Consider the following 229,814-nt stretch of genomic DNA (forward strand, 5'->3'; position numbering starts at 1 on the left):
AAAACAACCTTAGGCTGTTTAGACAATGGCGTATGAATATCTTTTCATAATGATAGTCTTTTGCGATGCAATTTACAAAAATTTGATGGAAAACAATATGATGTATTTGATGAAAAAATTTGCACTCTGATGAAAAAAGTGTTTTTTAATTTGCGCTCATTGTTAACACTATTATTCCATGTACAAAGATTTTTCAGGATTGGATTTTAATTGAAATGATCAAATATAAATTATTTGTCATTTTATTTCATACAAACTATTAATCAATGTATTTCTTCAGGAAATCAAAATAAATATAGATAATAGACTTAATTTTGTGAGGATTTTTGGGTTGCATTTTTATCCTTAATGTAAGTAAAATTATTATTTTATTATAAAATATAATATTCAGGGATGTTTGACACCACTTTTTTTTTTTTACCAGTACAGGTACTTACTTACAAGTTGTATTTTTTAACATTTTATTTAAGACAACGATAAAAACAATTGTGAACATAAAGCATTTTTTCCAAAGGTATCAGCCTTCACAAGTAGCCAAACCTTAAAATCAGGCCGGTATCAGCCAGATATCGATACCCGGTATCGGTGCTCGCCCAACCCCGATAATTTTCAAGGCAATCTCAAATAAAAATACATTTATTTAAATGTTTTTTTGAAATCTAGAAAAAAAATAATTGTAATATTTTGTGGCTTTTTTTAAATGTACATTTTTATAGAAACATAACGAAACATTATTTTTGGATTGTTTTTCAGATTTAAAAATATATACTATATATATTGATATGTGCTTTTTGTTGGATGGTAGAAATAAGGCCAAGTTAAACTGTGTTGGGGGAGCAAAGACAGCAAAAAATAACAAACAAAGAAAAAAAGTCCTCAAATAAATATAATATTTCAAATGATATGTCATCTGATAGCGAATAGATCTGCAGCAGCACGCATTTGCATCTCCCCAGGGCCAGGGTGACGTTGCACTGGTCATTGTGTGCGCTCTAAAAGTGGACCGTCTCCTTTTAAACAGTGTGAATGCGTCACTATGCTGTTTATTAATCAGAAATATTTCTCTTTGTTTAAAAAATAAAAATAAAATAAAGGATTTATTTTTAAGAGCCTGCCTCAAGAACAACATGTCTGACACAGAAGAGGTCATGGATGAAGAGACTCAGTATGTCGCCACTGATATATGATACAGCATGATATATTTTGAATGTCGATGTAGTAAATAGAACTAACTTGTATTTCATTTTATTTTCTATGTTTCGTGTGAAGGGAGGAAGAAGGTAAGAGCATTCCCCTTCTCCTACAGTACATGAGTGCATCAATGTTTCAAATATTTATTACAATATACAGTATATTACAAATACATCCAAAGAAGAAGTGAACAGGTAGGCCTGCTTCTTTTGAGTTTTTATTTTTATATTTTAATACCAAACATTATTTTTATGGCTGTCATCTTTGTAAATATCCATTTAATTGGAACCCAATTACAGGAACTTAGCTTAAGTTTTTTTCTGGTTTTATTTATAATATGAACTTTCATTAAAAAAGTATTTTAATGCTTTTTAAATTTGTCCTTTTTAATTTTTCATTTTTATTTATCACTATTCAGCACTAAAGGAATCTAGTTTTGGAACCTTTATTTTTTTTAAAAACACAATTTCTATTTTTTTTCTTTTTACATATTTTTATTCTGCTATAAGAACATGCCACCCCAATTTTACACATGTGAGCAAATTTTATACTATTTTCAAGCTTCCCCCCCCCCCCCCCCCCCCACAACACTTTTGAGCGACCACAGCACCAAACTATTAATGAAGTCTATCGGGTGGAGCCGCTAGTTGAGGAAATACTGTATCTGCTGGAAAGCCCGACAAGAATCCAATGATGGAATAATAAACTCTGCATGAGTCATAATGCCCGTTTTTTCTCTCTCTCTTTTTTTAAAGATGACTCAAAGCCAAAACCAAAGTAAGTTGTTTTCACTTGATTAACACGACATGTTTCTTTTTTTCTCTGCTAGTTATCAACCCTTTTTTTGCTCAATTGCACAGATTCATGTCAAACATTGCTGCCCCAAAGATCCCGGATGGCGAGAAAGTGGATTTTGATGTGAGTTTGATCCCATGAAATGCATGTTAAAAAAAGAAAAAGAAAAAAAAAGATTACTTGTGAGTGCAGGACATCCACAGGAAGCGTCAAGAGAAAGATCTGTCCGAGCTGCAGTCGCTCATCGAGGCTCACTTCATCCAGAGGAAGAAGGAGGAAGAGGAGCTCGTCGCCCTCGTCAACAGAATTGTGAGTCGAGACCCTCAAATCTGCAGCAAATTTGAAGAATTTCGTAACGTCACTCAAAATACACAAAATAAATTGAGTATTGACAAAAAATGTAGGAAACCTGAAGTTGAGTTGCTCCATTTGCAGACTGGCTCTTGTGCTGACCCCCACATCACTCACCGCACCAGCCCCCACCTTTTAAAGCCATCCACACTCAAAGTGATGGTCAAACAATACCTGCACCACATGCACATCATTAGCCCCTGCATACTCGCTGTTTGCCCCCCCCCCCACACAAACACAGATTCATTCATTCTACTTGGATTTTTTTTTAAAAATATACAGTATATATATCTTTTTATTTGGGGATTTTTTTTGGGGGGGGGGGTTGTTTTTCATTTTTCAAATATTTTGAGGTTCGAATTAGTGCATCAACGTTTCACCATTGTTCTTATACAATTTGTCTTTCTACACTTGTCAGCGATAGCTTAGTAAACGTTTAACATAATAGTGATCAATATATATGTATTTTTTAAACTGGAAATTTGTTGCCATTTGTTGCAATGCACTGGGGCAGTTCCAATTGTGCCCCTGGAAGTCTGCCTAGCAGCAAGGGTCCGCACTGGGAAAATTCTGTGCTGCATGCATACACAAAGATTTGAATACGTTTCATTCAAATCATTAATTTTTGCCATGATTGTGCTATTTTTGTCCAAGTGAAAGCTTCAAATTCGTTTCTTTAAAGGAAAAGCGTCGTGCCGAGAGAGCGGAGCAGCAAAGGATCCGAACTGAGATGGAGAAAGAGAGGCAGGCCAGGCTTGCCGTAAGTTCTCACAAGTTAAGAAAATATGCGATGACCTGATCAGTGACACGTGCGTGTGTGTGTGTGTTACATCCAGGAGGAGAAGGAGCGAAGAGAGCAGGAGGAGCAGCGTAAGAAGCATGACGAAGACGCCAAGAAGAAGAAGGTCCTCTCCAGCATGACTCAGCAGTACGGCGCCGGACAGAAGGTCACACAGCTTCTTACTTTGACATATCTGGTCACGCAAAGGTGGCTTCTTTACAAAACAAAATGATTAGGACCTCATGCAAAAATTTCAGCTTCTGTTGCTGACAATGCCACCATTTAAAACATATTTTGCATCAGGTAGCGGATATTATTTTTTCATTCCTCTCTACAATTTTTTTTTGTATTAAGCTTCAATTTCATTATCAAGAGCAATTGGATTGGTTTTATTTTAAATGTTGAGTAAATTATTTTGAGAGATTATTTTACAAATTGTAATTCACATGGGAAAATTAAAGACAAAATGATGATAAAAAATATATTTCAAAAGTCAACTTCAAATACATGACTGAATTGGCAATTTTTTTTTTTTGATTCCTCACCAACCCATGTAGGTCAAAATATTAGGCACAGCTCTCCATGTGCTGCCGTAGTGTAACTCCGTCATAAAGTACAACCCCCCCAAAAACAAAAAACAGAACAGAGTCAATAATCGACGCTGCAGCTCTTGCATTCGACATCAATCGGGACAGGCTTTGTGCAGCATGGATTCAAGTGCACTTACTGAGTCTTTTTTTTATAAACCTTTATTAACCTTGCACTTGTAAATACTCACATTATGCCCAAACAGAGTGAAAAGAAAGGCAAAAAGCAGACGGAGAGAGAGAAAAAGAAGAAGATTCTGGCAGAGCGCAGGAAGCCGCTCAACATCGACCACTTGAGTGATGACAAGCTCAAGTAGGACAAACAAGGGTCTCCGCAGCACGCCAAATTGATTCATATCAAGTATGGGATGAAATCTGCAATTGTGTGCGTGCGTGCAGGGAGAAGGCTAACGAGCTGTGGCAGTGGCTGATGCAACTGGAGACGGAGAAGTACGATCTCAACGACAAGTTCAAAAGGCAGAAGTGTGACGTGAGTCTCTCCATACTGTACATTTCAGCATGGCAGCAATTCTTGATTTGGTTTGTTTTTATGTAATGCAAAAAATGTTCGGCACTGTTTTCCATTTCAACACATTTTCCTTCCCATGTTTTGTTCCTGAAAATGAGAGCAACTGAAAAAGTGAGGAATATATTCATCAACTTAAAAATTCATACCTTAAAAAAAAAAAATAATTAGTTAAGGATGTCCTGATTGCAGTTTTTGTACCAGTCATTATCAAAAAACAAAACCAAAAAAACAAAGAGATACTTTTGTATATGCCAATAAGCCCTGTGAAAAATTGGTTCAAAACAAGCAAAACACTAACATATCAAATAACCGCCCCCCCCAAAAAAGTAATCTCTTCAACCGCATAAAATTAGGTTGTCAAAAAATATATACGGTATGTACAGTATGTATATATATGTATGTATGCATATATATATATATTATATACTGTATATTATACTACTAGTAATTTTATTTTTTCAGGGAAAACTAAATTAAGCATCCATCTATTATCCGAACAGCTTTATCCTCATGAAGGTCGCGGGTGTGCTGGAGCCTATCCCAGCTGTCTCTTTTTTGGATTATTATTATTATTATTACTATTAAATGGATTCCTTGTTAATTCCGCTTTACGCTACTTGCAGATCAACCTCCTCCTTGTCCGTGTGCAGGATCACCAGAGGTAAAGTCACATGAAATCGTGGCGAGTTGAATTGTCTGATTTCACGCTGCCGTTTCTTCTTCTGTGGTTGTTTTTAGCACTAAGGGCCGTGGCAAGGGCAAAATGGGAGCCCGGCTGAGGTAAAGAGGGAACTTCCTCATCCCCACCCTGGGACACACCAAAACAGGACATCGGTGTATCGCCAATCATATTTCATATCAATAAACAAGCATCTACTTCCATGAGAGTCACACAGGGTGTTTTGTTTGCGTGCCAGCAATGTTGTATGGTTAACCACCGGGCAGCCATACAGCAGTTCTTACTGTACTGTGCTGTGCGACTGATTTGGTGCTCTTTAGTGTGATACCGCGTGTGTATGGGTCCTACATGACGAACCAATAAAACACACAGTGGACTTTGGTCGCTGTCAGTTTTTTGGGGTGCTTGTTGCAAATACCGCGGCCCGTGTTGGTTGATGCTCTACTGTACTGTACGGTGAACCCATGCCAGAAGATGGCGGCAAAGCACCTAAAACGGAGATGATCACAAAGCATCAACACCATGCTTCTAACACAACCATGAAGCCATGTTACACAAGAACTGTATTCAGTCATTACATTACTCAACACAAACAGATCCTTTTCGTGTGAGGCTCATCAAGCGAGTACCCGGCTAAATAACACGCAAGCATGAACCTACGTGACATCAGACAGGGGCAAACAAATACATGCATGAGCGCTTCACACAAACAATCTAAAATCATTTAACTCACCTTTTGTTATTTACTAAGAAATATTAAGGCATATTAGCAAATTGTAACAGTAGTTTAGTCAACACTGGCTACTCGAAGCAGCATCGCTGGAGAAGCAACCCCCCCCCCCCAAAAAAACAACAACCTCACACTGTAGTTTCAGTTTCACTTTTTGGGCACAAAAACAGCGATTTGATGAGTTTCAGTGAATGATGGATGACAACTTAAAATATAAAAATTTAAGAAAAATAAAAAAAGATTTTCAAAAACGTAAATTCAGGATTGCCAGACCTCAAATATGCAGAGTTTCATTCAATTCAATTAGAGGTGGGGTAAGGGATGGAAGTTACGATGCGATACGTGACGAAAACAACAACTGTTTTTGTTTGTCATGTCTGTCTTTAATTATATTCAACACAAAATAATGGATAATAACATCATCCCTATCGATACACTTTGGTTCATAAGAAAAATAGATTATTTCTAGTCACGGGGGATGTTTGAGGGTTGAGTGGTGGAAACAGGATGGTCATCCAAACTGTACAGTTGTAACTATGATTTCCCCGTACACATAATCACCATTGTATTGTGAGGACTGCGGGTCTTACGTGGACCTTGTGTGCAGGGGCCGGTGGTCTGTGTGGATTGAGGAAGGGGAGGAGCCAGAAGGCGAGCGGCTTCTCTCACCATAAGTGCGTTTCTCTGATCTCCGCAATCACTTGGCTGGCTTTTTGCAGGGCCTGCATACAGCACGGTCTGAGTCAGGGGCGTCAAGCTCATTTTTAACGCGGTGTCGTTACGGCTTCCCACAGACGGCCATTATGATGGTGAAACAAATACAGTCAGTTTCATTGCCTCATTATATTATTAAGTATACATCTATATGGATTAACCAGGTCTGAAATAAAAACAAACAAAATCAAGGACAATCATTTGTCGATTATTGTTCAGTAACAGGGAAAACAAACAAACAAAAAAAACATTGCAAAGTCGAATTATTTGTGACACATGCCAATTTGAAATGGGGGTAGATGGTAGATTTTAGCATGGATAGTGAAATTTTACACACAAGTTTTGCTTTTGCAGTTCACATAAAATGATATGTTGGGCTGGATTTGGCCCCCGGGCCTTGGGTTTGATACCGGTGGTCTAAGAAGTCACATATTTTGCAGGTGCACCTCATTAAGTGGTGCACTTAATTTTTATTTTTTTGCTTACTGGTATTTAATAGATAACACCTACGTCGCGAAAAATTAAACTCTACGCTCACTCCATTGCGGCATACGCATCAACTATTCGCCGTTGTTGCATAAAGCGTCAGTAAGTGTGGATTTTGTCGGTTCGGGTACCTTGAGCATGTCTGCCGCCTCGTTGCGTCGCTGCGCCATGTCCTCCGATTCGGTCAGCAAGTCATCCAACAGTACCGATTTATACAACTGACCCACCAGCTCGCTCTGCAGGCAGTCTTTGACGTGGTTCACCAGGAAGTGCATCACCGCTTTAGGCACGCTGAGTAGGAGGAGGAGGAGGACGGAAGTAGTGAGGCAGCGAAGAAGACTGTCGCAAAGGATTCTGACTCTACAAAGGAATCGAGATCATGCCATGGTCGCTCTTTCCACACCTGTCCTGGATGTTTTTCCGCACGATAAGAAAATAGGACTTGATAAGCCTCTCTATGACCTCGCAGTCTCTCTGTTCCCGAGCAGACAACTTCCTGGACACTGGTACAGGCTGGGGGAAAAAAAGAACAGTTACGATGAGTTAAAGGGGGACAGATTATGAAAAATTGACTTTTTGCTGGTTTGTATTTCAAATATTTGGCTCTCTGAAATGACTGTTTGTTTCATACAGCAACACCAGTTACAACACATCAACAAAAGTCCGTATTTCAGGAATCGAGACAATATCATGGAAATCACTCCCTTGCTCCCGTTTACAGTCAGCCTTACCACATCGAGCAAATTAACAGCATGGCCCTTCTGCGGGGTCGCGGGGAGGGGATTCTGGGGCATTGCTCTGTCGCCCACAGCGCCCTCCTCCCCCCTTTTCAGCATCCCTCTCCAGTTCCCCGTCCCGCCGCTGTCCACCTGATCGCCAGAAGACGCGACCTGAGCGCCGCCCACTGCCGCCTGCTGGCCAGAAGAGAGATTAGCAAGGGAGACACTGTCACATGAGGTTGTAGCGAAAATAAATAACTCTCTAGCTCTGATGAAATTAGGGACTTGAACTTTTTATTCCATAAAATGGAGCCAACAGTGTCAAGTGGCTAATGTAAAAATACGACGCTGTATATCAAATTCATGTAAATGCGACTGTAGTTTCAGTGATATAAAACTGCACTGCATCATACTGACTAATAAGTTGGCACAGCTCTTGGCTTGGAGATTGTGATTCATAAATAAAAGTACCGGTACCTTGTCTCGAGGGACCGCAGATGGCAGGTCCCTCATTCTGTTGCGTCTTTGCTCCTGTGAATAAAATTTCAACGGAATGACTACAATTAAAAATCATTTGCATTGAAGAACAGTCCGAAGAGAAGCACGGCAGAGGGTTTGGACCTCAATGTTGTGGTTCATGAGGCCACAGGCGTCAGCAAAGTCGGGATGTTTGGTGTTGATGTACGCCAGCTCAATCGCGACCAGGTTGTGAACCTCAAGACAAAAAGACATTTAATTATGAAGAGATGTTCATCGTATCATGTCGCCATGAGGGCAGTTTTGCTACCATGTCATTGGTAATTGGGAGTCTCTTTCTCAAGAGGGAGGTGACCACTTCCACGATGGCATCGTGAAGCTTTGGGAATCGCAGCAGCTCCTACACAGAGAAAAAAAAAATTGTGAAATATACACTTTCAAAGTTCAACTTGTAATGCATTAAACGCCCACGAGTTTTTTTTTGTTTTGTTTTTTAAAGAAATGACGGGTCGGCAATCCTCTAAGGACGTTTCCATTACATTTTGGTTCACACCTCAATGCCACCATTAAAAAATATATAAATAAATTGTTCCACAGATAAATAATGATAATTATAGTAAATAAAATACTTGTGTACTTTCTCTCCAGCTTCTCAAACTTTTTTTTTGAGGTGTGACATGTATTAAGAGTGGAAGCCACCGCTTGAGGATGCGTCAATTTCCCAAACTCATGTAGCTGAACAAGGTGAGTAGATTAGAAACATTTCCCAGTAACATAACTGACTTTTGTGTGTGCTGTTTAATAATGTCAGACACAGTTTCAATAAGAAAAGCACTTTTCAGAAGACAATCCTTACCCAATTTCAATAACAATAAATATAGTTTCGATTATTTTAGTGATATTCTAATTTCTCAAGATGGTAAATGGGGAACTTTCATGAGTTTGTGCAAACTATAACTACTCAAATGGTAAAACATGAAATATTTTCCTCTGCGTGTCGAGAATCTACTTACAGTAATACATAAATGTCCCGTATTTGAACAGGATTTAAGTTTTCCCCAATATTCTGTTGCCACCTGTGTGCTGTAGTTACTGCAGTGTTGGATGATCCTCTGCATCTCCTCGTGAACCAGCTCCACGCAGCGCAGACTGGGCTCCTCCAGACGCTTCACTTGTCTCTTGACTAGTAACTCGAAGGAAACCTCAGGCACAAACAAGGCAGGCCGAGGTCCCTGGAAACAACAGGTTGTCACACCGTTTGGATCGTTGCGTCAGTTACAATTCCTGATCAGATGTTGCAGGGACCCACCGTCGCGTTACGGATCGCCGTCAGCACGTCGATCGTCGTCAGGCCGCCGAGGGGATCGACTGATTCCAACGTTCGACCGAAGGTCTCGTGGAATATGTAACAGATTCTCGCGCCGCCACAGCTGAGGAAGAGCAGAGGTGGAAGGGTCGGTCAAACTGATTTTCAGAGTGCCCAACAGGTGCGGATCTGGGGGGTGGCCATTGAGTGGCCATGGGCACCCTAAACTGAAACCTGTCCAGTAATTTGCAGGGTGTTGCCAGATGCAGATTAAGCAGTGACAAAAGCGTGCGTGAAACCCAAAGTAATTTAAACCACTGGATCAGCGGATGACTGTAAGCAAGCTACCGATAAGCGAATGTCCATTTTCAGCACGTTTAACTTGTGGATATCTGTTGGCTAGATTAAAAAAAAAGAAAAAGAAAAGTATGTGTTCAAATTATTTGTTTTTTAAAGCTTTATATCGACTGCTGCATTGATGCTAGTTTCATTAGCCCGTCTAAACAGGTTGCATTTCGCTAGCGGCCAATGATTATGCGGCTTGGTTAAATGCACAACATGTAATTCTTGGTTTTATGTTTAGTTTTATGGTAATCTCTGAGTGAGAGTGCAGATAACAATCTGAATCACACACAGAAATGTTCACTTAGCTGCCCAACTGCGAGGATGGCCAAGGATATAAGGGGTTGGTACATTGCTGTGACATGTCCGCGAGTTCACCATATTGAATGTGGCAGATCTGTCCAAGAACTGCTGCAAGTCAATCGAGCAAACGTGATACAGCACCTTTATACAAAATGCTGAAAGTTAAGTTGCTTTATGTTCCTCTCCAAAATGACCTCTGGCGTCACCTCGCCCAGTGAATATTCCCTGACTCGGCAAGTGGCGGCAGCTTGACTCACAGTTCGGCCGTCTCGATGTACTTGGCCGTGCCCTCGATGGTGTGGCAGTACTCGGCGGCAAACTTGGTGATGAGCTGCAGCAAGGTGGAGCTCTGGTCTTCCACAGGCTCGCCATAGCTGTTGAGCAGCGACTGGTACTGGGCCGCCAGCACGTTGATCCTGGTTTTCAGCTCCGGGAGGCAGTCTCGGATGTGGTGCATGAGCAATCTACACCCAAGAAGATCAGATGAGTCAATCTCAGGTAAAATTGACATTTTACTCCATTACTACACTTAGCTATTGTGCATTTTGTCACAATTTAGTATTCATGCAATTTCATATCACCTAAGGCTCAAGAACACGTTTGTGAAATTATTACATATTCATATGTTAAATTATAATCCACCTTTTTTTAATAACTTCTATTTTTGGAAACACTTTACAAATACTCCAAAACTGTAGCGTATAACCATTATGATAAATAATGATTAAAAATGATTAATTTTGGTTTTCATGAAAACATGCAGGTGTATCCACTGTTCTTTTAAAAACAGGAGCTTCCTTTCTTACCTATTCAGTGTCCTGGCCAGATATTTAGTTCCACTTCTGTTTGCAAGGGAGGGGTACTTCTTTTGGAGAAAAGCGTACTCATCACGGATCGCATCTGCTACTGATTTCTTCTGATTGATATCCAGCTGACTCCTAGCAATACAAATAAAAAAGTCAAATGAAAACCCACAGTTGGCACATCACATGACTGATGTGTGCAACTGGACACAGGCGCCGTCACCTGTTGACAACTCCAATAATGCCAAGTTTGACAGGAACTACTCGGCCCATCAGGATATCCATGGCGTCCGTCCCGGCATCCATCAGATCCAACTTGGTGACCACTGCTAGCGTCCTCCTTCCTGGACGCAACACGGAGGACACAATTTAGGACATGCGTTAGTTTCAAGCAAATGCTAAAAGCAAAAGCGTTTACCATCAGGATCGACTTCACGGGCCACTTTGAGGGCCTCTGACGTCGCCATGTCTGTGTTGGCGGCGGTCACAGCCAGGATGATGGAGTTGGGATTCGAGATGTACTTTACGATCAGTTCACGGATCTGAATCTCGATGTCTTTGGGCTGGTCTCCCACTGGCACCTGCAAAACAAATCAACACAAAAAAATAAAATAAATAACCCATTGCAGAGAATGTGATCACAATCATCTTTGCACATATCTCACTTTGGTGATGCCAGGAAGGTCCACAAGTGTGAAGTTGACAACATTGGGTGAGAAGACTTTGAGGTGAATGGGTTCATCACTGATACCCTGGGGACAAAAAAATAGAGTATAACATGAAGTTTGCATTCACATTTCTTGTCTGGTCCATTTCTTCACCTGCTAATGCACAAAGTGGAACTCAAGAAACGAGAAGCTGTTTTTTGTTGGCATTTTCTGCTTTATATACCCATTAACTCACAAGTGAGCACATCACTCACATTCTTGTTTTATTATGTCCATACCTTGTTAATGCCTGATATTCTTTCTGTTTCTGCTTCAATTTCTTGACGGATCTCTTCAAAATTAGTGTAGATCTAAAAACAAACCAAAACAAAAAGAGAAACAGAGAAAATGTCAACTATCTAAAAGGTGCTCAGGAATTGAGTGCACTTATTTGACATGATTCCTTTCAACTTTACCTTGTTTTTGGTGTGCAAGAATTTGCCCCATTCCTCACCGTCGATTCCTGCACAGATTCAAATTATGGGCATCAGTCAATGATGTGACCAACGCATGTTTAACTTGTCACGAGAGGAATTTTCTGGTGGCTATAATGGATTATAAAACTTCATAGCAAAAAGCTGAGGGGAAAAAATAATAATAAGAGCGGGGGGTAAAAATTGCTTTCCTAGTTGATGACAGAAGCACAGTAAAACCCTTCAAGCACAAAGAAGCAAGGAAATCGAAGTTGCACAACAAAACAAGGACGCAAACGAAGCCTGTTAGTTATCGCAGGTGAAGCCAGCGGTTCAGGTCATTGCAGCTCTTTTGGGTGTTCAGAAAATGATGAAAAAAAAAAAGAAGTTTTTCCAATCAATCTGAACTGAGTGAAGCCGCTTGGGTGCACGGTTGATCACAGGCTACTCCTAAACAAAAAGGGCCGGAAACGGGGAGGCAACCTTATACTGTATACAAACACGGTAAGGCAAATAATAAAAGGGAGACCTCTGTAAAAGCGGCCATTTTTCTTGAATTCTGTAGTTTAAGAGAGAGACAACAAATGGGTTAGCCTGCTGCTGATCTACTTATGAATGAGGGGGGGATTACACAGGGTTCTGATAAGAAATGTGATTTCACATTGTTTAGACGTTTCCCAGTAACGAGGGGTTGTTAAAAAATAATAATTATACATATAAAATCACTGATTTAAAGCTTAGTTGCGACAGTCTTGAGAATTTAATATATCAAAAATAGGTAACTGCTTGATAACCTGGTTTATTTAAGTGAAATAAAGGGGAAGGTGCACCAGGAGGCAGGGATAAGATGCAATGAGAAATAAAAATGAATACGCCAATGGTACCATTCTCCTCGTTGGTTTTCCGGCGGTCTTCGGAATCGATGTGGACGAGCTGGAAGATTAGCGGCCGACGGGTCACAATGCCTGTGCCTCGCGGTAGCACATCCCTGCCGACTAGGCTCTCTAAAACAGAACTCTTGCCGCTACTCTAGAAAGAAAAACATAGAAAGAAATTACACTAAAATATGACAAAGTCGGAGGGCGGTTTTCTTTACAGTTGAAGTCAGGATAAATGCAACGTGATGTTACGTTCACCGAGTTAAGGTTATTTGTACGTGTACAACTTCCATCCATCCATCCATTTTCCGAACCGCTTGATCCTCACTAGGGTCGCGGGGGGTGCTGGAGCCTATCCCAGCCGTCTCCGGGCAGTCGGCGGGGGACACCCTGAATCAGTTGCCAGCCAATCGCAGGGCACACAGAGACAAACAACCATCCACGCCCACACTCACACCTAGGGACAATTTAGAGCATCCAATCAGCCTGCCATGCATGTTTTTGGAATGTGGGAGGAAACCGGAGTACCCAGAGAAAACCCACGCAGGCCCGGGGAGAACATGCAAACTCCATACAGGGAGGCCGGAGCTGGAATCGAACCCGGTACCTCTGCACTGTGAAGCCGACGTGCTAACCACTGAACTACCGGGCCGCCCGTGTACAACTTGTACTTTATAAAACTACAATAGGTAGATGACACCTACTTATTCATCTTTGGAGCTCAGTAGCAAGGATAAACAAGCAGCAAAACAACGGAAAAAACATCTCCTCGGCTTGGTTTGTTGCACTCTAATAACACCCGTTGATGCTTGCCAAAACAGCTGAGACTGCCACATCCTATTAACGGGTCACAGAAAGTAAACACGTTTGGCAAAACCTATCACTACTTTAAACCAATTAGGCTCGAGTGTGTCGGCTTTTTAGATGAAGAGAGGAGTTTTATGATAATGGGTCATGTTTTCTGCTATGGGAAGTGCAATCATAGGAATACATGCCGATTGGTATGAACTAAATGTAATGTAGCTGCTATATGAAAACTATCATTACACAGTATTGTATAAGTGATTTATCTTCTACCTGAAATAGACACATGTGCTGGAGGATATTGCTGCGACATATTTTCCATTAGCCTGGAAAGAGGCTTAGCGTGAGCTAAGTAGGAAACAATATACTACACGTTACGACAACTATTTTAGGATTTATTACGATAAACAGAACAATAAGTAATTACATTAACAACGGCGATGTGTACTGTGACGATGGTTCAAGTGTTAGAGAAAACATATTTTTGCTGGTGTTATTTTAAGGTAAGTTAACACACACACATCGCAAACATAAATAGTGACAATGGTTGAGAAATAAACGCCATGAACTCAAGACTGAAGTTTTAACAACTAGGGATAATGCTAACTAACTTGCTAGGCTCCAAAACAAAGTGCAGTTTCTCACCTGAGTCCCCACAACAACTATTTGCGGCAGCTGAATGATGTCAGCGCCCACTGTGTTAAAAACATCTTGCAGTTTGTTTATGACAGGTATGAGGGCCTCCATGAGCTCCAAAACCGATCCGGACCTGTCGAGAAATGGGACACTTCTCCGTTCTTCACAAAGTCATTCAATGTCCCGCGGGTGGCTAAGCTAGCGATTGACATCTCTTTCACACCGCGGCGCAAACTACTATGCGTTGTACCGTTGCATTGTGGGAGTTGAAGTTTACTAAATCACCGTGCCATGGGATTCACTTGGGATGTTTTTGACGATTGAACTACATTCACGCATGTGACGTCATAAAACGTCAGCAGCATAGCAAAATCTACGCAACAGTAACCAAGGGTGCAACCAAAATATTTGCACTCGTGAGTCGTGATGGGATTTTTTTTTAACTGACAAATGGAAATATAAAATGCTTTTCTACTGTTTGTTAAGGGATTAAGAACGGTAAATACAGGTTAACATATTTTAGATCACACTACTCATGTTTAAAGGATACTGATTTGATTACAAATTGCTTTAATTTTAGTGGGGATTCTACCCCACAAAAACGTGTTTAAATCATAGCAACTCCATGAAGGGTTCATGCTAATCGACCTGAGATGACCTGACATAAGATATTTGGTGTTAACTTTTTATTTTTCAAAACACATTTTTAAAACGCGAAGGCAGCAATCCACAAACTCATACAAAAAGTGCTTGCATTGGATTTTTTACAACGTCAAATACAAAAATATTGCACATGACTGACAATGTCATATCACAAACTAGAAATGAAGTACCTGTAACATGTTAGGAGAACAGTTTCCATTTGTATTAACGGTACTCTATTCTGTGGGTTACTACTACGATTAAAGCATTGTGATATTTTCAGTATTTACAAATAACTTTTATACAGCATGACAGTAGTACTTGACTGCTTAACCCCTTTCCCACATACATTTGAAAACCAGTTGATACATTTCAAAAGAAAATCAAAGGCTTAAAAACAGAAAAGTCATGCTTTTTAAAGTCAAGTTTGTAGCAATTGCTACATTACACAATCGCATTTTCATGTGGGGCCTTGGTGGCAAAATGGGTGCCTTATCAATTTTATTTAAGCTGTCCACTAAAACACTGTTTTGTACATATGTAATATTCTGAGAAACACACCCTAATGTGAGAAAAAGTGGACAACAATGTAAAACCCACCCAGGTTGGTATAAACTACACCAGGACCTAAGAGTTCTCACAGAGAATAAGAACAGGAACTGCACACAGGAAGGCTAAGGCATAGTCAATCCCAGAACCTCAGATCAGCAATGAAGACATGCAAGCCACCCCATTACCCTCTAGCCAAATACTAGGGGGGGGGGGGGGGGGGCGCAACTAAAAATATAAAGCTGGTGGCAAAATGGACATAACGTGATCTAGTGGTTCGTTTGTCTGCCTCAGTATCAATCTCATGACTGCTTATGGCAATATTTATAATCGGGACAGCAGCTTTCAATGTTACATTCAGGGTTTCAAAATTCCCTGAATTTTTCTAAACTATCCATGGGAATTAACCTCTACTTTGGACTTTGGGATTTTTGCTGAAACTATGGTGGAATATCCACATACAGAAGATACAAACAAAATCCCAGCCCTTGTTTTCCAACATCTTGACAAAAGCCTAGCAAACAGAAGCAGCGTGTGGAACCTCAGGCAGCGGAGAGGATTCAGAAATGATGTGGAATTAGTGGAATTTCCCCCTCAACAGGAAATTTCCCACCCCTTAGGAAATCTTGTCACATTTAAATCTTTCTGATTCATCATTACAAACCTATTGTATACAAGTAAGGTGGCTATTGCTTCCTAAGTTGCAGTGCAATCTGTGTATGTGGTCACCATGTTCTCTCTGCGCTGCGTCACTGTTCTACAGTGCTGTTTGGAGGAAGTGTGGAAGATGCCTTCAGTCTGTGTCGGGTGCATGTGGAAGGCGAATATCTTTTCAACGTCGTCGAAAAGGTCGCCAAAGAAGCCGGCTCCTTCAAAGTTTCTCTTGTGTCGCCCGTGGGATTCTCTCTGGGAATGTTCGTCAAAGTGTTGCCTGTGCCGGGCGTGCCTGCTGTTGTGGTTGTCCATGTCAAAGTCCTCTAAGATGTCCTCCAATTTGAAGCTGAATGGTTGGCGCGCGCTTCGCCTCTGTTGTGTGCCTGCTGTGAAATACGAGGCGCTGCCACCAAACTGGTCGTACTCTCCTCTTCTGGTAACATCAGATAACATTTCATAAGCTGAAAAAAAAAAAAGCGATAAAGACAGAACAAATATGATTACAGTACAGCAGTACCGTGACTTGCAAATTTGGTCTGTGATGATGCCTGTTACTCAAATGAACTTTCTACATTCACATAACTAGAAATGCCATTAATCTGTCCTGTCACATTCTAAAACCATGCATGTCGTTTGTCCACGACATTCGTCATAGGAGAAGAATCTGTGCTTGGTGGTTGGGAGGAATGTCGGCGCCATTTGACTGTCGGTGCTGGACAGCCCCGGGGCGCTTGTGTCTTTTGCGCTTGTAATGGGCAGCGTTTTTCACAGCCCCGTTTTGTTCAGTGGAGATGTCCGCGCTTTTGGACAGTCTGCGTTGGTGCGGCTGGATGGATGGCTGCTGAGGAGAGGAGCGTCGGCGCGGAGCGCAGATGCGTATTTGGGACTGAGAGTCGCTGCTTGGAATTGAAATGGATTTACATGGGACAGGAGAAGTGAACCAATCTCTTTTTCGTCAATGGATGCGACTGCTTCTTGTTGACTTTGAAACTTAAGCTTGTAGCTGACATGTGCACATTTTGAGCATGACCAAAACAACAAAGTGTATGAGGGAAAAGTGGTTAGGATTGCACAACTGTCCGTGTTTTATGTTGTGTTATGTATATGTTAACTGTTTTGTTAAGCGCTTTGTTACAGCTGCAGCTGTTGTGAAAGCGCTATATAAATCAGGATGTATTGTATTGTAATATGTTATGTTCATTGAAGAATCTAACTTGCCGATAGGTGATAAGAAGAAATGTAAAGTGTTATCGGAAATGGATGGACGTTGCTAGAATAGCACGAACCAACTATACCTTCTGCAATTTCCCTGAATCTCACTTCAGCGTCGGGGCTGTTGTTCCTATCAGGGTGATACCTCATGGCGAGCCCGTGAAATGCTTTCTTTATCTGCCGCTCAGTGGCGTCTTTTGGCACTCCCAGTATATCGTAGTAGTCCTTCTTGGCAAGGAGCAGCTCTGCTATCACGAGGAGGCACACGGCCATCTTCAGAGCAGACTCTGTTTTGGCCATGATTCAGTTGTCCTGCACAATAAACATACAATGAGGAGAGGATATTTTACTCCAATTACTGTCACGCATAGCTGGCGGTTCTCAGGCACTCGAAACAAAGGCAAACGTCTGCTCAAGCTCAAACCTTCCATATACGTCATCTCCTCACCTTGTATGATGTGCAAATGCTAGCTAATCAGCTGGGCTCTATTAAATATTTAACCAACGATAAACATGACGTTGAATGTACCGAACGGGAGGTCATTCATTTGACGATAAACGTGACGTTGTTAGCTTCAAATGTGAGTGACAGGAGCTGTCGCCATCGTTGCATTTCTTCTTCGGTGACAATTCTCAAATATGGCAACTGGTCACGGATGCACAGCTCCCCTTTTGGTAAAAGTTGGAAATACACTTAAAAAAACTTGTAGTAGATTGATCAGGTTTATTTTTTTGGCGGGGGGGGGGGGGGTGCTGGAAGTAATTTATATTTAATTTCTAAATGACTGATTAGGCAATAAGTTCCCAATACCGCCATTTATCTCTATTATTTAGTGGTATGTTGTTAATGTAAACCATGGGTGTCCAAAGTCGGTCCTCAAGGGCTGCTGTCCTGCCTGTTTTCCAGCTCTCCAAGGAGCAACACACCTGATTCAGATGATCAGCTCATCAGCCAGCTCTGAAGCAGCATTAGAACGACCCTGATCATTTGATTCAAGGAGAGCTGGCTGATGAGCTGATCATCTGAATCAGGTGTGTTGCATCCGGGGGAGCTGGAAAACAGGCAGGAAAGTGGCCCTCCCGGCCCGGAGCTGGACATGCCTGATGTAAACATTTCCGTGCCTTTAAATTCCTTCTTTATCAGAGCTGCTTCTCCTCACGAAGGTCGCAGGCGTGCTGGAGCCTATCCCAGTTGTCTTCGAGCTGTCGGTGGGGTACACTCTGAATTGGTTACCAGCGAATTGCTGGGCACACGTTGACAAAACCATTTACAGTACACTCAGTCACACCTCGGGACAATTTAGAGTGTTCCTTTAAGATACCATGCATGTTTTTGGAATGTGGGAGGATACCGGAGTCTTGGTTCCATTTAACAAAAGTAATTTGCCCGACCGTTCTGAAAATATGCTTATTGTGCTTAAACTGGAAGTCATATTGTAAATACACTTGTTTTCCGGGTCGGAGAAAACCATCCAATCAACGTTTGTAATTTTAGTGGGTCAAACGCCAACTAACCAATGGTACGCCTTTTAATTTCTCACGTGGTTGTTGTTTTTCTTTTCTGGTGACGTCATGTAAATGTGGAAATCAGGCGTCAGCTCGGAAACACATTGCCCGCATGTCGTCATTTCTTCGGTTGTAGATGGGTGGCGGCTGAAGAAGAGTAATCTAAAGGTTGCGGCTCACCTTGAAACGACGATATAAAAGCTGTGGTCTGTTTTGCGCCTGTGTATTTTGTTTGATTTGTGTGTTTGCTAGCCTGTTAGCTAGCGGCGATGTCATTTTCACCATAGCCAATTTTTCATGTCTTCGGAATGCATTTGTTTTGAGTTCTATCGTTCGTTCATTTATCACCATTTATGTGTATCTAGTCTATAATAAGGTACGTATTAATATTTGAGTACGGTTAGTGTTTCGTTGTCATTGTCATGTTTTTTATTTCCTCCCATTTTTGTGTTCATCATCAACAGGTTCATGGAAAGGAGGAGTGTAGCGTTAAAATTTCTTTGGATGGACTGAACTCTTGGCTCGTAAAAGGATGACTCATACATGGTGTCTCAGTGCCTGTCTTAAACCAAACAGAACGTTTTACTTATGGAACCCTTGCAAATCAGCATCCTCACAATTTCCTCACTGTTCCCTCCATGTCCAGCATCCTCCTTGCAGGAAGGTGATCCTCCTCAGCCAGAAGCACGTCCTTCACTCGCGGCTCCGGGCTCAGAAGGAACGCCTGTGCAGGGCTAACCAAGTTGTGAGACAGAAGCTCGGGCTCCACACCAGCGGTCTGCATTTGAACACTTCAGCATCACGTTGGTCCACGGGCCTCAGCCAGCACATGTCCCGGGTAAAGAACACATTGGACACAGTTTCCAAAGCTGTGACCCAAACCAACCTCCTCTCCAAGATTGCCCGGCTAAAAACAAACAAAGGTGGCAAAAATGTGGCATCGACTACTGAATCGAAAATTGTGGAAATCACTCCGGTTTCTCCAGCTGCTCCCAAGAATCAAGTGAGTCTGCCATGCAGTCCTTCGAGTCAGACATCTGTGGCTAAACTGGAGGGTGGTGCCACGGCTCCCTCACATTCTCAGCCTCGTAACACCTCGCAAGTGAGCGCCACTGCTGCCGTTGTGGACCCGCGGGAAGTAAGGGACAAAAAACTGCAGCGTGTAACTGCCACCGTCAAGCCAGAGGAGCCTCAGCAGTCATCTGGTGAGAGTGGGACTCTGTCTTCCAAACAACCCACTGCACTTTTTCACCCCAGCACATTTTCAGTAAACCTGGATGAAACCTACAACTATCTCGCCCACCACATCAATTCCTACTTTGGGAGCATTACACAGAAAAAAGACGTGGACAACCATCCTGATGTCGCATCTAATCACCCCTCTCAGGTTCTAAAAACGAGTGATTCCTTGTCCAATAAACCAGATCATATTCCTCCCACTGCACCCGCATCGTCCAAGAAAGGTCTCAGTCACTACCTGTCCTATTCCGCTCCCACTGTGCAAGCTTTTGTGGGTAGCTACATTGCCCCCTTGGTCCCCAAGTTCAGGACTGGGGAGGCCAAAAGTGCCACGGATGAAGTCAAGAAGCTGGAGGATGAGCCGGTAAAGCAGGTGGTGGAGAAGGCTGTCAGCACAGAGCATAAAGCGGCAGAGGAGAAGGCCAAGAAACTTCTGGTCCAAAGGGAAAAGGTTTGTTTGTAGGGCTGCAATGAATGACCCTGGAAAGTGAAGCCCGGGATTAAATTATTATTATTATTATTATTATTTTTACATATTCCAAATGGAAACTTCACATGAGGATTTATAGGAATTAAATGGGAAATGTAGGCAAGTTAATGGAACGATATCATATTCAAGCATAAATACTGTATAACGTTTAGTTTCGTCATAAGCAAACATCATGTGGGGTGGGTGTGCCTCATATTGTGATGCTTTTTTTTTTTCTCCACTATTTCCCTTCTGGTAGATCATCGCCAGGGTGAGCGTAGACAATCGAACCCGGGCACTGGTCCAGGCGCTCCACAGGGCCACCGACGTAAGGGTGTACATCAGCAGGGTGGAGGACCTCAGCTACCACCTGCTGGAGTTTCCCGAAACATGTGGGGTTGCCGTCAAGGTGAGTGGGATGATGTTTTTGGAGCCATAACATGAGGTGCACATGCACAATTTATTTTAACTGACAACAGTGTCAATTATAAGTGAGAATTACCTTTCATAGACACTGAATTATCATCCGGCTCTTGGATTGTTTGTGTACTATTGGTTTGCCTGTGCCTTAAAATGTGGGCGGAGCTTGGTATGAAGTTTCATTTTGAGGATTCGGCACAAAAAACTGGGTGGAAGGGCACGTTTGTGGTCGCTTGTAGTTTTAATTATTATTGTTTGAGTCAAACAAAATGTCGCCTCAGGTAGGCTGCCCTGCTTTTTTTTTATATTACAGCCTTATCTGATGCCTCTAACATTTTTCTAACCGTGGGCCACTTGATTGGCACTTTAACCTATTTTGCCCGTCCGTCCTCTGTCCACAACCTGGGTATCCTTTCATCGTCCTTATTCATATAATAATCATCCTGTGTCCCGTCCGTCCTCATCCTTTTAAAGCGCTTCCGTTCCAGTCCGCCCCCAAACAGTTCACGCTCCAGCACGCCCACGACCCTTGTGAGGATAAGCGGATAAGAAAGTGGATGGATGGATGTATGATATGCGACTCAACATTAGTATTTCACAACACAAAAATAGCTGCTATGATGAAATAATAATAATTTTAAAAAATTACTTTTATAAATCCTTGCCTCAAATGGGAGGGGAGGGTCATAAAAATCTTGGTGGGTGGGCACCATGAGACACAGCCAGCTTTCTGAACCGGGTGGATTGAGCATTCGCGAAATGGGTGTCCGTAGGTACTTTGTTATGTTCTCTGAGTGAAATGAGTCAGCACATTGAATGTCTGTTTGTTTATCAGGAGAAGGTAATCCCCTGCCTGCTGCGTCTGCAACAGGCCAGTGACCCTGGATTGAGGGAAGCGGTCAGAGAAGCTCTTGCTCTGGTGGGCTACCATAAGCCCGTGAAAGGCCGTGGCATACGCATCCTGTCCATAGATGGGGGAGGGTTAAGGTATGAATTTTGTAGTCTTTGTACATGAAGTTTGGTTTAGTTGCACTCATTTCATATATATTTCTTCTTGGCTATAGTTTGTGATGATGCCAATTTGGGTTATTTCATGACGGCTAACGTATCATTCAGTGATGCACTCATTAAACATTGAAATTGAAATAATAGCATGTTGTTCATAATAGGCCAAACATATATAACAGAAACATTCAATTCAAATGAAGTATATGAAGTGCACCACAATTAATTGCGATATATGGTGCCCTCAACCGCATGGAATATTGTATTTGTTTCCACAAATCCATACCGAGGCAAATGGCCCCGCCGCATGAGACTGAAATTATGAGTTTGGTCCATGATTGTGGACTATGGCTGTTGTTGTTATCGTCATAGTCGAGCATAGACGGGTGTCACGCACCCTGTTTACGTGCCTTGTTTATCACTGACAATTTATTTTATTGTTTTGTATTGTATCTTACTGTTTATTGTGCATGTTAAATTGCTCCATGTACAGCACTTTGTATGCAGCGATGGCTGTTTGAAAGTGCTCTATAAATACTGTTGACTTGACTTGACTTGACTTATTTTTTTCAGGGGACTTCTTGCCCTTCAGACTTTGCACAAGTTGGAGGCCTTGACCGGCAAACCGATTTACAAACTCTTTGATTATATTTGTGGTGTCAGCACAGGTGAGATGTGGATATGTACTATTGTAGCACGGATTATGCGGGCTGCTCCTACATACTTAGCTAGCCCAGTATAGACCAGACTATACAGTTTTGAGTCCTCATCACACATATAACAGGCGTATATGAAAATACCCACTTGGGGGTGCTGTGGACTACTTCATCCTCAGCTGTGTTATTTGGCAGCATCTTGAAGCACTCCATTTATTGTCCAGATTGGCCTTTAAGCACCACCACAAGCTTGCGCAAGCTCCAAATATCCATCTGGCTCACAGCTGCTCTCATTTCGATCAAACACAATTTTTAATCACATCCCCCTCTCTACACTTGTGGTACTGTTATGCTTCCCCAGATCATCAGAGGGGAAAAATAATTGTTCTGACCTCCTTTCTCATGGTAGGTGCAATCCTGGGGTTCATGCTTGGTATTTTCCAGCTCCCACCAAGCGAGTGTGATGACCTCTACCGCAAGTTGGGCTCGGATGTTTTCAAGCAGAACGTGATTGTCGGCACGGTGAAGATGGGCTGGAGTCACGCTTTCTATGACAGCGAAGTCTGGGAGAGCATGCTCAAGTTAGTGCAGCTGTGAATGTGGATGGCAGAAGGAGACAGTCAGTTGAAAAGCCTTCCGGTCGTCCTGTTAGCCATTTTGATGAGACAGTGGAACATCTCAACTCAATTGCCATAAGGGCGGAACATTTTTCAAGAAAAATTTAGGTGACGCGCTTTGTCACCAAAAAAATCTAAAAAGGTTGCTTTGCACGAATGGTTGTTATCGCAACCTTTGAACCCCGGAACACATAATTTCCCGTGAGCAATTTGCATCTAGAGTGGAGCGGAGCTTGGAAGTTACTCTGTATTTGTGTAATACTCATCAAAATCTCAATTTGTAGTCCATAATTATGTTGCAAAGAATTAACTCCTCTTTCCCCTATGACAGGGAGAAAATGGGCTCGCACCTCCTAGTGGAGACTTCTAGAAACCCTGAATGTCCCAAAGTGAGTTCCTCTGAGTTTTATCCAAGAGGCCTGAATGTACCTACCTGGGACGAAAAAAAAAAGTGCAATTGTGCCATTTGAACCATGCTGTGTAAATCCAACCTCAAAGTGTCAACTTGTACGTCATTATATTGACCCCCCCCTCCCTTTCCTCCCTATAGGTGGCAGCGGTGAGCGCCATCGTAAACCGAGGCACTCCTCTCAAGGCCTACGTGTTCAGGAATTATAACCTGCTGCCGGGCGTGCGCTCCCACTACCTGGGGGGCTGTCAACACCAGCTCTGGCAGGCCATCCGAGCCACATCGGCGGCCCCCGGGTATTTCCAGGAGTTCCCGTTAGGGAGTGATCTCCACCAGGTCAGTTAGAAAAAAAAAAAAAAGCAGTCGCGCTATACTGCATTGAAAAATTCATAACATCCAGACTGATAGATGCAAACCTCTTTGCCCTACGTGCAAGAGGGAGGAACTTCATTTCCTACCTGTCGTTTGTTTTTCCTTTTTCCGGTGGAGTGACGCACAGATGCACTTAAATCCATCCCCCATGAACAGCTATGCATTAGCCATAACATAAACGCTACCATTCGACTGATCAATACCCAACGCCACTCTACGCCTTTACCCGCTGATTAAGCGCTTAGTCAGAAAACTTAAAACTGCTTGAGTAAGACACGTTAGTAAAATGCAATAACGCTGTAGGGAGAAAAAAAAAGCCATAAGATTCATTCAAATTCATATGTCAACATCTCCTTGGGTTGACTTTCACCGCACAGATGTTCTGTACACACAATGAAGTGTGCGAGTGGATCAAAGGCAATATCCCAGTCGCGGCACGCTGGCTTCGCTTTTAATTGGAAAGCCATGTGGGTTGTGGCGGTGCATGCGGGGAAAGAAAATGAAAGAGACTGGTTGATAACACACCGACGTTGAGGTACCCCCCCCCCCCCCCCCGCCTCTGCGGGGGGGGGGGCTGCTTCACCTGCTTCACCCGGGGTGACTGCTTCACCTGCCTCGTTGGGACAATAAAGACAAATTGCCGAATTATGGGAGGCTCTCTTCACACGCGCGGGAACGAGAGCTCGAATTGCAAGACACCTTCGGCAGATATTTTTCAACACATTGGGCCTGTCTTTTTCACATTTCTCAACTTTGCACGAGGAATTAGGATGTAAATGCCATTCAGCCCAGTCGGTCCACTTTTCACCCCAGTAATTGTTTTACAGCATTTCTAGTTTTCGTGTTGGTCTTGTATTGATCATGGGAACTCGTATTTACATAGTCATGCTTCAGACAGGGCGGCCCGGTCGTCCAGTGGTTAGCGCGTCGACCTCACAGTGCAGAGGTACCGGTTTCAATTCCAGCTCCGGCCTCCCTGTGTGGAGTTTGCATGTTCTGCCCGGGCTTGCGTGGGTTTTCTCCGGGTACTCCGGTTTCCTCCCACATTCCAAAAACATGCATGGCTGATTGAACACTCCAAGTTGTCCCAAGGTGTGAGTGTGAACGCGGATGGTTGTTTGCCTGGCAACCGGTTCAGGGTGTCCCCCGCCTACTGCCCGGAGACGGCTGGGATAGGCTCCAGCACCCCCCGTGACCCTTGTGAGGATAAAGCGGATCGGAAAATGGATGGATGGATGCTTCAGACAAGCTTTTTGGTCTTGCTCAAATAGCCTCAAGTTCCATATTATGTATAGCCTATTGCGTATCTGTTTGAATATTGTGTACATTCCCAGACACTACTGCATGCCACGAGAGACCCTCCTGTGTGTCACGGCGGGATATTATCCACAGATGGACAAGCTCAAACTTGCCTATCTAGAGAATGGTCGAGGAATAGGAAGAAGAAAAATACAAATCTTAAGAGGCCCACAAATGATTTTTTTCCCCAATGATTCACTGGTTCATTTATTCACAAGCTTGTCTGTAACTATAAGATGCTCTGCTTACAACTTGAAGGCGGGGTTTCCCCAGGCTTTGCGTCTTTAGCACAAATCCTCCTTTCCGGCCTATCTACCAGAGGCAAGAGCACAGTGGTGTCTCAAAAGCTTTCACTTTTTTGCAGTCTGTGAACAATGATGAACATGACCTGGAAAGACAATGTCAATGGTGGAAAGCACTCCGACATGATATTACCCTTGCATCATCTCCACCGAGCTTGGCTTGTGTTGTGAGAATGACACTCGCATGCCAAAAGCAATTTTTATAGGGAGAGCTGGTGAGTGGGGAAAACATCGCCTCAAGTTCAAGCATTTCCAAATTTCAGGATCTCTAGGTGGAAGACCTCACTTCAGGGTCATGGATCTGCAAGTTGAAGGATCTTCCAAAATGAACATGCACACATGACCAGGTTCGTAGCGGAAAGAGCATCCTGTCGCTTTGTTATTGCCGAAAGTCAAAAGGCTTCTGAGGACTCGTATTTGGAGGGCGCAATAAGGCTTGACTGCTTTGAACCACGCCAAGGCAAACCGAAGCGAACTAACTGCACCACTTGGTGAAGTCATGGCTTAAGAAATTAATCAAGTCGGAAATGCCTCCACGGCCAACCCTATTAGTCACCTAATTGATCTTCTTGTAATCTGACAAACCCCAGAGGACACCAAGTGAAGTTTTTGCTCACATCTGAGTCACACTGGGAGGAATGAGCACAGCTCGCGCCACTGAAATGAGAGCACGGCATGCCATCTCTCTGATGTCAGGATTCCCAACTGACAAGAGAGTCATCTCACTGTTTCCCACCCGCGCCCACAGAGCTGTCCACTTAATTCAGGAGCCAAAACAATTCCCCACTTGTTTGGTCAAAAGGGCTTGCCGCAGCCATGTGCTGAAAGACTGCTGGTATTTTTCGAGCGCTGCCCCTAGAAATTGGTGATGTGATCTTCAGGTCATATTTGGAATTCCAGTTGTTCAGAAGTTTTAGATTAAAAAAAAAAAAAAAAGAATTTAGAGCCAACCTTTTTGGTGAAGAGAAGCTTTGTTTGTTGTTATCTCTGCCTCACACTTGCTACACGAGTGGTTCCACATTAAAACCTTTCAAAGTTATCCCGGCACTAAATGACACAAGCTTAACATGACTTGAGATGTTTCACGAAGGACGCGAGGGCCCGTATGCAATGACGAGGAGGGCCTTGTTGCCATGGCGTCTCCTCAGGCGACGGGAGGGTGGAATGGCCGTACGGTTTTTCGTGCCGAGCTCTGCCAGCGTTATTCATGGGGAGGAACGGGATCGTTGCGCCACCACCACCACCATTCACGAGCGCTCCCGAGAGAGCCGACTGGGCGCCGTGCTCCGCGGGAAGTCTAGGAGATGTCGTGAATCACATCAGCGCTTCCCTTAACGAATGCCGTTTAGATCGTGAGCACCTGGCACTAAAACCAAGGCCGGAAAAAAACCCGAAACGAAACCTTTTGATGGTGCGGCAAGCGCTCAAGCCTGCTGTGAGCATAGCCATAGATGATGTGATGTTATTTTTTTTTTTTTTTACTCTTGCTGGTTTTCTTGTCACGTGAGTCTCCGACTGTCTGCTTCAGTGTTGCGGGTCGGGGCTGTGTACCGCTTATGCGCCTTGTTCATCACAGTACCACATTGCTCTAGCCCCAGGAAACACTTCCCTTAATAAACTCTCGAGTCACACCTCGCGGTCCTTCATATTAATATGCAAGTCCGTCTTCGGCCTCGTCTCTGCGCTCGCGGCGTGGAAATTAGAGAGAAATTGCCCAGGAGATGACCGTAGCAGACGGTGGAAATCAAAATGATGTTTAGTGGTGTGGAGTCGACTAATATGTACGTAACACCTCAAGGGGATCGAGTTTGAGCAAATCTAATCCCAGTGCGATGTGTGGACTTGTAGTACGTCGCGGTTCAATTTCGGCGGCTGTATAGTCGCGTGATTGATTGCGACAATACCGGCTGCACATGTGTGGTCGTGTGTTTGTGTGGGGAAAAGACAACGGCAGACAGTAAATCTCAAATGCTTTCCTCGCCTGAGGCGTCGCTTCCCCTCAATACAGATGAGTCCCGCTTCTTTTGTCATCTGGGAAGGGTCGGGGGGGGGGGGGGGGCACTGAACCTCACTCTGACCTTTCGAGCCCCATGAGATCCAAAAGGGAAGAAGGAGAACTGTTCGGCGTAATTTTATAATTTGCCATGAAGACCCCTGACCTGGGCTGACTGCCACTCTTAAGTGGCACTTCCAACACTGACAGCATTGTCACGCTCATCCTTCTCGCTAACAGGGGCGGCCTTTATGCCATTTGGATGCTGTCCCGGCAGCTTATGTAACTTAACGAACCGACGAATTGGGAAAATGCTCCGTTTGGCAGAGATCGAACTGATTTGAGTAACGAAAGTGATTTTTTTTTTTTTTTTAGCTTTTGGCGCAATTTCCTTCTATTATGAAGTGAATGACCATCTCGACGGGCTTAATCACATATTCAGGACGTGTCAATGCATCCTTGGCGTGTGTGGCAGTCGGCTTGGCAGAGCCTGCTTTTAAATCACTGCCCCGGTTCAGCTTTGACAACATGGCCAAGGGCAATTTGTAATGACTGCAGCTGTGATTTGAATACCACACCAGATGTATGTCAAAGGCTCAGCTCATTTGTCGTCTACTTTTTTTTTACTGATCCCCGAGCGGGGGGAACATTTGAGAGTCAAAATATCGGACTGAGTGTCAGACTGATTTGGATTGAAGCAGGAGCTCACATTCTCTTTCCGCTCGAGTCTCTCACCAGCCGCTGATGCCTGCGGGTCAGTTCATAAAGCAGAGGAGACACCGGGGCGCAAAGTCGTAAGGAAGAGAATAAAGTTTTCTCTTGCGGCTAATGGCGTCTGACGTACACTCGTCCGTGAAATGACTTTTACTGATCTCTGCGATAGTGCCTCTTTTCTGTCGAGATCAGCAACCCTCCCCCTGCAGGGCCACTTCAAGTGGCACAGGGGAGATAAGCTCACAAACGCTAATGAAAGATGAGTCATTTCAAACAGCAGTGCCAATTTCCCTTTTGTTTATTTCACGCCAGCCGATGTTCGCAAGTCCTATTTCATGACACGCTGTTGGAGCAATTATTTTGAGGACCTTAATTGTCAATCAGTCAAAGTGAACCACATTCCCCTTAGGTGAAGATGGCCTAATTAGTTGAAAATTTGCTTTCTGATGATCTGGTTTATGAGCCAGCAGTTGGCTCCCGAAGGGCGACGGCGAGCATGGCGGAGTGCTAATCCTCCGGAGGATCAACGGTCGACATTGGCAGGAAATCATTAAGCTGCTTGCCATTTATCAGTTCAGAACTCCCTCTTTAAAGATCTGTCGCAGACAGGTGCGCACTCTCCAAGGACATCCATCTTGGTGACACAAGGCGTGCTGCGCCCAAAGCGATTGACACGAGGTACGAGTGATATTAAATTACAATGGTAACACTACTTATGAAATTCATAGGTTCTGGAAGAAATTCCTTAACTAGAAAACTTTGTAAGTAGAGACGCGTTTTCCATGTAAATGCCCTAATCTGTTCCAACACCCCCCCTTCCCCCCAAAATTCAGACATCAATTTTTTCTGAAGCATAAAAATGCATCAAAATATGTAGTAAATACATGTTACAATTAGATTATTGCACAATAAATGAGAGTTATGCATCATGACAAAAAACTAAGAATAAAAATGAATGGCTGTTTGAAAGTGCTCTATAAATACAGTTGAGTTGAGTTATTTAACTTTTAACTGCCCCCTTATCGTTTTTTGCCCTCTTTAGTTCATGTTCTCTCTCAGAAGTGGTTTTTGCCTGCCGTTTTGTAAAGAAGTGATCCAAGGACGTTTGCTTTTGTCGGCTTTTAACAATCCTTCGAAAATGTCCAAAGCAAACATCGGCATTGTGGACACTGCACAGATACATATCCATCTATTTATCGACACACACAGGCACATACGGTAGAGGTCCCTCTTAGCCAATGGGATGGCAGGAAGATGCCAGGTAATAGCCAATGGCAGTGCAGCTATAAGGTTGCGTTAAGGAAACCCGAAGCTGCGAGTAGCAACCCATACTGTATTTTTATCTTCGTCTTGAAGAGGCAATATTTTCCTGTTGAGGTGTTTCGTAACTTGAAAATTTCGTATGAAGAGACGTTCTTAAGTAGAGCTACCACTGTATGATCAACTCAAAGAACCTTTTCCTTCCGCTGTTCTTCGTATTTGACGGACTGCTTGGATTTTGCTGTTTTGACTATAAAGCCCATTTGTGGTTTTGTCGAAACGGGCCAAGGGTTTGAACTTGAATGGGACACAGTTAACTCATTCACTCCCAAAGACGTTTTTAAACGTCTTTTCAGACTTGGTCTAGAATTGGCTGGTACTGAATGAGTTAAAGTGAGAGTATGCGTGGCACGATGTGCATATCTCACCTCCTGTTATAGTTGTCGCTTCAGCCAGCTACCTCCTCATTGGAGGTGTGTTGGTTACTTCTGACAGCTGAAGGAGAAAGCTGCTTGACTCTCCAAAGCAAGTGATGCCTCACAAAAAGTTAGGAGCGCCATACACTGAAAAATAACCATCAGCCCACAAGAGGAAGTATGGAACTTTTCAGAACTTTCTTAATTAAAGAAAGACTCACTTCGCCGAGCAGGTGCCCTGAAACGGAGCCACGTAGCGGCATTCAACTTTCAATCTGCCTCTCATGAGCTCATTATCCTTGGCCAATGTGTGGGTGAAACCGAGCCACCGGCACAAAGTGTCACAGTTAAAGCGACTGCGTTCACAACATAGACATGGTGGAGCGAGTGATCAGAATAGCTGCCGAGTTATTGTCTCTTGCTGGATTATTACCGCGTCTTGAGTCCCGTTAAGTCTTCAGTTGGAGCAAGTCCAACACATTTTCTCTCTTGTTTGGGATTTCATGAGTTGGTTTGCCAGCATCCAAAATGGCGCGGAAAGAGCCACTTTGGTCAAACTGCATCCTTGCAGGCCCCCGCTGAAATGTGAATCTATGTGAGATTTACTCTGACAGACAAAAACTACTCACATTACTGTTGTATTGCACGGCAATAACACGGGCATGAATTTGCAATTAAACCCCACAGTCTCATAAACAAGGACTCCACCCCCTCCGAAGTCCCTCCTAAGACACTCGGAGGGGCCCTACGGCTCCCGCCCCCAGCTTGGCCTCTTTAATGAGGACTGGCCCCTGCGTGTTTGATCCTGCTGCCAACCCGGCAGCCCAGCAGCCTCATGCCTATTCATCAATCCCCGTCGTCTCTCCAGTTACACCCCCCATAGCCTTAGGTAGACTGTCGATTCAAAGCAAAAGCACTCCTGGGTGCTTGTTCGATTTCAAAATAGAGCTGACGGGAAGTGTGAGCACAGAGGAGAAAAGAAAAGGGGGGAAAAAAAAGAACGATAATTGCATTGTGAGCTCTTTTATCTTGCAAACAGCTCCGGAGCTGCATTGATTTATTTTTTCACTTGCTTGGATGGTCCTCAAAAAAAAAAAAATCCACGAAATCCCCGTGCATCTGTTTTATTTTATTTATTTATTTATTTTTTTGTATGTGCGCAGGACGGAGGTTTGCTCATCAACAACCCCACAGCGCTGGCCATCCATGAATCCAAGTGTCTGTGGCCCAACACGCCCTTGGAGTGTGTGGTTTCGGTGGGCACGGGTCGCTTTGAAACGGCGGGCAAGAGCAACAGCGGCACATACACGAGCCTTAAAACCAAAATCACCAATGTCATCAGCAGCGCCACAGACACCGAGGGTGAGTGACGGTTCGGGGGAGGTTGACTCGCGAATTTGTCGAAATTGAAATACGGTCAATATCCTCGACATTTCTTCTATACAGTGAATCCTATATTTCAGAGCCACCCTTATAAGTGAACATTTGAGATATAGAGATCAGTTTTACCCTTCCCTTACATTTTGAACACATTTAAAACCTCTTCAACAAATTTGAAATGGGTTTGAACACAGAAAAAAAGCACGCTTCTAATGTTGAGAAATTACTGCATGCATTGCATTTACGAGCGTGTGAGCGTAAGCCGTGGCTGACAGCTGCTCCTGCGCGAGTGCTCATTGTGTTTGTGTTTTACTGTTCTCCCGGCATTCAATTCATTGCCTGAAAAGTGTATTCGCGGCTATAGCTCTCCTTTCAAAATTCAGAGGCATGGCGGTAATTACTGTGGTTCCTTGAGATATGAGGAAGCTGACTTTTACGGGATACGAGCCACAGTGCAAACACTATCGGCAATGAGAATTACACTTTGCGTATTTAAAAACAAAGCACACAAAATTTGCCTTCCGCTAGCGTCACGCTAACACAATGCGAACCACCGTAGACGGCCCAACGAATAGCATTGATCGTCCAGCAATCAGATGCATCACCACATTTAGAGGCCTAGATGATTCTTTACCAAGGACACTGGGTAATAAGTTAACTTCCCTGTATCTTTTGGGGACTCACTCCGAGAGATCCGTCTTCACCGTAATGAGGAGAGAACCCTCCTGCCAGGCACTCTGGAAGGCAGCGCATCAGATTGCAGCGTGAGGGCATGTGTGCAGTAGAGCTAGAAATAAAAATGGAGTTAGTATCTAAGTAGAAAGCTATAGCTGACGTGTGGCAAGACTGGATTTAAGCCAAGAATTTAGATTTATCTTTTTATATGTATGATGTCTGAAGAAAGTTCATGCGGAATGCTGCAAGACTTCAAACATGCAACTTCACCTCAACACAAACACCCGTTGCAGTTTGCCCGGCTAGGCAAAAAACAAAACAAACAAACAAACAAAAAAAAAACCAAAGAGGCAGAGGGTCCATCAATGCCGTCCCGACATTCTCTGTGAAAAACTGTTACTGCAGTTTACTGAGTCACAGTAGTTGTGAAAGTCTTCTTTCTTTATGTGCTTCATGACTGAAGTTTCTCCACAGGTTTAAAAGAAGCCTCACTAATGTTCTGTGTCGATAAGTCAAACCAGCCGGGAGTTGTTATCCTTTTGTACCCTTGCAGCTCAGCGAGGTATTGCAGCGTTGTGACTAATGATGCAGATTTGGACCGCTCCAATTTCTCCTCTGATTTTGCCTCCAAATCAATATGCCTGAAACCTGCAACCCATCTCAAGAAGCACAAAGCGCAGGAATAAAGCAGCGTGTACATGACGTAAAAAAAAAAAAAAAGCCAAGTCGCCTCATCCCGTCCTTCCACGCGTGGGCAAAGCGCCTCTATTCGTCTGCATTTTTTGGCACATTTGGGTCAGAATCAATCCCAGTTTTGAAAAAAAAAAAGAAAAAAATAATAAGGCTGTCACAGCCAGCCGTAAAGCAGAACCAATCCTTTGAGCCACGGTAAAATGAAGGAGCGACAGCGATGTGTGGTTTATAGACAGCCTGCCGGCGAGAAAGCCTGTCAGGTCTGGCGAAACGTCGTAAGATTGTGTTTATTTCATGAAATCGACTGTTGGGCATGGTTTAGTTTGTGTCGCGTTTGAATGCCAACATTGTCAACACCATACCCCGCGTCCTACTTCGGACCCCCTTGCCTCGATGTCCCGCTCTTCTTTATCGCGTCTGGACACCAACTCCTCTGCCGTGCCGAAATTTGGCTCCAGCCCCACTGTTGTCTGTGCGTGACCGCGATGTTACTACGACTGTACTTGTTGCTCGTATATTTGGGATTAAGCTCTCTCCCCAGTTTGGCTTTATTGTGAAAACAGCGGATTAGTATTTGTTTATTTCGGCCATCTTGCTTGTCGCAGTGTTCACAAGCCTGCCGCTTGGCGTTTGTGTATCAGCACCGCTGCACCGGTCGATGTGGACTGATCGACAAATCGGTTCAAAATAGTTTGTTAGTGCGAGTGAAAACAAGCGAATAATTTAAAGAGAATACTTGTTTTTTTTTCTTTACTGCCTTGCTTTAAAAGCCGTTCATTTAAACAGAACGGCTGAACTTTTGAACCACGGTGGGGAAAATATGGTTTCTATTTTCTCCCCTGCTGTTTGTTTGTGTGAAAATGTCATGTCGTTGCTTTCTTAAACGTTGAGTCTGGCAGCTGAAAGTAGCCCTCACGGACAATTTGACTTGTCGTTACCTTGAGCGTTTATTCTGCAACATTGGAGAGCTGCCGCTGCGTTGACAGCGTACGCATTTGCTCCGCGACGTCTGCGTCATACATACAAAAGTGAGTACACCCCTCGCATTTTTATAAATATTTCATTCGTTCCTATCATGGGGCAAACACCGTAAAAACGGCACTTTGTTCCAATTGAAAGTGTGATTGAATGACTGAATTAATGAATGTGACTTTATTTTGGTCAGCATCATAAATCATACAATCAAGAGCATATACACATAAAGAAGAGCAGCTTCCAATTGACGCACTGTTTGTTTTCTTCCTCTACAAGCCAGAAAAACAGTACCTGAGCAATGTCGAACACACTTGGTGAAACTAGCAAAAACGCAAACAACGGTCCCTCTTAGCCATTGGCTCAGAGGTCCATCTCAGCCAATGGGATGCCAGGAAGATGATAGGTAAATGGCAGAGCAGCTATACGTATGTTGCGTTCAGGAAACTCGGAGCTACGATTAGCCGGCCATACTGTATTTTTTTTTACCTTTCGTATCTTGAAATTTCTTTCGTAACAAGAGCCAATATTTTCTTGTTGAGGCGTTTCGTCACTTGAAAATTTCGTATGAAGAGACGTCCGTAAGTAGAGATACCACTGTATTGGAGTGATATACTCTACATGATTACAGATTATAATTGTGATTTTTTTGTTTGTTTGTTTGTTTTCGGGCTCGCCAGAGGTCCACGCCATGCTGGACAGCTTCCTGCCCGCTGACGCCTATTTCCGCTTCAACCCGTACGTGAGCGAGGACATCGCCATTGACGACAACCGGCAGGAGAAGATGGCCCTGCTTCAGGCCGAGGGCTTCCGCTACCTGGAGAGGAATGAGGAGAAGCTGAGGAAGGCAGCTGCCATCCTCACCACAGAGAAGGGCTCCATGCGGAGGTTGGCAGACTGGGTCAGGACCAGGGCGGACATGTATAACTTTATTTCCTTGAATCCCATTAGGTTTTAGCCACAGCAGCAACAACAACAACAAAACACCTTTTACCTCACACATGGAGACTTCCTTTCCTTCTATGAGGCTTGGAACTGGAGCCTCAGGTTTTGTTTATGACGTCACCCTAAGCGCACCCCACATCTCATAGTGTAGCATCCCTGCATGAGTATCGCGTCCACTCGAATTGAATTGGTGGTTTATTTGTGTTCTCCTTGGTGCTGCTAAGCTGCATGGCACTAATTCAAACAAATGGGAACTTAACTAGAGGTTAGCTTTCTAGATTGTTTTAACTTCAGTGAACACTGTTTTCGTAACTATCGTCTGCCTCATTAAAAGTGTTCATTTTAACAATCTGTTTTAAGTGGGTACACAAATACCGAAATCTGAAATCGTCGCTTTTTTTGTTTGTTTGTTTGCTTTAATCTGGGAGACCGCACGCATGAGGAGAAAAGGTGGGTTCGTGAAAGTTGTCTGCTTTCTGCTCTTATAGCGTGCGGTGTAGCACATAACGGTACCCTTCGGCGATCCATTGTAGTACCAAGACTGACCCCTGAGAGGCAGCGCGATGCCACAGGGCATCTTAACTACCTTAAAATACAAAGAAGACGAAATGGTACTCTGATTTCACTGTCGTTCATACACAATGGCATTTGCGATTGTTAAGTATTGAACAGATTTTTAAAAATGTGTAAAGGTAAAAATGGAACTGTAAAATTATAAATGTAAAATCAACTATTTAGCAGTGAATGCAAGTGATATTAATTTCATTTGTACAAAATGTAGCTCATGGGCGATGGAAGTCATTGAAAATGACAACTGATGATGTCACCCCAGCGATATATGTAAATATATGGTACATTTGACATTTCAAGCTCCAGCAACAGAAAAGATTTGAATTCATGTGTCAAGCAATTGTATTACAACAACAACAAAAACATAAACGGTGGCCCTCATAAATGTTACTTTTACTTCTTTGATTTTAGCCAGTCAAAGTTTGAGCATTGCATTTGTTTGCCTTCATGCATTTCACTGTCACTTCTCACCTCACATCCATTTTGAGTGTCTCGGCTCAGGCGACTACTGTATCATTGACGCGTCAGCGAATACTCAAGGACCACTCGTGAGATGGATGCACAGGTACTTATCCACAACAACGTAATTCCACTGCTCCTTTGTAAGGACAATTCCAGAGTCTTTATGTGATGAAAACTCATCGCCGCATTCTGCTCACACGAATACAAAAAAAAACGCTGTTAGTCGCACAGCATCTTCTCGGGAAGTCGACGTGTACACTATTATCAGCGATAAATGATGCTCTACGTGATGCTTAATGACTGTGGATTACATTTGGGCTGATAAAAACATCGTCCACGCAGTATTCTCAAAATTAATTGGGATGCATGTCATGGCTCTGCCCCATTCAAATGAGAAAAAAAAATAGCGACTCGACTTGATCTGTTAAAGCCAGACATGTTTTTTTAAATAACAGATTCATGTTCGTTTCTTCTTTTTTTCCTTTTCAAAACAGTACATACAAATGTGTGCATACTATATATGAAATGCAATAGCTCCTCTAATGCATTTCATGTATAAGACTGAAATCTGACCAAAAAAAGAAAAAAAATCGGAATAAAAACGTCAAACATGAACAAAAAGTAGACTGCATATTTTTAAATGTACTATATACATACTGGATATCATTTTTACATATATATGTACATGTGTTGCCGTGTACTTTTTCCAAGTATATTTAACAACATAATTTCATGTATACATCATACAATGAAAACAGAAATATATTAGTTTTTTAAATGCAATTGCAGAAGAAAATGAATCATTAAATCTGAGCTAAAATGTACATTTTGAAATAAAGTTGTCTTTTTTTTTCCAACAATGAAAACAGAAAAAAAAAACCCAAGTGATTTAGCTTTTGCGATCGTTTTAACGTTTTCCAGTTTATGATTGCAAGCAAATCTGTGTTCCTTTAGATATGTTCTCCACACTAGAATGTGGATGCTCCATTTGGGATTCTTCTGTATTTCGTGAGTTGAGTGGCTCTCTGGTGTGTGTGTGTGTGTGTGTGTGTGTGTGTGTGTGTGTGTGTGTGTGTGTGTGTGTGTGTGTGTGTGTGTGTGTGTGTGTGTGTGTGTGTGTGTGTGTGTGTGTGTGTGTGTGTATGCGTGTGTGTGTTTGCCCCACTCCCACCCCCCATGCGTGTTAACATGGTTAACAACCAATAACGGCTGCTCCCACTCAATAGAAAAAAAAAACATCCTAATGTAATTACAAAGCAGCCTGGAAGAGGAAATGCATCCACTTCGGATCCAAACCCATCCAACCCACAAACTCGCTTCTTTCCCATCGGCTGAAATCGCATCACTAATTAAATTTTTCATTTGCACCTTGGGCGCAGACATCCCACCAGAGTACACGCGCCACAATTGCGCTGCCTCATTTGGTTGTTATCTTAACCAACGGAGGCGACTGCCTCTCAATTACACCTCAAGCTGCAGCAAATAAAGCCGACTCATCAGCACCTAATTAGTTTTGCAACCAGCGACTGATACCAAAGGAAGATATGACATGAGTTTCATTTTCAAATGGGCGTGACGCACTTAATAAGGCGGTGTCCTGAAATGACCCATTTGTTGTTTTGTACTATGATGCTAAGAGAATACTTTATGTTTCATAGAGGTGGACCTTCAACGCAGAACTGTCAACCCACATTTGCAGGGGGGGGGTTTTTGGTGGGGGGGGGGGGGGAAGTGAGACAACACATACACATCCAGCAGTTTAGCTTGTGTCGTTTACAAATGGAAGCCACATTTCAGAGGTGGCGGGGTCACGTGCAGTCCAAAGGATCCAGCACCCATGTGAGATTATCATCGTTTCTGCTCGTCAGGTAAGTGGATCGCCTGTTTTGCGATTTTTAATAGACAACTACAGCATCAAACCGGCAACATGTGGTGTCTTGCAACAAACACTACATCATGAATAAGTCATGCTAGCAATGTAGCCGCCACGGCTAAAGAAACCTGTACTCCAGAAGACTTTTGAGAAGATTTGGAAAACTCATCACACACATGCTCACATTTAAAGACCAGCGAAAGAGTTTTGTGTCACAGCCTTGTCTCAGACTGAGATTTTACCAAAAAAATGGGAAACTACATTCTCTGCAAAATTTTTTCCCTCAAAAACTACCTTCTGACTTTCAGTCTTTGGTCAGAGACTCGAGTGGGGAGAGAAAAGAAGTGATGCTACTTTCAGATCTTGTCAACAGTTTTCAAACGCACACACACACTGAAGACTATGTAACTTCCGCTCACAACCCAGGCTAATCTTGCACAACCGATTTTCACAAATGCGAATCCGTTCAGTTTTATGAGGATCTGAATAGAGGTACATTCATGCAAACGGATGAGTCGCAGGTGCTTTTTCGAAGTGTGGTACATGATGAAAATATTCAGTAAATAAACAGATTTCAACCCAACAGATTAAAATCAACATATTTTCTATTTTATCCACTATGAAACGATTGGTACTGACACTTTGTCATCTTGATCCAGGAAGTACTTGTTAAACAGATGGACATAGATCACAAAAGCTTTATGACCTGATTTAAAACAAAAACAATTGAGTCAAAATGTAAATTGTTTGACACTTCTGGCTTCCATTTCTTTTTTTTTTTAGCAAAAGTTGATGTTTTTCAGGTATTATTTTTACTTAGACATTTAGACAAAATAGTAATTTCATTGACCAAACATTTTTTGTTGTTGCCCTTGGGATTAACTGCTACACTACAGCCATTAGTGTGCATTAAAAAGACGTTTGGCTTTTTAATATTTTATACTTTTTTTCCCCCCTCCAATTGTCAATCTCGCTTAGCTGCTGTCCATCTGTGCTACTTTGGCATTTCCAAAAATAAATAAATAAATAGATAGTTTTGTTTTTTTAAAAAGCGTCCGGACACCAGCAGCGCGCGCCCGGGAGAGTAAGATGCTCGCCCCCGCGAATTTGTGTGAGAAAATGAATCTGTGTGTGTGTGTGGGGGGGGGGGGGGGGGGGTAGTAGGGGGAGAGAGAGAGAGCGAGAGAGGAATCGGTGAAAAGACGAGTGCAAGCGGCGAGTGGGACTCCATCCAGAGACAAGGAGGTGGAGAAGAAAGCATCTCCGCCAGTGAACACTCCCACACATGAAGCAGTGAAAGCAAGGTAGGCGCGCTGATTTGCTCTCTTCATGTATCAGTGTTGTATACGTATATATACAATGTATATATATATGTATATATATATTTTTTAAACAAACACGTGGTAGCCTTTTCGCTGTCAAGAGTTTGTGCACGAGAGAGGAAGGCAGCGTCTGCAGGAGCGACGAAATGACGTAAAGCATCTATACGTGCATGTTTTAAGGGGTTGGCATATTTATTTTAAAGCCGATTATATGTTCTAGTTGATAGCTTCCATGTCGTGCGCAGCATTCTGCACTTTGTGTGCTGTCAGGAGGAAGTGAATGGATGGACAGGCAAATAATAATAATGCCCCCTTTTTATTATTATTATTATTATTATTACTTGGAGGTTTATAGTGCTGGGCGACTGCAGCTATATTGAGCCCCGCTGTTCCTAATATTTTGCCCTTCTCCAAGCAAAAATGTTTAAAAGTACTACAAATTCACAGCAGATGACCCCAGTGTATCCCGGACCACTGTGCGTTAAAGATCATCAGGCGTGTCACGTTAAACAGCCAATTTAACTCAGACGGTCCGAAATGTATATTTGTTTGTCTATCTATGCCAGCGATGTGTTGTGACAGGCAGAACAATTAAATGCTCTTTCGCTAGATGGCAGAAGGCACAATGAACCTGTGCATCTACAATTCTGTTCATACAATGGTATAATAGGTTGAGATTTAATGGAACGGGCCCAGATTCCAAGAACACCAAATTTAGACAATATTTTTCAATGTCATTTTTGTTTTGTGGTGCGCCATTACATTTTTCTCATGTAAATATTGTGCTGGCTGGCTATGTCTTCTATTATATAATGTCCAACATAAACAACCAAACAAATAAATGCACAGGGTTTTAATGCTGGGCAGCCTCGCTTTTCTTTGGTTGGGGAAACTTGGTTCAAGCCTCGGCCCCCAAGGTTGGCCTCTTGCTCACCTTGAAAGAGGAAACGCGCAGTTGATGCAACAATGCTAAATGATGTTGTGAATGTCATCAGTGTGTGTATAAAAGTATGCACACATTGTTTTGTTTATAGCATTAGCATTGGATTTGCTAGTCTCCTTGAATTGTCGACGCCAATTTAAAATCACAGCTGACAGTGAAACAACAGCAGCAGTGCTTGAATGTGACGAGCACTATGGTCGCTATTACTTGAATGCTGTGAGTTGGAGTATATGGCAACCCTTCTAAAAATCCTACAGTGCATGGACAGAGACTTGTACAAACACACATTTGATCAACTCACTAATATACATTGGTACCCCCAAACTGCATTTTATCTGCACTTCCATGAACTGGTCCTTGTCGGAAAAAAGATTGGTTACCACTGCAGAGTGTCCATTTATCGTATCAAGTTTGTCCATCAGTGATATCAATCTGTGGTATCAATATGATGCATCTACGGTATCAAGTCTGGTCCTCGGGAGCCCCAGATCATTTAAACCAAGTGTGTTAGACAAATGACCAGGTGTATTAGAGGAGGGAGACATCTAAAACAGGCTAGGGATAGGGGAGCTCGAGGACCGGACTTGGGCACCCCTGATCTATGGTATTAATGTCTGAAATATATTGCATGGTATCTCTGTGACATCAGTGGTATCTATGGTATCAATAAATGTTTTCCATGTTATCAAGTAAAGTGTGTGTTTCATATATACTGTATAGGCAAACATTGACACTTGTTTTTTGGCCCATTGTTGCGCCAAAAAAAGCCGCACACACAAATCTCTAAGCTGCTTTTCTCATTTTTAATTCCCCCCACAAGTTCAAATCGCCCCTCGTGACAACGGCTTGTTTGCGCCTATCGCCCCATTTGTTTGCTTCTCAATCTGACGGAAGGCTGTCGCCATCGCCACTGCCCCCCCCCCACCCCATGAGGTTCACCACCAACAGCCCGTTCCGTGTGTTCCCCCTTGCAAAACAACTGCGCATTCCCACCCTCCTAAAGTTCCTCCCTCCCTACTCTTCATCCCTCTGTCTGGTTAAAGCTTCAGTCAAAGGGGGTCCTCACTATCATACACCCCGTCCTCATCCCCCTCTACCTCCTTTCTCCCGGCTTCTCCCCCATGTTCCCGCTCATCCCCAGACACTTTCACACACACACACACACTTAGGGTGCACACTTTCGCTCCTTGTTCAAATAGACACATTGATGACAATGCTAATGACCCCCCCCCCACCCCCCAACCCCCTTCATTGTTCCTCCTGCTCTCTCAACGCACTGACACACTTTCTAGTAATGTTTGTGCACCCCAAGCAGACTACTGTTAATCTGTGTAAGAAGATAACGGTATCCCCGCTACTATGGGGGCCTTATGTCTAGTTGAATGTCAAAACAGGCAGTGACACACTTCTATTTGTTTTGAGTTTTCGGATAGGTTGTCTCTGTAGAGTAGTGGTGGGGAGTAACAAAGTACAAATACTTTGTGAGTGTACTTAAACAGGTATGAAGTTCACTCATTATTATGACTTCAAGATGGCGCCACGAGAGTGGCTGCCTTTACAGGAGCTCCTATACTTTTTGTTCTTCTACTTTCTTTCATAACTTTGCTGCTGTAAATTGGGAATGTATCCATTTTGAGGCGAATAAAGGTTTTCTTATTCTTAATATGTCCAGTGGTGTCTTGAGGTACAAGTTGAAGCAATTAGCTCGTGCCTGTGCCATTTTCTATTAGGTTAGCATCAGCATTAACCTAGCACACTAAAGGCTATGTGGTTGTATTAAATAACATGCAAGGTTCAAAATAAGCAGATTCGCACTGCAATTTGCATTTTGCATCTTGGCAAAACCCATTGAATAGCAAGTTTCAAGTTTTTACGATAATCAAACTGCCAACATGGTTCCAAAAGGCTTTGCGGTGTTGGACTTGTTCACATCGCCTCTGTGCAAGTCGTCGGAGGTCGAAGCAGGCTTGGTGCACAAAAATTGCCTCGTAAAATTACAAAGTTGCCCCTCAAATTAAGTAATTGGTGAGTAAAACTGCTCAGCAAAGGAAAAAAAAACCTTGTACATGTGTAATTCTTTTTGTTTTATGTTTAGTTTGACAGTAAACTTAAACTGAGAGTGGCAATAAATAGCTTGAAGCTTTTTGTTTTTTTAATTAATTATTCTGAATCTGCCAAAATGCTTGTTGTGATGTGAGTCGAGTCACTGACACCCTGCAGCACTCACATTCTCCCAAAACTCAAGCTGGGTGCCTCGTATCTCAAGGCACCACATTTTTATATATAAATTAAATTATCTGTACTTTCTACTCCTTACTTTAGCAAATGAGGCTTGTTGCGTTTTACAACCTGATGACGACGCGATGTCAGAAAGACAGAAATAGAAAGAGGCGTGTAATTCTTTCAGCGGTCTCTGACGTGATATGGAAAAATCAGGACAAGATAGTGGCCTACATCGAGCTGCCATCTTAACTTTCACCCGCAGCAGCTGCAATTGGTACCAGGCCGTGGGACGGATTTGCATAACCGAGGGATTATCATCGCCCATGTTGGGGGTTGTCGCAGAAGCACCAGTCGCTAACCCTGCTGGCCTTGAAACCGGTGCCTGAGGGGGCTGTGGGAAAAGCTTGGGTGTTGGAAGGAAAATGCCATCGATTTCAGTCGGTGGGTTGACGAAGGCATGCAGACTGTCATCAAGGCGCCTTCTGTAAGCCGCCGTCCGTCTGTGACACGGTGACCGCCGCCGACCGTGGGTCAGGACAAAGTGTCTCACAGAGAAGACTTGTTCCGTGTCACTGGTGCTGACGTGGAGGGGCGTCATTGCTGAGTGCAAGTGGTATGCGACCCGGAGGCTTGTTCTACGCGGATCCGTTTGCTCAAGGCCTCAGTTTGATTCGTCTACAGTGGGCTTTGGGGCAACAATACGGTTCATCTCACTTCATTGGCTTCCTCACACATCCGATGTTCGGTTCGTTGAAAACAATACACCGTTGTGAATGTGACATGACGCCTCACAGGACAAGCACATTTGTGAGCTTGTTCTGACTCTTGGCCATGTGATCAATCAAGACCGTTGGTCTCCTTTTGGTCTACAGTCAAATTATCATTCCTTGGTGACCAATCGGCAGTATTGTGGGTACTGTATTTGCTGTACGCAAGGTGCCAAAAATGGTGCGGTAAGCATCGGTTTACCGCGCTACCTTTTTGAACTTCGGACTTTGGAAACTTAACCACTCTGAATAAAGAATAAAAATAGGTGTGACAAAAATAGTAACATAGGAAATCGTGCCGCAAGATTTTCTTTCAGTCAGACTGGACAAAAATTGTGACTAAGGCAAGTGAATACATGAATCTTTTCCTCCCGTTTTCATTTTTATATGGCCACCAAACTGTGACTCGATTTCCGACCCGTGTTCAGTGCAGCATAACCTCATGAGTGGAGGCAAGTGAATGGCATCAAAAGTCATCAATATTCAACAGCCCACAATGTTCCCACAACTGAGTACATGCAAAAAATGTGATTAATGTCACTGAATGACTGCTTTCGCAATGCTTGCAATTGCTATGCACACCCTCTATCGTAGCGTGGATGCAAAAATGTCATAAAAAAAAATTAATAAAATTCAAGTGGCGGCCCGGTGGGCCAGTGGTAAGCGCACAGTGCAAAGGTCGTGGGTTCGATCCCGGCTCCGGCGTGGGTTTTCTCCGGGTACCCCGGTTTCCTCCCACATTCCAAAAACATGCATGGCAGGCTGATTCAACACTCTAAATTGTCTCGAGGTGTGAGTGTGAGCGCGGATGGTTGTTCGTCTCTGTGTGCCCCGCGTTTGGCTGGCAACCGGTACAGGGTGTTGTCCCCGCCTTCTGTCCAAAGATGGCTGGGATAGGCTCCAGCACCCCCCGCAACCCTTGTGAGGATGAAGCGGATCGAAAAATGGATAGATGGATGGATATTTTTCAAGTAGTTGGAATTTGGACATGTTGATGTATATTCTCCCCTAATTCGACTCCAAATAGTAGAATTTACCCTCTATTGTGTAAGCCCTTCGTGATCCAAGCACTGGATCACTGTTCACTTCGTCTTCACTGACTGATAGACTTTTGACGTGTGCGCTCGTCCCGAATGGACGCCATCCAGAGCAGCCTAGTGCCGTTCTGCCACCTCAGGGCCAACTCCTCGGGGACTGAGGCGGCCCCTGCGGATCCATTTGTGTCATCAGTGATCTGGGCGTTCCGTCCCACACAGCGCACACGTCATCGCCTGGACCCTCGCAGCCAGTGTTAGATGTACTCTGGGACTGACTGATGAGACCTTGATTAGAGAAGTACAGAGGGAATAGAACCCCCCCCCCCCCCAACCCGCTTGAAATCCACCCCACCCTTGTTCACGGCTGCCTGAACACTGGCTCTCGTTGAAATTTGGACAAATCTAGGCAGGATGCAGATGAGTACAAGCAAAGAAGGACCTGCATGTTCATCTCATACACGCAGTGTGAATGGTGGGTGTTGAGGGTGGGTGGGGGAGGGGTCTCGATGGTAAGCAAGCTGGTGGGCACAATTCGAGTTTCACACTCGGTTAGGCATCAGGTCTGACGGGTAGTGACACGCCGTTGCGATTCTGCCTCCGCACAACTGCAACTGTTGATGTTTACATGCTCCAGCCGGTTAGCAGGAGAGGATGGTGACAGGTGATTCATAAAAAAACTGATTTGCGGTGATTTATGTGTATATCGGTGCTTAAAAGAATCCGCATCTGCTCTGGCAAGTCTGCTTTCGAAACCACCCAGCCCCAAAACTGCGACACTTGACTCTTGGATGAATAACCACTGATTGCTTTGCTAATTTGAAGAGAACCATCCCAGGGAGATGAATGGTTGGATTTAGTCATTAATCACCCAAAAAAGGCTAAAAGTCTGTTGTGGCTTGCTAAGCGGGGTCCACACAAACCAAAAATGGGCCCAGATTTGAACATTTTTCCTTCCCTGACAGATGGAAGCCAGCAACGGTCTGATTTTTGGACGCCTCTGAAAGGTTATCTTGAGCGATTATCTTGTGGTGTGGGGTGTGCTAAAAGTGATTTTTAAATTTTTTTTTCTCTGAGATTGCTTGGAAAAACTGTCGAAAGCGAGGCGAGGCGTTTTCCAACCCCAATCTACTGTCGATACGCGCTAACAGGTAGCCTAGCTTCTTGTATTTCGTCCACGCTACTCGTTCTGCGCTGCCTCGTCTGTCAGTTTAGGCAGTAAAACACAAACATTTGTTTGTTATACACTTGATTACTTCTCATTATTAACGGTCGGATGGATCAGTCTTGATTGTGAATGATTCAACGCGAAGAAGAAATTCCGGACATTGTTGAGTTTTGCCCGGTAGGTTAGACGGCTACTTGAGAATCGCTTCTGCTTTCGGACAATAGGTGACGTTGACATATGGCGTGCTAGTCCTTGGATGACCCCGAGCTTTTTACACCATGGCAGTCGTCGAGATCAATTAATGCAGGTTGCCCTGGGAACGCCATTATCACCCATGTCAGGTTATTACCGTCTTAACTGCGAAACAAAGCATTTAGCGATACTCTTTTGTGTGCACACCAAAGCGTTAGAGTGAAAGCAGCTCTTTTCAAGTCATGATAATGGAATGCACTGTTGTGGGTTTTACCGTGTCTTTATGAGCAGTTGATCTGACCCCCAAAATCAAAGTTGACATGGACTGTCGGTGTAACTGAGAACTATATTGGGGAGGAACTGTCATTTGATTCCTTTGGTCACGTATGAGCACAATCATCAAATCAGAGTTCAGAGCAAGTCAGCTGGTCTCAGACCAACTCGTACGATTCTTTTTGTATGGCGACGGTGCGAATTCCACCTTGCAGCGAGCGAGCGGTTGATCAACCCGTCAACTGATCTCGGCCACAGGAATGGAACTTTTGAGATGCTGCGGCACCAATATTAGACTGAAGAAGAGGATGTCTTGGAGTGTTTGTAAGCTTTGAGGGAGTGGAGGATGAAGAGGAGGAAGGCTGGATCATTTGCCTAATTTGGAACAAAGAGCCCCCAGTTAGATGAAGTTCACAGTACAAAGTCAGGTGATGGAGCTTCTGTTTGACGTACCGCTTGCCCAAGTTGCATCGGCCTGCCCGTGGTTCCGGCCAACTCCGGATGGGGCGGCAGATGTGGAGAGGCGGCCCGGCGATGACACGGTGATGACCCACTCAAAGCACCGCTGCCTCCCTTCTTGTCATGAGCAGGAACTGAGCTGCGCTCGACTGGCGGGGGTGGTGGGGGGGGGGGAGTCTACGCTGGCCACATTTACAGAGAATTGAGACTGAATGCGCTCAAGCTTTCCCCTCTTTGCATGAAATCTTCAGGAAAAAAAAAAAAATCCCACTCGGTGCCGCGGCTCGCTTTTGTTGGCTAACGGCTCAGCAAATGTATCCTGCAGCTCTTGGTCTGATTATAACGCCGGCATGCCGCCCAAGCTTTCCGCACTCTTACAGGCCTGCTTGTAAGCCCACATCCTGTAGAAATGGCAAGGCGTTTGTGAGATAAGCGGCGAGGAGGCGTCGATTAACTCGTCGCCTCAGCACTTGGTGCAGCAACCGTAGAAACCAACTGGAAAGTGGGAGACACTCATGAATAAAGTTGACATGGAAACACAAAGTGGCTTTGCCATGGTTCAGGAGGCCTGCTGACCTCAAGATCTTATTTAGGCCAGGACTCCTAATGCCATTACCCAATGCTCATCGCCGCCCCAAGACCCCTCCCACGATCCATCCGAGGGTAAGGGGGTCTTACTATGTTCGCGGCTCGGCAGCCACCGCTGAAGGGCCCTTAATCCCAGAGAGATGACAGCTTGGCTCGGGATGCCGGTGAAACCAATGAGCTTTTCTTTCCCTTGTCATCCTATAACCCCCCCCCCCCCCTCCAAAAAAAATACCCATCCCTCTTATTCGCCAGCCATCACCCAACACACAGCCAGGGGAATCTTGGGTTGGGGGCCAGGGGGAGACAAAGGAACGGGACGGTAAACAAATCCCAGTCTAGATCTGAGAAACTGAATTGGCACGTCTCGGGAGTTATCAAAAGCACGGCATACAATGACGGCCCGGGCTGTGTTGTTTTGTCCGGATATGTTGTCTTTTGGGGTGTGTGTGTGTGGGGGGGGGGGGGGCGGAGATACATAATCTATACTGGATAATCTTTGGCATGGCTATTAGGGGAGATTGGGGTCAGAAAAATCTTCCATTTGCTGCTGCTTCCAAACATTTCCGTCCAGACACCACATGTTGGAAGGTCCAATGATTAATTGATTCATTTCATTTCATGATTGTTCATGTTCAGCATAGTCAATGGAGGTGATAGCAAATCGACACTTCATTTTGCCCAAAAAAACAGAAGATCACCAAACTTATGAAAACAACGAGTCATTGTTTGTGCAAATGCTTGTGAACCACTCACACCCGCCAATTTACTTATAATGACGGTACATTTACCATTGTTATCAAAGAGATGTTTCGCATTTTGTCATTATCCCCTTTTACGCCAGGAACATTCTCACCCACCCTGTGAGAGCAACTTGTGCCCATGAATATGATTTATGGAGAACCCCCCCCCCACACACACACACACACCCACCCTTCAGGGGACCACCATAATACAGTGTGCACTGTGTGAGAGTCCGAGCAAGTGTGTGTGTGTGTGTGTGTGTGTGTCAGACCGATTTAGGATCAAATGCAAGCGATGGAAGAGCAATCATCGTAATCTCACGGAGGTCAGTTTTTCTGCCGGCTTCCCCGAGCGAGCGAGGCATCTTTAGAAGCTGCGAGGATGTAATTGTCAGAGAGATAATTCCTGGCTGCAGACCAGACTATCAAGAGGGGGAGGAGTTGTGTGGGTGGAGGATAGATGAATGACAGTTTGATTTATTAGCATTCAATTTAGCTTTGATTCCACTTTGCAGAAGTGTTTGATTCAATTCGATTTCCGTTGTAGAATTTCCCCCGATATCGCTCGTGTCCGTCTTTTGGAATACCAATATAGGTTATGGTAGCAGTTATGTGCTACATTCTTGTTGTAGAGGGTAGCACTCAGCTATCCATTTTCCGATCCGCTTTATCCACACAAAGGTTGGAGCCTATCAAAGCTGTCTTCGGGCACTAGGTGGGGGACACCCTGAACCGGTTGCCAGCCAATCGGAGGGCACGCAGAGATGAACAAGACATCCGCACTCACACCTCGGGACAATTTGGAGTGTTCAATCAGCCTGCCATGCATGTTTTTGGAATGTGGGAGGAAATCAAAATACCCGGAGAAAACCCACACAGGCCCGCGGAGAACATGCAAACTCCACACAGGAAGGCCGGAGCCGGGATCGAAACCGCGACCTGTGCACTGTGAGGTCGACCGCGCTAAACACTGGACCGCCCGACCACCCTCAAATAATATCAACAACACAATGATCAGGCGTTACATGGCGTCCTCAGTTTACATCGGATTTCCGGACAGACTTATTGCTGTGACATAACCGGACTCCAGTCAGAGCATGCCGCGGTCTATATTTAGCTCAGACGGTTCCTTGACTGGCGATCATTCTCGGGAGTTAGCGGCCCATTGTCCACAGTCAGCTGGGGATAGGCTCCAGCTTTCCCGGCCTAGGTGAAATGTAGAATGTGGATGTGTTGATGGAGGGAAATATCGGAATTTTTTGTTTGGTGGGGGGGCGCTGCACACTGCGCGATGCGTCTGAATGCGACTAAGAACCATAAAAGGATGAAAGGTTTGTAAAGGAAGAGGACAGGGACAAAAAAAATTACGGATGAATTGAAAGGCGGGGCTAGCTCCCATTCATTTGAATGCAACCGGCGTTTTACATAAGCTGCTCATGAATATTTTTGTCACAAGCTTCACAATTTCATCCAACGTTCTATATGAAATTATGAATACGGTTCGATATTGTTGTAAAAACAAATTATGTGTATTGTACTTTATTTCTGTTGTTGGGTGGCTGTTCGCTTATTCTTGGGAAATATATATATTTTTTCACATTTTCATTGGCTATAATTTGCCATTTCGCCACATCGTGCAACTGCGATTCATATTTCAAATCGCCGCAAAAGCAGTGCGGAGACTCAGTCACTCGTGAAATCTTGTTGCAGCGAGTGTGCAGTGGACTTCCACCACATCACTCGGTGTTCGGTGGCCCTTGTTTGGCTGCTTTTTCACTGACAAGAACCACACTGGGTAAGACAGCATTTATATGAAGGGTCGTTTGTCTATATGTGCCCTACAACTGATTGGCGACTAGTTCAGGATGTACCCCGCCTCGTCTCCAGCTCCCCCAGAACCGTATGACGACAAGCACTATGAAAAATGCATGGCTGGATGGACACCAATGCGTTATATTTGTGTCGCTTGGTAAATTTTCACCGACAAGAACCGCACCGCTAATCGTCGTCTTTGACCTCTCCGCAGCAGAAAGAGGTGGTTTCTTCTTTTTTTAGGGGGGGGGGGCACACAATCCTGCCTTTGTCATGTTGGATCCTGATGGTGAATCGTGTCCCTTACATTGGTTTTGTGCTGGCAGACATTCAAAAGGCTTCCCATGTGAAGTCGACCCGATGCTTGGGACTTCAAGGTTGGCTGGTTTTCGGGGGCAAAAGGCACAATGACCGCATCTCGTCATTGAGCGCACTCGGTACTCAAAGGGGGTTACGGTGAGCTGGACAACGCCTCCACAGGCTCTCGTGTGGGGGGCAGAAATGGGCCACTTTTGCTCACGGGCCATTTGTGATGTGTTACTGAGGTGGTCTTTTGTCCTCTGCTAGTGGTCAAGAAGTCTTGATTGTAGTTGAAATGTCAATGCGTGGAGGCATCAAGGGGCGCTCTTTAGATGTTTCGCCTTTCATGGAAAAATAGCATACGATATGTTGCACAGAGCTTAAGACACACGGAGGGCTTTTTAGATGATTATTCAAAAGTACCATTGCAGTCAAAATGTCAAATTTCCATCATGACATGACGCCAGGTTTTGGAAATGCTTATGGATTTATTCAAACCCCGTTCTATAAGCTACATTTGTACCCATGGGATTGAAATAGCAGAGTGGTCTTTGACTGATGATACTCCGATCTCTTTCGCTGATTTATCTGCCGGCTTCACTTTGGATGAATTGCTTTTTCTCCCATTTCCATCCAAAAGTGTCTTTAGAACAATCGTTGTGATTTAGTTCTCCATTCTTGTCACTTGCCAAAGTATTTTGGCGAGTGAGCTTTTACATGGGTTTGCAACTCTAAACGTAGTTCGATCGGTTGTAGACGGACGGGCGTGTACGCGGAAGACTGCAAGTGCAAACACTCGATAAAGAGCAATTAAGACCCGAAGAGAGGCAAGTTGGAAGAAAGAAGCACGCGGACAATTGTTTAGAACGCTTGGAAGTGTTTTGGAAGTTTGAAGATGCATTTGTAGAAAGAAACAATAAGTGCAATATCCAATGGAAAAACAATTACAAATATCAGTAGAAGCTACCAAACGGTGTAAATGTGCTTTTAACCCCACCCAGCTATTATCATGACTTGAGCGAGAACTATTTAGACCAGGGGTGGGTTTGGCTCGGGGGCCGCATTGACTTTTAAAATTTGACAGAAGGGCCAGGTCAGCACGAGCTATGGTACATTAAAAAAAAAACTGCATTTGTTGACAGTCCATATCAAACATCAACAGAACAAAAGCATGAAAGTACGGTATTAATATACTTTTTTTAAATGACAAAAGTGTTGTTGATGACCTATTTTAGCCTGTGCATCGCTGCAGATGGGTTGTGATCAGACCAGTAGAAGTAGAGCGATACAGAGGTACTAGGTGGTCGAAAATGCGCCACCTGGCGGTGAAATGCCTGTCATTACAAGTCCAATTGAAATGAATGCAATCGTTCACATCGAACCTTAATTGTGGACCAACCTTCGGCGGGCCAGATTAAAAAGACCAATGGGCCGGATTCGGCCCGCGGGCCGTAGTTTGCCCACCACTGATTTAGACTCCTTATGAACCACAGAATAGTTAAAAAAAAATGGAAATCAATCCATTCAAATTGCTAATATCTTTTTATTTGGTAAACCATAAAACGGCAGTGCACTGGGTTAATGACGAGTGCCTTCTTCTCTAATAACATTGCACCTTTGAGTGCATTTGCACCATGTCACAAAGATGACTGTGCTGCAAATAAATAAATAAATAAATAAAGCATGGTTTATCAAGCCCGTGAAGGATTCTGTCGCGTAAACAATGAAATGCTTTGCTTTCATTGGACTCTTTCAAGCTGACGGTGCAATCGTCAACTTGCCGCCAGCGCTAGTTTCTTCTAATGGGAACGTCTCCTGTTGTTCGTGCAATCGATGCAATTCCAAATGTCTTCTTTTCCTCAGGTAGTTAACAAAAGAAAAAAAAACACCTGACTCCCAAGACCCTTTTTTCTTTATACTTCCTGATCCAGCCCTGAGGCAATCTATTAGCATTCATTATCTCTAAATGCAAGTTCCTTATTTCCTACATAGCCTTTAAACGTTGCCGTTGCTTGTTCATTGGTGTCTAACCAGACCAGAATAAGGAAACTGCATGCAGGTCGAACGGATTGGATTCATCATGGCCCTCCGGAGTGAGTGACACAAAAAATAAAAAAAAATCTAATTAAGCCGTAGGCATACCAAATCAAACTCTGCCGGATTACCCCTTGGGCTCGCAATCCAAACCCCCAACCCTGGGAGAGAGTGATAACTAGACTCCCATAATCTGAAGCCGGCGCGAGCTTTGAAGGGTTGATGATGAAATCGGGGTAAAGCGTGTGCAACAATGGACAGTGTCAGATCAGGTTATCGGGGGAGAGCCGGAAGACCGAACGGCTAAATTACGCATCTGACAATGCAGTTTGAGAAGGTCCGACCATCTTAAATGATCCGCGCCCCAGCAGGATGGAGCTCATGTTGCCACCGGGACAGTTAGTGTGTTGCGGGGTGATAGTGATTTGACAAAAACTGATTTCATGCCGAGTTTTCTCTAAGTCGCTCGCAATCCCCTTGTGCTTTGAAGTCAAATTAAAATTGTGTCTGCAGGCTTGGAAACAGTACACACACGAATCCTCGACCCTAAAACTTCAGATTGAAACAAAACAACTTTGTCCCGACTCGAGGATGTATTTTGATTGACTGTCCATTGATTAGATGCTAACTGCGGTCGTTGCGCCTCAACAGTCTCCCAACGGGAGGTTATTATTGATCTCAAGGAACGAAGGAGGAAGTGAGAAAGATGTGGCGTGAGCGAGGGGTCACGGTTGGGTTAAAGACCAAGACAACCTCACACAGGGTTCCTTTTAAGATTCGCAAAATAAATAAACACACGCACACACATATATATATACACAGTATATATACTGTATATACTGTATATCTCAGCCAAACCTAGTTGAAAGAATACAAATAATTTATCCTTGGTATCGATTCCGGTATCGACAAAGGCTGGTATGACGGTATCAATATTTCTGCATCGAACTGCTCAACAAAGTCAGCCATTAAAAAAATATATATATATAATCTTGATACGTCATACCAGCCGTTGTCGATACCGGAATCGATACCAAGTGACAAATTATTTGCATTCCTTCAACTAAGTTTGTCTGAAAATCTACAACCATTTACAATTTATTTGCTCTTCAGTGGCACTTTTGGGGTATGTGTCACAACAGCATAAAGAAAGAGATTAAAAAAGAAAAACACACAGATCAACTAAACGTGTTCCATCCGTGTCAACAAAGCAATGTCGGATATGTGTCCATTGAAATGTAAATAGAATAGACAATCGGCAAAATTGAATGGAGGCATTGTAATGAAATTGGGAAATGTCAGTCCAGCCTAAATGACTCGGACGTCAGGAAAAAAAATGTCCGGTATCTCCGCTCACAAGTTTTCATGTTTATTCAAAGCGGATGGAGGCAGCACATTAGGAAATAAGTCCCAACATTGTCCTGTCCTTGATGGAACTTTTTCCGCAAGAGTGACAACCTGAATAAATCCTGCGACCGAGGTGGTGCATCGCAATGAAGGCGGGCCCTCCTTTTTCATCCTTGTGACTCATGAACTATTTATCGTGTGGAATCGTTGCAAAATGAAGTTGGTGGCCACAGAGAAAGAGACGGCTCATCATCGCGCTTTAATTTGATTGACGTCGCCATTTCTCTCACCCCCACCACATCGGACATGGTAAAATAGTATAAAAGTGGCTCTTTTACATAACGCCGGACAATTGCGAGCCGAGCCTCCTTCATTCACACCTCCTTCGTTCTCTGGCGCGCCTCTTGTCAATTCCACCTTTCAGTGTTTTTGTTATGCTAAAATTCGCAAAATCGGTGGCGTGTGATTGATGTGAATGGGTCGAAAAAATGCGTCGTGATTGTTCACGGTCGATTGTGGCAATGGAGTGTCGTGCCACAAATTGACATTGAATGTGAGAACAAATGAATTGGAATGCATGGAAAACGCAGAGCGGTCTTAGCGCATGCTTCAGTGCAATTTTTTTTGACATCTTTGACTTTTTAATTATATTCCCCTTCACAAATTAATATTCCTCATAATGAACAAGTATGTACAAAGCACACTAGCTGCCAGAATTGATCCTACCCTCTCAGTTGGAACAATTCGTTTCAGATCAAAGTTCAGCTCTCAGTTGGAACAATTCGATTCAAGAAAAAAGTTTGTTCTTGAATCGACTTTGGATTTGTTAGATCGCTCGCACGGCCATTAGGCACAAATAAAAACAAGCGTCGATATCTCACGCTGGCATGCAATCTATGCATGTACGCTGAATAAAAAAAAATGTTCTTGGACTGATTGACTGTATTTTCTCCGACCCTCCCGACGCTGTAAATCGAAACAACAAAGGGAAAATAATTGTTTTCATGAATAGGTGTCGCTAATGGCCACCAGAAATGAAAGTACCTTTGCGCGACTCATCCGGAACAATTACTTAAAGAGAGTTTGCTCTTTGATTGACTTTGGATTTGTTCAAGTGCTCTTGTGCTAATTGGCGCCCAACAACTACTAAGCCTCTTCATCTCACGCTCTGTTGCAATCTATGTACGTAATGTATGACACTTTGGAACTTTTGTACTATCAACAGGGGGCGTGGTGGCCATCAGGAATTTCGGGAGGTTTCCCGAACGGCCACTATGTGTGCGCGTCCTCCTTTTGTGGTTCATCGTTGGGCATTTTTTTTATTTCATGGTGTTTACATGCAGAAGTGCGAAACAATTCAGGGCAGAGAGCACCTTTTCTTTGAACCCGCCCACTTTTCAAGGGAGCAAAGATATTGCGACATGTGACTGATGAATGTTTGTAGTTGTTCTGGCGTGGCCTTTTACATTGATTGCTTAAACATCAAAGAGCGCTTGTTTTGGGATTTGGCTTTCACCTTGGAAAACTGCATTTGGCGTGAAAGCAAACCGTTTCCTTAAGGGTCGGGTTGCTCGATAGACTTGACACAAACGTTGGGCATAGCCGAGACAATAATTTTGATCTGAAACGCAAATGTCTTCATGGTACAACAAAAAAAAATAAATAAATAAAAAAGGAATTGACCTTGCCGTTCCAATAACTTTGGAGGTCGCCGGCATGGCAGATGATACATGTTGGCCTCGTCTCGTGTCCTTTACTTCTCGCGATGGCGCGTCTGTATGGAGGCTTCCCACAGATTGCTGCACTGCGCCGGATGATTTATGACTCAGACCACCTACAGCATGTGGCTGGCTGGATTCGGTGAGCAGAGTGTCTTCTGCCTCTTTCCGAGAACTCACTGCAGCGTTCAAACCCCCCCGCTCGGCTGCGCCGAGATTGGACGCGAAAGCTCATTAGGTTCCGTTTGTCGTTTTGTCACTCGAGTCTTGTATAACTCTGTCGGCTTTAGCCGAGAGTCGGCGGGGGAGTAGCTCGCGGGTTTATCAGAGCGCAACCCTCCCGAGCTTGGTGTCACGGTCAAATTCCCGGCGTTAGGATGGTGGGGGTGAAAAATCTTGGCTGGCCTTCAATGGCTCTTTCACTGCCACTTGGTGACAATGCATTTCTTCCATGCCATAAAGCAGATGCCGTATTATGTGACCGCACAATGCTGTTTCCAGCCTCAAGACTGTTTACCATGTGAAAGGAACTCCGGGATGGGGATGCCTACCACTGCGCGAAGCTTTTTGACTTGCCACTCCTCAGCGAGCGTGCAGGGCAAAGGAAAACGAGCAGGAGGCAGTGGGAGAAAAGGAAGCGCCGTAGAAATGTTGCCTAGGCCCGGACTCTTGTTATTTCCTTGCCAGTGCACTGACGATTACCGTTGCGTGAAATGCACTTGCCCGTCACATACACCTGCCTGTTTGAAAGAAGCTTATCCCATGAATTTGTTAAATGCACTCTTAACCGCAATCTCGGACCCTAAAGTCAACAAATCAAGAACCTAAGAAGTGTAACCGACTATGTGAAAGTAAAGCGGTTCCATGAATATCTCTTTTTTTTTTTTTTTTTTTTTTATTTTTTTTTTTTTATGTGTATGTGTGTATCGTGCCTGTCTCTTGTTTTATTGTGCCGTCACTGTGTTGAAGAGTTTCCGTCCAACATGTTAGCCCTCAGGGCTTCTTTGATGGCAGAGGTTTTTTTTACTGCGCAGTTAAAACCAATACTGCCGCTTGATTTGCCGCATCTTTTCCACGACTTTGGTAGTGCCCAAAATCGAATTTAAGTGCCGTTTTTTGGACATTTACTATTAATGTGATATTACGACTGCATTATTTTGGGTTCGTAATTGACTATGGCACATTCCTACTAAAAAAAAAAAAAAAAAAAGAAAGAATTGGAACTGTTCTTTGAAAGCGTTTAACTCCCTATTAGATCTGGACCTACACTGGATTCCTTCAGATATGTTTAGTCAATAATAATAATAATAATAATACAGGGTAAAGAATATATAACAACACAAGATTTGTATGTAAATGGCCATACCGCCCTTTGATTTTGTTTTCCCCTCGATGGTTTGGGCCACTGCGCTTACTATTGATACCTTTCCATTGACAAAACCAGGTCCTCTATTTTACTTTCTGGTTTGTAGGCGACACAAGGGTGCCAAGCCGGTACCATCGGGATGATGTAAACAACTGCTGGTCGCTCATTGGTTAAGCAAATTGTTGTGTTGCTCCACAGTTGCTAGTCGTGGCTGAGTACAAATGCGCCTTGAGTTGCTTTTGTTTGGAGCATTTACTCGCTTGTGTGCATCCATGGAGAATACACTGTGCCTCCTTGTCATTGTAACTGCAGTGATTACTGCGCTTATCATGTTTGTGGCAAAGTCAAGCACATTCAGGTTGCGGGAGAAACGGTACAGGCAGATACACGGAAATCATATCACAGAGAAACTGTAAATCACAAATGCTGTTGTCGCCTACCGCGGGACATTTATTTTGAGCTTCGATTCATTCTGCGACTTTGCTGAGGCGGCGCTTGTCTGTCACAAAAGTATTCATTTAAGTGGCGGCAGCAGGCACGAAGACAATAGCGTGCACCAGCTTGCCGTTGAATTAACCTCAATGATTATGCAGATTTGGGAAAAGAAAAGAGCAATTGTTTAAAATGCTTCAAAATCCCCCTATGTGCGCGCTGACACACACACACACACACACACACATACACATGCTAAGTACTGAGCACCCAGTCAATTCAGCAAGGCTTACTTGGAAATCTACTACATTTAAAAAAAAATAAAAATAATATATATATATATATATATATAGAGAGAGAGAGAGAGAGAGATATTGTGCCTTACAAGGTCAAACATTCTACCTGGTGTTTTACTCTGTGTGACTGTCAAACAACCTAATGGACGCATGCGAGTGCATTATCCAATGCCAGCAACAAAGCAGATCCATTTTCACCAAACATTTGAAGGGAATTTGCGTCTAAGTGTTTCCAATAAAGTGCTAATGGCTCTCTTGATCAATAATTTCGTCCTTTTCCTCGTTAAATGCCAAAGGTACTTTGGCCTTGAGTCAGATAAGTGTATTCTCCACATAGGTTAGCATCGTGTTTGTGAACAATGATTGTGCTAAAATAAGATGAGATAAGCGGTTTTGTAAGCGTGACAGCAAACCAACATAGATGAAAAATGATGGTAAGTTAACACATTGTAAGACTGACTAAGATAAATGGAGCTAAGCTATTCTTTTAGCATGTTAGCAAGCTAATAGTTAATGGTAAACCTAGTTCATGAAATTGAATTGAAACACCGTAAAGAAGCTAACAAACTAAGCTAATCTCTCCTTTTGGCACAATATCAAGCTAGAGGTCGAAATAATTAACGTGTGAATGTTGACGTGCTAAGGTAAGCTTTTATTTCGGTCACTTAGCAAGCTACAAGTGCCAGTTGTATACATGTAAATTCAAGCATTGGTATGGCATGTTAACATATGCCAAGATGAGCTATTCTTTTGCCAAATTTGGAAGAGAGGGGTATTCAAAGTTAAGGTGTAAATGTTGACATGCTAATCTAAATTAAGCTATTATTTCACATACTTGGCAAGCCAAAAGTGAAATGCACACATGGCTTGTAATTATGAAATATTAAGATGAGAAAAACTAAAAATAACTGGTCTTCTGCCCTGCTTGTAAGCCATTAACAGGAAATTGGTGCACTTTTACCACTTGTAAATTTTTACACGCATACAACCATGTTGAGTTTGCTAGATAGCAACAGCTAAGGCTAGCCATGGCATAAATAGAGCTTACATGACGCATTTGAAGCCCCAGTTGTGTTTTATTTATGTGATGGAGCATTTTAAGGTTATTTGATTTGTTCAGCTTGGAAACCAGCCCAACAGAAAAGATGGACACATATCCTTATCGTCACTGTTTACTGAGCCTATAATTGGTTTAGTAACTGAGGTCATTTACAATAATAAGGGCTTCTTCAGTGGTCCAAGTGTGGGGGCACCAGCGTGTGTGTGCGTGTGTGTGTGTAATATTCTCCTTTCCTATTTATGCTATCACTTACTCAATGGCAACCTGTGCTGCGGGGATGTATGCATTTTGCAGCCTATCTAGGCGTGCACGGCTGAATTATTGATGCAGTGTAAATCCAATCTGCCTCGTGGCAGGTGTGCCTCGCTCCTCTGTGTGTTGGTGTGTGTTTTTGCGTGTTGGTGTGCGAGACCTATTGTCAGGGAGAGACACTGCTGCTGTAATTAAAAGGCAGCAATGTCTACAGCTCTGCCCACACATACAGGCGCACATGACCCGCAGTGTTGGCAAAAAAACAACAACTCTCGCTTTCCTCCACAAACTTTTACAGTATGACACATAGCAGCCGAAGAACTGTCTCTGCTGTCAGAAAGTAATGGAGGAAGGTCATTAGAAGCAAAGAGGAGCATGTTGAGAGAGGGTTGAAGGACAGGGAGCTCCCTTTTTACTGACTATGGGAATAGACAGCTTTTTCTGTCAGTGTTTTCAAATTGACTGTACATTTGTTCGAAGAGGCATGCATTTTACAGTTTAAAAAGGTTTCCAGGTGTCTTACAAAAGGTATTATTTGGCCCCGAAAAATGAAGGACAAAGAATTACGGCATAAGGTCTGCAGAAAGCCAGACATTTTCACTCGTGGAGGCAGCACTTCATTACCAAGACACTGGCTTAGCCGGTTTGTGCATGTGGTGCAGACGCATCACCCAATGCCAATAACCCCCTTCCCTCCCCCCACATCCAAATTTGTGTCTGTGTCAGTTAGTAGAAGTTACCGCTGGTGAGCTATTGATAATACATGCAAACTTTGCAGCTTCACTGGTGGTGACAAACTGTGGCCATCATGTGAAAAAGGCGGATCTTCTCCAAGTGTAGCTGCCAAGTCATGTACAGTATTATGTGAATTCATGCATACAAAGTTGTAGAGATTCAGAGGTGTGAGGCGCGAGCTTTTGGGGAATTTCTATTTCGACCGTCCGGGCCATTAATCCAAGCCACAGAAAACTCCCCGAATTTGACATTCCCTCAATGTCCCTCAACTATTTTTGAATCAACAAACCTGTTGAAAGGCAAATTCGTTCCATCTCACGTCGACATCATTTACCCCACGTAACATTTTTTTTTTCTTTTGACCGACGCGTCACACATTCATGCGAGACAGGTGGCGGTACAGAGTGAGGATGAAGGCGCCAACCCCCCCCCTCCTGCTGCTCCAAACATGTGCCTCAAAACATGGCATGGAGATGCACAGAGCAAATGAAAGCAATTAGTCGAAAGCCACACTCTTGATGCTTGCAGGCTTCGGTGCGATGACGATCACGGGTGAGGCACTCTGACATAGGGGGAGAAGGCGGGGTGGGGGGGGGGTGATGAGGCACTGCCTGGGGAAGCCAGAGTGCTGTGCACGCCCGCCTCCACCTTCTGCTAGATACATATGGTCGCGCCAGCGTGCCGACCGGAGGGAGGGTGAGCTCCTGGTCGAAGACAGCATGTAGAGGAGGAGACCTGCTCGTTGGCTCTTTTTCACCTTTTGATGCACCCACAAAATCCTTTGGATCCATCCCATGTCCTGCCTTCTTCATGGGGAGCGCCGCTTATAAGGCAGCGCAGTCGCAGTTGGCGCATCGTTGTTGTCATCATTTTTCGATTATACAAGGGTGGCCCTTTGGCTTCATGGCCATCCGTAAAGTTGCAGTAATGCAAAGATTCACGTGCTACCTTTTATTTACCGTATTTTCACGACCATTCGGCGCACCGTATGGTTGGGCGCAGTCTCATTAATGGGTGCTATTTCTGTATTTTACACATAGACAAAACGCACTGTATTATTGGGCGCAATTTTAAAGTGGTAAAACATACGCCAGCTTAAACATACGGCATTCATGCGCGCACGCTAAAAACACGTTAGCTTGAAGCATACGGTAGCATGCCAAGACATACAGATACAAGCTAAAAACACGTTTTTAAAAAGGCAACGGAAGCAAAACTGAGGTCCGTTGTATTTTATTTAGCCATTGTACAATGTACTCACGTTTTTCGATCAATCATCACCCAGAAATCCATCAAAGTCCTCATCCTCTGTACCGGTAATCCATCAAAAATGCCGTGCTCCCTCTCGTTGTCAGTCACTCTCATTGCCATGTGGCTCCACAGAAATGATGCCGGCTTTGCCAAAAACTCGAACAACAGTGCAAGCAGACACGTTCGTCCAAGCAGCCACAATCCATTCGCAAATTGTGGCGTAACTCGCCCGGCGCTGCCTCTCACTCTTTGTAAAGTTGTGTTTGCCATCGATCATCCATTGTTCCCATGCCGTTCGCAACTTTACTTTGAACGCCCGTTCGCAACTTTACTTTGAACGCCCGGTTGATGCCGATGTCCAGCGGTTGGAGTTCTTTAGTCAAGCCTCCGGGAATAACGGCAAGCTCAGAGTTCATTTGCTTGACTTGGTTTTTCACCGCTGCTGTGAGATGGGCACGCATGCCAAAAGCATAACCGATGGCTTGAAGTTTGAACTGAGCTTCGTAGGCGTGTCTCTTTGTAGAATTTATTTTCGGGGGTTCTTAGAAACCAAAACCGAAGTTGTTTTGCAACAATGCACATAGCCACACTCTATACAGGTGTTGGTACCTGCTTGTAGCGTCCTTTTAGCGTCCACTTACACGCCCACCCTTCACTCATTGGCGGACTTCTTCCCCGCATGCCTGTCACTCACGTCTGCCTTTTCTCTCTCTTTCTCTCCATATATGTACATATACACGCCCACCCTTCACTGATTGGCCGACTTCTTTGCCGCATGCCTGTCCACAGTCACTTCCGCCTTTTCTCTATATAAACAGCGTGTCGGCTGTCAGTCAGGTTTTGGAACTCAGCACATACACAAGACGCTCTGCATCATAAGGCGTCCTGTCTGTCCATTTTGGAGAAAATTTAAGACTTTTAATGGCGCCTTATAGTCGTGAAAATACGGTACTTGGGATTTCTATCATAGCCCATTTCAGCAGCAAAGTATTGGGGCCAAAGTTAACTGATTTAGAGGTGCAATGATTAATCGAGTATCAATTGAAATCGGAAAATATTATTTCATCCTTTTTGACAATTTTCTGACAAACCAGGAACTGAAACATCATTGATTTGCATTTTCTGCACTGTCAATTCGACAAAATGACATGTTTTGGTATAACATGGTGTTGATCCAATCATTTTATAAAAAATGGAATTAACTGATTAATCAATAAAACAGATTTTGAAATGATGAAAATAATTGTTAGTTGCAGCCTTAAACTGATTCCTAAAATGTGGAATTGCAGTTGTGGGAGATGCAGAGGTATTGCCGCGTTACTTTACATTTTGTTCAATTTCAATTTGTACTGCAGCCTGTTTAGGCATCAAACTAGTCGGGCCAAAGTTAATCACAGATGACTTCTAAAAGGTAAGTGAGCAAAGATCTGAGTGATGCCGAGGTTACATTTATTTACTTTTGACTTCGACTGCAGCCCGTTTAGGCTGCAAACTAGTCTGGCTCAAGTTCATTGTTGCTGACTTCTAAAAAGCAAGGTTTGCAAAGATGCTGGGTGTGTACACTCTTGTTTTGATTTGTAACGCAGCCCATTTAGGAGAGAGACCGCATTTTTCGGGCGGAAGTAAATTGTTTTGTAGCTGACTTCTAAAAGGTAAGCTCGTAAAGTTGTGTCTACTTTTAAGTAACACACCCGTCGGGGTGAAGCTAATCATAGCTGGCTTCGTCATGGGAAGGTGATGACGTTTAAATAGCCCGTTGAGGCAGCAAGTTATCTGTCGCTAACTTTTAAAATGTAAATATTGTGAGATGCGTTTACATTGACGGAGCGTTTGAGGATTATCGCTTTCGGTTGACCATATTTACTTGGGATTTCTATCATAGCCCATTTCAGCAGCAAAGTATTGGGGCCAAAGTTAACTGATTTAGAGGTGCAATGATTAATCGAGTATCAATTGAAATTGGAAAATATTATTTTTTGACAATTTTCTGACAAACCCAGGAACTGAACTCTTGGCTATTTGGATACATGATGCCAAACGCTGTGGCCCGTGAGCGAAGCACAATCGGATGCTGTAAGCAAAGGAGAGAGGGCTGCTACTTGTGTAAAGTCGGCCCATTGTGCGTGAGTCAGGCTCTCATCGTGAAAAAGAAATACGATACCGCCGACACCACAGGTCTTTAATTTAAGGGATGGTCTGCTGCCTGTGTGGTAAATCTCTTGTGCTTTTGTTTTTGTTTGGTCGGTCTCACACTTTCTCTTCCTCCATCCTTCTCGTCTTCCCTCCATCATCCACGCCGTTGTCGGCGAGCGTGTTAACACTCCAGCCCTGTCAGTGAGCCTCACAAACACCATGGAAACCGCCTTTGCTACCATTGTTTACCGCCGCGTCTTTGTACGTGCTTGTATGTGGATGGGCGGGCTCGAGGGCCGTGTTTGGTTTGGGGGGAAAAAAAGGGGTGGGGCGGGGCGGTCGAGCCGGTCCCCTCTTGCTGTAAATTCATGTAAATTCCCTCAAGATCGTGCGTGCCCACTTTGTTTTCATCTTTGTCTCTGAGGCGAATCCGATTTCTTCTGTGTGGATCTTTTGGAACTTGATTCCTTCGTCTAGTCTTTTATGATGGGCTTTAAAAAAAAAAAAAACCTTGTGGGCGGCACGGTGGAAGACATCCGCCTCACAGTGCAGAAGTCGAGGGTTCGATTCCAGACTCCGGCCTTCCTGTGTGGAGTTTGCATGTTCTCCCTGTGCCTGCGTGGGTTTTCTCCGGGTGTTCCGATTTCCTCCCACATTCCAAAAACATTCCGGATTGAATGCTCTAAATTGCATAGGCAGAGCAGCTTTATTTATACAGCACATTTCATACCCAAGCCAACTCAATGTGCTTCACAAAACCACCTAAAAGCATTTACTAACACAACGGCTAACAGCATTAAGAAAAACTGCAGAGAAATCTCAAGCAGCTTACCAAAAAAAAAAAGAAAAATAAATATTGCTTGACACCAATTAAACACACTAACAGAAGACATTTAAAGTAATGAAACAAAATCTGGTTTTTGAAATTACTAAAAGACTGTACTGTGAAACTGATTTAAAAATGTTTGAAAGATCTTAATCAAAGGAAGTGTAACGAAAAGAAGCAACATTTTTTAAGATGCATTTAAAAACGTTTACACTCAGGGCTGAGTTCACTTCTGTTGGTAGCTTATCCCATTTGCATGCAGCATAACGGCTAAATGCCGCCTCACCATGTTTGCTTTGAACTCTGGGCTCCACTGACTGACCTTTAGAGCCCTACTGGGTTTATATTCAATCAGAATGTCTTTGATGTATTCAGAACTTAGACCAGAAGTTTGTTCACAGATTTGAGTCAATGTTGGTTCGGTAGTCATCCTTTTTCTTCGGCCTTGTTTTGGTTGGAGTGTCCTTGTGAATTATCAGTTATAGCGGAGAATGCTCAGCCTCCAGGCCTTGGTGTGAACTTTCCCTTGTTAGAAAACAGCCATTGAAAAATTGTCCTTTTATTGAAGTCGGGACAAAGAGCGGGGGGAGGGCACTTGTCCCTCCCCCCCGTCCCCGCCGCCCCCGTCTCGGTGTGAGTTTGACGGAGCAATGCATCGGCAGGGATCGCCCCAGTGTCTGGCGGTCAACAGAGTCAGTGTGCAGAAATAATGTCCATTAGACGTGCTTGTCAACGCCGCTCTCGCAATGAGATATGGCCCTTTGACTCATTTCGCACTAATAATCCATACAGCGCGCCACGATCCATCATCTCCGGGGCTCACAAAGGCCTTCATTTACGATACGTTTCTCTAATCGATGACCTGACGTTTTTTTGCCGAGACCGAAAACTGCCGATGCTTTTCATTTGGGTGGGCTTGCAGAATTGCGGCTTTTGGTGACCTCCCCCGATCAGGACGTGCAGATCTCGAAACTGTTGGGGAAGTTTAAAGTGCCAAAGCCATGTCTATAATCAGCGGGAGGGAGACGGGGGTGGGGGTGGGCGGGATGCTATTCACAAATTCACCTTCTGCTATTGACTGAACACCTTAAGATGCCACAAGAGGGCAGAAGAATCATCAGGGAAGTAGTTAATCAGTGGCAAGGGTTGGGTTGAGGTGAAACATTTTGACGAAGAGGTGAGTTTAGCCTGGGTCGTTTCGGAGAGTCTGACATCGGTGTACTGTATATATTGCTCTTCTGAGCGGCACAAACATAAAACAGCGTCCTCGCATGATGTATTGTTGTTATATTAGCAGCACTTATAAACTGGAGACCCCTCCAGGATTAAAGTTGCCCTTTCCTGATATCGGCAGTTGGCAGCAGGCCTCAATCCATGTTATAGAGTTGAAACTGTTTCATGTGAGTCGAGATGATGTTACATTTTCCGCACTTTTGTCGCGAGGAGCTTGATTTAGGGTTGGGCCCTCGGTATAGTGACTCTTTCAAAGGGATGGCCTCCACCATTGTTTGGCCTCTGCAACCATTGCTAACACACCTCAAAAGGCCTTTTTAGTGCATCTATTCTTTTAAAGTGGGCTGCGGTCACATAGGGCTGGAATAGCCAATAAATGAGTCCACCCTCTTTTTTGTGTTTTTTTTTTTTCTTGGAGATTGGATTGCACACTGACATCTGTTGGTTGGAGGTGAGCCCCCCCGCACACCCCCCCCCCCCCCCCCAACACATTGTGTCACACTGTATGGGAAAGGAAGTCGTCAATCTAGCCAGAGGCCTTTTTAATTCTCCACCCTCTTTTTGAACATCTCTAACATTTGCACTGACTGTCATCAGCTGCCGGTTTGATGTTCTGCAAAGTCAATTTTCGGAATATTTTTGCATCCCTCCGTTTTGTATGGTGCTTGTCCTTATTAGGATGTTTTTGCTTTGCTAAATGGCATTTTATAGGATGGTGTTGTAAAATGACTTTGAAATTGTATTGTGGTATATTTTTGGCCTCATCCATGAAATAAATCACTGCCGCGGACGTTAATATTTATCAACCGGAATCCAACCGTTTACTACCACCAAGAAATACATTTGTCATGTGCGTTTTTCAACGGGTCTCCTCCAGCTTGTCTGCGAAAATCAGGTTTGTAAACCACTGTAATGATGAACAGATCCCCGAAGATGGTGGTGTTGTATAGCTTTGGACTTGAGATCAGCAAAGCTTTTGAGTTGAAGATACAGATAAAGCGGTTAATCCCGGTTGGTCACGTCGATTATGAGACACTCAAACCGAGTATGCATAAGTACGGTATAGAAAAAGTACGTGTCATGGTAAGTGGTCAAAAGTGTGTATTGCGATCATGAGAAACAAAATGACACAGTCACTGGTGCAAATGATAAATGCCAATCTTGAGTCAATGTTGCTCACGGAGCATTTCTTGTAGCTTTATATCTGTTAAAAAATAATTTGCTTTGCCATCAAAAGCCAAGAGAAGAAGAAGGCCGGAGATGAGAATCGAATGGCAAAAGCACTAACCAGTGCTCCATTGTTCCACCCTTCGGAATATTTAGTGTAACAAAAAAAGAAAAAAAATCCCACCCAGTAACTTCATGTGATACCAGGAAATGTTTAACCCCCCCATTGTAGAGAGACAAAAGGTTGTTTTTAATCCCACTGTGTGAGGGGAGGCAGGCTCAGGGGAGGGACGAGTGAGCGAGGAAGGGACTGGTGGGAGGCCGCTGGGAGTGTAATCGGCGGCGGGGTGGGGGTGGGGGGGCGACGTTTGAGAGGGAATCTGCTCTCCTACCTCTCCTGTCACTCAGTTGCCTCGGTCGCGCCGGGGACTACGCGAGCCGCTGGATTATGTCGCTTGACCTCTCGTGCACCGGCTGCTCTGGGGATTTATGATATTGACTGGGATAAAGGTGATGTATTTATTTTGATTCATCTCAGGGCAAAGTTACAAGTTACCGGTGGCGGCGGTGATGATCACAAAGCTCCAATCACCGAGCTAGTCATTGGATTGGCCGCAGTGGGAACTGTGACAGGGTTAAGGTGGTGCATTTGCTGCCCTCTTTCAAAGGGAGGAATTTGGAAAATTTGCAGCGTAGTTTTGATCTTTTTTTTTTTTTTGTGCTGAGGTGAGCTTGATCGTTGTTCAGCTGCTCATCAACATCTTTTGTGTGGGGAATTTACAGCCTGTCACAGTTGTATTGGGACCATGTGTTCACATGTTTTGAGCTGCATTTGAGAATCAGCGAATGGGCAAATAAAGACAGAGTGGAGCCTCTGAGGTTTGATGCGGCCTCTCATATGTTTATTTTTCCATTAATGCAAATGTAAAAAGAAGTCAATCGCTGTGTAATGACAGTAAAATAATGCTGGAATTGCAATTGTGGTTCCAAGTGCCTATTTTGAATTGGAATAGCAATGTCTAATTCTTTGGGATGTCTTTTTTCCAAAACGCACGCGCAGTCTCCACGAGGGTCAACGACGGCCGACGACAACGGAGACGTAATCCAAAACACATAAAAATATTCAACGTTATAAGGGTCAATCCAGAATTGTGTTAAACATGTTTAATGTGACTTTTTTTTCTGTTGTGCTTCACTCTTGATCGCTAACTAACATATAAAACAGGGAAGATAGAATAAATAATCTCTCTGGGTATTATTTTTTGGATGTCTTCTTCGTAATTTTTAAAATGTTTCGTTGACCACAGACATATTTTAAACAGTAGAGATTTTTGCTCTCGTTTCATAAAATACATGCAATACTCGAACCTAACCAAACTAAAACCATTTTAGCCGACTATGTAGAGCAGGCATTGGGAACTGGACTTCCACAGGCCACATGCGCACACGCCGAGTGGACCCTTGGGTAACAACCCTAGCCTGCCCAATTAAAAAAAACAATCCCGTGTTGCTCCCTCGGAACACTCCTCCAGCATCTAAGTTGCCGATCCCTGATCTAAAGGCTGATTTGGAGCCAGACCCAAGAAGGAGTCATGCCATATCACCTATAACAAAACTCCTTGTTTACTGGCCTCTTTCCCAGCCTGTTTTTCCAAGTATGGTGTCTCATGCTTTTAACAAAATGGTCTGCAAACAAAACATGGCTTTACTCTGCTCATTGGCTTCCCTCAAATTAATGGAGCAATAGATTTATTTTTGACAACTTCCAATTCTTCGGACTCCATTTTGTGCCAAATTTTCCATGATGAAAACCATCAGCGCTACCTAAACTACAATATACCTTTTAAATAGCGCACTCTGCACCACCTTTACACGGCAGTTAGATGTCATCTGTTGGATAAAGGAAGATCTTTGACATTTCTATTTCGTCATCAGGGCACATCTCAATCCCTGATTGTGAAGTCCCGGCGGGAGACGATTGCGTTCTGGCTGCAACGCTTGTCTCCCTCTCTGCTGGTAATTAGCCTTCGTCAGAAGGAAGCCGTATCGTCCGTAAGGTGCATTCTGCCTCTCATTTAGAGCCAGTCTAAAATTAAACCCTCAGCTCAACCGTGGAGCCTCCGCCTCCTTTCATACTCATGCACATCAAGAAAACAACACAGCCCAGAGAGGAAACCACACAGGCGCTCATTAGAGAAAGTCTGCGGCGAGCCCATTTAACCTGCGGCGGATGTCTTCATTTTCATCTTCGTTTTGGCCCTAAACACTTGCATGTGCGATTGACATGGGAAGTTTTGGCTGCGATGGATGCCCAGATCCTCACTAGGGTCGCTGGAGCCTATCCCAGCTGTCTCCAGGCAGTAGGCGCGGGACACCCTGAACCGGTTGTCAGCCAATCGCAGGGCACACAGAGACGAACAACCATCCACGCTCGCACTCACACCTAGGGACAATTTGGAGTGTTCAATCCGGCTGCCATGCATGTTTTTGGAATGTGGGAGAAAACCCACGCAGGCCTGGGGAGAACATGCAAACTCCACACAGGGAGGCCGGAGCTGGGATTGAACCCGGTCCCTCTGCACTGTGAGGTAGTCGCGCTAACCACTGGATCACCGGCCGCCTTTATACTGTATATAGTTTTTTTTTTGGGGGGGGGGAGCAAGATTTTCTTTTGGAATTTTTGGGTGGGGGTTTCATGTCATAGGAATTAATATAAATCCTATTTAGATGCTTCTTTTTTTTCGGTGGTGATGTCGCCTCTCATTTGGCTTTGCTCATTTTTTTTTTTTTTAGCTATCGTTTGGGTGATAAACATTGAGGCCTTGGCGCAGGTCTGTGCTCTCTGAGTGCTCTTGTTAAGGATGCTAAATTGCCCATAATTTGTCTCTCTTAATGTCAGGCTGGCGCAAACTATCCATTAATCCCGCGTTTAGCCAAGTGTCAAGCAGCATTGGCTTTCCCGACGACACTTTACATTATTTAAATTGGCAATTTTCTTGTTGCGTTGCTTACCCGTGGCTGTATATAATGAACCTTAATAGAGTGTGGTTAGAAAATGATATACTGCAAAACATTTTCTTTCACATAAAGTTGTAAACAGATGAACTATCGTTGGGTTGTTGATTCAGTTCCCTGAAAGACATTAAAACACTTCATAATGTATCCAAGGGGAGCCGCAATGTCATTGTTAAGTATCTGCAGCCTCTTCTCATCGTGTACATAAAAATTATCAGTCAGAATTCTTTGTGGGGTTTTTTTACGTTGAAGGTCTTTGCTTGGCCTCCCTTAAAGAGTTTTCCTGCCCGCTGATGATTTTCAGCGCTCCCGTCTCGAGATTGCCCTTACCAGGTGGCGATTGTCGGGTGGCGTGCCATTGGGAAAGGTTATTTCTAGTCCTTCTTTAAATCGCCATGGCAACCAAGCCCAAGTGTCAGATGGTCACCGAGGTCAGCGGTGACTTGCTTTTTTTTTTTCCCCCGATAGCATCGGCTCAGTCTCAGGATGTCGAGAGGCCATTTAGCGACGGTGTCTCATATATTAGTGGGAAAAGGCAGCGTCTGACGTTGGTTCAAACTCAGACTGAAGTCGATAGGCATCAGCTCCAAGTAAATTGCAATGATGTCAATCACTTTATGGGTCGATTCCAATAATAGCGGAGTTAGAAGAAGGCTAGGAAGGAAAATAACAGCAAAACAAAATATCATAAAAAGAAACCGAATTATCCGTTAAATGTGATCACAGCTATGTGCTCCAGTTAACTCATTCACTCCCAAAGACGTTTTTGAACGTCTTTTCAGACTTGGTCCAGAATTGGCCGGTACTGAATGAGTTAAGAGGCGAGCGGCAGAATTTTGAGACAAATCGAGGTGCTTAAGGTACATTTCAGAATTCAAACGCTATGAAAAATGGATTGATAAATATGGAATCAATTGTAGACAGGAACGATCGACCTGAGAAAAGCCTCGCCAACAAAACCAACCGAGACATGCACACTGTGCTGAACTGTCATTTTTTTCTTTCTGCAAACAGACTGAAGACAAACAAAAAGAACGAACAAGCGGTCGGACATCCGAGGAGGAGGAGGAGGAGAAAAAAAGGGGATTCGAGTGATTTTCCGGTAAGTTGGAATTGTTTTGACTCTCTGGCCGACATCGACAGTTTCCAGGACTGAATGTTCCCTTCAGAACCGTTTCCCCGCCCCACAGCATGCGATTGCACAAATGCCAGTCTGTGCGCCATATCTGGTAAAGTTCTCCCCTCTGGGCGCCTGACAGCCCCCACCACGATGCTGCCGGAATGGCGTTTTATTAAATATTAGCTCACTCTGCAGAGCTAATAGGCCAGCAAACAGTGGCGATGCCTTCTCTTTTGTTCTTGTTCTAAATGGAAAGGTCAGAGCTTGCTTGACTGGCGTTTGTCCACTGGCAGTGCAGTTTTTGTGTTGTCGGAGCTCATTTGGAGGCGCGAGAGTCTCACGGCCCCTTTGATTGCTGTGGTTGCCACGGAAACGGACCCTCTTATCTTTGCCCACCCTGTGACAGTGGGCAGGGATGCGAGGAAATTTGAAATAGCACTTGGAGTCTAAATTAGGCCTTATGTGGACTCGCATTACTGATATGGTGCCAGTGATAGCAATACTGATATGATTCCAGACAGAAAAGGGATGAGGATTTGTCAATACTGATGTCATATCAGATAAATACAGACAACGTGGTGGGCAAGATTGATATGATACCAGTTTTTGTTAATTCTGATACGATACCAGACAAAAAAAAAAAAGGACAAATGATGGGTGATATTAGTTGATACCAGTTATCGGCGATACTGACATGATACCAGAAAAGTAAGAAAGGTAAGATGTATAACATTGAGGAAATACCAGCTATTGTCAAGACATGTATGATACCAGTGTTGCCATTGGTGATACTGATACAATATCATATAGATCAGGAAGATTTATGGGTAATATTGAAATGATGCAAGTAGTTCTTAATACAGATGATAAGTAATAACTTGTGATTGGCCACACTGATTTGATACCAGTGATTTGACACCCGCATATTACTGTATGCCAATAGTTGTACAATACTGATATTCTACCAGATACCAGATAATGACAAGCGATAGACGATACCAGACTGTGTGATGTCTGATACTGTGACGATCCCACCGTTTGTTGATATTGCCATGACATGTCATTGATAAGGACGAGTGGCAGTCAATCAGCACGTTAACAATGATTATAAATACTGTTATTATATCAGATGATTGACAATACTGATTTGAGGTCACGTCGCTGATGGTTTACTTGTACGTTCGCCTGAGTTGATAACAGGCAAAGTGGGTTCGGTTCCCACTCAGCGAGGGTGTGAATGCGAGTACGGATCGTTACGCGTCTCTTTATGTGCCGTGCGACTGGCTGGATTCAATGCCAGATTGATACGAATGAGTGATGGTCGATTACCGATATGACACCAGTGACTGACAATACTCATACTGGTGTGAGGTAGTTAAGCTACAAATATGAAATACAGCTTTCAATTGTCTCTTTTGACAAGTGATCCTAAGCCAACTTCGGGCTCATCTCAAAGCTTCAAGTACGTTTGGGATTCCCCACGGAATGGCAAGCTAATGTCTCGTGAGTGCAGGTGGGGTGGTTTGAGATAACCGTCCATGACTCAGCCAACCGCAAAGGAAAGGATCGCACCTTGGCCTCGAGGACGAGTCTCGGAGGCTGCACGCACAGCTGATGGCAGATTTAAAAGCTTTTGACGGCAAAGTGCTCATCCGTCACCACCTTTGTACACGCTCTCTGTCGTGCCCCGTTTGAACGTTTCTACGCCTGTTCAAATATTTTCTCCAGTCATTCTCTCACTTTTGTGACTCTGCGGTGCTCAGGAAGGAACAGTTTCTACTCCTTTAATTGAACTATTGCGGATGATGACACGGCGTAAAAAATATATAAATAGGTACCGAGTGTGAGTATGGTCGTCACCTTTGCTTGTTGTTGGGAAATGGGCGGCTCGATTATGGGGCTGCTTCCGGCCACCGTAGGCTGAGTCCATGTTTTCCAATGGGCCGTGCTCCGAGTCAGGCCTGGCGCAGCTTTTGTGGCAGGGTGCGTTCAGTTCTCAGGGTGTCCCATATATGCCTGCAGAGGTTTCTGTCAACAACCATTGTTTTTGTTTGTGGCGTCCTTGTTTATGTCCATCCATCCATCCATCCATTTTACGATCCGCTTTATCCTCACATGGACATAAACATGGAGAACACCATCTCATTGTCGGCAATGTGAAATCGTCGGTGAGCAGGTGGATCTATCAGGGAGTCCCTCGGTACCTGTCAACATGTCTTTTCGGTGTCTCTCTGATACGTGCTTGACATCCCTCAGATGTGTTGATGCTCCCTCCTGCTCTGTTGTGTTTTCAAAAGGCACTGTGTGGCGAGGCACCGGTGCGTCAGAGCGAAGGACGTGGGTAAACAAATAGTGGATCGGCGGAGGCGCAAAGCAGCCGAGTGACATGAACGAGGTCGACGCGGCCCCCTCGGCTCTCCTCCTTGTCCTGCTCTGTTTTCGAACGTAGCTGGGAAAGTTCATGCTTCATGCACATCTCACTCACAGACGCGTCACCCGGAGAGTCACAAACGATACTTTTCATTGTCCAAGGCTGCATTTTTAAAATCATTTCTTTAACCTCTTTTCAACTGCGCAACCTTCCTCCGGGGCTTCCTCGTCTCTCCTCTACCCAATCGCAGTCTCATTTTCTGGCCAAGACGAATAGATTGCATTTGAAGTCCTCTCGTTTTGTATTTTCCCAATATCTCTCCTAAAATAGCGCACACAAGGGGGTGGCCCAGTGGGCCGGTGGTTAGCGCGACAACCTCACAGTGCAGAGGTGCAGGGTTCGATTCCAGCTCTGGCCTCCCTGTGTGGATTTTGCATGTTCTCCCTGTGCCTGCATGGGTTTTCTCCGGGTACTCGTGTTTCCTCCCACATTCCAAAATCTTATGGATTTCTTCCAAACCATACCGTGAACTGGTCGCCAGTCCAACAGTCAGAGTTGATCCAATACCGGGGAGTCACTGAACCACGGTATGACTGATCTGTTTTCCTTGCATAAATTTAGTCGTAATCTTATCAAGAGTCGAGCGCACAGTGTCCAGGTTATCCCAACCATCATATTTCACAACTTTTGGATAGCAAGTTAAGTACGTCATAGTGGACAGTGGTTTCATAGACCCGCCTCACAGTCGAGAGGTCCCAAGTTCGAATCTTGATTCTTCCTGTGTAGAGTTTGCATTTTCTCCTCCGTGCCTGTGTGGGTTTTCTCTGGGTTCTGAGACTTCCTCTTACACTCCCAGAACACAAACCTGGAAGACTCTAAATTGACTGGCAAACCACCACAGGGTGTCCAGCCCGCCTCCGGGCAAAGTCAGCAGGAATAGGCTACAGCTCACCCATCAATCAAATGAGGTGAGATCGGTGGAAGGACCGTACACTCCCCCACCCATGATCGTTTCACCCGAATAAATCATGAGCATCTCATATTTGGATCATGTTACAAATGATCTGCAGCACAAAAGAAAGTCCTCATCCTTGTCATCCATATCCAACACGCCACTCAGCTCAGTCAAGGAGACGAATTCTGTTCACACACTGGCGGGACGCATAACATTCACCATCGCTGACAAGAAAATGGACGGCTATTGAGTCCCCGAATACTTGCGGATGTGTGACCATGAAAACCATGTAGTCGTTTGTCATGTGATGCAGATATACAGGATAGGACTGAGGTGATTTCCAGGACTGATGGCTGTGATCACACTCATCTGTACTTGTCATATTCAAGCACGAGAAGGGGGCTGGTGTCCTTCCCCGGAGGAAGGTCTCACCTTGTTCCGGCTATGCTAAAGAACTACAGACAGGAACAGGACAGCCTTTATTCACATCGATTTTGGCCACGATGTTTGCCTGCGATTGGCTACTGAGTGGTCCGGGGTGGATCCTGCCCCTGATCCAAAGTCAACGGAGGTGGCTCCAGTTCACTCATGACCCCAAGAAGGACAGCCGGCCCAAAAAAAATAAAATAAAATGGCTGGATGGAAGACGATTGGGTGGTACTACTGCGCAGTGGTGCCCTTACATTATGGAAAGTCTTTCGAAACTTATATGTCATTTCTTTGTTTATCGTAGTTGATTGTTTTTGCAATACTAGTGTGGCCTCTACTATCGGAGACAAACTCCTTGTGTGTTCGACATAATTGGCCAATAAAGATGATTCTGATTCTGAAATTCCCGCCATAGTGGTTGACCGGTATAACAATTTTCATTTTTTTTCATTGGGGATCATATTCGTTCAAGAATCTGCAGCGCATAAGAAAGCCCCTTCATGCTCATTAGCCAACTTATCAATCGGCTCGACCAATGAGATGTTAACATGCTTGCGCTATTCAGACTAAGCACAACAACCTTTTTTTGGGGGGGTTCTTTCATCCTTACTTGCTGTCATTTCTCAAAACAAAAGCACTTCACACGAAATGGGGTCACCCAATTACATGCTTGCAAAAAAACCCAAAACAAAACTGAAAAGGGTTGATATCTTAATCCTACCCTTTGCCTCTTGATGCAATATCACGCATTTTTGCCAGCTTCACGAGTTAGCGTTCTCCAAAATCGGATTTTCTCTTTGCTGCTTTGTCATGTAAGGAGTGTACCGGTAGTTGCCCGAGTCTCGCTTATTTGTTCAGTTTTGCATCTGAAAACGCGACTTGTCAAATAAACTGTCTATCGTTCAGGCAAACGCAATCAAAGCTCATTCAGAATCGTCTGAAAGGGTGTTTGCCTCGGTGGCACTCGGCGCATTCAGAAATGTGTCTGCATGCGGTGAATCACATGGCCTCCTTTTTTTTTTTAAACTTGAGTGACAGCTTGAAGAATGGCATCCGTGTTTACATCAAAGAGTGACTATAGCGCTCGTTCGCCATATGCATGAGAAATAATTTGATTCCATTTGGAAACTCAAGCTTTGAAAAGGTGGTGCTCGGATTTCATTACATTCATTAGTATTCTTCCCCTTGGATTGGAAAGAATGGAGGATACTCCAACGTAATAACAAGTATCCATGGATTTAGTTTGTATTCCAAGCACAGCCAAGATCTCTTTTTTTGGAAGGGATGTAAAGCCAGCAACTTATTTTGTTAGAAACGCCGGACAAAGAGTTTCGGACACCTGAGAAAACCACTTTTTGCATTTTCAGTAAGAAGTTTTTGGTTTAATGTGAACACAAAAGATGCTTAGTTTTCCCGCCTGTTCCGTTCACTGTGTTGCATTCATAAAGGAATTAAATTGTCCGAGATAACACATGTCCAGCTTCAAAAAAAAAAGAGAAAAAAAAGCAGTTCTGGCAATGCTAACCTAGCATTAGCACAGTACAAAAGCAGATATTAGCCATGGGGTGCGCATTCCCCCCCAGTGGTGGATATTCCACCGTAGTTTCAGCAAAGCTCCTGCGTGAGGCTGTACAGGGAGGTCATGCCGGTTGGATGCTTTGAATCAGTGTGCCTGGTTATTGATTGACACCTTGTCAGTCATACCTTCTGTCTGATGTTTGACAGATCTTTTTTTTTTCTTCCGCATATTTGCAGGGTTTTTATTTAATTTTTTCTGTATTTGCGTTCTTTGTAGATTGATTGATGTTGACGAATTGGAATGGAAGCATCGTCCGAAATTAGCGGTGCGCCAATCGATAGGCCGGGGAAACGTACGTGATCGGCATATGTGGCTCAAGGTCTTTCAGCGTCCATTACAAAATCCTTGTGACCATTATTTCGGAACCACATGCTTCTTTTGTCATCCCCGTATTTCCCTTGTAGCCTGTTTTTTAAAAAAAAATTATTAATTTTTTTGGTGTATACCGAAGGTGGTCGACACAAAGTAGAACCAAACACATCGATGCATAAACCAATCATTTGGATTTGTTCAGTGTGACCTAATCCATTGCTACATTTTCAGAAATGGCACAATTTGATTTTTCTCACAGTTTTTGAAAGCGGCGTTGTTTGCGTCCTGCGTGGCTAAGATTAGATGGGGCGCTCCTTTGGGAAGGCAGCCGAGGGGAAATGATTTGTATTCACCTGCGGCATCTCAATGGAGCTGGCTTGACGATTGGCGGGGGTGGAGAGTGGAGAGGGCGGGGGGGAGTCAGAGTGAGAGGCGGGGGCGGCTGTGTGGGGCGGGGACGGGGATGGGGTGGGGGGGCGTTGACAATATAGTGCTTTCTTTGTGTATTAATGGATTGCGGTGACATTCACCCACATTGTTCCGTGGTGTGCCCATCAGTCAATAACTGCTACATGTTGGGGAAGAGGGAAAGGGGGCTGGGGGGCAGGGGTCGGGGGGTGGGGGTGGGGGGGGCAGATGTCATTAAAGACTCTCCAGGTGATGGTTCCCGGTCACATCTCGAAACACCTCGCTCCTGCAAATGAGTCCTCCTTGTTCCACGTCCTTACTTTTCTCTCCTTTTACGTAAGCGCCTTCTCATTGTCCCCGGCCGGATTATTCTGTCAACTGCACAAAAAGAGACAAAGTGGAGCCGGGGACGGGCCGGTAATGAGCATCTCCTCTTGCAGCGTTACATGTAAAAGCAGCCACGGTGCGGGCAAAGCCTTTGGGAGACAATGGCGGCTTCTGAGAGGTCTCTTTTGATTGAGTTTCCCGGCTCGGGGGGCCGATTGTGGAGCGGGAGTTGTGGGTTGAGGCGGGCTGGGGAGGGGTGTGAGGGCCCTCCTTTGCGCTGACCTTTCAGAAACACAGGTGGAGTGGAAGGAGGTCCATTGTGTGTGGGCGCTCAGAGAACAGAACGCTCAAGAACACTCGACCTCGCTCCACCTGCCTGAGATTTTCTCACCGGCTTGTTTAATTTTCCCACCAGCCAAATGAAACACGTTTCTCGCCGTTCTTCAAATACTACCGTCTTGTTTACAATATTTTGTTTTGGCTTCGACTGGAGGTGCAACGAGTCATCGATTAATGAATAATGAATCGATTATGAAAAAGCCAATCATTATTTTAGGAAATGATTAATCGTTTTCGTTTAATTTAAACTTTACTTGACTACGAAAAACAATCGTAGATACATTTTTGCCGATTTTCTGACAGCTGTTTTGTATTTTTATATTTTGTTTTCCCAATATGACGTTTTTAGCTAATATTTTGTGTCATGTTCTGATTGTGTTTTGCTTATATTTTTGTTCCTATTCTGTTTGTTTATTTTTTCATCTATGGTTGTTTTTTGTCAATTATTTTGAGTGTTTTTCTTTTCTGTAATTGTTTTTATTAATTGTATTTTTCGATTAGTTGTGATTATTTTTGTTGTAATATTGTCAACTCTTTAGTGTTTTTTTTAAATTTACGTCTGCCAAATCTTTGCACATTTTTTCCATATTTTGTTTGTTTTTGTTGTAATATTTTTTGTTTTCCTTTCTCTTAACATTTATAAATATCTATTGTAATAATTTTAGTATATTATTGAATATTATTTTTTTCTTTATGCTAGTTTTTAACGTTTCAGTTCCGTTTTTTTTTTTTTTTTGAAAATGTTTTTTTCCAACCCGCCTTTTCATACATTTCGCAATCATTTTTGTCATCTGTTTAAAACTTTGGAAAACTTTGAGTATTGCTTTTAGCATTCTGATCTTGTTTTCCTTTTTACTTGTCCAGTACGCCTCACTCTTCCTGCCCGCGATTTTCTCACCGCCTCATTTGCTTTCCCAACGGCCGAATTACACATTGGCTCTAACGGGCTGTCTGAAAACGGATTGTTCCAGTTTGTTCACCATATCTGACGCTGTCGGCAGATTTTTGCCACACACAATGCGGCGGTGAGCTACGAATGACCCGTCGCCGCCCGCTTCTACTTACATCAGCACTATTCAAATTGGCTTTGGAGTCGAGCGTTTGCTGGAAACACCCCTGTTGTGTCCCTAGAAGCACACCGTATTGCATTAATTGTTAACTCAGATTGGAGACGGGCGGACACGCCCGCCCCACGGGAGCTCATTTGCAACAAAACCATGCGGGTTGACTGATGGTGTCTCTCGGCTTTTTATTGACTGGTTTTCTTCCGCGGCTAAGCTCAGAGTAAACTCAACATATTGGCGCCCCCGTCTTGGGAGACCCTTTGCGCTTGTTCACTAAAGCCTTTCCGGTTTGAGACTCGGTAGCAAACTGAGTCCTGTAATCACACCTCTTTTGTTGAGCGCAGAGGAGGTTCGAGGGTTTGCGTACAGTTTCTCATCACGGTTACCAAGGAGCTGACAAATGAGTCTGGGCCTCGTGACCCCCACCCTCCCCACCCTCCACTCCTGAGGTTTTGCCGTGACTTTATTAGCATCTTGACAAGCTGAGAGGATGTTGAGCACCTGTGTTGGGACACGGTCAATAGTGAGGTAGACCAAAAACCACACCAGCCTTCCTGTGTGGAGTTTGCATGTTCTCCCCGAACCTGCGCGGGTTTTCTCCGGGTACTCCGGTTTCCGCCCACATTCCAAAAACATGCATTGTAAGCTGATTGAACACTCTAAATTGTCCCTAGGTGTGAGTGTGAGCATGGATAGTTGTTCATCTCTGTGTGCCCTGCGTTTGGCTGGCAACCGGTTCAGGGTGTCCCCCGCCTACTGCCCCAAAACAACCGGAATGGGCTCCAGCACGCCCTTGTAAGGATAAGCGGATCAGAAAATGGATGGACGGACATATTTACTTCGCTGAAGGGCGACAAATTTCATTCAAGGGGAGACTAAATGCAAGAGAAAATCGAAGGCCACAGCAAAGTTCAGTAACGGACGCTCCAACTTTCTTCAAAATGTTTAGACCCAAAATCTACTTTTTTGGAAGTATTTGAGCCTCTTCCCCCTACCCCCTCCCTCATCATTTTACATCTTTTTCCACGGTGGCAATGTAATGTAACTTTGTATGCAATTTGGACCACTAAACTACTTTATGCTAACCAAGTAGTAAAGTCAAAATGACAAGACGTAAAATATAAATGGGAATGTTACGGTGGTCCCAGCATGGCTGCTCTGACATGAATGACGGTTTCCAAACGGCACCATTACGAGCTGAACTGAGTCGCACCCACTTTCGAGTTATTGACCTCAACTCCGAGGCTACGAGGATGAAACACAGGAAGTGTTTTTATGCTATTAGTCTGCGATTTTGCGCATGCATGGCAGGCCTCTCGTTTCCCCGCCTCAGAGGATTTGCTCGTCTCCTCACAGCAAATTGGTTTTATGTTGATTACTTTTTCTTCCCCCACCCCTCCAGCGCTAAAATGCATCATTTGATGTCTAGGAGCTTTGAGACCGATCACAATCAACCAATCCATAATATCTGTCGTCTATGATGGAGTTTTTGAAAGGAATCGTAACAAGTGCTGATGCAGATTGATAGCGATCAAAACTCAACCTTTTTTCTCAGGTCATTTCGTTTATTCGCGATATGAGCTCGCTTTGCCATATTAGTGACCCGCAACTTTAATGCATTAAGAATCCTTTTACAGATGATCCGAGAGGGCTTTCATATCGTCTCTGAGGAGAAGCTCTTCACATCAGAGGTTCTGACACGATAAGATGAAAGCGAAAATGCCGTTCAGTTCCACTTTGCTTTAGCAGGCAGGGATTTGCGCCTTCATGCCGCCGTCCCGGCCAAGTGATGTTGTTTCAATCTGCATGCTAAAGAGCGTCCGCCGCCTCCAGAAAGTAGCCGCGGCAATTATTGTCCAGGGTGCCAGAGAAGGCAAAGCGAATCCCGGAGTATTCTGGCCAACATTGGGGGGGGGGGGGGGGGGGCGGCTTTGTGAATACCAATGACTCTCAAGAGCAAACTAAATGCTGGACACACAATCGCAGATGCTCACTAGCATCAAGAGTGGATTGTTAATTCCGAAACGATTCAATGCCAGAAACACGGAATATTTTTAAAAATGGATAATCAGAGTGCCAGGGGCTTCCTTTAAGTCCTGTAATAGACTTGAAGGACATAATCCGAGTTTATACTGCTGTCAAGCCTACAGAAATGACACTTTTATCTGTAGTTCAATCCCTTTTTTTGTGTGTGGGTAATGGTTTTCGCAAACATGGTTATTACAGGGACGCTGCGTAATTAAAACAAATAATCATACATGATGGAACATATACGAAAGGGAAACTCTGGTATTTAACACCCTGAAGATGTTGAGGCATCTGACAATTTGGTAATAGAAAATAGACTCGCCCCTAACAACGCCTTCAAGTCGGTCTAAGTTTCGGTGCGGGTGGTGTCATGAGATTTTGGTGAATAGAATTGAGACGCATGCTGACAGATTTTGTGCTCTGCCGATCGGTTGTGATGGAGGCCATTGTATTCCATTCATAAATTCGCTGACCTTCACAGCACCTCCTATACTTCTACTTTCTTCTTTTCATAACTTTGCTGCTGCAAATTGGGAATTTCTCCATTGTGTGACGAATAAAGGGTTTCTTATTCTTATTATTATCTTAAATACGACATCTGTATGCAACAAATCATTGCAGAAATCAATTCATTGAATGCATTATTATTATCATAATCTTTATCATATTTATTCTTCTTCTTCTTATACTTTTAGTGCGTATTTTCCGCACTAAAAGTCGCACCTAAAAGCCTTCCATTTTCTTAAAAGCTCACAGCGCGCCTTAAAATTCGATGCGCCTCGTGTAAGGTCATGACGGTAATATGTCAACCCCAAAATGGCTCCTTGCTGGAGACATGCTGACAACGCACAGTTCCAACTTAAGGCGATCGGTTTCGCAGTTGAACACGGAAATAGAGCAGCGGCAAGAGAGTTCGACGTTAACGAGTCAATGTTATAACTTGCTGTTGGTTAAGTGAACTGTGTCGCTGCTTTATTAAATAAGTTCTACTGACATCTGATCATCGCTACATAAATCAGGGTGAAGTGTAGTGTTCTGTTGGCATTTCCTTGAGCGAAGCTCCATCTAGTGGATGCATTGTAGATTGCGTCTTATTGTGCGGTGCGTCCCATATATGAAAAAAGAATTACAAAATAGGGCATTCAATGAAGGTGTGCCTCTTTTAGTGTGGAAAATACGGGATGTATTTAAAATAAAGACTAATATTACAGTAGTTTCATGTATTACTTGTGCAACTCTTCTGTGTGTGTCTCTGTCTTTAATATAGTGCCCCCTGGTGGCCCAGGGGCAGACATCAGAATGCTTGACTCGGGACAATGTTGCATGCATCGCTACGTTCGGGTCATTTGAAACGCCTCACAGGTTCCACCAACCATCGACTTAGGCCTGTTCGGACAAAATCAGTGCCGAACTTGTTGGCCTGCATTCCAGTTCCCTTTCTCTATCCCCTCTATTTGACAAAGCTCAGCTTTTTAATAGTCACTCCCTTTTGAATCTCTTCTCAAACGACATATTCACAACAGATGCGATGAATTAAAGCGCCCACTCGATCTTCTGGCAATTTACAGTGCAAATGAAAGGTGGTGGCCCCGACAACAGGAGCCCCGATTCATATGTTAACCACACCAATTATTTGCATACCACTCCCCAATTATAAAAGCTAATGAGAAGACTGTGGCGTAGGCGCACTGAGGGATTTCCATTGTGTCACCGACAAGGGGCCCCGGGAGAGGCCTTTGTCAAAGTCGCACTCTGGCTACACATTGCGGTTTCAAAGTACGGTTTGAACACATGATTCAGGTTGAAAACTCAGGAGTAGACAAGGGTAAGGGTTTCAAATTAGAGTTTCACACAAAGGTTAAGGTTTCAAACCAGGGTAAGGGATTCAAATTCAGGTTCCAGGTCAAGGCTCGGTTATCAAATTAGGATTTTAAGGCTTGTTTTTTCTAGAAATAGTGCAAACGACCGTGTTCCCTCAAAGTAGTACAATGGAGCAGGGATATAAATAATTTCAAACAAAAAAACAAAACAAAATGATTTGCAATGAATAAGGCAAGCTCTTGAAGTCTTTTCCACTTTTTTTTTCTTTTGTCATTTTCCGTCAGAAGATTCAGACATTTGCCGTCAAAGTACCCGTTGGACTCGAAATCAACTTTACATGATGGCCTCATTGTTGCAAAGGCTTTTTTTTCCAACAAAATGTTCCACTTCTGTATTCAAGCATTGACCTCCATTTGGCACAGCAGGCTTGCACGGTGAACCTGGTCTCCCCCCGCCCCCAGCACTTATTATTATTATTATTTTTTAATGGCTAAGCCCTTCTGTGCTCGCTTTCAAAAATAAACTTTAAAGATGTCATCAGACACACACACACTCACACACATACATTCTCAACTGTTTATAGAGCACTTTAAAACAATCACCGCTGTATACAAAGTGCTGGACATGCAGCAAAATAAAAATTCATACGACAACAAATATATACAGTATATGTGTATACTGTATATATATATATGTACTGTATATATAATGTATGTGTGTGTGTGTTTTTAATTACCCAGCAATGCAGTCTTGTACACGGAAAAAAAACGACTTGCTGTGCAAGTTCTAAATGATGTGCTGATCTGGAGATGTGAATCAGCGGCACATTTGATTTGGGAGGGAACAAAAAATATTGGCCTGTCAGTGCAAAGATTTCCTCCCTGATGTTATCGGCCGTCTGACAGCTTTTGGCGGAACACTCTCAACGGGGCTGTTAGCGATATTGACTTTTCTGCTTTTCCGCCATCTGTTTTCATATGATGTCGAATTTTCACCACATATCAACATGCACTTTTCCCATGAAGATGTGCGAAGTCACCGCCCCTCGACATTACGCCGCTTCAATTTCAACACAGCCAAGCGTGTACATGATTCATATTTCTCATTGTTCCGTACTTGCGAGCGCTTGGTTCTTCATCTTTCGAGTACTACTGAGATCCTCCTGGGTGAGGCGATGTGAGGTGTTGGGCCCCCGTATCATCGCGGCTCGCGGGGATAATTAGAGCACGCGTACACGCACGCGCACGGACGTCTAAGGCGGCCGGCTGACGCGGAGCCTCCTCAGCTCATTAAATTGCGAAATGAATCTGCCCCTGGAAGCTTTCCAGATAAGAATCACCATGCTAGGCATCACCTCCGCATTTATAATTAACACTTTTATTCCTAATTAGCCCTTTTTCTTTACAATGCAGGCATTTCCAATGGCTATTTTACAGTGCATGGCTGATTTCTGCTTTTCTAGCCAACAAGATCAGTTCGAGCCTCATTTTCTGAGAAGGCACGTTACTAAACTAACAAACGCCGGTGCCCTTCACATTTCTCTTTGCATGCAGTGTGCAGCAGCGTAAATTCAAGCAGCATGGTGAAGAAGTGGTTCGCAAATCTCTTGCCCAAAAAAAAAAAAAAATTGAAGTCAGCAAGCCTCTTGCATTATGTTCAACTTTGGCTGTTCCACTGTCATTTGTGATGAAAATCGGATTTGGTCTCGCCTTTCAGCCTCTACTTTGTGATACTACACAGCGGTGTGATTGGCTCACACCCTCAGCCCGAAGCACACACACACACACACACACACACACATGCACATGCGCGCGCTCTCCCGAAGGAAGCCAGGGGGCTGCGGCCTCGTTCTCTTCCATCATGACCCAAGGGCAGCACGAACAAACAAGTCAGTCGCCCAAAGGAAGGTCCAGACGGGGGGCCAACTTGTTTGGCTGTCAGGGCCTCTCGTCACAGACCAGAAAAATAAATAAGTAAATAAAAAGCTCCCTCCAACCACTATCGGACCTTCCGCAGCTCTGCTTCGTGTCTGACAGACCAATTTTTATTTCTTCTTTTAGCGGACCGTAAAGTTCAATGTGTGCTGATGCGATTAGAAAAATAAGTGCGTCTGCCCTCGTGATGACTTTTTCCGTTCGGTGGCAATGGCTTTAAAAGAGAGATAAAAGCGGGCCGGAATATGACTCTCGATTTCAGTTTTCAAGCTTCACAAGCTATGCAAATAAGAAATTATACCGATGGTATCGCTTTGAATAATTGCTCGCTATGTGCTCTGATATTTGGGTTGTGCGTTAATGTGGACAGGGAATACATAATCGTTTGCATTTCCCCAACACGGATTTTTGAAATGTTTTTTTTCCCATGTTCACACATACATGACAGCGTAATAGGCATGCAAGACCAGGCGCTCACACTCTGTTGCAAAAAAAAAAAAAAAATGCAACTCGTTGGTCAATATGCAAGTGAATCTGTGCTTCTGTACTCAGACTCAAAATATACTCCGATACTAAGACATTGATACTCATACTCACCATGATCTTTTTTTTTTCTTCATTGTACTTTAACGATAACATAAAAGGAGGTCGTATGCGGAAAATCTGTGTGTGGAACTTGCCTCCAAATGTTCAGGTCATTTGTGTGCGTGAGTGAGTGTGTATCAATATGGCACAGAGGACTGACTGATGGCTTGTGGACCAACTGAGTAATGAAAGCTCATGTTGGCACCTCGCCTGAGCACCCCATTATCTGCGATGCATGACCATTGATCTGTTTCCACTCTTGCAGAGATGACTCTCTTTCTCTCTCTCCCTCTAATGTGTTGTTGTTGTTGTTTTTTGTTTTGTTTTGTCTTTTGTCCTTGTAGCGTGAGTCAGCGCACACGTGTCCTCTCGACCGCGTGACTGAGCAGGGAGAGGCGGGGCAACTCGGTAGCAGACCTTGGCGTCGCACGCTGATGATGACGAGGAGGAGGATGGGCGAGCCGGACTTGCTGCTGCCGCTGCTGCTGCTGCTGCCGCTGGCGGCGGCGTTGGAGGTCCCGCTCGATCGTAAGACGACACAACCAAGCACGCAGCATGAGACGGGTGTCAATTAATAGACGTGAAATGGAATACAAATACCGTATTTTCCACACTAAAAGGCGCACTGGATTATGAGGCACACCTTCAATGAATGGCATATTTTGTAATTTTTTTTCATACATGGGGGCACACCGCATTATAAGACACAATCTACAATGCATCCACTAGATGGAGCTACGCTCAAGGAAACGGCAACAGAACGATGAAATGTCAGTAAAACTTATTTAATAAAGCAGCGACACGGTTCACTGAACTAACAGCAAGTTCTAGCATTGACTCGTTAACATTGAACTCTCTTGCTGCTGATCTATTACCGTGTTCAACTGCGTAACCCGATCGCCTTAAGTTTGAACTCTGCGTTGTGTCGAGCAAGGAGCCATTTTGGGGTCGAAATATTACCGTAATGACCGTACACAAGGCGCATCCGATTTTAAGGCGCACTGTTAAATTGGAAGGCTTTTAGGTGCGCCCTTTAGTGCGGAAAATACGGTAACTTGGAAAAAAAATTGACATCGAATTGTAATTCAATGTCAAAATATATAACGGTACTCAACAAAAATGTCTGTTATATGAGAATACATTACGATTTATCTCTTATAATGTTCGTGACCAAACATTTTTTTAACCCTTTCGTGCAGAAATAATGATGATCTACATCATTATAAAATCAGGATTTTTTTTTCTCAAGTGTTTTTATTCATCTTTAGGCATGCAAAAAAAAAAAAATCATGACAACACACATAAGGGTCCATTATCGTGGTTGATACACAACTGGGACATTAAGATGAATGAATAATAGAGAAAACAACTCTCACATGCTCCTCCATTTTCACCTCCCCTCTCCTCACCGCTGCTAATTTAGCCCGCCCAACTCCAATGGGAGCCAATCAGCGTATGCTAAACAAGCCCAAACATAATGACAGCCAATGTCCGCTTCAGGCTGTGACTGACTGTTGTTTCTCCACCCTCAACTACTCGAACACAGGAAGCCAACACATGAAAAGGGATATTATAAAAAGACAACCCATCTACAGAAACAATAAAGTTAGAGATTAAAATTAAATTAACGCGATTAAAACAACATAATGCGCTAAATTATTCGCAATTGACGTGATCAATTGACACCTCCAAATATGCATTTTCTTGTGTGTTAGTTTTCCAGATCAACAGTTGGATAGTGCTTGTTTTTTTTTTTTAGCTATTCCATTTATTGACTATCGCCATTGGAGAACCACTTTGCAGGATTCATTAAGTCATAACTCTCCCAACTGCAAGATGGAGAGATTGCATCGTTTCCACACTAACGTTTGGTTCTCTTTATTGTGATTTATTGCTGATTCTTTCGGGGAAAAGTTCTGGAAAGATGTAAGTCCCAAGTAAGCGTGACGTGGACAAAGCGGCCGTTTTTGTTGTGCTTTTGAGGATTTGATGCCGTTTTGGAAGAATAATTTTTGGTGTGCTTTGCAGTGGAAACCTGATGTGCTGCATGCTAGCTTTGGGTTCTGTTTCAAGTGGCGATCCATCCGTTGGCATGAGTTTACAAGCTTTTGCATCATGGCACTGCTCCAAGCCAGTCATTTGCGTTCTGCATGCCTTTTTTTTTTTTTTTTGTTTACGCAGGTAGTGAATTGAGAGCGCTTCTATGGCATGTGTCAGTGTGGTTGAATGGCCCTCTCTGCGATGAAGGTCAAGGTCAAGTCTTTCTCTGTTCATTTATTTTTTTTTTTAGTGCCGCAGCCCCCCACTATCACACACCAGTCCCCCAAGGATTACATCATCGACCCCCGGGAGAACATTATCATCCACTGTGAGGCTAAAGGGAAGCCTCATCCCAGGTAAGGATCTCTTTATCTGAGTGTGCGAGTAGATTTTTACAACGACAAAAATACCTCCCAAAAATTCAATTCTTTTACGTGGCTGCTCAGTTTTTCCTGGACGAGAAACGGCACCCACTTTGACCTGGAGCAGCACCCCAACGTGCACATGAGGGCCCATTCGGGAACATTGGTGGTGGACATCAGCAGGGAGCGGGCGGAACACTACGAGGGCACGTACCAGTGCACGGCCAGGAACAAACACGGGACCGCCGTCTCCAATGACATCGTGCTGCGCCAACCCAGTAAGTCTCTCGAGGCTTTCCATCCATTATCTTCTTTTTTTGTCTTCAGACTAAACGTGTGTTTTCTTTTCCAAAACACTGAAGTTGAATTTTCCATCTTAAGGGCATCCCTGAAATGCAATATTGCACCAAACACTAGCGCTAGACCGACTACCGGCCGGGCCGATTATCGGCGCCGATGTTCAACTTTTTCACAAATATCGGCATTCGACTTTCTGGAAAAAAAAATAAAATTAACCCTTTTCATGCACCACTAATAACCTGTAACCTGATAACAAGATAAGCTGTCCACTGAAGTAACCGCTGTCCCTGAAAGGGTTAAAACTGTTAACGTGAGGGAAATATTTCGACACATTTTTACTCACCTTTATAAGAGATGCTGAAGTCTCTGCACCTTTTTTGTTATGGTTAGAATTAAAACAAATATAGGTGAAAGTTTAACATTTCGGTTCTTTAAAAATTTTGGAAAATTTCATTTCCTGTCGAGAAACCTATTGGGAGTTCATTACTTGTTTAAGTTTTCATTGAACTTTTTAGGATATGCTGAGGAAACTTTGGGTCGAATTCTAAAGCAAAGATTGTCTGTTGTTTCAGATTGACAAAAATAATCCACAAAATTCTGAGTTTTTATTTTTCAAATTTTGTCGCCACGAATTTTGGCCTTTTGCTGAAAATGGAAATTGGCTCCAAATCTTTTTTTTTTTTTTTACCTCATTTTGACTTTGACCGGCAAATTTAAGGCCGACCCGTACGATAACTCTCAGATTACGCCGTTGTGTGTTACCAACTGTTAATTTTGTATTTTGAGACTGCTCCCTGAATTTTGTCATGATCATCCTCACCTCATGAGCAAGATCTTTCATGGAGTGAAAGTGACGCACTTTCCACTTCGGTATAATGACGCCCCAAGCCCAAATGTTTTTTTCCTGATATTGTTTTAATAGTAAATTTACAGCCCTGGCGTATTTTGACATATTTTTTGTGTGTTTTAAACCACTCCAGGGTCGCCTTTGTGGTCCAAAGAGAAGCTCAAGCCAATCGTCATTCAGGAGGGCGTGTTCTTGGTGTTGCCATGTCGACCTCCCGCTGGCTTTCCTCCCCCGATTGTCTTCTGGATGGACAACAGTAAACTTCTACACACACATATGCGACGTCACACGCTGAGATTGTGCAAATGGGCTTCATATGAAATGTTTCCCTACATGTGGACCCTGACGAATAATTTAAGAAAGACGAACGTAATGGCAAATGTCCAGTTAAGTCTCACTGCTGTGATGGGGTGTCTCCACATCAGACTTCCAGCGGTTGCCCCAAAGCAACAGGGTGTCCCAGTCGTTGAACGGAGACCTTTACTTCTCCAACGTGCTTCGCGAGGACTCCAGGAACGACTACATCTGCTACGCCCGTTTCCCGCACACGCAGACCATCCAGCAGAAGCAGCCCATCGCCGTCAAGGTCCTCAACCGTAAGTGGCGCCCACCTTGACGCGCACTGCGCGCGGCTTGCCCGACGGTTAGACGGCGACGTAGGAGGGAAGCCACGTTTTCCTATCTCCGACTCCATCCTCGGAGACGCCAGAGGCCGACTCGCCGACGGACCGAAAAGACATATTGTCGCAGCTGCCGGGTGTCTGGTCCGCTGCGAGCGACAAAGCCTGCTGTTATTGGCCGGAGCATGATCGTTCCTCATCTGCTCCATCCCCGTTTTTATTTTATTATTATTATTTTTTTCATTACAAAGCATGTCCAAGTGCTGGCTTGTTTGAATGCTTGTTTTGTTGTGTTTCAGTGGACGCGATCAATGATACAATGGAAGCTTTTTACAATGACACTGATTTATTTAGTGGTGAGTTACGGCAAATTACCACTCCCTGCCTTTCTCCCGGTGTCCCCCCCCCCCCCCCCCCACCCGCCTTAAACCGCAGCGGAACCTCCAAAGTTGAACACAATCCGCTCCATGATGCCGGTTGACTCGCTAGTTGTTCAAATGAAAAACTGTTCCCATAGAAATTCATTTGTATTTTGCAGGCAAAGCTTTAAGTCTCACTCGAATCATATTTACCTTGACTTATGGGCGCCCAACTTCTGAATTCTTTAGTTACTTGGTTGATATTTGTGCTTTGGGTTGCGGGGCAAAATTTGAGTGACAAGCAAGTTTCTGATCAACCGCTACTCAAGAGATGTCGGCAGGCGCACAATAAGCAATTGAAGCACTTTAATTCCCTTAACATACCAATACCAAATAAGAAGAATCGCAGCTGCTGTTGGCCACCACTCACACTCAGACGCTCACACACATGCTAAATGACTCCAGGTCCTGATGTCACTCATTAAGCCATGTTCCTTGAAGGCACACGCCTACCACGTGACTACTACAGTATATTTAAATTCTCTTTCAACATGTTATTTTTGTTGTTGTTATATGTATCCAAATACAGAGCTCTTAAATGTCACTGCTTTAGAAATCGTAATATTTGAGCAATAGCATGTGCAAAGCAAATTAAATAAAATCGGCTAAAGATTCCTTTTTATGAAAATTCCAGTAACTTATGAAAACAAACGGATTTGTCTTTTTTTCCCCCGTTGTCAATGAATAATTTTTCATCTCATAAAAAGGAAACAATAAAAATAAACTAACATTAAACTTCAACTTTAGTTTCACATTAAGCTTTAAACATCTTGTTCAACTTTGAGAGAATTTGAGTGAGAATTAGATGATTTTTTTTTCCAATCTGGTTCAAGGGTTATCATCATTCTTTGCTATGGCTGGTCTCCTTTTTGTTGGTTGTTTTACAAAAAAAAAAATCCACACAAACCAAAGAAAAGGCTAAATCCCTCGCATGGAGTTCATCTTCAATTCTTACCGAGGTTAAAATGTGCTTGTATTCAAAATCGGGGCGTTCGACTTTGGAGCTTCCGCTGTGCTGTATGGGATCCAGACTCTCCCACCCACTAACCCGTCAACCTTTAAATTCAAGCCTTTTCCTCACTACTCTAATTTTAGGTACTTGTAACATCCTTGTAACACTAGCAATCAGAATAGCTAGCTAGGCTAAAACAACTTATTATTGTAAACCCTTCACTCCAAACGAGCCCCCCCCCCCCCCACACACACACACCATCCAATCAAAAATCTTTGCTTGTCTTTTGTAGTTCTTGAATGAGCCTTGTGATAACATCTTTACAATGTTGGACACACCGAGAAGAAATGTCTAATTTGTCACTCCACTGCCCCCCTTCGTCCTCCTTTCATGTTATACAGGACCTTCGCTTTCTTTCTTATTCGCCCTTTGGCGCGCGAGATGTCGGATTAAATTGCTCGCGTTATTGCCAAGCGGCACCTGCAGATGACGCCTTTATCGGTTTATTATCAGAAAGTGTTGATCTCATTTGCGTTTATTCATTTCACTCGCCATTGTGGCCCTCCAGAGGGAAAATCATTTGCTGTTAATTTGCCTGAAAATGCAAATACCGGGTAATAAAGTCCGACTAGAGGTGTGGTGTGCGATGCGCTGGCTTCTTTGTGGATGCCAGTGACATCTGGCCTAGCCGCAGAGTGATCATAAGTCGTGTGTGTGTGTGTGGGTGTGACTGCAGAAGAGCCGGTGGATGAGAGGAAGCCCACGTTCCTCCTCCCGTCTGAACCGTCCAGCTCCAAAATGGTGCTCCGGGGTCAGGTGCTGGAGATGGAGTGCTTTGCGGAAGGCCTGTATGTATCACCCTTACGTATGAAGCATTGCGGTTACAATTTGAAACCATTCCCAAGTGTCTTACGAAGGTGTCTGTGGCCCAAATTGGTCAAAAATACCAAAAGGATCGAGAATTATAGCGTACTTTACGCTCCCGATTTTTATTGTCTTGCTGAAATCAGCACGTTTGTTCTATTCCTAGTGCCTCACTTTTTTCTTGGCTAGCCCGTTTTCTTAACTTCAGAAGCAGAGCCCAATATGTGGGGAACATTTTGAGACCACCGTCAGGACAATCAAAGCATTATCACTCCCGAATGAACCACGAGCGCTGTCCAACTCATTTTAATAGCAGACTGTATTGTCATTGTACATTTAGAACTCAAGCTCAAAGGCACACCTCAATTTTTTTTCTGAATTTAGTACGATCATATTTTTTTTGTTTCCAGGTTCAAGCAAAACATTTTTATCATAATTTTTATGTTTTCTGTATTCCAAGTAATACATGTTAAGCAATCAAGAGGCTAATTTGGAGAAGAAAAATGCACACTTACTGAAAACGTCTTTGATGTCATTTCATCACAAAATCAGACAACTCCAAGAAGATCAATTACTTAAAAAAAACTGACAAATTGGAATCCCGCTAACTGCGGTAACTCAACTTTTTCCATACAAGCAGTTCAAAATAATGTGTCTTTTTTCCACTTTTTAAATGCAAGCCCCACTCCTGTAATCTCCTGGGCTAAAGTGAGCGGCGAGCTCCCAAGCACGCGCACCTCTTTCCTGCATCACCAGAAAATCTTGCGCATTGTCAACGTGTCGGAGGAAGACGCGGGCGACTACCGGTGCACCGCCAGGAACCAGCTGGGCTCAGTCCACCACACCATTCAGATCACGGTCAAAGGTACGTCCCATCCCACATGATGATCCGTGTAGCGTGCACTATGATTCAATCTTCCTTCTGTGTTCCAGCCGCTCCATACTGGATCGGCGGCGCTCCCAGAAATCTCGTCCTGGCCCCGGGAGAGAATGGGGTGCTGATGTGCAGGGCCAGCGGCACACCCAAGCCAAGCATCCAATGGGCCATGAATGGCGTCCCCATAGAAAGTGAGTGAAGAAACACTCTACAGCAACACCAAACAATTCTGACCCCCCCCCCCCCCCCAAAAAAGGATATATGCCGAAATAATGACGATGTTGTCACAATTTACTAACAAATATATTTATTCACTGTGGAATGTAGTATGAGTGGCTGCACGGTTAAATTTTACCTTCTACCATCCCGTGGAAGAGGATTTAATTCTTCTGCCTGTCAGTAAAAGCCGCTGGTGTGGTTGGATCAACAAAGATATATTATTTATAGTAAATAAATCATTTTTGGACTAATTAAGTGGTAATTTCCACCCGCGCATCTCATATTACTAGGCAGGAACCACATTTATTAGCATATATGTGTTGAAAATGACCCCTCACTTGTCACGGACGACACTGAGGAATTTGTATTTTAGTACGAAAAACATATTAGAATGATATATCATTGTCATTTGCCGGTTTCATTGCCAACAACGAGAAAATACATTCAGTATGGTGGTGCAGGAAAAAAGTAGACTCATGAATACAGAATGAAGTACAGATGAAATTAAATTCAGATTGAATGATAATAATAATAAAATGTTTCATGAAATAGTAATGTGCACTCATGATAAAACGGAGTAACAAAGCCAATTTTTATACACTCCCTATATATGTATCGATTGAGAGTTTTCAAAAATCGGTCGCTGTCAGTTAAATGCTACGAGCACATGTTGGCACTTTTGGTCTGAAAAAGTAATACATGTGATGAAAATCGCCTTGTCTAGTTCCATAATATTCTGTCACCCGTGAAAACAGATGCCCCAAAAGACCCCAGCCGCAAAGTGGAAGACGACACCATCATCTTCACTGACGTGCAGATGGGATCCAGCGCCGTGTACCAGTGTAACATCTCCAACCAACACGGCTACCTCCTGGCCAACGCCTTTGTTAATGTCTTGTGTAAGTCCAGATTCAGAAAACTGTATTCATCCCCGTGGACCAATTTAAATGGAGGAGAGGGGATCCTCATGGGGGTTGATCCGATTCGTCGACGGGTTGACTCAACTACTACTCCTTATCGACATTTAAAGCTTCAAAATGACGTAGCGCTAATAAGTTGGTTTAGCCAAGCTAGCTATTCTGATTGCTCGTGAAAACACGGGGTGGCGGCGTAAAGTGACGCTTCATCTTATTTGCCGAATAATGCCATTGATTAATCGACCAGGACTCTTCTTTCATCACATTAGAGTCTATGTCAAAAAAAAATCTTTACCCTGCTTCCCTAGCAGGTACATCTTTGAATAGCGCTGCATCAGGCTCACATCTGTGTTGGAGGACAATGTCAGATCGTTATCGAAGACAGTCCCCGGGTTTTAGTCTTTGGTCAAATCTCAACTGGTTATCCAAGGATGGTAGTGTTGACAGCTCCAGCTAACGTCCGTATCTGTCTTCTGGAGGAGTTTGCCACCACCTCCTTGGCCTTTCTGATACTCATTTCCAGCCGTCACAACTCCAAAAACTGCTGTAGAACAGGTCCGTGATGTTGAGTAGAGCCAGACAGAAGAACCGCATCGCTAGGAAACGTCACTAGTTTGGGGTGCGAAGTCCTGCATTCATCATTGTCGAGAATGAAAAGCAGTGGTGAGAGGACGCAGCCCTGTGGGGAGCCTGTAGCGGCAGTGAGGGGGTCCGACAGACTCATTTAAATTGACTTTCTGGTGGAAATGATATGCGAGGATATGTGGCTGTGACTTGATAAATTCAGAGGAGACATCTGCAAACAGAAGCCATCCGTTTGCATTCCCATAACAAAATGAGCCAGACGCGGACACATTCGCATTGAATGGCGGCATCGCATTTACCACCGCGCCTCATTTTCCAGCCGAGCCGCCCAGAGTGCTGACGCCGGCCAACACAGTCTACCAGGTCATCCAGAATCACCGAGCCCTGCTGGAGTGCACTTCCTTCGGCTCGCCCATCCCCAAAATTACCTGGTGAGTTAATGAACCCTGAACCGGCATGGCTAATGTTCCGTGAAAAATCACCAATGAGATTCGCGCTTCTGTCTCAGGTTCAAGGAGAGTCATTTCGGCACGCTAGACGACGAGACGTATAAGGAGCACGACAACGGCACTTTGGAAATCCGTATGGCTCAGCCTCGGAATAGCGGAAAGTACACCTGCGCGGCGCGGAATTCTCTCGGTATCTATGAGAATCACGTGCACCTGGAAGTCAAAGGTACTCATTGCTCAAGACTTGGCCTCTTACCACACTCTGAGTACCACAAGTGGGAGCCCTCGTTTCAATTTGAGACCCACGAAAATAAAGCGAGTTGAGTGTAATGGTTGCATCATAAACTCGTCTGTCATCAGAACCGACCCGCATCCTGAAGCAGCCCGAGTACCGAATGGTGCAGCGCGGCAAGTCCGTTGTGTTTGAGTGCAAAGTCAAGCACGACCCCTCGCTCGTTCCCACCATGACGTGGCTCAAAGATGACGGGGAGCTGCCCGACGACGAGAGGTGAAAATGAGACCAATATGTAAACGACGACGGTAAAGTTATTCATACTGGTCACCGTTGATCTGAAAACATTTCATTGATTGCTTGAAGCAGATTTGTGGTGGACGCCGGCAGCCTCACGATCGCCGACGTGATGGAGAGCGACGGCGGCGTATACACGTGCGTCATGAACACAACGCTGGACCACGATTCAGCCAGCGCCGAGCTCACCGTCGTTGGTACGAGCCCCCCCGTACATCGCGATACATTCGCTGCTCGCTCAACTTTTTAAGGTCCACCTCTAGGTGGTTGACTTGCAGAGCTCTTATTGGATTTACTCTCTGTATGCTTTACACTCTACACTCTTAATAATGAATATTGAATTGCCGCCGGCTAATCTTTGTTTTAATATGGCTGACGTATCACTCCACTTGGTATTCCGTCCCCGCTCGCGGATCCGTCAGAGGCCACGCCGACGCCGACCGTTGGCAACGGTAAAGCCTGTGGCGCACGTGGCTTTACAGATATGCTCCACTTTTGTCTTGGGATGATTTTTCTTTCTGCACGTGTCTCCTGAGAATGCCAATGGATGATTGATTTATTGTCGTCGTTCTGCATGAGGGCAGCTTTTGCTTAGCATGTCTGCCTCACATTCAGGATGTTTGGTTTTGAATCTCCTTGTGGAGATTGCATGCTCTCTATTTGCATGTTTGTTCGGTTAATTGAAGACTGCCCTGAGATGTACCCCACCCCAAAACGCCCGAGATAGACTCCAGTTTAGCCACCACCCTAATGCGGACACGCGCTATCGAAAGAGGATGGTTGAATATTCTGTATGATACATCGTGTCAAGAGAAAGGCCATTGGTATTCCCGTTGGAGTCGAGGATAGAGAGGATCATTTGTGATGCCGTCGCAGTACCTGAAACGCTTTCAAATGTCAAACGCGCTCATCATTCATTTAATCCGAGCATGCGTTCTGCATTATCGCTCGAAAACACATCCATCTCATCCTGAGCGATCGCTCAAGCTCGACATGCATCAATTCATATGCATGACACGTCGCTCGCGCGGGTAAGTCTTCATTTGTGTCTTCTCGTGGCATGAACCCGACGCCGAGCATCTTTGGCCTTGGCTCACATGTTGTCGTGTGCCGTGTCTTCCTTCAGAGCGACCCGACCCCCCGACCGACCTGGAGCTGACGGACCACAAAAAGAGGAGCGTTCAACTCACCTGGATTCCTGGCGATGAGCACAACAGTCCTATTGAGAGTAAGTGTGAATTTAGCATCGAATGTCCTGAACTCCTATTTTCCATGCCAATGCTGCACTGGGCAGAATGGATAAATTTGGCCGAATACCGAACTCTGCTTTTGAGCCACAAAATGTCACTGTTCACGTTTGTCTGCCAGCTAACTTAATAGTTTATGGAACAAAAACATGAACATGACTTCATCTCACAATGAAGTTATGTACGCATGAACCTTGAGTCCATCGGTCGTCTACTCCTAAAAATTATGATTGTAATTCAGTAGCAATTCATTCGTTACGGGGAACACATTGCTGACCCACCGTTGAGACACCATATCTTAAAAAAAGATTTTCATTATATAGTTTTGCTGCTCTCGCATGCTCTATACTAGAGGTGTCCAAACCTTTTAGTTTGAGGGCCGAATATAGGAAAATGGAAAGATGAAAGGGCTACTTTACAATTTGTCAACTTTTTGAAACGCACTCAAGTCAGTCATGAAAGCATTTACTGTATTCTACCGTACTATAGCGCTTCAGAGTATAAGGTGCACTTTCGATGAATGGCCTCTTTTAAAACTGTTTTCATATATAGGGCGCACCGCATTATAATTCACATAATATAATGGCTACAATAGTGGCTGCGGTTGCGTTACGCATCCACTAGATGGAGCTACAGTAAAGGCAATACAATACAATACAATGTAGCTTTATTTCTACAGCGGTTGTCTGTAACAAAGCGATTTACAGAACATTTAAAATACGACGTCCAAGAAATCAGAATATTGATCCATATATAAGGCGCATCGGATTATAAGGCGCACTGTCGGCTTTTGAGAAAATGGAATGCTTTTAGGTGTGCCTTATAGTGCGGAAGATACGGTATGTGTTGTTTGTATTGTCTCGTTAATGACCTGTTTTTTATTGTACTTCCTGCAATTGACTGGTGACCAGTCCTAGTGATGACGCAGCATCAGGAGGTCTTGTTCAAGGACACTTTGACCTTGTCACAAGGTCTTTTTAATTACATTGCATCTCTTGCAGTAGACCTCAGTGCTGTCCAGCATGGCGTGCCACACTTTTAGCACTCCACTCAAAGCGCACAGCTCTAAATTTGCGCCTGCCTGTGTACTGTAAAAAAAAAAAACGATCTGTGTTCGGCCAACATTATATATTTGATCAAATGTTGTATTTATTATTTCACACAGAATTTTTGATCCAGTATGAGGACTCGCTTCACCACCACAGAGGTCACTGGCACAACCTCACCGAGGTCGCCGGTACCGAGACCACAGCTCACCTGAAGCTGTCGCCCTATGTTCACTACACCTTTAGAGTCCTTGCTGTCAATGCCATGGGCAGCAGCCGACCCAGTTTCCCCTCTAAGATGTATAAGACCGAGCCTTCAGGTACTAGAAATCCAGAGTGAAATCTTTTTCCTCTCTGGAACTTGTGTAATATATACAGTATATGTATTTTTCCCTCCTAAAAGCTCCAGATGAGAATCCAACAAGTGTACATGGTTTTGGAACAGAACATGACAATCTTGTCATTTCATGGAAGGTAATTTTTTATAAAGTACAGGAACAAATGACACTCATGAGTCAAGGTACCATACTTATTTTATGATTATGATACTTTTTCGTCATAAACGTTTTGTTGACCTCTTCTTCCGTAGCCGCTGTCAGGCCTCCAGGCCAACGGGCCAGGACTCCATTACAGAGTGATGTGGAGACAGAAGATGATGGACACCGAGTGGATGATGGCGACCGTAGCCAACAACTCCAAATTTGTGGTGTCCGGAACACCCACATTTGTTCCGTACGAGCTCAAAGTTCAGGCTGTGAATGACTACGGTGCAGCGCCCGAACCCGCCGTTGCCTTCGGCCACTCTGGAGAGGATCGTAAGTCCGACTGCTCAATCTCCAGGCTGCCCTTTTCACCGATGCAAAGCTGTTATGCACAAGTTGTTATGTTGCAGACCCACTCGCTATAGTTGAATGTTTTTCTTTTTTATATAGTGCTATCCCTCCCACGTGCAGTAAACACATGTTTGAATGCAAAAAGTACAAGCATCAAATGTATAAAACACTTGCTAGTGCACATATTTGTTTCCCACAAGTGATAACGTGTCTGGTTGAACTAGCATAATTTTTAGGCTAACGTTCTAGCCAATACTTCAATGATAGTTTTTTTTTGACTGTTAATGCTATGTAACATGAGTTCATGATTGTGGACGAACTAGAAGCATAGGGGGTTGATGATTTCCGATGCTCTCCATTTCAAGCCAAAGGTGTCAAAGTCGAGGCCCGGGGGCCAGATCTGGGCCCACCAAATCATTTTATGTGGCCCGCAAAAGCAAATCAAGCCTGTGATGACAGTTTTCATCCATCGCTGTGGTTGGTCAAAATAAACGTTTGCTTGGCGTGCACACGTTGCGGCATCGCCCCCATCAGCACAAAGTATTGTACTGAATGTTACGCTTTTCTCGAGCAGATCACATTGAAGCACTCCCAGATTGATACTGTGGAGAATTCCTTTGAGGGAGTCACGTATCAATCTGGCTCTTTTCAGAGTACCATCTCGTGGCACCTATACGCAATTACAAATCACTTTTAGGGGAGTGTCAATTATTTCACTGTTTTGTGCTTGGCCCCTGTCCTTATCCCATTTTCCCCTTATCCCTGTACCCTGAAAGCGCTGATGATGTGTTTCTGTTTCGTCGCGACAGTGCCGGCCGCCGCACCAGAATCTGTGCAGGTGTACGTGTTAAACAGCACCCTGGCCGAAGTCCACTGGGAACCCGTGCCTCAAGAACAAATACGTGGATACCTCAAAGGGTACAAGGTACGGCATGGGAATAAACTGAACACCAGCGGCACAAATCGGACGACTGACGATCCCGTTTTCGCAGGTGTATTACTGGCAAGAGCGCAGTCTGCACAAACATAACCCCCATCACGCGGAGAAGCAGATCCTAACCTTCAGCGGCAACCACAGCAAAGGAAAGCTGCCTGGCCTGCACCCCTTCAGTCTCTACTCATTCAATGTCAGGGTGTACAACGGCAAGGGAGACGGGCCCCCGAGTCGCAACCAACAGTTTGAGACCCCCGAAGGAGGTAGGAGAAGAACATTTCTCTGACTGTTTCAAGCATGGCTCAAATATCTTGTGTTAGGTGATGTTAAGAATAGATTTTCAATCATTGGTTAAGTATTAACCTATTTTTCAGATGACGGGTCGCTCTGGAGTATGTCCCATTTTGATTGGCGGGGTGGGGGGGGGGGTTGATTTACAAAAACTGAGACCAGTATAGAACAGTAAAGCTTGCATTGTTTCAAAACAACGTCCCTCCTTCATGTTGACGGTAGCGAACGAGTTCTGGTTGGATTCAAATCTTCCACTTGTAACTATGGAATTTTTTTTCTTTATAGTTTAAAATGGCTTACATTAAGAAGCATCTCGAAATTGCATTGCAGCCAAAGGTAGAATCCTCGGTCGGTTATTTCACCTAACTAGTAAATCCTTGTTGTGGCGGAAGCAACATGCTAAACTAGCAATATGCCACAAATTAGTTGCCATGACTACCACTTCTTCTTCCATCCTTTCTTCAGGCGGTTGGCAAATCCTTTTGGTCTATTACTGCCACCGTTTTAAACTTGTACCAGTATTTGACAATTTCCAAAAGAAAGTAGAAGAAATGCACAAAAACGTAGTCATGGCAACCAACGTGCGCCGTTTAGCATACGGCTTCCGTCGCAACGAGAAGGGAATATTTATAGCACCTAAAAGTCAAAATAACTGAGCAGGATTTTACCTTTGCCCACAATCTGACACGGGACATTAATTCTTCCTTTGAGATCTTCCAGAGCTCTTGAGATGACAGTTGGGTGCCTCTCTAATTCATTTTCACAGTGCCGGGAGCTCCTTCCTCCTTGATGGTCACCAACCCCAATTTGGACTCTTTAAGCCTTGAGTGGAACCCTCCTCGTGACCGGAACGGACTCCTTACGGGCTACACCCTCAAATACCACCCAGGTGAGCTTGTTTCTTGCTCATTTTCTGAGCAATGAACGTTTGGCTTTGTGTAGTTGTCAGTCTCATTGCTTGTATCGTCATCCTGTTGGGATTAGACCATCGAGAGGATGAATCACCATATCGAGTCACAGTTTAATTAGTCTTAGTGAAACCAATTAACAAGTCGCCTTTTGTCATTTCCGCCTCTTGTACCTGAACCCTCTCTGCTCCGAAACACTTTCCGCACTTGTCATCGTTGTCACTTCAACCCACCTACATTTTCTTCCTCCTCCTGCTGCTGCTCCGCCTCCTTCTCCTACTCGCACCTCTATTCAATTTACCCCCCCTCCCCCCCTCATCATCTCGTAGTCAATAACTCCAATGAGCTGGGCCCAGAGGAGGAGCTGGCCCTGGCCGCCAATGAGACCTCAGTCACTTTGCTCAACCTCAAGTACAGCACGCGCTACAAGTTTTATTTGAATGCCGTAACGCGCAAGGGGCCCGGCCCGGCCGTTACGCAGGAGGCGATCACCGTCGTGGATGAAGGTAAGCAAGAAAAATATGCGGATTGATGTTTTTAATTCATAAATTATGCTCACCTACATACATTTTTTTTTTTGGTGTGTCAAATGAAAAATGAGCTTATAAGAATTCTATAGAACAAGAGACCGTACTTAACCATTTCAGGGACAGCGGTTACTGCAGTGGACAGCGTATCGTGTTATCAGGTTACAGGGTGCATGAAAGGGTTGAAGCTTATTTATATTTCATTATTTCATGACAGCTCACGGAAACTCCAAAATTAACCGTCTTAAGAAATAAGAATATGACAAAAGAAACAATCAAAATGGTTTTTCATGATAGAAATTAGGTCAGGATTGGCTTTCATTTGTGTGTTTCATGATACGTGCGCAATATACGATTTTGGATTTTTTTGAAACGAACTACGGAAATACATTATTTTTTTCCCTCTAACCCAAGGACGTAAAACTCATTTTTGTCGTGGGCCACATTTTACTTACCGTTTCCCTTGGAGGGCTGAAATGACTAAAACCACATCAAAAAGTCAACAATAACGGTTTATTCAACTATTGTTTAAGTGACTGTAATGAGGGGTTTGATCACAAGAAAATGCTTACAATACTGTATGTCTCAAATTTATTAAATATGAGGATTTAAAATTTTGAAAGAGATTTTAACAAGCATCATGGAAGTTGACATGTTTGATTTGCTTTCGCGGGCCACATGAAATGATGTGGCGGGCCAGATCTGGCCCCCCAGGGTTTGAGTTTGACACCTGTGCTCTAACCTTTTCTAATTTATTGAGACGTACTCGTACATGATACTGGCATTTTCTAATAATTAAATAGAATAATGTTATGAACGCTTTCATGCACCCTGCAACCTGATAACATGGGAAGCTGTCCACTGGAGTAACCGCCTTCCCTCAAAGGGTTAAATATATTGACCAAACAAATCCATAAACGGCTTAATCAACCATAAAAGGAGGTTTGTCGTTTACGATGGTATATACAGTACCCATATCCCAATTGCTAAATTTAATCCAACACCTGATTAACTTCTTTTTTTTTTCAGTATCTTGTTTGGTATTAGGCAATAGAATGCACAACAAGAAAATACATCTACAGTGCACTCAGACATCTCACATTCATTTCAATTGATTTAAGATTTTTCATAGCTCCCATTGAACATCTGCCATTTTCAGTGTTTTAATATTGTTGCGTCATCATCACATTGTGTTGAGTGTCCTTCATTTTTTTTTCTCTGGCGTTGTGACTTGACCACTTTAAACACCCTGTCTGATCCAGTCGCATGACATTGCACGGGTGACTCGCGCCGACCCCTCGCCAATGCTTTGCGCGTGTGTACGTGCTAGTGTGTGTGTGTGCTTGGACGTTTGTGTATGTCCGCATCGATGGTGACCCACCTGTTGTCATTTCTCCATTGTGTCTGAGCTCTCCTGACTCGTCTCGACAAAGACTTTGACGTGGGAAGCAGCGGTATTTATAGTAACGCATGCATTACGGGCATGCGCGTTCTCCTCCCTTCCCCTGTCTTGCTTATGTTATATGACGTTGGCCTTGCAAAGAAGTGTTCTTCTTAAAAAACAAAAAACAAAGAGGTGGAAACAGTACAGTGGAACGGTCAAAGTTGAACACAATTGCCTGATTGACGTCCAAGTTTAATCGGGCCACCGAGAGTGGACGAAGGGCATCTTTTTCATTTTGATCGTGGTTTCAAGTCTCATGGCTGATGTCCAGTGGCTGCCACGAAGAGTTTCGTGTCGGAGTGGTCTGCGCGAGGCTATTGAGTGTGTCGGTTGACTTTGATAGGATGTCATTCCTCGGGCGTGGTGATTTCTAAAACAAACAAACAACTAACCCCGAAGTGGATTGCTTACAAGGTACCAAGCAGCCAGGACATTTCCAATGTGTCGTTTCTTGTTCTATGGTCCATACAAGAATTAAAAAAAAAAAAAAAAAAAGCAAAGACAAAGCAAATGTTGACTCAGCACATGCATGTTGATGGTTTGAACTAAGTTTGACTTTTTATTCTAATAGAGGTTCCACTGTAAATGAGAATGACTTGTCCTCGCATGGAAAGCCTTGTTTGTTTGCCCCCGCCCCGAAAGAATAATGCATCCCATCCTCCATCAATGTGTTGATGTTGCCCATGCATCGTGTTCGTGCATTCATTCTCCGGTTGTGTTGCCTTGAGCACTTTCACCCCCGGTAGCAGCACCTTTCGCGCATCACGCCTGCCAACAGATGCTCTCTCTTGTGTGTTCAGCGCCGGCGGCCAGTCCTTTTGGCAGCGTTAACTCCTCCAGGGGAGAGGACGGCACCCTGATCACTTGGGAGTACTGGGGCCCGGAGAGAAACATTTATTTAGAATACATAGTGGAGAACAGTAAGCAATGTTATTCATATTATTATGATCATTTTTGAGAGCTCCGCATAAGGTGGCGAGAGATTATTTTCGCTAAGTAGGTTAAAAAATTTTCCATCCTGTTTCGTGTAGTTGCCACGCATCAACGATGGGAGTGTTATCTATTTATATACATTGTGGATGGGAACCCCCCCCCCCCCCCCCCCCCCGGCAAATGTGTGTGACTCTTTGTCCAGAGGGTTGAAACAGCTTGTGAACATTATTTTAAAATACATTTCTGGGATAGGGTCTCATTCCATTGTGCAAGTATACCTAATATAGTGGCTTGTAAGGTTATATGAGCAGAAAATAGTTGCTGTCTAGCGCACCGGCACATTCTCATCATGTCACGACTCATATGACGTCTCCAACCCCGCACACATGTGCTGTGTTGTTCGCCGTCCCCCCCTGCAGGTGAAGGCGAAGACGAGTGGCGCAAAGAGCTGGTGAACAGCTCTCAGAACTTTATGCTCAGGGGCCTGAAGGAGGGCCTCTCCTATAGGGTGCGCTTGGTGGCCCAAGGTCACGCCGACCAAGAGCCCCACCGCTCCAAGGAGCTCACGGTGACGGTGCCAGGTGAGGCGCGTTCCTGGGCCCACCCGAGCTTTTGCACTTTTTAAAAAAACAACATATTTTCAGCGGTGCATTGGATGGTTGACGTCTCAAGCAGGCATGCTCTGTAGTGCTATCTGGAGTTGTTACTTTTGTTGTAGCGCTAATATAGCCGTACAATACGTGACATGAATTAATATTTCAATATCATCTATAGTAAACTTGTGAATGTGTGTTGTTTTTGTCTGTAAGTGATTGTCTGGGTGTGTGATAGCCGTGAAAACATTGCATCATCCACGTAGTTGACATTTTCAGTGTTGGGCAAGTTATTTTCACTATAAGGCGCGCCTAAAAGCATTCTGTTTTCTCAAAAGCTGACAGTGCGCCTTATTTTCCGATGCGCCTTATACACGGATCAATATTCTGATTTCTTGGACGCCGTATTTTAAATGTTCTGTAAAGCGCTTTACACAGCTGCAGCGCTTGTGAAAACTCTATATAAATAAAGCTGTATTGTATTGTATTCCCTTTAGCATAGCTCCATCTCGTGGATGCATAATGCAACCGCAGCTACGATTGTATCTTCTATGCGCCTTATAATGCGGTGCACCCTATGTATGAAAACTGTTTTAAAATAAGCCATTCTTTGAAGGTGCGCCTTCTATTCTGAAGCGCCTTATAGTGTGGAAAATACGGTATTTCCAAAACATCATTAATTATGTACAGGGTGTCCCAAAAGTCACAATGCTTGTTTTTTTGTAAGGCCGTGGTCATTCCAATGCCTTTGGAATGATGTCGCAAAATTTCTGCTTGGAAAGAATTTTTCTGTCCCTGACTGCAGTTCAGCACCACATGGAGAAGCTTTATGGGTGTCACGCTCCTCCAACGAGTAGTACAATTCATGGTACCGATGGCAAGTTTCTCGAAACAGCATCTGCTTTTGGCAAACCATGAAGCAAAAGATCTGCGAGTCCCACCACTGATGAGAACAACAAACTCTTCGAGCAGACGCTCGTCGTCAATTGTTGTTGTAGTTATAATTTGATTTTATATTGATTTGACTGGTTTCGGTGAATATTTTTACTCAAGAGAAATATATTTATGCAGAGTATGTGTGGATTTGTAGTGGTACCGCCTGAATTTCCTCTGCGGGAATTCATAGAATCGTATCTTAATTTCACATTTAGTGGGTGGGCAGGCACTCCAGAGACCCAACGAATTCGACTTCAAACGATAACAAGTTCCATCATACGTTGCCTTTAAATCAAAGAAATGCAACAAACTATGAAACAACATTTACGAGTCACGCTGAGGGATGGCATGACTAATCGGTTCTGCTTTTATGTGGTGCATCGAGTTCATCTCAGTTAGAGTCATTGCATTACTTCTCCCCCCCAACACTGGATGTTTCTAACCTCCCATCATGAAAGCGGTTAGCAAGCTAACCAAACACGAGCCGCTGCTGAGCAAGTAGATCTTAAAATGACGCTTCAACATGTTAAGGAGAATAGTCAGTGCAAAACGGATAAGGTGAAAGTGTCCTCTTCCTTTCCTCCTCCTTCCCTCGCTGGTCAGCTGTGGCGAGTCGACAGGTGGACATCGCCACGCAAGGTTGGTTCATCGGCCTCATGTGTGCCATCGCCCTCCTCATCCTCATCCTCCTCATCATCTGCTTCATCCAGAGGAACAAAGGAGGCAAATATCCAGGTGAGGAGTGCAGATAGCTAGCGAGCTAGCTAGCTAGATAAATGCACTTGTATGTAGCATTGTAATTTATTTATTTTATTATTACTATTTTTTATTATTATTATAAGTTCGAAGCAGAGAAAGAGGGTGTAGAATTTGGGGAAAGTTGTACTAAGCGGGAAGTGGTACATAATGAAAAGCACAGGGCCTAGGACAGAGCCTTGGGACACACCTGAAGTAATTGGGTGGGACTTGAAAGCCGTTGTGATAGCGACAGTGTGAATCTGTTTTACTTTGGCTATCTTCTCTTTCCGTTTTGGGCACAGTCAAAGAGAAGGAGGACGCTCACACAGACCCGGAGTTCCAGCCCATGAAAGATGAAGATTGCACTTTTGGGGAATACAGGTGAGAGAACGCATTCAAGGCCCGCTAGCCCGGGATTCTCGTTTAAACCCATCGGCTCTTTCTAGCCGGGCCGGTGCTCTTTTCACCACTGACCACTGAAATGATCAACACAAAGTGCCCCCCTGCCCTCTTAGCCTAAAGCACTTTTTTGTGGGGGGACATTTTTTGGACTCTTTGCTGGAAGGGATTGTTCAGGTTCTCAGGATGAAAGGGTGGGTCTGTTTCTTCCTGCGGAAATATCCATTCGATTGATTTGCAGCATCATATTGATAATAAGCTACTCAAGACAGCGATCAAAGCTCACCGTAATCAAGCTATGCCGGTTAGCATCCCGACTGGAGGTTGCACACAGAACAAAGCACTTTATCGTATATTGTCTATGTGTTGTCATGTTTTTTTTTAATTACTGTAATGTGCATAAAAAACATGATGGGGTCCAAACAAACATTTTTTCAAGAAGTACTTTATATTCACTTTTTTTTGGTATGTATACCCAAATGTATTCTATAGAATTAAAACGGATATAACATCCATATCTATATGTACAGGAAATATCTGGATATAATATGTGGGATGCATGCTGTGAAGAGCTGTTATACATTTATGAGGATATTAAAAAGACTGCACTAGTTGATAATGTGTTGAAATGGACCGTTCATCTACATGTGTAGATGTATATGTATGTGGAAGGATGCAGTCATTTGGGCAATACGTGAAATAGAATTTTATTTTTTTTCTGATTCTGATTTCTGAAGCGAGTCCAAATGACACTCACCCAAAAATATATCAAAAAAAGCAAAGTAATATAAAGTCATATTATTATTATTCTTGAAAGGCCAGTATAAATAAAATGTATTATTATTATTATTATTATTATGACACAAAAAGCTAGGGGAAATGTAACATTTTGAAACATTATAAAGAATAAAGATATGTGATCATAAAATACAAATATGTAACACAAAAATATTTTTTTATTTTGTTACAAATTATTTTCTTGTTGATTACAAATTTGGCCTCTTCATTTTCCTTTTCTCATAATTTTGTGTAATACTTTTTTTTCTGTTTTGCCCTAATTTTCCTTTATATTACAGATTATCATTAATTTTGGTTGGTGTCATTTTCACATGTTTTTCTTTTGGGGGAAAAAAGTCAAATATTTTCAGAAGATAAAGTCATAATTTCATAATATACAGTACATACTACTTTTTTCCTCAAATTGTTTTTTTGTATTGTTTTTTTAACAAATATTTCCTGTGTTAGTTCCTCAATAAGTCACATAATCAGCCTGTTTGGATCAGACAATGTTTACATGTGAGTACGTGTCGGGGAATCCCTCAGTGAGGAGAGGTAAGGGTGATGTGTGTGTGCGTGTGTGTGTGTGAGAGAAGAACAAACAAAAAAAAACGCTCGCTTGAAAACGCATTGGAGGCTGTTGTTCATCAAGTTGAATATTTGTGAAGTCATAAAGCCTTGGTGATGTCTGAAGACACTCAGTGAGTGCCTCTCTTGTCTGCAATGTGGATCTTACATACGCTAACTCGTGTCCAAATTGAACAAACCTTTCAGCATCATGACGGCTTTCTCGCCTGTGTTTCATTGATGTTCGACTCATGTACATGAAGAAGAGTTGCTTTGATAATTATGTCACGCTTTGTCGAAAACAATCACACGCTTGCTTTTGGATGGACGGTGTTTGGTCGTCATTTTTGTTATTTTGCCATCACAGCATTTTTGTGTCTGTGACGCTGCAACAAAACAACAACACAGTGACCACCTCATCTCTTATTTGGTTTCAAGGGGAATCAACCAGTGTGACATTGCTTGACATCTATTCCCCTGTTGCCTGATGGAAACCAACGAATCACTCAGAGCTTTTTTTTTTCTTTAGACATGGAGCTAACGCTTTTACGATAGCTTAGACCAGTGATTCCCAATGACTAAGCCATGGCAAATTAGTATGTGCTGGCAGAATTAAGTGCCAGACCCAACCACGATTGGTGAAAATCCACAGTATGAAGTGACCATCGACATCTTTTTAAGTATCAGGGGTTCTCCAATTTTGAGGGGCACTGTCTTAAGCAATGGTAAAAGTTACTCCATCTAAGAAAAGGGAAGAAAAAAAAAGAAAGGAAAAAGCTGCATCCAGCACATCATGATCACCGCTAACGCCTTGCATGTCATTCTCTCCCTCAGCGACAATGAGGACCATAAACCGTTAAAAGGGAGCCGCACGCCATCGAGCGGCACGGTTAAGCGGGACGGCAGTGACGACAGTTTAGTAGACTACGGGGAAGGAGGAGACGGCCAGTTCAACGAGGACGGCTCGTTTATCGGCCAGTATAGCGGAAAGAGCGCCAGCCGCGACACCGCCGAGGGCCACGAGAGCTCCGAAGCGCCATCCCCGATTAACGCCATGAACTCCTTGAACTCCTTCGTGTAGGCTCGCCATCCTAAGCGGGAAAAAGAACATGCGTGTTGTCACCGGGGGAAACCTTCAGAGAGAAGCTCTTAGGAAGGCGATAACCCAATGCCTTGACCATGAACAAGACTCTCTTTGGACTCCATTGACGTTTTCACCATGACTTTTATCTTTTTTCACCGCGACCTTTATCTGACTATTCAGGACATCCACTCGATTTATAAATCACTAAGGTGATCATTTCAGTTCAGGTCAGCAGGCAGTTGCTTTTCTGCCACCTCAAATTACCCTGGTGCCTATCATTTACTAACATGATAAAAATGTCTGTCAGCTTGTATGTTCAAAGCATGACTCCCATATTGTTCTCTTCCCACGCAGACGCTTGTACATGAAATTAATTGGCATGACTCAAGGCCCGCACCTTCGTAATATCTTCATAGGAACAGTCCTGTGCATTAGTCAAAGTACACGTTTCGAATTGGGGTTTCATTGAGCTTCAATTGGCTTAATTAGCATGGCATCGTCATGAATACGCTCTTAAATCGAAGAGTGCACTAATTCATGTCATTTACAAGCCTGTTCTTATTCATCCCCAAAAAAATAGGGCATGAGTTTTTGGGCTGGTTAGCTCACTAGCTAGCAAGTTAGTTAGTCACCCATTAAGTCAGTCAGTCAGTTAGTTAGTGGAGTTAGTTGTTCCTTTTTATATTCCTTCTTCCGTTGGCTCATTAGTTCCTTATTTGTTCCAGGTGAGTTGGCAAGCAAGTTTGTCATATAGGCATTAGCTAGTTAGCATAATTACAACAACAACAAAAAAGACAACCATTTGACACAAGGCTTTTTATATTGGTGGTGTCAATCAAATGCTAATCCTCCCGTTTCCTTTTAAAATTGGTTGGTTGGTGAGCTAACTAGGCTTTAGTTGGACTGTGCGAAAACTATACAACCATTTTGTCTTTTTCTATTCTGTTTGTGAAATTGTCGAGCTAGCTGATTAGTTAGCACTCTAGCTACCTATCTATACAGAGCAAAACATGATTCCATTTTCTAAAAAAAAAACCCAAAGGGGTGCTCACATTGCTATTACTACACCTGTTTGGCGACCTATCTACTGAGCTAGCTAGCTAGCTACCATTTAGTGAGCTAGTTAGTTAGTAGCAAGGACCAGGCAAAAATATGTTTCACAAAACTTTGTACAGAAGTGCAAAAGGCACCAGACGAGGTTTGCGGTGAGTTTTTTATTATATTTATTTATTTTTTTAGCACGCCAGTCCATTAGTCAGAAAATTAGCAGGAATACTTTGAGGTGCTCTGGGGTGGGGGAACCTTTCCATAAAGAAATTAGATTTTCGTTTGTGATGTTAATGGAACGGTCCCCCACCAAATTCATCATGTCCATCTGGCATCCTTCGTCAACTAGGGAGCAGGCTGCTAACAAAAATGGACACAAATATGCTTGGAAAAAAAACTACAAAGCTAGTGGTGACTTGACTTTTCCACAGTACTGTTCATACAAAACAAGAGCATTACAAGCATGCTATACGATTGCCGCACTGGACTGTCCATCCGCCTCATGACCCGTTGCATGGCATCTTAAATCTCCACCCACCTTCGCTCCAGTGTGCGTCTGAATGTGACCTTTGCTTTTTGGTGTGCTAGTGCCTTTATTTCATACTGAGGGCCGTGCTACATACATGACGAAACATGTTTGGAAAGCAGGCTCGGGCTGTCCTAAGTCCTGTGGCATGAACGTTTCTAAGACAACCACAACAGAACACTTGGTTCGGTATGGTTGTTTTTCTTTTGTCACCTTTTTTTAAATAGATTTTTTTTGCATAACCCTGGTAGCATGCAAAAAAAAAAAAAAAAAAAACCATAAGCGAAAAACATTATTTTTAAACATTTAAACTGTTTTTTTTTTTGTTCTTGACAGAAGTCAGTGCCCTTAACTTGTTTTTACTCCTGCCAAGGCAGTATGGTTTTGGTTTTTTTTCTTTTTTTGTAGGGAGATAAATCTACAATTTGGTGCAGATCAAGGCTTTTTATTTTTTATTTTTTTAAATGATAAGGAGCACAATTCCTTAATTGCTTGTTAAAATATGGTCAACATAGTGGCGGTGAGGGGAGTTTCTGTGCAACGTACACACAGTGTAGAGAATGAACTTCTCCCCCAACAAGCAAAAATACTTTTACGTTTTATGGGCACTTTTTTTATGCTAACTCCTGCTAGAACACAACCGTCATAAAAATAAAAAAAAAGAAGAGGATTTAAGTTTTTCCTCGGAAGAGATCAGCAGTCTGCGGTGATTGACTTGATTGTTTTAAGCTACAGCACATTTTTTGATGTTCCTCACTCGACCACATTAAAAATTAAATCACATCACGTTTAGGTCATCGGAATGTACGCAGCAACCATTTTCTACAATCATCACACTAATATGTTGACTTGTACTAATGACGCTTTTTGAGAGCCTTGATACGGGATCAAGGTTTCTTTTTTTTCTTAACTTGCATCAAGTTTGACTTTCTTTTTATTGTGATGATGAGGACTTGTAGAATATTTTGTTGAAATATGTAAATATACCCTCACGTGGATTGTACAGGGCTTGCGAGTGAGGCGACGTTGTGCATGATTTCTAATGTTCATAGGACTGTATTAAATGTAGAGAATATATCTATAAATATACTGGAATCCTTTTCTTGCTGTGCATTGTGTACATACTGTATGTTTTTCTGTAATGAACTGGACCGATAGAAATCATATACGATTTTTTTTCCCCAGATATTGCTGGCCCGGGCTACACTGCCAAAGTTTTGTTTTCAACAATATTTCAGCTTGTTTTTGTATTTAAGGAACAGATTTGTACTAACCCAATACTTTTGTTGTTTCAATGTCATTTCTTTTTCTGTTTCTTGATATGGGAGCTCTATTGAATGAATAAACAATCATTTTCCTCCAATTTTGACTCAAGGCTTGTCCATGAATGATGTTAATAATGCAAAGCTGATTACCGGAATGCCTTTTCTGCTGACACAATCAAAGAGGCAGTTCAGAGTTTGGACCGTAGAAGAAGCAGGAACTGACTAGAAAGGTCTGAAAGAGGTGCGGGTAACAAAAGTTTAGATGACCCAGTTTGAGTGGGAGTTCGGATGAAATCAGCCGGTGGTGGTTTTGTGCATGCGCCATTCATTTTGCGGTTTGGTGGCGTGAACATCATTTTGTAGTCGCCAGAGGCTTGGAAAAGTAGCTCAAAACAGCCGCAAAGTCACGAAACTGGCAACACTGATTTCTGCTTTAATGGGTACTCTTTCCATTTAAGCGTGCACTCGCCATTTCACATTGAGTAATCAGCAATGAGAAGAGCTTTAATGCATATCCTTGCAATTTCAGCAAGCCCTTAATTGGTATTTTACATGTCGGGTATCCAGCAATGGGAAGTGCTTTAATGATTACTCGTTTATGAGCGAGTGCTTGGCATTTTATATGGAGTGCCCAGGATTGCCCGGTGCTTTCATGTGAATGTGGTCAATATCAGTGAGCAGGTTTTTATCTTGGTTTTCTAAGCACTGGGGTGTATTTCAATGTGTATTCTTTCTATTTCAGTCAGTGTTCAGCATGACGATGTGCTTTAATGTGCACTCTTTCAAGCTCGGCATGACGTTCAAGCCTAACAAGTGTTAAGAAGTGCTTTCAAGCATGTTTTCAATGTCAGCTGTCTGCATTTTATGCTGGGCAACCATCATTAACTCATTCACTCCCAAAGACGTTTTTAAACGTCTTTTCAGACTTGGTCCAGAATTGGCTGGTACTGAATGAGTTAAGAAGCGCTTGATTGTGTACTCGTTCCAATCATAGCAACCTTTTGCCTTTTACTTTGGATACCCACTGAATTGAAATGATTCCGCGCGTTGTCTTTCAATTTCAGTGACTTTTTGACATTTTTCATTGGGTGGCGGTGCAATAAATGTATGAGAGGTATTATTTCATAAGTCAGTGCGGAGTAGCTGGTCGGCACGTCTGCCTCACATTCAGGAGCCCGGGGTTCAAATGTTTTTTTTTTTCAAACATCTGAGCTTGCATGTTCCGTGTACGTGACACAAGAATTCCTCATAAGATAAGAAAACCTTTATTTGTGTCACAATGGGGAAATTCCCAATTTACAGCAGCAAAATTATGAAAGGGAGAAGTAGAAGAACTAAAAGTATCAAAATAAATATAAAATATAAATATAAGCATCTTAAAAATGTGTGAATGTTTGTTTCTCTGTGTGTGTGCTCTGCGATTGACATGCGCACGCTAGTTTACTTGCCCAAAGTAAACTAGCATAGGCTCCAGGTTATCCTTCACCCGAATGAATATGAGGGGGAAAAAAAGGATGGATGGATCTGTGGAGTCTCTGTTAGCCAACAGCAAAGCTTGTCAGTGACAAGTGGATGTTAGTTTCTCTTTCTCCTTGACTTGACCGCCCTCTAGTGGCGACCAGGCACTGAAGCCGACTTTGACAAGCAGCTGCCCTGTTCCCATCCCTTTCCTCTGATTGCCACCCACTCTTCAGTTCTGCTTTGCCCCCCCCCCCCCTTCCTCCATTTCCCGGCGGCCGATTCATTTTGCGTCGGCTGCACGTCTGCCTCGGCGTCCATTATCTTCCAGCCTCCATGATTGATCAGCATGTGCAGCAGCTTTCGGCTCCACCTTCAATCAGACTGCTCGCTTTCGCTTTTGTCCTCTTCTCCAAAGACCTCTCAACGTTAGCTCGTCAATGTTCTTTCGGAAAATAATAATCACGTATTTGGTTTTTAGACTTGGTGAAGCAGCATCTGCTTCATGATCTGGTTCCGGGGCCTGCGTGGGTTTTCTCCGGGTACTCCGGTTTCCTCCCACATTCCAAAAACATGCATGACAGGCTGATTGAACGCTTGAAATTGTCGCTAGGTGTGAGTGTGAGCGCGGATGGTTGTTCATCTCTGTGTGCCCTGCGATTGGCTGGCAACCGGTTCAGGGTGTCCCCCGCCTACAAATAAAATCATGTATGGATACAGACCCCTTTTTTAGCTATTTTTAAACTATTTTGTTCGTGTTTTTTTTTTTGGGAGTGTGACAGTAAAAATGAGTCAACAAGAAAAGTGGACTTCCCAGCCAAAATCATGTCACCTGGATTGACAATATAACTTTTAAGGCCTCTGTACAGCAACTTTTCAAACACAAATGGCGAATAACGAAGCTCTGGCATGTTATGTAAACGGGAAGATTTTTAGCAGTTCCGGGAGCTGCACTGTGATCATTGCTCATAATGGCCGTCTTCAAATCAATCAATTCAGTCTTTGTCCCCGCCCCCCCCCCCCACATATCTTCAAATCCAAACGCAACAAAGGAAGTTGCACCAAAGTGACATCCATCATCTCACCTCCCCCCCAGTCACATGATTTGCTCCTGTTCTAATCCGTTCCACACCCCGATTCATATCCCCCAAGCTCCCCCGCTGTGTCCCATGTGTATATTGTTGAAGGGTGAGCGGGGGTGGTGGTGGGGGGGCTACTTTTGCATGAGCCCCTACGCAGATCATGGAGGCTAAATCCTCATTTATCACCGCCACCGTCTTCCCTCCTCCTCCACAAGATGACGGCATCCCATTCTTCCCCTCCATTCAGCAGGCCGGCTGTTTGCTCTTCCTCTTATTCAGCCTCGTAAGACCGCCGTTCGCCGGCGAGGCCTCGTCGTGTCTGTTTGCTTGGTAAGAGAAGTCGTGTTTGTCTGCGGGTTGAACACACACGCATCTCGAAGTAACTTGAGCGCAAAATTGATTTTGTTGCTGTTCTTACGCGGGGTCCCCACAAGTCACACAATTCACTCCGCACGGGCGGACGCGGACGCCCATCTCTCTCAGGGCGGAAAATGGCCTTTCCTCAACAGTTTCTTATTGCAGGGAATAAGCTAGCGCAATTGGAGCAAGCATCAAACCTACTTTTGGCTTTATTTTTATTTTTTCCAATGTTCATGAAAAAAAAAAATGGAATCAAAGTGTCCAGAAGGAGCAGTGAATGGACAGCACAGCCTTTCGGACCACAACGGCAGGGCACCGACTGGTAGTATGGTACCATGTCCTTGGTACCTTGCTGTAAGTTTACCCAAAAGTTAGACAAATCAGTTCTTGAAAATCATTTTGTTTTGTTATTATCTCTTCTGCCCCCGCCCCCAAAATCCCGATGCAAAAATTCTCTTTCAACCAACCAATGGGCAACAATTAGCTCCTTCCTGTTCAGTAGCTTACCGCTGCTATTGGTACCGCAGAAGAAAAATGCGATAAAGGTTATTTATTTTACAAACTGGGTCATGCTTGACTATATTCCCCCCCCCCCCCCCCAAAAAGATTATGTGACAGTTCTCTGCCAACCAATCCATGAACGTCAGCTAGCTTTCTCCCATTTGGTACCATATCATTTCTCTTAGTGCCCCAGTAATTTAAGTCCTCTTTTGAATATGCCAACATAAGAAAATGCATTCTTGAGAAATTTCGAAAAACTCCCTCCAAAATTATAATTTCTTGACTGCATCACCTCATGAGAAAATGTGTTCTTGAGAAATTTAGAAAAACAAGCCCCAAAAATTCAAATTCTTGGACTGCGTCGAGTGTAGTAGCTCATCTTTTGGTACCCCAACAAAAAGAAAGCAAAAAAAAAAAATGCTGCAGATCCATTTTTTTTTCTCCATACTTTGTCATTGTTCAAGCAGGCTCAAATCCTTTCATTAATTCAAGGCCACTCTCCCTCACAGATCGCTGCATTATTAATGGGGGGTGCTGTCACAACATCAGAGTATTATTTGCGGTGCAGTGTTTACATCCAAGATTTAAAGGTAATCCCAGGGGATCATGTGTTTGGACTGACACACGGTCGCGGCCTTGTAAGCCCGAGACGCGCCCTTCTCATGTCAAAAGAGGCAAGAAAACAGGCAGGAGAACCCATTAAAACAAAAAGAAAAAAAAATCATTGAAACACATCCAAGCTGCTTTTGTGTAGACACACTCGCCATTTGTGTTTTTGTCTAAAATGATATTTACTTTTGTTTCATGTCTTTGTGTCCACCTGTTCTCGTCAGTCCCATCCCGTCCCTCGTGTCCGCCAATCAGCTCCATTCGCCACTCGCGTCTTTTCCAGGTGTTCCTCATCGCCTCATCAGTTTTTTTTTTGTTTGCATGTGAATTTTGATAACCATTTGTCATGGTTTTTGAACACTAGGCCACGCTAGAACACCGTTTTAGACTGTCCCCTTAGATTTTTGTGTTCAGTTTGTGAAAAAAAAAATGGGAGCAAAAACAAGTGTTGCATTTCAATCCCCCAAGTCAAAGCACACATTTTATACTGTATTGCGATTTCATGTCCGATTAGGCTTTCAAGGTCCTCTTCTCACGTATTTTATTTTTGAAAAACACAAGCGACAACTGTATTACAATAAATCATACCAGTTTTATACACAAATGTTTTGCTCATAACTGCTTCACAAGATTCTACCAATCAAATGTTGCGTGAGCAGAAGTCGGCAAATCACAAGTCAGGTTCCAACAACAATGCAAACAAATCTGTGGTTTTCAGCTTTTCATGTTTCATGAAAGCGTGCTGAACTTGAATTAATTGCTCAGCTCGAAGTGATATCAAGAGGCAGAATAAGTCGTTTCCTGGATGAGTGCCAAAAACGAACATGACTGATATCTGTACTGCATATTTGCTGTTGTGTTCGTTTCAATGACAACGCGTTTGGCTCCCTCTAGTGGCCGTTACGATGACTGCACCTCCCTCCCAACCCACATTGGGGACAGGACCGCTCCGGTCTCTCGCTCTCACCCTCTCTTCGCGTCAGTTTCTTCCTCAGCTCCTTCCCGAGCGGCAGGCGGCGCGATACTGGAGCAGATGTGAGCGTCGTTGTGCGGGACGACACCGACCCACGCACGAGGCTCTCCCTCCGCGCAAGGTAAGGCTAGCGAGCGGCATGTGGTTGGTTGGACACATTTTGGATTTCCAGGGAATGTTGACAGCTCGAACGCTGCTGGTTTGTGGTGGCCGCGTTGTTTACATGTCAGTGGGATTGGAGCCTGCACGCTGCCCCTCCGCAATGCAGACGGATCAAATTGTGGGGTGTTGGGGGACAGTGCTGTGGTGGCACATGCCGCGGGGGTGCTGCTTTTCCAATTGCGTGTGGGTGTGTGTGTGTAGATGGCACGGTGGTGCTGATGATGCACGCATATCGTTGTGTGCATCCGAGGTAGTGACGTGTGTTACTATGCACACAACACACCTTGCTTTTAAGTAGCCTCCCTCCGATTGGACCATATTAGCATGTCGAGCCACTAACTACAGTGAAAATGAATGCACACTCTCTCTTTTGAAAAGGGGCATCATGTGAGGTAGCGTCTCAAGGAAGGTTTGCAGGTGAAAGGTGCCAATGGGCGCGTCCTGCGCAGTGATTTTGATGGTGTTAGGTTACAGTTGCCGAATCAAATGAGAAATCTGTTGGTAATATTTGCTTGTTATGAGTATCCGGGTGGTTTTAATGAAACAAAATATGGAGTGGCTAATATTTTTGTCATTCATATTGCGACACAAGGAAACCAAATAATGAGGAACAGTTCTGTCGGCCCAAGCGTGAAAAATGCTCTTAAAACAGATGACTAAGTCAAGCCATTGGTAGACAAGATGTTTAAAAATAAATACGAATGCAAGGTGATGCCTTAAGATACGAGTGACCCAACTTACAAGTTCATCGAGAGATGAGCCATCAATGGGCTGTTTCCTTATTTATTTATGTATTTATGTATTTGGTTCTTGTTGCTTTGCCCCCTGAGCAAACTTACGATAAATGCGATGTGACAGATAGAATTTGTAAACATTCTTGAAAAATATGCTTCCAGCTTTTTATTGCCTCTGTCAACTGAATTGTACTCACCAAAACACAAAACTAAGAGAATTGCACCGTGTGTATTTAAAACAACCACACAGCTAAGACTTTAGTTGGCTAGCTTAAGGACAATGCGAACATAGGCAAGGATTAGCATCAATGTGTCCGTGTTACAATCCAACTCATGCTGACATACAGTATGATGCTCAGTCAGGCAGACTACACCCTGGACTGGTCACCAGCCAATCTCTGGGCACGGATCGAGAAGCAAACGTTCAAACCTATGGACAATTTAGTCTTCAATAAACTGAATATAATTTAACTGCGGCGCTGTCCCTGGTTGAATGGTTGTTTGTCCATGTGTGCCCAATAATTCATTGGCTACCAGTAAAGTGTGTACCCCGCAAAATCAGCTGGGTTACACTCCAGCTCCACCCTAATGAGGATAAGCACTTTAATAAAATGGTTGATGGATGGAATTAAATCGATGTAACTATGAATGGATTTTTCATAATGGAAATGCTTGGCAGGCCGGAGTAAAGATCAGATCGGGCCGCAGTTGGCCCACGGGCCATACTTTGCGCACCTCTGTGTAGACTCTACACCATATCGAATTATGGTTTTTTTTTTCTTTCAAATGGGAAATTCTAAAATATTTGCCAGCAAACAAAACACGGTTTTGTCTAAAAGGCCACACAGGAGATCTTTTTTTTTTTTTTTTTTTTTTTTTTTTTAAACTGAGCCTTGTGTCGAAAAAAATAACCAAAAAGCCAAAATGTGGCATCCTGTCAGGAATGATTGCACGGCCGTCTGTCAAGTGGAGCACTTTATGACAACTGTTAATGCATCCTGTGGCTGTTTATTGGGTAACCCCCCCCCCCCCCCACCCCCGTCCCGGGCCCTGAGGTCCTACCCTCTCCATCATGCTAGGTGAAAGAAGAATTTGTCCCTCTCCAAAGTAGGTTAAACTCCCGCATGCGAACATCTCTTTGAAATTTCAACTGCGGGCGCGTTGAATTTTGTAATAAGTTTACTGGCCTGCCGACAATGCTCGCACGCATGCCTGCGCGCTGGCTGCAGGCTCCCGATGCATTTTGAGGACGCGGCTCTTCTCATCCTCTTTTACTGTCACAACAAATGACTCAACACAAGCGATCTTTTTAAAGGCTCCCGCTGCATCTGTCGTGTGGCGCGGCCGTCTCGCATTCAACGGCGCATCGCCACAAGGGTGACGGGATTGGCTTTTTACATGACACGAAGACATGTCCTTCCTTGCACTAGAAAACTTTTTATTAATTTTTTTAAAAATCTTGAGGTCAATGCACTTCTGCCATTTTCATACTTCTGTACTTATCAGCAGACATCTGGATGTTTGCCATGCCGGATGAAGGCAGTTTTAGAGTCATTTCAGGTGATTGGATGACTTTCCTCCTGATTGAAGCTGTTGGTGAACAGACAAAGATGGTTCAGGTGATGTTTTACTGATGGGAGACATGGGAGGCATTTGGCAGTTTGCGAGTGTTGGTGGTTGCTTATTTAAACTGATGCGGTCCGTGCGCTGTGGTTTTTGGAGTCTTTGGTCAACCGACGAGAGTGGAACCAAACCATAGAAATAGATTAGCGCCGTGGTTTGTACGCTAATGAAACAGTGCTGGAAAGTGGACTTGCATTTGCAGTCAATTCAATTCCATGAAAATGTTCAACTTGGTGTTTTTTTTATTTTTTATGGAGGGTTCTTTTTGCTTTCTGCCGTTTCCTCTTTCTGCCGAGGAATGGGCCTCAAAATGTAGCCTTAAAAAAAAAATAGGAGGTTAGAGAGCTTGGTTGATGCTGAGACATTTTGTCTCACCTCACTTGAGTTTTGTTTGGATTGTGGAGTTGTATTTAAGTTTTTTTTTTGGAGCACATTTTGCCTCCAAACCTAAAATTGAATTGAGTTGTTTGACCGTCCACCGCCGCCAGCCAGTGGACCCCATCGAAATTTGATTGGAACTCCTCAACGGAACCCAGAAAGCGCTGCTGACACTGAGCAGGGAGAAACGGCCATGTCGAAGTGCAGCTTGATTGCGCCAACTGTCCTGAGCGCTTGTACAAATGTCTCCTTCGGTCCTTGGTACTCATGTTCACCCCCCTGCCCCCCCCTTTTTTTTTAACTGGCCCTGCAGTTGACAAATGAACAATCAACAGCGAGATGCACTAATGGTACAATTGTGAGGCGGAGACACAACATGACGTCTTTGGCTGCAGACCGACAGACTGAGTGACTGACAGCGTGCTCCTCTGTTCATGCCCGAGGAGGAGAAAGTCCCCGTTTGCACCACTTTATCCCGGCAGCGTTTTGCATGCATACAGTACGACTGCTGAATAGACTGTGTGAGTTAAGTCACTAAAAATGAGTCCATGGGTAGATCCCTTTTTATGCAAATCCACCTCATCCATCTTAAGCGGTTATTCTGCGAACGATATACAGTATTGTCACAGAGAAAACTCTGATACTAAGTGCTGATTTTGTGTTTTTGTTGGCCACTGTACTTGCCCCCCCCCCTGCTCAATAAGCGGGTGGGAGGATTGCTTTTAACGCCAGATTTTATGATTACTTATGCAGTCACACGGAGTCAAAGCTGCTCAGCTCGAACCTGATTGAGCTCATCTGTAGTCTAATTCTTTAGCCGATGTGTTTACGATAAACCTCGATAAATGTGTGTTTTAGTGTGGTTCAAACTTAAAAAAAAATGAGCACATGGTGGAAAGTATTTATAGCTCTGCTGCAGCTATTCTATTTATAGGTTTAAAGCTGCTTGACAAATACATTTTTAACGTTGACATGGCGATCGTTAAACTTTTTGAACACCATGTCCATTCATAATGACATGTTTTAATTAAAGGACCCTTTAGAAGCATTCAAAGACGCACTTACGAAACGCACATTCTGATGAATAAAATCCTGTAAAGGCAAGCAAATGTACCAGGAATGAAAGAGTAAGCCAAACGGTCGGCACTGGTCAGGAACTAACTTGACATATTTCAGGAGATCGGATCCAAGCCTTTCTCAATCAAGTGTTAAAAAAAGAAAAAAGAAAAATCTTCAGGTTTAAAGGATATCCAACTGTCAGCCCAGACAAAGTGGACAGATCATCAAAAGATGGTTCCAAAAAAGGAACCGAGTATTTTAGAGTACACCACAATGTTGATGGGTGTGTTGGTGAACATTGAGAATTCGGTATTAGATAATTTGTTCTGGAGCGAAAATGGTTAACTTCATGTAGAATTCAGGTTGAACTTCACTTAAAATAAAAAAAAAACAAAAAAACAAGGGGCCCTAAGACGGTGTCCAGTGGAACGCCATCATCAGGACTGGTGACTTGGATTGTCCCTATGCTTTCGAATGTATCCAGTCTGACGGGTACTGCACAAAAAAAAAAATCCATTTCAGCTTTAACCTGTAAAGACGCAATGTCACTGTTGGTTTTTAAGAAGAATTTTTTTCCTGCTTATCTCAGACTCTGTACTCACAAGACCAAAGGTAAAGGCAAGCATTTCTGTTGCATCATCCACATAGAATGACACTGACTTGAATCAAAGAAAACGTCTCCATTTACCTTCACTCTCGATTGCTGCGCTCTTGTTGTAGGCTTCGATTTTTTTAAAGTGTGTCCAAATATCAGCCGGAATCTGATCTGAATTACTAGTAGGTTTTACATAATCACATAATTGCAAATTCCTGAAAGCTGAATCAGACTACATTTTTAGCTTGCAGTGTGTTCTCACCCTAGTCATGTTTGTGCTCCTCTTGAAGCACCGTCAGATTTGTTATGTTCTCTGCACAGTCAAACAAACGTGGAAGTTATTTTGCTCCACTGAAGAGGAAATGCCTTATTATTGTGCAACAGCAAACCAGTCAGTGATTTAGGCTGCGAATTTGATCTGCTGTGTTGCAATGCGGTCAAGATAGAAATGACACTTCCGCCCACTCATTTTTTGGTCTTTTAAAAAAATTTGAATTCTAATGGGTTTTTAAGATACAGAGTGTCCGAAAATTCGCGAAACAATTCCGTTTTTCGATTTCATTGCGTGTTCTGTGACATTCTGACAGACATGAGGCCATTGGACAGCTTGGGCTTTGCGGGTTTTGTCAGTACTTTTTATTCTCTTGATTATGTAAAACCTACCACAGATTCAGATATGGCTCACACAGATTGAACATGTAAATTGGAACCAGACTTGTTACAAAAGAGTTTTTTTGGGGGGGGGGGGTTTTGCCCATGTCTCCTTAAATGTTACGACGTGTCAATGACCAATCTAGTCCGCCAATGAGCAATCAGCAGTGGTTTATGTCACTGATAATCAATTGGCTTGTCACGATGGAGGAGAATTGGAGCTGTACCTGGTTTTGTCACTGGAAAAGGATCAATAGTAATTATTTGTGGGCAAGTATCAAGCAAATGGAAAAGGGCACTCCGGAAGTCATCTCACAAAGCTGCGTCGACGATTAAAGCGTAAGACATCATTTACACATAAAAGACGTTATTTAGCCTCATTTGAAAGATTAGATCACCGCTGCATCCTTCAACATTCATATTGTCAATAATCTGCAGCATTGTTTTCCATTTAATCCTCTTCACTTGGCGCTCATTGCGGGATTGTTGAAGCTTACCGTTTGTTTGGATGCTCGCCTCGCTATATCCATCCATCCATCCATCCATCGTATATATATAATTTTTTCTTTTTTTTTTGTGCCTGGGAGAGAGAACATGACGGATGGGGTGTTCTGGGTTGCCCAATTAGATAGAGAAGCTTCATTGGGGCCGGGCCACTCCCAGGGCCTTTGAACGCGGCCTGTTGCTATGGTGCTAAGAGCATGTGTGGCAGGCAGGAGCACAAAACGTCTTGCTGCTTGATCAGCATTCAAGACTGCCCGGCATAATAATGCGTCCTATTATTTCTTGTTTGTACTAAACATGAACCCGTTTGTTTCCACTGGAGTGATTCAAGACAGATGAGCCTTCTTGATTTCCAAGCATCCGAAACTCGATTTGTGGAAGGACTAAAGGGAATCTGAGTCTAATCAGAAATGTCTTTGGTGAAAAGCGCTCGCGTTCTTTATACCGGCTGACCCCGAACCCTCAGGCGACGGATATTTACTTGTGAGAATTTGCGGATGCAGGGCACATGGAGGACGTGGCCCGAAAAGGCCAAGGCTTCCTCCTGGCACGTGAAGCGCATGCCGAGGAGGCTGACCTCCTGGGAAGCTTCGTCATACATTTTAAAGGCGTTCTATTTTCCCTTTCTTGGGACAGCAGGACGGCTAAATTGTTTGTGGATCAATAGTTTAGCGTCCTTGTGGTCCAACAGAGTGAGCGAAGTGCATTGAAAGCTGAGAAATCCCATTAAGCGTCGCAGGGCGCTTAGGGCCTGAGCAAGTGCTGCTGCTCTGCGCATGACTCGTTGGTTTACCTGCATTGTCTCAACCGGGACCACCCAGTGCACGTCTAATATTCACCATCAAAGATGGATTTTCTTTGAATCAGTTCACGCCAATTCACTCAAAGAGATTGAATCGGATTAAAAAATCAAGTTGATGGTACACTGGCTGGTAAAAGGAAAGTAGTGTCTTGGCCATCGCCTTGGCAACCAGATAAAATGGTCTCCACTGTTGGATAATATTGGTGGACAAGCTCGGGCGCTTTGTGTCTGTCCTTTTTTATAACTTTTCAACTGCAAGTGCTTGTTCACAATGGGATGTAGTTTGTAGGAAGTTTCCCCTGATATATTGAAAATGTCAAATGTTCCATCCACGTTATTATTCTGCCCTCATTTGTGTTGGGCTTGGGCTAGACCCTCTCCCAGATGGTTTTGAGTGAGAGGTGGGCTATCACATTTTAGCTTGTTTCCACAATTAAGCTTTTCCAAGAAAACATAAAAGTGCTAAAGCCGTCATACCTACGTTGCTCCAAGATATAACTGTTAGCAAGGAGGAAAAATGTTTACTATGAACATTAAACTGTTAGCATGAGGGCCTCAATCGTTTCACTATTTGAAAGATATTCAAACAAATTCTTTTCGTGTTTCTCACGAACATGGCATGGTTTCTTTTGCTTCTAATAAAATCCTACTTCAGTCAGAAAAGTGCTAAAGCCGTCATACCTACGTTGCTCCAAGCTATAACTGTTAGCAATGAGGAAAAATGTTTACTATAAACACTAAACTATTAGCATGAGGGCCTCAATCGTTTCACTACTTGAAAGATATTCAAACAAATTCTTTTTGTGTTAATCACGAACATGCCATGGTGTCTTTTGCTTCTAATAATATCATTTGTGTCATATATCACATTCCCGTACTTTAACAGTTCTCAACAACTGATGGAGCGTAGCGCTCTTTACTGTGGGTCGGTCCTCACCGCTAACTTTAGCGTAAAGTGCACTCACTCTTTTATGCGCTGTATTTCCGGAACACTCTGCTCGCTCAAGGATTTTCACTCTCTGGATCCATCTGAAGTTAAAGCGCTGTGTCATGTTGATTGTAAGCTAACGCCGCCGCTTATGAGTGATTCAACAGTTGTTTTTATTCTCAGTCTGGCTCTCTGCCTCTGTCAACAGGGGTGAACAGAGAAAGGAAAGGGAGTTTGGTGGAAATGCAACAAAACATTTGGAGCTCTTCCTTCATTCTTTGAATTAGTGAAACCAGAAAATAAAAGCCATGGTTGGTCTCTCCGCTGTGGGCAGCCGATGTCTTTCCCTGGCGCTAACGCTGTTCCGTGTTTGTTTTTTTTTTTTCAGGGGGTGCGGGGGGGTTCTAGTCAGCCTCAGAGTTTCTGGCCCCTTTCGGACGGATCCCCAAGCAAAGAGAGCATTTACTGTGGCCCTTATTGAGCATTCGTTTTTTTGGCCGAGTGAGACAAACGTGTTGGGTTTCCCTTCGGATCCTCTCAAAAGATCTCAAATGACCGCCTTTGCCGCATGTCGAATGGTTGCTTGCAAAGAAGAAAAGCCTAAGTAGCCCTCTTGATTGAGGGAAGTCTTTGTAGCAGCCCTCGCTCTTCAACTGGCAGGTCAACACGACGCTGTTTAGCTTGCGTGGCGCCGTCGCCGGTGATGTAACCACCTGCGTCCTGTTTTCGGGACAATACATCAGAACTAATAGCTTGTGTCAAACTATCCCAACCCCCCAAAAATGTTCCCACACAAAAGTTGATATTTTCAGCCACAAGGATCATCCTTCAGCATCCTGCTCAGATGGATGGACGGACCTACTCTGACTGACTTATTCATGAGTCTTGTGGACTAATTGCGCTCCAATTTTTTTTTCCCCCTTTCCCCTGGCTCTCACTTTGTCACTAGAGGCTTTTGTTGCAATCTGCTAATTCATGCTGCCGACATTACCGCCTCACAGTTTTACTAAGCAACAGCGCATTTTGCCCGTGGGCAGACCGGTTCATGAAAAGCATCCTGTTCTTTATTATTGAGCTCAGTTTTTGTTATTTGAGTTGTAAGTGGGCCAATAGTTGGAGTGATAAGCTCATGAGGTGTTGGGGTTCGGGTCGTAAGTTAAAGGTCGAGTCTTTTGTGCGTTGAGCTCACAGTGCAGAGGTCGTGGGTTCAATCCCGGCTCTAGCCTTCCTGTGTGGAGTTTGCATGTTCTCCTCGTGCCTGCGTGGGTTTTCTCCGGGTACTCCGGTTTCCTCCGACATTCCAAAAACATGCAAGGCAGGCTGATTGAACTCTCTCAATTGTCCCTAGATGTGAGTGTGAGCGCGGATGGTTGTTCGTCTCTGTGTGCCCTGCGATTGGCTGGCACCCGGTTCAGGGTGTACTCCGCCGACTGCGCGATGACGGCTGCGATCGGCTCCAGCACGCCCTTGTAAGGATAAGCGGATCAGAAAATGGATGGATGGATGAATTGTAGAATGTCTCTCACTCTCTCTCTTGCTCTCATATTTCCTCACCTCTACAGTATAATCAGCATTCAACAGGTTTCTTAGCTTTTGAATAGTTGTAGGTGGCTCATGAGATGCCACAGAACACAACGCTTCCTGTAACGCTACGGACCACCTCAAAGTTGTCACACCCGATAACGTTTAGTTGTGTGCGCCTTGTTTTACGACAGCCGCCGAGGTATCTCATCCGTACAGTGACTCCTGAGGCAAACGCTTTGAATTTAAATAGCTCGGAGTACACGGTAATAACAACCTGTGACCTTTGTCGTTCTCGTCAGAAGTTGATGGTTCGGTATTAAGTTGCTAGAATGCTTCACAAATTTGAATGTCATTGTTGTTCACATTAACGCCTGTCTTGACTAAAGGAGGAGCCAGGAATAGTCAATTTTTTTCCTGTGAGAAAGAAACGATCTCGCCCCAAAGTCTGAAGCTGTTCCAATCGCCGGCTATTGGACTCGTCAATAAAAAACAAATCTTGCAAACAAACATGTCTACCATTTGGTACACCCGGAAAGCGAATGAGTTGTATGGAAATAATAGTGCTAATTTCAGAGACCATAAATTAACATTTTGGCAATATTTTAGTCCAGATAAAGTGTTAGCAGGATTACACAAAGCCTACTTAATCAGGCTTGGAGGATGGGCTAAGGACGAAGCCATTCAATTTGGATGCAGCTCAGGCTTATGTGAATTAATTTAACATGGTAGGGGAAGGCCATTTTCACATTTTCTGGAAAAGCATAAAATGAAAAAAAATCTGGCTTTGAACCCAACTACCTTAAAGGTACGCTGACATTATGGATGTCATTGTATAGCATACAACGAAAATTGGGTGATTCTGATTCTGATTCATATTTTACAATGGTAGTGTCTATTTACTTCTCGGTAACTTTTGTTTTGCATTTTTTCCCCCTACAAAAACAGAACAACAACCTGCAAATGAGCTATCAGCTGCCGCACTTGAAGCTAGAAATTTAGCAGCAGACCTCATACATTCCGCACACAAATGAGACATGTTCTTGCATTCGGATTTTTAAAATGTCAAATTCTGTAGCCAAATTAGCTGTAGCTAGCTAGCTAGTTAGAGCTAGCATAGGCGGATATTCTGGAGTACTTTTCGGCATTTGGTTCACAAATACAAATAAACTGTTTACTTTATAAGCGATTTTTTTTTCTTTTTGGTCAGACTCAACTTAATAAATGATGTAGAAACAGCTAAACCACCACTTGAGTGCTAACTGTAGCGACTCTTAGCTGTACATTGTAGCCTATGTGTGGGCCCTTGAAATGTGTCAGTGTTACAGTGCCCACTGTTGCCAGATGGATTATTCATGAAGAACGTACACTGGCAGGGACTCCTGGAAAGGGCATCCAGAGGTGAATACGACTCGGACTCTCTCACACACACACACACACACACACACACACACACACACACACACACACACACACACACACACACACACACTGTCTTCAATACATTTCTGTTATCAGTAGCACACAGCTCCACTCATGCAGTGTGCGCGGGCGCGCACACACACACACAGACACACACACACACACACTGGTTCCAGACAGAGTGAAGGCCACAGCATCACAGATCAACACATACAACAGCCTTCTCAAAGACACACGCATGAATACACAATAGATGGAAAGGGGCAAAGCCATGCCTCTGCTAATTCCCCTGTTACCGAGGACAACAACAGTGAGTGAAAGGTTGGTTCGTGCTCCTCAGCGCTCCACCGGAGGCGGACCTATCAGGGGTTGTCCTTTTGCGACTAAAGGAAGCGCCATTGAGATTTTATTGTGGCATTTTGTGTTACTTTGATGTTTTATATTAGTGGTTCTCAAGTGACATTGGCGGTGTGGGTTCAGTTTCCAGGGACTGTGAATGGTTGCCTGTCTCTATATGTGCCCTGAGATTAACTGGCGACCAGTTTAAGGTGTAGTCCGCCTTTGACCCCTGACCCTGACCAGGATAAGCTCAACAAAAAATGGACAGATGGAGTTTTATATCAATCAAAATGAAGGGTTCAGCGTTCCATAGCTGACGTCATGCTATTTTTTTTCGATAGCAAAGGATTTGAGACATAAGCCGTGTACACACACACACACACACACAAACTTTTTTTTTAATGTTAGAGACCCCATTCATGACATGGAAAAAAAAAAAACTTTGCATGTTGTTACTGCTCCCAAAGCCCAAATTTACAGGAGTTGGCAGCAGTGAGTGCTTTCTTTTGTATCATTTCCTTTAAGACACAATTTTAATCAGCAATTCCAACAGGCCGATCACTCACGAGTACAGTTTCAACTTTGTTTCGGTATTGTCTCCCCTAATGAAAACCTTTTCAGGCTTTTGCGTCTGCTGACCAGACGCGAATACGCATGTCGCCGCATAAAAGCTGCGAGTCACTACTGAGAGTGTAAAGGAGTCAGCGGAGCCACAGAGGAGGCCTTTATCTGCTGCACTTTCAATTCAGGAGGATGCGTCTGAGCCTTTAAACTCCTTAGCGGCCCAACGTTGCGCCGAAGAAATGTCTGCGAGACAAATCTCCATCCGTAAAACCTTGCAAAGCGCACCAGTCTGTCGGTAGCGTCACTCGATGTTAATCGCGTCTACCTAATGACTCCGTGATGATGGCGTGTTTATATTCCTGCCCAATATGCAATTACGATATGACATCCTTTGGGGATCATTAGGCTGTAGAGTGGGTGGTATGTTAGTAAACGCAGTGGCAGGTTTTTAAAATTCAACATGGAAGAAAAGGTCTACTTTGTATCAAAAACCGTGACGATACAGACACATATAGAGTATCCTGACCAACTGGAAGATTTCCACTGGGATACACTAATGGCATATAAACATTGCGTTGCTGTTCAGTTTTATCAGACTTTTCCATATTATTCCCTCCCCAAAAATCTGATTTACCAACTCTCCTTTCAGCCCCCTGCAAACGATTAAGATTGTGAATTGTTGGAAACGCATTATGCCTCCGTTTCTAAATCAATTACACTCGCGCGTCGTTTCCCGGATATGCATGTCAATATAAAAGGGTGTGTCCGATTTTGTAAAACAAGTCTCTCCTTCTCTCGATTATACCGATGCATGAGGCTTAAAGTGATTAGTGCAGGCTACTGATTGGCAGCCGTCAGCACAGCTGTTGCTGCCTCCTCAGTAAGAGCATCCTGTCTGGCTGCGGAGTTGCTCTCTATAGTTGCTCCCCGCTCGTTAGAACCTCACTTGCTGGGGAATGGAATCTCTCCATCTTTGGATAAAACATCCACCGGTCCTCGTATATGCACGTCTAGGCTCTCTTTTGCATAGCTCAGACCTCAATACCAATATTGACCTGCGAGGGGCAGAATGGTGCCATATGCCATCCTCACCGGCGGAAATGACAAAGAAGAAAAAGTAGTAGTACTCAACTAAATAGCTTCAGACCACTTCCTGATATGTCTGTGGCTCAGTCAAATTTGATTTTGCCGTCGCAAATATCGAACAGATTTCAAATGTACACTTGTTGGCTTGTTCGTCCGTTTGCCTCGCAGATCAGGAAGGAGGACTCTTTCTAAATCGACCCCCACACCAAAGGATAATTGTTCATGATAATCCTTTGGAGATCTCTGACAATTGGCTGACTTTGATCGAAATTGAGGAGAAAAAAAATGCTAAAATGGCCCGAATATTGTTATGGGGGTCGAGTAAGCCTCCGCATACATCATTCAGCCAATCCGCCAAACCACAGTGAGTAGCAACATCGGAATAAGATCTTCGGTACAGACAGATTTGCTTTTGTGTGCAGCAGTTGCGGCCTTTAATGCCCAATGTCATTATTAGCATTTGCATTCTATGTCAGCGAGCATATTTGTGTGAGCGACTGACCCGGCTGGCCACTGTGCTGTGACCCTGTTGACTAATGAGGTGTCACAACTGTTTTTTTTCCCTTCATTACAGAAAAAAAAATCATAACAGCCATACCCTAAGGCTGTTATTGCCAGAAGGCCGAAAAGAGAATTCTTATTTTTATTTCTGTAGAATGCCTGCTTGGGTGTCTCTTGAATGTGGAGAGATTTGAGCTGATGAAGGACAAAGGTGTCATTTTGCTCACTCGCAGGTTGATACCGGTTGTGTTGAAGAGCCAATACAACAATGAATGACCCCGATTTCAATAATAATAATAATAATAATAATAGATTTTATTTATAAGCGCCTTTCAAGACACCCAAGGACACTTTACAATAACAAAAAACACAAAACAATACGGGTTGAGCAGCGGCAGCCAAAACGCGCCAGCGTTCATGTCAAATGCTTGGAAGATGTGTAAACATACTGTTCCTAATGTGACACAGTTGATATGTTGTAGATTCCCTGCCCCAAATTGTATTATGATCATAAGTGGACTACTTTCCAGGTAGGAGAAGCGGCAGTAAAACAGGCCAAAATACAGATGTCAAGGGATGTTGTAGGGTGAGAGACTAGTTACATATCAGGTGATCACAGTGTGGTCTAACCAAATACGAGAGTGTCGTCTTAAGATATGAACATTTCTACAAAGGGTACGATACTCTTTCCAGACAATCTGACCATTTTTTTCCCCCCTTGACAACAGCCATCTCATGACACTTGCCGCTAAGATGTTGAACAATTGTTTCATAATGAGTCTGCTTATGATAGAACCTTGGCTCAATGCACAGCTTCATGAATAGCACATTTATCGAGAAATATAACTGCTTTGTTAATTTTTCTATGGCAATCCCACATAGCAACAGGCAGAACAACCACAGTCTGTTCCATTCGAATCAGTTGTAGCTGACATGAGGTACACAGTTAGCCCGCATATCCAATTTTTGGGGCGATTGTGCGCCGTGAGATTTTGCCGATATGAGATATCTTGACATATTTCCTCTTGTCTCTTTGCGCTTCTTGCACAAGCTATACATTGTATGTTTTTTTTTTTTTTGCTCAGCGGGTGTGAACATTGCCCTATTTAAAGACACCCTACATTGGCACTTGAGACTCGATGAAGGGCTGCTGACCCCTCCGCTGAGGGTGCCCCCCAACTGCTTTGAAGGTTTTTTTTTTTTTGATTTTCTAAACCCACAACAAATCGCCAACGTTGTTGTGCTCGGATGCTCCGGGCCATTGGCCATTGTTCATTTCAGTCCTAAAAAGAGCAGTGTGGGTCGCTCAGGCTCTTGAATGGCCAGCGGTGACCTATATATTGACCTTTAAAATGACAATGCACGATGTGCAGCTAAAGCAACTTTTGGTTTTGTAGTTCTTCAGATAAGGACTTGCCTAATGTGCATCGGGAGGTCATTAAAAAGTTTGGGACCAACAACAGAACGAGCCGTATCCCCTCTAAGCTTCGGCTTAGACTTCAGTACCTCAAGAAGCAGCTCCGGTCAGCTGCGTAAGGGTGGAGCAGCTCCAAAAGTTAAGGTGGGTCGAGACAGCGTAAAAATATGAAAATAAATAGCTAAATGAAAATACCTCTTGCGTGTTCCAGTTCAGAGGTGAGTGGCAGTATTTTGATGCAACTGGAAACGCTTGAGAGAGGGCCTGCTGGCTCCAAAGTAAAATATCTTACAGTTGTCTAGCCAAAATGAGAAGGTGGATGGATGGCTTCATGAATGTTGTCTTGAAAGAGATGCAGGTGAAGCGTTGGCATCGAACTCCCAAAGGGGGAGGGAGGCAAGTCATGCAGAAAATATGCTCTGACTCCTGAACCTTATTATCTCTGCCTTAATGACTCAAGCATAGGAATAGATACAGCTGGGCCGGCTCCATAGGCGGAAGGTCCACTTGCAGGAAGTGGATATCTTCCGAACATCCATTATGGATGAGAGAAGGAAAACTGAAGGGCACTGTTTCAAGTTTTATGGAGACCTGTATTTGCACTGTACATGGAAAATGACTACTTCAATGAGTGCAGACTGCCCAGTGACTGAAAAGACACCCAATAATGGGGTAGTTTCCGAAAGGATTCAACCATAACTTTTGCTGTATGGCTCACCAGCAGGTTGCAGTTTTGATGGCTCCCGTTCTGCCCGCAAAGTTTCGTAATGACTGTTTATGACTCTTGAATGATGCCTGTGTTTCGCGGATGAGGACAGCAGTGCCAAATTGAGAATCAGGCTTTTTTTTTTATTGCGTCTATCCATTAATAAAGTAAAAAAGAACTTATTGAAATCATATGCAGTATTTAAAAATAAGCATAAATGTGTTTTTAGCTGGGCCGGATAAATAGTATATCATTGATGAGAAAAGTTGTGTTCATATAAGTTGTCGGATTTGGTGATGTATTTCTGGACTGCAGGTAAAACTAATCTTTGCCCCTCTGAACTCGAAAAGTTTGAGGTCCTCGTCAATGCAATATATAGGACCAAGGTGGGGGGGGGGCAATGTCCCAGCATGCCCCATACTGGCCAGTTGTCAGTCAGTGACAGCCGGTTGTGATTTTGATGCCGTCGTGTCACTTATCCTCATTGGGGTTGCATGTCAGCCTATCCTGGCTGCGGAGTACACCATAGACTGGTTGTCAGCCAATCGCAGTTTTGGCTACCAATTTTTTTTCCTGTACTTGAATGATTATCAAATTTCAGCCTTTGTTTTGAAGTCGGAGCACTGAAATTGCAGAATGCTTTCACTACCACCGCCTGTTTCGATTAGGAACCACTGTAGCATAGTCACGTCGCGGAGGAAGGCGCTTGAACAGAAACATGAGTCACAGCTGCCACAGCGTAGCCACAGAATACATGCCCGGGGTGGTGAAATTGCAGATTGCATGAATGTATTCAGGGGAAAATAAATCCTTCATTCTGGAGCCCCAGTGTTGCGTCATTGTTGCGTGAATATACTTTTCATTCATTTCCACGCCAATCGTCGTTAGATGAGTGGGGCATCACTGAATGTAATAAAACGTGCTGCATGAATGCACATAATTTCTTTTACCTTTTTTTTTTTTTTAATTTTGGTTCCCCATTTAAGGAATGTTAGTTACACTGTACACTCGCGAGTTGCACTTTGAACTTTTTTTCCTCCTTCCTTTCCAATATTGATGTCACCTCACTGGCAATATCCTCCGTTGCTGCGTTGCAACCCCGGAGGCTCAGTCACAACTTCAAGTAGGGCACGCTGCGAAAGGTTAAGGATGCCATAAGTGTGTGTGTGTGCGTGTGTGTGTGTGTGTAAGAATGAGAGAGATTGGGGCAGCACTCCCTGAGTGCTTGCGATAGAGGAAGGCAGGGTGCCATGACAGCAGTTGCAAACCAGCACCAGACATTTATCCTGAAGCATTGTGTGCTCAAGCACGGAGATGTACTGCGTGTGCGTGTGCGTGTGCGTGTGCGTGCGTGTTTTGGGGAGGCAGGATTAGCAGTGGTAGTTTATACTTACAACACGTTGCTGTCAAAACATTCCAGGTAGTCTTTGGAACGATTTCTTTCAAGTAGTAATTGCGCATCATAATAATAAGGAGAAGAATACATTTCATTTATAAGCGCCTTTCAAAACACTTTACTCACTTTACTCACTGGACTATACGCTAACATGTCATTGGAGTTTGCTGGTATCGTGGACTAGCTTATTCAATTTGTACCGGTGATGTGTAGCTAATCGTAAAAATATTCTATATTCCAAAACATTTCTTGTCTGACAGCCAAAATGTAAGTTTCACAACTGAATAGCGTATGTGTTCAGTGCTAACGTGCGGATTTGTTTGCCCCTGCGTGAAGTTATGCCATATTATGCTCCCGTGTTCTTTCGGCTAGCATGCTAGCTAATATTGATGAGCCTCAGGCGATGGTGGTTTGTTTGCGTTGTTTTGCGCACTGAATACGGTTTTTGGTGGACCGTGGTCTCATGATCGTGCGGCTTTGAGATTCATGGTGTTGATGATTTATGATCTTTTACATTTTACGTGCATTATCTTGTGGCATCTACGTGGCACTATTTATCGAAAAATTTATCTCAATGCCATAGTATTTGATCAACTTTGGGACTGGTTCATATGGTTTTGTGACTTCCTGCTTCTGCCAAATTTCCCTGTCCTTTCTAGTGGGTGTGTGGCGCAGGGAGCCGTTTGCCCCTCATTCCCACGGAAGGTCAGAAAGCGTGGCTAATATATATCAATATGGCTGTTCAAACAGGTGTGTCGTTACAAGGAAACACAAGGGTGGTGGTGGTGTTGTGGATCACGCTTGAGCCTCAAAGTCAAAAGGTTCTCGGCTCGAATCCGTGCGTTACTGCAGTTCCTTCCACTTCCTCCCACATTCGAAAAACACGCATGTTAGGTTCATCGAAGACTCTAAATCACCCATAGGCGTGAATGTGAGTGTGAAGTGTGCGAGTGTGTTTGTCTATTGGCTGGCGACCAGCGTAGGGTATACGCTGAGCGTCTCAGATCAACAACCCTATCGCTTTTCTCACGTATGCGCATTTGACTTCTTTCTGAGTCTTGACGACTGCTGCTTTGCTTTTCTTGCGCTTGCTTGAGCAACCGAGGCAGACATGAAATATTGATTGACGAACTTGTAGTTTCGTCTCACGCTAATGCGCGTCATGTGTTTGATTCGTATCAAGCCTTTGCCCCATATGTTCATTGTAAGCCTATGGAGAGGAAATAGCAGTCGTGTTTCGCCCCCATGTGTGGATTGTTGACTCATGTATGTTGTGACATGCTGCGATTCTTTTTCATGTCATCATGATTATAGATCATAGGCTATGTGCGGTTGAATAATAAGAATCGGGGCTTTCGTTTTCTTTGTATGGAGGGAGTTATGCAAGAGCAAGGTTTGTAGATCAGTAGGTCATGGCAAATTAAGCAAATGAGCTAAGTGGAGGGTTGACTAAATGGCGTCAAAAAAAAAATTTGATCGCAATGATTTTGGCCTCGATGTTCTTGATGTTTCCTCCTGAAGCAATCATCTTTCGACTCAATGGTATCCTTACATAACGGAAAGTCTTTCAATACTTATATGTCCTGTTTTAGTTTGTCATAGTTTCTTGTAATTGCGATACTATCATAGCATGTATTACCGGAGACAAATTCCTTTGTGTGTTCTGCTAACTTGGCCAATAAAGATGATTCTAATTCTGATTCAAATCGGATATGGCGAAGGATGCTGATACCAGCCACCGATACTTTGAATTCTTCCTTGCCAGTAGTTGGTGCTAGAATGCGATCTATCCAATTCGGTGACTTCTACCCCAGAGATAAAGAGGGTCCACCTCAGAGTCCCTAGACTCGACTTCCTCAAAGGAGGGCGTGTCAGTGAAATTGAGGTCTACGAAGTATTCTCCCCATCAACTCATAACGTCCCGGGTCGAGGTCAGCAGCAACCCATTTCCACTTTTCATAGTTAATGGTGCAGTTGGACCAGAATTCCTGCCATGCCGGCTGCTGAACCTGCATTCTGCTCGGCCAGCCGATGCCCGTTAGCTGCCTCCAGAGTCCCAAGAAAGGCCCGATAGGACTCCTCCTTCAACTCGGCGGCATCCCTTACCACCTGTGCTGTTTTGTTTGTGTTCAATCGATGAACCGCTGAATCCAGTTCTTTATTTACCATGACATTTCATGACTGTTGCTGCTAGACGCTTGGTGTTGATGCTTTATGATCCTCACCGCTCTTTTGCAGCATCTAGACGTATTTACAAACATCTTTCAGGGGCTTTGGGTACCAATTATTGGTGAATTTTCACTATTCATGAGGGCTCGATCCACACCATATATCAGTCGACATAAGCATTTTGTGTAGATGAAAAACAGAAGAGTTCAGCACAGTTGAAAGGTCGCAGATTCAAATCTGGGCTTTGATCTCCTGATCTTTTATTCCTTCAATCCCTTTAATACTTCTCGTCATCATTGCAGACTTTTGAGCAGGTTGAGGTCAAATTGATGTCTTTGTCTTTTGGCTGCTTACCGGGATTCCAATCTTTCTGCTCAGCCTCTTCACAGTTAAAAGCTCGAAGGAAGCAATTTCCTTTTCAACCAGCTCCGGTGGCCTTTTGCTGAAAACCGTATAAAATGGATTTATACTCCATTGTTCAAAGTTTTTTTTAATGTGTCATGGCAGAGTAAAGAGACAAGAACACATACTATCGGACATCTGCGGATCTGAGGTCTGTCCATTATACAAATACTAAATAATTGCTTTGTGTAGGTTACGCTCATTCAAATCAATGAGAAGAGCATTGTGTATTATTATTAATTTCCTTGTTACCACCGCCGATGGAGTTATTTACGTTCAATTTGCATGTCTGCGCTTGCTCTGATGTGTCCTGTCAGTGTAAACACAGCCATATTGGATACTGTATGTGTTCGTACAAACCTGTATGTACACGGAGCTGTCACGTCAAACCCCCCCCCCCAAAAAACAAGCTCAATTATTCATGTACAGCAGGTAGGTAATCTCGATTCCCTGACCTGTTCTTAAGCATCTGTGCACATGAAAGTGGGACACAGTTTAGGAGCGCAGTTAAACCTGTTCCCGTCATAATTAGGTTGGCAGTCACGAGACGTAAAGGGATTTTATTTCCATCGACACACTTTAATTGCTGAACACATTGTGCTGCATTTTGCTATGAAAGTTCAACATTTTTCAATAATCTAAAAGTAGAAAGTTACGATTAGACAATCCAAATAAACAAACTTTCTCTGTGAAAATAGTTCAAATCTCACGCCTCCAAGTTTTTCCATGGTTGGGTTTTGAGCTGAAGCTGCTAAAAGATCTTCCAAGTCTGGAATTTGTGATATTTTTTCTTTTTAGGAAAGACTTCACCAGAGTGCATCTAAATATGTATCTCTTTCTGCCTTCATGTATCAGCAGACGCGACATCACATGAAGTGTGATGGTCGGGGGTGTGAAAGCAGGGCACGGCAGATTTCAGATGGAACGCACATGACTTGGCGTCACAATGATTCTCTGTTTAATCACCAGAAGAAAAAAAAATCATGAAAGGACTGTGAAATACAGTACAGTAATTTCGGCGATTATAGGCCAAATGATTATTCAATTTCACTGCGATCATGCGCAAATTAAAACAAGTTCAATGCAGGAATAAGGGGGTTGGGGGGTGGGGAGCTGCTGATGGAAGACTGTTCATTTATTTATGCTCCATGATGATTTTTGTGTTCAGTCACAGGAATGTAAAATCTTCATTTGAGTTATTTGAATGAGGTGAAAACTTACTGTCTTAACTTTCATGCATGTATTAAAAAAAAAAATCATGAACATGAAGTAGTTGTGAAGAAAATGCTGATCATATGTCTGGACCACTGCTGGGGCTTATGCATGTATTGGAGGTGGGGGCACGGGGGCAAGAACGTCTTATGACGACTTGTGTGTTTATGTGTGCGCTGGTGGGGCAGGAGGGCTTAAAAGATTAAACAGCAGCCTGGCCACAGACAAGCAGGAAAGAAGACCCCTGACTGTGGGAGGCGTCTTGAGTTGCATCCCATTTGCATGACTCCCTCTGTCCTGCTCGGGGAATTAGCCTCTCTTTATTTCCCCACAATAGCGCCACCTCCCTGCTTGCCTTGCATCCCTTGTGCACGCACCTCCGAGAGGGAGCCTCCATCCTGCGGCATCTCATTGGGACAGACAATGGAGCTGAGTATGTAGGACACTTGGCAGGGTAGGCATGGTGAGGCGGGCGGGGGGTTGGGGGTGATGGGGGTAGGGGCTGCTAAGTAGCTCAGATCGCCCTGTCTGTCTCCACAGGCATGGCAGTCCTTCATTGCAAGGTGTAAGCGCAGGACACTTTTATGACCTCATTGCCTTGCTTTGCTTCACGCTTAAGCGTGCTGACATCATCTCCACAGTAATGCAATCAAACACACGGCTGCAGCAATATAGTCGGGTTTTTTTTTTTGCTGAGGATAAAGAATATATGCTTATGAGTATTGTTGTAATGTCTGCGTACATGTGTTGCACCACTGTTTGTGTTCAAATAGCTGTTGCTTAAAGGGTAATATAACCCCACATTATCGATGATATTTTGGTAAGCAAGTCTATGGCGTTTTGCATCGTGTGTTAGCATTAAGCTAGCAGACGTTTTAAGTACTAGGAGTGGCAACAAACTGCTTGAGGCAAGCGTTTGGCCTCTTTTTTGAAAAGTGGTCACAATCTGTCAAGCTGATGCTTGTAAAGTTTCCTACCACTAGCTATTGTAAATATTTGCAACTCAAAATACACACACAAAAACAAAAAATTGACAAAAAAATGGTCGGCAGACCACAAAGAGCCCCTCTGCCTTAGTTAGGGCACCCTTGTTTGACTGAATCAGTATGGCTTCAAGATAATTGCCAAATGTGATCTCATGACACTCTGTCACCTAGATATTACCCCATTGCGAGTGAGTGATGGTGAGGTGGGGGTCTTTAAATATGTCTCTCCAGAAACATTTCATCCCATATCTTCATTGAGCAGATGTGGCGTGAGCAATTAAGCCGAGTACTCTGGATAATAGAGTGCACATCTCCCATCGCGACCTTTGCCTGCGTGACATAGTTTGTCATGTGTGACGCCACGTGGCGGCTGAAGCATTTAAGACTGAATGATTATCTTGACAGAGCAATGGACGGACGCAAATGTCAGGGAACCCACCCCTTGCAATCCCCTATCATGTATGATGAAAAGCTCTAAAAAGCATTTTACCACACCCTTAGGCTGGATTTTCATAGCATGGCTCAAGTGACACAATTCTGTTTTATTTATTTTTTTTAAATGCCAATTGGGATATGCGTCATGGCAGCATAAATGGAAAAAATGAGAATCAGGCCTCGGCAATGCAGGTGAAGTCTTAACGCATTGATCTGATATAACCTGGTGGTGGTTCAAATGCTCTATGGTCACAATAAACTCGAACTAACTTCTCGATAAGCAGCACTTTGGCATACATAATAAGCACGCACACACTACTAAATACTACCACTACTAAATAGTGTGCAAATAGTTGTAAAATTGTGACACAGGTGGATATTTGTAAATAGGTTTTGCCATCAAATGTTTTCTAAAAACTACCACCGAAAACAAATACTGAGCGCTCCAAGTGTTATCCCCAGATAAATAAATTGACCCCCCCCCCAAAAAAATTGACAATAAAGTTGTACTTGATACCTGATTGAAATAAAAAAAAGGAGCAAAATTCATGAAAGTAATATTATTGCTAGTAGTTGTCACCCAGTCAGTTGAGACAAAATCTGACATGACGTTCCACTCGTATTCTCCCGACAGACTGAAAAAGACTTTTAGGGATTCAATACTCTTTGCCATCAATAATTCACAAGTGAGACTGTCACGCTTTGGTCGACACTTTGTGGGGAAAAATAAGATCCAATGGAGCACGGAATAGACGGCAGCTTTGACTTTCCGAACACACCTACCTATCAGGTGTCAGGAGTGAGCAGATGGGATGAGCTGATTACGAGATGAGGTTATTGATTGATCCATTTACCAGCAGCTCAGGCAGTGTATTTCAATCTCTTGATTTTCAATCAACAGGGCCCAAAAGCATGTTTCTTATCAGAGACGCTGGAGGACAGGAATAATTGCATTGAAGTGTTGCATCAGCGCAGCTCTATTGTAAACAGAATATGCAGTCACTCTCGTCAAACAAAAACTCAGGAAACTCGTTTAATCTTGGACCGCATGTGTGTCAGCGGTCTCACTGCTGGCAATCTTCACACACACGATGCACTTGTTGAACTCGGCTCACGAGTGACCAGTGTAACAGTAACCGTCCCCTCTTTAGCACGTCAACCCTGAGTATGACTCTCCAGGCATGACGAATCGATATACCCTCAACCCAAATGTCACACTCTTTTAAATTGGATTAAGTGTAGGTTGATTGGTCATGCCTGGAGAATGAGGCAGAAGGATGACGTAATGGACTTGCTGCTGTGTTAGCATCTCAGATGCTACAGTTGTGTCGAAACAAAGCTAACACGATGGCCCACACAGAAAAAATAGCAACATAAACAAAATAAAGTTATATTAATTTTGATATTGACATTGATGCCGTGTTGGCGAAGTTCGGAACGATTATATACTTGTGACGTAAAAGCAATCAACAAGTGGAATCATCAAGCTAACAAACAAACGATTCTGTAGAATCACATGACTATGGGAACTGATTCCCATCTGAAAGCAGAATCCTATCTTCACTCTCTGAACCCAAATAAGTGCGGTCTGTTCCAAGATGACTACCAATTGCGATTTCGAGGCGCGTCTTACTGAATTATGTGCGATTGGTGGAAAACCTCGCCTCAGAGTATATAGAAAGTAAGTAGTGCTGTGCAAATGAATCGGGCCATGCCAATTGTTCATTTTGGTACAGAGCTGTTTATGCCCCTAAAAAGCATACAGTGGGCCAGAAATGGCCCCCAGACAGTAGTTTGGAGACCCCCGCTTTGAGCAGTGTTCATCTTTCCTTCTCCGACTGATTAGAACCACTCGTGCCTTAACCCCATCTTGGATTCTTCCTCTTCTTGGGAGGATTAACACAAATCTGATGTTAATGATTGTGACTGTTGATTGTGTGTGAAACTCGGAAGGCGTGTTGGGGGTCGTTCGGAATGTCTTCTTTTTGAAGCCTGAACCCTGCAAAAGCTTCCCCATCCCCCTGTTGTTCACTGGATATACTTATCATAGGAAGAGGAGGAGGGGGGCCCTCTTTGCCTGGCAACATAAGGGGGATGATGGGGTCATGATGGCAAGCGCAAATGACAGCAATGGTCAGTAGAGATGCTTCAGAATCCCGGAATTCGCCGCCCCCCCCTCCTGGCAGCTTGTAATTCAGTCCGCAATCAGGTTGTGAATTTTGCAATGACTAAAAAGGGCAATTGATTGAAATCAGGCGAGCACACTCATGCCTGAGGCGGAGGCGCCAATAGAGTGGGGGTGGGAAAAATAAATCACCAGAATCGGTAAATAACCCTGGCATGGCCCTCGGTGTGATGTATGGGTGTTGTAAAAATGGTGGCGTTTGAGGTTGCTGTCACGTTCAAGCCCGTTGAGTTAACGCGACGACGGGAGGGTGAACTCCCAGATAGAGGTCGCCTATTAAATTAATACTGATTAAAATAGCACAACGCTTCCCTTTTTCCACCGTATCCATTGGCTGGCAGCTCCTCATGTGACGGATGGCGTTGGTCACCTCGCCGCGAAGCCCCGACGTTAACACGAGGCTGCCTGTCATCTCCCCTAATCTCTTAAATGCATCTATTACCGTCGTGTTCGATTCACGGCCGGAATACGACTTCTTTTCGGCAGCCAGACGAGCTGAGCAGAGGAGGGAAATGAAGGAGGGAGCGTCAAATATACACACGGCGTATTTGTACCTCAAAATGAAGGATGTGGTGAATAGATGGACGGCGGCAGGTCATCAGGCAGTAAATGACTGTTTGCATAGTTTCACTGCCATCGCACCGCAGCACGAAAAATTGCTCTTTTTTGGGTGGTGTTGCTAGGAGACGCCAGCCCCGCTGTATCCGAGCAGTTGAACGCTTTGGGGAGGATGAGCGGTCACACGAGTTTCATGCCAAACACTTTTTGTCTTCCTTCGACATGTGTGGTGGCCATGTAGAATACGCACGTCGGATTTACTCTCTGTTCACCACTCTCAGTTCACCCAACATTATTTTGACAGTGATGAAGCACCCAAACAAACAATCATATTTAAAAATAGTACACCATCATATTGTGCTCCATTAAAGCAAACAGTATAATCAAATGAAATAAAATGCAAAGAATTGATATTCATAACGACACACCCTTTTTTGAGCTGCATACGTTCAGCGACGCGAAGCTAATGTCCATGCTTTACATTGCATTTGTCGTCCCTGCCAACATGGCCGCCATGTAGGCACGTCTATTAGCCTGCTGGAGTCTTATGCATACCTGTGACAACAGCGGCGCAGCCCGGAAATAATTGTTTTTGGCAACGACTGCACAAAGGGGTGTTTTGAATGGACTGGACACTTTTTTCTGTCCGTTAAACCAGCAATTCATTAAATGGGAGTCCCGTCAAATCAATCCACCTCTCTACACGTATTCATAAATGAAGAATTTGTCACAACTGCTCAGTAAGCAGCAGTAACAGTAGTTCTTTTTCCAGAGGATGACAAATTAACTGTCTCTGATTATTGCCTGCGATAAACATCAGCGCATGTTTTTGGCATTTTTGCAGTTTTCATCAGTGCTTGCCGTTGTGGTTGTCGGCGAGATTTCTGGTTTATTACTGTGTCTTCGACTGAGAATCTTTCCTTCTTTCTTTTTGGGCAATACTGCGTCTTTATCCAGCGTCTGTAAAAGGATTCCATTTGTCTTTGTCCAGGGAGCGCTGCGATCTCAATCTTTTTGTGCTGTCACACCTCTTCACCGGCTGACACATCAGGCCCTGCACAAGGAATCGATTCGTGTCTGCCTCGGGTTCCATCCAAAAGTGTAATCAACACCCGGCGCTACACCAATTGGACAGGCCTGCTTTTGTTGAACGGATGCTCAGCACAGTCATCCGGTCCCTACATGCAGGATACTGTATGGTATTGTACTTAAAATGTACCTGTGCCATTTTACACAGCCGAAACCCATGCTGTGCATATACGTATCCTCATTTTTACTCTACACGTTACTTATAATATACAATTGACAATATAATTTCACGTGTAAATGTACTCTCCATATACCTCCACTTATAGCCTCCGACGGTATACCTGTATACTATCTATTCGGATGAATATACTGGATACCTAAATACACTCTCTCTACCTATCCATCCCTACATTGTCCATATATTTGATCTTTACGTTGTACCTGCATTGGTACTTTTGCACCTACGTTTACCCATTCATCCCCATACTGTACATATGACAAGACGTGTGCTGTATTGTAGCTCACCTATGATACCAATACGTATATGTCAGTTACATATAGCAGCTATTCATGTGCTCATACAGTAGTACTACAAACTGTACTGTACTAATGTCAATATACATACCAATATCTTTACGAGAACTACACCCGTACATACACTTATATTGTGCGGTATCTGTAACCTTTATTCTCTCTGACTGTACCAACCCATATTATCCCTACAGATAAACCTGTACGGTGTCTTATACTCAATCCCAAAACAATGTATTTCACCCAAGGTATACCACATCACTGTCATACTGATACACATTCAAAACCTCCGCTGTTGCATACACGTGTACTGTTTCTATTCCCGTAACTATATTGGAACTACGCCATTTAAATCATTGCAAAGTATGAATACAGTGTGACCTGTTTGGAAATGTATGTACTGTATACCTAACGTATACAAACAGTATCATATTCATCCATCCGGTTTCTGATCCGCATTATCCTCACAAGTGTCGCGGGGGGTGCTGGAGCCCATCCTAGCTGTCTTCGGGCAGTAGGCGGGGGACACCCTGAACCGGTTGCCAGCTAATCGCAGGGCAGACAGAGACGAACAACCATCCGCGCTCACACTCACACCTAGGGACAATTTCGAGTGTTCAATCAGCCTGCCATGCATGTTTTTGGAATGTGGGAGGAAACCGGAGTACCCGGAGAAAACCCACGCAGGCCCGGGGAGAACATGCAAACTCCACACAGGGAGGCCAGAGCCGGAATCGAACCCTGCACCTCTGCACTGCATAATATCCATATTGTTAATTTTTTCTTCGATCAGTACCCACACTTAAACAAAGTACATTGGATATACCCTTCATGTATGATACTCTACTGTCCTTACACCCATGCTATACCGACTCATATACTGAAAGTGTACCTATACCAACCTATACATTACATATACCTATAGCTATACATAATGTATGTTATCCTGATAGGGACAGCAACATATGCACCAAGCCAGTAAAAGGGGATCGAGATGTAAAAAGACAGATCATTGCCGGTGTAATTCTCGGTATGAATGTCATCGTAGCACATCACATAGTGAAGAATTTAATTCCGCCATTGTGAAATCCTAATTATCCTTCCCATTGTCTTTGTGAGTGCTTGCGGCCTTGACGCTCAGACAGCTGTTGCTTTTCATATTGCGTTAGTGGGTGTGCGGTTGAGGTGCCGGCTGGCTGCTGGTGATTGCGTGTTGCGTGGCGTAGGGGGGGTGGCGGGAGGGTCTGCTCAGCTGAACCGGCACTGGCGAATTGTTTTGGCGACTGTCCGCGTGTCAGTCAATTGCTTTGAGCCTCGGAGGCTGACACGGAGCGGTTAGCGTGAAGATGCTAGTGACGTAGCATGAAGGGAAGGATGGTGTCCAAGTGGCACCATGTCCTGGAAAATGGAAGAAGATTGACAGCGTAACATCCGCCTTAAGGGCAACGATTCTGAAAGTGAGCCACGAGTGTTATGCAGGCTACTGCTAGTAAAGTTCAGTCACATTTGTGCGGAATTTTTAACAGCTCTTTGTGTTTGATTTCGTCTCATTCAGGAGAACCAGGCAGTCCTGCTCATGTTCCATCGGCTGAGTGCCTAGCTGAACCCCCTCCACCCGGCAGTTGTCACGTGGACATCATGCCAGACCTCAGCCTGCTCCTTTATCTCCTGCTACTGCTCTTTGGCTCCCGCGCAGGTCGGTACAGCTAATGTGGTAACATGCCTTCAATTTGTTCCATGATCACGCTCATACGTCACATTATTTGTATCTCAAATCAACTTTCCCTATTGAAATGAACGGAAATGCCATTTATCCGTTCTAGCGTCCACCAAAAAATACTCCCAAAAATCTTTGTACTGTGTTTGGTGGGGGGGAATCATTGTTACATGTGAGGAAACAAAAATCTGCACCCTGCTTACTACCTCAAAGCTTTTATCCCTTCATTTTTGCAAAAATGTGGTGCAATCAGCCGAGCTGGAAACAAAGCCAAATGGACATAAAACATTGTAGTGAGGAAATTGGCCTGTCTGGGGAAAAAAAGATGCGTCGTCCTGAGTGTACCTTGAGCTTCAATTTGCAGCTATCCTATTGATTTCAGATAAACCACAAAAAATCACGATTCTCCCGTTTCAAATCACAGTTCTCTTGAATAAACCATACAGCGTTTTCTCCACCATGGCGCCAGTTCAGGAAATCTATCTATCTATCTATCTATGAATTGTGTGGATCTAGACCTCTCTTCTATGCACATAAATAGTGCAGAGTCAAAAGCGCTGATGCTTCAAAAAAAAGGCAGCAGCCGACGTGGTTGTTAGTGCGACTCAAGAACATTGCCTTGACATTTCTTTGAGGATGAAGGTTGATGGCAAAAGTCGAGCACACACAGAGCGCTGTGTAGCCATTGTTACCTAGAGTTAAACATAATCACCGAGCTGCTGCTACCCCACATAGCAAAGCTTGTCAAGTCACATTTATTCATGTAGCCCTTAATCACTAACAGTCTCAAAGACTTTCACATGCATTGACAAGTATACGCAACATCCCCTGAACTTAACACCTAGCAATTTGGAGCAATAAAAACTCAGAAAAAAAACATCTGAGGGGGGGGGGGGGGGGGGGGAAGAGAAACCTTGAGGAAGGGCCGCAGATGGGAGAGTCCCCCTTCCAGGATGGCCAGACTGCAATGGATGCTGATACAGTGTTTGACCCGATATTGATATACAATGTTAGAGTGATATTAAAGTCCATTTAACAAGATGAAAATGCCGCAGGGAGATGCCTTTGGAGAGATGGGTCCCCTTCTGAATCCGGTCCAATTGGTCAATGAAGAAATCGGCATAGCAACGCCTCGGAGTGGTCAACCCAGCTGTCGCCCAGCTCAGTTGGAGCAAATCACATCCATAACGATCAAAGCAGAATACGTACAGCGACATCCAATTGGGTCATCATCACCTAGCCCCCTCTCCAGATTAGGGAGGGTGGCGGGGGGACGAACAGAAGAAACGGCAGTACAAACGGGCAACGTATCGTTCAACAAAATTCTAGAGTCCACAAATGAATCTGAAGTTGGATTTCTTTTTGGCTCTCGGAAACACGAAAAGACCAGCGTGTTGTGAACAAAGAGGTCGGGGCGGAACATACGGTGTCACCAAGTCATTGAGGAAGGAAGGTGCTATTTTATTTTAGTAGCAAAATCTGAAAAATCGCATCACAAATGGACCGGAAGCCAATGCCAATATGCTGCAATAATCAAGGTTGTCGCACTGTTCATGTTTGCACAAATACTTCAACCCAATGTTGCATTTGTGTAAATACTACTTCCTATACATCCATAGGTAGCTTGACAAACATGAGTCATGCCGTGTGCATGGACATGATGGAAAATAGCATCATTAAAAAAAAACTGTTTTGTCATGAACGTTGAAAATCATTGCAATTTGGAGCTTTTTCAGGAGTACCGTGGCTGCATTCAAAGTGCTCCCAAATGGGCTTTTTGGGGACGTCATCAAGTCGGTGACCTTCATAAAAGCATCACATTTCAAATATTCGCCACTTGAACTTTTTCTGAATCCAACTTGCATATTTATACCGAGCCGTGACTCGCTTCTTAATGACGGCCAACATACATGATTAAATATGCTTACACAGTTTCCTTTGCCCACGATTACAGATCCATCGATGCAGGAGGAGGATCTGGACTTTTATAGAGGTAAGACCCGTTGCTCATCATTTCTTCAGCCTTGACGACTTTAAAATGATGCCGAAAATAATTTTTGCCATTTTGGTCATTTTTTAATTTTTTTTGTAAAACGCTACATATTCTGTGCTTGGGCATATTTATAGTTGATGACGCATTTGTTGCACAAGGCAGGAATGGTGTGTAGGTGGTCTTCCTGCTGAGATGAGCAGCAGCTAAGTTCTTTTGCTTTCCTTCCGGGCAAGACGTTTATCACGGCGACGTCTATGGCGCTGCTACCTCTCCTCTTCTTCTCTCACTTAACACCCACGCGTTACTTTTAAAAGCTGTCCAGCTATATGTTCTCTTCTTCTCAAATGCCAAATTATGCTGGAAACTCAATGAGCCGCAATGCATCCCACTGGATGGTAAATAATAGCGCTTCGTTGTTTTTGGAGAATTCTGTGCTTCAGTCAGCCACAAAAGGGGGTCATCCTTTTGTTTTGCAAAGACTCTGGTGGTATTCAAGAATTGGATTTGCGGCGAAAGTGGAAAGCATCGTAAACGGATCAGCTGATTCTAAGAGATGGCAGTCACTTCGGTCTCGGCGGACTCAATCCATTTGTGGCACGCGTTTATTTCAGTCGGCAAATTGATTTTTCACTCCAGAGATGATTCCCACCGCACGTGCCGTGCTTTTGACGTTTGATTAGCATTTGGACTTGCTCTTGGTAAATTTGTGTGTCGAGCAAAGTGTAAAGAATCTATTGACGTGGTTACATCCAAGACAAATTGGATACATTGCAAATAAAATAAGTGATATGACGGTAGGTTTTTATTGCGTGAGGGTCCGTATGTGCACAGGAGGAAGAGTCGCTCTTTTCACTGAGTGTGAATAAGCCCTCGCTTGTTTGACACATGGACTCAATCCATTCACAGTCAAGTGTTGCCAAAAGAGGAAACAGAGAGATGCTTGATGCAGTGTTGTGACACATAAGGGCGGTAATTCTGTACAGCAATGTACCAAAAACATTTGTCGATAATGGTACAAAAAGTTCGGGGGTGGTCAAGGGAGAGAGAATTCTCAGTTAGTTGCCAGAGTAAGTTTTCCTGCAGCTGCCTCCCTTTTCTCATGTTCACTTGAACGCAAGCTCAAACGTGAAGCGAAAAGTCAAGTGACTTTTTGTCTTGTTTAGTCAAAATGACTTCAAAAGGTAACCAAAGTGACATCATCACACATTCTTTTCAAGCCCAGGAACCACACCGCAAATGTTTTTTGTTTTTTGTGGAAATTAAAATGGCACACAACAGCGCATCAAATAACATTGAAGCCAACGCGACATTACATAACGGCGTAACGTCAAATTAAACAGGTTCATTAGGTTAACGGAAGACACAACCATGGCCCACCGAACACGTCACGTCACACAACGCAATCCAGCGCGTGGCCATTCATCGTGACGCGGTGTCAAGCAGCTTGACACCACGCAGCGCAACGCCACACCACCGAATGCCACATGTAGCGCTACGCCGAGTAACGCAAATTAATTTAGTCAAGCAAATCTGGCATCGAACTACAGAGGTACCTCTGCTTACGAAATTAATTTGTTCTGGAAGAAAATTCTGAACGTGAAAATGTTGTAAGTAGAGACGCGTTTTCCATGTAAATGCCCTAATCCGTTCCGAGCCCCCGCAAAATTCGGACATAAATGTTTTCTAAAGCATAAAAAATGCATCAAAATATGTAACAAATACATATTACAATTAGATTATTGCGCAATAAATGAGAGTTGTGCGTAATGTAAAAAAACAAAAGAGTCAAGAATAAAAATGATGGTCATTTAACCTTTAACTGCCTCATCGTTTTTTTTTTTTTTGCCCTCTTTAGTTCATGTTCCCTCTCAGAAGTGGCTTTTGTCTGGCATTTTGTCAAGAACTGATCCAAGGACGTTTGTTTTTGTCAGCTTTTAACAATCCTTTGAAAATGTCCAAGGCAAACATCAGCATAGTGAGCGAACACTTTTGCTTCACATTTACATAAAACTATCAGAACACCTCATGGCCCGAGGAGCGAATGACAGGGACGCTGCATAGATACATATCTGTCGATCTCCACACACAGGCACATACGGTAGAGGTCCCTCTTAGCCAATGGGATGGCAGGAAGATGCTAGGTAATAGCCAATGGCAGATCAGCTAGAATTATGATGCGTTCAGGAAACTCGGAGCAGCGATTAGCAGGCCATACTGTATTTTTACGTTTCGTATCTTGAAATTTCTTTCATAGCAAGAACCAATATTTTCCTGTTGAGGTGTTTCGTAATTTGAAAAGTTCGTAAGTAGAGGAACCACTGTAACTGGGAACGAAGGCTATGAAAAATATACAAAATAAAGCAACTGGAAGCCCCCTCACACACGCAATTTCACCTCCCAAAACAATCTGTCCCTCTGCACACCTCTGGTGACCACGACTGCATCGAAGTAATAAAATGTCGAAAAGTGGCGCCAGTGTAAAAATTTACACTAGACGGCTCAAAATATGCAAATGAGGCAGCTGTGTGGGTTGTGGAGGGGACACAGAGGCAAGTCGGACACAAGTTCACGAGAGGGTGCGAGAGTCCGCTGTGTCTCCAGGCCTTTCTGTGGCCTGCTTTGACAAAAGTGCCCCCACCTCCCCCCCGCCATCTGTCATATCCAACATTACAGGAAAACAATTGGAGCGCCACCAGGACTCATTGCGATACTCAAATGGAGCACTCTCCTCTTCTTCTACCTACAAATAATTTATTCCTAGCAGGGTCGATAATGTTCTCTTCACTTGAGTGTGTGTGCTTATAATTTAAATTGCTTGGGAAAAAAAAAATCCTTGAGCTAAAATTCTCCCCTGTTCCCAGAACAGATTTTCTCACTTATTTCCTTCCATCGGCTCTGCAGTGCCTCATTTTGAGTCGGAGCACTTTCTCGGTAACCAGTAGCAAAGTGTGCAACCGATGAGATTAAATCCATCTTGCCACATTCTAATCGCAACCGTTAAGAACCAACATGAACACAAATCCTGATGTTTAGAATATCTCCATGCATCTGAAGGAAAAAAAACCCAAAAAGGGTCCAAAAAGTCATCTCGTGGATTTGGCCAAGCAAATGATTACCCGGAATGTAGGAGGAAATATAGCAGATGTCTGGGCTATATTTATGGGCTATTTCAGTGCAAGTAAATAAGATAAGATAAGAAAACCTTTATTAGTCTCGCAATGAAGAAATTCCCGATTCACAGCAGCAAAGTTATGAAAGGAAGAAGTAGAACAACAAAATATAGGAGCTGCTGGAGAGGCAGCCACTCACGCGGCGCCATTTTGAAGTCAAAATAACAAAATAACACAACACAACACATAGGACACAGACAGTCGTGCAATCTTCACCACAAATGTATTTCCCTTTGCAAAATGTATCTCCTCCACCCTCGATGCCAAGCCAGCTGTCAAATGTTTGGATGGAATTGCCCCAGAACTGTCACCAGGACTCACCGGGACTTTGATGTTTGTCAGGCCGTCCACCTGGTTGTTGTTTTTGTTTACCTTCGGCCCTGTTTGCCTGCAGATGAAGCCACAGGTTACGGGCCGGTGTTTGAGGAGCAGCCGGTGGATACCATCTACCCCGAGGAGTTGCTCGAGGACAAAATCACCATGAGCTGCCGGGCTCGAGCCAGTCCACCTGCCGCATACAAGTAACATATGTTCCCCCGTGCACGCCGCATCATCACTGCTAGTTTTAGACTCCCTTGACTCCACAATTTCTCCTCAGGCGGCCTATATAGTAAATGCCGAGGTCAGCAGGCGTGTTATTTTAACCTTGACACCTTTTTAATGGATCTTGTTAACCATCTGCAATTCACGACGGCATTGCAAATTATAACCGACGGCTAAAGCAAAACATCAACTGTGGGCAGTGATGAAAACAACCGCTGCAGCAGAATGGAGACTATGGGCAGTGAGAAAACAAAGTGGAAGCTACGTTAACCACATTGACTTTGACGAAAGGCAACACTGGAGTGCAAACCTTTGAATGTTCTTTTTTCAGAAGCCCTTGATGACGCGTTACACAAAAAAAAGGCACAAAAAGACACTTCGCCGCGTCGTTCTTTTTCATGAGACGGCAACAATATGCACATTGCCGCCATCATTTGTCCTCACGCTAACAACGATTTAACAGTTAATACAAGTGGTAAAAAGGGGGGAACAAAACAGAGCAAATAAACAAAATGCTGTTGGCAACAGCTGACACTTCATTTCACCGCGCAGCAAACCGGAGGCTGTTTGATGATGAGCTCGGCCAATTTACATGCAAATGTATGTAAATGATCTTACCCCGCGCATCTTCATACTGGTGTCATTTTCATGCAGTCCCGAATGTATAATGTGCAAACGCAATATACGGATGTTGGTTGGATAGATAATGCAAGATTTTAAAAATTCAAAATTTCATAAAATAAATAAAATGAGATCATAAACAAATTTATGACACACAAAGTGTGGAGTAATACATGTAGACTGATAATAAAGCAACTCATAGGCATGTCCAACGAGGTCTAGTGATTGAGTCACCGAAGGGTGAAATCAGCGAGTAACGGATTTTTATTATAGTTACCATTGATTATAGTTTGTTTTTAATGTCACACTCACCCACCAAAAAAATTAACGAGTAGGGAATTGGGTTTTAAAAAGATGACAAATAAGAGGGGACTTTGGGGAAAAAAAACCTCAAAAAAGCGTAGGTTTCTGCAAATAATGGGGGATCGCCCCCCCAACATTTGTAAACAGGTGAATCCGCAAATGCCCAACGGTGAATATGCGCAGGTCCACTATATTCTTAATCCTCTACAAAAATCGTGAATCATGTTTGCATGACTGTAGCATTATACCATTGGTGGCAAAAAGGAGCAGCACAATGAAATGAATTGCAGCGTCAGACCCTGACGCACAAAGGGTTGATTGAATTACTATACGTTCTATTTAATCACGTTTTTGCTTTATAATTTTATTTGTTAGGGGACTGTAACGGATTAATAAAATTTCCATTCATTTGAATGTGGAAATATGATTTGAGGTGTGAAAGTGTTAAATTTGATAAATAACAATTCAACCGCACAGCGTGTTTCTGTCTGCCACGATGTGCAATTACAATCAACCGACCCGGGTTACTTTTTCCTCGCAGATGGAGGCTGGAAGGTGTAGAAATCGACCCGAGCGCTGACCACAAACACTACACTTTATCGGAAGGCAACTTGATCATCAGCTTCCCCGTTAAAAACCAACATGAGGGGAGGTACTCCTGCTTGGCCAGCAACAAGTTCGGGACGGTCGTCAGTCGAGAAGCGTCGGTCCAGTTTGGATGTAAGTTTTGTTCCTAGTTTTGAATGAGCTGCAGCTGTTTGATGCTCTTGAGGGCATTAGAAGACCGTTACAGCCGTCAAGTCTACTGGAGATCAAAGTATGGCATGGCCAAGTTTCTCTCGCTCTGCTTGGAGCATGTAACCCTTCAGTCTATATGTTTGATATGTTTTCTATAGATGTCGATAAGACTCGATATATGAGATGTATTTCAGCTGGTAAAAGGCTGCTTTAGTGATTGATGAACTAACAGGACTTCTTCCTCACATGACTTTCTCTTTGAAATTTCCCTTTTTTTAGTGCCTTTGGATGGTCAAAATATTTTAATCGGTGCACAGTGACAATGAAAATATACACGGTTACAGATTACCACCACAAAACTGCAGTTCAATGAATACCTCACTGACAAAAGTCAACATTACTGACTTGGCGAAGGCAGAATTTGGAATACTGATGTTATATTGGATCCTATTTGGTTGTGGGAGTGTACCTAATGTTGTCTAATCATCTGTTGACATAGTTAGTGAATTGTTGTTGTTTTTTAATTCGTTATTTCTCAGATTTGGACCTTTTCTCATCGGAGGAAAGGGAGTCTGTGTATGTCAAAGAAGGACAGGGGGCGGTTCTTCTCTGTGCTCCTCCTCCACATCATCCAGGTGAGCAGGGTGAAGAACATGCCATGTATGAGTTCGTGATCGACCCAAAAATGTGTTTCCGGTGCCGATAACGATCATCAGAAGAGGCCCATATTTTGAGCCGATATTTGCGGTGAAAATAAATAATGGCATCAACGTTTTTAAGTAATACAAACTCTCAACGCTTCATTGCGTTGAAATGCCTTGAAGTAGGCGTTTACTCATCAGACTTGCTTTTTCAATCTTGGAAAAATCGACATCTTTGTTTTAAAATTCGAACAAGCATTGCAATGAACTCGCAGGCGAAACAGCACGTCTTATGGAGAATGTGTACCAAAATACCAAACACCAGCCCGACCGATAATCGATCCGTCACGACAGGATTTAATCCTTGAAGTAGTAATCAACATTAAGGTTACATGTTTTACCGCATTTTCTGGAACATATTCGCTTCAAGGTTATTCAGTTTATGCATCCTGCGTATTCAATTAAAAATGGCGTCTTGACTTAATTTTCTGTTGCTTCATATTTGAAGCGGAATGAATACGTTCGTCTCATCCCCATGAATCCATGCTTTCATTTTCATGCAAAAGCAGCAGACATTTCTCTATTATCCCCCCAAGCTAGGAGAATTAAACGATTTTAATCTGAAAGGTCAATAAATGAATAATAAATCCTTCTCATTGGCAAGTAAATGTGCCCCCCCCCCCCCCCCCCCCCGAAAAAAAAAGTGCACCTATTCAGACGGCTCACAGTGAGCTCATGTTGCATTCAGAGCCTCGGCTATTTCCAGAGTGGTTGCTAAGCGTCCGAGAAAGTGATTGACAGGCGGGCGTTTTGCATCTCTGCAGCCGACCTGTCGTTCCGATGGATCTTCAATGAGTTCCCCACTTTTATCTCGCTGGACAAAAGGCGCTTCGTCTCGCAGATAACGGGCAACCTTTACATCTCCAAAGTGGAGGCCTCGGACAGCGGCAATTACTCGTGCATCGCGTCCAGCTCCTCCATCTCCAAGAGTGTCTTCTCCAACTACATCCCGTTGGTTCCCCTCAGAGAACGTCAGCACTCTCACTTTTCATCCAACCCGATTCTTTTCCCAGCTGCATAAAAGAATTCAAGTTCTGCTTTCCTCAGGTTCAATCAGGAAGTATCCGGCTGACCTCAACGTCAAGTTCCCGGACACCACCACTCTGGCGGGGCAAAACATCACTTTGGAATGCTTTGCTTTGGGAAAGTGAGTGTGTGTGTGTGTATATATATATATATCGTATTTTCCAGACTAAAAATCACAGTTTTTTTCCATAGTTTGGCCGTGGATGTGACTTATACTCAGGAGCGACTTATGTGTGAAATTATTAACACATGACTATGTCATTTCACATGTTATTTTCACACCAAACCACAAGGGGGCACTCTCGGCCTGTGTTGATAAATCGACGATGAGTCTGACGTAAGCGACCTAGAAGAGGAAGCGGCGCATCGTCTACCTCCTGAGTTGGGGGAGTTGTTTAAAAGTGACACAGAGGATAAAGATTTCATAGGATTTCGTGATTTGGAGTGAAACTGATAGTTTGGTAAACTTGTTAGCATGTTCTTTATGCTAGAGTTATCTGAATAACTCTTAACTCATTCAGTACCAGCCAATTCTAGACCAAGTCCGAAAAGACGTTTAAAAACGTCTTTGGGAGTGAATGAGTTAATATGTTACGTCGTTACTGACATTACCAGGCATGTCAGTGTGTTCCTACTAGACTGCAGACCAGTAAATGGACGTGAACCAGTCTGCAATGTCTACGCACCGGTTACATTGTCTTGCGGGTTTGTCAAAAGTGCAAAACAGCTCTCTTGGTCTTTGTCCAGCCCCGTCCCAGAGATCCGCTGGAGGAAATTGAACGGAGAGCTGCCCCCCAACCATGAGGTGCGCATGGCGGGGGCTCACCTGCATCTGTACAACGTGCGGCCGGAAGACGGCGGCTCGTATCAGTGCGAGGCCGTCAACTCCAAGGGAAAGGATTACCACAGCGGCCATTTGTCCGTGGAAGGTACGTCAGGGCTGTCGAGTCCCACTTCTTTTCTTGCTGCCCTCAGATTCTGCCCCTGGCCTTGCCTGTCTTGATTTCTGCATGATTTCCCCCCGCCCCCTCCCCTTAAACTTACTGCTTCCCTTCCACATTTTCCAGCTTTTCCTGTATGGGTGGAGCACATCAGCAGCGCAGAGGCAGACCTCGGCAGCGCCTACGCCATGTCCTGCTCAGCCAGCGGCAAACCCGAACCACGCGTCCGCTGGCTGAAGAATGGAGAGCCGGTAATGTTCGATCTCACCCTTGGAATGGATATTGAGCCAGACCATTGTAGATTCGGCAGTCGAGCCGCCGCTGACACACAGAGAGACGGCTTGTGAGCATGTCAAGAGAAATTCTCTGTTCCCTTTGAGCTGCTGCCAGGGTAAACAATTAAAATAAAAGAATGGCGCACCAGCAGCAAAGCGGGGGTGTTAAAATATGCCACTGATAAATTCATGAAGGATTCTTTCCATCAAGTGAGCGTCCTCTCATCCGCACGTGTCAACATCCGACCGTTTGATTTGCGGGCCCTCTGCTCGCGAACGCGATTTGGAACGCTTGCTTTAAATGTTGACTTGATGACTTCTGCTTATTGCGCACAGTTGGACAGGAACGAGATGAAGTTCGGCAGCTTGACGTTTGAAGACTCCGGGATGTACCAGTGCATCGCTGAGAATCCTCACGGGGTCATTTTTGCCAACGCGGAACTGCGTGTGTTCGGTGAGTCCCAAAAGCGGTTTGTAATGTCAACGTCAGCTTTCCACTGCGGGTCCAAGTCAGTAAGTATCCCAATTTAGATTTCATGCACGAAAGCCTGTTTTGTGGTAGTTTGTCAAAATAACTTGAAAATAAACAAACTACAATTTTCTTTCTTGATTGACCTTGGTGGGTTGAAACAATGAAACTTGAAGAATTTTCAAGCGGCTCTTGTGTCCTTCCAGATTTCTGTATGTGGCCCTCGGATGAAAAACTGGGACACCCCTGGTCTAAGCGTTCATGAAAATGTTATTACAAGTCGTTGTAACATTATGCACACTTTGAGCATTAACTCTGCACCTAAAAATAGGGAAAGTGTACCCCAAAAAAGTTAAATACAACTGAACTGTACTTGGCATTACTTTTTTTTTCACGTACCACTAGAATGAGCCCGAGTAGTACCACACTTTGAGAATTGCTGCCCTAAAAGGTTTTACAAATCAGTTCAAGGAAGACTCGACTGTAAATTGTACATAGGTGTGAATGCTAGTTTGAATAGTTTGTCTTGTTGTACCCTGTGAGGTTAGAATATGGATAGTTGCATGGATGCTTGCTCCCCATTCCTCTTCCCGACTGTAATTCCCTCCTTCCCTGTTCCAGACTGCGCTCCCACCTTCGAACACAACCCGGTCAAGCATGCCCTCGCTCCGAGAAACGGCCGTGTGGTGATGGAGTGTCGACCCAAAGCCGCCCCCAAACCCAAAGTCTTGTGGAGCAAAGACACTGAGCTGCTGTCCAACTCCAGCAGGTGAACGAGACTCCTCCCACAAAACGTCCTCGACTCCCCCCAAAAAGGCTGCCGTGCGACGGTTTACGCCTCTTCTATCTGGGTCAAAATACCGCACGGGATGAGTCGTACCGTCATGTGACATTTCGGGGATCGAAATAAGCTGCGGATTTCCGAATTCTGAACGGCATGTTGTTGACGCGGTTTTCCTGACGTTAAGCTCATCTTGATGGGTAAACCCCTCTCTGACAAAACAAGCCTAATCTGGAGGGAGCTGGGAGACCCCCGACCGTCTTCCCCGCACCCAACGGGTGGGATTCAAAATGCGGGAGGAGCGGCGGTCAAATTACTATGCAGCATATGCCCCTTAATCGCCTCTCTGGCGTGGATGCTATTTTTCATGCATGAGGTTGAAATATGCAAGGGAAAAAGGGAATCTGACGTCTCTTTTCTTTTTGCCTTCGGCTCACTTTCACCCTCATGCGCTTCTATTTTCCAACTTTATTTGAGGAGCATCACATATTCGAAGCACTTTTATCAGTTTCTTTTCCGCCGTCATCCACATATGGAATGATACGCAGTGGAGTTTTAATCACAAGGTCTGCATGTTGTAGTGGTGCATTCGGACACGAGTGACACGACCCACAAGGTTTTCAAGATACTTTTTTTTTTTTTTTTTTGCTTTGACCCTTGAGCAAAAATTTGACGCTTTATGCTGGGAATAAACTCAACCCGCTTCTCAATAAGTACTATTTTGCCCGATAGCAAACAAGTTGTTCAAAAAAGAGGCTTCGTGATATTTGCTGCCACTCCCAGTTGAAGTTTACTGTCAAACTAAACATGAAACTAAAATGACCACATCATTTTGATTTAAGGTCTGCTAGCATCACGCGAACACAATGGAAAATGCAGGCTAATGAATTGCAATGTGGTGCTGTTAGAACACCTTTAAGCAACGGATATTTGAACACAAAACGGTGCAGACAATATAGCAATACCTAAGGACATATATTCTTTATCCTCCCCAAAGATTGACTATTATTACTACAGCTTACTGTGTCACTTACAGTAAAGTAAAATATTATAGAGTACTGTTTTCCCGATCATGACACATTACAAAAATAATGGAGGGGGAAGCTGGAATGGATTCATGGCATTTCCATCCATTTCAGTGGGAAAAGGTGATTTGAGTTTTACCTTACGAGGGTGGTCACGGAATGAATTCAACTCGCATCTAAAGGCCCCAAATGCTCTGTGGCTGTACCTTTTCAGGATGTTCATCTGGGAGGACGGCAGCTTGGAGATCCTCAACGTCACCCGCACGGACGAGGGCAAGTACACCTGCTTTGCCCACAACGACAGGGGCAAGGCCAACAGCACGGGCTCTCTCACAGTAACAGGTACATAAGTATGCTTACCCCCCCCCCCCCCCCATCTCGCTTCTGCCGCACAGTTTGAGCAGTGTTGGCCTTGGCTGCGAAATCATCACTCTTACGCTGTCTGACCTTCACATGCTGACTGATGTGAAATAATGACACTTGGAGAAACTATTGTGACGGCCTGGACGGATGCGAGGAAAGCTTGAGAAGAGATCTAATGCGATATAAGCAATCATCGTGTTCTGTATAAATGATATCGTTAGCTTGAATGTCAAGTCATTGTACTGCAACTGTGGACGCCAATACAGTACACAATAAGATGACAAACCGTGAGGTTCGAGGGCCTACACGCAGCTCTTTTCTGCCCCCTTGTGGACAATTGCGCGTACAAGCCTAGTCCGCCACAATGCCACCCCCGCCCCATCCACTCCGCACGCAAGTAATAGACTTTAGATTCGGCACGGATGAATTTTTAAGATAGACAGACACATAAGCGCATCTCACAAAGTCCAAATATGCTATAATTCTAATTTCTTGAGGTGATAAATAAGATAGTACCTTATGAACTTTTCGATGATCATCCGAATATCCAAATTGGAGGTGCAGTACATGTGTGACAGGCGGCCACGACTGACTTTCTTTGATTGCAACTCTGCAACACAGTACGGCAGGAGCATTGGCGAAGCCGCATTCAACCCTGTACATCGCTGCATAACAAACAAGCACTTGCTATCAACCCAACGTGTAAGAAACTTTCACTCGACGAAACGTAAATTTAAATAACAACACAGAAAGCACTGTAACTAATTGAGTACACCACACAGCAGAAAAAGAAAAACAAAGTGAAATATTCTTATAAAATGGATCATTAGTGCGAACCATCGACGAGATGCGACTTCCGAGTAGCTCTGCCTGACCTGATGCTACGGCGGGAAGCAGTCGCCATACTGTGCGCTGTTGCGTCACTTCCGTCATAAATCCGCGCAGTTGCCACCATACTTGTTGTTTTTCGTTTACGAGCCTTTCTGAAGTGTGTCGCCACATTTGTTTCTGAACTATTATAATACTATACCCCCCCACCCCCCCGCCAAATCATCATGTTTCATTCGTGTTTATGAGAGCTTTTCAGTACTCCTGAATCCTGTCCTGATGGCCCCTCGTATCCGTGCCCCTCACAGACTCCACAAAGATCACCTTGGCCCCCTCCAACGCTGACGTCAAAGTGGGCGAAAACGCCTGGATGCAATGCGCCGCGTCACACGACTCCTCCCTGGACATCACCTTCATCTGGTCCCTGGACGGCCGAGTCATTGACCTCGACAAGGACGGCCAACATTATGAACGCAGGCCGGTGAGACCTGATGGATTTCCACTCATTTGGAAGTCCCCTGCTCTAACCGTGCATTTTATGCAGCTGAATAAAATAGCAAATTCTGATAGCATCCATTGATTCAAACCTAATCGCTCCCTCTGCGGAGTGGTGGTCAGCACAGTGGACACTTGCCGCACACCACATTGGAATTTGATGACTTCTACAGAATGTTTTTTTTTTTCTCTTCCGCTCATAAAATGTGGTTCGCTTTGATTGAATATGGTTGAGAAAATATTCCAAAGAATATTTGACTCTCCAAAATGAGTTTAGCACACGCGTTAACCCTTGAAAGGAGTGAAGTAAAATGTTCACCTCATGACGAGTCACCGAAGTTCAACGATTGCTGTTCCTTTTGCAGAACGGAAGCTCGGATGGCGAGCTGATGATCAAGAGCGCGCAGTTGAAGCACGCCGGAATTTACACCTGCGCGGCACAGACGGCGGTGGACAACGTCACCTCCTCTGCCAGCTTGGTTGTAAGAGGCGAGTCGCGCTCTTGCTGCACAAATACTAAAACGAGGGCGACAATTGGAAAACGAGTTATGCGTCTGTTCTTGACACCGCTACCTGACATCATTACATGGAGGTGAAGTTTGACAGCACCTCTCTGAACTACAATCTATCGGTGGGCTATTTAAAACTTTGTCGTGTACCAAGTGCAACATGATTGATGGGAAACTGAAATGATCGAGGGGGTCACAATAATGGTGCAAAATTCTTCTTAACCAGGTGTGTCACAAAAATTCAATTTTAAAAATGGACAAAATAAGTGAATATCTGCAAAATACATGCAACAAAATAACCACATAATGTGTTTGTTTTTTTTAATTTATAAAAATCCCCTTTGCAAAGGGCTCTTGGATAAAAATGAACCTTTCAAGGACGGCACAAAGCTGCTGAACAGCAAGAGCAAGAACTTATTTTCTTTTCCACAAAAATGTATCTTATTGAGTTACTCTGTTTTTCCGATATATCATTCCAAATCTGCAAAAAAAAATCAATTGCTTGCTTAATAATATAGGCCAGTATATCTCGACCCCGGTTTCTTGCTCCCCTAAGTTTCCCCTGACGTAAAATTGGTCTCCAAAAATAAACAGACACGCTAATAGTTAGCTTCCGGCTTATGGGCGTCGGAAACTGTCGTTTTAATGTTCTGATTTTTAAACTGCCCTCAGTTTCCACCCAAAATGAACATACATGCAACGTCGGTCTACCTTGGTGCTGTGCTTTAGCACTTTGCTGTGACGGCCCATTTTCTTGCAGCCGGCACCCTCTTCTTGAATAAAAGTTGCCTCTCGACAAATGTCCGCCTGGCACGAAATTATTTGCTACGCAGGACTCGTTTCAACTGACGCCTTCAGTGGCGGCGCTTTCAGTAGTTACGACGCAAAGTTAACTGTAGCGCGATGGAAGGGAGACGGGGAACGATGATAACGTTCCGCTCTTGATGATTCCTGATCGTCATCGCCGCGTACCTCACGGTGAATGACAACTGACCTTAAAGCTCCTTCTGCTTCCCCCCCCCCCAGAAAGAAACAAAGGCGATGTGTTCACTGCTTTCGCAGCACGGCGGGTGTGCAGTCGCACAGGTGGACGCGCACAGCGAATGACTGCGAGGTTTCTCAAACACAAGCCGTGACTAATGGAGGCCTAAAATGTCAGCGGCCCTGCCTGCACAGAGGCGGCGTTGAACGATCGACATTTATTGTGTCAGGATTAGCTCCAGGATGACGGTTGCAAGAGTACGGGATTGTACGCCGGCAGGACAGTCTCTTTCTAAACAATCCCTTTTATCGCGTCCAGGACTTGACAGTTTTGTCAAAAAGACTTCTTCATCTGTGGTGGAACTGCTCCAGATCTTTTGACGCCACCGTCCAGGCCTGCCCGGAACGGACCGCCTAATTGCCGTAGTCATCTCGGTTTACGTTCGGGAGGTTATTGGTTGTGGATTTGGAGTGAGGCTGATCCCGATGTGCTTGTACTGTAGCTATGCTATCAGAGAATGGTATTGTTTTTTTTTTTTCCGTGTTCCAAGTGGAAGAAATGAGTGAAACGCAAGTGCCTGTTGAAGGGCAACTGTTGGTCACCTCAATTGGGCTCGTGTCAATTTTTCCAGAAGTCTTCACCGATGGCTTTGACTCAGTGTGTTTAACTTGAAGGAACTTTTACAAACAAACGCGACACGCCAGTCTCCACGGTATGGCTTGCAAAGATCCTAAAAATGGATCATGGACTTTTCAAAGCGCTGGAAATGGTCATTATTCCATCCAGTCTGACTGTTGAAAAATTAATTTAAAACCTACGCCGTTGCGAAATCGGAAATGAGGGTGGGCGTCTCCTTTCTCTACTAATAATGAGTCTTACGAATCCATTCCGCAGTTCTACTTGTACAGCTCGTATCTAAAATGCGATTGTGGAGTAAGACTTTTGCACATTGCTGCGCTGTATTTGTCGACATATCGCGGCGAGCCGCCTTTTCAGCTGCTTGAAAATCATCTCCCAACTGCTTGATTTTCACATCAGGCGAGGTGCGTAAAACCTCTTGTTTTCCAAAGGCGTCAGGCGACACTAACTCATTTCCTCGCACTCTCAACCCAGGACCCCCCGGTGCCCCGGCGGGGGTGCGAGTGATGGAGAAAAGTGACAAGAACGTCACGTTGCGGTGGAGTCGCGGCGCAGACAACCACAGCCCCATCTCCAAATATACCATCCAGTACAGGGACGCCTTCTTTCCGGCCGCGTGGAGGAACGCCACCACATGTGAGAACGCCAAATAAACAGCGCTACCTCCATGCTCATCCCATGGCTTTGTCATAACAAACTGACATGACACCTTGGAGAGAAAAAAAAAATGGTTTCCAAAAATTGATGGTCTTTATTGTTTTAAAGGAAAAGTATTCCAGGGCACTAAAGTAGGCAACGCGGATGCTGTGTGTAATTTGAAGGCAACATTTTCGCTGTCAATGGACTGCTATTGGACATATTTAGCGCCAGACACATGAATCCAGTCATCACTGTATATTTATAATACTGAGGCAGACTTATCTGTGTGGGAATGAGGACTTTGAGCCCTATTTTCGTGCCCAGTATCATTCTTAACTGTGCGCATGGGAGGAGTTTTCTTTTATGGGGTATTTTCTTGGACAGAAGCAGGTATAAGGGGGTGTTTGCGCCGTTGTGGGAGGGAACGCAGTTGACTCGTTTGCCATCCACTGGAAGCGGCTCCCCTCATTATCTTTGAATTCAGCGCAGAGAGAGGTGTAGGGCACACATGACATGTCGTTGCTGGAGATCGGTGCCCGAAAAGTACATTTAAAAAGGAACTACAAAAACATTTCCTCTTGCGGATGATATAATGTGGGCCACCGTGCAGTGGGCACTGGGTGCCTTCTACATCACATCATGCATCTGTGTGTGACAGACGAGATGTCTCACTTCAACATGCTTCCTTGGCACTTTCTGATTTTGACATGGCTTTAACACAAACATGAACAAATGAGTTTCTTGGCAAATAGCAGGGGATTGCTTTCACACAAATAAAAACGGCGAATAGGTGAGCCGATGAATAGCAAGTTGTGAATAGGTGGGATTTCACTGCACATGTTCTGAAGGACCCACTATCATTTTCCAGAGGTTTTAAAAGGTCGATCTTGTCTTTGTAGCTCCACCAGACGTTGAAGGCAACGCCGAGACGGCCACCGTGGTGGACTTGGTGCCCTGGACTGAGTACGAGTTCAGGGTGATGGCCACCAACACGTTGGGCAGGGGTGACCCGAGCGTCCCCTCTCGCAAAGAGAAAACCCTGCCCTCAAGTAAGTTCATGTGAATGACTCGGGGGAGAAAAAAAAAAAGTTCATGGAATGGAAAGATGGTATTTCAGGCCAGCTTTCCATGCTGACTTGCATTTGTTGTTTTTTTTCGTGTCTTGAATAACTGTTTGGTTATGATGAATATCGCAGTAAATACAAGTCGGCCGGAAAGGCCTTTGCGCTGACCTCCTATGCAAGAAGCCCGAGTGACCGCACAAAACTCCACAAATGAGCACTTTGAGGAAAGTGTGTTCTGCATTTCAAGTCCACAATGAAAATCACAGACCCTAAAAAAAAAAAAAAATATATATATATATATATATATATATATATATATATCAGTGATGATAGTGTTGCACTTGGCACGACAACGAGATATTGAGAAGGATGTCGTGGTTACTTAGTTACAGTCTGTGTGGGTTGGAATGCTTTGCATGTCGGCTCAGGGTTTTCACCCTCCTGTCGTAGGTCCTGTGGTGGCGCCTTCAGATGTGGGTGGAGGTGGCGGCGCCAACAGAGAATTGACCATCACGTGGACGGTAGGTTTGGACATCTCCGTTTTGGGGAGTGAGTTCACAAGTTTATGCAGAAAATGGGGATGGGCTTTCTTTTCTTTTTTGAGGCTATTTCCAAGCAGGCCTCAATATGATCGGCTGCTTGCCCAGTGGAGTAAACGAGCTGCCTCTATGAAATTAATTGGGGCCAGTTGTTTGTTTTTTTTTTCTTTTCTTCAGCGAGCAGAAACGGGAGGGATGCGCAGGTACACATGGAGGAGGGGGCAGGAGCAAGAAGAAAGACAACGTGGATGCCTTTTTGCTCTGTTAATTGTGCATTGCCTTAAAAAAAAAATGGCACCACCCTGTACTAGTTAGCCCCAAGGACACCATGAGTAGCCCACGAGTCTGTTCTAAAAATTGCTCAACTGTGACGGGACACTGTGCCTTACTAAGAAGAATTAAAACAGAAGACTAGTTAACATTAATTAACATTAGCTCGCATTTATTTATTCAAACTTAACATTGTACACGTTCCTTAATGTACCAAATATTCTACATTATGTTGAATATATTCCATTCAATGGGCGGGGGGGGGGCAGTTTTTAATGACCCAAATAGTTCAAAAATGGACATTTTAGAGCTGTAATTGTAATCGTGTGATAGCGTAATGGAGTCGAGAAAAAGGATGGATGGATAGTTCCTAACGTAATCCATTAGATTCCTTTTTGTCCTCACTACATGTTGCCAACAGCTTCTTGCCGTTTTTTTGTCTTGACCAGCCTGTCCAGGAGCAGTACTACTACGGGCCGAACTTTGGTTACATCGTGGTCTTTAAACCTCGAGCTGGCGTCGAGTGGACACAGGTGATCGTCTCTGACCCGCAGGCCAAGCGCTACGTGCACAAAGATCCGTCCATCGCTCCTGCGACCGAGTTCATCGTGAAAATCCAAGCGTTCAACAGCGAAGGGGAGGGACCCTACAGTCAGCCGGAAACCATTTATTCCGCGCAAGACGGTGAGCATCCGGCACTCTGATGTCACAGTGAGATCATCGGTCGGAGCGTTTAACTTGTCAGGTTTTCAGCACGAAGTTCAGGGCTTTCCCCCGGCTCAAATTGAGCCAGTCGTGATATCATTCAGACCGTTTTCACACATGTGTCTGTCACGGCCCCCGTTGTCTCAACAAACAACTACCCGGGATTTTCCTGCCCAGCGCAAGTCCAGCACAAATTGCAGTCTCCCATTCCCATGGGAAAAACCCCTTGGAAGACAGTCCGTTAAAGTTGCATAAGGGACTTGCAAGATCTCCACTTGCGGATGAGTAAAAGTTGACCGTTGCGAATTGGGCACTTGGAAACTGCATTCAGCCCCCTATTGTGCATTTGTGTGTGTGACAATAACCTCACAACATCTGCAGTGTGGACTGTGGGTGACTTTCGTTGTATGTCTGAGCGAGGCGAATTCGTCCGGCGACTGACGATTAAAACCACTGGCTCTGCGTTTTGTAGAAAATTGAGGAAAAAAACCCCGTGACTTTTAAGATTAAAATTGCATCTTGTTTCGGTGTGACGCTATCCAACTCCAAAAATGGCGGTTTTGATCGATGCGTTTTGTTTTAGTGCCCACTGATGCTCCTGGAAGCATTGACGGGAAAGCGCTTTCTGCCACCGAAGCTGTTTTATCGTGGTTCCCCATCACGCAGAGCAACATCGACGGATACCAGGTCAGTGTCAATTACACGCATGCACATGACCTGAAAATACACGTGAGGCCCTTTACGGGCCAAGACACTTGACTTTCACTTCTGCACCTCGCTTTGGGGTCTCAGGTGAAGTATTGGAGAAAAAAGGAGGACGGTGAAGGTGGAGCCCACAGAGTGGTGGTGTCCGGGAGGGAAAACCATACCAGAGTGGAGGGAATGAAGCCCGACTCCCTTTACCTCATAGAGATCCGGGGCTATAATTCTGCAGGCTACGGGCCGGCCAGCGAGCTCCTCGAGATCCACACTAAGAAACCACGTACGTTTGCGATGACAAATATCATGTTGTGTACCGTGCATGACTGTCTATTTGCGTTGTCCAAATCAACATATTCAAGGTGTATAACCTTTTTTGTGCTTGATCTCTAATGTCCAAAGATGGCGCCAAAGCTGGAGCCGAGGGATGTCTGATACCACTTTTTTTCAGACCGATACCAATACCAGTATTCATTCATTGAGTACTCACCGATGCCAAGAACAGATACCTCGCATTTCAACATAAAGACCCTCACAGTATAGCGCCAATTATTGCCGAGGGGGACTTAATCAATATCAGACTTTATTTGCCTGAAGTATTGGTGGCTGGTATCGGCAGCCTCCACGAGTACCCACCCATCTACGTTAAACTGATACCTGGTATCAGTACAGTAATCCCTCGTTTATCACGATTAATGGGGACCAAAATAACCCGCGATAAACGAAAATCCGCGAAGTAGCGACCAATTAACATATACAGGTAAAAAAAAAAAGTATGAATATGTTTGAAAAAATCCATGATGCACCGAATCTGCGATAAACGAACCGCAAAATAGCGAGGGATCACTGTACATGCCCATCCTTACTTATGCTAATAGGAAAGTAGTAACTAAGGCTTATACTGTCATAAGGACTTTGCCTCCTGAGTTCACCTCCACCTTCACTACTGTTTTGTTTTGTTTTTTTAAACTTCCTTAGCACCCAGTCAAGCCCCAAGAATCATCAGTAAAAAATTCAAGGGCAAGTCGGTAAACGTCGCCTGGGAGCACGTGGCGACGATGGCCAACGAGGCACCGGTAGATGGTTACAAAGTGAGCGCGCACGTTCATGAAAATTGGCTTGACCTGACTTCCATTTGCCAACTTTGCACGTGCGCTTTGTGTGCAGGTGCTGTACAGGCCCCAGACCCAATCCACAGGCAAGCTGTACATGACCAGTCGGCGGCACATTGAACTCCCCCTCTTTGAAAACGAGACCTACGTGGTGGAGGTCCGAGCGTATTCCGAGGGTGGCGATGGCGCGGTGTCCCAAATCTTCATCACCGGTAACATAACTGGGAAATGTTTTGGCTTCTTAAGTGAGAACATCTGACATCCTCACGGCTTAACTGACCAAACATTTGCACATTAGCTTTGAAAGGGTTCAAAGTTGACGGGGGGGGGGGGGGGGCTATAATTTGTCACTGTGAGAGAGTTCCCAAAGGCCAGAACGGGAATGTCACTCCAGATTTCATAGCCAGCTTCAGAAAGCTGAGATTTGAAATTTGACACGACCTAACCCAACCGACCTGTGTGTGTGTGTGTGTGTCTCAGGAGGAAGTGTCATGGCCGCCCGGCCTCTCAGCACCCTCGGCCTGCTCCTGGTGGCCGTTCTCTGCCTGAACCTCTGAATGTAGCGACATCTTTTGTCTTCATCTCCACGTGAAGGACCCTCTTTTACGGTTGACAACCTACTTTGTAGAAGAACATTTTTGGGAGTCTTTCCACAATCGTCGTTCGGTTCCACTCATTCCAACTCTTCCCCTTTTCCGGAAGATTCTTTTGGGAATAGACGGAAACACACGGAAATGGGCAATCCCGTATTTATCCGCCAAAAGCCTCTTTGGAGGTGTATCAAAGGAGCTCTGTCGACTTTTTGAAATATGCCTTATGTAAATGTCTGCACTTATCTTTCAAAGCACATCGGTCCTTGGACAACTGTTTTGTTTTGTTTTCTTTGATACAAACAAAATAATCCCCGATGCACCCCCTTATACTTTTGAGCTCAACAATAATCTGTGAAGGATAAGTGCACGCGTTTGCGAGTATCTGTACACTGTACATGTCTTTCTTACCTGCGCTTCAGCTCCGTTTCCGCGTTTGTTTTCGTCGCAAAAGTGAAGCAGAGCCCCCGGTTCAAGCGGATACAGTCAAAGCAAAGCGCAACGTCACCGAGACGAGAACTCGACGTCTTCGGGTCAAGGCCGTATTTCCTTATGTAGTGGCCAGAAATGCCGAGAGTACCGGGCTTCTATTTGGCGTAAGGCATTTACTCGGAGGAGGGCTTTAAGTGTACAAATTAACTTTTAGAACAATAATGTGTATATTTCTAATCACATTCAAATAGCGATACTCGGTAAAATAAATGCTATTTATCAGATTAAATATCTATCGTATAATATTTCTCTTTCTTTACCCCCAATTCTGTTTAGCAACATTTGATGGGGAGGTCGTTGTTCAGCTTTATGGCGTTTATTGGGGGCGTGGTGTTTTGGTGTTTTCATTTTTTTTTTTGGAGTGGACGAACAATTCCTGTGAGAGTTAAAGCTACTATTTGAGGAAATGCGGTACTTTAATGAATTCTATGCCGCCCCCTTTTACAGTTACAATTCGGTAAAACTCTTTTTTTGTTCCCAGATGAATGGAAAGGCCATTTTTGATTTTATTTATTTCAATTTGTACTTCCCGTAGGTGTATCGACCATCTACTTTTGTCTTTCAAGTGTACTTAAGAGTTGCAGAAAATCGGCTGCTCTTCGAACGCCGGCAAAGTTTCGGCTGAGATGGACGATAGTAGCCACGGAGGTTTATCAAGCGAGTCCTCAGCCACGAGCAGAGGAGGCTCTCAACATGCTGACACTGCCAAGCAAACTGTTTGCTGTAACGCTACCAAGTGGAGAAGCACAAAAACAGATGCCTTGGATTGCAGAGCGAGCGCGGACATTTTTATCAACACGGGAAAAGTCATCTTCGGTCCTGGCATGTGACTCTTGAGTGACGTGAATTTATGACACACAAGCGCTTCGAATGCTTTGTTTTGGATGAGAGCCACTCGCTTTAGCAGCTAGCAGTTTTAACAACTGGGATGGAGTCGACCGAGCCGATAGCTCGTAAATCTCGTCGTTCGTTCGTGTTTTGCGTTTGGAAGTAAACTGGATTGGCTGATTGCTTGAGACTGAAGCTAATGCAAGACCGCTGACCATAATCTCCATGTTTGTTGGCTCAAACTGTTTTTGCTTTGGCTGTATCATGAAAAAAACCCGGATAGAAATCGGTTGGTGGTTTATTTGTTTGTTTACATGCAAAGTTTCCACCTAGCAGTCCAGTACAGTTGGGTTCCGAACGATTTCTGTCAACCAATCAGTGGACACAAGCACCTCCCCGTGGAGGCAAACGATCACACTGATGCGAAAAGATCTTATTTTGGAACGTCACAAATGCATACCCGAATTGCTGAGCGGAAAAGGGCAGTTTGGCTTTGGCTACATCCTCAGAATCATTTTTTTTTTTTTCCGAACTTGATGGATGACAAGTTTGATTGGATGTTGACCACTGTCGGGTTCCGATCGTGAAAATCAATCAAATAATACTCTGTAGCAATTTCGATTACACTACCGTGTAAAGGTCTGATATTTGGTAACGTATTACAGTCAGAAGGTCAAGAATATGTCCAACGTAAAGCAAACAGTCCTGCCAATTGGAAAAAGTATTATTTTTTGGCTGTCTCTTCAAAAAAGGAAAAAAAAAATGGGTATCGGTGCACTTCTTTTACTCGCTAAATGTAAAACGAAAAAAAAGTGGAAACGGAGCTTTAGCTTTGTGCGCCCACTTAACACTTGTCTTATTCATCCGTGGCTACTTTTTGTTCTCATAACAGGACAACATGCCTAGCTCCTCTTACTACCATGTGTTATGAAAGAGAATGCCGTTTGTCGATTTTTCTACCTTTCGTTTAACTTCCCCTCGATCGAGGATGAAAATGCTGCGTTTGGATTTTGATGGCGGCCATGCTTTCTGTGTCGTGACCGTCCACCGCAAAGTGCTTCTCCCACTTTCCCCACTTCAATGCAGCAGATGAGCGCAAAGGGTTGCCAAATGCATGATTGCCTTGAAAGTTCGCAACATTTTTTTTTTGTTTGTTTTCCGTTCTATGCCGTGGCGCTTACATTCTCACAACGCATGAGAGATGCATTCCATCCAGCGTGGCATCACTTTACGGCAACTGAGCGTGTCCCAACTGAACCTCATCCGTGCTTTAGTCGCCTGTCGTTTGTCATGGCGGGTGTGGGAGTGTTTTTTTTTTTTTTTTTTAGAGAGAACATCTAAAGCTTAGCTACCACATGCGAGGGATCAAGCTGGAACTGATCATTGGCTGACAAGAAACAATAAAAGTGTAGTAAACGAATATGTTTTTTTTTTTAACCGATTGTTTGTTTGTTTTTTCACGAGAGGGGAGTGACTCGAGTGACACGACTTGACTCGAGTTGGACTTAAACTGCCAGTTTTAGGACTTGGCTAAAGCATATTGTTGCAGCTCCGACACAAAAAGATCTGCAGTGTTGTTTTTTAAACGTACACTTTATTAATTCTTTCAAAATTCCAAATGAATACAAACACGCCTCTCTTCGACAACTTGCCTTCTCTTCTGAATTCGGCTCGAGACGTTCAAAGATCACCATAGAACAGGGGTGGGCAAACTTTTTGGCTCGGGGGGCCGCATTGACTTTTAAAATTTGACAGAAGGGCCAGGTCAGCACGAGTTATGGTACATTAAAAAAAAAAATGCATTTGTTGACAGTCCATATCAAACATCAACAGAACAAAAGCATGAACATACTGTATTAATATACTTTTTTTAAAATGACGACAGTGTTGTTGATGACCTTTAGCCTGTGCATTTCTGCAGATAGGTTGTGATCAGACCAGTAGAAGTAGAGCGATACAGAGGTACTAGGTGGTCGAAAAGATCCCCCCCCCCCCCCCCCGTGTTCTGCAACTTCAAGTCAATGCGCCACCTGGTGGTGAAATGCCTGTCATTACAAGTCCAATTGAAATGAATGCAATCATTCACATCGAACCTTAATTGTAGACCGACCTTCGGCGGGTCGGATTAAAAAGACCAACGGGCCGGATTCGGCCCGCGGGCCGTAGTTTGCACACCTCTGCCATAGAAAAACGTAAATTAATGATACCTTCAATGGCACTAAAAAATAATGTAACAAAACAGAAAATTCAACAAGGAAATCACAAAATAAATTCTAGGGGTGTTTTTGGATACGCGAAGGAATAATTCTTTTAACATCATTATAGACAATTCTGAACCAGTCCAGTCTCCTACAATATGACAGACTCTAATTTGACTTGAACGATGTGGCTTGACAAGTCCTCAGTTCACAACCGAAAATGTGCATTTTCAAGACAAAAGGCCATTTGTTTTGTTTTTGGAACTCCGAAAAATGGTCACATTTGGATTTGGATGAAAGGATTTTGTTGAATAGAAAAAGAACATGGCAAAATGCGGGCTTTGCAACTCACTGTTTAGGGGCACATCAAACTTCATCTGTTTCTACAAAACCAACGAAGACGGGTAAGCCACATTAACTAACGCAATTTAGCTGACCGATACCTGGGGAAACAATTTACTATGACTACTCATGAATTAAGCTTCATGCTGGTTATGCTTTTCATCAAAAAGACAATAGTGTATATCTGAACTTTAACTTGGATCAAAAGAATGCTCCGATACTATGACATCAATGCTTCAAAGGAAACACGGACAACACTTTGTTAAAATGGACGAACTCTGCGGGCCGTCTGGCAACCATCAAGTTTCTAAAGCCCCATTTTCGGCGCCGCTCCGCACTGCATGAGTAGAAGCACCTGTGGCTACTGTGGCGAAAGCTATCCCGTGGCAGGGTTTTTGCTTTCTGGACTTGGATTTGCCATCTCTGGATGCCATGTTCAAGAAAGTATGTTTTTGAACAATATTTGATTTAAATAAGAGACATTTTTATCACAATTGGAAGACAAAACACCCTTATCAAGTACACTGGGGAGCACAATTTTTTGTTGAATTAGCTTTGATAAGATGAGAAGATAAGAAAACCTTTATTTGTCTCACAATGGAGAAATTCCCAACGGCTGTGTTTAGTTATTTTTTGGGGTACGTAATACCCAAAACTGATCTCAGATTTTCTCGAACACCCAAATCAGTTTTCTCTGTTGCCCTTTAAGCCCAAAACAAAAACAATCTTCATATCTTTACTGCCTTGAAATCTAGAGCAGATTTTGTCAACACAAAAAAATAAATTCAAAATACAACTGAGTCCATCATTTATGATTTGAGCTCGAATGACCAACTTTTCTTCGCTCGGTTCAAGCGTGGATGATGATGATTACACTCTAACGAATTTAAGATGCATTTCATCATTCTGTCAAAATGTCCATGCCATTTTAAGCAAAAACATCTGCTGGATTTTGGTCTCCTATCAGGTGTCCAGCAGAAGAAAAGAAGATTTATGATGGCACTTATCCTCATGCATCAAGTCCAACCAGCAATACATTAAAATGAATGAAGAGCATTACAAAGACAGCACAAAAAAACAAAACAAAAAAACCCATAGATAAAAACATCAATCTGACCAGAGAACTTCAAATAGTTATTGGTTTAAACAAATTAGTTAGTTAGTTAGTTCCGCCCGCTCCTATTTGGAACATTGGGCGACGAGTCTCTAAACAAATTATTTGTAAGAATAGAGTACAGTATTTAAAAATATGGCACTTTGTTTTAAAATTATGGCTATGAATATCATTTTAAAGGATTTAAAAATTAGAACATTATCCAGAAGTACTTATGTAAAAATGAAAATTATACAATCTTGAAAACATGTAAAATAAATAAATATATAATATGCCTTCTGTTCATTTCAAGAGTTTATTTGGAGGAGATTTTAAAAAAAAGTTCATCAAATATCAAACTACTGGACTCCATTACTTTCATATGACGTGAGTGACATTTCTGCATTGTCCGTGTATCAGTTGTTCCAGACAGATGTGCGCTTTTCAAAGTGGTGAGCGCCACATGTGAAACAGAAGACAGACACCAGAAATGTGAGCCCACACCCCAAAGATGTCTGCAATACGTCAAAAAGTGTCAGGAAGTGAAGGGTGTGATCAAACCGGCCTTCACAACCAATAATCGGAGATCATTTGGATGAGGAAATGAACAGAGACAGTATACAGCATGAAAATTCCAATCCAATCCATCTTTGTATGAATTTATCCAACCATCCATTTTGAAAGTGCATGGTTTATGTGGGACAGTTAAACCCCAATACAGTAGATATGAAAAGTCCACACACACAGCCTATAAAAAAATCTAATAAAACCAACATAAAACATTTCAAAGCTTTGTCCACCTTTAGCCTGTCCAAATCAATTTGGAGAAAAGAAATCTTTAAGCTGCAAAGTAAAAAATAACTGAGATAGCGTGGTTGCACAAGTATGCACATCCTCTTATAAACGAGACGTGTTGCTGGGTTCAAAATGAACCAATCACGTGTAAACCCTTGTTTAATGGGCGTCAGCACACACCTGCGACCATTGAACATGTCTCAAATTAACCTCAAATAAATGTCAGCTGTTCTCTCGGGCTCTTGCTGCCATTTTTTTTAATGACCTGTGTTGGTCTACTCTCAACCATGTTGTTCTAGTACACTACGAGTTCAACGGCTAGTTTACAGTAAATCAAGTCTAATTCCATATATTCAAATGATGGGATGTTAACGACGTTACAACAAAAATGATGCCGATTTATTAAAAGATGAAACAAAAAGTGGAGCAGCGGGGTGGTGAAAGGTGAGTCAATGCAATGACGTCACACACCTCCCTCCAAAGGCTGGACTGCGAACACTTTCGAACCTTCCAGTGTGCCCAAACTTTTTCCCGAGTAAAAGCTCGAACTTTTTCCCGAGTAAAAAAACTTCGAGGCAAAACTACAAACTATGTGCGCCGAATGCTCCACATTTTGCCGACAAAACCGCTCAGAGTCGAACCCGGATGAAAGGATGGAACCGCAGACGAAAAGGCAACCGGGGACCATCCGGAGGTGCCAGCGGGGAAGTGGGCAGCCTCTACCCGGCGAGGACGCCTCGAGGGCGGACTGCGTGGATCAGCTACTCGCGCTGACTGACGCCCTGGAGGAGAGAAGATCCACTTGGGCGCAGCGAGCTCGGCTGTTAAGGCTGGAGGGTGTGCAGCCGCCGGGGGAGCAACTCTGGAGGCTCCACCAGTGTTTAGTGCAGATGGACAGCATTGCACTGCAGCTCTTTGACTACTACCAGGTATGCCCGCGTCAACATTTCATAAAAATGTTTCGGATAGATCGATCCCTTCATAATGAATAGTCTCAAGCAAAACCGATTACGTCATATAATTTGATTCACCCATCCCCACTTTTCATGACATATTTTATTCCTCATTGCATATATTTTGGTTCAAACCTGTTACATACAGTATACCCAAGCAGCTGAAAAATTAAAAAATTCACAACATTGCTGAATACATCCTTTAAAAAAAGAACAAAGAAAGTTAGATTTTAATTAAATATTGATTCAATTGTAGGATTCTGTGCTTACCGCAGGGATGTCAGACTCATTTGTTGTTTGTTTGTAGTTCTGGTTTTCCTCTGAAGGCTATTATGACTTTAAAACCATAACTGTCTCGTCATCTCCTCTCATTACATATAAACAACAAATTGATGGACAACTAGTTTCAAAATCCAAAGCCAATGAAAAGTATTCCATTTATTTTGAGTTCATTTTAAAAAGGGACACGGTAACACACACACACGCACACACAAAAGGCTTTTTAAAGCTTAAGACAATTTGAAGTGTTGGTATTTTTTCGCAAAATTTGTTGATGCACGTGATTTGTTTTCGTGGGTCAAAATGCTAATGTTTGTATGGAGTGTATGTATGCTCGCAGCATCAGCTGCTATGCTAACTGGTGAAGCTCAAATTGAGCTGTATTGTACAAAAAAAGAAAAAAGAAACTTCATCAATCTAGTTTGATTATAATGACTGAGCCTTGACTTTGATTTTTATTTGATTTTTTTTTTTTTTAAGTGGGACAGCCAGGTAATAGTTGTACAACTTGGCCAAACGGGGAATCCTGTCCCCAAACTATTCACTCCCATGCTCAAAACCTCTGTGGCGTCGAGAAGACTACAAGTCGACTAGTCGGCAGCAGGGCCTGCCTAGTTTTGAGTGACACATGTCGTTATGGCTAAAAACATAATTATACAAAAATTTCAATAGGGGACTTGGCTTGGTGCAGCTTGGAATGGTTGTTTTTGAAGTGCTCTATAAATACTTTGTAAAGTTGAGTTGGTCAGAGCAATTTGCCTGATGATGTCAAATGTACCCAGAGTGGCCTTAAGAAAGAGTCTTGGGTGCTACTTTCCTGGACTTGTCAATCCTGAGGACTGATGTCACAGTCTATTTTTGCTGTCGATTGTATCTGCATACCTAACAAATCGCTCACAAGTGTACGGAATTTCCTCCTTTTTTGAAGAGGAGTTGTTTAGAATAAGTTCCCTGCTCACATCATGAGTCTTAACCCATTTCCCACCATTGTTTATTTTTGGGAATTTGGAGCCGTTTTAAATCTTTCAGCCTCTTTAATGTGCTAGACTGGATGCTCGAGCTAAATATTGACTTTGAAGATTAAGCCTGCATGTTGTAACCCAACAAGCGGCATCCATCCAAATGTATGTGCAATGAGTTTGGGGGATGTTTTTTTTTTTTTTTCCTTTGCAGATTACATACCAATGTCTGGATTGTTACTTGTTAGTGTGCAAAAATTGGTCTCTTGTCGTAATACCTGCTGCATTGTGCTTTTTTGTTCTTCTGGATTGTTCGGTTGTGAGCATAATTACGCTTGTGGGCTCTTTTCCAGGCCTTTACTACAGCCTCTATCCATTCTTCTTTGTTTCGTGGGGTTTCTCCCTTCGGGCTCCTCTTCAGGAGGGTGAATTAGACAATCGAAGACCTTCTGCTTTTCCCTCGCGATGAAGTTGTGTTGTCAGTGTTTTTTGGGTCATTTTCTTGTAGAATGATGGAGATCATGCGAGGCATGTCATGCGTTGACATGACCTCCATCATGCTTCAGAAACAAACTTGTGTCTTTTTAGATCAGAAAATGTTCATCTTAAAATTTTGCTAATCTGGGTTTCTGACTCTTTTTGCTGGTGAGTGTTTTGCATATTATTGCCACTGTACAAAAGCAAGCAATTTCCCGATTTTACAAAACGGCTAGCACAAGACGGTCAGAAAAGTTGAAATCAAAGATTGAAAGATCGCTCAAATTATCAGGGGTCTTTATTGTGTTGAGTCAAGCGAAGACCTCTGTTGATTTTGCAGAGCAGCCAACACATCAGAGTCAAATCAGCTCAAAGTGACTCCTGTGGAGCCGTTGACAGTTCAGACAGTTGTTGGGATTTGGTTGCTAACAAAACAATCCGCTGTCACCCGCTGAGAATTTGATGTCCCTGCTTTTGAGGGCCCTGGAAATGTCTCTGCGCCGGTTCTGCTCCGTTTGTCCTTTCACTGGGAATTTACATCTCAGCTGTTTATCCTTCAAGCGTGAGGGGGGGTGGGGGTGGGGGTGGGGGTGGGGGGGGGGGGCCCGCCCCGGCTCACTATTTCCTATTTCCACTCCAGTTCAACTGACACACGCACACGTCAAGCGCTCAAAGTCTCTCTTAGCCGACATTAATGCGCATGATATCATATTATTTCTGGCCAAATTGGAGTTAGCTGCCCCTCACCTCTTTAGCGGTGCGTTTAACCTCACGCTGCCCCCCGTTTTCATAGACGTCGGTTTGGCCGACAATGTGTTGTTCCAAGGCGTGCGGCTCTTCCTGGCTAATAACGCATTTTGCTGACATCGGGATTTTTACAGGCCGAGCGCCGAGAGGCTTTCAAAAGTCAAATACTTCTATGTAAGTTTGCGCACGGCGTATGCTGGAGTTGGCTTGGGTTCCGTGAATCCACGCTGCTCTGTTGTTTTAGGCAGGAGGTGTGAAAAAAGAAATGTTTCAAGACCTCCGTGGCCGTAGCGAGAGGCCTTCTGGGTAATTTGGTCACTGCTTGTTGAACGGGACCTTTTTGTGAAATGCGTGTCAAGTTTTACAATGAAATCCACTGAATGGTGTTTTTGAAGGTGCGTTAGTGTTGCCTGTGACTTTTTTTTGGAGGGGGGGGGGAATGCGCCTATTGTAAATTGTGGTTGCTAAATTAGCTTTTCGGTTCTTCAATTGATTAGCATTCGTGGAAGCCACGTTATATATTATGTATGATGTATATGTTTTAAATGACCAAGCATGCATCTAAGATCCTGCAACATTTGGCTTTTATTTTATTTTTTTTATAGTTTGCTGAACCCCTGGCGTGGCTGTTCATTCGATCTAAGAATAATGAAAAAAAATAAATCAAAAACTAAAACCAAAGCGGTTTCAAGAATGCTAATTACAAGCCTTGCTGTTTTTCTGCACTCGCTTCATATGCTGCAGATATCTACTATTTAAAAAAAAAAAAAAACTCAAGATGCAGGACGCGCTTGGTGACTCTCGCAATCCATCATCTCACTAACCTCAGACAGGGAAAGCTGAGCTTGTTGGTCTTGTTGACTTGATGTACTTACCAGGTTCTTTTATGGCGCTTTGACATTTTTGAATACTCACAAGGTGGCACTGCTTCCCCCCGTGACACAACTCAGCCATCTGATTCCATCAATGGGGTGGCGAGGAGTTGTTGAGTCATCGGCGCGACACCTTTTGCAAGGACCATCTGCTGGATATGGTTGGTCGGACTCAACCATCACTCCCGGTGACTGTCACGGAGCACTTTTGGGTTTTGAGGTTTGTGTCTAGAATGTGTTTAAATGGTAGCGAGGGTAATTTGGGGTTTAAACTATAGAATAACAGATTTTTTTTTTCCTGGGCAGGATGCCCATTATCCACATATCTTTACTTTTTGCTTGCATTTTGTTTGCAATCCAAATATATTGGTCTAGTTTTCTCAAAGAACTGTGTTTTTTTTTTTTTCGTTCATTGTCACATTAAACAACTTTTTTTTTTCTTTTTCTAAAGATAACATTTCAATAACAAAATGTAAACACACACACACACACACAACGATAGCCAAAAGGCTCATTTCCATTTCTGGTACCCCTACAAGAAGGAACGTGGCTCGGTGAACTAGTAGAAAAGAAAAAGAAAAGACAGAATCTTTAAAAACATTGCACTACTGTAATAACCCAACGACAGCTTTTCCTGTACAGTATGAGGACAACTCATGTTTTATTTGATTGCATTCCACTCACCTGACCTAGAAACCTGGCTGAAAAATGTAATTTCTTTTGAACCAAATTTCACAATCAGCCCCTTTAGTAACCCAGTAAGAGGGTTGTTAACAAAAAAAAATATATATATACAGTATATATCGTACAGGGTCAAATAATGCCGGGTTTGTATGAACATTCATCTGCAGCTGAATTAAAGGCCGCCTCGCTTTTTGTTGACATGAAGGATTAAGTACGTGCAGAGAGAGGAGACTCTAGAATAAGAGAAGTAATTGTATAGCGGTAGACCAGGACATTAGGGAGGCGTTGAGGGCAGGGATAAACTTGTGTAATAAGCCAGGTGCGTCTTGGGTATTAGAAAACACGAGCATAGCAGGCGCCTGCCAAGCCACCGAATCACAGCAAGTCTCAAATCTCCGAGCCCTTTCTCGCATTTCATCGGAATCGCCGGCTTGCTCTTGCGTTCCTTTTTTTTTTTTACAGAGAAACAAAAACGGTCTCAGCGGAAATGGCGTACCAATTCTGCTAAGTACTTGGCAATTCCATGCACGGAGACGTTGAAGTCAGGTGAGGTACGAATGTGGTGCAAACTCCGACGTGTGACGTCATATTTTGTGCTTTGGAATGGAAATGTCATTGGTCGCTTCAAATGTCATTCAAATCCAGTATTTCAAAAAAGTTAGTAAAACCAGACATTCTGTAAATCAAGTTTTGATTCGGACTTGATTGGGACAACGCTGAAGTCGTGACGCTTGGCGACAATGTAAAGTATAGCTTGTATAACCATTAATTTCTGGGTCCCTCAAATTAGTCAAAATAGCAAACTGGGCCCGATTTTCACTTGGTGGTGTACTCGCTTTTGTGGCCAAAGCTTTACACATGAATCCGCCTGTGATATTTTGATGCAAAACATTTACACTGTCATACAAGCTGTATATTATTATTCTCTTTAAATTTTAAAATGGCACTTGGGCTGTCACAAATGAATCCTTTTACATTGGTTGGCTATCAATTATCGTATGATGATAGATGATAAGGCGCACTGTCGCCTTTTGAGAAAATTGAATCATTTTTAGGTGTGTCATATTGTGTGGAAAATACGGTAATTGGGGAATCTAAAACTCTTATGCTACCTTAGTCGTCATAGTGCAATGGCAGCAGGCCAGATCAACTCTTCGTCACACGTGTACGTTCCCGAGCAACAAATTTCCATATAGAAACACAGAAAATTGGTTCCATGCATCGCAAAATACTAACTTTCAAAACATACTTTTTGGATCGAGATGATTGTTTTTTCCCCAGCCCAAAATTACACATGACCTTTGTTGTTCAATGCGCTCCCATAAATTATGGTCAAGCTCAAAAGAAGACATGCTCTTCCTGCCCTCATTCCTTATTTTCATTTGATTGTTTTATATTACATTATGTAATAGACTACAACGCATTCCAACTTGGAAACACATTAGGATAATGTTTCCCCATGTAGGAACAAAATACTGTCGAGAACAGATCCAATTTGTATGTCTGAACCAGAATGATCACGGTGTACAGTCTTTTGACGTCCACAGCCCATAGCTCTGTTTTCACTGTTATTCGGTCGCACACTGTTTGAGACCAGGGGCCGAAAAGTGTGATTTCACAAGGCAGTGCGTCGTCATTCTCCGCTTCATTTCACGCTAACTCCTCTTTGCTGTGTTGTTGCGTGCTGCACATGCATTTTGTGCTTATTTTACCATCAGAGAGACAGATTTATTGGATCGCAGTACAGCCGTTGCTGTCGAGTCAGCTTGTTGAGGTCACGGTTACCAGCGTTGGTGGCGAGACCTCCATCTGGCCTTGGCGCTTCAGATTGGATCAGGCTTTCACACGTTACGTTTTTTGCTGGGGGGGAAAAAAAAGAAATCTGAGCAGAAGATTAAGGCATTGGAGCAACTTGTAATGTGGGATGCAGGCGCACTTGAATTAGGTGGACAGTCCTCCCACTTCATCTGGCCAGAATGTATCAAGTGTAATGATGTCGTGTAGCCACCAGGTGGCAGAAAAGCCACACTGCGGATAACACTCACTAGGTCGTTTCCAAACAAGGTTGCAAGGTGGCGTGCTGGTAGGACCAAATGCTGCACCTTACTCAATCTGTCAAAAAAAAAAATGTATACATCTATTTTCTTTGTTAAGGTATTGAACATCAACATTCATCTTACATTCCCAATACATGGTTGCTCCATTAATCAAAGACTCTATATTGACCCCAGATGTGGATGTGAGAATGAATGGATGTGTGTGCCCTGCGATTGAATGGCGACTTGTTCCAGGGTGTACCGCGCCCTTTCCTAAAGTCAGCTCTAATAAACCATAATCGGGACATAACTGTCAGACAAGTATAAAATGTCGTTAACCTCTGTATAATAAAACTGCTCAGGATTGAAACGCCAACAAAAACTACTCTCCATTTGATGACGCCCTTGATGACAACGCCGCACATATACATAAAGTAATAAGGGAGCCGCAAGAATCTCGAACAAGCAAGTTAATAAACCTCAAGTGGAAATTTCTCATATACTCAACAATAAAACGCCAAGCTTAGTCATTACCGTTTTATTTGTTTTGCTCTTGTTTTCTTACCCACTCTCCTGTTCTCCTCCACCAGACAATTTTATAATCACGGATGCTTCCTTTGGGTCTTGTTAAGTACAAACTGCGCTGGTCAGCATCCTCTGGTAACGTAACCTTTGACCACTGCTTGTTTTAGATTTTTTTTTCTTATTGCATCTTGCTGTATCCAACTTAACTTGAAATGGGAAAGACTCTACCCACTGACAAGAAATGTAAAAAATACTCATAATAAAAGAAATAAGCAAGTGCGCACATAAAGCTTCTGTAGTTCTCATTCTCATTCCTAACGTAGAACATAAACATGTTGAGTGGACTGGTCGGATCATTAAATGTTTTGCTGGATAGACACACGATTCTGAATCTTGATCGGGAAACAATGATTGTTACGGCGTTGGAAAAAGCCTCCGCCGGCCCGATCGAGCCCCCGGGAGAACCTTGAGACAAATTTGCTTTCCTCCCATTAGTCGGCGGCAGCTGTTGATTAACTTTCAATAGACTCTCGCTCGTTGCTTTCCTCCTTTTCCCCTCCTAATGAATGCCAGCGATGATTTGGCTGTCGCTGTCTTCCCTCATCACTACAAATAGCTGTCGAGTTCTGCTGTGCAGTGGAATCGATAGCACTGGACGTAAGAGCGTCAGATGCTCACAAGTTGCTAATGAGAACAATTTGAGAGGGTTTTTTTTTTTTTTTTTTTTGCGGGTGACAAGAATACTGTACGTCTTGGAATGGCATATTGAGCGCAATCAATGTCAGAGTCAAACCGCTGCCTGTAAGCTGTGTCAGACAGCTTTGCCTCTTTATTGTTTACCGGGTTGGCGTAATTGGCTCGAGCCGATACCCGCTGGAACAAATGGGGAGACCGTTGCACATCAGTCAGTGTTTTTTGTTTTGTTTTTTGTTTTGTGCACGGAAATCCACAAAGACGGCGAGAGTAAGCGGCGTATTTCTCACCCTCCCCGTATTGAATGTGGAGTGATTTCATCATTTGCCATTCTCTTTGTCTTGACTTAGCTACCTTTTTGAGGACGAGGCAGCGTGATTCATCATTTTGATTTCACGCTCATAGAATTTTTATGCCGGTTTGCTTCTATCTGTCCCCCCCCCCCCCCCCCTGCATTTTAAAGCGATGGTATTTCAAAGATCCCTCCATCTTATCAATGCGCATGTTTGTACACAAGAAAAAGGCCATGAATCAGACCTGCATTTGCACTCTGCATAATGTATCTCATGTTTGGATGAGGAAATGTGGGGGGGGATCTTATGAATAATACAAGCTGCTGAGTCTTGGATGCCAGTATGGGTGATAATAAAGCAGGTTTCTATTAATGTGGGCCAACCTGGAGAGCCTGGTGCATTAGCCGCGGACGGCCGGTGATAAATCAGCCGTTTGCACGGCGGCTGGCCTGGCACTGGCGGATCTCTCCGGAGGCCTCCCGGAGCTGTGCCATATGATGAGGCGAGGCATTCACAATGCCCTCCTTACCCGGCACCGCAGGCCTCCTGGGTGGCTTTTAATCGCCACAAATGGGCGGCGATAACAACTGGCTGTATTTCACGCTCTGTCCGATAGTTACGACCTGCTGTAGATTTTACGACAAGATGTCAGGTTGCTGGCATAATTGGCTCTTCGATGTGGGTTTTACGAGTCTGTTTACTCTGTGTAGAGCACTCGTCTCCGGGATGCTCTCCTCGGGGTCCGCTGGGTTCTTCATACACTCTCAGCCCACGTCCAATGGGGGGGGGAGGTTTTGCGAGGATCGGATTCTGGATAGCCTACTGATTGATGTGCCTTAAGCTAAAGCCGGTGGTCCTCCGCGTTATCGGAGACAAACGCGGATCGCGTATACGCTCACACGCTCGGCGCGGCAACGGTGTGCGAGTCTCGCTGCTGATCGATGGCTGCCGTCTGGACAAATCCACATCTATCTTTCATATATTACTGCCTTGTATTAAGGTTGAGCATAATTTCGCACGGCTTTGGTATAAACAGGGCTGTGGCGTACAGCCGACCACGTTTTGAAGCAACGGAGGCAAAACGATTGACTCAAATACTTTGAGTGCCGAAGAAGGGAAAGCTATTGCAACCTATGGCAATACAGTACAATATGGGCATAAGTAAAAAAAAAAAAAACGACACAAAACAACAAAACTCAGTCAGACGACAGTGATTCCCAACATCTTGTGTTCGTTCACATGCTCATTTCCTGCTGCGAATAGAAAGAGGATGGTTCCAGCAGTAGATGAGAAAACATTAAAAATAATCTGTGTCTGTGGGGAACGCTGCGGCGCATCTCCGAAGTCAACGAGCCATGGCAGAATTATTTTGTCTACTGATCTGCGCGTCCCTTTTCATTACTCCGCGTTAGGTCTCCGAAGAGAGCCGTGTTGTTATTATTCAACCTATCTTCTCATCCCTCCCCCTGTCGCTAAGAGTGACACCTAGGTGTGGTCACATGACACTCACTCTTGGCTCTGCTGTATGGATCTTTTTTTTTTTTTTGTTAGTTTCTTTTCATCTGAACTTTAATTGCGTGAATGCTTAGATTCAATTAACACTAATGTTATCCCCGAAAACTAAACATGCACAAAGGCGCAATTAATTTGAACTCAAAGAACACAACTGATTGCTCAGCAAGGGTAAGCTTTTGTTGTGGTCTCTCCAGTTGCGCCCTGGTTCACAAATATTGCAAGTTTTCCCAAAGGATGCTGGAATTTGTGAGAAAATTACACGAAAGCCATGTACAGTACTGTATCAATCAGCAAAAGTTATTAACCCCCGCTTCCCTACGGTCGACAAAAAATATCGCAAGGGCCATCTGCATTTGAGACTGGCATCAAGCATCACATACACTTGATGTATATGGACATTGACGTTCAGAATCTTGTGGCATAGTGTGCGTGTACGCACCCCATGCGGCAACAGTGCTTTGCGTGCCAACAACAGCAGCAACGTCTTGGTATAGCCAAAAATAAGACCTCTCCTGCTATCATGAGCGATTTCATTTATTGAATCCTATTTGCTTTTTGTTACCGTTTCATCCCAGGGACACCATTTCTTGACATTCACAGACAATTTACAAAGAAAAGTTCTGAATTGTGATTGTTACATTTCATTATCACTTTAGCTTGTGCCTGATTTATTCAACAAGAAAGGACCTAGAGTAGACACTTGTGGCATTCCGTTTTAGAGATGCCAGTGTTTGCAATTTTAGTGGGAACAAAGAACTCTTAACCTTATGGGCATCCAAGAAATCCTCAGATTGATCAACTTTGCCTGCAGACGCTGTGGTAAAAGCTACAATTTTGTTTTCGCATCTTTTTTTTGGAAACCAATGATGGATTCTATCATCCTTCCAAACCAGGTTCTATTTGGATTTATGGTGGAAGATGTGACCTTATCATCCTGTTGTGAGATTCTCTAGTGTTCATAAATTGGGGGGGGACCTGTTATTACAGGAAGGGAGATGTCAAGTAATGCGATGTTTCCTCCCCTAATCACGCTGCTGCAGACATGCTTTGCTGCCTAAAGGTTAAGCGAGCCTCTGGAGTGCCCCTCCCGCTTTATCTCTGTTGTGGGGAGAAGTGAGGCTTTTATGGGTTTATAGTTTCATGCTTTCTCAGTTGGAGCGCGGCAATAACCTTATAAAACGCTGAAAAGTTTTTCAACGTAAAAGCTGTGTATGTCAAAGGCAATCCCGCCGCACACAAGTGACCACACCCACTTTCGGAAACCAATATCGAGTATGAGCATGATGAATGTCTTCAAGTTCACAGGATTTTGCAACGACACCGGTCAACGTACGGTATATTAAATCTTTTCAGCATACACTTTTTTTTAAAACTAAAATTTGGTAAACTGCCTGCACCAAAATGAAATAAAAATGCCAGCACAAAAACGCAAGGTAACCGATATGAACTGATGGCTGCTTGTGGTGATGTTAGCTGCTTCCATTGTTCCATGCTTCCAATTTAAAAAAGAATCTCATTCTATCTATATTGTGATTTTAAAATGCGATTTTTTTTTTAAGGTCCCCTTTTTTTTTTTTTTATGTATTTAAAGACGTGCACTGTACTTCTTTCACACGGAATGTACCTAGACACTACATTAATGAATGCCAACCGAAATCTTTATGTATTTTTTTTTTAATCCCCCAAAGCCTTTGCGATCTGAAAACTGCATTCCACTCCGTTGCAATGTCGATTTGAATCCAATAAATTATTCGGTCGTACTCATGCGTCGGGGTACCGCCAAACGTTGTGATTAAACAAAAGGGAGGAGGGCTTGAGTGAACATCAAGACGTGACAGAACGTACTTGGCCTGTCACCTGCCATCACCGGAGCCCCCACGGTGTGATGAAAAAGGAAGGCAGCGTGTTGTCTCACAGGTTGCCTGGCAAGGAAGCATAAAAATGAGCTACAGTCGGTGATTTTTGTCTTTTCATTTCCTCTCCGACGTTCGTTGCGTGACACCATCAAAGTGACTCCCCTATGTCTTGCAACACTCCCTCACGTGTGTGTGTGTGTGTGTGTGTGTGTGTGTTTACCCTTGTCGGGTTCGGTGCAGCTCGCGTGGACTCCTGCTGTGCAGCGGCGTCGCCGCACCTGCTGCATGTCGTATCCCACACATCAGTTCACAAAAGACTCGCAGTTGTCAGCATCCCACACACACACACACACACACACGATGATGAATAATTAAGAAGGCAACTGTGTCGATAAGAGGCCAGCCTACCTGGAGGAGTGTTTTCCGTCACCTTTGTGTCAAACACATTTGGATTAAACAGCATGTGTTTCTGCCGTGGTACACTTGGCTTCATGTCAGGGTTCTGGAAGGAGTGAAGTGCATTTGGTGGGAGGCACAAAAACACACTGCGTTAAAATGCAATTTCAAATATGTAATTTAGTGTGTTTCCGAGGTGGCGTTTGGGTCCTGGCCGAAAGAAGCTTTTATTGACAGCACCTTTTGAAGTTGAACGCTGAATGGCCAGAAAAATCTATTAAATAATGGATTATTCTTTAAATTGTGCGGTAGGCGTCTATTGACAATGTAGAAAGTCCACAGAAATGCGAATAGGTTAATTTTTTGGGCTAATAGCTTCGGAAAGGCAAAAAAATGCAAATAGTAGAATTTGTGAAAAGCTTATTTGCGGGTATTACGGTACACACCTGGTATACACTGTGAATATGGTTCACAGTGTTGCCAACAGTGGCAGCAACTGAGTTAGGAAGAATCCATTCGTCAATTTATTGGGAATTATGGATTGTGGTTGACTCCACTCGTACCATTTATCAAATTAGATTCTCGAAATGATCCGAGAGAATGTGATTGACTTTGCAGCCTGTCATATTTGTGGTTTAAAAAAAAGTAAAAAATAATAAACATCTTCAGTCTCGGCCAATTTAGACAATGGATTCAGCATATTCCGTGAGGCTCCAACTGGATGTGAATGACACGCTGTCAGACCAGTCACCCTCTGACTCCCAACCTTTATTGAGCCAAGGCACATTTTTTTGAGTTTGAAAAATCGCACGGCACATCGGCAAACAAAATTCTCACCAAAAGAGGAGACGCGGGCACCCGCAGCGGCTCCTCTCTCTCCTGTGGTTGAGAGGAAAGTAATTTCATCTGTGCTGTATGTTGCACATTTGACACTCAAGTTGACTTGACATATGTCAATTGCATACCTTTTGCCATCGAGTAGTTCATTTATTTGTTCATTCTGTCACTATAAGTTGCTGGCATAGATGGATGGACAAAGATACATGATTTGTGAATAAATAATTTTCTCACCAACTAAGTAAAAATTGATCATATCCCGCGGCACACTAGTTGGAATCACTGCTCGAGATTAGGTCCTGTCTGGCCTTTTCCAAAAACGCTCTCTCATGTGTTTTAATATCATATTTAACCTTTACACTAGAATCATATTTTTTTTCCATCTAAAAGTAAACCTCGTGTGCTGAGGCATCGCGGCGTTTAAAAGTAAATATCTGCGTTAGCATATATTTGTCGATGTCGTCAGTGTATAATGGAGGACGCCGGTCCTCATAGCAGGCAGACCGCCGAGAGCCATGAAGGGGCCAGTTTTTTTTATGACATTCTGGATTATGGATGCTTAGTGCACACGGCTTCATCGGAGGTCATAAACATCGGCCCAGTCAGCAAACTCAACTCATTATGAGACATTTAAATGTAATTATTTATTGATAACGCTTCTGATCTATTGTTCTGGCTGCACCGCAACCTTTCTGTCGATGAGATGGTCCAGGTAGGCAATATCCTATCCACCGTTTGCAAGATAAAGCGTCTTAAAGAAACGAGAGCTTTTGTTATGCTCCAAGCAACGTCCAGAAATTGAAATTATTTGAATTGTTTGTCTTACTAACCAAGTCATATTGAAATATGGCACCAAAGATGGAAATAGTTTCAACAAAGTATGTACTTATTCATAATTCATATGTAAAAAAGAAAAAATCATCACATTTGACAAGTGTTACCACATTTGCAATAAATAGTTGATTTCATGGGGCATGTAAAGTTTTATTGGCCATATGATGAGAGACTTTGACTGCGTGCCAATGAAACGCTGCCGCTTTGCCATCGGCCAGCACCAAGACAGTAAAGCTGTTGAAACCGTCACGCTTTATGAAAGACATTTTTTGCTCACTTAAGGTTTTATTAGGCTACAGTAAGCCGCAGCCGAGTTCGAGCAGGATTTGCCGCGGGGGGGGGAGTCATTAGGAGTTCCAAGGGGGGAGGAAGGCCAACTGTTTTTCCGAGACATGCACTTTTTGTTTCTCGTTATTTCGGCCCTGTGACATTTCACATACTGCCCGCAAACTTTGTTCAAATGTGAGACGTTGCTGCAAAATTTTTCGCCATTACCTCACACTTTCGGAGTGGCAAAAGCTGATGCTACATCTACTTAAAAAAAAAAATGGACCTGGATCCAGATGGTTTTATTTTGTGCAGCCACTTGATGAAACAATATCGAGTAAATTCAACACACCATTTTTTTCCAGTTTAGTTTCATCTACAAACATCAACGACACCCCCGAGTTCCAACTTCCCTTATCGTTTCAGTACCGCACCGTTCAGGAAGTCCAAAAATGGGCATATCGTATTTTCCACAGCACTGGATTATGAGGCGCACCTTCGATGAATGGCCTATTTTGTAATTTTTTTCATACATTGGGCGCACCGCGTTATGAGACTCAATCCACAATGCATCCACTAGATGGAGCTTCGCTCAAGGAAACGCCAACAGAGCGATCAGATGTCAGTAAAACTTTAATATTAATTTATTTAATTTAATATTAAAATTTAAATATTAAATTAAATAAATATTTGTGACTAACTAATTTTTTAACTGACTAAAGTGACTAACTTGGCCTCAAATCTCTATTCAATGATTGGTTGTATTTTGTTATGTAGGCAGTTAATTTTTTTTTTAATTTATTCATCTATTTATTTATTTTTTATTTTGGGTAAAATATTGACATCATGTAACTTATGAGCTCAGGTTTTGGACAGGTGTGATACTGCTTTGGCTGCCGTGTACATGGTCTAATTTTGTTCAACGAGGCCCAAAGGATGCTCAGGGAGTTTGCATGCGACATTAACGGGAAAATTGCTTACATGTTATCTGACCAATGCGGAGCAATTGAGAAAATAGGAGAAAATGGTTTTAATGATGATTGTCACCTTCTTCTTTACCGCCATCGTTTGAATGTTGAACATATTTGCGGAAAAGAGATTTTGTGAGGTAAACTACAAAGCAAGACGGAATGGTGGCCGCAATATACATTTCAACGTGGAAGTTGAATACAAAATAGACGAGGTGGAAACTCGGACGTAATGAACACGATCGTTGAGCCGATGGCTAATTAATTGACTTCTCCTTGTCTTGGATTAATGGTGCAGAAGAGCTCTTTGGACGGTGAAATGGATGGCTAGCCTATTGTTAGAAGACAGTGTGCTAATATGTTTTTGCGAAATGACTGACCTGTGGGGAAAATGCCGACGGCAAACCAGATGGGGAAGGTTTGGTTCCACATCTGCCCCTTTTAAAAGTAGCATACTACATCTTCTCTGGTGGCGCAAACCCCCAAACACAAGTTCTTGTCATTTCAGTTCAGGTCAGCGATAGTCAGTTGCTTTCCCCGCCATCTGAAAGCAATGTTTATTTTTACAAACATTTTGAAAAGGTCCACACACAACTTGGGTACAACTACACAGTTTAGCGCAAGTCGATACGGGAATTAAAGTTAATTTGAGAGGAAGGGTTCGAGATCGATGGTGAGACGAGCAATGTTGTGTGGTTGGGCACACGGGTCGATATGATCAGGAGACGCAGCTGGAGGTAGCGGCGTTGAAGATGCTGAGATTACAGGTTCAGGAAGGAGCTCAGACTAGAATGTTTGGAGACCGAGACTCGGGAGGCCATATTAACAATGTTTGGACGTAGTTTGCACTTTGCAAAACTTTTTATCGGAAGTTTTAACACTCCTTTGCAATACCCGTCGACTGGATATTAGTTCGGCTCTGATTCAACCAGTTTCACAGGTAATTGGCAGCAAACCTCACATAGTTCCTTAATACCCCGAATGAGTTTGTCAGCACAGGCCTGTTGAAGATGAAATGAGACTTAAGTCATGCAGAGAAAGACACGCAAATCCAAGCAGCGTGGTTGCAACTGATCAGAAGCACTTCAAGGTCATGTTGTTCCTCAAGAAGATTGGGACCGTGTGGACTCGTTCATCTCAGTATGACGGCAGACGCCACTTCTAGTTTGGTGCTTTTTTCTTTTTTTTTTTTTTTTTTGCCAAGGTGAAAGAAACAATCAAATCAATCACAAGAGATGTTTATCTCCCAAAGAAAAGAAGGCGCACTCCGCCGGCAGGGAGGCCTGATATTTCTCACAAACAAAGGCAATTCAGGCAGTATATTACACCAACAATTTATTTTCTGTCATTAGACATGACCGGAGGTTGGGGTCGGAGCTCTCATTGAAGTTTAGAGGGTGGTCTGCTTGACCAGAGGGATCGGCCTGGCCGGACACATAAAAGGAGGGTGGCAAGTGCAACGATGGGTCCCATCCATCAGACTCCGAGGTGGCACGTCAGCCACTTTTGCGCGCTGTCGTAAACTGACGGATGACTCCTTCCACGATGATGGAGACGTTGGAGGGGTTGCCATTACCGAGAGACCTCCCTGCAGCCAACTTGGTGGACAGCGACAGGTAGTCATGGAAGTAGTTGTTGTTGAGGAGAAAGGTCTAGATTTTATTTTTGGTTTTTTAGTGATTGTTTTATAGTTATAGGCCAGGCACCGGTAAGTGCTTGACTTCGTGACTTTCTGACGTTGTTGCCGCCGTGGGAACTCAAAAACCGACTGACCCATTTTATCTGTTTGGCTTCCTCCTAAAACCAATACACATTAGTCCATTTATGTCTATACCTATACTTTATTTGTTACAGCATGTAGCAAGATAAATGACAAGCTCACAATGTCGTCAAACCATCACATTGATATTTTCGAATACTGAATTAGCATGATTCACAATATGATGGGTAATTTAGGCAGCCGATTTTGAGTCGAGTGCATCAGTTTGATTCAGTTCAGTGAAAATATGGACACATTTCCATTCAACGTCATCAAAAGCTGTTCAAAATGAGGCGTGGGGGGCACATGTGTGTTTTAGATTTATTTTTGTATTTATGTTTTTAGCATGGAATTAAAATAATTTTTGAATAGTTTCAAACTATATCAACATGCCATGCTGTGGTGTGTACGGGTGTACAAATCGGAGTAGAAAGGCGTTAAAATTTTTGTTTGATTTCAAAGAGGAAACCAATCTCCACACAGGAGAAGCCTGTGGATGCTAGCTACTAAGCGCGCAGATTGGACGGAGGACACAATGCCTGCGTTTTGTGGTGCTCATTTCATATCTGGTCAGTTAATGTGGCCGTTTGGTTTAGCTTAACCTCAATGTCTTGAAATGTTGAGTCAGTGGTCAGGAATTTTGGAATAATGGCATGGTGTTTGTTACAACTACTAGCTAGTAACTGATAGCTAACTCATTCAGCTGAAATGACACTAGCTCCATGTAACTCAAGCTCTTACTTTGTAATGTTTTCCTGGGCATCCCAGAACACCTCGGCAATTTAAAAGTATCCCCCACCGAGATAGCCGTCACAACAATTTGTAATATAACAACCAACAAAATAAAAAAGCAGACTGGCGGGCTATGTTGCTCAACTTGTGATGCCAGTAGAGTTGGCTATGAAGATGTAGTCCTCCTTGCTAGGTTTTTTCAACGAAAGTAAAGATGGACCACTTAGTAACATCTTCCTCCCACTCTGTAATCCCATCAGGAGCGGAATGTTACTTTCCATATGGTAACGTTATTTTACTTTATTTTTTGTAATTTTCGAGATCCTTAAGTTGCCTGTGTACATTTTATCGAACCCGCCATTCTTTCTGTGGTAACGATGCGCCTTCCAAAATGAAAATGAGTCTATACTCATCACCTGCTCAACCCATTACGTGTATTATCGAATAGAGTACCATTGAGGACAAAATAAATTCCTGGGGGGAAAAAAACACGCTTTGAAGTATGTGAAAGTTCATTTAGAAACGGGTTGTTTGACTAGCATAAAATTACATGAAGTGGAGCTATGATGCTAACAAAAAGTCGAATAGCACTGAGTAGAGGGCAGAATTTCACCATGTCTCCTCCTTCCTATAACATGTCTAACTTGTTTGATAATTGATGTGGAAGGCCATACTCTTGCCCTCCTATGGAAAATAAGTCAGCAACTATGGACGTTTTTTTTTCCACCTGCATGTGGCGCCACATGGAAGCAAAATAATCGATACGGATGTTATGTTAGACTCCTTTTTAATTAGGCTATCGGAGGCAGTTTGAGCATATTTACCATCTGTGGAGCACCAGGCTCATTACCTCCCCGTGCCAGGTTTTTGTCGTGCGTCTGAAAGGAGTTGTAGGCATAGAAAATTCCTCGCCCGGGATTGCCTTAATGCACCGTCTAATTGAGATGGATATGTTTTTAATGACCACCGCCGTTTGGTTGCCGGCTCGTACGAGAGCATTGAGCGTGCAGCGCTAATAAGGATGCTTTTGCTGAAGGTTGTGGTTAACGCCCGTATTTGTATTTCATTTGATATCCTCGCCAGGGTTATTTTTTTATTTATTTTTAATGACAGCGGCGGTAATTGCAAGTCTAATTTGCTCTCCCGCAGCGGCTTGCTGCAGATTCCAAGCGCGGAGGGAGGGCAAAGGTGTCGGCAGTTAAAAAGCCATGACACGAGGAGCTCATTTTGCTGTTCGCTGTTTGACAAAGTGCTCACCCTGCTTGTTGTTGACAGAACCGGAGGCCCAGGAGTGTTGCTGCTGTTTACTAAGAGGCATGCACACCGCTCCATTTTGTGGATTAAAAGATAAACATAATTAATCCTCTTTGGGTCGATTGGATTGCCCGCATTAATGCTGATGGTATCGCGGGCCCGTCCCAGGGCCAGAACAGCCTGTCATCGTTACAGTGAGGTTGGTTGATCAATGTGTTGTTTGCAGAAACACAACAACATATAAACATTGACTCAGTCAAAGGCGAGATACATTGCGTTGGCCCCTGTTTGTGAGTACATTTTTTGTTTTGTTTTTGTGGCCAATGTGCCTAGTGTGGGCCCATGACATTTTGGTGCACATGGGAGTGAAAACATGGCTCAGGAGTTATTTTCTTTCATCGCATAATGTAATAAATCCACCCGGCATCAACGGAATGCAAATGGTGTGGTCTCATTCACACTCGCCACAACACCAAGTAATCAAAAGCTGTATAAAGCTGCTCTACACTGTGAGGCAGATATGCTAACCAGTCGACAAATAATGCCACATTTATACTGAGAAAAATGCGATTTATTTTATTTTTTTTGCCAGGGTTTCTTCACATTACACGCACACTCCACAATCCTTGCGTTTCGGCGCTTCCTTCCTATTTTCCCTGCCGGGGCACCATAATAGTGACCTGCAGAGAAACGGCGGCCGCACGAAATATGGCTATGATCTAAGCGATGGACCCGGGTGTTATGTATGTCACTGGGCCTCATGTAGCACAAGAGATATGTCGGTGTGACGGCCGCAGATCATTAGGGTCTTACAGCTGGGAGAAAAGCCTTCAGTCAAGCATTTATCTCTGCTCGTAGGCCCTGCCACTGAAAAGTCTTTGTTCGCCCTCTGTACCACTGATGGAAGCCATTCCTTTTCCGTGTCCTCTGAAATCAATGTAAAGAATGATTCTGTCAGTCCCTCTTCTTCGTCCACGCCAGAGAGTAAAAAGGAATTCTTTTCACCATGCCCCCAACACACGTTTTCCCCCCCGCTTTTTTTTAAATGATCCAATTTGCCTCGAAACGTCACCTTCATTAAAGATGCACATATCCCGCCGCCTCATTTCCGTCCCAACGAATCTTCCGACTCTCTCTCGAGCTCATAGCCCTTAATTAGTTTCGTTATCAGTTGTCTGGGGGCGTCACCTGAGATAGCGACCAGACGGCGCTCGGGCCACCGTTTCATCAGACCGAGCTGCATTCAAGCGCTCACCTCGAAGAAGTGCAATTTAAAGGACGAACTCTTTAGAAATGTCGACAGAAATACCGCTTGTCTTTACAATGAACATGTCATTGGCCTGCCCTTTATGTATTTGAATGGGAGGCCTTGTTTTGCATGTCTAATAGGAGCCATACATACCATGACAGAGTTATTACACTGCAGAGGCTGAGGTCCAAAACAAATACACACAAACATGTGAATAGAACTAAATTCCTACATTAAATGAATGTCAAAATACCTCACACACAATAATATAACGGGAACATGTTTTTTTTTTCTTTCACGTGCTCAAATGTCGGACCTTTAAACGTGGCATTGCAGCTAAAACACTCACTGTTGTAGCCAAATTTATTTATCTAGAAAACCTGGAGAACCATAAAGATTTATATTCTCGTCAGGAGCACTAACCATACAGGAAACTAAATATGATGTGGATTGCTGGTTTCAAGAATACATTTGAGCTTTGCTTTTCATTTGTTGGTTAGTCAGACCTTTATTTGCATCATGAAACATGGACTGCGTTCGATCTGGCTTATCATATTCTTCGGCGAGCCCAGGAACATGTTCCTGTCTGACTTTGTCATTTTCCTTTCTGATTAATCTAACAGGAAGTTCCTCATTCACAAATATATGTCTGATTTGTGTTTTTTATTCCCCAATCTATGATTGCATACATTTTCCGTTGCTCATGCTGATTAGCATAAAACACCAACGGTCGGGTTCAACAAAGGTGCAACTAAGTAAAACGTTAGCTTTAGCTTAATAAGTCGATGGTTTGCTAAAGCGCTAGCAGTTTTATCGTTTAAACTAAATAAAAAAAGTTTTACTTGGTGCCAGCGGGCAGTAGTCAGCCACCAAGCACATGAGTAGCCTATGGGCCTATTTTAAATCTAGCTGATCAATAATGGGACATTATTAGCACTCGTAGTCAACAAAACTGTAGCCATGCTACCATTAAGACCATTGCTAATGATGATTGGGCCTCCCAAGCCACAGTACCAACCACGCATGAACTAAAATGGCAGCAGTTCACTAAAACCTTAGCCATAGCAAAAAGGCTAACTGTAGACCGACAACAATAGCGCCATTAGCTCTAACTCACTTGACTGGAATGGAAGCTCTTGACATCTTTTTTTCAGAGAAAGAAAACTTGGCAAGGCTGCAAACAAAACTGTTGTGCTGCTAAAAGCTGACACAAGGGCTAATCTTTTTTATGTGCTTTTGTTTTGCTGTTGTGAATGAATAAGAACCTAGATGAGGTTGTTATGCTTCAATTACCATATTTTCTCTAAATGCAGCCTGTTCATTCCATTTGAATACACGCTAAAACAAGGCTTTGTATCCCCTAGTTTTTGCTAATGTTCAAAGTACCTAAAAATGAAAAGTGCAAGAAAATGAAAATATGAAAATGACTGTTTTTTTTTTTTTAGTTGACTCTCTCAGATTCCTCTCAGCTCTAATTGAAACCATTTTATATGTCGGCTTTGGAGTCAATAATAATAATAATAATAATGCCAATCAAATTCTTCCCCTGTGCAAAATTCTAGACTTCCATCCCCCAGTCCACCTGTCCATTTATTCATTTAATTTTGAATCCCATTTTCATGAGTGGGCCGGCTATGGAGGAGGCCTTTCATCAGATATAAATTAAATTGCAGCAGGTTGCTATGGAGGAGCACCGTATCTGCATGTGTAGTTATACAGGGTTGGATGTAGTGGGCGGATGATCTGGAAGGTCAGAGCGTGGACTTGATTACTTTGGGGTTGCGACTACGGAGGAGACCAATATGTCGTTTGTCCAGCTGCTTTTCTCCTGCACTTAGATGGACACCGAATGCGAGGGCGATGAGGTTCTTGAGTGGAGAAGGAGATTGCTTTCATTTCCAAGAAGGGTAAAGCCATCTCCAAGCCGTGTGATAATAATGAACCAAGTTGTATTTATTTATTTATTTTGCCAGCGCTGTCAAGGTTCCTACCTTATTTGAACCGGTGCCGTGAATCGGGACCGAACTGTTAATTGTGAAAGGTATACACCCCGATTTATGTAACAGCCGATCAAAAATGCATACAAAAACACACCAGTCAGCCAACCGGCTGGACCAAATTCTCAAGCATTTCCCTTTCTTTATGGTCATCCACGGCGGCACGGTGGTCGACTGGTTGGCATCACAGTGCAAAGGTGCAGGGTTAGATTCCGGCGCCAGCCTTCCAGTGTGGAGTTGACATGTTCTCCCCGTGCCTGGGTGGCTTTTCTCTGGGTACTCCGGTTTCCACCCCCATTCCAAACTCATGCATGACAGGCAAAATTGTCCCTAGGTGTGAGTGTGGGCGCGTATGGTTGTTCGTCTCTGTGTGCCCTGCGATTGGCTGGCAACCAGTTCAGGGTGTCCCCCACCGACTGACCGAAGACAGCCGGGATAGGCTCCAGAACGCCTGCGACCCTCGTAAGGATAAACGGATTAGAAAATGGATGGATGGACATGGCCAGCAACTTGTTCCTTGACAATCGCACCATGTTTTTGCGCTTCTATGAAAAACACTATGTGGGTTAGTGCAGCGTGTCCATAAAAATGTGGTGCTCAATCGCTTGTTATGTGGTGAGCAATCACCAACTGTAATTTTTTTCCCCCCATGATGGTCCACTTCAGTTGCTTTCAGCCACGCCTTCCGTTAGACTTACTGAAGTAGCAACTTTTTATCCATATTTGGACAGCCAAGGATATCCAATTTAGCCCCCTTTTCTAATCATTCGAGAGGAATGAGCAACAACTCGGGCACACATGCACACTCACTCTGTATTTCATTACCATGCTGCTTGAATGGCGAGGACATTGGGATTGATGTTGAAAGAGGGAAACAAGGAGGGGAAATAGTCTGAGGCATGAAAAGAAACACGCACTTTGATACAACATGACCGCCCCCAAGGTATGAAGAATAGGTCGCAGAGAAAAGAGGTTGAAAATGTGAATGCAGGAAATGGAAAGTGCCGAAATATGAGCTCTTTTCTTTGGAATTTAGTCCTGCCTCTTTGATATGCCGCAAGATAACCGCCAGCAGGCAGTGTTTTGTGTCCAGACGCGGCTGTGTAATTAAGTAATATCATGGACAGATATGTATATAATATTATTACTGATGCTATCACATGCCCACCCAGGCTTCTTTTCCGCAACGTACCAAAGAAGGGGAAACAAATTGCACCTCAACAGATCCAGCTGTCAAACTCATAAAGTTCGCAGACGACACCACGGTCATCGGTCTCATCAAAGACGGCGACGAGTCTGCGTACCGCCAACAAGTGGAGCAGCTGGAGCTCTGGTGCAGCCGACACAACCTCGAGCTGAACACGCTCAAGACTGTAGAGATGATCGTGGACTTCAGGAAACATTCTTCTCCACAGTTGCCCCTCACACTATCCAACTGCCCTGTGTCAACCGTCGAGACCTTCAAGTTCCTGGGAATCACAGTCTCCCAGGACATGAAGTGGGAAGTCAACACCATCTCCATCCTGAAAAGGGCCCGGCAGAGGATGTACTCCTGAGGAAGCATGGCCTGCCACAGGAAGTGCTACGACAGTTCTACACGGCAGTCATCGAATCAATCCTGTGTTCTTCCATCACGGTTTGGTTTGGGGCCGCCACAAAAAAGGACAAAATCCGACTTCAACGGACAGTTAGGACGGCGGAACAAATCGTTGGCACCGCCCTACCCACTCTTGAGGACTTGCACACTGCAAGAATCAAGACAAGGGCACGGAAAATCCTCCTGGATCCCCCGCACCCTGCCCACCACCTTTTCCAGCTACTCCCCTCAGGCAGACGCTACAGATCCATGCGCACCAAATCCAGTAGACACTTAAACAGCTTCTTCCCTCTAGCCATTAACTCCTTAAACAGTCACTGACGTAGTCACTCTTCTTGTACTACAAATACTGCTACTGGTTACTTTAAAATGGTTCAATGATTTGTTGTTTACGACGATACTAATGCAGCGTGTTATACCGGAGACAAATTCCTTGTGTGTTCTACATACTTGGCCAATAAAGATGATTCTGATTCTGATTCTGAAACACCAGCCTGCACTTTGATTTCCTATTTGCAGCTTCTCGCCGGTCCTCTTGGAAAAGGTCCGAGGTCTTTATTATCCGTCAGCTGAGGGAGAGCATTAGCATAGAAAAACACAGAGTTATCTCCCAGGGCTTAGTTAATTGAAGTTAATCAGAGGCAGTGTTTCAGCGTGTCGCGGTTGTTGCCGGGGTGAGTCGGTCTTTGTTCGCTTCCAACACCTCGAAGGTTCCTAATTAAGCATCCTGACACTCTGACACCGAGGCCTCTCCTCCGGATCGACTTGACAGTTAATTACAGCGGCGGGGCGCAGGACGTCGGGGAGGAAGCGCAAAGTCGGCGTGTGGTGAGCCGATACGGCGCACCTCTGTGACGGCGGGGCGGATGTTTGTTTGATGAGCTGAAGTGAACTCGTTGAAGGGAGAATATGAGAATATGCGCGAAAGTAGGAGCGCGCGTGCGTCTCGGCCGCCGCCAACCATGCCCCATGTGCTCGCGAGATGTCTCTATCAAACTAACACCCAATGCAATACCAACCATCGGATGAAGGAGCGAGCCGTTGTGAATTTTGCACATTTTTGACATCACAATTTGACTAATTTACATAATGCAAGGAAACGGTACAATGTGGGGGGGGGGGGGCTCGGTTAACAACTTTGTTCGTAATGGAAATGCGGTGTTTACCTAAGGCGGTATTAAAGTCATAAAACAGCACAGTAAATATTTCAATGAAAAAACTCTTGGAGGGCATAGACATAAAGCACATACAAAATAGTAAGTACAGTGTTAAGTGATCCTGCCTGCCTGTGCCTTGTGATGACGTATTCTTTTGCCACCCGATTCCTTTTTTGTAAACTCAAACCGTGTGCGTTGTGATTGTTGTAACCGCCCCCCCCCCCCCCGCACCACATATCATGTAACAGCCAAAATCGAAACAAAGTTGCTCCGAGTTGTTGAAACCCAGATTAACGTTGGCTAACAATTAGGGCTGTCACAACTACGGTTTCTTTTTTTAAAAATTATTTTTAAAAAACAATTATTCTGTAACATCAATTACTCACCGAAACTTTGCCTTTTTCGCTTTTCAGAAGAAACCCCCAAACTGAGGTAGCGTCAACTCAATGCACACACAAGCTTCCGCATCATCAACTCTCAATGCCGCAGTCATGCGAGTCGCCACCAAACATTGGTTCCGGGTGCTGCAAATATCGTTTTAAAATTACGATTGGAGTTTAAAGGCAACTTTTTTCCCTCCTAACAATGTCCCCAAGTATCATCTTCCGAAAAGTGGCGCGTATGTAAGTACGATTTATGTGTCCGCTGTATGTGCCACATGCTCGGGTTCGCACATTAGCTGACCAGTGTAATTAGGCAGCGGAAGTGCTGCCTCTATTAGTGAAAATGAACACATCGTCTTTATTAGTGCTTCTGCGCTCGAAAGGAGTCCGTCTCTGGACAATGCATAGACCCTCGATGTACGGAAAATGGGCAGACACCAGAAAGAACGTGAAAACTCTGCGCATCAAGGCAGCAGCTGACAGTACCGTGTGCCCTCTCAGGATTCAAGACCGCTTTTCTGGTTAACAGCCCTTGCATAATATTAGATGTCCGCACTTGCGTTTCTTCGATTAAACATCCAAAAATGTGGTAGGTTTTCTTTTCTCTTTTTTTTCCTTTCTTCCTTTTGCCCAACACGAAAGGAGCCTGAAAGCGAGACTTCTCCCCTTCATGCATCTTTTATGCCTCATTTCTCACAATTCTTTGCCACCGGAAAAGGATCCCAAAGGACTTTCAGGGAGGCGAGGAAATTCCCAGAGGCAAACGCCAACATACGAGCAAAGTCAAAGAATTTAAATTGCTTGTATACAGGAGTCAAAAATAGCAATAAATGAGGAAGCGGCTCGCTTAAACGGCCTCAACAGAAGGATGTAGCGGATACGGCGCACATTTCGCATGTGTTTACGCCGGAGAAATGGATGACGACAACCACTTTTATATTCACAATTAAATATTATGTGCATGGATCTTTTTTTCTTTTTTTTTTTTTTCACAGCCAAACTGCCCATTTGTCTTTTGTGCTGTTTTATGAAGTCTTTATGGTGACATTTAGCAAGAAATGCCATATATTTGCGGCGCTTCCAGAATGTCATCATCACATTTATGTACACGTGGGATTATGAGGTACATAAAATTTGTCTACTCGTGGCAGAAAGGATGCTTTAACTTGATCATGAATATTGTTTAAAAACAGATTTATTTATTTTTTAAACGTAGCGTCATTTGAAAAATGCCCGACCATACAATTGATGCATACTTGTTACTCCGCTACAGTTCTAGGCTTAAGGCATTTATTAGGGGCGGACATTTCGAACAAACTATGTCAATTTGGGCTGTCACTACCGGCTCTTTCTAGAATCATTGATCCTATTTTGTAATCGGAATCTGTACGAGCTTGCAAGCTGCCATGGGCCCAGATATTTCATATCGTTCATACAGTAAGGCCACTGAGTTTCTCGGAATGCTTTTTTTTTTTTTTTTTTAACGGACCAAGTCCGTGTCAAAATTTGTGACATCCACGTCAATTCCTTGCACAACTTGTATTGATCACTGAAGTAAAAAGTTTTATTTAGATTTGAATGACAGGTTTACAGAATGACCTTGTCGCCAAATTCCATGACATTTTATGGCCAGAATTTGAAGCGCGATCAAAATATTCCACTCACAGACGACAGTGTTGAGAACTATTCCTTGCATGGAGTTTGTTCAGAGGATGATGTATAAAAAAACAAAAAAAACGACAAAAAAAACCCGCATGCCTAATAAAGCACAGACGCCGTGTTTTTATCACCCCGCATTAGATCTGCCGGTCAGCGAGTGGAGTCAATGGTGCACAAAAATCAACACCAAACAGGCACCATATGCTGCGTCTTCAGGTAAGATGTTTATGAGGCCGAAGATGAGAACACGGTAAATCACCGCTTGTAATCAGGGCCGTTGCCATCGGTCGCGCATAAGATGACTTGTGAATTATGCTCCTTGTATCGCTCGGCTGTCATCGCCGTCGTTCACATCACACACACACACACACACACACACACATACACGAAGCAATGTGAGGCTATCAGCGGCGACCTTGCTACTGCGCCCCGGCTCCAGGTGGAGGTGATGGATACTCGCCGTCCATGACAGCCGAGCCTTTTCTTATAAGAAAAGCCATATTGATGCATGGGCCAATAAATACAGGCACAAGCGGTTTTGCTTCGCTGACTCCACCCTCTCCATTTAGTCGCATCTCTGCTCGTTTTTTTTTTTAAGAGGCAAATCTGTGAAATCTTTATCTGACGATCGGTGCCAGGCCTCGTGGCAGAAACAATGGCCGCTCATCCGTACGCAGGCAGACGAATGAATGGCCTCGAACGGCGAGATAACCAGAGGGGCCATTCCGCTGCGTCCTGAAAGCTCGGGCCGCGTATTAAATATCGATCATAACAATCCGAGAATGGAGTCATTATTTTCCTTTTGCACGCCATTATGGGGGTCGTTGGCACTGGATGGCCACTTGAAGCAAATTTTGGATTGCTCTCATAAGTCACAACCAAAGACAAAAGAATATCTGCGCAACCCGATGGCCCTTTCGGTGCTTTCATTAAAGTCTCATTGATTTTCTTGTAGGACCTTTTTCGGAGTGACTAGCCAAACAGCGTACAGCTATTGATACATCACACAAGTTGTCCTTAACTGCATTTGTTGCACCGCGACTTATATTTGTATCATTTATCAATGCTCCTCATAATAACACGCGCTCGAATTCTGAAGGAATCGCAGCCTACTCAAAGCAAGGAATGGAGTGATTTTTGCCAAATCTACAAAATGTGACGTCACACGAAGTGGCAAGGTGGCGCTTAATACTCTAAACCACGTGTCAAACTCAGGGCCCGGGGGCCAGATCTTGCCCCCCACATCATTTTATGTGGCCCGCGAATGCAAATCAAAGATGGCAACTTTTATGATGCTTGCTAAAATCGCTACCAACATTTCCAATTCTCATTTGTAATCAATAAGAGTGATACTACAAGCATTTTCTTGTTACCAAACCGCTCAAAACGTGTACGTGTCAAAGTCGATGGTGTATACGTATCCACTGAGCGTGGAACCGCATGAACTTTCAAAACGTTTTCGCTCTGACATGACGACTCTTTCGGAGATGACGCAGGTGCATGCCATCACCACAGCAACCAAAGCGTGCTGATTGGCCATGCTAGGAACCGCGATTGGCTCCCCCGCGGGCACTATGTAACATCCCAAATAAGCAAACAAATGCACTATGATAGAGGTCTGCCTTTTGAAAATCCAATTTTGCCCAATACCATACATCTTGGTTTGCGGTAACGATAGCGAAGGTTGTAGCCCGGCTTGCTTGAACTGAGAAGGATGACTGAAACGCGGCTGGTTAGCGCGCAGTCTCCTTGAGGCGGGTCGAGTGCCACGGCTCCACACTGAACTATTGATTTCTGGAGTATTTCTCATCAAATCATAAAAGACACTGTGCATGACATACATGAGCGTGTCCTTACTGTGACCTGCGGCTGCTAACAAGGCGACATGTTGACGCCACATTGCGAGTCACGTTGATTGGAGATTGGTACGGTGGGTTGCTTACGTTAGCATTGTTCCGCCGCGCGTCTCTCATTGGGACTAGGTGGGACGACCATCCGTCATGATCAGTTTCCTATTTGGAGTGAATTGAAAGAGGTTTGCTTTGCTAAAAGATGGCGCGTATTTCTCGGGGTCCTCGATGGCGTTTCGTTGCAATGGCGGCAACGTCAATTTGGAAAGCGCCAGATGCCATTACTAAAAATGATCTCCTGGTATTGGTTGAAAAATGTCTTTGCATGTGAATGTGCCAAGATGCCCTAAAATAATAGCCTTGCCTAAATAGGAAAGTAGTAGTGATCAGTCCCAGGATGTATGTTGAGGTGCTATATCTTGACAGACGTACCAATGTTGTAAGAAAACGTTAAAATGTGATATACGGTTAAAAATGACAATGTTTTGTTTTTGTTTTTTTGGAGGGGGAGTAGCGCGTTAATTTGCGGTGGATAATATCGTATGAAATTCTCTGTTCTTTAATTTTTTTTCTTAACTTTGAAATGAGTTCCTCAAGAGGTGTCCTCATTTTTCACAAAAAGGGCTTTCTTTTTCAGAGCCTTGAGAAAATAAATAATCTTTTATGCAACAGTTACTGATGCCGCTGAACACTGATTGATGGGCTAAGATAGCGCAGTTTTTTTGGAGGGGGAAGGAGAAAAAAAAAAGATGTACACAAAACTTCATTTTAAGGGCAAGTCAAGAAAATGTATCAAATTGAAGCAGTCTGTGGCACATTCCTCAATCCTTGAGTGCCCTTTTTGTTTTTTTTAAATAAACTCATGCACGTAAAATTTACTCAAAAACTCTCCTTGAAAAATTTGCTTCGAATTTCTGAGTGAAAAAACGGGATCAACCAGACATGGATTCAATATTTATTTTTTGGGGGAGGAAAAAAAAATCAATGCTTTATTTTCCGTAGCAATCGACCCTAATGCTATTACTTGACATGATCTTAACTGGGCCACTGTTGTGTCTGTGGTCGTTTCACAATCAAATTACGTCTTAGCTGCGACAAGCCTCCACGCAGCGGGAGCGCGGCCAATCACATTTGTGTGAGAAATGAGATGGGCCATATTTTCAATTACATTTAGGCATAAAGGGATTGTTAATCCTGTCCCCCCCCCCCCCCCCCTTTTTTGCTGCCAGAAGCTGTTAATGAATTTTCTTCTCCTTTGAGATAACTGATGTGAGTCGCCTCCGCTGGCTTTTTTTCTTTGTCCGCGCCACACGATTCTGTCACAAAGCGATGGAAGCAAAACGACTCGCAGCAAGGTTAAGCGCTTTGTTTGGCTGTTTATACTCAAAGTTATGCCAGATGATGTCATATGCCGAAGGGTCTCCTTTCGCCTTTGTCTTTTTAATGGATGATCACTCTGTGCATATTTTGCCCCCCTTTTGTGGACTTTTAACAACAAGGAGATACAGATATCCCGATTTTTTTTTCTTTTTTCACTTCACGGACTTTATATGACGGGAATTTCATCTACTCGTGACATGCTTGCATTTTTTTATTTTTTAGTTCGAGAATGACTCGTGTCGTTCCACTCAAATCAAAGCACCTTTCTGACATAAATGATTTTGGTCCTTTTAACCTGTCGTAATCAGATTTTACGTTATTATAGTTTTTGAAGTAACTAAGAATGCCACATCATAGAGTGAAACTTTCAAGGTTGAACACACTGTTCCAAGATGCTGGTCTTAACTTGAATGATGAATAAGTACTGCGTCGGATACTGCTAATACCGTCGTCTGTTTAGTGCCCGGATTTTTAAAAGTGTGTAGTTTGACAGACACTCCATTTTTCAAATAAGGGGCAGCTTCAAGCTGTTTATTTATCATTCCCATCGCTCTTAGTTGAGGGTTACTGTATAACCGGCACGCAAAAGAAAGAGAATTAAACAAAGAATGGCTGCTAGCTTAATGCTAACATACAAAAATGCAAATGCCAATGACTGGCTAACAGAATTAGGATTGATGTTGTGGTTACAATACTTGAAGCTACAGTAACAGAAAAAAACTGCCGTAACATCTTAACTGGCACAAGTGTAACAAGAAGTTTAAAAAAAAAAGCAAATTTAATGCGCTGCTGTTGACCGAATGTTTGATTTTAAGTTTTTGTTTGTCTTGATGTGTTTGACTCTGAAAGTCTTCATTAAAATTGGAATTGTACAATTGCAGCGTTGTTGGACTGTGCTAAAATTCCAAAAATTGATACTCTACAACACATTCGGACTTCAAAACAATTTTTCCCAACTTTCACATTCTTCCAAATCAATTTTTTGGGTTTTTTTTGGTTTTAAGGCAGGGACTTATAATGGATGCAGCAGCTGCTCGAATACATTTTAGCAAGTCGGATAGGCTCGGGTTTCCATCGGGATTCCGGTCTACTCCATCCAAGGCCTGAATCCGTCAACGGTTGGCTTGATGATCGATGGTGCTTTAATGTGCGCTTCCTTTTCAGCCGTCGCTGCGCATTTCCCAAATTAGGCCAAACAAATGACTCACACACACACACACACACACACACACACACACACACACACACTTCTACCTTTGGTTCAGTGTCTCATCATCGTTCTTCACTCTTCTGAGTGATGAGTGGGTGAAGGCTATGACAACACAAATGGTCCGTGTTCGTTTTTTTAAACTGTGGGTGTCCTTCCACAGGCTGGTGGGTAGTTAGTGTGTGTGTGTGTGTGTTAGGGTTCTCTCTAGACTGTTCTTACACATGCATACACACAGCCACATGCATAGAGAGGTGAAGCGGTCACCGTCATTAGACCTTCACAGGCATCTGCTCACGCCCGCCGCGTGACGTGATCCTTCACCTTATACATGACAGTCGGCCATTTAGCGTTAAATTTATGCCGCCCGTGGCCTTTTATCAATGCATTTTTGCTTGTGAGAGGGGGGCAAAGGAGGTAGGGGGGAGGGGTGCGCAGCTAGAGGACATCACTCGAGGTCCGAGCTTTGATTTGTGTCAGTGCTTTTACTCAACGAGACGTTGTCATGACATGTTGAGCGTCTGAGGAGCTGGTGGTTCATTAAGTGCTGCAAATGCTTCAACTGCCGTGTATGATATGCATATGTCCTTGTTGTCCGATTGACCCCGCAATGTAAAAACAGGATTTGTTACGCGCTTGCAATCTCCGAAAACACGTGTCACATATGTTACACTTATTAATTTCACAACACTAGTAACTCGGGTTGCCACATTCGCCACCAAAAGTCTCACGGATTGAACTGTTCTCTTTACCAGCGGTCCCCAATATTTTTTGCCCCACGGCCCGACCGGTTTATGTCAGACAATATTTTCAGGGACCGGCCTTTAAGGTGTAACGGATAAATACAACAAAATATCTTATTAACAAAATATCTATAAATATCAACAAAATATATCTATCAACAATATATAATATCTGATATAATGGCATGATATGACCTGCATAAAAACGGTGGTATTTTCAAAACAATAATAATAAACACAAAACATGACACGAGGAACGTCCTATCCGGCCGCAGCACTCTCTGGTCGCTATGGTAACATTTAAACGTGCTTTCAAAATAAGATACGCCACAAATACAAAGTGAATGAAAAATACGACTCACCATCGCCGTATATTCATTTTTCAAAATAAAACATCTTTCAGAGTCCGAAATAAATAAAACGGAAGTAATGTAAGTCATTTATTCTTTCTGTGCGGCCCGGTACCAAATGACCCACGGACCACGGGGCTGGGGACCGCTGCTCTATACAACTAGAAACAACACCACGATTGTCCCTACCGCGGCAAATGTTCCCCCGCTTCTTGCCCAAAGTCAGCCGGGACAAACGTCAGTTTCACCGATGACCTCAGTGAGGATAAGCGGTATAGAAAATGACAGATGGATGACGCAATAAAACGGGATAGTGGCGACCGCGGCAAATCCCATAATGGAGTGCAACAGCTGCCGAACGGAACAATAGGTTAGGCTACCCTCAGTCTTTCCATAGCACCGTCTCCACATGTCTCCGTGTATCTTAGGTAGTCCATGTTTATACGGTATTTGTTTCTTATTTCCTGGTCCTTTTTTTTCCCCACTACGAGAGAGCAGCAGGTCTTTGTGAAAGCGAAAATACATACTGTCTGGTATCAGATGCAACTCAAAGTGTGAATGGCCTTCCCCTCTTATTGCCCATTGTGAAAATGAGCCTCCCCGGCGAAGGCTCATTCACGGGAGCCATTCACAGAGGAAATTTGTGCGGCGCAATAGATTGTAGGGACAAGTGTGTCTGAGAATAAAGGGGTACGAGTGACAAGAGTTGTAAAGCTTTGTTGGAATCAAAAGCTGCTTGCAATAGCCTCTGCTCCAAAGGCCACCGTTTTGCATTTCTCCATTAAAGCTTGATGTCCAGTGAAAATGAACCTTCTTGGGGAAATGTTCAGACGCATTTCCTTTTAAATAAGCCTTGAAATTTATCGTAGCCGGATATTTCCGCAGCAAATCTATTTCTTTTTGTTTTCCCTTCATAATTTGTAAATCAATTCGTCTCTGCGTTCAAGTGGCATTTTCACGAGCGCTCTATTGTCCAGAAGCTCCTCACCACCGTCCATAAAATCCCAATTTTTGACAGATGTATAACTTTTTTATTGACCACACAAATGTTATTTACAACAGCAATACACAGCTCTGCACGCTACTAATCAGGAGCTGGTGACAGAACAGCCACAAAGTGGTCGTCAAGAGGGCTGAGTCACCGGCGTAAGGTCACCGGGTGGCAAGAAAGCGGCCCTGCGTGGCCTCTGCCTGTAATCATCCGTATTAATTCCGGGTGAGCTGTTAGCAGAGAACACTCATCTGTCCACGGTGACGTATTGGTTTCATAAGCCGGTGGTCAAGTTCTGCGTGACCACGACGAGCTCCTGTCTTGGAAGTGAAGGTCCCGAGCCGAAGAAATCCAATTTCGCATGGCGGTAATTGAAACTTATTTGGTCAAGGCGGCAGTGACGAGCAGATGCCGTTTGTCAAGGTGTTCATCAGGTCGACTCTCTCGCACTTCTGCACTTTTCAAGCTGTGCGGCGTGTTCTCGAAGGGCTCAGACAATGTGGCGGGGGGGGGGGGGGTGGTACTCGCATACCAACATCGAGGCCAAATTTGAGGATTTTCAAAGTCAGCAAAGACTAGGGGGGTCCAATGATGCGGCGGATGAATCTGCTGATCCAATGAGCACCCTGAAGGGGTTTAATTTGGTAGACTTAAGACCCGTATTCCGTCTCAGGGTGCCTGGTTTTGGCCAATGGAATGACAACAGTCCTAATAGCATTTCTAAAACAGCCCACCGCGGATGCACTGCATTCTACGTCAAGTAGTCTTCCACCCTTGACTTTTCATCACCGCATGAAGTCTCGCGGTTATATGCACCGATAGCGTTCAAGGGTTGGAGGCCCAGTCCAACACAGCCATCGTGCTCTGTCTTGATAAATCAACGTTAGCCTGCCCACAGCTCTGTTACCCTCGAAACGATGTCGGAGAGCAAAATAAGGGCCGCTATTGGCTCTCCCGTCACTCCTTGAAGCCACGCCAAGCACACATAGCATGACGAGGTCCATTACTTTTACACCCCCCAGGCCCCTCCTCCTGTTCTCTGGCCTTCACAGTTCGGGAGAGAACAACGCGGGCGGGAAAAGCCACAACATGTTGTCTACTGGCCGAATGATGCTCCTCATTAAAAGACCCAAACGAGTTATGGCCCCGTGAGCGTATGTTGCTTAACTCATTCACTCCCAAAGACGTTTTTAAACGTCTTTTCAGACTTGGTCTAGAATTGGCTGGTACTGAATGAGTTAAGTGAATGCGATCAATCGAATTCGGGAGGTGGAGATTCCTTTGAGACCGTTTGTCACATTCTTGCTTTACATTTGCGTCCTTGTTAAGGGAGATACACGCATCCTGATTTTCAATATCTTAACTCACAGGTGTCAAACTCAATGCCCAGGGGCCAGAGTCGGCCCCCCACCTCATTTTATGTGGCCCGCAAAAGCAAATCACACATGTCAACTTCCAGAATGCTAGCTAAAATCTGTACCAACATTTTAAATTCTCATCTGTAAAAAATGAGAAGGATATTGTAAGCCTTTTCTTGTAACCATACCCGTCATGACAGTAACTTAAACAAAAGTGGAGTAAGCTGTTATTTTTTACTTCTTTATATGGTTTCAGTCACAACGGCCCTCCAAGGGAAACGGAAACTAAAATATGGCCCACGACAAAAATAAGTTTGACACCCATGTCTTAACTCATTCAATGCCAAGGATGCGTTTTAATGTTTTTTGTTACGATTCCAGGCATTCAGTCCCAGGTACGACTTTGTTTTCATTTTTAGGGTAGGGTAGACAAGGGTCTGAATTTAATTATCTTTAGTCCAGAAGCAATGTGAGCTTCAAGTTGCTTCCCTGTTCGCTGTTGTTACGTTTTACGGAGCAATCAAAGAGTCAATGGCTCGGCCGAAGTGTTGACACAAGGATTTGCCGTTTGTAAATATTTGACCGTTTTGACATTCAGAACGGTCAGCCCAATCCAAGTTTTCCGAGCAGCTTGGAGAGTAAAAAAAAAGGAAAAATATTTTCCTTCCATTTCTAATTTCTCTGTATCATATTTGTGAAATTCGTGGGTTCGATCCCGGTTCCGGCCTTCCTGTGTGGAGTTTGCATGTTCTCCAAGTGCCTGCGTGGGTTTTTTCCAGGTATTCTAGTTTCCTCCCACATTCCAAAAACATGTATGGCAGTCTGATTGAACACTCAAAATTGTCCCAAGCTGTGAGTGTGAGCGCGGATGCTTGTTCGTCTGTGTGCCCTGCGATTGGCTGGCAACGGTTCAGGGTGTCCCCCGCCTACTGCCCGGATGAGAAAATGGATGGATGGATATTTGTGAAACATCCCATTATTGGACCTTTGCTGAATTGAATCACTAGGGAATGGAACAAAGTCAATCACAAGGGAAAGTATATGCCATCCAGTAATCCCCGCATATTCCTGCTTCACGATTCCCAAACTGACCAGACTAATTGAGAGTTACTGCCCACGTGTGTATCCATTGAGAGCTTGAAAGATGTGGGCGCTTGACAAGTGGGCTCATTATGGGCTCCCTCTGGGCGTGGCGATAGGCGACGTGAGAAAAACATCTTCACGTTTTGTCTCGTCGCGTTTCTTGCAAACGTCTGTCGTCGTATTTTCTGTATGGCTTCTTATATGTTTGGGTGTCACGTTGTTTGTGTACAGTTCATGCGCGCGAGTGTGTTTGTGTGCAATACTTGGGCTGTAACATCTGGCACTCGTGTGATTGGTGCGGCGGGCCCTGCGGCCTTTTCATAGGTGATAGATGGCACCTATCACAACCTGTCAGCGGGGACCCCGACCGGCCAACTCGCGGGCCAATCCGAAGCCGCCTCCTCTCCGTCTTTACTTCCCTCATTTTGTTTTCTTTTTTACTGCCGAGCGAGATGGAGCGGTGGCGGGAGAAACTCGTTTGCCTTTTATAGATAGCATGTGGCACATTTCGGCACCGAGAAACAAAAGCTATTGTAAAATCGAGGCTACCCCGGGAGCCTGTTCACGCGACTATTGTGTACGATTGTTTTTTTGTTTTGGGGTGGGGGGGTTTAATATGTTCATGTTTTTTTTTTTTAGAGCTATAGTATTCTCTCGATGAGTGATTAAAAAAAAACAACAGCAACTAAACATACATTCTTGGTTCTACAAGTACCACCATTGTGACCAAGTCCAACATGGAAGTTCTGTTGTGTGACATGAGATTTTTAGACTTTTTTTTTTCCTCCATATTCAGGTCTTGATAAATGAATTGGGCGGGCTGTGGAGGAAAGGGGCTGCCGAGATTGACCATAAACCTGTTATTTCTTTTAAATATTACCATGAACTTAGAGTTAGTTCATGTATTTTTTTATGTATTCATCTTTATGTATTTATTTATTTAGATTCTCCCAATTTAGTTTTTAATGGTAATTAACTCTGTTTTTGGAGGTAAAAAATGGAACCAGGCAAGTTCGTGTCATGAAAAAAGAGTGAGCATTACTTTATTCCACTAAATTCTAGTGATCTGTGCACTTGTGCTCTATGAGGCAATGGTTCAGTGAAGTTACATAAAAAATGTATTTTCTCTGATGCTGTCACATGCAAACAAACATCACAGTGAATATGAATGAGAAGCCATGATATAATAAAAAAAACAAAAAAACAAAACACCTCAAGCTCCAGATGAGCCGTTTCGTTGGCATTCAAGGAGGCTGTGTCGTAACGCGCAAGTGCAACCTGCCAACCAGTGCTGAGGCTACATTTAGGAGCCATCTGTTGTGCTGCTTTCTTCTCGCTCTTCAAGCCTACCTTTTATTGGAGGCTTGAGAGTGTCGGGAGAAGAATTGCTACGCTAGCTTAGTACCGCAATATAGACACAAAACGCAAGAGTAATCAGTTGCTGTATTTTTCACCGGTCCAACTTCATTTGGGGCATTCAGTGCGGAATATCCAGCATGCTTCTATGTTGATATTGTGATACAAATCAAAAAAGGGTAGTTGGTCGAATGAGACAAAAGCATGTGAACAACTGAGATAAAATTGAGAACCATTTGTATTGCCGCAACATTAGCTATAGCATCATTTGCTAACAGGATGAAGATAGGCTTTATTGGTATGTTACCACTGTGCTCAAAAATTGTTATGGTGACTTAAACGGTCAAGTCTTCAGTTTAGCGTGCTAGCATCTTTTCACCGCACGAATGGGGATCGTGTGTTCAAGAAATGTCAGTGCAAGTGGCTGTTTGCTGATGTGTTGTTGCCTTCTAGATTGATGCGATAATGGGAGTTAGGGGTTGAATTATTATTTTTATTTTCTTAAAGGTAAATTCAGAGCTGTAATTTTCATTCCATGATACTACGATATTTTTTTGTTTATTGTCATCATACTGTCAGAATCTATTTGCAATATCAGCCCGTGCCTAGGGTCAAATATGTATTAAGAAAGAAATCTCTGAATTCACTTGACGTAGTCTTTAAAGTTCTCAACAAATTCAAATTTTTTTTTCCCCATTTGGTATGTACGTTTGTGCCGTATATCACTCGCTCTAGTTTTCATCCCGTTCCATCCCGACACTGGAAGATGATGAAGAACAAGATTCAGGTATATAAAGCAAGTACTGAACCGTCTTAGACGTTGCCTAAAGGGGCCTTTTATGGTTTTGGGAATGCTCGTGATTTAACAACATAAGAAGTGTCCACATTGTTTGACAAAGTGTTGGCTCGGGGCCATGCTGGTGTTCCCTTTGCCTGATAATAATTGATGGATGACTCCACTATAGGACATTGACAGGCTGGTTGCCTGGCCTTTAGCCTCTGCTGGCTGAACCCTAGCATGTGTGAAATAGCCAATTATTCCGACACCCATTGAAGGCAATAGGCTGATGAGCAAATGGCCAGCGTGGGACGGTCTGTGGATCCTCGTAGGAGTCGGCAGAAGAATAAAATGGCAATATCAGGCGCAGCCCTGCTGGCTGGACCAAGTTGGCGGGATTGAGGTCAGTTAGGTGTTTTATTTTTCCCCCTCTAACCATGTTATCTCCTTTTTGTATTGACTTAAACTTTATGATCCATGCTGCACTCATGTTATACAGGAGATAATTTGCCCAAATAAATCCCTCCTTTTAGGCGGGTTGTTAAATGGCTAATGGAAACAGCAGCAAGCGTGCACTCTCGGGGAAGCATTAAACATGGCTTTTGCGGGTGGGTGGAAAGTTCCAGGCTGTGAGCAGTGAGCTAACGCTAGCCAGTCATAGGCTATTAATGGAACGATCCATCGATATAACGCACAGTGAACGACTCCAATCTACTTTCTCAAATCGTCTTATCAGAAGCAAAATATGAGTACGTGCAGGGGTCGTTTATGAAGGGAGGGAAGAATTCCAGGTGGAAAACTCCTCTTGTGTAATTGGACAGGTTATTTTTGTTGGGGACATCTCAGGCTGCGTGCTGACATGTGGGAGCCACATTAAATGTGGCTTCACGCTGGACAAATTTTGCTGACGTGAGTCATGGCAGTGTAACGAGGGGGGGGGCAACACATGCTATTTCATATCCTCAGAATGTTTCTTCCAAATCTCGATTAAACTAAACATGACACAAGGCAAATTCCATGTTCTGTATTGACAAAAAAAAACATACTGTAACGAAAGTCAGCTAGCTTAACGCTAACACATCATGGGAAAGGCCAGGGACAAGCTCACAGAACTAGCTTCGGTATTGTCGTTACTACTGTTTTTTGTTTCATTGTTTGAGATGTATGACTTAGAAATTATGATTTTTATTGCTGGGTTAGTGGTAGACTATGCCGTGTTTCGATTTCCGTCGCTGCCATAGGAACAATATTCTGTTGCGAATTTAGATACCCCCCTGCTTCCGTTATCAAGCTGTTTTCTCTCTCCCTCCCCATGGTAATAAAAAAAAATTGTGCCCTTGAACCATGTTGTGTAAATCCAGCCTCTCAACCATCTTCATCATCCCTCCCTCCCACCATTCATCCATCCGCCGCTCTCTCCCCCATTCATTCGTCTCTTATCATTCACTTTCCTCGCTCCACTCACTCTCATCTATTGTGTACCGCCGCCCCTTTGCAGCCCCCTTTCAATGTAACTCTCTTCCAACAAAGTGTAATTGAAAGATATTCCAAAGAGTCTGAAAGCAAACACTGATTGGACACTAATTGTGCTTCCGTGTAACCAAAGCTGTTCGTTTAGTGCTGATTCAATTCCAGCAGCCATGCGAGTGTCTCTGCGTGACAATCCATCGTTTCATTACGTCTGCGGACTCGGAAGAGTTTGACTTCATTTCCCATGAGCACCCACTCTTACAGAAGCTTCCCGTCTAATCCAAGCTGACACGAGCTCTGTTACTTCCATTGATGAGTTTCAAACCTGCCTCCCCTGCCCTTGGCGTGCTTTCGACACACGTATGCCATGAATGCTCCCCTAACTCACCCTCGGCAACGGTGACAGATAGCCGCTCGTCCATCACAGCGCCGGGCTTGGGTGGCTGCTAGGCCATGTTGTCAAACACTTGTCAGGCATTCAAATCTCCATTAAATAAAATTGTGGTTTTAAAGTAAAGTGGTACCTTGATTTATGAGAGCCCCAACAATATACTTTTTTTTTTTGGGGTCACAACCTTTTTTTCCCAGCAAGGTCTATACTGTAATGCAATTCTCAAGTGTGCAACAGTTCTTTAAATAATCAACAAAGTGTGTGTGCGAGAGAGAGAGAGAGAGAGCGAGAGAGCCGGTTCAGGGTGTCCCCTGCCTACTGCCCGAAGACAGCTGGGATAGGCTCCAGCACCCCCCGCGACCCTCATGAAAATCAGATGGATCAGAAAATGAATGGATGGATGAATTAATATGTATACAGTATATATATATATATATATATATATACATACACACACACACACACATAATATGGGATCTTGTAAATCAAGGTACCACTGTAATGACCTCACTAACGGATATATCAATCGACTGACACGGACAAAGCATCTGCTGGACTGTTGCATCTCCGCTGAATTGACTACAAAAAGGTTTCAGTTCTTTCAGGCTTCGCTTGATCCTCTGACTTTTTCCCCTTTTGAGTCCCTCGCTGGCCAATCTTTCCCTAATCCAACAAATGACCATCTTTTAAATGGATTAGTGGAACATTTTGTGCCTTTGTTCATTCCCTTGGTAAACCCTGATGCCTTGACTGTGTGTTTTTTTTTTTTTTTTAATTTAACCCGTAGTGCTCATGGGAGCCAATTAGCATCTAAGCTCACATCGGTTCTTGGTTGTATTGCTTGTACTGTGCACATCGTGTTGGTGGGGGTATGCTCTATCCGTCAAATATAAATGGTTTATCGATACAGCAAAGCTTGAACTTAGCTTGACGACTTATTATTTTTAGATGTGCTATTAAATGCCCTTAAAGTCCTACGATTAAGAATTAGTGCAGGAGTAATGTGCTGGAATCATGTTCATTTAGTAGAAGTGTTTCAATGGGTGACCTATAAAAAGTAAAATATACTAAAACGTGTGCTCCGCAAAGGTTGTATGACAGCAGCAGTTTTATATTTCCTTCGTCTCCTTTTGGAAAATTGTTTATTCATCCAATTTAGATCCTGGAATGGATCGTATGACCTTCGTGGTTCAACTGCATTATTGCAACGACTTGGCTTTATTACAACTGCTCTCGAAAAATCCATTCAAGATGTTTGCCTGGCCATTAAGATTCCCAATACAAGGTTGCGTTGAAAGTAAAGGTAATGACATTATCTTAAAATAGCCCAGAGGCTCATTGGGTCCATTAGATAGATTTCCATTACATTTCCCTCAGGGTGACTTGTAATAGCTTGGGCCATTCCGTACGTTTTCATTTAGTCCCCTTGCATTTTTTTTGTCATTTCAAAACGTCTTTAAGGACCTGCTACTGGTAAAGGTCAGTCACTCCTTTCAGTAGAAATACTTTGCCCACCAACATGGAAGTACGTTTCGTACAGTCTTGTACCGCGGGGGGGGGGGGGGGGGGGGGGTGTAATTATTTGATCACTTGTGAATTTGGAGTGGTCACTTAGAAATAAATGAAAGTTTATTATTATGATTGATTATGATAATAGACAGTATCCATTAGATGTGTGAAAAAAAAAATTTTGGTCATCAAGTATGAAGTGAGTCAGATTCGTATTTTGTAGAGAAAGCCTTGTCGGCAAACAAAGCACCGAGACATTTCTTCTCGTCGGTCACCAGGTTGGCAGCGAACGTCACATCTATTCCTGATGCGATGATTGACACGGGAAATGGGGCCTAAGATTGGAGATGCCTGAGCGGTGTCTCGGCTTGAAGCTCGGTTGCGTTGCCTTCATTAGACAAGCCAGAGGAATGACCCTGACGACCCCGCGCTGACCCCTCCGACACAATTACAAACCACAGGCCTGGTCGCCGCTGATTGATGCCCGTCACCGACATGTGCTGATGCACAGGTCCCACTCGCTAATGCGGCACCGCCTGTCAAACGCGCTGAACTATGGACACACGCACTGGGTAGAAAAACAACAGCGGACTTATTGATTGGAAATTTGGATACCTAAGGCGATCATGTTAGTGAGTGCAATCGAAGGTAACTGGGGTAAGACCAAAAGTTTATTTCATATTACTTCCAAGTACTTTCTGAATTGCGTTTTATTTTTATTTTTTACAATATAAAATGGTTCCCATGCATCTTAATAAACTGTTTATGCCGTGTCAAAAGAAGCATTTGTATACCCCACGTCTTGTATTTCTGGGCCAATAGGGAAGTCTGGTTTCGTTACCATGACGACCGGGGTCAGAGTCTTGAATAACCTCCAAGCGGTTTCTAATGGCAAAAGAGAATCATATTTTTCCCATGTGGGTAACAATTTTATCTGTCACTTATCAGAAGCTAATACGAACCGTTGCGTCCAACGAAACTCGGCGCAGATACGCTTACCGTTTCGTGTTGTGGGAGTTGTGTTTTTGCATGGCAGTGCCATTGCGTGATCGTTTCAGAAGCAGCGTGACAAGTGGCCACCATCTTTGTGGAGTTGTCTTTTAAAAAGAAAAAAAATGGAAAAAGCATCCCACACACTTCTAATATCTCCATCGCAAATAAAAATGAACAGTTGATCACCAAAGTATGTGAGTCCATTTGAAGCATCACAGTAATTTTGATGCATCAACTTGGAGAACCTGCCGGAATTTCGGCCCGTAGGAGCTAATTTGTGAATATATTTAATCGAATCATGTCAGCCAGTCACAGAAGGCGTTCAGCTAGTCGCAGACAAAATGAAATGGTTTAGGAGCACTGTTAATTTTTTTTTTTTACTTTTAAAGATGGGCAAGTAGGTATCGGGTACTCGTGAAGCCTGCTGATGCCAGCCACCAATACTTAACCCTTGTGTGCTAATTATTTTTTGCGACAAAAAAAAAAAAGATTAAATAAATCAGACATCAAGAAAGTCCTGCACAGCAGTAGATACTGTGAGAGTTTATTATGTCATAAATCCAAAACATTCCACTAAAAGGTCTTTTTTTTTTTCAACACAAAATATCAAAATCGAGTTTCTCCGGAACCAATTATGTAAAGTAATCAACAACTGACAAATCAAAGTGGAAAATCAACCAATTGTAATTACAGTATTGGCTTCTCTGAAAACAAATAACCCCACCCCACCCCCAACTCCAAAAAAGTCTCTTCCTATATTACTACATCTGCTTGAACCCTCTTAAATGTGTGGATTTGCCGCACTTCACTGTCGTACTTGTGATGTAATATCCTGTGCTATGCTTCGGGAAAAACGAAAAACAACAACAACAACAAAAAAAACTAATAAAGGAAAAAAGAAACTACCTGCTACTTTTGCTTATCGTCTCATTTTTCCCTCAGCAAGTTGGCAATAAGCCAGCTCCTCTATTGATTTGGACCACCTCATCTTGTAAAATGAAACCTGAAATTGCTTCCCCCTACACACACACACGCGCACGCCTCTCATCTTTCTTGACTCACTCGCGGGTTGAAACTCGACAAACTTTGCGGCGTTTATTTCACACTTCTCTTTGTCGGGTGCAAAGTCTGTTTTTCCACCCCTGTTGTTTTTCATTTCGTCTTGCGCACTTACAGCGTTAGCTGTCACGTCGGGGTTGCACCAACGCACACCCGATTGGCTCTCGATTCCAAATGGATGCGAGTGATCCTTATTTTTTCTCTCACCGAGGTAATAATGAGGAGGCCCCTGCCCGTTAATGAGCTTTTGTGGTCTGCGGTAGTGATGGAGGGTGTTCCTGCTCCAGGAAAGTGGCCTGTGTGATTAGTAAATTGTCCTTAATTAGATAGATGGAAGGGGCCACCGTCAGTGATAAAGCCGAAAGAGCTGTTGAATGATTGTGGGGGGTTGTCAGACGAGGCTTATAAAGGCTGAGTGCTCGGAGAGTCTAGTAGCCTTTAATAGACGGTCATTAAGGGCAATTAAAATTGATCAGACGAAGACAGAGCTGTTTTCACCCCTTAAAAATCAGTCCTCGGATTTTTAATACCTAAGTTAACTCCACTTAAAACCGTACACGGGAACGAAAAAAAAATGCCACACTCTTCAGTCCACTCTAAAGGTAAGGGAGCAGTGGGGTTGGGTGGGGGGGGGGGGTTCTTTGATTTCTGCAGTAAGACGATCCTTTTTCATGAATATTTCTGACTATAAGTTGGGTCTGGACAATAAATTACACAAAAAAGGAAAAACAAATATGTCGCTCCAGAGTGTACGTCATGTTTTTTTTGGGGGGGGGGGGGCTTATTTTACAAAAACGAAACCAGGAACTTTGACTCGCGCCCGGGTGTTCCCGTTCACTCGTCGTGGGTGCGTTCAGAAATACGGGAAAACGTTAAACCCGAAAGTCCTTGTTGTGGCGTAAAGAGGCCATCTTTTCCCAACTTCCTAACTGATTGTTTTTCGCCCATCGATCGCTCTCTGGTTTTCATGTCGGTCACACAACTCTTAACTAGTCTGAATTTCACAAGCAAAACCCAAATCTGACACTGAGCACAATTCAGACGATCAGCTCTCGTTATCGTTTGTTTGAACGAACAACGTGATAGGACACACGGGTAGCAACAACGCACATCTATCGGTCCCACATATCGAAAAGTTTTTGCTAAGGTGCTGTCTTATAGATGGTGCGTCAGCAAATTCGGATGAAATTTCAAAATTACGTTTTGGGGGGGCGGGGGGAATACGCTTGTCGTGCATTATACGGTACTCGTATGCGAAAGAAGCGGAGGGTAGAGGTGGGCAAAGCATGTCACCAGATCGAAACACTATTGAGCATGACCATGCTCATATTTTAACCACAGATAATCAAGAAGCTCCCCTGTTGTTATTCGGCTACGCTGGAGGAGCAAGACGACAACGTGGGTGGAGTGGAAGCACAAGACGAATGGCAAATATGAGCCAAAGTGAAGAGATTAGATTCATATCGGAACCAGCGTGAAGCCGATCAATCTCCACTATCGCACGTCCGCCTCCTCGCTGACTTTGATTTATGTTGCTGGCAACGCGCAAGCCAGCGAGACGAGAGACAGATTGAACGCTTGTTTATTTTGCAAACGCCCGGACCCCTGTGCAATTAGCCTTTTCCACGATGTGGACCAATGAGATGGGGTCGGCACAACCCTCCTCTCCCCGTTATATACAGGTAGCACATATTTTTATTTGAGCTACCTGTATGTAGAAACTTATTTATAACGGCCATAAAGTTTGGTTAATGTTTGACCAGCTAGCCGGGTGCTAAAGTGTGCCGATCCACGTTGACTTATATAATGAGGGATGATCTGAGATGTCGTCGTCTCTCTTATCTTTGAGTTGCCTTGCATGTTTCATTTTCACTGTTTTATCAAGACCATCAAAATGCTTTAAAAAAGATTTCCCTCTGCACACAGTCTTAACAGAATGCTTTGGCTTTGCTTGGAATGAGAAGGAAGCAAGAGGAGATGAGCAGCAGCTATAAGGAGGAATGCATCCGATTGTAATGGCATGGCAGGATCTGGAGGGAGTTTAGGCTCATCTGTGAGCCACAGCTCCAAGAAAACCGCTTTTGGTTACTTTAGGCTGAGTGTAGAGCAGTTTCCTTTTTATCAGGTCGTATATCATGTTTTGTCCCGAAGTTTGGCACGCTAAATTTGGGTCCATGTACCGAGGCTGTATTCAAGTCCAACTTTTAGAGTCCAAGTCCCAAGTTGGAGTCACAAAGGTCCGAATCCAAATCAAGTTGAAATCCAGATGAGCTCAAGAGTTAACCTTAAGCTAAATACTATTTTCACAACTACAAAATTGGATCACTTTCATTCTGGTCAGCACTCTTAGATGGAATGGAACCCTTTGCTTTGTGAACCGGGTCGATAAACAACAAAAACAATGGTGGCCAATGTCGGGAGAGAGACGAGAATGACATTTTAACCATGTGGGAGGTGGGAGGACGTTATTATTATTTTTTTAGGAATAAAAACATAGTTGCCTTGGTTGAGTCAATAAAAATATTTTGCAAGTCCAATGGCCGAGCCCGAGAGAAGTCTCAGTCAAATGCCATGGAGTCAAGTCCGAGACAACAACAAAAAAATGTGTAGAGTCTCGACCCGAGTCCAACAGCCCTGGTGCCACCGCAGCAGCTAGTGCCCATCTCATGTGCCGCCAGCTTTTGCGGCATGAATGGAGCGGTCGACGGCGCGCTGCTCTCTACTTAGTGCCGTGTGAAAAGGCCTCGAGTTGAGTCAAGGAGACTCACGTTTTTTTGCCCTACCGGTTTTCTTTCCAGATGCCTGACCTCAGGTCACTGGTGCGCAGCAATTAGTCCACAAAATGGCTGACTACAAATCTCCGGTGGAGGAGAGAGATTGTCAGGGGGCAGCCCGGCGTGAGCGCTACAACCAGGAATTAAAGACACAGTATTAGCTCGGAGCTATTTTTTTATTTTTCACGAGGCGAGGAGCAGAACAGGTTGAGGAGGAGGAAGAGGGCGAGGACGGTCGGGCTGCTCACTCGCGCAGGGACCCGTATACTTTACAGGCTCCTGTGTCTTGTGTACATATAGTATAAGGAAGTAGTGTTGACTCTGCAATGGAAGTGGGTGAGAATTGCCGAGGTAAGACAAATAAACCCATTTGCATGTAAGGAGCAGCCAGAGAGTGCTAAAATCTCTTCCGAGGAAAAGTCAGTTTCCCGCGTAGATGTCACTTCTTCATTTCCAGATGCAAAGACTCTTCACAGTAGACGAGCGAGATGTTTGGGATTCATTTTCTGCCTCGCTTTTTGCTTTTTACACGACATTTGGTACACTTTCATAATTTTAGTGATCCAGCCACCCGGTTTTAACTCCACTCGTCATCATCAGATTGAGCTGGAGGCTATCCCAGCTGACTTGGAGAGAAAAAGGGGGACATCCTGGACTGGCCACCGTCCAATCGTGGGGCTTATATAGAGAAACCATCATTTGCACTCACATTCATACTTGTGGACGATTCACTACATGTTTTAGTAATGACCGACATGTTTAGAAGACCTCCCCTTCTAACTCTGTTTTATAGTTTTTCTTTTTAGTTGAAAATGACTTACCTGAACCAGAATCCTGTATCGCATTGTGGCCAAAGGTGGAATTCTGGTCTGCTATTGTGCCTTTTGTTGCTGTAATTCCTTGCGCTGGTGTAAAGAAGCGAAAGACTGATTGCCAAGTTGTTGTTCATCGAAATTGTTTCATGAAAGACGAAGAAGTATTATTGTGCACTTCAATTTATTTTGAACAAATACTATAACTCAGGCAGTGTTGTTGCTTTTTTAAAATAACTGCTTTTTAATTTAAATAAAAAGGGCTCGATTCCGGCTTTGGCCTTCCAATGTGAAGTTTGCATGTTCTCCCCGTGCCTGCGTGGGTTTTCTCCGGGTACTCCAGTTCCATTCCAAAAACAGGCATGGCAGTTTAATGGAACACTTGAAGCTGTCCCTTGGTGTGATTTGCTTTTTATTAAAACAGTGTACTTGTGACCTAAAAAAAAAAAAAAAAAAAAAAAAAAATCGGTCTTTCAAAGGCCTCCTGAAAACACATTAAGAAAAACATGACTGGCCTCAGAGTATTTTTTTTACCCCCCTCATTAGAGATATACAGTCACCCAGTCAAGTCATTTGCAATAAATAAAGTGCCAACAAATGCACTGGTGACTTACATGTCGTACGAAGGCCAATGAGACAGTAATTTAATGAAGCGAGTGCAGGAACGCTACCTTTTGCGTGGAAACACTCTCTTGCATTAGTGTGATTTGTTAGCGTCGCCGCGGCTTCGCTTCGCCATGCAAAGTGGCAAAATAAGATAAATGCGGAACGAGAACACCTCCACCGCTGTCTTTGGATGGTGGCAAAGACACGGCGCGACATGATGCATGCATGTTTCCTCTTCCCAAGTTATAACCATTGGCTGATTTGTGAATATTGCCACCCTCCCCTCCTCCCCTCCCCCCATCCACCCCCTTTGGTTCAATCCACCATGCGCCGTGAGGCGGAAACTATTCCCAGAAAGCGGCTGCGGGGTGTGGAGGCGGGGTGGTGGTGTTAATTTATCTCCTGTGTATTAACAGGCAGGGAAAAAAACATCCCGACCTTCTCTTTGCTAAAATAAACACGGGGGGGGGGGGGGGGGGGGAGCTGACCTGTGTTGACCTAAAACCTTGAGCGGGACTCCATTGAGCCAGAGCGCATCAGAGTTTTTTTATGTGTCACCCTGCAGGGCAACGCGGCCCTGCCCTCACAGACGTTTATCCAGTGCTACAGAGTCGGTTTTCCCCTCGTGTATAACTTCAGGTCGGGGGGGGTCACCCTAACACATACACTAGCATGCTATATCTGATTCCTCAAGGGCGACAAAAGAGACTCAGTTGGAGACGCCCCGCCGGCTATATGAGGTCCGTCAAGCAGAACAACGGGGGAATCAATAAAACACCCACCGTTTAAGATGCATCATTGCATTATTAAAAAAAAAAAAAAAAAAAGAGGCTTCTAAGATGTAAGGCCGTGGATGATTATGCAGTAGCTTTGGTCCACGCTTTAAAATAGATTTAAAGGTGTGCCTTTTTATTACTGCGGGACCTCACTTTGCCTGTCTTTTCAATCGATGCCTCAGTGTTTCCATGATGATTTGCTGCCTCAACATCGCAAATGCGGTGAAAAATCTGAAGTTAAAGGCTACCGAAGAGCTATAGCGTTGCAATTTGGAAAAATGTGCCTCAAAACTCAAAGCATCATACCTTCTGAGCAGCAAATTTCAGGTGTCCTTACTCAAGGCCCGGGGACCAGATCTCTCCCACTAAATTAAAAAATGAATCTCTCCTTCATGTTTCTGGCTCTATGGATTTGTTTTCATTTTAGTGGAACATCTAAACTAAAATTTACCCTGAAATTGAATTGGGTCTCCACGGTAATGGCTTTTCTGAGCATTTATTGTCACTGTACCCATCCATTTTTTTATAGCACTTATCCTCTTTTATTTTACAATTAAAATAAATTATTAGTCTAATTGGGGCGGCCCGGTGATAGAGTGGTTAGCACATCGACCTCACAGTGCAGAGCTCATGGCTTCGATCCTTCCCTGTGTGGAGTTTGCATGTTCTCCCCAGGCCTGCGTGAGTTTTCTCCGGGTACTCCGGTTTGCTCCCACATTCCAAAAATATGAATGGCAGGCTGATTGAACACTCGAAATTGTCCCGAGGTGTGAATGCGGGCGCGGATGGTTGTTCGCCTCTGTGTGCCCTGCGATTGGCTGGCAACCGGTTCAGGGTGTCCGCCGCCGACTGCCCGGAGACGGCTGGGACAGGCTCCTTGTGAGGATAAAGCGGATCAGACAATGGATGGATGGATTTTGGTTAAATTATTATCAATGTTGTTGTTTTTTCATACCTGAATGGCAGTCAAACATTTTTATGTCGGGTGTGACTGGTTGTCATAGAGACACAAACCAAGTCACGCTCCCCCAGTTGTCGAAAGCAATACTCGATGACACAAACGCTTCATCATCTGTTGTCCGATAATTTAGTGCTGGTTATAAGTGAAAAATCGATGGCCGTCCTTTGGGAGCATGAGAGGTTATTTGTTCGTTCTGCGTCTGCCATTGATTGTTTTCAATATCAGCTAATTAAGATCGATGACCTTGTCTCTTTTTTTTTTAATTGCAGGAAATTTCAGTTCAAAATGTCAAATTCTTACAATATACAGATACATGAAAGATGAGATAATAATTTTCGAAACTCCAATTCCAGTTGATTTTGTTTAAATTAATTTATTTACTTTAAAATTCTGTTTTCTTGAGGTGGTAAGTTTTTTTTTTTTGCTTCAAGTTGTTTCACAATTGAAAACAAAGAAATCATGAAATATTGCACTCTGTGTCCAATGGAAACTATCTAGTTTTAGTTTCACTTCTTGAAGTAAATTTACTGAAATAAGTTTGCAACAACATTCAAATTAACAAGCACCCGTATCGGCAAAAATAAATAAATAAATCGATCAAGCTTTGAGGTAGCCAAGCGTTAGCGTCGCATTGCTAAAGGGGCCGCCATTTTGTTGTTTTCAAGCTGAAATGCCAACCATGTCAAGCAAGACCTCAGCGTACCCTATTGAAGTACATGTGAAGTCATTAACTCTCCTCATGTTTGGCTTTTTCTTTGGATTGGTTCAAAAAAAAAGGGCCCAGTCTCAACAGGGCGCAAGAAGAAAAGTGCAGTAAATAGTTGAACTGCAGTATCCGTCTAAGCGTTCTCACTTGTTAAAATAACACAGACATTTTTTTCGGTTTTCAGGTTTTGGACTTATGTTTAAAATAAGTCTAAAAAGCGACAGTATATTGAAGTATTTGAAAAGGAGGGTGCATAATCCACGAGTTATTTCGTTTTGGGAGTTTCTCAGATGTTTCAAAATGAAATTCCCTACGAGTGTAGAACACCGTGAGCGTCGACTGCACTACAGAGTCTCACACTGTGTCTTTTGTCCTCTCCACACCACTACGTCACTCCATCGCGTCAATTGTAGCGCCAAGGCAGCAGCATGCGACGCAGCATGTTAAATCAAACACATCTCCCTCTCCCGACTTGTTTCCTCCTGCTGCTTGTCGTCTGCTTTTGTTATCTTAACAGCGGGATGAGTTAAAAATAAATTCCTAAGCAAGATTGCTGCCCGCTGGGTGTCATCATAATTCCAGACTAATCTGTGGCTGGAAAACAAGCCTGTGAGCCGTCGGCGGTTGTTATTACGACAAAGTACACACTGTGTGGCTATTCTAATACCTGAGTTGTTTGGATGAAGGCTTTAAGGATGATCCTCAAGGTGCACGGGTGACTCTCACAACATGTGAGGAGAGGGCTTTCGAGGTGGTTGGTATTTGTGTGTCGTACAGCGGCGTAGTGGTTGGTGTGCATGCTTCCCTGCGGAGGGGTCCTGGGTTTGACAGTCCATCCATCCATTTTCCGAACCGCTTGATCCTCACTAGGGTCGCGGGGGGTGCTGGAGCCTATCCCAGCCGTCTCCGGGCAGTAGGCGGGGGACACCCTGAATCAGTTGCCAGCCAATCGCAGGGCACACAGAGACGAACAACCATCCACGCCCACACTCACACGTAGGGACAATTTTAGTGCGTCCAATCAGCCTGCCATGCATGTTTTTGGAATGTGAGAGGAAACCGGAGCACCCGGAGAAAACCCACGCAGGCCCGGGGAGAACATGCAAACTCCACACAGGGAGGCCGGAGCTGGAATCGAACCCGGTACCTCTGCACTGTGAAGCCGACGTGCTAACCACTGGACTACCGGGCCGCCCCTCACTAGGGTCGCGGGGGGTGCTGGAGCCTATCCCAGCCATCTCCGGGCAGTAGGCGGGGGACACCCTGAATCAGTTGCCAGCCAATCGCAGGGCACACAGAGACGAACAACCATCCACGCCCACACTCACACCTAGGGACAATTTAGAGCGTCCAATCAGCCTGACATGCATGTTTTTGGAATGTGGGAGGAAACCGGAGCACCCGGAGAAAACCCACGCAGGCCCGGGGAGAACAAGCAAACTCCACACAGGGAGGCCGGAGCTGGAATCGAACCCGGCACCTCTGCACTGTGAAGCCGACGTGCTAACCACTGGACTACCGGGCCGCCCGTTTGACAGTCTAAAGGTGTAAATGGGCTTTCGCTTGAATAAAACAGAACAGAATCAGACTCTCAGGTGGAATTGAATGAAAATCCATCCAGCCATCCATTTTCCGATCCGCTTATCCTCACCAGGGTCGCGGATGGAACCGCCCACCACTCCACCTGGAACAGAAACCAAAACAGAACAGAGTCATGACAACTCCAACACAGTCACAAGTGTTGTGAATCGAATCCCCAACCTTCGGGTTGGGAGATGACTATTCTACTACTTGAGCTCGTGTTGGTTAGGTAGGCCTTCCTCAGTCCCAACCGCTGCAGTGTAGAGAGAGAGTGTGAGACAGAGAGAGACTTATTCAAAGTATACATTTCAAATTTCAATACTTTTGTTTAAAAAAAAAAAAAAAAAAAAAATCTCCCGGCAGTCTTCTGTATGTTGATGTCTTTAATGGATCGGCTTTTATCTCAACACGAGCACAAATCTCTCATGCAAGCGTCAGGTGTGCATTGTTGGGTTATTGGCGGGTTACTTTCTCACGAACCTGCAATCAATGACGAGTCTGATATGCGCGTTGGCTTTCGGTGACAAGTTTCACCTTTAACAAGCGCAACAATGGAGCGTCGCTGAAGCATGCACGGTACCCTTACAATACAGAATGTCTTTCCATACTTATTTGTCATGTCCTTGTTTATCGTAGTTGCTTGTTATTGATGATACTAGGGTAGCCTGTACTACCGGAGACAAATTCCTTGTGTGTTCTACATACTTGGCCAATAAAGAGGATTTTGATTCTGAAAATATATAAAAAAAACAATGGCAGTGGATGGCAACACACATTAGTTTCCGTTGTCGTGGTTGATGCACAGCTGTGACATTAAGATGAATCCACTCTCGTAACCGCTAGTCCTGAAATTGTTCAAGAATTCAAACTTCAAGCGATTGGGTTTCCCCCCGCCCCCCTAAATTTCCACGGGAGCTTTTTGAAACCACAAAGGGTCATTTATCAGAGTGTCTCCGAGTTTAGTCTATTGATTTCAAATGACACCAAAAACAATCCGCCAACATGCCTCAGGAAAAATTTATTGAGTGGTCGCTCCATGTTCCTTATCGACGGTCTGTTAGTCATGATTATCCTCTTTCGAAGGAAGGGCCCTACTGATTTCCAATCTTATCCCACAAAAGATGCCTCTGCATCCCTGCAAATCGTCTATTGATTAGAACGGATGTCAGAAACAATACGGCCAGGATGCCTGCGGTCAATCAGATCTTTGCGTGGCAGGTCTCCATTCACCGGAAATTTATTTTTAGCGTTGATTTTCCTCTAAGGAAGCAAGAGTCAGGCTATGAAATTTGAATTATATCAAAAACAACATTGTCGGGATGGCCATCATCCGAGGTTACATGTTCAGCAAGGTCGTCAGGCACGGCTACAAATGTAAAACGTCAACCGGAGCGCGATCCAAACACCAAATGTTAAAACGAATCAACTTAATCATCCCAGAATGAACATAATGCATCACATAAAGTCCCCATAAAACACTCGATGCACCAGAGGAGCCTCTTCTGCTGACAAATGGCCCATGACGTTAACATATGCCTCAGCCCCTCCAGCTCATGTAGCGCTCGCTGTAAATCCAACACCAATATTTGTGTGTTGTTGTTGTGTTTTTTCTCAAACAAAGCTTGAGATCATCCTTAAAAACCTTGTAAAATGATTTCAGAAATGTGTTTCTGAAATCTATTATAGATGTTGAAAGATAATGATGTAGTACAGTGGTACCTCTACTTCCGAATTTAAGATGTTCTGGAAAAAATTTCTGAACCAGAAAATTTTGTCAGTGGAGACGCATTTTCCATGTAAATGCCCTAATCCGTTCCAAACCCCCACACATTCAGACATACATGTTTTATACAACTTAAAAATGCATCAAAATATGGAACAAATACATGTTATTAGATTATTGCACAGTAAATGAGAGTTGTGCATAATGTAAAAAACAAAGAAGAATAAAGAATAAAAATGATGGCCATTTAACGTTTAACTGCGTCCTCATTGTTTTTTGCCCTCTTTACTTCATGTTCTCTCTCAAAAGTGGTTTTTGCCTGCCGTTTTGTAAAGAACTGATCCAAGGACGTTTGCTTTTGTCGGCTTTTAACAATCCTTCGAAAAATGTCCAAGGCAAACCTCAGCAGAGTGAGCGATCGCCCGACTGGTGAACACTTACGTAAAATGGAACGCCTCATGGCCCGAGGGGCGAATGGCGAGGATGCTGCATCAACACATATCTATCTAGCTACATAGACACATACGGTAGAGGTCCCTCTTAACCAATGGGATACCAGGATGATGCTCGGTAGTAGCCAATGGCAGAGCAGCTCGAAGTATGTTGCGTTCAGGAAACTCGGAGCTGCGAGAAGCAGCCCATACTATATTTTTACTGTTCATATCTTGAAATTTCTTTTGTAACGAGAGGCAATATTTTCCTGTTGAAGTGTTTCGTAACTCGAAAATTTTCTATGAAGATATATTCGTAAATAGAGGTACCACTGCACTTAGATGTGAAGATAGTTATATATGTATATGCCGACACACCAAAAAGTGGCGTGGCCGCATCAGAGCGCCTCGTTGTCATCGAGTGTCGTACAAAGATAGATGGGTGTGGAATAATACATATAAAAGTTGAACTTTAGAGCATCTCATCGTCGGCCAGAAGTGCGCTCACCCTGAAAAGCAGTGAAAACCACTGGCTAATTTAATCCTCATCAATAATTTTCAGAAACAGGCAGACAAAAAAAAAAAAAAAAAAAGATTGACTTGGGTGTTTAATTTCACACTTGACGGGTGGGGAGGCACTCCAGAGACCCAAGCATTGTAATGCACAAAATAAAAAGTTAATTTTTCCGGAACATGTTCCCTTCCGCAGTCGGAGTTTTAATGGGACGATAATTAGATTGAAAATCAAAAACACAGCTTTTTACAAAACAATGTGGATTGCCTGAAAAGCAACAGCGGGTGTTTTATCATGCAAAGCTACACACCCCAATGTGCTATTAATATCCCCGGCCATGTTCCCACATGAATTAAAGATGCAGTTAATAATTTATCGTCTCCAAGCGAGATGTTTTGGTGGGCTTCCCCGCGGTTTTTGACCACCAAGCGTTCGCTTTGAAGCCTCCACCTGTGCGCTTTGCATGTCGACACAGCCGGACCGACCGCTGTCAGTCCTGCCACCACGAGACACGACATCCGGTGACATTGATTCGTAGAATCGTTTAATTGCTCCCAAATCGGGACCTATAGATTCTCAGCAGACAGCGGGTGATGGGTTTGTGTATCAAAATCTCACCGTGCGTTCCAGGGATCACAGCTCGGAATGCATTTCTATTACGTTTCCCACTCGATAAAGGTGCTACCCTGTTGCCTTGGTGACGGAAAGCCAGCGTTGGGATAAAGATGTCTCTTCCTCCAGCATGTGATGAGCCCCACTCAACTGTCCTAATCCGAAGCTTTGCATCCATTAAATGCGATTCTGATCTCTCTCTCTCTCTCTTCGCTTTATGAAATGTGGCTTCACAGCCATGGCCTCGCTTGTTAGTTGATGCAACGGGTGGAAAAAAGTTTCTGGGGAGGAAGCCGGTGTACTCGGATAAACGCCGAGTAAGTACAGAGAGAACTCCACAGAGCTGGAATTTCAACCCAGGTCTCCTAACTGTGAGGCAAAGGGGCGATGCCATAGTAACACTTAATAAATTGTGTACTCACACGAATGCTTGGCTTATTCTTCATGATGTTCACAGCCTGGGACTAAAAACTGAAAGTCCAAAGGAAGTTTCCTGGTTTTACCGGGGTCCCAGTGCGCTTCCGTCATCTCGATCGTTAAGTCCAAGGCGGTCATCTCAGTTGTCGTTGTTGTTTTTTTTTGTTTTTTTTTAGATCAGGCTTTTCATTGTCTTGTCATTCTGACGATATCAAGCATGTTTGATTTGATCACAAGTCTTTCAGTCTTTGCCGTAGCGTGACACAACCAACACCCGAGAGATGAGCGCTCACGAAACCGAAAGCTGGCGAGCAGTCACGAGAGCGTGAACCCGCAAATTTCCCAGTCATTGTAGAATATCAATCTGACACATGACTTTGTATGTACTGTATTCTGTGGCGATGACGCAATGATGTCCAGTAAGAGTGGCCGGTGACAAATGCAATCAACTCAAGTCCAACTGTGGTCCGAGAACTCTGAGAACATGAACTAAAGAAGGCAAAAAAAAGCCCCGATGTGGACGCAGTCTAAAGTTAAATGACCATTTTTATTCTTTACTCTTTGTTTTTTACATAATCCACAACTCTCATTTATTGTGCAATAATCTAATTGTAACATGTATTTGTTCCGTATTTTGATGCATTCTTCTGCTTGCTAAAATTTTGTGGGGGCTTGGAACGGATTAGGGCATTTACATGGAAAACGCGTCTCTACTTACAAAATGTTCTCGTTAAGAAATTTCTTCTAGAGAATATTCATTTCGTAAGTAGAGTTACGACTGTATTGGTAGTGTTTCGTGCCTGTCAAATGTAAACAAACGTACGTGCATTCAGCGTCATGTTTCTTGCTAGCAATGCTAGTAAATGACGTCGCTATGCAATGTGCGAGGTGACGTCATTCGTCCCGAGTGGAATTGAGAAGGGTATCGTTGACGCACACGAGGCCTTGGAATTGAAAGTCTGGGAAACGGTTCTTAACAACAACTGGTTTTCGGATCTCTACATGTGAGTCAAGTCCCCAATGTACAACATCGGCGGGTTTTGGCACTCAACCTCTTTCTCTACCCATGTAAAACGTCTTCCCAGAAGAGGCTCCATCTCCTCTCATCGGTTGCCGATGTGTTCACAAAAGCGGCAACTTTTTAAGTCCTTTCTTGAACGCGATGCAGCGTTTTTCCCCGGCACATCTGCGGGCCTGCCAGTTTACAGCCTGGCTGTCGCTGTATTTCCACACTTGCCTGAAGGTTATACCTTGAGGTTTTAGGAGAGCTTAAATATCAGTTTGTCAGAAACGCAATTGAAGAGGGCTCAAAATACAGCCATCACAGCGAGGACGGATCGGCTCGCCGTGCCTTGTGATGTGAGGCCCATTAACTGGGGGAATGAACACGGTGGCGGGCTTGTTTCTACCTGAGCGGGCAAAAGGGCTGTCCGGTTGATGAACGACTGGTGGAGACTGGGAAAGGACATCGAGGAGACTGGAAGGCCGTTGATATAAATTTGATATAAACCATAGCAGCGCAGACAGTGAATTAATTGAAGTGTTTTAAAATTATATAAATAAATGCAAATAAACAAATAAATGACCCCCTCCGACCCCCAGATCTTTGTGGGGGCTGAAATGGGCCTTGGGTCCCAGGTAGCTTGAACCCTGATTAAAGCACACGCACACACACACACACACACACACACACACACACTACATTTTAAACTGACAAGCATATGGCAGCTAACCGGTGGACCAACTAGAAACGCTAACAGCATTCTTCGCTTCAGTGCTCCTTCTTGTTATAAGCAAAAGACGGGACTCAAATGTTTGACAAACAAAATCCACTTCAGTCTCGTCAGAGTCCTATCAATCTATTGGTGACCGGGGCGGGGGGGGGGAAGGAAGTAGCAACATACCAAAATGAAATCAGCAACAATCGCTGAACAAGGACTAACAAAAGAATAGGTGTGTTGTTGTCGGTTTGCGGTTAATTCATAAATACACCTATTTGTGTTTTTTCCCTCCTTTGGAGTCTATCCACAGCTATTTGTCATTTTATTTATTTATCAATTTATTTATGTGTGCTTTCAGAACCGATTTTTTTCGATGAAAAGGACAGAAGTATGCTGAAGTGATACATCACGACTAAGAGACAAGCTTTGTATTTTTGGGAGGAGCTAAATTTAATCCGGGCGGCCCGGTAGTCCAGTAGTTAGCACGTCGGCTTCACAGTGCAGAGGTACCGGGTTCGATTCCAGCTCCGGCCTCCCTGTGTGGAGTTTGCATGTTCTCCCCGGGCCTGCGTGGGTTTTCTCCGGGTACTCCGGTTTCCTCCCACATTCCAAAAACATACGTGGCAGGCTGATTGAACACTCTAAATTGTCCCTAGGTGTGAGTGTGTGCGTGGATGGTTGTTCGTCTCTGTGTGCCCTGCGATTGGCTGGCAACCGATTCAGGGTGTCCCCCGCCTACTGCCCGGAGACAGCTGGGATAGGCTCCAGCACCCCCCGCGACCCTAGTGAGGATCAAGCGGTTCGGAAGATGAATGAATGAATGAATGAATGAATAAATTTAATCCGGGTTCTTAGTGGAAGTGATGCCGACTCTCAGTGCATGTACACACACTTGAAGTGCCCCCCCCCAAAAAAAAAAAACGTGGAAACCATTTATTTTTACGGGGAACATAAGACAAGCTTTTATTGAAATGAGTTTTAAGTGGTTTTGAGTGATGTATTTTGAGTGATATTAATGTAGGCGATTCAAAACATTTGTTAAATTTGCATTCAACTATTGATATCAACCGTGCCATTATCAATGCTAGTTTTGCTAGCTGCTCTATGGTGTCTCACATTTTGTTTTAGCATCAAGCTAACAGGCTTTCTTAAGACAAACTTATGTCATAATGATGGCAAGCAATTGGTGGGGGGAATCATAAGTTGAATGAAACCGCCACTTGCAGAACACTCTCCAATCTTTAGGTCGCACCAGATCTAGAATTTCCCCTGTCGCCATGTAAAACCTGCAACCGCAAAGTGCCCAGGAAGAGCTTTTCTCAGTTCCAATGCACTTTCCAAAGCGCATCAGTCACTCGGCGCAGCCCATCGAGTGGCGCTGCTTGACCGCAGGCAGAGGGCTACTGTATCGGTCTCGCTTCGCGGATGATGAGATGGGCCATTTGGGTGACTGATGAGCGTCTTAACCTCAGGGGTCACTGATTGCCGCGTCACATCGGAATGGCCGTTTCTCCGCGCCAGCTAATAATGGACATTGTCAGCACATTCTGGGGCTCTTGTATTTCTTTTTCCGTGTCGAAAGCACATTGAATTTGACCCCGAGTGTCCACATCAACTACATAGCTCAAAAAAAAAGAATTAAAAGATACTGGCGCAGACCTGCACCTTAATTGCAATTGAACTTTGCAGCTCAGGTCAAGATGGTACGTTTAGCAAAAGTGGAGCATGATTTGCAAACATTAACCATTCCAGGAGATGATTTCATTATTTTCACGATCATTGAACCCTTCCATAAATTCCTCCTAATCCCCATTTAAAAGTATCAGCTTTGTAAAGTGTTGAAAATTTCCAACCCTACTTCTGCATACAAGCCGCACGACGAGCAATGCCAGTCCCATTTTTCCAGGATGCTGTTGCAAAAAGAGGTTCATCCCTCCCGACATGACCTGCTCATGTCACTTTTTGGGCTTTTATGATTGCCTAGCAACAGCAGAAAGCTCTCTCCTTGTTGATTCTTGAGGACGTTTTTGTACGGATGGCGGAGCAGAGCGCTAGATGGTATTAGCCATAATGGTTGCCGTGTGATGTAGCTTTCTGTTTGGCTCCACTCCAGGCAGTCGAGCAAAATTAAAGCCCAGAAAATCGGATTACGGGCGTCCCCCGGGGGGGGGGACGAGATGCCCGCCAGCCCCAGTTGATGAGCAGCGCTCATCTACTCTATTCAGCGATGGCTGGGAGGCCAATTTGTTAACAATTATTGCTCGTTAGCAGGGCTTCCCGCTCCTCAGAGAAAATTTCACGGCGGAGAGAATAACAGTGAAGGTATAGCAATTATCGCAGTTTGCGAGGAGTTGTTAGCCAATGTGGATTTTTCTCTGAAATCCATATATGCCATTTGCCAATTTGCCGCCATTACCGCCGACACCTGTGGTGTCGGCCACGTTTATAAATATGCAATAAGCCGTTTCCCCCCCCAATTATTTTCAACCCCGTGTCAGCTTTAACGAACAAGGTCAATGCACGTTTGGTTGTTGGGACCATTGGGGTGCTGCAGCGCTGTGCTACTTAATGACCTAATCCAGCCCTGAAGATGTGTGCTTGCCTTCAAACATAAAATGCCTTGATTGAAGTTGAGATTTTTTTTTCTGTCAACTGACATTTTTCTCAGCTGCTTGACAACTGATAAAGTCCAATTATTTGTGCTTGAGGGAAGTATGTGAAGGGGGGGGGGGGGGGGAAGCCAAACGTCGGTG

General features: G+C 43.8%; 7 protein-coding genes across 19 annotated transcripts; 5 read left to right on the forward strand and 2 right to left on the reverse strand.

Moving 5' to 3' along the window:
- The first annotated feature begins 1,949 nt into the window (after positions 1-1,949).
- tnnt2d (troponin T2d, cardiac) lies at positions 1,950-5,166 on the forward strand. Its single transcript, XM_086108461.1, has 9 exons — positions 1,950-1,968; positions 2,052-2,109; positions 2,179-2,295; positions 3,020-3,097; positions 3,174-3,284; positions 3,912-4,018; positions 4,105-4,195; positions 4,858-4,895; positions 4,973-5,166. Exons 2-9 carry the CDS (start codon positions 2,056-2,058, stop codon positions 5,016-5,018), a joined length of 642 nt encoding a protein of 213 aa, XP_085964587.1. The 5' UTR covers positions 1,950-1,968; positions 2,052-2,055; the 3' UTR covers positions 5,019-5,166.
- Positions 5,167-5,459: 293 nt separating this feature from the next.
- Positions 5,460-14,448, reverse strand: dnm1l (dynamin 1-like). 4 transcript variants are annotated; one of them, XM_086108458.1, is made up of 19 exons: positions 14,241-14,448; positions 12,798-12,942; positions 12,443-12,472; positions 11,917-11,963; positions 11,740-11,811; positions 11,459-11,545; positions 11,212-11,374; positions 11,017-11,137; positions 10,797-10,928; positions 10,248-10,454; positions 9,349-9,469; positions 9,116-9,271; positions 8,350-8,439; positions 8,184-8,276; positions 8,040-8,093; positions 7,575-7,754; positions 7,247-7,356; positions 6,975-7,134; positions 5,460-6,365 (listed from the first exon to the last, which is right to left on the reverse strand). In XM_086108458.1, exons 1-19 carry the CDS (start codon positions 14,340-14,342, stop codon positions 6,309-6,311), a joined length of 2,127 nt encoding a protein of 708 aa, XP_085964584.1. In that variant the 5' UTR covers positions 14,343-14,448; the 3' UTR covers positions 5,460-6,308. The 4 variants fall into 4 exon arrangements, with proteins under 4 accessions (XP_085964584.1, XP_085964583.1, XP_085964585.1 ...); XM_086108457.1 differs by having other exon boundaries at positions 7,575-7,757; XM_086108459.1 differs by lacking the exon at positions 12,443-12,472 and having other exon boundaries at positions 7,575-7,757.
- Positions 14,449-14,902: 454 nt separating this feature from the next.
- dnajb9a (DnaJ heat shock protein family (Hsp40) member B9a) lies at positions 14,903-17,901 on the reverse strand. The gene is made up of 3 exons (XM_086110196.1): positions 17,737-17,901; positions 17,372-17,600; positions 14,903-16,537 (listed from the first exon to the last, which is right to left on the reverse strand). Exons 2-3 carry the CDS (start codon positions 17,586-17,588, stop codon positions 16,119-16,121), a joined length of 636 nt encoding a protein of 211 aa, XP_085966322.1. The 5' UTR covers positions 17,589-17,600; positions 17,737-17,901; the 3' UTR covers positions 14,903-16,118.
- Positions 17,902-18,851: 950 nt separating this feature from the next.
- Positions 18,852-36,486, forward strand: LOC147206685 (calcium-independent phospholipase A2-gamma). 2 transcript variants are annotated; one of them, XM_086109311.1, is made up of 10 exons: positions 18,852-19,170; positions 19,259-20,484; positions 20,762-20,911; positions 21,758-21,909; positions 22,501-22,595; positions 22,993-23,164; positions 23,532-23,589; positions 23,751-23,945; positions 31,129-31,327; positions 34,366-36,486. In XM_086109311.1, exons 2-10 carry the CDS (start codon positions 19,327-19,329, stop codon positions 34,641-34,643), a joined length of 2,457 nt encoding a protein of 818 aa, XP_085965437.1. In that variant the 5' UTR covers positions 18,852-19,170; positions 19,259-19,326; the 3' UTR covers positions 34,644-36,486. The 2 variants fall into 2 exon arrangements, with proteins under 2 accessions (XP_085965437.1, XP_085965438.1); XM_086109312.1 differs by having other exon boundaries at positions 18,856-19,000; positions 19,441-20,484.
- Positions 36,487-38,733: 2,247 nt separating this feature from the next.
- Positions 38,734-109,666, forward strand: LOC147206686 (neuronal cell adhesion molecule-like). Of its 8 annotated transcripts, XM_086108564.1 has the most exons (30): positions 38,734-38,839; positions 69,236-69,323; positions 83,838-84,021; positions 85,784-85,889; positions 85,980-86,173; positions 87,176-87,298; positions 87,468-87,638; positions 87,962-88,018; positions 89,770-89,881; positions 90,578-90,762; positions 90,831-90,965; positions 91,749-91,892; positions 92,815-92,926; positions 93,004-93,170; positions 93,305-93,452; positions 93,546-93,670; positions 93,896-93,925; positions 94,600-94,701; positions 95,886-96,086; positions 96,170-96,240; positions 96,356-96,581; positions 97,409-97,524; positions 97,592-97,796; positions 98,591-98,713; positions 99,062-99,238; positions 101,504-101,623; positions 102,056-102,217; positions 103,769-103,900; positions 104,206-104,284; positions 106,481-109,666. In XM_086108564.1, exons 3-30 carry the CDS (start codon positions 83,928-83,930, stop codon positions 106,725-106,727), a joined length of 3,864 nt encoding a protein of 1,287 aa, XP_085964690.1. In that variant the 5' UTR covers positions 38,734-38,839; positions 69,236-69,323; positions 83,838-83,927; the 3' UTR covers positions 106,728-109,666. The 8 variants fall into 8 exon arrangements, with proteins under 8 accessions (XP_085964690.1, XP_085964695.1, XP_085964692.1 ...); XM_086108569.1 differs by lacking the exon at positions 99,062-99,238; XM_086108566.1 differs by lacking the exon at positions 93,896-93,925.
- A 4,844-nt stretch (positions 109,667-114,510) lies between these two features.
- Positions 114,511-166,923, forward strand: cntn1a (contactin 1a). 2 transcript variants are annotated; one of them, XM_086108928.1, is made up of 24 exons: positions 114,511-114,672; positions 142,002-142,142; positions 144,118-144,156; positions 147,721-147,847; positions 149,335-149,513; positions 150,071-150,166; positions 150,997-151,203; positions 151,280-151,379; positions 152,006-152,187; positions 152,326-152,450; positions 152,811-152,928; positions 153,565-153,712; positions 154,964-155,091; positions 156,249-156,421; positions 156,801-156,924; positions 159,040-159,201; positions 160,104-160,253; positions 160,719-160,789; positions 161,527-161,761; positions 162,366-162,469; positions 162,575-162,764; positions 163,460-163,572; positions 163,649-163,805; positions 164,074-166,923. In XM_086108928.1, the coding sequence occupies exons 2-24, from the start codon at positions 142,085-142,087 to the stop codon at positions 164,148-164,150; spliced, it is 3,063 nt and encodes a 1,020-aa protein (XP_085965054.1). In that variant the 5' UTR covers positions 114,511-114,672; positions 142,002-142,084; the 3' UTR covers positions 164,151-166,923. The 2 variants fall into 2 exon arrangements, with proteins under 2 accessions (XP_085965054.1, XP_085965055.1); XM_086108929.1 differs by lacking the exon at positions 114,511-114,672 and adding an exon at positions 139,962-140,085.
- A 3,561-nt stretch (positions 166,924-170,484) lies between these two features.
- LOC147206688 (uncharacterized) lies at positions 170,485-194,193 on the forward strand. Its single transcript, XM_086109197.1, has 2 exons — positions 170,485-170,860; positions 193,286-194,193. Exons 1-2 carry the CDS (start codon positions 170,522-170,524, stop codon positions 193,667-193,669), a joined length of 723 nt encoding a protein of 240 aa, XP_085965323.1. The 5' UTR covers positions 170,485-170,521; the 3' UTR covers positions 193,670-194,193.
- The last annotated feature ends 35,621 nt before the right edge of the window (positions 194,194-229,814 follow it).

This window comes from Hippocampus guttulatus, chromosome 4 (assembly GCF_054856545.1).
Source record: "Hippocampus guttulatus isolate MCC_2025c chromosome 4, RoL_Hgut_1.0, whole genome shotgun sequence".
Classification (NCBI taxonomy): Eukaryota; Metazoa; Chordata; class Actinopteri; order Syngnathiformes; family Syngnathidae; genus Hippocampus; species Hippocampus guttulatus.

Excerpts from the sequence above, each read along its gene's own strand:
- tnnt2d (XM_086108461.1), top strand. The coding sequence starts at position 2,056 with ATGTCAAACATTGCTGCCCCAAAGATCCCGGATGGCGAGAAAGTGGAT. Across the intron at positions 2,110-2,178 it reads GCGAGAAAGTGGATTTTGAT|GACATCCACAGGAAGCGTCA; the intron begins GTGAGTTTGATC and ends TTGTGAGTGCAG. Across the intron at positions 3,285-3,911 it reads AGTACGGCGCCGGACAGAAG|AGTGAAAAGAAAGGCAAAAA; the intron begins GTCACACAGCTT and ends ATGCCCAAACAG.
- dnm1l (XM_086108457.1), bottom strand. The coding sequence starts at position 14,342 with ATGGAGGCCCTCATACCTGTCATAAACAAACTGCAAGATGTTTTTAAC. Across the intron at positions 12,943-14,240 it reads TAGTTGTTGTGGGGACTCAG|AGTAGCGGCAAGAGTTCTGT; the intron begins GTGAGAAACTGC and ends TTTTCTTTCTAG. Across the intron at positions 9,272-9,348 it reads CGGCGATCCGTAACGCGACG|GGACCTCGGCCTGCCTTGTT; the intron begins GTGGGTCCCTGC and ends TGTTGTTTCCAG.
- dnajb9a (XM_086110196.1), bottom strand. The coding sequence starts at position 17,588 with ATGGCCAAAACAGAGTCTGCTCTGAAGATGGCCGTGTGCCTCCTCGTG. Across the intron at positions 16,538-17,371 it reads ATTCAGGGAAATTGCAGAAG|CTTATGAAATGTTATCTGAT; the intron begins GTATAGTTGGTT and ends TTTTTTTTTCAG.
- LOC147206685 (XM_086109311.1), top strand. The coding sequence starts at position 19,327 with ATGACTCATACATGGTGTCTCAGTGCCTGTCTTAAACCAAACAGAACG. Across the intron at positions 22,596-22,992 it reads TATTTGTGGTGTCAGCACAG|GTGCAATCCTGGGGTTCATG; the intron begins GTGAGATGTGGA and ends TTCTCATGGTAG. Across the intron at positions 31,328-34,365 it reads CAGCGCCACAGACACCGAGG|AGGTCCACGCCATGCTGGAC; the intron begins GTGAGTGACGGT and ends CGGGCTCGCCAG.
- LOC147206686 (XM_086108564.1), top strand. The coding sequence starts at position 83,928 with ATGATGACGAGGAGGAGGATGGGCGAGCCGGACTTGCTGCTGCCGCTG. Across the intron at positions 90,966-91,748 it reads GAATGGCGTCCCCATAGAAA|ATGCCCCAAAAGACCCCAGC; the intron begins GTGAGTGAAGAA and ends CCGTGAAAACAG. Across the intron at positions 98,714-99,061 it reads CACCCTCAAATACCACCCAG|TCAATAACTCCAATGAGCTG; the intron begins GTGAGCTTGTTT and ends ATCATCTCGTAG.
- cntn1a (XM_086108928.1), top strand. The coding sequence starts at position 142,085 with ATGCCAGACCTCAGCCTGCTCCTTTATCTCCTGCTACTGCTCTTTGGC. Across the intron at positions 151,380-152,005 it reads GAATGCTTTGCTTTGGGAAA|CCCCGTCCCAGAGATCCGCT; the intron begins GTGAGTGTGTGT and ends GTCTTTGTCCAG. Across the intron at positions 160,790-161,526 it reads AATTGACCATCACGTGGACG|CCTGTCCAGGAGCAGTACTA; the intron begins GTAGGTTTGGAC and ends TGTCTTGACCAG.
- LOC147206688 (XM_086109197.1), top strand. The coding sequence starts at position 170,522 with ATGTGCGCCGAATGCTCCACATTTTGCCGACAAAACCGCTCAGAGTCG. Across the intron at positions 170,861-193,285 it reads AGCTCTTTGACTACTACCAG|GCTTCTTTTCCGCAACGTAC; the intron begins GTATGCCCGCGT and ends ATGCCCACCCAG.